The sequence below is a fragment of the Tiliqua scincoides genome, chromosome 2 (genome assembly GCF_035046505.1).
Source record: "Tiliqua scincoides isolate rTilSci1 chromosome 2, rTilSci1.hap2, whole genome shotgun sequence".
NCBI lineage: Eukaryota > Metazoa > Chordata > Lepidosauria > Squamata > Scincidae > Tiliqua > Tiliqua scincoides.
In genome coordinates, this window is record NC_089822.1 from 117,577,342 (window position 1) to 117,808,591 (window position 231,250).

Genomic DNA, 231,250 nt, shown 5'->3' on the forward strand with positions numbered 1-231,250 from the left:
TGCAACTCTGCTGCCTCAATTTGGATTCCTGAGGATTTTTTTAAATGAAAGGACAACTGTTTCTAGCTCTCATGATGAGAAAACCTTAAACCACAGATTCAGAAGCACGCTCAGGTGCTCCTGTACAGTTGGAACGTTGGTCACACACAAAGTTAGTGGTTTTCTACAAGTGATTGAACACCCCACAAATGCACTGGAGGCCCCATACTGTGCATTCCAAGCTCTGTGTACACATGGGAGTTCTGCAAATATACCTAATATTATATATCCCAATATTCACTAAAGAACACTAGTCTACAGACAGCCTCTTTAAGCCAAGGTGAAGTTCCAATAGAGTCATGGCGTATTTGACTCATCCAAGTTCCTGGTCCTCTCTATAGACTCCAGTTGGCCTTCTCTCCTTCTGTGGTTTCATGATGCCCTATTTTGCAATTAGGCAGAATTTCCAACTGAGCCTGCATAGCTCCCATGTCTCAGATAAACTGCAGCTGCAACTTGCTTTACAACCTCAGCTTTGAGTTCTTAGATCAAATCGTCAAGCCACATTTTGATTTTGTGTCACTTGCATAATTTTTCTGCTCAAGATGAACAAGCACATTTTGACCTGCTGGGTTGGGGAAGGTTGGGCTTGCACCTAATTAGAGAGACATCACTCCAAGTTCAGTACAAAAAGAAGAAAGAAAAACTGTGTATGTCAGCCACTCCAAGTGGAACAAAAGAGCACGGTTTGGAATTGCTCTCTCAAGCTCTGCTATAGAGGTGGTTTACTTTGGAAAAAGGATGCTCCAACACAGAGGTGAAATAATGGCCACTGGTGAACTAATGACCACTTTCAGGTGGACCCATGAGCACGCACTGGGATTCTGGCAAAGGTTGCTGGACCAGAGAGCACTTTCATCAGACACTTACGGTATGCTCTTATGCAAGGCAGATTACTTGGGGCCTTGAAACACAGTATGGTTATGCCCTAGCTGTTAAGAGATCATCAGTCAGCATTTCTGCTTTGTAAATTTAATATGTATCAGTGGAACATAGGATTCTAGTGGGGGAAAAAACACAGGGAAGTAATTACACAAGACTGAAGTGAGCCCACTTAAGGCTCTGGGAATGCAATCCTAGGTGTTCGTTGGGCTGGTGCAAATCCCATGCGGCAGCCCATGAGTGTCACAAATGTGCCATAAGGCATGTTTGTGCTTCCTTGTGAGTTGACTGGGCCGGTGCAAGGATGTGTGCCAGATCCTAACCCCTGTCCCTGGCCTGATTGGCCTTACACAGGCTGCTCGGATTTGCACCAGCAATTTCACAGCCGCAAATCTGAGCTACACCCCAGCCTGCACCTAATCTGCGCTGGATACAGCAGAAGCCAGTCAGCCTGCCTGTTCCAGCACAGGTTAGAACTGTTCTGCCCAATAACATGCAATGCAGAAGGTTTGTGATCAGGAGTCCTGTTTCTTCCATTTTTACTTCAAAGCAGGGGTTTTTGTATACTAAATTTCCCCCTCCAATCATCAAATTAACTCACGCATCCTGTCTCCTCCACTGAAATTACTCTCTCACTCCCCCTGCTAACTGAGGAAGACATCCAGGTGTCATTGTATCTCTCATTTTTCCCCTCAGAGTGGTGCTAGTAGCAACTGTGGGCAAACAATTCTGAGCAGAGAGATGGCATGGAGGAAACTTGTTAACCCTCCTTTCCCCAGCACCACTGCTCCAATCCAATTTGCCTTTCTATATGTACCTACTTTTAACTAAAAGACATACAGGAAGATCTGATTGTGGATCTCCAGCATCTTATGCAATTTGGCCCCAAGGTGGACCACTGAAAAAATTCGTGATGATAAAGGTAGAACCTACTCTACTGGGGAAAGGTGCATCATTGCCCATTTTCTAGGAAGGGAGGGAAGGTCCAATCAAGATGTACACAAATTCTAGGCTTAAGTTGGGAGATAAAAAGTCTTCTTTAGCAACCATTTTGCATCACTAAGCACCTGTTGTATTCAAGCACTCGACAGAGTGGCTGAAAAACAATGACGGTTGATTCTTCCCATGTCCTCCCCTCCATCTTTTAAAGTTTAAGCATAGAGTGAAGTGCGGATTTCACATTAGCAACCATAAACTGGATGTTGGGCAGGGGTGATGCATGCACAGTACTTATTCCCACTCTCAGCAGCAATCATAACACCTATCTCTGCAATCAATTTTCATTTACTCCCCTTCTCCCCCCCCCCCCCACTGCACCATCAGTATCAAAAGGGTTTATTCACACAGTAAGATTCTCCACCATGCTAGGACTAGAAAGCCAAAGACACAGAGCTAAGGACTGGTGTTGGACAGAACTCCACTTATACAAAAAAGTACCCTTGCTTTCCTTGGGCAGCTAAGCACCAAACACACACCCTGGCAAGCCACGCCTTCTGGGTAGCATATTTCTGATTGAGTTAGTGTGGTCCCAAGAGTTCAGAGCTGGTTTCAAGGAGAAGAACAGAAACTCAAGTCACTGTTTACCAACAATTTAATGACAACATAATATAGAACTTATACACAAGAGCAGCACCACAAAACATCACAATCGTAGCAGAACCAAGGCCCTGGAAGGAATGGTCCAATGGGCAGCCTTCCTCACTGTCCCTGTCAACAAAAGTTTCCAGTAGTGGAACTTGTTCTCAAAGACACATCCAGCCCTTGGCCACACTGTGTTGCCAGTGGTAAAAAAACACCATCAGGAGGGCATACTTGCAAGAGAGGTTTGCCAAGTTCTCCATTGGAGAAGGTTTCCATGCTTTTCAAACAGCGCTCTCAAAGAAGACTTGGAGCAAGCAGCTTCTTCTCCTGTCCATAGTGCTGCAGTGGAAGGAGTGCTCAATTCTCTCTCCTGCCATTGAATATTTGGTGCCCCTGCTTATCAGCCCAATGAACTGGCTCCCCTGAAGAGTGGCACCCCCAAAAGAGGCTTGCTAACTGAGACAGCACACAGCTGCCAGTGAAAGCAATCTGACTGAGATTCCTCCCTCATATGTCTATTACATAAGGGGCTATGAGCTCCAGGTCCACGACAGACTCTTCCAGCGGCTGCTCCACATGGAAGTCACGCTGGTGCTGGGGCACCTGGCGAGTTTTTTTGCCCCCACGCTGGGGAATGGGCAACTCCGAATGGTGGGCAGGAAGAGGTGGAGTGAAGAAATAGGGGTGCAGCAGTGCCTAGAGAGAAGGGGGGAAAAAGAAGAGTCCTGCTGAATCTGACCAAAGCAGTGCTTGAACTAGGAGGGGGACATTGGGATAGACTTTAATGAAATCCATAAGCTACTTCTGGGCTCCCTCCAGTTGTAACTAATTTGTGTATGGTCTTTCCAGTAGCCTTCTAAAAACAGTTGTTATGGCGTTCTTACAAGAGGGAAGGGGGGAGGATAGCCCCCTGGATCCACCCTGTAATTCAAACACCAGACCAAAGGCTTATCTAGTTTGGCATTCTGTTTCTAACAGTGGCCAGTCAGACAACTAGGAGGACCCATCAGCAGTGGGGGTCCTAGCTTTCTCCTGTTTGTCCTCAGCCGGAACAGAGGAGCCTCTACGCACCGCTCTCTCTCTCACACACACACTCTCACAGGCCCTTATCTGGGGCACAAGGACAAGATTAGCCCCATTAAAAAAAAAAATCAAAATATCTTCTGTAAATTGTGTAACAGTCTGGGATGTTCTCTGGTAGTAGCTTGGAGCAAGATTCACTCTCTTCAACAGCTTTTACTTGATCTGCTGATAGGTGTTCAAAAAGGGCCTGCCTGGTTTATCATCGTTGGGAGCCCTCACTCAGTACGTCTTGGCAGCACATTCTCCAGAGGAAGCAGGATGCTGCTGCTATGAGGAAGTCCTCATTGCCCAGTTTTCCAGTTAAGGGCTTCTTCGGTTTGCACTACTAAAGTATGGAATAGGGAAGTGGAGAGTGCCCCCAAGTGGACATATCTGGATGAACTACACGGCACAGCAACATCATGCCTGTGCAATCCAGGCTCTGACTCAATCATGCTCACAACTACATGTACTGTCAATAAATGGTGCAGCGGACACCAACCAAGCTGAGGATTTTGTCCAAACATACTTTCACTCTGGCCTGCACAATTTGGGATTAACCAAACACAGCCTGCTGGGAACTTCTGGAGGTGGGCTATGTCGGAGTGCCAGATGCAAGGGAGGGCACCAGGATGAGGTCTCTTGTTATCTGGTGTGCTCCCTGGGGCATTTGGTGGGCTGCTGTGAGATACAGGAAGCTGGACTAGATGGGCCGATGGCCTGATCCAGTGGGGCTGTTCTTATGTTCTAACTCCATGAACCCTCCATTTTTCCTACCTGCCTGGGGATGCAAAAACCTGCTTTGACCAGCTACTTGGGATCTTGGAGGGTCAGGATTGTGCTAGTCTTAGCTGTTCCATCAATTACATTAACATTTATTTGCATATGACTGTCAACTATTAAAAGGTGCACTATGCCAAGCTTCCCACAACCCCTCTGAGTGCTGCACCCTGCCTCCTACAGACTAGTGCTGACATCAGCAAGGACAGCCCAAGAGCCTCCACAGTCCACCCTCTGGACTCCACTGCTTTACCTGCGCTGCCTGTACACGCTGCTTGGAAGGATAGACCAGGAACTGTTTCAAAAGCTGCACAGCTTGTGGAGAGGCATCAGGCACTACCTGCTCCAGAGGAATGGGAAGCTTCTCTTTGAAGGAGATTTTGTTGTAATCAGGCAACTCTGTGATCTCCTGTCCCAACAAAGAGACTGGGATGGAAACCCACAAAATAAGAACAACTGCCCTCAGCTTCTTGGCTTTTAAAACCCCCATTCCTCCTCCCAGCACAGGCCAGAACTCTGGGCCCTCAACCCTCTGGAAAATTTAATCACTACTAGACCAACCGGCCAGATCTTCTGGTTGGGTGTCCCCAGCACACGGAGGACACAGCACAGTTGCTCGATGTCATTCTCTCCAGGGAAAAGCGGAGAGTTGTTGAGGAGTTCTGCAAAGATGCAGCCTACAGCCCTGGTCAAAGGAGAAAGGCAAAAAGCATGTATGTGGCAGAACCAGAATCTGAGGATGCGGGCAAAACATCTGAACCTCAAAATCTAGCCAATCCACTCCTCATCTACAGGCCACCTTCCAACACTACTACAATGTATTCAATACCACTAATTCCAACTGGTGTGAAACGTATCTGCTGTCATGCCTTTGCCAAAGATTTAATTCTTGTCTCCATTCACAAAGTTACACTCCTTGGGTTAAGCTGTTTGACAATTAAATTGAAAAGACTTTATACTGATGTAACTACAAGCATGCCCTGCAAACTTCAACTGCCTTTGTTGTCTAGTCTCTCCTACCCCTACAGCGAATGCTGGGAATGGACTTTGAAAACCAAACACGCAGCTCACCAAAGATCCACTCCTTCATCATATTTCCGAGCACCGTAAAGGAGTTCAGGGGCCCGATACCACCTAGGAAAGAAGAGGTGCAAGTCACGCCTTTCAAATGTTTCCAAGCTTATTCATTTCTAGCATCTCTGGGTTCCAGCCACCAGGTGCTCACAACACCTGCTCCAGGACCACTAAACTTTACAGCCATCATTCATCCTCAAGAATGTTGGAATCAGGTGGATTTTTTGGACAAAACAATGATTTCAGTCTCTTTTGCCCAGCTTTCTTTCACTGAATATACATGCTCAGCTCACATCTCCTGCCCACCCTATTTACCTGGTGGCCACTTGGTGGCTATACAGTCTCCCTCCATCGCTGGTGAACACCCTGGCCAAACCAAAGTCGGCAATTTTCAGCAGCCCCATGGAGCTGATCAGCAAATTGGCTGGTTTCAGATCCTGAAAAAGACAGGCAAGAAATCAGATACATCTCCAAGTGTTGAAGAAGAGCCAGTAAAGGAGTGATGCAGTGCTAGCAAATCAGAGAAGGGGAGCTCGGCTCTCAGGGAGAAGAGGAAAAGCAAGCCATCCGAAGAGGCTCCTCACCCGGTGCATGATGGAGTTGGCATGGCAGAAGGCCACTCCTTTGAGCAGCATAAGCATGTAGCCTTTCACTTGGGCCTCAGTGAGAGGCTGTTCAGAGTTGCGGATCACCTCTGACAGGTCGGACAGCATATACTCAAACACCAGCACAAACCCTGTACCATGGGGGAAGACATCCTTCAGTTTCACCACCTGGGGAAGGAGGGAGAGAGAGGTAATAATCTGGCATCCACCTTGTAATTCCTAAAAGTGTAAGAGCTAAGAGATTAAGCTCTAAGCCAAGAAGTATCTTTTTTGAATTTCACCTCAGTTGCGTACATACTAGCTGGCCCAAAGCAAGGGACTCTCAGTATCAGCCTATCTCCAGATCTACCACAGGGGGATAATAATACCTACCTTACAGGGTTGTTGTAAGGATTGCAGCCAGATAATGTATGTGAAGTGTTCTAAACACTAAATAAATGGGGCCAAGTCCCATGAGGAATGGTTAAAAGAACTTGATATGCTTATCCTGGAGCAAAAAAGTCTAAGGGAAGAGAAGATAGCCATCTTCAGATATCTGGAGCCATCTCAGAACCCAATCCTATCTAACTTTCCAGCTCCAGTGCAGCCACAATGTAACCCTGAGATAAGAGAACAAATAAATAATAATATTATTATTAATAATAATAATAATCCCTCTGCAAGAGGGATCTGAAGGCCTTAGGAGTGGACCTCAACAGGTGGGAAGCCCTGGCCTCTGAGCGGCCCGCTTGGAGGCAGGCTGTGCAGCATGGCCTTTCCCAGTTTGAAGAGACACTTGGCCAACAGTCTGAGGCTAAGAGGCAAAGAAGGAAGGCCCATAGCCAGGGAGACAGGCCAGGGACAGACTGCACTTGCTCCCAGTGTGGAAGGGATTGTCACTCCCGAATCGGCCTTTTCAGCCACACTAGACGCTGTTCCAGAACCACCTTTCAGAGCGCGATACCATAGTCTTTCGAGACTGAAGGTTGCCAACACCAATAATAATAATAATAATAATAATAATAATAATAATAATAATAATAATAATAATACATGTATTTATATACCGCCTTTTTTGGTCATCAGATTTCTCCTCAGACTTTATTCAAGGCGGTTTACAAAGGCAGGCTGTTCTAAATCCCCGTAGGGATTTTTACAATTGAAGAAAGGTTCTATCTTTCAAGAACCACAACATTTCAGATGGGTCTTTCTGATCTGGTATCACATTCTGGCCTCCAGTTTCCTCCCACGCAAGCCGACAAGCAGCTCCTTCATCTCTCACATGGAGGGCAGCCAAGATGCTTCTTTGCTCACACCAAAGAGCAGGTGGAATAACTCGGCTCGGCTTGTCAGCTGCTTCAAGGTCTCACCATTCACGGTGCCGTTGGCCTCAAACTGGCAATCTGCGGATGTTATTTTCAGGCAAACGGAGGCTCTACCCTCTAGACCAGACGTCCTGCCCATACCTTGTTCCCATACCTTGAGGAGGCCTCTGTGACTGGATTCCCACCACAGGATGCAGTACATGCCCCACTGGCATGGCAGCACCAGCAGTGAAAAATTAGATATGATTGGGTCCTCACTCTCTATAGCTCCTGAGGGCATGATTAGAACCAATAGGTTGAAATAACAAGAACAGAGACTTAGATAGAATATGAGAAAGAAATACCTAACTGTAAGGGCTGTCCAGCATAGGACCAGTCTGTCTTGTGCAGTTGTGGGCTCAACCTCATTGGAGGTTTTCAAGCAGAGGCTTGATGGCCACATGTCAGGGATGTTGCAGCCTGCCCTGAACAGGGGGTTGGGCTAGACCAGTGTTTCTCAACCAGTGGTACTTATACCACTGGTGGTACTTGAAGTGGTGTTTAGTGGTACTTGTGGGATCCCCAGGCCCCCACCACCTGGCAGCGATGCAACATGACAGACAACAGCAGGAGGCTTGGCTGTCAGGCACTCCAAAAAGCCCTCCTGTTCACCCTGAGCCTCTTACCGGTGTCTGTCTCATTGCGTCTGGCCTCCCAAATCAGAAGTAACTGGCAATGACATCATCCGGTGGTACTTCCAATAGGTGGACCACGCAGAATGGTACAGTGGGGGACAAATGTTAAGAAACACTAAGCTAGATGACTTCCAAGACCCTCTTCAATTCTCACATTCCATGATTCCATTGCATTAAAAAAATGTAAAAAAAAACTGCAAAAAGCACACAGACTAAGGAGAAAAATGCAGAAGTACCCACATTACAGTTTTATTCCAACTGCATAGTGCTAAAGCAGAAACATAAGAGTGATCACTTCAGCTCAACTCCAGCCATCTAATTCCATTTGCTTCCAAAGTTTAAGGACTCCTAAACAGCATCTTTTCCTCCCCTCACTCTAATTCTCTTCAGTTACACACACACTTCAATTGCTACTCACATGTTGATTTTCCTCTATCTCCTGCAGTGCTTTGATCTCCCGCAGCGCTTGATTAGGGATCCCATCCTCCAACTTGCGGAGAGCCACCTTTTTTAGGGCCACTGTCTCACCAGTCTGTAGAGAGAAAGAGCAGACTGAAAACCAAAGCAGGTGCTCTTGTGTCACTTCCTTGCTTTACCAATTCCCTTCCCAGAGCTTGTGAAATGTGCCAGGAGTTTGCATCAGAAAGCCCTGATGGCATGAATCATTCCACTCACCTCTATGTTCTTGGCTTTGAACACGATGCCATGAGCCCCTTCTCCAATGCGGCCCAAGATGCTGTATTGGTCCATGATGTTCCCTGTTTGTGGAAATGGGAAAGAAGGTGATATTGCAGTATCAGTGGAGTCTCTCAGTCAGCACAGCACACAACATTATGGAAGAATAAAATGGAGCAATCAAGCTTATAATCCACATCATGTATGTTGCCCACTTGCAAGGATACGGTTTTCACAGCTATGTCTGCACTACAAATTTAATTCAGATATGTTTAACTGTCATGGCTCCCAACAAAGGAAAAAACTGTAGTTCTATGAAAGAATGCAAACAAACAATTCCTAGATTACTTGCAAAAAGCCATAAAAAGTTAAATCAGTTTTGAGAAAAATGCCCTTTGTGCAAAATACTTGGGGCAAACAGTCAGTCCATGGAATCAGTACCTCAATTCCCTCTTCTGGAACACAATCAGTAGAAGACAGCCTATCCTGACTCAGGCTTGGTCAACATTCCAAGGATACTTAATGAGACACCCAAAATGCACTGTGGAATACAAACCAGAGTTGCCATTGCTACACTATAATGCCCTGCTTCATCTCTCCATCATTGGCTTCAGCAGGATCCCTGCATAACATACTAGGATAGGGAAGGGGGCAGCATCAGTGAGTGCCTACGTTTAACCCATTACTGCCCAGTCCACATTTGGTCCCTGTTGTGTATATGCAAAGTTGGGCAGAAATGGCTTCAAAGGCAAAAGGCTTCAGAGGCACAACAGATAAAAGAAATCAAGACACTAAAACCTCAATTAACCAGAAGCAGAAAAGGAGAAAAAGATAAAAAGGTAGGACCAGAGAAGTACTTCCTGAGGGCAACTGAGGATACATGTAAAACCCATAACCAGAGTAATGGATTGTAGTGAGCAAGGTTTAATTACTCAACAATAAACAAATGCAAATCTCAGAAACTTTTGTTTAAAAATTGATTTATTTCAATAACAAAAAATAAGGGAATGCTTCAAAATGGTCTCTGTGTGTTTTTCCAACTATGTCCTTGGTTTGTGAAGGGATTTTGCCAGTGATGAGGGCCTAATGTGACCCAGGAGACAACTCTGGACAAAAGGGAACACGCAGAAAACTCACCCCACACAACTGAATCATCACAGCTTACCCCAAATGTTCGGGGACAGGACTCTAGGGACCTTGACTGCAAACCCAATTAATACTTTAAAGAAGCTCATCTCTGGTCAACATTTTGATATTTGTACCCACACTGGGATAATCTCATCAGTTGACCCTCCTTCCCTGGCACGTTTTGGAGTGAACCATTCTCGTGATGAAAATAAGAAAGCCAAAAACCCACTGAACTGGGAACAGTGCCTCTGAATATAGAAGTCCCTGGAAAGTATCATGGCTAGCAGCAATTTGATCGTTCTAGCCTCCATGAACTTCTTTGAACACCTTTCAGATGCATTTGCCTGTGACCATCACTATATCTTGATGCAGTGAACTCCATATATTAATCAAATGTTGTGTTAAGACATACCTTCCCCGAAATCTACTGGCAATCAGTTTAATTAAATGAACCCGAGCTCTGGTACTACAAAAGGAGAACAAACGCTCTTTAGCCACTCTCCCTATATTTATTTTACTGTCATTTACAGCACTGGTTCACAACCTTTGGCCCAGGGACCACAGGTGGTTCACAAGACTCTGAGAAGTGGTCTGCAAGGTCTGGGGGGGGGGGGAAATCACCTTTGCTTGCATGGTGAGACACTGGAAGTGATTAATCTTCCGTGGACCACCAAAAAGGGCGAATAATGGATTGCCCACAGCCACAATCATTGAAGTGTCAGCTGTGGCTATAGGCAGGCCATTTTCCATCCTCTCTGATAGTCCATGGGGGAGCACTTGGGAGATGGACCACCAGAGAGGGCAGAGACCAGGCGCTCCACAGCCACAAGTGGTCCATGACAATTCCAATTTTTGCCTCAGTGGTCCACGGGCTACTAAAAGTCAGGAACCACTAATTTACAGTATCATGTTTCCCCATTAGTTTCCTTCCTTCCCCCAAAAAGAAAACAGCTCAGATTGCACAAATCCAGAAACCTTTCTTTATAGGGAAGCTGTTTCAACCCCTTGATCAGTCTGACTGTTCTTGTCTGTACCTTTTCCAGATGCAGAAAGACTCCACCTGTTGAGCTTCTGCCCACCATGCAGCTGTTAAAGAAGCAAAGGCTCTACAAGGGAAGAGGATGGAGGAAAGGTAGGAACTCCCAAGGAACAGTCCTATCTTCTTATCCACAATTTTGGGAACACCAGTCCCACCCTCACCGTACCCACTGGAAATCCTTAAGGATCTACCCCCCTGAATATTGCAACGCTGAGACTACAAGAAGCGCACAGCTTGCATGTCTACTACAACTTCCCCCCCTTTCCCAACATGCACCACTCTCCCAGCCTTCTTCTCCTAGAATCTGGGAGTAAAGGGACTAGAGTCATCATGCTTCTTTAGAAGACTTCAGGTTCTCTATTGCAGGTCATAGAACCTTTCGTGGGGCTTCGGGAGATAGAAATGCATAGACAATCATGTAAAAACTGGAACACAGACATAATAGACATACATGGTCATCAACATAAATACCTCATACAAGTGGAAATTAAAAAGCTGGCAAGGCAATGATAAGAAGCTTCACTTTGGGGTTTTAAAAGAACAGGAGCATAATTTAAGGCCCAATCCTATCCCATTTTCCAGCACTGGTGCAGTTGCAATGCAGCCCCAAGGTAAGGGAACAAACTTCCCCATACCTTGAGGAGGCCTCTGTGACTGCCTGCCTACCACAGGATGCAGTGCATGCTCCATTGGCATGGCTGCACTGGCACTGAAAAATTGGATAGGATTGGGCCTTTACTGGCTCCCTTTTGTCTTGGTGCTTTGAAAGCCAAATTATGACTCTTTTGCCTTTAAAGGCTGAAATCCAATATTTTTATCAGTTCTCTTTTATGAAGACACAGAAGTGGGAAATGCTGCACCTGTTGGACTTCTGCCTGTTGTCCAGCCTTTTAAAGGCGGATGCTTAGATGATGTCTAACTGGCTATCTGTCAGATTGTGGAAGTGGATCTTTCAATCAACTCTCAATGAGCCTTTGCACTTTTCTCCTCTTGGGCTAACTACTCACTGACAAACCACTCTTTCTGGTGGGACAAATCTGGCAATGTGCAGAAAGAGTGAAAGATCACTTCACATTCTGGATGGAGAAGAGGAAGTTGCCGGGCTGGACATGACCTCCTGATACTGGAGGCAGCATCCGAAATGCTACCCCCTTTACTCAATGATGTGCCAGCCTCTGCTGTTTTTACTCATAGTAAAGGGCAGGCAGAGAAGGGTACCCCCACCAATTTGCTGCCTGAGGCAACTGCTTCAATTGGACTTATGAGTGGGTCAGCCCCGGGAAGGGGCATCCAGCTAGGCCAACCCCTACTGGAACCATCAGATTCAGTAGCAATGATAGCACACAAGGCACCATTAGGGGGAAGTTGGAGAGGCACCATGGGGGAGCCAGGGCAAGGTTTTTCCCCAGACCTCTGAGCAACCTGGTGCTGCACTGACTCTGCTTCCCAAACACCAGTTCACAGACATCTGCATGTGCCAAATGATTTTTAAATCATTCTGATCACTGTGATGGGCTCTGTTTTTCTGTGCTACTTCTATAGTTTGATTTTTGCTGGTATTAGGATGTTCCATCCACTCCTTGCATTCTTCTTAAATGTTCCTATGTTGCTGTATATCTAGCTATATATAGTTATAGTTACTTTCTGTTGTTTTATTTTGTACTTTGAGCTGCGGAAAAGCAGGAGACAAACCTTTAAAATAAATGACACCCCAATCTTATTCACACTTTCCTGGGAGTAAACCCAATTGACTCTAATGGGATTTACATCCGAGTAGACATGCCTAGGATTGGGCTTTAAGACTGCAATGCTATCCACACTTACCTGGGAGTAAGCCCCATTGACTAAAATAGGATTTACTTCTGAGTAGATACGGATAGGCTTGAGCCTATGAGGCCTCTCTCTCTCTCTCTCTCTGCCTCCTTCCTGCCCACACGCACAGCTGCTCCTTTTTCTCTCTGGAGCCTCAGCAAAGGAGGCTCCTCCAGAGAGCAAAAGAAGTGACGGGCTGGTAGAAAGCCCGTAGTGATGACCTCGCAGCACAGGAGACCAACCTCTTGCCTGGTTTCGCTTGGAACGCTGGCGTTTGTTTCCCAGGTGGTGCAGCTCTCCGGAGCCCTGCATGTGAAAGACTCGAACGGGAGCCGGCAGTGAGGACTCTTGGAAGTTTTTCTTATTGATGTAACTCTTTGGAACGGGGCAGACCTGCGTTGCTCAGCAACCAAGCTGTGACGCTTCCAGGAGCTCCAGGGAATTCTGTCCGCAGTCAGAGGACAGTGGAAGGGACTGTGATGGGACCCAGGCGATCCATGCAGTGGTCCCAGTCTGCAGTCTTTGCATTCCCTCTGCATAAGACCCCTGTCTGTCTGTCTGTCTGTCTCATTTTTACTCACTCTTTTTTCTTTTCTCTACTTCCAGATGCCATTGTCATGTCCATTGTCCTACCATTGTCCATTGTTATGCCAAGGCATTGACCATGCCCACCCCTGGCATGACCAGCCTAATGTGCCTTTAGAGTTAGGGGGGACTAGTGCATCCATTCCCCTGACAACTGAGGACAACACATCTGACAAAATGGGCTGCAGTTCACAAAAGCTTGTGCTGAAATCCATCTTTAAAGACTCTTGGCTCTCTGGAAGTCCGTTCCCTTTGGAACTGCTGTTAGGGCTGCCACCTTGTTTTTTTAAAAAGATCCTGGCAGGGTTCTCATGTCTTTAACAGCCTGACAGATAGAAGTTTGTCTGGTGAAGCTTTCCTCTCGCTTATATTGTCATGCCAAGAAATGCTTCACCCATTGAATGTCTGCCCTGTCAAAGAGAAAACCTGCCAGAACATAAGAACAGCCCCTCTGGATCAGGCCAAAGGCCCATCTAGTCCAGCTTCCTGTATCTCACAGGGGCCCCATCAAATGCCCCAGGGAGCACACCTGATAACAAGAGACCTGCATCCTGGTGCCCTCCCTTGCATCTGACATAGCCCATTTCTAAAATCAGGAGGTTGCACAGACACATCATGACTTTTAATCCGTAATGGATTTTTCCTCCAGAAATTTGTCCAACAAATGGTGGAAACATTCAATAGATAGCAAGGTAGCAACCAGAAAGTTGGTTTGGGGGGCTATTGTAGGACACTTGTCAAACTCCTTTTCCCTAGAGGTCCATTAAAGTCAGCACCTGAATACCTTCCAGAATACTGTATGACTTTCCTGTTGTGCTGATACTGATGAATATCTTCATTGCCCCAGGTTAAGCAGACATGGAGTGTAAATTTAATTTCTACATAATTTTTGAATTAACTTGTATTAATATTAACACAAAACAAATTTGTATTTAATTTGGACAATGCAGTTCTGTCTTTGAATTGTTGTGACCTGCCCCAAGCCCTCAGGAAAGGATAGGGTAGAAATATAAATATCAAAATAAACCAGGGTGTGGATGTTGGGGGTAGGATTCCTTTGAACCTCCACTCTTTCAAGTAAGAAAAAATAATCTTATTTTTTTTGCAGCAAAGAAATTTTTATTGCATTTATTTGTACATTGCACTCCTATATATCCCACTCGTCAGGATCCACAAGGCAGTTCTCATCAATAAAACAGAATCACCACAACATCACAATAACAATAGCAGCAATAATAGATTTGGTCCCTGGAGAGCTCCCTTCAACTAAGTTATGCTAGAAACATCTGTGTCTACCTCCACACCAGGTAGCGACTTGTTGCCTCCCCCTTGTGATGCCAAGACCTCCTGGTTTTCCTGTTCTTTTGAACGCTTCTCATCCAGCATGTACAGATAGGAAGGCAGCATAATATGGGTTTGATGATACAATCATTAGATGGATCCGCAACTGGTTGGACGACCGTACACAGAGGGTGTTTGTCAATGGCTTCTCATCAACCTGAAGGGCATTTTCAGGTGAGGTACCCCTGGGCTCTGTCTTGGGCCTGGTTCTCTTTAATATCTTTGTCAATGACTTGTATGAGGTGATACAAGTGAGCCTCATCAAATTTGCAGATGACACCAAACTGGAAGGAGTAGCAAACACAATAGAAGCCAGCAGAAGCCTTCAGGAAGACCTAGCCAAAATGGAATACTGGGCTGAAATGAATAAGATGAAGTTCAACAGGGATAGATGCAACGTTCTGCACGTGGGCAAAAACAACCAAAGACGCGGGTCTAAAATGGAAGATACATGGCATGGCAGCACTACATGTGAGCGGGATCTTGGAGTTGCGGTGGATCACAGGATGAACATGAGCCAACAGTGTGATGCGGCTGCAAAGAAGGCGAATGCAATTTTAACCTGCATTAACAAAACTGTAGCTTCCAAGTCACGAGAAGTTGTGGTTCTGCTTTACTCTGCACTGGTTAGACCTCACCTGGAGTATTGTGTCCAGTTCTGGGCACCCCAATTTAAGAAAGATGCAGCCAAACTGGAGCAGGTTCAGAGGAGAGCGACAAGGATGAACGGGGGCTGGAGGACAAGCCCTATGAGGAAAGGTTGAGGGAACTTGGCATGTTCAGCCTGGAGAAGAGAAGGCTGAGAGGGGATATGATGGCTCTCTTCAAATACCTAAAGGGCTGTCATGGAATAATTCTCAGCTGTCTCTGAAAGCAGAACTAGAACCAATGGGTACAAACTGCAAGAGAGGTGATTTCCATTAGGCATCAGGAGAAAATTCCTGACGGTCAGGGCGGTTCGGCAGTGGAACAGATTGCCGAGAGAGGTGGTGGACTCTCCCTCACTGGAGATATTCAAGCAGAGGCTCAACAAGCACCTGTTGGAGATGCTCTAAAAGGGTTTCCTGCCTAATGCAGGGGGTTGGACTAGATGACCTATTAGGACCCTTCCAACTCTATGTTTCTATGACTGGATGCAGCAGGTTATTATCAATATTTCACAAAGGCAAAAAGGGTTGTATGAATCCCAAGAAACCACTGGGAGGATAACGCAGAACATACTTGAAAGTAATTAACATCCACTGGGATCTGGGACAATATTGCCAAGAATATCTTGAAAGAAGTACTGGCTGATTTTTTACACACATGCACAGTAGGTAGGTGTGGTTTCAAAGAGCTCAACAGACGGAACTGCTAGCCAGGGCTCAGTTTGGGGTCAGATTCTCTTACATGAAGTCATAAGAAAACAGCCTGTGCCCTCGAGGCACATATTTCCTGTTTCCGCAATCAGTCCTCATATTTCTGGTGCCAGGAGATGGGAATGTCACATTATGGTGTAGAAGTTCTACCTCCTAATCTTAGATGTGTTAGGACTGACAGTGGTAACTCAGTGAAATGCACTCTGTATATGCTCATAGTAACAACTTCCTTCATTATGATTTCACATGTTTAAAATCAGATTCAGGTGCAAAGATAATCTGGCTCAAATTAAACTCTGACCAACACAACTTGATTTCTCCATGACCTCTTGAAGCCATAACACCTGTCTATTTCTGGCATCCACACCCACAAGAATTTGTGGCTTTCAGCAATCAGTCCCTAATCCTCATGAGACAAGCTTCGCAAGGTCTCATTAAGCAAATGAACTGCCACTGCCTTTTCATCTCTGGCCTGATTAATAAACTGCGTGTTCCACCCCCACTTGCTTTCTGTCACTGTTCTCACTTCAAAATGATAGGTCAGGAGAAGACCTGGATTTGAGCTAAGAGGCCTCTATCATTCCCTCACACCCTAATTTTTAGTTGACGCTAGAGGCTCAGCTGATTATGATTATTTATATAATGCCAACACTAATGTGCAAGCATAGCAAGGATATAAATGTATGATTTACAGCATAGCTCTCTATGTGTGTGTGCGTGTAAGTAAAAAATGGACTGTTTTCTTTTGGAAACACAGGCCAACACACATTTTGCTTCCTTAAACGTTACACCAATTCCTGGGTATATTTGGGGTGCTGATTACAAAAATGGCATCCGTTTTGCCCTATCACGTCTAGTTTTGGAGACACAGCATAGCCTCTTAAGTGAATGGTTCAAGCAGCTTCCTCATGAGGAAGCCTATACCATGGCTTCCTCATGAGGACGCTGCTTGAACCATTCACTAAAGTGGCTATGCCGTGTCTCCAAAACTACGAGATGTGATAGGACAAAACGGATGCCATTTTTGGAACTGGCACCCCAAATTCATATCAAACCACCATAAATTTTGGGAGAAACTTTTCTGACCCTCAATTTTGTAGGCCTGTGAAATCTAACACGTGAGGCAAAGCTTGCCGCTCAGAAATGCACTTGCTGTGTTCCTGTATTTTTTTCCTGGTGTCACCATTGGTTTGCACCACATGGCAGCACTGGCCAGAGTCCTCAGATGGGAGAGTGGAGGAACGTACAGCAGGGATAAACTACCAAAATGTTAATTTTGTATTCAGCTGTACCATAACGGAAATACTATAAACACCCGTTCCCCATCTCTCTCTCTCCCCCCCCCTTTCAGATACCATACTCTTTAACCCAATTTTACCTGGCCCACAGGTGTACACATTTGATCTCTGTTGCATATATGCGCTGGGCAGAAATTAACCAACCAAGAAGGATCTGATATTAAATAATGGATGAGCTTCCAGTCCTCGCTGTTTTAGGAAAACAATTTTATCCTTCAAAATGTGTGCCATCTTGGGACAGTGAAACAGCTGAGCAACAACAGGGGATCAAAAACAGCTGTGGAAAGGGACCGAAAGAAGAAAAAAGGCAGCTGTACAGATTGGTAATGTTCCCAATGCATTTCAAATCCATCATTTTATGAAGAGAAAAATAGCCCTTAACAAAAACTGTTTTGAAAAACTTCCATGCAGCAGCTTACCAAAGCAATGAGTTAGCCATAGGCACAAAGTCATCCTTCTGGCCAGCACAGGGTGCTCTTAGTTTTAAGAACCTTGGCTGTCAGATTAGTGGCGATATGGGAAGCTGTAGTTGCTTCCCTGCAAAATATCATCCTTTAGTAGCTCAAACATTTAGCACTTCATCCCAAAGTGAGAAGCAGCGAAGAAAAGAAAAAAACCTGGTGAAGTTCTATCCCGGGCTCATCGCCCAATGAAAGTGGGACTGGGATGCCAAATCTGTAGGAGGTAATCTTGTGTGGGTGTGTGAGGAGTGCTGTTTGGACAGGGAGTGTAGGAGAAAAGCACAAAAGAGACAGTCTGGATTGTGCAAACACATACATAATAGTCAATCTCAGAAGCTGAAGAATAGGCAGATTCAAAAGCTCGCACAGATACTGAGACATCTGCTGGGCTACAGAAGGAAGGCTGAGAGCCAGGACGTTTGGTTCTATCCCCAGATCTGGAGGGGAGTGCAGTTTAGTAACTAAATTGTAAGGGGGGTCTGATCAGGGCAGATCAAAGCTGCTAAAACAGTTACTTTGGTTCCAGGACTCAGTGCTTCCCTCCCCCACCAGTAAGGGAACAGAGAACAAAGAGGAAGATGCTTCAGGAATCAAGGAATCCATCCATGGCTGGGACAAAGAGGTAATACGACTTCAGCACCAAGGACAGAGGCTCAGGTAAGACTAGATGTGACTTGTCACACATTTTTTAATCTGGGCTATATGAGAAATATGAAGTTTGAGAAATAGTGCAATTGGTAGAAGAAATGGGACCAGGAGACAGCTAAATAAGTTTTGCAAGCCCTTTTTATAGCTGAGGTGTCTTGATAATTTAGAACGGAAAGCAAACATCTCATATGTTTTTTTATGGAGCAAGATAGTCATTTTTAAATAATGCCGTTTGTCAGAATAAAATTCAAATACAATTTTGTTTATGGTAATGTTGTTACAGTCATTCCCATAATCTATACTTCAAGAATCATTTGAAAGTTTGACAACTTCTTCATTTTAAAGAGCTATCAGTTTACCTATGTTGCATTTCACATGTCTTTCACACTTAATTCATTTTTACTTGGGATGTATCCATGTAGTGGAAATCAATGGACAGGATATTGAAATGGGAGAGCCAGGATCAAATTCCTGGTACTTCTCTTGAACAGGAAAAAAGTTTACTGGTTGGCATTAGGAAGTCACAATCTCTCAGCCTAAACCTACTTCATCAAATATTACAATACACCTTGAACTGCCGGAATAAGGAATGAATTACATTATTTTTTATATTGCACAAAATGTGCACACGGTACTATACAGAGCATCAGTAAGAGTGAGGTGGAGAGAAAAAGTCTTGATTTTAAGAGTTTACAATCCAAGTTTTGGTAGGGAAGGGAACAACTGAGCAAGAGAGGGAGATGCAAGAGGCAAAGAGATTAAAATTTTTTCCTCAATGTATCTGAATGTAATTTTACCTCAGTGGGAACAAATTTGATCCTATTTCATCCCCATGCTGTTATTGCACCAGTTTCTTAATTTTGCACTTCATACAGGGAGCAGTTATTCCCTAGACCCCTTACAGAGAGGAACAGAACACAGAGAACACCATGCTGTGTATAAGGATGCAAACGTATGCATCCACTCTTCAGAGTTAGCTCTATTGAATAGTGGGACATTCATGAGCAAACATGCACAAGTTTGCGCTATTATTCCTGTGGTAGGGTGAACTGATATCAGTTCCCCAGGATCTTTTCCCCCAATGGACCTTCAATGGGTTTTTTGTTTAAAAAGTGGAAACTCAAAATTTGTTATGGCATACCTAATTGTGTTAGGCAATCCAAGAGTTCCATTTGTTCTTAAGAATGTAAATGCACTATTACAGCATAGTAAAGTCCAACTAGTTTGGCATTCTTGGCAAGAATCCCAGCAACCAGAGAGACATGGGGCAGCAGAAAGTAGCCAATAGACTTTGACTGCTGGATTATCTTTGGCTCACCTGTCATAACATTAGCAGTCTCTTCTAGCATGAAACTTAATTCATGGTTAATTCATGTTAATTAACACCTGCGATACACAGTCACGACAGTGACAGTGGTTTCACTAATAAATTGTGGCAAAATGCTCGTGAAAATACACCCTGATGTTCTCTGAGCAGAAAACACAGAGGAAGTGTTGTCTAGCTTTAACATGGCTGTGGAAGTAGCTAACAGGTCAAAGCCAAGAAAGTCCGACGATAAACCATCTTGGTAAGATTGGTTAGTATTTGATAGCATTCCAATAGATAAAAGACATGACAAAGGGCCCCACTTTCCAATCTATTGCAAAAGCTTGGGCAGTGATATGGAGAATAACACTTCCCCAGTATCTGGGTTCACCACCACTAAGCACACACACTTGGCATCACACGCTAAGACTGGAGGAAAGGTGGCCCAGCTATCCAAATAGCTGTAGCTTGCTTTTGCTGGAAAAAGTGTCAAGAGTGATGCAATTAGATTCTGATGTGAAAAATTATGAGAGAGCAGAATAAATTCATTCTGCCTCTGACAAAACTCTAGAATGGATTCTGCATTCCACTTTAGGCATGCATAGGGACTATCCATTCAAACTCTGATAGACCTTGCCTTGCCTGTTCTGTGGCTCCAGCATGCTGAGGGACTAGGAACCATCAGCATCCAGTTTGTGCACTGGAGCCTCTAGCTGTGGAAAGTGGCTACAGCACAATCCGAGATGCAGTGCCCAAATAGAATTTATCAGGGCCCAGGAGAACTACTTGTCACCCCTGTCTGCTGTTTTATGTCAGTTTTAAAGAACTGGTGCCATTTAGGTTCTTTTAACTACTATGAATTAGCCTGCAATTGTTTTTCTTTGTTTTAAATAACAGGGGGAAAAGAACATGAAGCCAACAGAAACTTTGTCCCATAACAATTGGCACCCTGATTATGTACTCCCCACACACTATTTTCAATTTAATAAACCTTCTGGAACAGTTTTTTCTATTGAAGACCGGTATCATGTGCAGAGGAGTAACTAACTGGGGTCTGAACAGCTGCAAGAGCAAAGTTCTAAGTTTTCTGGAAACAGTTAAAGCATTTAGAAAAATTTTAAGGAACTACAACACTTCAGAATGCAGGTAGAATAAATTTTATGTGTGAGGGCTCCTCAACATCAAAAACCCCCAGTTCATGGTATGTTAACCTATTAAGGTTAGGTAAGAATTTCTCCCAGTTTCTCCCAGTAACCCTGGTCAGTTTCCCCAGGGTTAAATATAAACAAATGCTACCAGGTGAACTGTTGTTAACAAGGCTTTATCCCCATTTTCTTTTTTTCTCAGAATCACAACGATGTGTCCTTTTGCACCAGTAATCTTCATGGTTTGCATTGCCATTCTGTGTCAAGGCATCAATGCTCAAGAGTTTCCCATACACACTCAACAGTACCATCATGATCAGTATTGGTACCAAACTGCAAAGGATCAGATCCCAGTGATCAGTGAGTTTGCTCTGCTCTGGGGAAGGGGGACACCTGAAAAAGCACGATTAATAAAACACACCAATTCTTGGCCTCACTGGGAAAGTGAGATTTAGGTCTTTAGCCTGCTTTTCCATTCAGGCACATCTGCTAGAAAAGGGAGCCAGCTGGACCAAATGACCTCCATAGATATCAGTGTATGTGTACATACACACACAGCTTCTACATACTTTTTGTACAGCCTAAAAATGTGAGTGAGGCCTCCCTACAGAGGGTCAAACAGTTGCTATGGTAAAGGCAAGCCTTTCCCTGGATCCGAACAGTCCAGGCTATATGTAGGCTGCAATTCCACACAACAGCTGAAAGCACACAAGTGTACTGGGGGGAGATGTCAGGTAGCCAAAATTCAGGGAGATAATCAGCTTGCAATGGAGCTGGGACAAGGAACATTGTTTGTGTAGGCTGTAGAAATAGCTGAGGAGAATGCAGAGTATGGAACTGGCAACTCCCCCTCCCCCATCTTATCTCTGTTTCCTTCCAATCCAAGGTGGAGGCACCTGCAAGGTGATTGCCATCCGCCGCTGCTGTAACCACAACCATATTGAGGAAAGATCCCAGACCATCCAGTGCTCCTGCCTCCCAGGCAAGGTGGCTGGGACAACCCGAGGCAAACCATCTTGTGTTGATAGTAAGTGTGCTCCTTGAACCAAGGCTCCTTTCCCCAGGACCCCAAGAGGGAAGGAAACTCAAAAGGACCATGGGAGATCTCCCTTGGGTTCTTGGGGAGGAGAGAGAATGGAAGTGTGACAACACTGAAAGAATGTACAAGGAATTTTCTTTTAAGGGGAAAGATCAGGATATTGATAGGGATGGTAATGCAAGAGGGTTTGGGAAAGGATAATTTAAGGAACTGATAACCACAATTCCCCTTATGAGAGATGAGGTATATGAGCTTAAGAGAATCGAACTGCCCAGAAGCCCTTATAGGAAAGGTGAAAGGAAATAAGAGATTGCAGGGGTGTAAGCGAAGATCTTAAGACTAACAGCAGTTACTGCATGTTCTTGGTTTAAATTGCATGCTTGTCAGGTTTTTTGTTTTTTAATGACTGCAATCTGCCTTGAGTCTTTCAGATACGTCAAATTTTATTTTAAAAACAGCCTGTTTCAGGCAAAGAAGTGGGGCTCTTCTTATGTGTTTATTCTGTAGTATGATAGGGAAGAAATGCGTACCAGCTCCTGGCTTTCAGTGTCCCCATCCCAAAGGACTTGGGATAGAGTGGAGAGACCAAGTGAAATATGAATTTCTATACTACTGAAACCTAGTGAGTTGCCATAACCATTTGGTGCCCTGTGTGGGTCAGGCAAGAGAATGTTGTGAATACTTGAGGGAACAACAAAGCGTGGGGACAGATGCTTATCTCTACCCTACAGCCTCCATTGTAACAGGGAAGTGGTGGTGTGACATGGAGCCCTGCCTGGCTGAGGAAGAGTGCAAGGCGCTGCCTGACAACTCTGGCTGGATGTGCTTGCTAGGAAATCGTGTCAAAACAACTAAGGTACTAGTCCCTCTCTCTCAAACCATTTCTCCTCCCTCCCAGGGAAGGCAATGCCAACATAGGGCAGATTTTCACACTGACACTACTCCCCCTTTCCAGCTGCCAACTTCACCTTACAGATCCATGAGCTTTCCAGCAAGTTGGTGACCCCAACCTCCATTTGACAGCTTGTTCCATTTTCCCTTTCAGATCCACCCCAGGCATTGAGGCCTGTAACACTGAAGGATTCATCTGCCAAGTGTCAAGAAGAAACTCAAGGACTCTGCAAGAAATGCTAAGGGGAGATGCAACTCCTGACAGCCAGTGGGAAGAAAGAGCCGGTGAAGCATGAAGAAGGAAGCTACTCTGAACAAATGAGTGCAATGAGGAACATCAAGCAACCTGAGAGAACACAGGCTAGCATCAAGCTTGGGCTTGGATGCCATTTCAAGGAGTGTTGCTGATGGGAAATAAGTGAATGGAATCAAAGACCTTTGCAGGGCACAGGCTCAAATCTATTTGACTTCATGAACAGCACTGCAGCAAGCTCAGCTCAAGCTGAGGCCAACTCAGACTCTTTCCACGCTTTCTTGTGCATTGCATGCATCTGTTCCTGTCTTTCCTCCCCCATCCCTAGCATCTTCTGACAGGCATTTAATTAAACTCCCCAGGACAGAAGCTAAACAGCCAGTGTGTATTTACACCCGAAACAGATATACGCACAGTCTTTTTTTAAAAAAGCTCTTTAAATACAAATAACCCAAGTTAGAGATTTATGGTTCAGTGAGGTTGCTGTGTTAGGGGGTCTATTTTTACACAAAGTGAGTCTGCACCCCATTCTAATGGGCATCACAGTAGATGCAATTTTTTTTAAAAGAGGATTTTTTTAGCCTCCATGATAATGAGTCTTTGTATAAGTATGGAGGTGGAAACCTTACTGGGACCACACATTATAATAATACAAAATTGCAACCACAGTTTTATCTTCATAGGCTCAAAAGCCATTTGGGTTCCATGTGAAGGGTCACATCAACCTGGACTACAGCAGAACTCAACATCATTCTTCACCCAAAACTAGAGGTTTGTTTCAGTACAGTAGGAACTGCAGGAAGGCAGGGGATATGTAACCCACCCTACCACCTAACATGCCTTGGTTAGCCGGCTATCCCATTTTCCCATTTCAGGGAGTTTTTTTAGAATATGGAGATTGCTGCTACACTGGCATAGCTTCTACTTGGTACAGTCACACACCCCTCATCTACAAAAGCTGCACAGGTGTCGCTCTCTGGGAAAACAAGGCACAGACTGCTCTGCCTACAGACACTGTCAAGCCAAACAGACACAGAAAACAGCAGTACCACCATAACCTGAGAAACTAGGAAAACAAGACTTCCAAAGTTCTTTGTCATGGTCAACTAACAGTTGCCGCAGACCCAGAACCTAAGCAATGTCAACCTATGAATCTTTGTTATTTACCCTTGGTAGACTCTGGCTCCCTCCGCATATATGGCCCTTCAGAGAGGTAGATATTGCACTGCTCAGATTCCCTAATCCCTCCCTCACAATACCCACCCCCTGAAGAAAACTCTAGGAATCAGAACCCTTGATCTCTTATTTGTGCTGTTTTGATGTGGGTCTTTAGAGGCCCCAGGGAGAAATTTCTGCCCCACCCCTACAAAAATAGAAGGATCCTGGGTTCCATGCTGCTTCATTGATAATGTCCATAGCCTGGGTATCCTGTAGGTGGTGTGCCATCCTTGGGAGGCAGTTGACTGGGATCTTCTCCAAAGGGATTAGCTGAGAAATAAAGAAGAAAGGAAGGTTAGTGACAGGAACCTGATGGGATGCAGTTACTTATGGTGTGGGACAGCTCTTCTTTGGGATGGAAAGAAATGGAGAATGCCAAGATGCATCAGGAGGGGGAAAAACACAGAATTACATTAGGATGACTCATTAACCTATGAGCAAAAATTTTCTAATTGCAAAAAAATTCAAACCAGGTTGAAATTTACACCTGTGAAAGGAGGAGGAAAGTGTCAGACATGGTGGGAAGGAAGTGCAAATTCACAGACCACTAGCAAAATGTCTTTCAATAAGGAGGTGGGCACAAAGGGAGAATGTGTATATTGCAAGATCCCGAGATCCCACATGATGTGTCTGGGTATACTGCAGCACTATCCTGTGGGGTTCCTGTCGATGCAGGCTAGGCCACCCACTGCAAGTCAGATGGGTAGGATTTGTTCACCATAGCAACACTGTTTCTCAGCAGGAGGGAATTCTTTTTTCCCATTCTGAATGAGACAATAGCTGCCATTAAATGACAAGGGAGAGAGTGAAGGAAAGCAGAGATACAAGTGGGGAAGATACAGATACATCCCATTCCTGGCAACACTAGTCCCGAAGGCAAGGATCAGGTCTTGCCTTTTCTTAGGTGAGTCCATCTCATTTGCTTTCTCCCACAAAACTCAGTGGAATACACTGAGAACCCAGCTCGCCCCATCTGCACAGTTCCACCTCTATCCACATGGAACTCAAGGCATGGGTGTTTTTTCTTTTGGTGCTCTGGGTGACTGATGCCAGAACTCAGTGGAACCCTGGTCACTAATTTCTATGAGGACAGAATTCAATAAGGTCAGAACTGAAGACAGAATTGAAAAAGTGAAAACAAATAAGGGTCAACCTCCTACCCTAAAACAGGAGCCTGCCAAGACCCTTACCGATTTTTGTAATAAGTAGGTAAGAGGAATAGACAAGGTACCTGACCAGTAGAGACCCTAAGCTCTGAAGTTACTACTCCAAATGCCCCGTGCTAGGCAAATCTGATGTACTCTCTCCTTCCACTGTAGCAATACATAATTGAAACTTACGGTTTTGGAACTGTTGAGCTGTGTATCTTGTTAGTAAAATCCCGACACCTTCTATCAGGGCAAGCAAGATGCCGCCCATCATAGCTGAGCCTACCATGGCCAAAGGCCCACCTAAAGGAAAAAACAATCAGGTAAGCAGAAGGCCCAAGAACAGAGATACCACATTTACAGGGTCAAGAACCACCACTTACTGCGAGATGCCAAAACAGCCCCAGTGAGTGCCCCACTGGTGATAGAGTTCCAAGGGTCCTCCTTCCCCCGCATCTTCACTAGGCCACAGTCAATGGTGGAAAATAGTCCACCCCACACTGCAAAGCTGCCTGTAAGGCAGAACAAAGAAAGCATTTGGAGTCACCAGCTGGACACAGAGCTATTCACAACTGGCACTGAAAGATTCAAGTTCTGTGCCAAACAAACCCAAATGCTCAACTTTTAAGCATTACATCATGTAACTTTGCTCTATGCAAATTGGCACTTGACTGAGAAGGGGTAGAGTTTGAAATGCATTGGTAAAGAACCAGGGGCTACCAGGTAAAACTATAATATGAAAAGGTGTGAGCACTAGGCAGTTATGGGGAAGGGAATGTGCTGGACCTCCTGAAGAATGGAACAGTCATTACAGTGGACAGCAGCTCTGCACCTTGACTGTGAAAGTTTTCATAGATACTGCCTATAAGTTTTTAAAGCACATTTTCAGAAATAAGGAGAAGAGAAACACTTAAAAGTAAACCTGAATCTCATTCAAGCACCTGTCCTGCACAAGCAGAATCATACAGATTCAACAACTACAATCACAATGATTCACAGATGTACTCATCCGCCTGTGTGTCAAGTTCAAGAAGCAAGGGTGTCCAAAGATGCTGACTGGCACTCCAGTTATAAAGTTCTCCCTCAGGCACAACAAAACCTACTGTCTGGTTTGGCTTTGGAGATTTAGGGCTAAGCCATTAGAAAGCTGAAAAATTTAAATAGAGTTGAATATTTCAAAATTAATTAATTCTGTTTGACTTGGATTTGAGTGGGAAAGTGAATCTCAAAGCTTTGTCTTTCCACTTAATTTCCATCTCCCCTGGCCATTCATATTCCTACCCCCCTCGTTCCACTACTTGTCTGCTTCAGTTGCTGATTTATACTGTCCACTTTGCCCCACGGAACCCTTCCCTCACCTCCAATCTGTGGTGCTCTGACTCTGATAGCATTAATACTGCCTTTGAAACGATGCCGGACACCCTAGGAACAAATGAAAAAATAAAAAAGAAACCAAGTCAGTCAATGGGTGTGTATTCAAGCAGTAATCTTCAATAACTCAAAACTGCTATTAGAGAGAAAAAACTAAACTCCAAAGAATTGTCCTTTTAGGATATGTGAGGCTGCAAAGACAGCAACACAGATGGGAGCTAATCCTGGCCAAAACAAGAGTACAGTAGTAGGAACCCCAACCCCTGTGATACAGCCTTGCAGAGAGCAAAGGAGAATAGAAGAACGTAACCTTCAAGGACTACCTACTATTTTCCAGGTGCGGTTACACTAAGATTTGAAACCCATACCTTGAGCCTTTTCATTCTAGTACAGTTGAAATGGCTAGAGTGGCTCTTCCCAAAGATTTGAGAGCTACCTAGGGATGATGATTTCATTAACAGGCAGTGCTTTCAGTGGTAGAAATCAGATAGCTAAACAAGACCAAGTGGTCAAACCCAACCTTTTGCCTCAGGTTGAAAGAAGCCCAAACATCAGAGCTCCAGAATTTTATCTGCACAAATCAGACTACAGTGTGACACAAACAAAAAGCCTGCAGACCACCTCAAGGCTTGACACACAAAATTTCAGGGCAAAACTAATCCTGAAAACCTAAAGTAGGTAAACCTACTTTACCTAAACCTAAAGTAGGTAAAGACCTAAAGTAGGCCAAAAGGGCAGGCAATGATGTGCTTAACCGGAGATGGCCAATATAACAACTACTACTTAAATGCTAAACACTATTATTTCAAGCACTCAAGCATCACAAATGTGGTCTTAGATACCTTTACAACACCCTTGTAACCTTACAAGGTCAGTATTGTGCCCATATTACAGATGTAAGGAATGAGGGACTGTGGTTTGCCTAAGGCTGACATAATCTCCCATGATTACGGGAGGTTTTTTGTTAGAATCTACCACTGAAGTCAGTCACAAAATTGAGGTCCGTTGCACAGGTCCCATCACTATTAGCTGCTAAACGCTATGAGCCATATGCTGAAACTGATCCAAAAATTCTGACATCAACCCCTGCAAAATGTATTTGGAGAGGTCCACAAAACCTGGTTAAAGGCAACTGATAATTCCATTTTACAACGAGGTTAAGAGATAAGTACAATTGTGCCTTGTCATCCACAGGGGGTTCCATTTCTGGAACCCCCATGGATGCTAAACCCCATGGATATCGTATCTGTGCACTAAACCTTCAAATGCAACCAGAGCTCTGTTGTGGCCATGTCTGTGGCCTCTGGAAGGCTGAAAATCGGCACTACCCGTTTCCAACTGAAAACAGAAGTGTCTTCTGGAGGCCTCAGAAGGCCTCCTGAGGGTCCATATGACCTCCCTGACCCTCAGAACGCTGCATTTGGAGGGTTAAGGGTTGGACAAATCCACAAGTGCGGGACTCGTGATGAGATAAAACCATGGGTCCCAAAACTGTGGGTATGCAGGCATGATTTGTAATTGACCCCAAGGTTTGTCTCTGAATTTTTTTTATTTACTATTTTTAAAAAACGGACTAATAAGGTACTTGTGTATCACACTTGCAGCCCAATACTACATACATAAAATACAGGCCAATACACATCCTGCTGATTTAAGTTAGACCTATTCCTGGGTATATTTGGGGCGCCAATTCAAAAAATAGCATCGGTTTTGCCCTATCATGCCTAGTTTTGGAAATATGGCTTAGCCTCCTTAGTAAATGGTTCAAGCAGCTTCCTCCTGAGGAAACCTACACCATGGAAACCTACACCATGGAAACCTACAAGTTTTACTATTTCTAAATGTACTACACCATGGCTTCCTCAGAAGGAAGCTGCTTGAACCATTCACTAACAAGGTTATGCCATATCTCTGAAACTAAACCTGATAGGGCAAAACTAATGCTATTTTTGGAATCAATAATAAGCCTATTTGGTAAGAGGTGCAGAGATTTGAGTATGGACTTTTCAGCTCACATCTATACTAGCTCTCTTTGGTAACATCCAGTCTGACAGCAGCCAACAATTGTCTTGCCCATTAAAACAGGAAACACTCCTGAGGAATACTTGCACTAGATAAGGTCAGTGAGTATTAGCGCATAGAAGAACCTGGTCAATAACACCATCTTCCATAATATTTCTGGTCACTCTTGACAACCAGCAGCTTTGCATTCAAGATCACCCTCTGACACAAGCAAGTGCACCTAACCACATGAATACAGAACATGCCCAGGATTACTAGCCAACATGGTCTAGGGAAAATATAGTCAAGGCATCATATATGTGCACTACAATCTTTATTATTATTTCTAAATGTACTTTCAAAACAGGGTGTTACTCAATATACCAAATTAAAGATGCCATGGTCCTAAGCTTACAATCTTTAGTCCAAGAGAAGTGAGGGACACAAGAAGGAAACTATTTTGACCCTTTTCTGCTCAGCCCACAGGTGTACACATTTGATCCCTGTTGCGTATATGCAATGTTGGGCAGAAATGGCTTAAGATGGTTCTGCTTACAGGAGCCACTATGAACTACAGCTCCCTCCTTATGGGTTGCAGGAATGGAAAGAAGAAAGGTCAGGACTTACCACTGGGGCATTGCGGAAGCCTTTGACAGCCTGGAAGACACCCCCACCGATCATTCCCATTGTGAAGGCGCCTCCGCAGTCATCCACAATCCGCCAGGGGCTGCCAGATGGAAAGAGAAGTTAGCGCAAGGCAGACTGTTCCCACAGAAGGTTCTGAAAAATGAGCCAAGAACAGGCTCTGCAGGAATACTGAGAGAAAACCCAGAGATGGTTCTATGAGGTCAAAAAGTCTTTATGGTAACAGAAGTAATTTAATCAGAGTTATAATCATGCTTCTCCAATGCTGATTTCTTAAGCATGAGGTCACTTTTCCTGGATAGTCCCATGTAATTTAATTCATAACCTGTGTTTCTGAATAGAAGTTCACCCAAGGCAGCTTACGTTCAAATACAAGGACAATACACAGAATCTGACAGCATAACACACTGTGAGGCAGAGAATTTTCATACTGTATTCGTTGGTGTTTAATGTTTTATGTTTGTTTTTATTGCCACTTTTGGCTAGCTGTTATTGTTTTATCATAATATATTGCTGTTTTTATATTTCTCTGCTACTAGTTTTGATGCTTTTATATATTTTTTTTATTTTTTCTTGCTGCCTCTAGATTTTTACTGTTTTATTGGTGCACTGTTTACATTGATAATTTTGATTTAAGCTGCCTTAGGTGCCCACATTAGTGAGAGAAAGGCAAGTAAAATATATATTGAATAAACACACACACAAAATAACAAAACAAACTCCAACATTAAAGACCAGTTTGAAAGGTCTAAAAAGTTTGCCTAAACAATATAGTCTTCACTGCCCTTCTGCTTATAGCATGGCTTCCAACACAGCCTATCCTAGGCCCAATAAATATTTGCTTACATGTATTGAAGAGTTAGGACCACTCTTGCATATCTCTAATCTGTATTTTTTTTGTATTCTCTAAATGTTCCTTCATAATTTGGTTTCAAAGGGGAGAGGGGAGATTTTACAGTGTTTCTTGTTTTATATTATTCCTTACCTCAAAGAAAAAACGAACAGTTTAAACAATAGCATACCACAACCACCTAGAATATTGTATATAAACAATACTAGCTTAGATCATGGGTTCAAATTCCAAACCAAATCACAGGCTCTTCTTTACAGTCTTTGGCAAGTCCTCCTCATAGCCTTAGTTCCTCCATCTCTCAAATGGGAATGGGGGCAACCAACCATTTCTGTCAGCTTGAGGTTGAGTGAAATCTGTCCTGCACTGTTCTAAAAACAAATATAAGCAGTACTGGTGGCACTAATTCAAGATGGGTGAGCAGGAAAAGGGGAAAGCACAAAAAGTTCTGAAAGTATAAGCTTGGCATTTATGAAAATAAGGGGGGGGGGAGGCAGTCCTTTGCTTGCTGAAGCAGAAGTTGCAATTGCAACCACATCTATCCACCAGACCAGGATTGCTAACACTGTTATGCCAGCAAAGGAACAAATGAATAAGCATCTAATCCATTCTTGCCCAGTTCCAGTAACAAAAAACACACTGAGTACTTAGCTAAACCATGATGAGCAGATGCATTAGACTCTGAAGGCAGGTCCATACTTGACACCATAAATGTGTTTGCACTGACACTGCTCCCCAACATGCATGAACGAATAAGAGTGAACATTAGATGGTTATCTCTTGCGCTAACTGTAGAAAATATTGGCATACCCACAGCAACCAGGATTGCCACTCCAAGTGTGGAACAAGTCATGCTAGCTGAAGGCAGCTAAGAGTGATGACATGAAAAAATTCACCAAGACCATGACAGCACCTAGGGATTGTTATCAATCAGCAAGACGCTGCATGGGAACTTGCATGGACATAGAAAATTGTGAATTCCAACCTAAAGATGCCCATAAATGATAAGTGGATCTTGCACTCAGTAGATTGCCATTGAGACACCAGAGCTCCAGGCTGCAATTCAACTGGTGTACTGGATGGAGTGCGGGACTTGGAACAGAGAATTCTGGGTAAAAATTCCCACCTAGCCAAAAAATTCAGTGGGTGCTCTTTGGCCACTTTGCCACAACCTTGTGAGGTAGGTTAGTCTGAGAGCAAAGATGAAAATGTATAACTGCAGCCACAGTCCCCAAAAGAAGTGTGATGCAAATGTGCAAATATGCGTGCTTACTTAAGACTTTTAAATAGACGCTTGTTACTTGAGGTCAGGATCACCTCTAAGCAACTAGGAAGGAAAGTTTTCCAACTGATCTAAGACACAAACTAACACAAGCACTGTATACATGAACTCTAAAGCTATGGAAGAAAAAACTTGCAGACTAGTCACTTTTGTGGATTTTGTTGCCAGAATTGAGTAAGAACTGATAAACTCAATGCAATTTAAGCAAAGTTCTCAGAAACAGATGAAGTTATAAGCCTGCATCTTCTGTACCACTTCAGATGGATGGAACATTCCGCATACACACAGCAAACTAGTATGGCAGGTAGAAGGATATGTGAGAACATTTCTCTGCAATACCTAGGAAAATACTGCCATTTTCCCCAAGACAAAATATTGCCAGCAGCAATTGGGACACACATTGAGGAAAAAAAAAATCCAAAAGGAACAGTATAACAGTTGATACCCTTGTTCAAGACAACTATAAGGTCATTAAAAGGTCCTTAATTCAGTGGTTCTTACGCATTTAGCACCAGGACCCACTTTTTGGAGTGAAAATCTGTCAGGACCCACCAGAAATGATGTCATGACCAGAACAGACATCAGGTTGCGATCCTCCCCACACTCACCCAGGAGGAAGTCCCATTTACAAATGGAGTTAAAAACATATACAGAACGGCTTGTTAAAAGTACAGGCCTGCCGCATTTCCCCTGATGCAGTCACATACCGTGGTAGCATCAGCTCTAATAGATTAAAATTTAAATGAATGGGGACCCACCTGACACGGGCTCGCGACCCACCTAGTGGGTCCCGACCCACAGTTTGAGAAATACTGCTAATCAGGCTTGATGTTATCACAGGAGAAAAAGGAAAGCGGGGGGGGGGGTCAGTCAGCAGCTGGATGAGCGCTGGCGGAGAGTTCTGGCGGCCTGGAAACCTCGCTCCCTTTCCGCTCGGCCACGGTTCCCCTCGCCATGGCAGGGCGGAAGGGAGCAGCCCCCCAGCGGTGCTTGGGAAAGCTCGAGGGGGAGGGGCTGGGCTGGGAGGAGGAAGACCCCCGTTCACCAGCCTCAGGGGAGAGCCCCGTGCAGGCCGCCCTGGGCTCCTCGGGGACGGCGAGAGGGGAAGGGCCAGAGCGACAACTGACTGAGACGAGTAAAGGGGCCTCGAGCCGGCCTCGCCGAAGCCAAGCGAGCACCCACAGCGGAAGCACCGCTGCCGCCCACCCCTCCCGGTTACCAGGGCTCCCGGGCATATTCCTCCATGGCTCCCAGCTATACTTTGCGGGTCACGTGACAAGGCGGCCGCACTCACCTGGTAAGCGGCTATTGGTCGGGTGAAGTCACGTGAAAGGAGCCAGGCGCTCCGGGATTCGGAGCTTCCGTTTGCTCGCATAGACCGAGAGAGGAAAGAGTGCAGAGATCCTGGGGAAAGGCCTGCCGTTGACTACGACGATTCTCGTAGTCAACCGGAATTGACTCTACCCTTTTACTATCTCTATGGTCCTTCCCAGCCCCGACCCCTTCAGCGGCCAATCAAGAGGAGCTTTGGCACCTGTCGACGCCCCCCTCGTGGCTTCGGAAATGAAAACCGGTGTCTGATTGGCTAAAACGGAGTAAGGCAGACTCCCGCTGGAGAGATCATTCCTGGGATTGGTCTTTTCTTGCCCGCAAATAAACGATCAATGAAGAAAGTGGAGACCAAGGCGTGTCATGTGACCAGAGTTCCGGTCGTAGATCATGTGCTAAGGGTGGAAAGCTATGGTGGCTGTCTAGGACCAAAAAGGCTGCTTTAAGCCTGATGAAGTAAACGTTACCTGGGCTGTTTTGGAGATCAGGTAATCTAAGGCGGTCTTGCTAGTGGGGGGAGGATCCTCCTCTGTAGGACGTGCGGTGAGGGGGGGGGGATTGGCAGGTGAGGCAGGGCCTCCCCGCCGTTGCCCTTCGAAGAGCGCCTCTGCTGCGCTGGGAGGTGTGTTCTGCGCGTGGGTTGCGCGATTTTGCAAGGGCGGTGAGTTGGTGTCATTGGTGCCAATGGACTGCTGTGCAGCCATGGCCTAGAGCCCAGGGATGTTCGGTGGGTGTGGAGGCAAGGGAGGCAGAGCCTCCTTCGACAAGCGCTGCCACCATGTAAGGCGCCCAAGCACCCACCACCCACGCGCAGTGGTGGGTGCTTGGGCGCCTCACACGGTGGCGGCGCTTGTCGATGGACTCCGGTGGGGAGGCTCTGCCTCCCCTGCCTCCCCATCTACCGCACGTCCCTGGTTCCCTCCACACAGAGGATTGGCATGGGTAGGGGGAAGGTTCGGGCTGACTTCTGTCTAGACCAGAGCAGGGATTTCAACCTCTTCCACCTTAGGGTGCTGAAAGGGTCGAGGCACGCCATCAGTCCTTTGACAATGGACAAGGCACCCCGTCCTGCTGGGCTCACATCCCTCAATGGCCCTCTTAATAGGTGATCCTCCCCCAAACTCGGACCGCTCTCCTGCTGACCATTCACAGCAACACACTGGTTGAAAGTCACTGGTCTAGAGAGAATCTATGTGGAGGACCATTCAGTCATGTGCACGCCCATGTGCAAACTCAGGCGACAGCAGTGACAGCAGGCGACAGCAGTAACAAGAGTACAGTGCAATGTGTTGCATTTCCCCATCCCTCTCAGGAGCAAGGAAGGGTTCGTCTCGTCTGCCTGTCTCCGGTTGAGTTGCTCCTGATGCCGCTGCCGGTAGCACTTCAGTCACGCCTGGCCAGGCGAGGCCTGCTAAAGCATGTGGAGCCTGGTGAGTACAGAAATATTCCCAGCTAGCACTGAGGTGCGCTACTGCAAAAAATTGGCAGAGGCAAGCAGTGACCCATCAGTGTCCTTAAAACGTACCCTGTACTGCTGACTCTAGTATGGCGACCAGATAGAGTCAACCCTGATCCGTGGAGGGTCAGGCTCTGTGGTACCCAACGTGGCCTGCCTTTTACCAGGCACTGCTTGCACCATTTTGGGCCTACCCTTTCTCACCTTCCCTCTTCTCTATCAGAGCCCGAGGAGGAAATCATTGCAGAAGATTACGATGATGACCATGTTGATTATGAAGCCACCAGGATTGAGAACCTGCCGCCCAACTGGTACAAAGTAGTTGACCCTATCTGGTAAGCATGCGGAGGGTGGCTGGAGCTTAGTATGTCCTCCTCCCACAAATGATTACATGGCTGGAAGTGTGTCTTTGGTTTCCATCAAAATGCTTCTAATGTCTATTTTGCAGGATTGGTGCAGCAATGTGGAGCTCCAAAAGTAGGAAGGGAGCCTATATAAGAATCTTATTTGTGCTAACTAGGCAAAACGGCACCTTTTAAAATGTTCTCATATCTAGCAGTGGGAGAGCAACTTCAACCCAGCATTCGGTCTTTTCCAGTGGTTGTTGCTGGTGCGTCTTCCTTAGTTTGGGGACAAGGAACCGTTTATTTGTTTAGCTACCTAAACCACTTACTTTTTGTTGAGAAGCAATATGTAAATATTCTGATTGAATGAGTAAACATGAAGGGCATTGCTGGATCAGACCAAAGGCCCACCATCCTTTTTCCCATCCTGTATTCCCACTATGTTTCCCATAGTGGCTAGTCAGATGCTTCTGAGAAGCCTACATGAAGACAAATAGCCCTTTCCCACTACTGCTGTCCAGCAACTGGTGTTCAGGGGCATTCTCCCTCTGAACCTCAAGATGTCAGTAATCTACAGTGGTAGGCCTGTCTCGTTTGTTGAGTCCAAAGATTCAGGGCTGCTCGGAAACTGCTGCATATGTCTAGCTGATTCTGAGTTCAGGAAAACTTCACTAGTTTCTGGGTCTACTCCCCAGAGGAGTGATGTGTTGCATTACAGCTCCAAGCAAGGCATATTGGGTTGTAATGTAATTGGGCTGTTTAGGTACTCCTGCAGTTCCTGTACTTGATTATGTCACATCTGGCTGTGGTTTTGTTTTATTTATCAGATGTGGATCTTGCCTGTCTGTCTTTCAAGATACTCAGGGTAGCCCACAGAGAATTTTCAATTGGATCCTCACAACAACCTTGTGAGGTAGGTTAGGCTGCAAGATTGTAACTGGCCCAAGGTCACCCAGTGAGCTTCATGGCTGGATTTGAACTCTGATCTTCCTAGTGTGTTTTTGCAGCTATACCATTCAAGTGAAGTTCCTGCTAGGTTTCTTGTTCTTTTTTTAAAGTTGTTGATTGAGTAGAGGTTCAAAGTTATGGTTTCAGCTTTTAGGGATGAGAGAGGGCAGGAAAGGGGCGGGTGGGCTGGAGGGGGGCCATGGGGAGGGAGGCAGGTCCGTGGAGCTCCGCTCCACCAGATCCAAGACGTTCATGTGGGGCTCAGCGCCCTAAACAAATGCCTTTACTGCCAATTTTTTGGAACCATTGCAGGGCTGCTTCCCTTACCCAGGAGAAGAGGATGAAAGTTCCCTTCTCCCAAGGTGCTGCCTGTGGTAGCCCGAGGCATGCAGGATCTAGCAGCAGCTGTTCTCGGTGCCGCTGAGGCTGGGCACCCTGGACAGCTCAGGATTTGGCTGCTTGGGGAGTCGGGGCCAGAGGCAACTGAATGGCTGTGTTTTTCTGAGCTCTTGAAAGCTCTTGGGAAAGCATGCTATTTCCTCCCAAAAAACCGTGGGTCTTAGGAGATCCGAGGATCCGTGATCAGGAGAGATTCAATCCTACAGATGGTGTAGGGTTTCGGAGAAGAAGCGTCCAGCCAGGGGCTGTTTTTCTCCAAGGGAACCCAGCCATCAATATCGGTGTTGGTGAGGATTCATCTTGAAACTAAGCTGAAGGCCCCAGGCAGGGAAAGACATTGGAAGAACTAAGTGAGTGTTATTCTGTTGTGTGTGTCTGGCATTGATTGATTGACTGCCTGATTAAGCTTTTGCCCGAGGGAAGAAGAAGGAGGGGCAGATTTTCCCCCTCTGGGAAGAGGAAAGAGGGGGGGAGGCTTTCTCCATTCACTTGTTTGCTTGTGTGAGAAGAAGCTTTGGAGGAGATTTGCTGAGCTTGTTATGGAAATATGAGAGCATAACTCTAACTTTACAAATCTAAAACTCGTTGGATTACAAATTAATCTTTTGGGAATATAAACTCTGCTTTGGAACACTCAGTTTCGTTTTCCTGTGGAGATCTTGGAGTGCCTGTGGAGAGGGCTGGAGATCTGCATTTCTTTGTTTTGCAAAAGTGGTTTGAATTCCTATCACTATCTCCTGGAATGTGGTTGATATAGCAACAAATGTAAACAATAGAATCAAAACAACAGAATAAGAAGAATAGAACATTGGGGACATCTAGTGGATTTAAAAAGACATTGCAAGGACAAGAACAGGATTTGACAAGCGAAGTAAGGAGGACGATACACTGAGGACATCGAGTGGCGTTAAAAATATTGCAAGGCAAAGGTTTATTTGACTTAAAATTTCCTTGTGTTGGTTTTTATGGGTGAACAGTTGATTTCTTGATGATGTGATATGATATATGAGTAACTAATAGTGATATATGTGATAACAGATATTTGAGTTTTACAGGAAAGAAGACGTAAGAAGGAAGAAAAAGGATGACAGGGAAAGGAGCGAAAGTTAGGGGCTCTCTGCCCTGGAGTCAGGCTTGGGAGAACTAACACAAGAGGAACCAAAAGGGAAAGATTGGAAGCAGACAATACAAGACAATATAGAAAAATTAGTGGCGATGGGACAGCAGCACACAAATCAATTTCTGCAGGTTCAAGCTAGTCTGGATGTTTTAACTACACAACTAAATGATTTCAGTGTGCAACTGAAAGCTGTTAAAGGCCAAGCAGATGAGAATACACAAAAGATTAGAAAATTAAAAGAAAAGACAACAAAAGATCAATCTAGAATACTGGAGATAGAACAGAACCAATATGATGGAGAGGCAACTTAATGGAAATTCAGATGGAGAGTGCAGCTCGAGTGGTGAGAATACAAAATGTACCAGAACAGAAAGGGGAAGATACACGACGTCTGATTGGTGATTTAATATCAGTGGATCGACACGCCAACAGAGGAGGTACTCATGGATCTGGATTCAGCAAAAAGAGGGAGCACTTTTTATCTAAGAAAACATGAACTACCAAGAGAAATCCATGTGAAATTCATCAGAACTTTTTACAGAGATAAAATATTGAAGATCTCACAGCAAAAGGAATGGATGGCGGAGGGTAGCAAAGTGAAAATTCTGAGACATGTCCCATGGAGCATGAGAAAGAAGAGAAAAGAATATGAAGAGCTAGCAAAATTCTTAAGAGGAAAGCAAATATGAAGATATGTATTGATTGATTAGATATATTGATAAATGATTGCTTGCACCCTCCAATGGTGTGTTTTTGTATATGTGTTGTGTACTGAGTTTGTGTTTGTTATGTGTTTGTTTATATTTCTTTTTATTTTGGAAAATAAAAAAAATTTAAAAAAAGATTTGGCTATCTGATGGCACAATATAGGATCATATTTTTAAATGCTTCCTTGCATTTCTTATTTTAAATATCCTCAGGTAGAAAACTTGCGTATCAAGGAATGAACTAGGTTTGGAAATTTATCCCTGATAGTTTCTACTTGTAGGATGTTGTGGTTGTCTTACATTAGCCTCAAAAGAGCATCATAAAATGGCAACTCCTGCCTGCAACCTGGTGGTACAATCTGCCTTACTATTTTTGTTTGCTGCATGGACAGCAACCAGCCCTTCATGGATTTCTTTGAGGGAGAAGAAAAGCCTCTGTTGAAGAGCTCCTGTTACCCCAAAGGTTGCTGCAAACAAACTATTTGAATACATGCTTCTTTTTAGTGTGAGGATATGTATTGCTAGTTTGGACATGCTGGCATTACCTATCATCATCAATGAATGAAAACCTCTCTCTGGTCTTCTCTCACAGCGGTCTTCCTTATTACTGGAATGTAGAGACTGATTTGGTTTCGTGGCTGTCACCCAATGATCCCAGCTCTGTGGTGACCAAAGCAGCCAAGAAGCTGAAGAGTAATTCAGGTAAGTCTGCTTGTGTTTGCATTTTGCATGGCACATGCTGAATTGCTGGAGTTGTAGCTGAGCACCTGTATTCTTGGAGAAGTGAACAGGGCTAAACTCTAGGCTTCTGTAAAGGATGTAAGGCTTGGTTCCAGTTGGTCTGGCCTTTGGAAGTTATCGCGCATGACATCTATCTTGCATTTCGGTGTGTCTTATCTACGTTGAGCCATTGGGATCTGGTAGACTGTATTGGAGACAATGGACTAAAATGTATAGCTTCCAGACTGTGTTTGAACTGGAACACCATGAATCTACAGGCTGCTCATCACCAGATGATGAATGCACTTTTTCAGCTTTCATAGACTGAGGTTTGGGGCAGATGTCATGCTGCCCAATTGCTAAGTGATGGCTGGGAGTTCAAATGGGCTCACACATTCCTCCCTTTTTGTTAAGGATGCTTTTACATTCTTTTTATTTTTGAAGTTAGTGTAATATGTACACAGATGTTTTCCCGAACATAGTGCTCTTCTAACAATAGTTGCAAACTAGTTTAATGTTAACCATGGTTAGTATTGCAGGTACTGTTGGCTTGTATCTTATGTGAGGGTTACATTCTGAAGTCAGTGTGAAGCCAATATTGCATATAGTCGAAACTCCCTTAAATCTAACAAATAGAACTGTCTTTAAGAATTAGAAGCCCAGTATGAGAGACATCCAGGAACTGAGGGGACACCAGCTCCGTTCTCTCTCTTCAGGCTTGCTCCAGGGCATAAACAAAGTAAGTTGAATGGCAGGTGGAATCGCCTGCACTATTCAAAGTGTTTTTTCTGTCTTTTATTTTATTTTTTGGGGGGGGGGGACCATGTATGCTTGAATTGATACAGTCAGCCCACATCTTGCACGACTGACTTGCATCTTGCTGTTTTTGCTATCTGTAGGTAGCTCCTATTGTGAAAGGTGAAGGAAAGAAGTATTTGTGCAATGAGAGAGGGAGATTATGAGAGGAGGGAGCCAGTCTGCAGGACTCTTCCAATAGCTTAACCATGGTTCAGCAATGGGTCTTCTCTGTTTCTACACTGACCCATCACAAAATTGTACAATGCTCCCTGAGAATCCATTGGGACTTGTGTTGGCAGTACTTAAATTTAAATATAACTCTACTTCAAAGAAACTACTCTGTTTTGTAGCTTATGGCTTTATGACTTTTGTGTCATTCAAAGCAATCTATCTGCAATAAGTGAAAGAGTTTAGAATAATAGGGGAGAGACTGACAGGTGGCTTTAGGATGGAGGAGAATAGTATGAATATGTTTTTAAAAAATTGTTTTTAATGTTGCAAGCCGCCTTGGTTGCCCTCACTGGGAGAAAAGCAGGATATAAATCCTTTTAAATAAACAAAAGGATTTATTGTCTATATATGGTGACAAGTGGTTGTTTTTTTTTTTAAATTAGCCCCTATTTCTGTGCCTTTATCAGCAGCGTCATCTACAGACATACACAGGTGAAAAATACTTTTCCTTAAGCTGTATAAAGATTCACCTACTGATCTCTGCACATCATTGCAGTTAAATACACAGAAGCAAACTTTAGTGACTTTAGTGGTCAGTTGGCAATCTTATTAATCTCCAGCATCAAAGGGAATTTGGGGGGGGGGTTGAAGCAGTTTCTCTTGAAGTGCTGTAGTGGTGAAGTTAGAAGGCAGGTCTTCTGAGTTCATACATTCTGGAGGAAAGAAGACTGATTCACACTATAATTCTGGTACATAATAAAGATGAGGGCTTCTGAGTAGATTTTGGAATGTTGAACTGTGGTCTTGGGAGAACTTTGACACAGCCTGGTTCAACCCCCTTTAAAAATATTTCCATGATTTGGTAACAATCTGCAAATGCACTGGAGAGTTCTCAAGATCATGGCAGCAAATGCCAGGTGTGACTTCACCCCTATAAGTCTGCTCCAAGTTTCTTGGGCAGAGAACCTTCACATCAACTTTGTGACTCTCCTGCAGATGCTGAAGAAAAAATGGACCGCTCTCAAGAGAAGGTGGAGCGTGATGAAGTTAAGGAACGTCGCCACTTCCGGCGCGAGGAGCTGGCACCCTACCCCAAGAGCAAAAAATGTAAGTATGGTTCCCAGTTTCTTCCGTGCCCTCTTTCCCTTCATAGACTTGCTGTATCTCTGCAGTAGGTGTCTGGATCCCCTTCCTCAGGGACCACGTAGGGGAAAGTTGAGAGACTATGAAGGAGTCCTGCATTCTTTTTTCCTTTTTCTTCTCTGCTTCACAGCAAGCCGGAAGGATGAAGAACTGGATCCTATGGACCCCAGCGCCTACTCTGATGCTCCGCGGTGAGTCTGCTCAGAATGGGAGGGTGGAAAGTACCCTGATATCTTTTCAAGCTGGGTGCCCTAGAAGAAAATGGCTGGAAATTAGACTGGAAATCACAGACAAGCCCTGGCGGACCAATATCTCCCGCTCAGTGTTAGAGCATGTGTTTTGTATGCAGAGGGCAGTGGTTCCCAAACTGTGTGCTTAAAATTGTGCACCAAGGAAAGCCAAATTATGAAACCTCTGTATATGCAACAGATTTGTACAACTTCCCTTATTTTGCATCACAGGCTTTACTGTTCCATATAAGTCTGGCTTTGCTCTTCATTTTTAAGGCAAAAAAAGCCTCATCTACAACCACTTGAAATCTTGTTCAGCCATATCTTGGGCTTCTGAAGTTTTAGCAAGTGTTGCACATCTTTATCACTTAGGGGCTGAAACTGGGTAAAAGAGGTTTTCTTGCTTTTCAAGAAGCTAAGTTCTGCACACAAGATCCAATTCTGTTATCCTGCAGAAGTGCACCATATACACAGACCTGAGTGTTATTTGACTACATTGCTCAGAGCTATGAAAAGTCAACAATGTGCATTCCTCACTCACTCTGGTTCTGATCTTACTTTGAACTTCAGAATTATGAGGGTAGCTGCACTGTTATCTAAGCAACAGAAAGGTGGTAATAACCCTGAGAGGTGCCTAGGCCAAATACTTGTGAAGCCAGAATGGGAGAGAGGCAAGCAAGAGGGTCTAGTGGGGGCTGTATTGTTTCTGACATCCTCTCTTTCTCTCCCTACCTACACTTAAGGGGGACCTGGTCCACGGGGCTACCCAAGCGAAATGAGGCCAAGACGGGTGCTGATACCACAGCAGCTGGCCCCCTCTTCCAGCAGCGTCCTTATCCAAGCCCTGGTGCTGTTTTGCGAGCTAATGCTGAAGCTTCCCGGGCCAAGCAGCAGGACTGAGATACCTCTTCCTCTCCTTCCTCCCCTGAATGTTTGATAATAAATAAAGCTAGAGAAAGTGATGTTCCAGCGGCTTCACTGTCTTATGCAGCAACTGAACCAGTCATGAAGAACATATGTACTGGTACTTGTCTCTGCTGAATGGAGCCTCCAGGGGTCACTGCTGCATTGCAATGAAAGACAGAGGGGACAGCAAAGGCTGCTTCAGTGTTTTATCATCTTACCCCCCCCCCCCAGGCAGTCATGAGGATTCTTAATGGAACAGGTCCCCAATAGTTGCCTCCATTTCCTCTTGCAACTCTTCCCCAATTTTAGACAGGTGGTCATAATTTGTTTTTGGAGCCTAAGTGTTCTCTATTATATTGATAGCGTTCTTCCCAAGCTCCCTCTAATTGAGCAAGTGACATCATAAGGCCCCATAAGAGATTCTGCTAGTTCTTGCTTGAGCTTTCCTCTCCCTTAGCTTTAGCTTGGAACAGCAGGATAAAATTGGAGAATGGAACCCAGCAGTGAAGCATCTAGGAAATTACTGTGCGTGCCTCCCAAAATCCATATCCCTCTTGACCAGACTCAGCCATGAAACAGAAGTTCAGCTGTGGGAGAATGACAACTCTGCACTCAGCCTCTTGGTTAGAAATCTGTATTAGTTTTGCTGTAATAAATAGGAGTGGGAAAAGCAGTAGGGTATTAAAATACTCTGACCCCAAGTGTATCGAACTTGGGACATTTAAGCAATGTCTGTATAATAAAATGAAGGTTGTGCATGATGCTGACGGGACAAACTAGGAGTGAATCACTGGGTTGTAGGGGAGAAGCTGACTTCTTTTTCTGCTGGGGAGAGAAAAAGTAAAGCAATTAAAATGAGGAAGCAGAGGTGTTGGCTCCTGACAACTGCACACCAGCTTCTGCTCTCCTTCCTATCATGGAAAGAGAACCCAAGTCTCTGCTCCCTTTCTCATTCTGGTCAATCAGGCTTTGACTGACTCCAGACAAGCCAGGCATATGCCAGTCTTCCAAATGCTTTCTTAGCTGCAGAAGCCAGGCAAAAGCTGTGTATTGGAACTTCTTTTCCACACAAAAAAAGGGTTATAACTCGCTATAACTAGAGCCATCTGTGCTGTAAAGGAAAATAAACCCATTTGGAATGGATCCTCAAACAAAGCAGCCAGGATCCACTCATTCTTCTGTGTGCACACAAAGTGCTCTGATGAAGCCCCACAGGCAAAGCTGTATCTTCTCCAGTACAAAGTTGTTCAATGGAATGTGTTTAGATACAAAGTGTGCAGTATCCAAACATTATGTGTACCTTCTTTTGATGACTAGCAGCTGAAGTGGCCACTAGATTGTGTTCAAGGTGGCATTCATTCTCTCCCTGATGGACCCATCAATCAAAGTGCAGCCCTGAAGTGTGAGTTGTTTGTGGGAGAGCAAAAGCCTTTGAGGAAAAAAGTCATCTTGAGTTGAAAGCACATGGCTCCATAATGGTCGTAGGATAGGGTAGCATATGCCAAGCTGGGGAAGAGGCACATAGCAGCAAACAGCACTGGGGTGATCCCCATCCCTGTAAACATGAGGCAGTGAACTGTTCTGGCTCCTTTGGCAGGATCCAAAGCTCTCCTCTTCAGCCAGGGGAGGTGCCAGGTTTGAGATGGTGCTTGAGATCTTGTGGCTTGTTTCCTTTGACATGTTAGGAGCCTTTTTCTTTAGCTGCCATCCTGAAAGAGAGCATAAAAGAGAAGTTTTGCTAAGAGAGGCACAAGAGCGATTGTGCTAGGACATACCAGCTGTCTCAAAGCAGGGTAATTGTGCAGCCAGCTACTGAGTTGGCGCAACTATAATAGTTGTGGGGGGAGGTGACACAGCAGGCAAGATATGATAGAAGTCTGCCTGTCATAAGGCCTTCATGCCTTACCCACTGCCAGAAATTAACAGTCATGATCTAGGGGATGCACATCATAAAAAATCATACCTTATGCATTAATCCAGAATCCCTCCCAACCACACTACCCTATCCCCACATAACTTATATGCATTAGAACTTTCACTCTATTGATACACCAGCATGGAGAGAACAGAACAATTCTATCCATGCTGCAGGTCAGTTAGAGTGATAAAAGTGTCTTGCAGGGTCCCTCATCTTTGTTATGTGATCGTATATGTATGGCTAGACAAAAGCAGGGTTATGTGTTAATGTGCAACTGTGGAATTTGACTATGGGTACAAAATACAGCCTTCTCTACAGAAAGAGAAAATGTTTAAAAAAGGCAGCTGTCCTACCTGTAGTGAGAGGTGGTACAAGCAATCATTCTATCACCTTGTTCTGTGTAATGTGAACAGTGCCAAGATTAGCATCTTCTCTTTGTCATCAAAATGCTTTAAGAGCAGCACTTTGCCTTCTGTGGCATTAAATCCCAGCAGCTGGATCAAGATTTGCAAACAGATTTGACCTATTTTGGAATAATCGGAAGGCCCTTGCATTGCCCCGTCCCATCTACCTCTGGAAACCAGTCATATCCCAAGGCACTGAACACTTTCACTTGTCTGTTTAAACAACAGTACACTCCCATACTCTTTCACAGTAAAATACTTCTGTATTGCTTGTCACAGCCCTTTCTTTTAACATGGAAAAATGACAGCCACCCTATATTTCCTTGTATTGAGTGAGTAGGCATGGGAAATGCGACCTTCGAAAAGGACGCTGGGTGCTCTGCTGTTTCTGCCCAGGGGGACAGAGACAGCCACACGCAGCTTCTGAAGGATCTGCATCATTTTTTGCAAACAGCTCCAAGGAAGCATTAGTAGATTACGGCTGGATTTTGTTACAGCAGTAAATTAACACCAAACAAACACTATTCAAATGAGAGACCTCCTGTTGTGGGGAAAACAGGCAGTGAAAACAGTATGGTGCTTTCAGTTCCAAAATAGATAACGGTGGGAATGAAAGTCTTGTTTGAAGTTAACTGATAGCCCTGGAACAAGAACCAGCAGATTCAGCTCTCCCCAAGACCAACCAGCAGCACCTGACTTGGGGCTGATGCAACCCAAAAAGGGGCTGCAAACATAATCCCATTTATTGACATGCTGAAGGATATGTTGGTCCCTGCAACAACCCCAGGCAAGTCAAAGGCGGTCCTCCACCTGCATCATCTTCCCAAGATCTTCCTATACGTTACTCAGCAACAAGGTTTTTTGAAAGGACACTTAATGGGCATTGAGGAAAGGCGTACCAATGCCTTAAACCCTCTTGAAATAACTAAAGAGACCTGTCAATAAACTCTGTTGCTACAAATACAATTTCTGACACCAACTCTGACTGAAACTGTTCTTGGAAGATTTTTTTCCCCAGTGTGATGTAATGTTGGAAATTGCTAGAGGTACAGTTAAAATATCTAAGGACCGCTTTCCGTAATCACCTGGATTCCTGGAGATTCCAGGACAATCCTGGAGAAATTGTCATCTTACTTTCTGGGCCCCTTTTCAGTCCCAAGTTGGCTACTGAAAGCCAGTTTAGGTGCAGGAAGACTCCAGGTGCTAATCCGAGGCCTCTGCAATCCAGACCAGAGATGAACAGGGAGCAAGAAAATGTACAGATCAATTTGGGCATTTTGGAATACTATGTGATGAAAAATAAAGTCAGAGTCTATATTTCTTCTACTTACCTCAATACTTTTGCAATCTGTATCAAATACATAACTAAAATTAAAGTACAGCGTGCAGAAGCATTGGGGAGAGAAGGGGGAAATACAGAATCTGATTGGCCTATTTATTTAATTAGCATATTTATTTTTTACTTCTAAACACTTCAGGCGTTTTTAAAGTGGAGAGATGGTTTAGGAATACTAAAATAAGTCAGTTGATTAGTTTTGCAGCATTATTCACCTTCTGCTACTAGTCATGTGATAGGACAGAAAGGTGTTGTGGGTCCTTAAAGAAGCCCCATCCCCAGATTTTTGGAAATCCTGCTCAGCCCCCCCCCCCCCCCCACTGGTTTTTGACATTTCACAAGGCATTGCCCATAGTCTTCAAAACCTTAGAGGCCTTAAGGTCAAGAACCTTGTTTTAAACTACAACATTCAAATTCTAAGCTTGGAGTTGGCCAGAGTGTTCTCTCCACCAAAAATACCAACATTTTAAAAATCTCATAATCTGTACTCAGATTACCTATTTGATTTTACCTGCACACACAGCAGAAGAGGGAGGATTATGGATATTAATTGGGTGAGAAAAAATCCCTGAGGGGAAAAAAGATAGTGTTATGAGGTATGATGAACTGAAGAACAATTATTGACTGTTCATGTAATTAGATGCTTCACGAGTGATCAATATGTGAAATAGATTATTCTAACACTATCAGTAGAAATAAACAAGATGTACACTTTTATATTTTTCTGTTCTCTCTTTTAGATATAAAAAGCAAAAAATAATTCTGCACTCAGTTGCATCAGTGTGCATTTCTCCCTTTTGCAGAATTAACCCTGGTTCTATGAATCTGGCTTTTAGGCAAGGATAATGATGAAAGGGAATAAGAACGGATAAGATAGGAGATACAGAAGGGCATGGGGGTTGTATCTAGGAAGGCTTGGAGAAATAGGAAGCTGTGCTAAGAAACATCACTAGCAGCCTTCTTTAGGCTACTGGGCCTTCCTCAGATACTGCTCACTCACCCTACTTTTCCAGACTTTCCTTCCCTACAAGGGTTATAAATGTTTTTGTTCGAAATAAGAGATTCTAATTTTTTTCATCTTCCACATGAAAAGTCTGCTTATACAGTTGCACAGCCCTGTTGTCAGGCACAAGAGCATCTGAAGGCCCAGTAATGTGACAACCACACATTTAGGATTAAAGAGGAAGGAAAGGAAAAAGTACAGTACTATATTTCTCTTTATTTTGATTTTCTTTTCTGCCATGGTAGCTAGCAGAGCTCATCCTGAAAGGAGCTAGAACACAAGATATGGGAGTGATTTCAAACTTCTGTAGTAAGGAAAGAAGGGTATCACCCTACAATAACTAGCAGGAACAACTTTTTTTAAACACCCAGACTATATGCTTCCCTTCTCCACCAAGGACTTACTGAGTTCCAGCCTGTATTCTGATCTTGACCTTTCTCAGTAGAGGCAGCTGAACCTACAAGAAAAACTGAGATCTATCCATGAGGCCAAGCCCTGGCCCACACATGCGACAGTAACAGTTTCTGCACTGCACAATTGCAGGTGAAGGATTTCATGATCAAATGTTTTGCAAAAACCCTTCTACATACAAAACTAGCACGCAAGGGAAAAAAGTGCGTGGGCCAGAGCGCTTCTATATAGCCTTTAGGTTCCTGTGCACAGGGGAGTATATTGTGCAGAGAAACAGTTAACCATTTGAACCTCCTCTCAGCTGCACCTCTGAGGTACAGTCAGGGCTGCCAGTTTTCTGGTCTCTGTATGCCATTTGACCTCAGCCACCACTCCTCTGAATAGTGCGGTCTACTGTGATGATCCATTGCTTTGAAACAACCCTTCTGGGCTGGGCTTCCCATTGAAAATCACAGAGGGATACACATTTTGGAACAAGTAGTCCCTTCCCTAATATCAGTGATATTAAGTATCACTGAAGGCTTTTCTCCAGCTGTCTGTCCATCCTGCATTAATTTACCTGCCTATCTTGCATTAGCTTCTGAAACAGGATGCCAGCAAACTGACAGGAAGTTTCTGTCAGAGAATCTGATGCTACTTAAAACAGTTCAACAACATTATTTGGACAGGCAGTTAGACACAGACAGGAAAGGGGAATGGAAGGAAAATAGCATTCTGGCATTATGTGTTCATGTATGTACGTTTACAGCATCTGCTTCCTTCCCTTAGCAATTTAACTTCTAGAGTGTTGGGGGTGGTGGTTCACAGCAGTGGTGTCATTAGGGTTGGTGTCACCCACTGCAGGGCAGTGGGAGGACAGTAATACAGGGTAGGGGTAGGGCAGCAATGGCCAGAAAAGTCTTGGGAGCCCAGGTCTACCACCTGATAGACCTAGCCTCCTAATTGGGGTTGGCTTTTTCATCTGTGGGGGCTCTCAAAATGCTTTCAACCCTTTCAAAATGACAGCCTTAAAAGAGCTCACTTTGTAAAGGATGGTTACAGTTGCAAGCCCTGCCCTGCAATATTTAGCCCTCAGTCTGCCATGTCAGCTCCATTAAAAAAAAAAATTTCTGGTTGATGAAGAGAGTGCCCCCCACTTAATACACAGATGAAAACAAATTCATTATTATTCAAACAAGTATTAAGGGGAGGGGGAAGCCAACACCACCCAGAGTTGATAGGCATAATCTTAGCAAAAGCATTTGCCCCTCCACACCCAGAAGGAAACTGTAAGATGGTGACTGCTGTGATATGAGTCATGTTCCCCGCCCCCCTCTACAAAGTTGTGTTTTATCAAGTTGCTCTATCCAGATTTCTTCAGTGAGCCCTACTTAATCCTAGCCCTAACTGTGGGATCTGGTTGTGGACACTCTGTGCAGCGAAAGAAGCACCTTCCATCCTGCAGACTATCATTCATTTCTTTACTAAGACTCTTGTGTTCCCAGGATAAATCTCTGCACTGAAAAGAGGTTCTGGTCTAAACTCCTGCCTGCTTCGCAGCTGACTCCAAGACCAAATCTCAAATAGGGAAAGCCCCCCACCCCATCCAGTGTTAATAAGGTTAGACATGCAATGAGTAATGCAAAGACCTGCCCTTTTCGAGACTTCCTCAATCATTGAGCAAAAAGGCTAAATAAATACACTCTCTTTATTCATCCGTGGTTTATGTACATTGGCAAATAGTACAAGCTTTTTTTCCCCTTTAAAAAAAAGCAGGAATAATAGAAAATGATCAGCAATCTAAAAATCATATGTACATGTGTTACTGGTTGATTATCTTCCCACCCCAACAAAAACCCACCCCACACACCTAACATCAAAAAACCCCATTCTATAGGGTTAGTGTCCCCACAACATACATCCCCAGTCGGCACAGAATGCATAATGCTTTAGAGAAACATTAGTTAACTCCCATCAACGCTCACACTGGCACTAACAGAGCATGGAAATTGAGGCACGTAGACGGACACTACCCTGAGAGTCCCAATCTGCCTACTCTTCAGTTAGTAATCTTTAGGCTCAGGCCTCCACAATTGGGGACCCATCAATGTAAACCCAGCCCTGCAGCCATTTATGGCAACTCCCATGCAAGTTCACCAATCTCCCTCTGCGACAGCCTGCCTGGGACTGCAAAATCAGGCATCTGGCAGGCCACAAGATTTAGCCACAGAGATGAATGGGCCATACGCTGTGCAGGACTGAAAACATGAATCCTGATTACAATTTAGACCTCATTTCCTCCATACAGCATGAAAGAAACAGAACAGTGCCGGCTTTCAAGCTCCTGCCTTATAGCCATCCCATAAGATGTTGCTCAGTCCTGGGGGAAAGGCATTCAAGTCTTGATTCCCACTTAGCATGAAACAGTTTACAGATTTCCTGCCCCACACAGAGAACTAGTTAACGCTAATGCAAGTCGGTCATCTTCCACACTACCCACACCTGGCAGTTCAGACATTCCTTCCCCCCCTCACATAATTGTTGCTATTTTAAACCAACCATATGCTGCATTAAGCTATTTCTGCCCAACACTGCATATATGCAATAGGGACCAAATGCGTAAACCTGTGGGCCAGGCAAAAATGGGTTAAGCGGGAAAACCTGCATGTAATTCAGTTCCATTCAGTTTTCCTTGCCCACAATAAAATCTCAATAGGCAATTCACACACTCACCCTTCTGTTTGACCAGGGATCTGCCAGTGTATAGACACTAAATACATACCAGGGGCAGAGAAGAATCAAACATGCCTCAACACTAGTTCCTATTCACTATGATCTGCTACCCACCCAGAACTGGAGACAGAACCAGGACAGACCAGCCTCTCTACCCACCAGTCCAAGCCTTCTTACTTCAGAGATATACAGACCCAGATTTTATCATGCAAACCTCCCCACTCAAAATCCTTTTTATTTAATCTTAAACTGCTGCAGATAAATTTAACAAATTCCCAGGGTGCAGCTGTGAGTATATTCCTACCCAACTTTCCCAAAAGTTGTATTAAAAAAAATTGTATGTTCCAAAATGACTGCAAGGGTATTCTTTTACCCTTTTCTGCAACTGAGTAGCTCCATGGTAACAAATGCGCACCCCCTCTTCTGTGGCTATGTTCAGATCCTTCATTCAAAGTGTTGATACAAAAATACACCTCTTTGTAAATGCGCTCCCTGCTGGTCAAACAAGAGGGAGCACTGTGGGTCTCAGAGCAAAGGACCACAATGCAGTATTGCCCCTAGCTGGTGAGGGGGGTGCTCCCAAAAAGGGGAGCTCCCAAATACATAAAATTTTAGAATTAGGGACAAGTTGGAAAATTTGAGTTGGCAGTGAAAGAAGTGTGGGGGAGGGGGAGAGAAATAAAGAGTTACACAAGGACCAGTTAATGAAAAGACAGCAGGCAATGCGGCTAATGAGGGAGCAATTGAAAGAGTCAAGTAAAGGAAGAGCAACATATGCTAGAACACCACCAATATAAGAAACAAGATGTTAGAGGGAAGAGCAGAGATGACCACAGGTTAGGAGAGAATCAGAGGTGACAAAATGGCTGTGCATGAATTGAAGGAATCGGTCTAGTGTTGGAGAAGCTCTATAAGAAATTGGTGCCGGTAAGAAGGGATGTATACAGTTCTCCTCAGTTGACCAGCACTGACTTGGTCAGGAAGCCATCTGTGGTCACAGAAGGAAGTTCCTTGATCGTTGCTTTATGACCTTGTTGCTGTGTGGCTGTCCCTGCTGAGGATCGGCTGGCCAGAGGTCCCTTGGGCAAGCTGTATAGGTAGACGGCCCCTATGACCAGCCCTGCTCCAAGAGCAAAGAGCAAGTTGAGGCGGAAGTCAAAGAGGTAGATGGAAGCCACGGTGGACACCACAATGGAGAAGGAGGTGGCAAAGCCCTTGAGGATGTTGTCAGCATACTTCACGACTACAGCCACCAGGAGGCCACCAAAGGCCTGGTTCAGGATCACTCCCCAAACTAATGGAGTATAGCCAAAGAAGAATCCACGCTGAGCCACAGCCGACCCCTCAGTGGACCACAGCCCCAACAGCCCCAGTAATGTCCCAAAGATGCCCAGCTGGACGTTCCGTAGCCAGACCGAGGCTGCGCTGCCCTTGAGGATTTTTTCAAAATAGACCCCGGCAAAGCCAGACGAGAGGCACGACACCACCACGGCCACAAGCCCCACAGAGTAGCTTTGTTGAGTTCTCTGGTTCCCATGGGTTGAGCTGCTCCCCGCCTGCTGTTGCTCCACCTGGACAATAGCTACACCAGCAAAAAGGAGCACGAGAGACAGCCACTGGAGACGGGACAGGCTCTTGCGGAGCATCAGCACAGAGAAGACAGCTGTGGTGAGGATCTTCAGTTGGTAGGTAACCTGAGAAAGGCAGTTCAGTTTAGTAGACATGCCAACATGTCAGGTGACAGACACACTGCCAGCCAGGGTGGGATATATGGATTATGTTCTATCCCCTGCTTCACTACACAGCTATGGAGGTTCCAGTTCTGCTACCAAAACAGGCGAGTCCTACAGATCCATGGCTGTGTCCTAATTCCCCTTAAGAGTATATCCTGTTCTCTAAGTGTCAGACTAATCTAAGCTCTTAATAACACCCCCTATACACATACCGAGGCTACTCAGGTAAAGAACACTTAGAAGCAGAGTCCCAGAGCTGGTGCCTCACCTGGAAGGTGGCCGCAGGCAGATTGGAGATGGCCACATACTGAAGGTTGTTTTGAAGGGTGTAAATGAGAGAAGGCACTGCTAGTTTGAGTGTGTCCACATACTGCACCGCAATGGAATCATACAGGAAGGAGGCAAACTGCCTCAAGTCCCCTGGAAAAGAAGAGAGACAGCGTGAGAGACACGCACACCAACTACTGCAACTAAATGAAACTGCAACTAATTGATCAGAGGCTGTAGTTATGGCTGTGCCACTAACAGGCTCTCATGATAAGCCAATACAAAGAGTGCTCTTTAATCCTTTCCTCCCTGTGGTGAACAGCAATGGAGGCTTTGGCTGACCCCTGCCCATTCCCATTGGCCTGTGTCGTGGAGAACATGCAGAAATGAGCAGCTAAGGCATGTCTGGAGGGAACTCTGGCAGGACAGTCACTATTGGTCACACTGTCCTTTGCCAGTGGTTTGATTCAGAAAACAGCAGGAGTGGAAAATCCCTTGAGAGTTGAGAGCTACGCTAACAGGCCTCTGGTCACCACTGGTCTATCTGTATCCAACTGTAAGAAGGTGGGACTAGGCTTTAGAAAATAAGAATCTCTATGCCTAGCCAACTGCAGAAATTTCAACTAGTACAAAACACTTTTGCACAGGTTTTAGTGGATGTTGATATTCTTCCATTTTAGGTGCATTGCTGGGCTTCATTCAAGGTGTTGGTTATAACCTCTGAAGTCCTTTACAGCCTGGGATCACAATATTTAAAGGACCACCTGTTCCTGAATGAAACTGCCCATCCACCTTGCTCAAAACAGGGGGCTTTGCTCTGGGTTTCCAAAGTGCAACTGGGAAAAGAAGAATATGTAACAGGCTCTTCCTAATTATGACTCCCAGACTCATTAATTCATTCCCCCATAGACATGTTTGGCCTCTTCACTGGTTTGTATTCATTGACCTGTAAAGACTTTTCTGTTCCAGCAGGCGTTTGTTTGAAATATATACTCCTATGTATATTTTTTGTGATTCCTTGTGTCCTCGGTTGATTTCTCTCCATTTTTTTAGTTGTCAGACTTGAAACTGTTTTTGTGGGTGTTTTTTAAAAAAATTATTGTTGTATCCATTTCTTTTTTTAAACTGATGTGAGCTGCTGGAGGGGCACATCGGAGGCCAAAAGGAGAGTCAGAAATATCTAGGATAAATACAGGGCAAGAACAACGTGTTCTCAAAGAAAGGTCAAAACAGCTAGCAATAAAACAGACTGGAGCCTTTCAGTTCAGTCACTTAACTTCAAAAAAGGAAAGAGTGCAAAAATCCACCCTTTGAGACAGCAGGTGAACTGAATACAATGCACTGGGAGTGAGAACTCCTTGCAAGGTCTCTGTTCTCCCAGGCTCAGTAGGCCCACCTCGTTTCTGAAAGAAGATGAGCAGCAGGCAAGTGGCTCCCTTAAGGACTTCGGCCATGACAACAGCCGTAGTAGCAAAGAATCGGTCCCCAGGCAGTGTGCGCACATAGCGGATGCTGAGGATGAGAGAGGCATTCTGTACCACCAGGACTGCTAGACTGATGTACTTCAGCTGCCGGTTACCTGGGAAAGAAAGAGTGGAAATCAGCTCAGCACCCCAGCCCTCAGAGGAAGCAGCTCTGCAATTCTTCAATTTGGTCAATTGCCAGAACTCAGCCTTAGTCAGTGTTTGGGAAAGAAAGATGGTATATGGGAAGGGCCTCATGCATCAGAAGCCACAAAGGTAGGGATTTTTTATTTATATTGCTGTAATTATTTTTAAGTGTTCACAAAAGTTTGGTGAGCTTTTTGTAGCAAAGTGACTTTAAATATTTAAAATATTTACATAATAATCAGAAACTGGAAGCACTGGTATTAAATATCCCCCCCCCCAGTACTATCAAAACTGTCTCCTCTGATCACCAACTACAAGACTAGAAAGATGTGCAGACATGGTGGCCGTGGCAACAGCTAGCAACTGTTAGCTAGCAACGCACTTTGGGGAATTAGCATAGAAGACTTGGACCACCATTCCCTCTGTAAAATGGCCCTCCATAAAATTAGTTGCCAACAAGGCCAATAAAACGTCACAAAATTGGCCAGTACAGATGAAGTCTGACAACAGGCAGCCGGACTACTGGAACAATGCAAGTCATAGCCCACCTTTATGGTTTAATCTTTTTCTGAATCAGTTGCTACTGGAGGATCACCCAAAGCTTGGCTCCTTGACCCCAAGTGGGAATCACTGATTCACAAAGCTGCTAAATTAATTGGTAAATGAATTACAACTCCACAAGTTTAAGATGAGAATCCAGGCTGACACATTATGAGCAGAGAACAAAACCTGCATGTGAATTCTCCCATCTACTGATCAAAGTCTTAAGAACTCCAGTGATTTGAAACAAATCAAGGTCAGGGGTTCTGACATTCCAACCGGATCTTTCAGAGACCCGGCATCCTGCTTTGCTTGACTCTGCAAATAAATTCTTGTGCCTGGCAAGACAGAGGCACACCTGTGCAGGAAAAAAAAAAAAAGACAGAAATGGCACAGCCAAGTTGCTGAACTACATTCCTCTGTTTCCTGAAAGGAAAAATCCAAGTAATACTATATGCACTGAGGAAATAGTTAGTCAGTGGCTGCACAGGGGTTCCACAATTCAGGGTCAGGTTACAACTTCAGTCTCTGACAGCCTGTCATTCCTCTGTTGAGATTTATTGACTTTTGGCTTGCTGGAACTGTTGTTAATAAGAATAGTCTGCTGGATCACATCAAAGACTGATTTAGACCAGCATTCAGTCTCCCAGAGAGGCCAGTGCTCTTAGAAGGCCTCACAGTAAGATGGCAGTTTTCTTGTTTATCCCAGCATTTGGTAGTCAAAGGTATACTACCTCTGAATATGGAGGTTCCTTGTTTAGCTATTATGACAAGTAAAAATGGCTAGACCAGGGGTTCCCAAACTGGTGGGATGCTGCAACAGAAATGCGCAAGATCCCTCGAGGAGATAGGTAGGGTGTGGTGTCAACAGTGGCCCCTTGCCTATAAGGCTCAGGAAGCATGGGGTTAAACACCAGGGCCTTAGATTGCGGTGCATGTATTGCACAGCTGCAGCCACTTAAAGGCAACAGGAATAAAAGCAGAACCTGGAAAAGGGAGAGTATGTGGGTATAGAAGGAACTTGGAAGAGAGAGGACTGACTGATGAATGAACTAGCTGATGGACTATAGGACCAACTGACAGATGGAAGGGCAAACAGACTACTGAGGATTGCTGGAACAGGGACTGCTGGAGACTGGTGTGTGGCTAGCTTGTCCAAGACCCGCTGAGAACCAAGGTGTTGCTGCAGTGGCTGGAGAAGCTGCTGGAAGGAGAGGGGTGGATGGAGTACCTCTGCAGGTTGAACAGGCGAGCTACCCTAGTGGTGGGGGTCCAGCAGTGCAGAACTAGGGCCACTGTTGGGTAAAGGAGAACTAATTATCTTAGAGTAGGCATAAGTTCTCTATACAAAGCTTGGAAAGGGAATTTGGCAAAACAGTTGCAACCCCCTAGTCAGGGAAGCACTCTTCTCTGGCCCCTTAAGGGGTGGGATGGGGCAATGGTAGTGGCACAATCCCCAGGATCATGCTGCTACTAGAGTCAGAAGGGTTTTCTTTACTTACAGTCATACATGGCAGTGTGGAGAGCCCTGCAGATTGATGGGGAATAGCAACACTGAGTAGTGGTTATTAGTTGAGTATTTGGTTCTTTAAGATTGAAATTTTATGTGGTCCCTTTAATGGTCTTTTTAAAGGGTGTGTCCCCTTGCTGATTCCTCGTGTGTGTGTGTGTGTGTGTGTGTGTGTGTGTGTGTGTGTGTGTGTGTGTGTGTGTGTGTATATATATATATATATATATATATATGGCTTCTTGTTTGCTGATTTTAGTAGAACAGGAGAGTGTATTTTAATCTCTGTTTTAACTATTGTTTTTATCATACTTGCATGCATCCAGGGGCAGCTTTTTAGGGCTCCTGTCTTCTAGTTTTAAGAACCTTGATGTGAGAAATGTTTTTATAACTCTGCATCAGATTGTAAGTAAACTGCCTTTGGTCTTAACTTTTGTTTCTGAGTTTTTGTGCCTTGTTTGCAAGCAGCCTGGGTAGAAGACTTTAAGAGTTTTTGCCTTAACCAATACAGATGTCACCACAGGGCTCCCCAAGCCTCTGAGTAAAAATAACAATTGAAAACCCACTTCCAGCATGGATGCCTGTAAATTTTGAGGGGGAAAAAAACCCTTCCGACCCCAGTGGTGTTTTGATCCTGGGAATTGCATCGCTGCCATTGCCTGACCCTGGCAAACACTTATGTGCTTCCCAACTCTTCTGTAGGAGTTTGGGAACCACTGGAGTGGACCGATCTCTGCTTATGCTAAGTTAGTGTATAGTGTAAGATAGCTAAGTTAGAAGCAGGCAGATAGAACTACAGAGGGAACTCTGATTCAGTGGTGGTCCTTTCTCCCTCACCCTTATTAAATTGGTTTTCTGTTTATGTTATCATTTTAAGTTCATTTGGTCTCATTTATTCCCCTTGGCCACTATTTATTATATAGACCAGGGGTATCCAAAGTTTTTGGCAGGAGGGCCACACTATCTCTCTGACACTGTATTGGGGGCTGGGGGGAAAAAAGAATTAATTTACATTTAAAATTTGAATAAATTTACAGAAATGAATATTAAAGATGAACTTATATGAATGAATGAAGGTCTTGCAATAGCTTAAGGCCTATAAAAGGTCTTGCACAAAGCAAGGCTGGACTTTCCTTTGCTGCCACTACAGAATCACAGATGTGAAACAGCAAGCAGTGGAGGGAGCCCTCATCCCACAGCTCACGAGAGAGGTCAAACAGTTGCCCACACGCTGAGAGCAGTTGCGTCGGGCCAGTGCGGGTTCCAACAAATCTCTGGAGGGCCAGAGGCTCATTGGAAACTGGGGGCTCCCTGAGGGCCACATTGAGAGGCCTTGAGGGCCACATGTGGCGCCAGGGTTTGGGCACCCAGATTTAGACTATGAGCCCCTTGGGGATGAGGCTTTCAATACACGGAAGGAAAAAGGATGCTCTGGACCGCTATGAGCCTGTGTTGCAACTCTAAATAAATCTTGGGACCTCCAGACACGACTTATTCCTTGTAGTGGAGACTGTCTCCCAAACGAGATCAAAATCAACACACACACCCCAAAGATGCCTATGAGTGGATTGACCCCATATTTATTTTAGGGGGGGGGGAGAAGCCTACCACTAGAGAGGCTGGCTTTCCTATAACCATCCATAGGGGCTTCACCTACACTTGGAGGAGCTCAACTAGAGCAGCTCCAGCTCCCTCTGCGGGCACCCAGATCTCCCCTCGTGGCTCACCTGACCCTAAGAAGCCAGTCAGGCTGCAGTGGGCACATGGGCTCCCCATGACTCTCAGAGGTGGGGGGCAGCTCTCTGCGCCCAAGGCCCCCAGCAGAAACGAGTCACGGCCCAGGCAGAGACCCCTCCCCACAGCCCCCAACTTTTCCCTGGCCCACCTTGCAGGGAGCTGGGCGAAGAGGCTGGAGCTACAGGAGCAGAGGCACCCTCGGGGGGGTGGTCGCCTCCCGCTCCCACCAGGGCGCCTGGCATGGCCTGGCCTGGCCTCCCCCGCCCCCTCCGGCTCTCACCTCCCGCAGCCACCGCAGTCCCGCCGTCGCTTCCCGGGCTGCCAGCCGCTGCCATGGTGGCAACTGCTGGGCAACGGAGCTTCCCCGCCGCCGCCGCCGCAGCGACACTTCCGCATCCCAGTCCCCAGCCTGCTTCCGCCTCCGGGAGAGGAGGCGTGGAGGTGGGGCAGGAGGAGGGGGGAGAGCGGAGGGCGGGCAGGGCTTGCTCGGGGCCGGAGTGGGGGCTGCGCGCAGCTCAGGGAGGAAGGGAAGCAGCCCCAGAGGCAGGCGCGGGGGCGGCTTCCACAGCCCCCTTGGCTGCAAGGGGGCAGCCGCTCAGCTGGAGTGTGGGGAGGGGGAGGACAGGCAGGAGAAAATATTTCTTGCCTCAGCGTGTGGTCGGTCTGTGGAACTCCCTGCCACAGGATGCGGTGCTGGCATCTGGCCTGGGTGCCTTTAAAAGGGGACTGGATCAATTTCTGGAGGAAAAGTCCATCGCAGGTGACAAGCCGTGATGAGTATGTGCAGCCTCCTGATTTTAGAACTGCGCTATGTCAGATGCAGGGGAGGGCACCAGGATGCAAGTCTCTTGTTGTCTTGTGTGCTCCATGGAGCATTTGGTGGGCCGCTGTGGCTGCCATCCTAACCACGCTTTCCTGAGAGTAAGCCCCATTGAACAAATTAGGACTTACTTCTGAGTACACCCTAACCCGGTGCTCTGTGAGATACAGGAGTCTGGACTAGATAGGCCTTTGGCCTGATCCAGCAGGGCTGTCCTTATGTTCTTAAGCTGAGGACCTTTTTGTGGAGAACCCCTTTGCTGCTTGGTCTCTTTCCAGATGATTTCACCCTATGGAGACTCCCTGTTAGCAAAATGAGGGCCCAATCCTGTCCAGCTTTCCAGCACCGGCGCAGCTGGAATGCGACAAGCGTTCCCTTGCCTTGAGGAGGCCTCAGTGACTGCCCCTCCACTGCAGGATGCAGTGCATGCCATGTTGGCAGGGCTGCATCAGTGCTGGAATGTTGGATAGGATTGGGCCCTGAGTTTGTCCGTCACAGCTCTGCTGTGGCACACTTGCATGCGTATAGAAAGCCCCAAGTTCAGTCTTTGACAACTCCAGAGAGGGCAAGGAAAAACAAACTGTGGACAGCTGCTACCAGCTGGAGTTGAGAAAAACCAAGCTGATGACTGAACCAGAGTTCTGGTTTGGAGGGTAGATGGCACCGCAGCAAAGCTTCATGGGTGTTTTTGTTAGAATCAGCCAGCACAATGACACTACAGTTGTGAGCAGCAAGCTTTCATGTTCCCCAGAATGCTTGACTGGACTGAGTGGGAGAGTGAAAGAAGCAGAGCTGTGCATGGTGGCAGAAAATCAGAGGTGTGTCTTAGAGGCCTCTGACAGGCCTTCTGAGATGCGGGGAGGCTGCATACAGCCTCCTTGAGCCTTAGAACACTTCCAAATATGACCAGAGGGCACTTCCAGTCTTGTCTAGAGGTCCTGTATGGGCCCACAGATCCTGTTATCTGTGAATTTTGGCATCTGCAGGAGTTCCAGGAATGGAACCCCCACAGATGTTGAGGGCTGACTGTATTCTTAGGGCCAATGGGGGATGAGAGCCCCCAGCCAGCAGTGCTGTTTGTCTTGAAGGCCCTACTGAAGATAATTGGACTTACTTCTGAGTAGACATGCCAAGGATTGGACTGTAAGTCATCTTTGGGTTACTGCATCATAGCATCCAGAGAGAGGTTTCACTTTGGAAGACTGGGAGATGTGTTAGAGAGAGAAACAAAATTTAGTAGATCAGCCAAACAGGCAGAATTCTCACTGTGCACAAGTTAGCCCCCAAGTTCTTTTGCAAGCCTTGGAATGAATCCTTCACTGTGCACACACATACATAGAGAGGACCACAAGCAGAAATAAAACAAGTGGTGCCTTAAAGATTAAAAACACCTCTGGAATGTGTTCATAATTAGCACCAATTACCACTTTTGTTTTCCACTCCAAGTACCTCATGTACATTATCTCCATAATCTTGACTATCGCTCTGTCATGTAGTCAGGCAAGTATTGTCCTCACATGGGAGGAGAGCTGAGACTGAGAGGGGCTAAGAATTGTAGCTTGTATGTTTTTCAGGACAGAGAGCTATTGTTTGCTTCAGTTACTCAAAAGCAGCATATACACTTATGGGTTTGATGGTAATCAAATTGTGATTGTAATTTGATTGTTCAGGTATTTATAATCACCTTCCTTTACCTGGTATTGGAATGACAAAATTGCTTCCTTGGAACCTGGATTTTTTGGCCTGCCCCAAGCCATCTTTTGTCACCTGTTTCCCTGGATCTGGCACTACTAATTTCCTGCAGGATGTTGTTCCTTAAAGGGCAAGGGCAAGGGCCCAAGACACTCACGCAAGTCTAGTCAGGGTGTGGTAGATAAATGTGTGTACTTGGGAGGACAAGTCAGCACCACAGTGACGCTGGCAGCCATTGTGCACGTCATGCCTTGATCCTGCTTGGCATTCTCAGGCTGGCATCCCGGAGGGTGGAGTTTACAGGAACTCGTCCTGTTGATTTCATAAGCCAAGCATCCTCTCTGGTATTGGCATTTTCTATTTCTAGTTCAGGGAGTGGCAGCCAAGTCACAGCAGGTGCATAGGAGTGCCCAGAAGTTTAGATTCAGTTCCTTAGTTTTGAACACATGCAAGGTATCTTTTCAACACTGACTGCATTTGTCATTGGAGAGAGAGGCAGGTGTTTCAATTTCCATTAGTTTGTGTCAGATCTCAATTATATGGATTCTTCCCTTTATAGCCCTAAATGGCTGGGGACCACTTTCTCTTGTATGTTACTTCCTGTCCACCCTAATCAATGTCAGTCCCTCCAGTGACATGCTCTATGCATCCAGTTTCCAAAAGAAGTCTGACAGCAGCATTTTGCACCAGTGGAAGTTTCCAGACACTTCTCTGAAGCAGCCCCCCACATGAAGTGTGTTTGGTCTGGAAATTACTTAAGTACAAATGACTGTAGCCAGGTCACAGGAAAGGGTGCAACTGGTATATCAACCAAAGCTGGTAGAAAGCACCCTTGGGCACTGTTACCATCAGAATATCAAAAGTTAGGCCAAGAAGGACGTCTAAGCTGCAAACTTGGGTCTTATTGGGGTCTGTTTACTCCTCTATCCTTGGATCATCTGAAACACCAACTGCTTCAAACTTACATGGTTAAGTTTCAGTTTGTTACATAAGAACATAAGAAGAGCCCCACTGGAGCTCATAAGAAGAGAGGCCAAAGGCCCATCTAGTCCAGCTTCCTGTATCTCACAGTGGCCAACCAAATGCTTCAGGGAACACACTAGATAACAGACACAACCTGCATCCTGATGCCTTCCCCTGCATCTGGCAATCAGAGGCAGCCTACCTCTACATTGCACATACCTACCATGACTTGTAACCCTGTGATGAACTTTTCCTCCAGAAATTTGTCCAATCCCCTCTTAAAGGCATCTAGACAAGATGCCATCACTACTTCCTGTGGCAAGGAGTTCTACAGACTAACTACACGCTGGGTAAAGAAATAGTTTCTTTTGTCTGCCGTAACTCTCCCAACACTCAACTTTAGTGGATGCCCCCTGGTTCCGGTGTTACATGAGAGGGAAAAGAGCGTCTCTCTATCTGCTCTATCCAGCCCTTGCATAATTTTGTATGTCTCAATCATGTCCCTCCTCAGGCGCCTCTTTTCTAGGCTGAAGAGGCCCAAACACTGTAGCCTTTCCTCATAGGGAAGGTGTCCCAGCCCAGTAATCATTTTGGTTGCTCTCTTCTGCACCTTTTCCATTTCCACTATATCCTTTTTGAGATGTGGCGACCAGAACTGGAGACAATACTCCATTATAATATTAGCCCTCTTATTGTCAATACCTTTTCTAATGATTCCAAGCATAGAATTGGCCTTCTTCACTGCCATCGCACATTGGGTTGACACTTTCATCCGGCCATCCACTAGCACCCCAAGATCTCTCTCCTGTTCTGTCACAGACAGTTCAGAATCCATTAGCCTATATGTAAAGTTTGATTCTTTGCCCAATGTGCATGACTTTACATTTATTTACATTGATATTACATTGATACTTCTTTTAAGGGGATATTACATTGACTTACCCTCATCCAGTACCTCACAGCCTGATGATACTGAAAGGTCAGTACTGTATCCGGGAGCAGGAGCATGAGACAGGTATGCAGCATAGATGCGTTGCAGCATGAAATTCTCCCCATGCTTACCTGTGTGGGGTGCACTGTCCTTGCTCCTCCTATTGGGTTGGTACAGTTGGGATTCCACTTGGGTGTGGGGTTCTCCTGAGGCAGGGTACCTGTAATGGGGACACTGAAGAAACAAACAGTGTTTTAACAAAATATCTTGCCGGACGCATGGTGAGAGGCAAAAAGTTGTTTGCACAAAGTACTCCCTTTGTGTGCCAAGTGCTCTTCACAATAGTTCCCATCACCAAGTAGTTCCCCTTCGTGGGCTCTAAGTGTAGACAACATGAGACTAGAGAGGTGTCACCCCTTGCTGTTTAGCCTATTGTTCTGAGTTCTTGTCTCCCTGGCAAGCATTTTAGTACTTTAGCAGAATCGCTGTGCTGTGATTGGCTGCATAGTGTAGGCTGTATCCTATGCTCCAGTGTAGGAAAGCGGGGTGTGAGGGGGCCAGAAGAGTTGACATTTTCTGGTGGGTGTTTTTCATTCCTTCCCCGTGGTTTCCAATGGATTTTTAAATCCCTATATCAGCTTAGTGTTTGGGGCATGTCAATCATCTGGGGGGTTAGGATATGGCATTTGTAGACTCCTCCTCATCTCACTCACATTTCCACCCTGTTTGGGGGCTTACTGCAGTGGTAGCTGTGCTGACGTAATAGGTATGTTCATGTAGCTTTTCACAGGTGTCAGTAGTGTCCAGGGCAATGCCAGCTCAAGCATGAGATGAGCTGAAGTGGGCTGCATCAGCAGCAGATTGCAAAGGGTCTGCAGGGGTTATGAATTCAGGGTGCGCTTTAGCCCAAATCTGTCACTGCCACCACCTCCCTCCAGGCCACTGCTGCTGGGAGCTGCAGTGGTATGCTTCCTTGCTCACTCGAGTGAGAAGTGGATCATCCCCCCTCCTACCTGCTTCCTCACACAGTTTCCTTAAAACTAAAAATGCCAGACTTCAATTTTATTTACAGGGGCAGCTTGAAGAAAGGAGCTCCTTCATTTGCAGCACCCCTTAAAAGAAAACCAAAAGCCCCACACTTCTGGGTTTGGTGAAACTGTGCAAGAAGCACAATAAGGAGCCCCCCCCCCCCCCCGGGAGGTGTCCACTGTAATGTCACCTTGGGATGGTGCTCTGGTTCAAAATATCCCTGGGACAGGCTGTCATCCTGCCACCATCCTACACTGGTATCTCAGAACAATAGGATTACACCATTCAGAAACCCTTTTTCCTGATTGAGTAAAGCTGGGGATTTTACTGGTGAACCTTTAACCTGCCTTTTATCAACAGCAACAACAAAGTGGTTGACAGTAAAAGAATATACTGTAATATCTATTACAAAACTAATAAAGCATCAGTTAAAGCCATACAGTCATACAAATAAATAAATACAGCAGCACAATTAATCACCTGCAGTGCCAGCAGCTGAAGGGCCAAACCACATGTTATGTTAAGCATCTAATGACAAGTACTTAACTTGTCTTTATTAAATAGGATCCATTGGTGGTTCAGTCTTGATCAGGACTGCAGTGTGGGGCCTTTAACCCTTTACCCACCATGTTTATGATCTGGATCTTCTCTCTCCCCCTACCCCAGTTACTGCCATTTAGTAAAGAAAAAGTTACACATGTCAGCTAAAAGGCTTGGAAAAATACAGTAGTACATGTTTTGAGTGTCTTCTGGATAGGCCAACAGAGTGGATCTGACAATGCTCCTTTAGCGTTTCCACAGGATTTCCACTAAAATGGTTGGATTACTTGTGACACAGCAGTAAACCCAAGTTTATCATCAAATATGTATTTGTATGATCTGTGAGTTTGTAAGTATCTATCATATCTGCACTTTATATTTTATGTCGAGAGAATGCATGTGTATTCCCATAAGCCAGTTACATTACAGTTTTACCTCACTCTAAAAATATGGGGCTTTTCATGATCAGGAGAGATATCCTGATCAACGTATCTGAACTCCTACCAAATTGGGGAGGGACGGGGAAGGCTGCCACTTAGGGACAATTTGATTTGAACCACTAGAGCAGTGGTTCTTACACATTTAGCACTGGGAGCCACTTTTTAGAATAAGAATCTGTCAAGACCCACCAGAAGTGATGTCATGACCAGAAGTGACATCATCAAGCAGGAAAAATTTTTACAATCCTAGGCTGCAATACCCACACTTACCCAGGAGTAAGTCCCATTTACTATCTTTACTTACTAAGAAGAGCCTCGCTGGATCAGGCCAAAGGCCCATCTAGTCCAGCTTCCTGTATCTCACAGTGGCCCACCAAATGCCCCAGGTAGCACACAAGACAACAGGCACAACCTGTGTCCTGGTGCCCTCCCCTGCATCTGGCAATCAGAGGCAGACTGCCTCAAAAACCAAGCGCTTGCACATACCTGCTATGACTTGTAACCCATAATGAACTTTTCCTCCAGAAATTTGTCCAATCCCCTCTTAAAGGCATCTAGGCAAGATGCTATCACTACGTCTTTGTGGCAAAGAGTTCCACAAACTAATTACATGCTGGGTAAAGAAATATTTTCTTCTGTCTGTCCTAACTCTCCCAACACTCAGCTTTTGTGGATGTCCCCTGGTTCTGGTGTTATGTGAAAGGGAAAAGAGTCTCTCTAGCCACTCTGTCCATCACTTGCATGATTTTGTATGTCTCAATCTTGTCCCCCCCTCAGGCACCTCTTTTCTAGACTGAAGAGGCCCAAACACTGTAGCCTTTCCTCATAGGGAAGTTGCACCAGCCTAGTAATCATTTTTGTTGCTCTCTTTTGCACCTGCTCCATCTCCACTATGTCCTTTTTGAGATGTGGTGACCAGAACTGGATGCAAAACTCCATGTGTGGCCTTACCATAGATTTGTACAATGGCATTACAATATTAACTATCTTATTCTCAATGCCTTTCCTAATGATCCCAAGCATGGAATTAGCCTTCTTTACTGCCGTTGTGCATTGGGTCGACACTTCCATCAAGCTGTCCACCACCACCCCAAGATCTCTGTCTTGATCTGTCATAGACAGCTCAGAACCCATTAGCCTACATGTGAAGTTTTGATTTTTTTGCCCCAATGTGCATGACTTTACACTTACATTAAAACGCATCTGCCACTTTGCTGCCCAGTCTCCCAGTTTGGAGAGATCCTTCTGGAGCTCTTCACAATCTCTTCTTGTCTTCACCACTCGGAAAAGTTTGGTGCCATCTGCAAACTTGGCTGCCTTGCTGCTTAGCCCTGCCTCCAGGTCGTTTATGAAGAGGTTGAAAAGCACCAGTCCCAGGACAGATCCTTGTGGCACTCCACTTTCCACCTCTCTCCATTGTGAAAATTGCCCACTGACACCCACTCTCTGCTTTCTGGACCTCAACCATTTCCTAATCCAGGAGAGGACCTGCCCTCTAATTCCCTGACTGTGGAGCTTCCTCAGCAGCCTTTGGTGAGGGACTGTGTCAAACACCTTCTGAAAGTCCAGATATATAAACCTATGTAAGCCTATCATGTAAACCTATCAGATATGTAAACCTATCATACTAACCAGAAACAAATACCTATACTAATTGAGTATACTTAAGAAGCTATCTTGAGTGTTTTCATCTAGAAATATGTAAAAGCTCTGAGAAAATAGTTGTGCAATGATCTTACTCTGTTGCTATAGCTTTACATATGCTGCAAACAGCAGAAGATAGATGAACATAAATGGAACAATTCTACATATTGTTCAATTTTCAGAAATTATGGCGCATTGGGCCCATGCTGTTGCCAGTGCTGGATTTCATAGAATCATAGAGTTGGACAGCACCTACAAGTTCATCTAGTCCAACCCCCTCCTATGGCAGGAAATTCTCCTAGAGCATCTCCAGCAGGTGCCTTTCAAGCCTCTGCTTGAAGATCTCCAGTGAGGGAGAATCCACCACCTTCCTTGGCAATCTGTTCCACTGCTAAAGTGCCCTGACCATCAAGAATTTGTTCCTGATATCCAGCCGGAATCTCCTCTTTTGCAGTTTGCACCCATTGGATCTAGTTCCACTCCATTTAGTGCAGGCGAGAGGTCTCCTTGGGGTAAATCATTGGCACAGAACTAAGTAGTCCCATGTAGGGCTTTCAGGCCCAGGACCTTGGGGCAGTCACTATCTCTCAGTCTCTTCTACCTCACAGGGTTGTTGTTGCAAAGACAAAAGAACTATGTACACCACCCTTGAGCTCCTTGGAGGAAGGGTGGTAAAAAAAAAACCTTGAAAAATGACTCAACTCCTGCTTATGTCTGACCTTAACTTATGATACATATCTCTTTATCACTTGTAGTGAGATTATTGTCTGAAGGCCTTAGGAGTGGACTTCAACAGGTGGGAAACCCTGGCCTCTGAGCGGCCCGCTTGGAGGCAGGCTGTGCAGCATGGCCTTTCCCAGTTTGAAGAGACACTTGGCCAACAGTCTGAGGCAAAGAGGCAAAGAAGGAAGGCCCATAGCCAGGGAGACAGACCAGGGACAGACTGCACTTGCTCCCGGTGTGGAGGGGATTGTCACTCCTGGATTGGCCTTTTCAGCCACACTAGACGCTGTGCCAGAACCACTTTTCAGAGCACAATACCATAGTCTTTCGAGACTGAAGGTTGCCAATACAGTACTAATTGCTGTCTTTCATGACAAGGTCTGTATCTTATGCTAGAGGCAGGCTAACATAATCTGGACAGGGCAGAAGAGGAGATGGTCAGTGGGAGAGCTGATCCTACAATGGGAGTTCAGCCTTCTCTGGCAGGATAACACCCCCTCTGATAGAGCAGGTGCAAAGCTCAGGGAAGGTGCCTGGAGCCAGCTGTGCTCCTAGACAGATAGATGGCAGCCATAACCAGGCTTTGACTGGTGCTCCAGTAGTGGCCCTTCCCTGAGAAAGCAGTTACTTGCTGCACTTCTATACCATCTCTCTATCATGGCAGAGGCACTTGAGCAGGGTGACCACGTTCAATGGAGAACACAGTGCCTATACCTTTAACCAATGTATAGAAGAGGGAATTTGGGCAGGTGCAGCTCAACATGGGAGGGTTTAAAAAGTTGCACCTGCCCAAATTCCCTTTAACAATGGTTCAGAATATAGGCACTGTGTCCTCCATCGTATCTGATTGCCCTGCACTGGGGTAGTTTACAGTATTAAAACAAACATGTTACAGAAGCTTTTAAAAGCAGTGTTTAGCTCAGGTGCTGGTGACAGTGCTCCATGGCTTCTCCTGTCCTTGCAAGGCACAGGGTCTTTCAGTGATCCCTGGGAAAGTCCTTTGAATGCCTTAAAAAAGTACTGGAAGAACTACCTTGCTCCATATGAGTCTACTCAGACCCTAAGGATGGTCATAGGGGAGCCTCTCTTGCAGGTTCCTTTGCTGTCTGAGGTGGCACATGTGAGGATGCAAGAAAGGGTCTTTCCCATGGTGCCTCCCTTCCCTCTCACATGAGGTCTGGCTGATGGGCTTCCTCCCTATTTTTTTTCTTTATTTTTTAAAATTCGACAGGCTTTCTCTGACCACCTTTTATTTGTTATTACTGCTCTGTTTTCTTTCTTTTTACCCATCTCATCACCTGATAGTTTTCAGAACTTTGCGTTTTGACAGTTCATAATTTTGATTGTGAGCTAATTTTGATTTTAAAAGGCAGGGATATAAAATCTCTTAAACAAAATTAAATAGTGTATCTGAGCCTTCTGCATGTTATTCATGCCATGTGACCATTTTTAATACAGAGAATGAAACTTAATATAAATCTAGCCAAAGCAGGTTTGACATTTGTATTGCATATCAGTTTCAGGCCTTGTGTGTAAGTGTCCACAACAGTTCTTCAGTCAGGCAACCTGGATACATTTCCTTCTCAGGCTTAGGGTAATGGGGCTGTTCATAAAAGAAATACTGACTTGACAGGCACAAGTATTTTGCTTCACAAGATAGTCTTTTATTAAATAGATTTCCATACATGTTTTGCAGATGGATGGAGTTTTTGTGCAGAGATACTTCCTTTAAAAAAAAAATAAAGGGAAAGAAGTATACACATTCACATGTAAACCACACATACACACAATAGATTCTGCCTACTGGTTTTGTAGGCCAACCATAATTGGGGAGGCAGAATCACCCCATAGTCCTTTCCCCCCCAGTGGCTGGAAGTATCTTGGCAAACAGCAATACACAAGTATTTACATATTCCGAGATGTCTGGTTGCTGGATAGGCCAGAATTCAAACATCATTAAGGCAGCTGAGCATAGTCGGAGGTGCAGTTGCCTGATTTCCCTCCTGTCCATTCATTTAGTATGTAAGGAACCTGTAGAACCAGGTCAACTCTTTCTCAGCCAGTGACCAAACCTGGCTGTATGAGGTTCAGTTGGTACTAGTAGTGCCAGCCCCACCCCATCTCAGAGGGGGAGGAGGAGGCAAGAAATGAGGATGAAGTCTCTCAGCTGCTGCTGCTGTTACAAGCTAGAAGGTGCCAAAGTCTGCAGTTCTTCAGGCTGAAGAAGAGGGTCAGGCTTTAGCCATGGGTGCAAGAGTACTTGCTCCAGTGTTGGTCGTTCGGAAGGGGTTGGGGACAAGCACCATCGGATGAGATCTTGGCAATCTGGGAAGGAAGAAGATACAAGATGAGAAATAAACAGGGAATTCCAGTTTTGAAACCCATTTTCTCTCCATTATGCCCTTGTATACAATTACGACTGTGTCAGAACAATAGGGATTCAGTGTCAGGCACAGAATCACCTTCTTGAGAAACTCTGCCTTTATAAGTTCCTAGCCCTTAGAGCCTTGGAGATTGTTTAGGCAAGGCAGAGATGTGTGCAATGGCCAATGAGATCACTGACCTCATTGGGGGGGAGGGAGGCACCAAAGAGAGAAAATACCCCAAGAAAGGTTTCTCTTTAAGCTTCCCTAACTATATATTGACTGTAAGAGCTCTGGCTTCAGCTTGTGAATGAGTCTCTGCTTGCCACAGGCTCAGCTACTTAGGTGGTATGGGATGATGAATGGGGAAGGGACACAGAAGGTACTTTTTTTGTTGTTTAACGTCTGAATGATCAAGAGTCTGCATATTAGCAGCCGATCAATTCCAACAGCAGTCAAGAATACAGTCCCTTCTGTGATGTTTCCAAGAAGTCAGAAGCTTCACCAATTTGAATTAGTTGATCTAACTATGGTTCAAGGATTTTGTCTCTCCTAAAATGCTATCTTGCAGATCTCCTATTTTTATTTAGAGAGAGATGAGGAACCAAAGCTGGACCTCCCAGTGGAGGGTAAATTCATACAGTAACCAAGTTGTACATCTGGCCGCTTCTACCTTGTCGCTTCTTATAAAAGTTAATGGAGCAGCATGGAAAGTGTCTGGCACAGCTACTTCTCATGCCAACATGAGCTGATCCGTCAGGGGCAGGCCAAGCTAGAATCTGGTCCAAAGACAACTCTGTCCAGGACTACCCAATGTGAACTAGCTGCCTGTCAGTTCTGGTTGCCCAAGAAGACAAGTAGCAGAGAGACCCAAATGTGGACACTCACCAGCAGAGAGAGGGGTGCGGAACTCCACAGCAGCAGCAATGATCTCCTCATCCCGCTCAAAGGGGATATCGCCACATGCCATGTCATACAGCAGGATTCCCAGTGACCAGACAGCCGCTGGGAGAGCATGGTATTGCTGGAATGCCACCCACTCTGGCGGGCTGTACACTCGTGTACCTGATATAGTGAGAAGAAGCAAGGTGTCAGGTGGTAGTACTTGGCAAAGGTTGGGATATTTCTTTCACACATATATACAAGTTTTGGCAACAGGTTTCATAATTCTAGTGCTACTGCTTTGGCACCTGCAGTATTACCCTCACTGCAGGATCTCTTGAGCAGATCTTTGTAAGTGGAGAAGTTCATACATAAGCCGGTATTTTCCATATGCAAGTCAATCTTTCTAAGGGACATTAGATTCTGCCCAGGTCATTCTGGGTCACAACCAAAACCTTTAAGCCATTTCTGCCCAACATTGCATATAGGCAACAGAGACCAAATGTGTACACCTGTGGGCCAGGCAAAAATGGGTTAAGCTAGCCCAAAAGCATACTGGAAGCTGCAACCACCAAGCCACATGATGACAATACACTGGATGATAACACAGGCCAACACACATTTTGCTTTCTTAAACGTTACACCAATTCCTGGGTATGTTTGGCGTGCCGATTCCAAAAATGGCATCCGTTTTGTCCTATCATGTCTAGTTTTGGAGACACGGCATAGACTCTTTAGTGAATGGTTCAAGCAGCTTCCTCTTGAGGAAGGCTACACCATGGCTACTTCCTCATGAGGAAGCCTACACCATGAGGAAACTGCTTGAACCATTCACTAATGAGGCTATACTATATGTCCAGAACTAATGTGATAGGGCAAAACGGATGCTATTTTTGGAATCAGCATCCCAAATTCATATCAAGTTTGGGAAAAACTTTTCTGACCCTCAATTTTGTAGGCCTGTGTAATTGGATACTGATAATTGGACACTGTGATGCCAGTGAGGTTTCTATCCAAGGTGGGGTGGGGATTTGGACCTGCATTCCCACTTCCAAACCCACCAAACGGACTCGCAGCTGTTCCAACTCAGAGTTTCCTAAGAGTTTCCTACCCCTGAAGTTATTAGCCTCCCATCTCTAGGAAGAACATTCAGATGTGCGATACCTACCATCAAACTCTGTGTAGACAGAATTCCTCAACAAGGCCCCAGAACCAAAGTCAATCAACTTGATGTTGCCCGTGCGCAGGTCCACCAGGATGTTCTCATCCTTGATGTCCCGATGAACCACTCCTTGGGCATGGCAGTGGCACACGGCTTCCACCACTTGACGAAAGAACTGCCGGCAGATCTTCTCAGGCAGGGGTCCCTGCTCAGTCACGTAGTCAAAGAGATCCTGACAGTGCTCAGGCCTCTCCAACACGAGGAAGAAGCCTTCTGGGGCTTCATACCAATCCAAGAGCCGAATCACACCCCTGTGCCCGGCTCCTGAGCACACAAGCTTCATTAGCACCACCTCCAGAGGTGCCACCATCCCATTGGGCTGCAAAGGAGACAGAGAAGAACTGAGCATAAGGCGACGAGAGGAGAGGGCAACCATTCTGTAGGGAGTCTGGAAAGCAAGCTCAGGAGGGAGGGCATAAGGAGCTCATATATTCCCACTTCATTCAAACGGGCCCTTCTAACATCAGAGTGAAAAAGTCTATTCTACAGTCTTAGATTGATTCAGAATGGATATAACTATAGGCTCTATTACCACACTATCCCAAGATTCCTGGGAATTATGGTTTAGCCAGAGTGCCAAGAATTGTGTTATAGCACAAGCCTATCCAATGTTTACTCAGAAGTAAGTCCTACTATGTTCAGCAAGGCTTACTCCTGGGCAAAAATGTACAGGATTACAGGCTTAGTTATCCCTAGCCGCCCCCTCATAGAAATATAGATCCCAGGGGAATTCCCTGGAGAAAGGGAACAGGACAACCAGGATGGTGTAGTGGTTCTGGAGATGGACATCCAATCCCCTTAGCCACAAAGTTTCTTGGGTGACCTTTGGCCAGTCACTATCTCTCACCTACCTCACAGGATTGTTGTAAGGTTAAAAGGAGGGAAAGAGCTATGTATACCACCCTGAGCTCCTTGGAAGGAGGAGGTATAATATGTGAAAAATAACAAAAATAATAATAATTTAAGGCTCTGGTAACGTGCGATGTCACTGTGTTGAGTTTCCCTGCCCCTGTGGGGGCAAGGAAAATGGTCAACTTTGTGATGTTTTGTTTTACTGGACAACAACAGAGAAGAAGATTCATCTAAGCCTAACCCCAAGCCTCTTCCTTTCACTCCCCAACAAATCCCCATGTAGTCCCTGCCCAGAATACTGGGAAAGGTGAAAGAAGCATGCTGCTGGTGTTTACAGGGAATACTCTCTTCATACTCACCAGCTGTTTCCATTCTGCCACCTTGACTCTGGGAACATGTTTGATTGCAACCTGTGGAGAAAGAGATAGGTAAGAGTCCAGATCACACAGCCTACCCAACCTCTTCAACCACATAGGCTGAAGCAGGACTGGAGCCAAGTTTTCTTAGACACTGAAACCATCCAGGGATGTCATCATCTCCTCTTCCCACTCCCTAACAAGGGCACTGTGCATATGCATTTTTAATATGTATCCGCACAAGATCTGATGGGTACTTATTTGGAACAAATGAATTAATGTGACCCACACATAAAGGTAGCCAGGTTGGACTGCTACCTTCACCCACTCCAACTGAACTGCAGCTCTCCTTCACCCACTTCTACTTTGCCTTCCCTCTGACTTTGGTGTCTTCTTTTACCCTCAGTTCCTCTGGATTCTGGGCATTTCCCATTTCAACCCTCCTTTCCGAATTCTGCTCCCTGCCTTTTTCCAGCATTAGAGCAGTTCAGCCAATGGCAATTCAGAAACCCTCTCCCAGCCTCCCATTACATGAGGGCAGTTCAGCCAATCATTGTCAAGATGCTTATCTCCATCTGTAAATGACCTAGGAGCTCTGCACTCATAAGAACATAAGAACAGCCCCGCTGGATCAGGCCATAGGCCCATCTAGTCCAGCTTCCTGTATCTCACAGCGGCCCACCAAATGCCCCAGGGAGCACACCAGATAACAAGAGACCTCATCCTGGTGCTCTCCCCTACATCTGGCATTCTGACTTAACCCATTCCTAAAACTCCTTCGCTTTGTACTTCCCCAGCCTGTGCGTGCAGAAGATGGCAAACTCACACCTGTTAAACACATAACATGCAAAATAGCAACCCACTGAGCGTCTTACCTGCAATCCATCAGCAATCCTGTGACCAGCAAACACGGTGCCAAAGCCACCCTTGCCCAACAAGCTGCCTCGCTTATATAGCGTCTCAAAGGAATCTTTGTCTTTTCCTAAAACAAACAAAATAGGCAACAATGTTACCCTGGCTTCTTGAATTACCCCCCCCCCCCCCAAAGTTCAGTAGGTGATGCTTCTCCCAACAAAAAGAATGAGGAAGACTCTCCTTGGTACATTTTTATGTGCCAAGTTGCTGCTGAAAGCACAAGAGCATCGCCAGTTTAAAGAGAGTGAGTGCAAAATTCTAAAGCCCAATAAACTGTAGAAACAAATGTTTTCCGAGTCACCACTTGGAAGCAATGGACACACACACCAATAATCTTTTGCTACATCATATTATAGATGCATGTACACAAGTGTCTGTCATGCACACCCTCCTTGCTCAGTGGCTTTATATTACATTTCATTTTTATTTATTCTAGTGGCACTGGGGTTAGGAGAGCAGGCAACTGGCAGGTGGTGAGCCAGGGATTCCTAGCTCTCGTGCCTTGAACCCAGGAAGTGCAGATGAATGGCAAAGCCACCCAGTTCCTTGTAGTGACTCACAGAAACAACAGCTGCTCTCCCTGCAGAAACCAGCTTCCCCAGCCTAGCAACTAGTGTAATTAGAACAAAGCCTGGACTTCCTGGTTAAACACCTCTTGGGCTGGCTGTAGTACAAACACCACAGAGGAGGAAGAGGACTCTCCTCTGCTATCTAAAGATCTTTATTGTTGACTTTTTTTATGAATGGAGGTTCTTTGCCTTTAACAGCTGGGTTAACTAGCAGAAATCAACAAGTGGCATTTACTTCCTAAATGTGATTTTGTTTGGGGGGAGCTGCATCTATTAATTTTTGTTTGTGGGGGGGGGGAGTGGCATCTGTTGATTTTTTGCCTGCTACACAACTGTTATAGACCATTTAAAAGGAAAAAAAAAAACTGCCAGAGAGCACACAACTTTCCCCATCTGCCCAGTGCGTGGTTTTTAGATTTACCAAAAGCTGCTACTATGGGCTGCCACTTTTCTTCTCCTGGCAGAGCTACTGTGCATTTAATAGTTGCTGGCAGAAATTCAGTGAGTGAGCTTATAGACGGAGATGCTGCAAGGGGAAGGATTTCACCCCATGACTTTCTGCACATTGTACAGGTGCCACAGGCCCAGGAGCTCTGCTACAGAAAACAAGATGGACAACCCTGGTAGGGAAAAAACAAGGCAGTCACCAGACCTTGGAAAAGGTGAATAAGAGAGTAAAGTTTGAAGGAAGGGTTCCTAGGCGGTGCGAGTCAAAACTGTGGGGAACTGCTTTGTGGAAATGCCTCTGCCTAGTGGTCAATACAGCAGATATTAAAGGTGAGCACTGCTCTCTCATCCACACTGCTGGATGCACTGCTCTCTCATCCACAGATCATGGAGCTCTTGGACAAGTGGGAGTACAGTACTTCGAACTGACTCATTCTGCACGCTCTTCAATAGGGGGCGGCAGAGAGTCACACCCGCCACTCCGCGCTTCCCTGAAGCCCGTTCCAAGCATGTACGTAGTAGTAGACACACCGCCCAGGGCTTAGCAGGGCTTCCCTCGCTGGCGCCTTTCACCAGCTCACTTCTGCACGCATGGAGCTCTCGGATCTCTGTGTGCGAGAGGCAGCTGCGCCCAAGGCGACTGGATTCCACAGAGGACACCGGGCTTACGCCACTGAAACTCCTGGCTTACAAGAGGTTTCGCAACAGGTGCCGCTTGCCCGGCCGCAGTGGAGCAGCAGCAGGGGCGAGGATCACCCTGCAGATCACCTCTTCGGCTCATTTCTAGGCTGCGGAGGAGGAAGAGCCCCACTTTTCTCCCCAGGGCATGCACGTTTAAAAATGCCCCACATATCACAAGCGTCACGATCGAAGCACCGCGAGTCACCTGCGCCCCCCTGCCCCTCGCACTGCAAAGCTGGCGAGCAGATGCCGCGGAAAACAGGGGCTCCTGTTCGGACAGAAGCCAGATTTCCAGCAGAGGCCGCGTTGCCTGCTGCCTCGGAGTGACAGCTAAGTCACTGCCTCGCACAGCTAAGCTGCCTCGCAGCTGTCTAAGTGCCAACAGCTCGTCAAGGCACAGGCGCTAGTTGACCCCCCCCCCGGAACCGGCCAGAACACCCCAGAAGGGAAGATTGGGGGGGGGGGAGAAAGAGGAAAGCAGAGAGCGCGTAAGAGCGGGGGACAGGGCTGTTGTATTACTGCTACATACTGTATTTTAAAGGCTGCAATCTTATGCGCGCTTACCTGGGAGTGAAGTCCCATTGAACACAATGGGACTTGCTTCTAAGTAGGCTTGCATAAGCCAGTGCTGTAGAGGGACGTGCGGTGGGTGGGGAGGCAGGTGAAGGCAGTGCCTCCCCACCGGAGTCCGCGCGAGCGCGTGGGCTGCAGGTGCTTGGGCACCTCCCACGACGGCGGCGCTTTTCGAAGGACTCCGGTGGGGAGGCACTGCCTTCACCTGCCTCCCCACCCACCGCACGTCCCTGATGCTGTCTTGTTGCACCTGGTAGAAGAGGACATTCCTTCCAGCAGATCCTGATGCGGGCACCCCTCTCCCCAACTCCCCTTGGACTCGTGGCACTCTGCCCATGCTTCTGGCACCTCACGCGCGAGCACAGGAGCGGCTCCGACCTCTTCCCCAACTCCACGCAGGAGATCTGCGCGCCCGTCCAGTCCCCGCTCACCTGCCGGGCTCCAAGCCACCTCGGCGCGCTCGGGCACCATCGTCCCCAGAGTGGCCGCTCGACTCCGCGGAGGCGACGAAGCAGGACGGGGGGGCGGGATCGGGCCGCTCACGCCCGGCCGCCCGGAGCTCCCACGCGCGGCATGAGTCCCTCGCCCGGCCCGAGAAGAAGCGCCCCGTTCAGCGCCGCTCGCCGCCTTGCCCGCCCAGCCGGCGGCTCGCTCGGGTCCTGCGAGGTATTTGCATCGCTCCGCCCCCGCCAGCCCCGGGGCGGCCCCCGGCAGGGAGGAGGAAGCGGCGCTCGAGGGAGGTTTTCCCCGAGTGCCTGGAAAGGCGTGTTGCCGGCTCCCGACGTGATGGAAACCAAGCTCATGACGCGCTCCGGGCGGGGCGGCCTCTGGCTCCGAGCCCGACAGCCTGAGCCGCTTTCCGCAGGTTGACCTCGACCACGGCCCCCCCACGGGCAGGGGAACTGACTCCCGAGGAACTGCGCCCAGCCCAGGCAGTGGTCCAACCTTTTTCGTGCCATGACCTCAATCAATCAATGGAGACCTACGACCCATCCCACCCCCCTCCTGGGACCCCACCCATCCACCCCTTGCCGCCACCTGCCCCATTTCCCCCTACCTCTTGTGTCTTGTGGTGCATCCTGTGGTGGAGAGGCAGTCACTGGGGCCTTCTTAAGGTATGGGAACATGTGTTCCCTTACCATGGGGCTGCATTGTGGCCCTCTGTGACTGCACCCCCATCATAGGAAGCAGTGCGTACCCCATTGACACAGCAGCACCATCACCAGAAAATTTGGATAGGATTGGGCCCTCAGTGTGCAATGGACTGCAGCCTTAGGGCCCAATCCTATCCAACTTTTCAGCTCTGGTGTAGCCACAATGCAGTCCAGTGGTAAGAAAACACAGGTTCCCATACCTTGAGAAGGCCCCAGTGACTGCCCCTCCACCACAGAATGCAGTGCACACCCCACTGGTACAACTGCACCAGAGCTGGAAAGTTGGATAGGATTGGGCCCTTACTTGGGAGGAAGCCCTAGGAACATAATATGACTTACTTTGGAGTAACCACACACAGAATCAGGGTGCACTGAACCTGCAACTAACTTGTCAGCAACTAACATTTTCAGTTCTATTCAATGGAATTAAATCACGACTAACTATAGCTGGATTTAGGTCAACAGCGGGGAAACAAAACCATTCTGAGAAACAAAACCATTCTTTCTCTCTCTCTTTTCATTTCCTTTTTTATGCAATGGATGAATCAGGGCCTAGAAACGCAGGCACTCAGCTCTGTAGTGAATTTGTTCCTCTGTCAACTTCAAACCCTGCAGTATTGCATTTGTATGGACATTTACCTGGATACGAATCCTGCTGACATCACTAGAACTGATCTCCAAGTCCTTGTGGGTAGAATGTGGTTGAACGTATTCTGTGCCACACACATCACTTACAAAGAAGGCACAATCCTGCAGAAGGAGGCGCAGGTGTCCATATGCTCAAATTGTCACTGTTTACCAGGCATGGTTCGGTTCTTATCTGATTTGACTTTTGAGATTGGAGGGGATACCTTTTAAACAGTTTGCTACTCTGCATAAATGTCCCCTAGAGTTGGCGCTTGGTTGCCAAACGTAGGCACCTAGAAGTTAAATCTCAGAGCTGGGCCTTGGCTGACTCTGTGTCCATCCATATAAATGTACCGACATGAATACTAACATTCTGTTGACTGCTCTTCATTAGGTTCATTTCGTTATGTATGAGAACATATTACAAGACAATTCTATATATTTATATTTATATAATATAATAGTTTTAGCAATGTGGTGATTGTATATGTAGTCTGTCTGACCTTGTTGTATTGTTTTGGTCTTGTCTTGTTTTACCTTGCGAAAGCACCTAATTTCGTTGTACTTGTGTACACAGGTATAATGACAAATAAATTTTCTATTCTATTCTATATGTATCTTTAATCAAAATAACAAATACCTTCTTTTGAATCATGTGGCAAGTTTCAGGCTGCTGTGAAGGACCAAATGAGATGTGACATTAAACATATGGGGAAGAAGGTATTTTTTTAAAAAAACTTTTAAATAGTAGTTGTGCAAAGGCCTGATTCGGCCTGTGGCAAAGAAGTAAGATGCATTTCATCCCTCCAATCTCCTGGCAAAAATCCACCCTGAAGCTCTTGAGAGCATGCCACTTTCTCTAGTTGCAGTTTTTGGGTCCTATTGTGGACCCCTCAAATTTGAGGGAGATTTTCAGTAGTGTAGATGTAAAGAGTTAAATGATCCCTAGCTCTATGCTATGGTCAGCATCCAGAATGGATCCTCATATGGCTGCAAAAAAAAAAAAAAAAAAAAAAAGTTTATTGCCTCAACTGTTCAATACTGTTTTTAATGTGACATTTCATTTTGCACTTTAAATTGATGCATTCTTGATTGTCTCAAATACAAAATGCCACCCCATACTCCAGGTTGTAAATGTTGCTGCATGTCTTGAACTTCAAGTGTAAGTACAACCATCTCCTCCTTAGATGAAACATTAAGGGCCCAATCCTATCCAATTTTCCAGTGCTGGTGCAGTTGTGCCAGTGGGGTGTGCACTGCATCCTGTGGTGGAGGGGCAGTCACTGGGGCCTTCTCAAGGTATGGGAACCTGTGTTTTCTTACCACTGGACTGCATTGTGGCTACGCCAGAGCCGGAAAGTTGTTTAGGATTGGGCCCTAAGGCTGCAGTCCATTGCACACTGAGGGCCCAATCCTATCCAGTTTTCCGGTGGTGGTGCTGCTGTGCCAATGGGGTATGCACTGCTTCCTGTGATGGTGAAGCAGTCACAGAGGCCTCCTCAAGGTATGGGAAAATTTGTTCCCTTACTTCAGGGCTACATTGCGGCTGTGCCGGCGTTGAAAAATTGGATAGGATTGGGCCCTGACTTGGGAGTAGGCCCCATTGGCTATAATGGGACTTACTTCTGAGTGAACTTGCAGAGGTTTGGGCTATTAGCAAGCAAAAAAACTTCAACAGTTAGAGCCCAACCCTATGCCTATCTGCTCAGAAGTAAGTTCTATTATAGTCAATGGGGCCTACTCCCAGGTAAGTGTGGATAGGATTGCAACCTCAATTTACTACCACACCTTGCTTTAAAAATTCCCCCAGGACCAACTGCTGCAGTATCAATGCATGCAGTGGGTGAGAAGAGCCTTCTGCAATGTGTAGTAGTTGAAGGGAGGGGTAGCTCAGGCAGCAGCAGTCTGTAGTATGAGATGTCCCAATTTTCCACTGTGAAATTCTGGAGGGCATGTTCAGCACAGCTGAAGGACTAGTTGCTACATGAAGGAAATGTTTGGTGGCTTTAGTGAATGAGGCAGTGTCAGGGTGCTCCAATGCATGTGCTCTTCTGAGTAAGACAGGACTGTTCAGAAGGAAATGCTGAGCTGTGCTAAACACGGGAGTTCAAACTTGTCTTTCCCGCTTGTCCGCTTGCCTGTCCCCAGCACGCAGGTGAGTAACTGCATTCCGATGGATCCAGTCAGACTGGCTTTGTGTCAGAATTCAGGACCAACACTGAGCAGCGGGACATTCCTTTCCATGCCCTTTCCTCATGCCTTCCACCTCCACCCAAGGAACGGAGCTTAGGCAGGACACGATTAACCTGTGGGACTTGCTGATGTGGGAACTATTGGACCAGCAAATGTCAGACAGAGGTTGAGACAGCAAGGACAAACAGCTCTTCCTCCTGGTGTTGAAAGAAGCTGAGGCTCCAGCTTCGGTACAGATGACCAGCTTGGATTCCACAGGCTTGATCCAATTTCCTGTTGCCCCAAACCTGAGCTTTTCTGGTTGGCATTTCCCCCATTCCTCCTTACTGTATCCTCCAGTTTAGCCTGCAGGCCAGGCATGTTTGATTTTTTTAAACGATTGGGCCATGATTCCTTTTTTCCTATGGCGGTTAAGCTTCCTAACTTGCTTAGTTATGTGTGCAATTAAAATCCAGATGCTATCATAGAGTTGTCAGCATGAGATAATAACCTGTTTACACAAAGGAGGAATTGGGGTTGCCTATCACCACCATTGGGCATAAACAGTGGTCAATAGGGAATCCAGGATACAGTTACAGTTCTGCATATGAAACTGCTTTCTATATCAGACCAGTGGTCTGTCTTGCTCAGTGCAGTGCAGGGTTTCAGGCAGGGGCCTTTCTCTGCTGTACCTGGAGATACCATGGATTGAACTGCTTATAAATGTCCTCTTCTCCATAAGAACAGCCCCACTGGATCAGGCCATAGGCCCATCTAGTCCAGCTTCCTGTATCTCGTAGCGGCCCACCAAATGCCCCAGGGAGCACACCAGATAACAAGAGACCTCATCCTGGTGCCCTCCCTTGCATCTGGCATTCTGCCATAGCCCATTTCTAAAATCAGGAGGTTGCACATACACATCATGGCTTGTAACCCATAATGGATTTTTCCTCCAGAAACTTGTCCAATCCCCTTTTAAAGGCATCCAATGTGTGCATCCTAACATACTGTAACTCCATCTTGGTTTCTGGCTGGCAATGCTGAGAGCCAAGCAGGGCTTTGCAAGAGGTGAGGTCAGACAGAACTGTTAAGAGAGGTCATGCTAATTAAGGGTTATCAAGAGAAAAGAAGGCTGTGGAGCTGAGGGGCATTTGTAGGTGTCTGTCTCGTCCCCCCGCCCCCCATTTTGCAAATCTGAGTGCTCCATTCTGACAAAAAGACCTGCTGCATAAGAAATTTAAGTTTCAAATTACCCAGTGGCCAGGCAACCCGGGCCATCTTTCCAATTCTGATGCCAAGGAGCCTCTCTCATCAATGACTTGAGCCTGGGTGCAGCACACATCCTGCCATGCCTTTTGTCCCTTAGCAACCTCTCTGATTGGGGTGCAATCAAGCCTTTGTCTGCTCCTGGAAGAATATAATCTCAAAATCAAGTCCAAAAGAAGTTCCAGACCTCATTTGTTCATCCAGGCATGCTTTGTCTCCTTTATGCAAAGTCCTTCAACTGCCCCTGCTCTAGAAGCAAACCATTGTCACTTCTAAGCCCTTTGGGAATGTCCATGCTGCACTTTGAAGCTTCTTTCTCCATAGAAGCCACCTCCATTTTGGGTCATCTCTTTTCCCAGTAGTGGTGCCCACACTGAGACTTTTGTTAATTCTGCCATCTGTCAAAGTGCTCATCCTGCTGTGCATTTTGGTGGTCTCTTCCCCATAGAATCCTCCCTCCCATTTTTCTACTCTGGAACCAGGAATTGTGCAGTTCTGCCTTTGCTGCTTAGACATGACTTCATATTTTTTTTTTAAAAACTGCCCAGCAAACTAGGGTATCCTAGTTTCAGTTCTCTCCCCCCACTTCAGTTCTTTTCCCCCACCCCAAGCCTTTTTTTTTTCCTCCCAGATGAGGCAATGCTATGAGGCAAGCTATGAGTCTCCCATAGCTTGCTGTAGAGTGTCTGTTTACACAACAGAGAGGCTCTTAATGCAAAGAAGAGGCAATGATCCCCAGTAGCCTGTGCTATGCAGCCAGCTAGTGTCTGGCAGGGAGTAGCAGTTTACAAAACAAAGGCAATAGATTGGACTAAATATTCACTTAATGACCTAATTGCATAACAACAGGGATCAGAGAACATATCCCCATCATTAAGTGGCGCACACCTATATTTCTTTAAGTAAACCATTTTTCTTGTTTGCCTATATAGTCTTTATTAAACTATCTTTTTTTGAAAAAGCTCAGTTTTGTGCTTACAGGTAGCCTAATTTTGAGGCACTCTGAGGTTATTTGCACCACTCACCCATGTCAATGATCCCAAAATTATCAGACTTTGCTAAGTTTGACCTCTCACTCTAGAATTCCCTCCATTTGGTCCCTTTTGAGTTATTGTGTGTGTATGACACGTGTAGGAGAACACATGTGCATATGAATGAGCAGTGTTGGCAACAGACTGTGGGTCACCTCCAGGTTTTAGAGGTAGCCTCTCTCTGAATGTCAGATGCAAGACGGTGGCAACAGGATGCAGGTACCTTGTTGTCTTGTGTTCACAGAGGCATCTGGTGAGCCACTGAGAAAGAGGGCCCAATCCTACCCAGCTTTCCAACACTGATGCAGCTGCAATGCATCTTTGAGGTAAGAGAACAAATGTTCTCGTAAGTTGAGGATGCCTCTGTGACTGTCTCCCCACCACAGGATGCAGTGCATGCCCTGTTGGCACAGCTGCACCAGCACTGAAAAATTGGATAGGATTGGGCACACAGGTAGCTGGACTAGATGGGGCCTTAGCCTGATTCAGCAAGGATCTCTTATGTTTTTAAGGACTTCCTACATACAAAGAAGGTGCTTTATGCACAGAACTGTGGCCCAATAACAGGGCTCCTAGAGACTGGACTGAATACAAAATGTCTGCATCGAGGTCATTAGAATTTTGCTGCAGGAAAAGCTGGATTCTGCAATCTTTATAATACTGAGGTGCACCCACAGTCAGTAAATTGTGGGGTGCTATAGGAAAGAGAAGGAAATTAAGTGGTAATCACTTTTTTTAAACCTGTCAGGGGGCAGCTGTTTTGATAAGAAAATGGGCACCAAGGTGCATGTGGGAGCCTGGGCTTTCTTTGGAAATGTACAAGTGTCCTCAGTGAGAAGCCTCATTCATGGCTGTCAGATTTCCTTGTAAGACAAGTGCGGTGGAATTGTATTTCCTTATGTAGACAAGGACCTTCAGCCAAAAGCATCCTTAAGAATTCCTTGTTCATGCCCTGAGCAGGGCTGGGCAGAGAGGAGTAAGATAGAGTTAAATGCCTTTGCCACCATCACAGTATTTGATTTGAAATTGGACTAGCTATTGCTGCTGTGTTTGGGGGTTGGCTAGATCCTGTTCTTTGTGGTGTTTCTAAATACTGTACTGTCTTTTCCCTTCTGCTATTATCTCCTTGTTCTGCACAGATGGTCAGTGTGGCATAGCCAGAGCCCAAATGTGTAAGAGCCCTATTGGCTCAGACCCAAAAGGTATACTTAATCCAGCCTCTTGCTCTCTAGAGACCAAGCAGATACCCCTGGGAATCGCACCCTACAGCACCCCTTCCTTGCTGGTGCTCTGACCCTAGCAACTAGCATTCCATAGCAGATCATCTTCAAGCAGAGTTTCGGTTTAGCTATCATGGCAAAGACCCACTGATGGCCCCCATTTATTTGTCTAATCCCCATTTGAAGTCAGTGCAGCTAGTAGCCATCACCGCTTCTTGAGGTAGCAAAGTGAACCTCATATTCAAGCGTTATAAGGGAGAAAAATTATCCTTCTCCAGGCACAACATAGTTTTATAACCAGCTACCATGTCCTCTTCTGAAGTAAACAGTCACAAATGTTTTAGCCTTTCCTCATAGGGATGTTTCTCTAGCTACCTGATAATTTTGGTTGCCTTTTCAGCTCTAGGACATTCTTTTCAAGATGGAGCAATCAGAACGGTACAAGGTATTCCAAAAATGGCCACACCTAGGATGCTCTGCAGTTGCTTGTGGCCCCATGTAGTCACCTGCACAGTCACTTCCTACAGGGCCAGAAGCAGCCAAGCTGTGAGACTTGGCTATCCCATGCGGGTCAGATTGTTCAATATTACCAGAGCATTGCAAGAAAGGCACAAGGTGCAGGGGCTCTGAATTCATAAAAGAGGCATGTGGGAAGGGACTCTGGGAAAGGCAATGCTGGCAGGGAAGAAGCTATGTTGCAAGTTCTTCCCGTGTAAGTAACCTTGGGCATGAGCAGAATGGCCAAGGATGGCTCTACAGCAGCTCCCTTGCAGCTGCATCATGGCAGGAGTGCAATTGCACCTTATGATATTCTAAGCCAACTGCATGATTATATTTACTAGCCACAAGGCACTATCGAGCATCTGCATCCCACTCTACTAACTCAGGTGCCCATCATGTTCTAATCCAGACCAGGTTGTGGAGAACAGACACAAAGAAGCTTGGCAACTGCAGCATTTGATCCTGGAAACAAGAGGTGTCAACCCTGAACTTTAAAACATGCTGAGCAGACTCTCCCTCAGATGTAGCTCTTACCTGCCTATAAATGTTACTAAAGGCCTTTGCTTCAGCCATTGCCAGGTGGTTATTTATGCTGGAGGAAGCAGACTGGAGTAGTCCAGCAACTGCACACTTACCTACCAATAGCAGAGACCAAGGTGTGAGAGGGAAACATAGCAAGTGGCCAATACACGCTACTTCAGGGTTGGCATATGGGGCAAATATGATAACTGAGACATTTGTTTTAGAAAATTTCCCTGTTTGTGGTCTAGGTAGTGTGAAGTCTCCTAAACTTTTTGGAAAGCTGGATCATGACTTGTAGGGCAGAATCTGTATAGGAGACTTCACACTACCTAGACCACAAACCCTGAGAAATTTCCAAAGGGCCTCATCCTATCCAACTTTCCAGTGCTGATACAGTACACACAAACTGCATCTCTCAGTGGAGGAGAACTTAGAGGCTTCCTCAAGTTAAGGGAATGTTTGTTTCCTTACCTTGGGGCTGCATTGGCAGAGGAAAAGTTGGATAGGATTGGGCCCTCAGTCATTGAAGTGGCCCCATAAGTCAATTACAAATAGTTGTAAGAGCTGAATTGGAATGAAGGTTGCCTGTGTTGATTTCTCCACCCTGCATATACATTATCTAATCTGCCACACAGTTGTACACACACAAATCTAACCCTTGTATTAGAAATAAGGCAATGCTAAGTCTTGACTGAACTCAGACATTCCCATCCTCTTTCTACAACTGGCCACTGTGCAACATGTCTATCAAAATTCTTACTCCTCTCGAGCAGTGTTTCTCAAACTGTGGGTTGAAACCCAATAAGTGGGTCACAAGCCAATTTCAGGTGGGTCCTCATTCATTTCAATATTTTATTTTTAATATATTAGACTTGATGCTACCATTGTACGAGATTGCATTTGGGGAAATGTTATGCATCTGTACTTTTAACAGGCTACCATGTATAGTATATACTTTTAACAATGATAGTAAATGGAACTTACTCCTGGGTATGTGTGGGTAGGATTGCAACCTAGGATTGTTAAGTTTTCTTGCTTGATGTCATCCCTTCCGGTCATGACATCACTTCCGGTGGGTCCTGACAGATTCTCATTCTAAAAAGTGGGTCCTGGTGCTAAATGTGTGAGAACCACTGGGCTAGAGTTTATAGGGTACTCACTATGAAGAAAGTTCGGTAACAGAACTCTGTCACAAGCAGTAGAGATAAAAGTGGCCAACAAGGTTCAGCTAGTGTATATTTGTACAATTTCTCTCTCCTTCTCCCTCACTCTCACACACACACATGCTGAATACATAACTTGAAACCTTATTTACAGAGAAAAGAGGTAGCTGCATGACTGCTATTGGATTCCAATTTTGGAGCTGGCTTCCATCAGACCAGTGGTTCCCAAACTTTTTTGAATGGCAGCTCCCTTGACCTACTGGCCAAAGCTCCCCATTAGCATTACAATCCTCTACACTGGATATGGTGGTAGGTTTTTTTGTGAGGATTCTGCGGTTCCCCTGTGTGGTTTCCACACTCCTCAGGGAGCCATGGCTCACAGTTTGGGAATCACTGCATCAGACTCTTGAGAATCTCAGATTTCTTTTTAAATAAGTTGCCAGTTTTCAGGGCAGCAAAGATCTTGAAAGGTAAAAGGCATGGGGTGAGGCTCCTGGTGGTCAAGGTTACCTCCATCCCCTTCCTCCCTGTGCTTTCTAGATAGGGTCACGTAATAGGCTTTCCTCCTCTTTTTGCAAACCCCATAAAGGATGGCCAAAGGAATGGTTACCACTGATGCAAAGTGTGTGTACAACCTCCATTTAATATATTTCAAATCTATTTGATTCTTTACTAGATCAAACACTGTAATATTTACATGATTTATTCCAATACCAACCTTGCAAAATTTGGCATTCCTGGTGAACGAATGTCGATTTCTGACAGGCAGTAAACCAACATGGGGGGGGGGGTGTCACGGGGCACTTCTAAGGGTGCCCCATCCAGCATTAGATTAAACAGATGCAAACTAGTGGCTCCACTTTCACACTTTTGGGTCACACCAAGGAAGCTGACCAATAGGGACTGATGGTGAAGTGATTACAGGCTGAACAATTACCTCCAGCAATTAGAGGCACAGTCTCCTGGGAGCTAAGCACAGAGATTTATAATTTAGAGAAGCAGGCTTAAATCTTTGTTATCCTCACGGACCAAAAAAGTGCATGTTCAATTGGGTCCCAACTCATGTTTCCCTTCTATACAAAGGAGCTATCATCATCTATCTCATAGATGAAAGATGGGGAGGGGGAGAGAGAGAGAAGTAGTGCAGGAGATCCGCTCTGCCTATTCTTTATTTCAGGCACCAGATATCATTTTGAAACCACTCTTCCATGGATTTTCCTTAATCAGATCTCCTAAAGCAACAGACGACCCCTTCTCACTTTGTAGATGCCTCTTCAGAATTTCAGAAAACATAAGAAGGAACGTCAGCAAAACTCACCCCCTTCATGGATTTTACACCCATGAAAATGGAAGAATAGTTGAGCACACTGGTGCTTTGTGCCTTGATGTGAAAGGGGCAGCCAGAAAAGTTTGTTCAGTTCTTAGCTTAACAATGGTCACAGTAAGTGGATTATAACCACAACAGAAGTGAAAATGAGACCTCACCTGAAGGAGGGAAGGTTGCCAGATCCTTCCCTCCTATAAGTTATTTCCTTCTAAGTCAGCCCACCAACAGTTCAGGACTCAGAAGGACAGCCCCCAAGTGTAAGCTTAGTCCTACCATGGGCTCCAAGTTATACCTCTGCCACTTGAGTAACCCAGCCTCTCTTTCAACCTTCTGTCAAGTCCATTGTGTTACAAACAATATCTTGGCATTAGGCTGCCAGGGTCACCCTTAGGGGAAGTACTGACAATGAACAGCGAGCAGTGTCCCTCTGCTGCTAGGCACAGGGAGAACAGAGGAGGCAGCAGCTGGAGAGACAAAGAAAGGCCAGTAACCATGGCAAGGCTACCAGGGAGACCACAGATCAGGAAAGACATTGTGGGAGTCGTGTACCCTCTGGGTGAGCAGGGGCCACAGGTGAACAAACAGGGAACAACATACTAATGGGAAGGGCAAAGAGTGGCTATTGCATGGAGGAAGACGACACAGCAAGTTAGGTGGTTCTGTCACAGGTAAGAGGCAGAGCTGTTCCTCAGAGATGATGGTGGAGTGATGCCAATGGCTACAGGTTCAGAACCTGGTGCCTGGAGGTCCTTTCCACTAGAAGGACACCTCGAGTAGAGAGAATGAAACAGTAGCACACTGCCAACCCATTTCCCCCATGATGAAATTATTACACCTCAACAGTGAGGGTGGGGAAAGGAAGCAGGCTGTATAGCAGCACTCAGCTTCTGTAGCAGACTTCAAGCTGATCTCCACTCCCCTAGATCCAACATCAGTCCACCTCCCTACATCCCCCCATATCTACTCCCTTCCCGGTAAAATCCCAAAGTGGGGAGGGCTCATTTAGGACCAGATCAATTATTTCTTTTAATAATGAAGGAACGGCTGATGAAGGGGGAAGCCCAGCATGCCCCAGTTTGTGCGTGTTCCAGCTCCTTGCAGAGGAGGTCCTGTCCCTCTCTTGTTCCTCCCCCAACACACGGGGGGTTAGACGGAGAGCCAGCATGGGGAGCACAGGGCAGCGGAAGGAGCGTTGATCAGCAGCAGCAGAGGAGGGGAGGGGTCCCAGGTATTATCATCCTTCCTGCCAAAACATGCACCTAGGGGCTGTCAGGTGAGCACAAAGGCTGCAAACGAGTTATCAACTCTTGTCAGAACCACTGTCTCTGTGCAGGGCGCTCTTCTTCATGCTTTCCAAATATTCCTGTTGTGACACTGCCAGCACCGAAGCCAGGATCTCATCGTCATCCCAGTCGCTCAGGCCTGGTGGAGGGAAAGGTTAAAGTGGTCATGGATGGAGTTGCTAATCCACTTACATTTTCATGCCAGTCAATCTTTTGCCTCCCAACATCCCAGCACCTTTCACATGGCTATTCCCCCACCACAATTCCATGTGCCGCCTGACCCACAGCACAACTATCCTGTGCTCTACATGGAGCTATTAGTACAGCTGCAGCCATACCAATGACTGTCATGCCAATTACAAGACCCACCCACACCCTTGCCAGGGGAGTTGAAATAAGGACTGCATCCAGATGAAGAAGCTCTAGATTTGAAGTTCTCGCCATTCCAGTTTGGATTATGACACCTAACCCAGGAAGGCTGCACACCACTACTCCTGCCTCCTCTCACATCAAACTGAAATACACATTTTGAAACTTGAAGTTTACAGTTGGAACTCAAAATTTGAATTCTGCATAATTTAAGATCCAAGTTTGGAACTCTTTTTCCCACAAGGACCCAGTGACTCCGCCTCCCACCCCACCTCCACATGCTGCAACCAGAGATGGATTAGGCAATGTCTAATCACCTCCATAGGACGTAGGCATATACTCCTATGGGACAGTGAGAGCCCTGCAAATACGAATGGCAGAAGGCATGCCATGTACTAAGAAGCATTCTACCTAGAGTGGAAGGCAGCTGCTTGCACAGTATTTAGACAGTTTTAAAAGCAAGGTTCCAGTTTGCATGACAATGACTAAAAATAGTGCATAGATTACCACAGCCACTGTATAAGTCAATCTCACAGTTAAGTCGAGGGCAGGTTTTGAGCCAAAAATGATGGAATTTTCTATAACCCTCAGAAAAGTCCGGGGACGACAATGACGGTTAAACTTAGGGAGCTGTCTGACTATAATTTTGCCTGATTTGACCCAAGGCCAGATCCTGAAAAAAAAAAACCTAACAGTAATTGTCACCAGTCTAATTTATTAAAAATATAGTAAAAGATCATAAGATACATTTTTATTCATTATTTAAATTCTGGTCTTCACAACCTTTTTGTAAACACTATCAGAGTAACTGCACTGTAAACAACATACCAGTAGAACAATTAATCAAATCCTTCTTTAAAGTGCCTGGTGTATTAAGCCAGAGGCTCGACATATAATATACAACTTATAACACATAACTGGGAGCGTGCAACTCAATACACAGTGGAAAGAGAAGCAACTAGATATGACTGTGAGCAAGTGCAGCTACACAAAAATGCACCCCAATTTACTCAGAAGTAGACCCATTGCTTTCTATGGGTGTTATTCTTCAGTAATAGTGCACTAAATGATAGCCTGGGACGCTATTTCAGATGGAAATGAGGATTACATTCTGCTGTTTTAAAAACCAGACCTCTGCCAAACATTTGCAAAATTGGCAAAATGGTGCAGAAGGGTCAGGTGTGATCCTGCCAAAGAGAATGAGGCTTGCTTGTTTGATTTAAATGGAAGACTTGCTTTTGTCTCAGGAGGACTGAAAAGGTTAACTTTGGCTGCAGTTTTCAGCCTTGTTGCCCTGGAGACAAAGAGTCCTCTAATCATCTCTGCATTGTCCTCTTGCTCTCTATGTGCCTCAACAGGCCTGACCCAAGTGACCTGCAGATAAGGTGAGGAGGTTGATTTATTAGCAGAAATTTCTCATCTTATAGGCAAGTATCTATGATACACTGACAATAGCAAAACTGGAAACAGCATAGATGTATTTTTCCAGTGGTAGTGAGTGAGAAAGTCCTTGTCTCTCCATGTCCAAAGTTCTTGCTCTTCCAGACTCTTTGCTCAAATCATCTTCCTTCCAGTTCTGCATTTTTTCTATTCCTTCAACAAACAGCAATCTTAATTCTGAATATTCCCCAGCCCCCTCTAAAAACAAATTCGACAATTATGCAAACAGAGTGAGGCAATATACTGGTTTAGTTTAGACCGAACACCAGATTAGAGATTCTGTACAGGAAAACGGCCGAAACCCCTGGTTCTAGCATAGGAAGGCCTGAAAGGACAAGTGGGGTCCAGTTTTGACTAGACAGAAGCCGGATGCCTAAAGGCCCAGAAGTCTCCTCATCGCTTGACTGCTTTGTTCAAAGGAGGGCACTTACCAAATGCTGTGGGTGACATCTGTTGCATTATTGCCCTGCACTCCAGGGCTGGATACAAGGACACTAAGGGAGGTGTTGCTCGGCCACCGCCTGCTGAAAGCTGGCTGCTTGTTCCTGGATGGGGTGGGGAGATTCAGAGTGGCAGAGTTAGCTATGCCAAAATAAATTCACCCAAATACATCTCTTTCAGGATTCACTACAGGCAACCACCTGCAAGCTGATACTTTACGTCTTCATAGTTTCCTTCAAAAAAATGCTAGAAATTGAATTTGGTTGTGTGATGAGACTCCAATCTCCTTCAGATACAAACAATTTTCAGGGTTCCCCTCAGCAGAAAGCAAAAGAATTAAACTGAAGGGAGGTTATAGTGCTGACACGATCAAAATATAGATTCTGGAGAAGCTAAGCTTTTTTTTTTTTTAAAGAAAATATCTAGCTATGATGCTCGAGATCTAGCTATGATCTAGAGATCTGCTAGAAAACACACACACAGTGCCTGAAAGTTCTTAAGCTCAGAGGTGGAACTCTTGTGTTTCTTTATTAATATCTATCCTACACACCCGGTAAAGGCTAGATGTATTCTGCCTGCCATGACAGTATGAACCAGGATATTAATTCAGTTCAGTTTAGAATCTTTGCTTGCATGTCATGCAACAAAACGATTCAAAATGTTGCCTGAGGTACAGGAGAAGAGTGACTATTTGCATTGCCCTTGCCTCAAATAACTTTGCGCCATTCTGTCTCCTCGTGACTAGAGAAAGCCCGTTAGCGCCATGCGCGCTAGCGGTCATTGCCCCGCCCTACCTCGTGCAGACAGGCTGAGGGGGCAGGCTCCCATTGACCCACGCCTTTTTGCAGGGAGAGGACTGAGTTCGCGTGGGCAATTCTCACCTGCACAAGCTCAGTCCAGGAGCCACAGTGACCCCACCCACCCTCTCTTGGCACAGTCTGAGACTAGCTGGTCGCTACTGCAGGGCTGGGTAGGAATTTTTTGCTGATGCCTTGATTGGCCATAGGTGTCAGTTTTTTTTGCCTACCCCAGACTGCCGTTTTTGGAGATGTGGTTCCTCGTAGGTTGTCATTCATATGGTCACTTGGCATGATGCGTGCAGGGTGGGGTAGGTAGGGCACCTCAGTGTCCATCCGGGGCAGCAAGGTCAAGGGGGGCAAGCCAGAACCGCCCATATGACACCTAGGCGGCTCGAAGAGGTAGGCTGGCAAACCCCCTTGACTGGTCTCGCTACGCTTGCATGGTTTGCCCAGCGATCCAGCTGGCCAGCTCCCCTGCTCCCTTTGGATGTGGTGTAGACAAGTTGTACCTAGTTGATCGACTGGTGGCAGCCCGAGTCAGTTGGTTCGCCCTTGAGCCCTGGGGGAGGCGGACAGCCAGGTCCATTTCCCCCAATTTAGGCCCCTGCACGCTGGAGGGCTAGCCCCCTGGCCCCATCTTGCCCTGCTGCTGTTCTGTGTGTGCGTTGTTGTTAATAAAAGTGGCCCTAGTTCAACCCAAAAACCTCAGCCTGGCATCTTATTGGGGGGGGGTGTGTGTCAGGGGTAATGGAAGTAACTATGCAAGGATTCATTTCTCTCTGTGATAGAAATTTTAAGGCAGTCTTCATAATTTGGGGGGGGGAAGGGTGTTGCTGAAGACTTTGCTTGCACTGCTCCATATTTATTCCTCAGGGAGCACCTTCTCCCATATGAACCTCATTCTTTGCTCTTTACGATTTTCTGGAGAGGCTCTTCTCCTAGGCCCATGCCCACAGGTGTGTGGATCTGGACCTTTTCTGTGGTGGCACCTCAACAGCAGAACAGCCTTTTCCAGGACGGCCTGCTGACAAATTCACTTTCTAATTTTGGGATCAAATTAAAACTTTCCTATGGCTTTGGGTATCTTAGCACTTTTGTGTGAGCTTGTTTTTAAGCTTTCAACCCGCATATTTGCTTACAGCTTTCAGTCTGCAGTTTACAAGATGGTCTCTTGGCTGAAGAAGGTTTTACCCCGGCTTTAAACGGTTAGGAATGTTGTTTGTTGTTATGTGATTGAAACAAAATTACATAAACACCAAGTAGTTCACGAATTCACTTCTCTTGGGAAACACTCAATCAGAAAGGTAGATAGAATGACCCAAGTGCTACTCACCAGGGGCACACGGCGAGGGGGGTTTGGTAAGTGCTAAAGCCGCGGTGCTCCCGGGGGAAGGTGGTTTGGCAGCATTCAGCTCATTGTGCAGGTCTGGATGCTCTGGGGAAGATGCTGAACTGCGCTGACGAGGAGAACGGCCACTCCATTCTTCTAAACCACTGGCTGCGGCTGCCGTGGCAGAGCTGCAGGTTGCGCTGGCTTTGCGGGGCTGAGAAAAGGAAGTGGGGATACTATTTAGTTGGGCTCCAAAACAACACTCACAACCCTATCATACGTGCATTCACTCAGAAGTCAGTCCTATTAGGTTCAATGGGATCTACTCCCACCAAAGCATGTTTGAGACTGCAGGTTAACTGATTAATTTTAAATCCATTTTTTGAAAAACCTTTTGTCAACCAAAAAGGTGCTGTTCATTAACTGCACAGTAGATTTTTCAAAAAATATACATGTTTAATATATGTTTGAGAGAAAGCAAAGCAGCATTATCTCAAAAGACCTCTTCTCTCACACACACATAGGAAGAAATGCCTCTTCTAAAATGCCTCCTATCACATACGCAGACATCATTATAAAAGAAAAGTGCTTCTTGCGTCTATTACTGTTTTTATCCATATGGAAATATAACAGACTGATTCAATTAACATGAACAAAAAACTGTAAAATGAATTTACTAACTTATTTAACGGGATAATAGCTCTGCTGTTTATAGCCACAGATCTAATTCCTCACTTCCCCTGAGCCAAACCTGCATCAGAGCCACTGAAAGCAAAGGGCCCACTGTGTCACTCCTCAAAGCAGCCCCCAATCCCGACATACAAGGAAATAAGCGGGACCTGTCTGGCCTGCTTTTCTTGGTCACGAAGCCACTGCAAGTAAGACTCCCTGGCAACCTGCTCCTCAATGGCCTCATTGGTTGCCTCCCAGTCGGTTGCTCGCTTCTTATCCTCCAGCATCTGCTGCTCGATCCATGACTCCTCGGAAGTCTTGATTGCATTCTTCATCAAGGACTGCTCTGCATACTACAAAGGGGAGGGGGTTCAGCAAATTCATAGAAATCAAAGCACAGCCTAAGCACTACTGCCAAAGCATTTTCTCAAAGCAAGAGGCAACAAGGCCTATCTATCACAAGAATGACATCAATTGCGATTGAGATGTTGGGGCAGATTGCCTACCTCTTGGCGTTTAAGAACACACACACACATTTGAGTTATTCCTGGTGGAGAGGATGGGACTAAATTGGCACAAACATTGCAACCTACAGCAAATTCTCAGCATGTTTCTTCAGAACAGCTCTGTCATGACAGTGAAGGCCAGTGAACTAACTATGCAATTGAGGTAGTCATCCAGCATTTGGGGGAGATTCTCCCATGTGCTAAAAAAAATGACCAGTCCCACTCTAACCTACTCACTCCACCAAGACAATGATATTTCACAGTCCAGTTTTGTCACCAGGCACACCTTTCCCCACCCCTTCATTAACCTCTCCTTAATTGATGCCCAAATCCTTCATCTGACAGAATGCCCCCTTCTAGTTTGATCCCATAAGAAGCTAGGGTAGGAATAGACATTGGTTGCTGATCCCAGGTTTCGGGTCAAAAAGCCTCCTCCCCCAGAATTTGTCTAGGAAGAACTCAAAGACTCACCCCTGGCTTGAAGGAGGGCAGCCCCAGTCCCACCCCAATGGTAGCTTTGTTGGGGTTCACCACGGAGTTGTAATGTATGTTGCGGTGATAGCTCACCCGGATGGGTTCATCCTCATTCTGATGAATGCCATGAAAAGTGTTGATGGGCTCTGAAAGGAACAGTTGATAGCTGCATGAGAGATAGACATTGCTACGAGAACGACCGTATGTACTTTTTGTTGAACAGAATCGCAATAATGTAAATCCTTCTCCTGTCCCTGCCCAAATACTCTTCACAACCACCTGCCTTGGTAGGGTAAGATGAAAGGCTGAGTGATATCCCCAGCCAAGGGCAGGCATGGTTAGTGGGCAAGAACTGAGATCAGAGCCCCTGCATACCTGTGCCATACTGATAAACCTCCACAGGTCGGTTGTACATCTCTGCCATGGCTTGCATCTCAATATGGTTGCCGTGACAGTTGTTTTTCCGCTTCCGGTTGATATAAGTAGTGAAATCTTCCGTCACATAATTGGAGAAGTAATCAGCATTCTTCATCTGTAATGTGAAAGGGCCTCAAGATCAGGGGGAGGGAGAAAGACTCCTAGCATGGAGCAAGACACAGGGTAGGGAGAGGAAAGAGCTCTTCTAGGAAAGGACTTGCAACATGAACCCATGAGAGAGCTCCACCTCACTCCATAGTGAGGCTGAGGGACCTTGGGAGCTTTGTGTGGACAAAGCTTTTCCATGCACAGTTCCCATATGTTTGAGGTAATGTTTAAATTATCCAGCCAAGTGAGATCATTTTTTGGGTAACATTTAAACAGCACTACCCATGCGACTGGTCAGTATACCAGCTGTACGGGAGCTGCTCATTAATGACTGGATAATATGTTGAAAAGGCCACACAGTGCTAACATGATCCCACAAAGTCAGAGCTGAGCAGACTGCTCTCAAGCTAGTTCACAGGCGGCTCCCTGAAACTGCAGTTTTAAGAGGTTGTTTACTAGCTAGGTTACTCTGAATCCCCCCTCAGTTTTCTTGAACAGAGAATAAGAGAGGGTTGGAGTGAGAAGAGGAAGCCATAGTGGCTGGAGCACACTGCAGGGCTCCAAGCAGGAGGATCGGAGATAGGACAGTTTGTGGGCAGGAATGAGGTGCTTGGTTTTCAGAATGAAATTTCAGAACAGCAGTTGGATGGGGCCCCAGCCCCCAGCCCAGAACCTAATCTGAAAAGTCAGGTTTTTACTGGCTGCTCCCCAGGGTCACGGGGCGTGGAAGACCTGGTCACTGCAGCCCTCTTCACACTCACCAGATAGTCCATACAGTGCTTCCTGACCACTTCGTGCATGTCTTGGTCACCATAGACTTGGTCAGCTGCGAGGAAGAAATGGGAGATCACAGTCAAAGCAATCCAATGACTGTTTGCACCCTGGGGAAAAAAGTAGAGACAGAAGCCCCAACAAAGCCTGCTTTCCACACACAGACTCCCAAGTAAAGTTGCCAATTTGAGACCCACAGGACTTTATGGCTGTCAGACCAGTCCCAGACATATTTTAAAGCTCAGTCCTCAAAAACCACTTGCTTAGAATTCTGTCTCATTTATTTCCCTGAATCTTGAAATTAAGCAAGCTTGGCATTCCTCTTCCATACAAGTTGCACATCAGGTTCTCTTTCCTCGTGGAAGAACAAACCAAATAGCCATAAGTGCTGAAGGTTGTGTGGAGCTTTTGTTTCCAAACCAAAAGACAAGAAATGATGGGATCCTAAGCATCAAATACTAATTTGGAAGGAGGCGCCACCAATCCTATATGTCACTGTGAGGGGCCTGACTGATCACATATTGGGAATCAGGAAGGAAATTCTCCCACAGGACAAACTGGTTAATGACTGGGGCAGGGTTTGTCCTTATAGCCTGTAGCATTAGGTACCTTGTGCTGTTAACATACCTACTCTTGGTCTGCAGTACACACTGGTGTCTGTACTACAAGGGCAAGGAGTCATTTCAACAGAAAAACAATTTCATACTGTTTTCCCTGATGTGCTGGTTTACAGCTAGAAAAATGCTGGGCAGTTTGGAAATTAAATCTTCTCTGCAAATTTCTTCCTACTCTGGTTTTGTATTTGGTGCTGCTTTCTGCAAAACACTCCTCTGTAGTTCACACTCTGGTCAGCTAAAGCTTTAGTTGAGTAATCTAACAATTAAACAAATTAAAGCAGCAGCCCTAGTTTCAATTATTTGTAAGCTTTGCCACAACAAGGCAGCCAACGAAACTGACCCAAGCCAGCTCCGAAACTGACAGATGTGCTGAAAAAGCAAGAGGTAGCTGTTGCTTTTCTCACTGGATTCTTAACACCAACACAAGCCTTTGCAGGCATGCAACTATTTCCAGGGCAAGTGCCTGGTGTCAACTTTGGGAGGATCACAAAACTGCAGAATCCATTGTTGCTGGAAAGATGAAAGGCACATTGGCTGTGGGTTGTCACGACTATCAAGAGTAAGCTACAAAGATGCATCAAAGTTCTGTGACTGATTAAAGTATATGGCTTTGATTTTAAATTACTGCTGTAACTAACCTGGGGAAAAAAGCAAAATTCACTATGAAATATTATATGGGAAAAGACAGCTAAAGGCAGGATAAGCACCTACCACAGTGATTCTCAAGTTTCACCTCATTTCGTCTCTCTAACAGAGATTCAAACTTTAATTCTCAATAGACATAACAAATGGAAACTAGATTGTTGTTTGCTAAGCACAGTCCAAGCTTATCTGGGATTCAGGGGCAATCAGATCAAAAAAGAGAGGGATGGAGACAAATCATGCCAGGGGAATGTTGTCTCATGTATTCCCAGAACTGACACAAGGTTTAGGATACATACAAACACACACCCCCACTCACCCACTAATCAGCCTCCTGTATGGGAAAAGGTCAGAGTGGGATTCAGAAAGAACTGAGAGGAGTCCACCATTCTGTAAGTTATATTCAAGATGGCTCAGCAAGTAGTAAAGTGCCATAAAATACAAAATCAAAGTACAGATTACAAAACATCAGTCAAACTAAAACACACTGGAAAAAGGAGCAGAGCCACAAATGCAACTGTTCAAATATCGTAGCACCAGAGGTAGGCCAGCAGGTAACACCAAAAGCTCATGGAACCAGGGCAGACGTCGCCAGACTTGCCCTGTACCTCCTGGGGCAACCGACAGCAACATGAGCTCACAATCCAAGGTACCATGACATAGTACAGGGAAGAGAAAGGGCTGCTGCCCTGTCCACAACCCTCATCCAGGGGACTGCGCTTTGGGTGGGCATGCTTCTGACAGGCATGCTTCTGACAGTGGTGGCAGGGACCAGTGAACAAGACCCAGGAGCTCTACCACCCCAAAAAGGAAGCCTAGAGGCAGAGGGTAGACAGGAAAGAAACTTGTGCCAGCCACACGGGACTACTAGTTCCAGAGAGCAGGTCTCAGAGAGAGACTACAAAGGCTCAAGAGGAGATATAGAGGCCACAGTGGCCGAAGAGGAGATATGAGGCTGATAGTTTGGATAGACAGGTTTGCAGCTGCAAAGAGGAGTTATGGGAGCTCCTTCAGAGGTCCCAGGTGTCAGAGCTGTCTGGGCACTTGAAGCATTGTGGGGGGGGGGAGGAGTTGCTTCTCCTTGATCTGTGCCTCTTAAGTCTGCCTCTCACTTTTAAGAACTACCGAGGTACTACACACACAAAATCCGACTGCTAAAAGATGAAGCCCGCTGCATTCAGATATTTAGCAATGAAGGATTGTGGCTGGCAGGTTACATTAAGCATCCTCGATATTCTACCAAACAGCTACTACATCAGGGGTTCTTAACCTTTTTACAATTACAGACCCCCTAATGGATTGCACAATGTCCCCATATCCTTTTCATTAAAGTCATCACCAGTCCTATTAGGTGCCAGTATGACTTCAAAAGAGGTCAACAGCTTGATTTGACTTTTCACAGAATGGAGCAGAATGCCTCAATTTATATAGGCAATGGCAACAGTTAATCTAATCTAACAATTCTTTGTTTAAATTGTTCAGAGACCAAGTCCCATACCCCCACCATTTGGTTCCCATACCTGCACAGGGGTGGGATTTGCCAGTGCACTCGCACTGAGTCCCTGCCCATGTGTTCAACTCCATACGAGCCTGAGCGCATGAAGAGAAGGGCCATGACTGGGTAAAAAAATTAGAAGGGCACTAAAAATGGCATATCTGCCTAGGTTTGGGTGTGGGGAAGCAGAAGGAGTGGCACTTGGTTATGAGAAGGAAAGCCTGTGGTCACTGACAGACTGTCTTTCTAAAAAGTAGAATGTAAGTTAATGGAAAATATGGAGGTAGAAGAAGAGGTATTGGTTCTGATACCTCTGCCCTGTCAAGAGTCTTGATCATTGCTCTCTTCCTTTACCCACCAAGTACTGGATCTGAATAGTTCAATATGCCCCATCCCAGGTCAATCCTCTAGGTCCTATTATTGTTCTGTCTCCCTCATCCCTACCAGCAGCAACAAAACAGGCGGGTCTGATTGACACGGATCAACAGCTTTTTGGCGGGCTGTGTGCGCACTGCATCACGGGAGAATAGTGACTCATCTCTAACCCCCATGTAAACAAGGATGTGGTTTCTGATGTGGGGAAGTAGAGCCAGCAGTTCCAGCAAGTCACATGGGCTATGGGCTTTTCTCTGAAACTTGTCCTGCGGTCACCGCTCCAAACCGTGTTTAAGGCAATGATCTGGTTGTATGCATGTGCTGCATACATACACTTGTTTGAAAAAGCATAGCAAGGACATGAAGTGATACCTCAGTCCATAGCCCTTCAACACATGCCTGGGAATACAATCTGAGTACGCTTCCTCTCATTCTATCCATAACTTCTTGTCTCCAACCCAAGCAACTGTTCTTCTTAGGACATAAGTACAAGAAACATGGCACTTCCTTGCAGGCTGTTTTAGCAGAATTCTGAAGAACCCAGCTGGGGAGGGGGGTGTACTATTTCTAGGTCTCTTGGTTGCATCTAAAAAAATACATACCATGTAATGACAAAAATGCTACAGAGCAGAAATATGGAGTTAAAAAGCAGCCAATTCCTTTTGTTTTTCAACTGTCTTGACTTCTAGGAAGACTAAGTAAGGCTGTTCAAGAACTGATGAAAGCGGTTGTGTTTGAGTGCAAGATTTCTGAATATACTGTACAGGTCCAGCCTTGTTATACACGGATTTGACTCAACACGAATGGCCACTACAAATGAGAAGGAATGTGCTAATCCCCGGAGAAGGTTTAAAATCCCCTTTAAAATCGGTTTTAAAAACTGAACAGTCCTTTAACAAAAGCCTCCTTAATGAGAGAGGGGGGGCAGCTGGCTGACAATCCATCAATCCTTCTCTCTCCAGCAGACTCCTCCCTTTCCCCTGAGCACTTGAAAGAAAGGTGATCACTTTGCATTGATGAAGGGAGGGACTGAGTGAAGCACTTGCAGGAAGACTGATTGATGAATTGTCTTCTTAATGACTTATCTTACATCACAAAGGTCAGTAAGCTTGTTTTTAAATCACGGAGCAAAGAAACTTTGTTTTTTAAATTGATTTGCTATAGTGCGTTTTTTTGAGTGCTTGGAACTGAACCCACGGGAATAATGAGGCTCAACCTGTTCTCAGATTAGAAGTGAAATACTTCACCAAATACAGTCGGACATTTGCCATGTCCAAAGGTATGTTAACTGCATACAGCTAGAACATACGAAGTCAGTCACATCCCTTTGACCTTGGATATGCACTACTAGCCATGAGCCTGCCAGTACAACGACCATGAGCGCTCTTGAAGGTTCTGGATTACCTTCTATTATGCATCACACATGTTCAAGAGGTCTCAACTGTTGAAATTCACAGAAGGAGGCAAAGCAAAGCCCTTTGCTACATTAAAGGATCTTTTGTAAGTACTGCTGCAGATCAATTGTTCACATGGAACTTTTCGTCAATGATCCTTGACACTTTATGTTGAACAATGCAATATACCACAGATCTTCTGCAGCACTTTTTAAGCAGCTGGAATTGCAAATGGCCTTCTTCATGCTCCTACCCTTGCTAAAAGCTATAAGCCAATCAATCTCAATTAATTCACTTGGTGCCTGTAATAGGCTCTTGCATGTCACAGCAGACTTTGTTCCTATGCATAGAATCTGCTGCCTGAGATTCTATCTCTCTGGAGCCACTGGGTTGGCTAATGTGATGTCACAGTGATATCATATTGAGCCCGGCAAGTCTAGGGCCACACAGTTACCTGGGCTGGAACAATGGGAAAACTTATGATTCTCTTTTGAGGGTGATGGGTAACTTTGCTTGATTAATCATCAGAAGCTGAGTAAATATTGCCATGGGATTGGGAATGTGGGTTCAAATCATTTGAGTGGTCTCTGAGAATAGCCTACTTCTACCATGAAGTACCACTACAATAATCTAGAATTACGAAAGTAGAAAGATTTCACAGCAGGAGTTGAATGTAAATGACAGGACAAAAGGTAAACTACAATATATTATGAAGAAACTTGATGATCTTTGTATTGTCAAATTTACAATTTTAAGAAGGCAGGATCTCCAAAGATGCCAAAACAAAAAATAATCTTGTAAAACACTGATTAGTGTTCAATAGGGCAGAAACAAGAAGAACTGCACTGGAAAAGCCATGACAACGATAGGAGGAAACCTAATCTTGAACACAAAAAGCCAAATAGAGTATTTCTGGATTCGAACAAGAAACAAAACACTTCATATTCCCCCCCCCACACACACACAATATCAATGTGTTTTCCACACAACCGTCTTCTCTCCAGCATCACCTCCTCTAACACCCCAGCACAAGTTATCTCCAAGGCCCAACATCTTTCAACAGGTTAGCAAATCCTTAGGGGCATGCAACACTGGAGGGTTAAGAGCCCATACACACTTGGGGCAATTCAATCTTGAAAGTGACCAGGGGATGCCTTCTATGGGAACCCTCTCTTTCAAGTCCAGTTCCTTTCTACCATGGACTATGCAGACACTATGCACAAGCTGCAAACACTCTACAGGAACATTCAAACCACTAGTGGAAGAGAATCCACCTGTCCCATCTCTACTAATGACATGTAGCAACATCACAGTGATGTTCTCTTTTTTTGCAATTCTTTTCTGGTTGCGCCCTCTATCCAAGCACAACAACAAGAGGGGTCGGATAATGGGGACAGCAGAGGGCACCAGTAGCCACAGCAGCAGTTACAGGAAAACCTGAAAAAGCTCAAGCCATTTGCACGAAAGAGGTTAGAAACCTTGGTGTTAACCACATCTTGAACCACTTCTTCACATGACTGAATGCTTCAGACATCTCTCTTTTCCCTTACACCTCTGCCCTTTCTCATAACTGGATTTCAAGGTTGCAAATTTTGAGGGGAAAAAAGACATAAGGAGAGCCTTGCTGGATCAGGCCAAAAGCCCATCTAGTTTAGCTTCCTGTAACAAGATCTTAAATCAAAAAGCAGACTAAGCACTGGAAATGCAACAGGTTTCTGCCAATTGCCTAATGCACTGATTGTCAAACTGCAATTCAGGGAACTTTGGTATTTCTTGAAAGCACATCTGGAAGTCCTCAGTAAAGTCCTTTCCTTGGTTGTTTCCTTGTCTCTTTTTGGATTGTGAGCCCTTTCAGGGAACCATCTTCTCCTTCCTTTGCTATGTAAACTGTATTGAGAATTGCTGAACTGGGTACGTAACTATTCCAAATAAATAAAAATTAGTAATGGTAGATGAAATGTCCTGATCTGTTGATCCTCACTTGCAATATGCAGCCATAGGGAACACTGGGCATATTCTAGGCTCACCCACAAGCCATGCAAGGTGATGGCAAGGTCCACCCTAGAATCCTCTGCAACACAGAGGGGAATTCTCAGCTGACAAGGAAAAGGTTTTCTAATGGTAGACAGTTTGAAAGTTGCTGGCCTACTACATTTTTGTCACAGAAGCTTGGGGATTTTTAAGACACGGAATTCTGTGATCAGTGGAACAGAAATGTATTTATAAAACAGCAGAGGAAGAAAAGTGTCCGATAAGAGAGTATGTAGAAAACCCCACATTCTCCAACACTTAAAGGGCTACGGTGAAAAGGGATGGGGGGAATCTTACACTATGATACACAGACCATTTCAAGCCCAATCTCTCAGCAGTCAAGGTTTTCTTGGATGTCACCTACAGTAGCTCTTGTGTCAGGGCCTAAAAAAATACTTTGAGTGGTACCCAAGAGCATGAGTTAGTCAATCTAGTCATTGTTCCATCGTCACTGGCTGCTGGTTCCTTTCAAGCACCATTTATGTTGCTGGTCATTAAAACCTACAAGGGCTTGGGGGCCCAGGTTACCTTAACTGCAATGATATTGGCTCTTATCGTGCTCTTCCCATCCTTTTGAGGTCTGCTGTGAAAACCTAAGTGTCCCACCACTGAGGTGCAGTTGGTGGGAATGAGGAAAAAGGGCCCTCTCTTTGGCAGCGCCCAAACGGATCAAACTGATGACTGCTTTATCGAGAGAGATAAAGAGATAAAGGCATTTTGCCTTCTTCCTTGGGGTCTTTGGTCACCTTTTAAAAACAATTTTCTTCAGGCTACCATTTGAGTTGCTGTCATTCACTCTTCTGAATTACTATAGCTCAGCAGCGGTCTTCGATTAACCAACCCATTTTTGCCTGGCCCACTGGTTTGTATACTTTTGGTTCCTGTTGCATATATGCAACGTTGGGGAGAAGTGGGTGTTGTGTGTGAAAGGGTTAACTGCTAAGGGGAGGGTCCGTAGAACAGCTGAGGAATTAAGAATGATCCAAAGAGTCTAGGACAGGTGGGAATGATTATAGGGAAATTGGGGTGGGGGGGTGGAGTACAGGCATATTTAAGAGAGGCTGTTGCCTATGTATCTTTGCCTTTTTACTGATGCAATAAATGGATTCTATGGACTCCATCTGGTCAGCGTTTATTTGGTATGAACCTGTGATATAAGACTGGCAACAAAGGTGGGATAAATTGCTTTAATCGGTACAAGGCCTTCAGAGTTTCTGGTAATGTAAAGGTATGGAGTTCAAAATAAGGTAAATTTGGGGAAAGGGGAGTTGCCACTGCTTGAGAAACATAAGCCACCCCCCCAATGGAAAATGGGGTAGTTGTGCCACTTCCTTGATCATGGGCATTTGGTTCTCAAGTTCTGGAATTTTGTGCTCAGAATCTCAAACTGGGACAATGCATGTTAGAGTTCTACACGCATGTGCTAATTTGTCTGCAAGGTGTTTGACAAAATATGAAATATGGTGCTCTGTATGCACTGTCAGGGGAAAACAGACCACAGATTGTTGACAATCTTGAAAAATGAACACAAGCCTCTTCAGAGGACCAAGTCTTTCAGTTGTTTTCATGCAATTACATGAAATTGCATTATGTCTGCATTATGTCTGCATTATGAAAGACTGCCACAGCTCCATGATCCTGTTCACTCTGATATCTAGGAAGATGACTTACTTTTTTATGCTTTCCTGTTTTTGACAAAATGCCATCAATACAACAAAAAACCCCAATCATGTTTTCCACTCACTCAGCTCCACCCACCAGTTGTGGTTTCACTGTCATTTCCTGCGCGCACACTTGTGCGTGTGTTCGTTCAACATAGCCATGTTTCTCTTCCTCCTGAGGCTGAAGAGAAATTGCCAGAGAGTAGTAAATGATACTGACTGACAGGGAAACGGACTAGGTCAAGAGGCCCTCCCAGGATCAGCCTTTAATAAGGGAAGACAAGGAACAAAAACTAGCTTGGACCAATGAGCCTTTCCCTTCATTATAGGATGGAGATCTTTGTAATAGTCTTCCTCAGAGGTGAGGGAAAAATTCCACTCTGCAGAGTGCAAAGTCAAGACTGGAAACCTCGTATTAGGAGGACATCCCTATTTTTGAACACTTTGGCAACTTGGCTCTCTCTCTCAGTCCGGTTGTTCTTTAATATGCCATATTTGAAGCAGCATTCCAGGAACAAGTTTAAAAGCAACAAGTGTGCTATGAAGTAGCAAAATATCATTCATGAACTGAAGGGTGGGACACAAGATTCTCTCCTCCCACCTCAGCTTATAAAGAGGGATGGATAGGTTTCATTCAGCCTTTGGTTTTCCTCCAGACATATTTAAAACTGAATTAAAAGCAGCAAAGGAGTCTGAAAGTGCAGGAAGAATGGCCCACGTTTAAAAAAAAAAACAGGAGGGAAAATCTGAGCATGTTTTGATAGAAACCGAAACAATCAGCTACACGTAATTTTTTTAAAAACCCAAGTACAGTGTTTTTGAATATGGAATTCCCAACCCACCACCCCACACCCAAAACGGCATAACAGAGGGCGGGTGAGAGAAAAGTGCAATCCAGGTGGGCAGAAGGCAGCTAAACTCTAGCAGAGACAGGCCCACTGTAGTTTCTGCAGTTAAAACCACCCTCCCCAATGTGGACAGCAGGAAGTCAACAGACAGAATTCCACCCTGCTTACAGTCTGTGCCACTAGAATGTCACAATTTGGCTGAGGAACATATAGGGGGTCTGACTTTTGCTGTAGCTTTCGGCAGGCTGTCTTCTTATCCCTATCCTATTTCCCTACTTAAATAGCAGTACTGTAGACAGTGGGATTTTTATTATTATTTTAATAAGTATTCAGTACTGTATTGTGTCAGTTATAAACTTTCAGAGGTCAGCTTTATAAAAGGCCATTACAAATCAGGAGGCAGGACAACACTGTAAATTAGTGACACCCATTTCCCGTTGCTTCATTCTAGTACTCTTAACTACGTAGTATTGTTTACTGTGCAATTTGCCACACTGCCCAATCCCATGTTCCTTTATGCAGAAATAAGCCCTTGTGAGTTCAGTAGGACCAACCACAAAGCAACGAGAGAACTCAGTTTTAGTTCAGAATATTAAAAACTGAGTGAACCATCGTGTTGCAGGGCAATTGAGTCTTTTAGGGTACATAGGCAGTTCTGCATGTTTGGCATCACTCCTAGACTTTTATTTTTAAAAAGCTTGTGAGAAATATGTAACTATGGATGTCAGCATGATAAACCCCAAAGTGCAAATTTGAGTGAATGATTCCATGGTGACATGGATAAACTCTGCAAACATTAAGAAAAGGCCACATGACATGGTACAAGTCAGGCACACCAGAACATGCACGCATTGTGTGATGGGGAAATGGACAAACAGAGGGCACTGGCTTCACCCACACACAGCAATCATGATGGCAAAATCATGGGGTTAAAATGTAAGTTTTAACTGTTCCCATGCAGTTCAGCATCACAGGCTGCAATCCTAACCACACTTTCCTGAGAGTAAGCCCCATTGAACAAAATAGGAGTTACTTCTGAGTAGACCTGGTTAGGATTGTGCCCACAGCTGGCTGGAAGAAGAGGAAACATCTTATTACAAGCAGTGACATTTTAATTGTGCCAATACAAGTTACTGCAGTGTGCCCAGGACAAAGTGTTCTAAGGGCAGGTTTGGGCACATTAAGCAGCCAGTATGTTCTGCCACTCCAAGACAAGGAAATAAAATTGAGGGAACCAAGTGCTTCTCATTCTTTAAGTTCTAACCACACTATTCCATGTTTGCTAAACAATTCAAAAATAGAACCCAGGAATCCTGGCAAGGTCCTGGCATATGGACATTGCCTGCCAAAATCTTAGAAGCCAGAAAGGTGGCTGACTGTGATTTTCCAATAAGCAAAGCTTCAGACTTCAATGTTCTGAATAGTTCCATGTCTCCCCAGAAGTAGCGAAACAAATTATGCAAAGTACAAAACATTATGCAATTTGTTTATCTTGCATAATGGCTACAAGTTGCAGAACCCAGTTTTTCCTAGAACAGAAACTATTTTAAGCACAGCATAAGGCTTTTTGTAGCTTTATCATCCATCAGCACTATTGTTCAAGACACACTTCCCTTGCCACTGAGCAGACAATGGTTTCATACTATCACCGCTATCATTACCAAGCGTTTCTAAAACACTTTTGCTCAGTACTCAAACATCCTTTATGCTTTACCTTGTTAATCCTTCATCCCTACAACCACGTTGTAAATTAAACCAACTATTATTTCCTGTATTATTAAAAATATTTATATACTGCTTTTCAACAAGAATAGTTCACAAACTGGTTTACAAAGCAAAATAAATCAATTTACAGGATGGGAGTGGTGGTGGGCAAAGCAGTGACTTGCTTCAAGCTCCTTGGTGACGTTGCTCTAATTTGGAAGCAGCTGGTCAGCTTCCTCTTTCTATTTAATCTCTTTCCCAGTGAAAAAGGCAAGAGACGGAGGAGGAGGAGCCAACAGTGGATGAACAGATATGTCCCCAGGAGCTCCTGGGAGACAGTTTATTTTCCCCCAAATACTGCAGGTCTGAAGTTTAAGCTGGAAATTTAAGATAAGTGTTAATATTGTCCCCGGCTCTGATTGACTGATTTGGCCAAAAGCCCTGGATATATTGGAGGCATTAACGAGTGACTTTTTAAGGAGGTTGAAAGTGCTCTTTTTCTCTGTTGTGGAATAAATTGGTGGTGGATTATAATTACAACTATAACTTGGGTGTGAACTAAAATCCAGAATTATTCTTGGACATAATTGGATAGAAATACAATTCTCATTAGATCTGAAAGAGCTTTGTTTTCTCTGCACCAGAGACGGTGAGACTGTTTTCTTGTGTTTTGTTTCTCTCTCCGTTAACCGCACTGGAATGTTATCTGCAAGAGGTATGTAAGGAATGCGAATGACAGAGTAGTAATGACGTGGTGGAAGTAAGGAGAATAATATGTTGTGGACATCTAGTGGACTAGAGAGAAATTGCAAAATGGATTCTGTTCTAGAATGTGGATACAGAAAATCTTGATTAATATGGAGAGATTGCTTGTTATGGAGCGACAACAGCCGAGTTGGTCCTCGCAGATTCAAGCCAGTCTGGAGACTCTTTCCCAACACATAGATATGTGTAAGGAACAATTGGAAGATATGAAGAAACAAGCAGAAGATAAACAAGGGAGTGAAAAAGCGGACAAGGAGAAAAATCAACAGGATGATCAACAGGACAAAGAAGAGGTGCTGATGGAGATCAAGAAAGATAAGATGGACAGAGTAACAAGAGTGCACAAATCACAAAATTTGTTGGAACAAGGAGAAAATATATCCCAGTTAACTGGAAGAATGAACATACCCTATAAAAGAAAGTGTGGATCTATCAGATTCTGTTATAGAGATAAATTATTAAAGATATTACAAGAGAAAAAATGAAAAATAAGAAAGAAAAAGAACCCTGAGGGGTAATCTGAGGGTTAAAGAAAATTGGAGGATTTATTCAGCTAATAACAATGGCCCAATTTATTTGAAGGGAAAAAAAAATACGTATGAAATTGATAAAACATGAATTAAAATGTATTTTAAAAATATAGCTGGAAATGTAAACGTGTAGAAGAATTGCTTTATATGTGGTTATTATGCCAAAGAAAAAAAGTGTAATTAGATTGGAGTTGAAATAGCTGAGGTGATAATTTTGGTAATTAGATTATTTTGTTTTAATATTAATGAGTAATTGAAGTTAGTTTACGCTTGGTAGAATTAATATTTAGAAAATATAGTATAGGGCATTAGGGAAAATTTATTGCATATTATATAAATAAATGGATAAATCAATAAGAGGTAGAAATAGATGAGTAAGTAGAATAGGAGATATAGTATGATTAATTAGTAATGGTATATGGTATTTAGCACTCCTAAATGTATGTTATATGTTTGTATGTTTGTGTGTGTTAATAAAAAAAAAGGCAAGAGACCACAGACTCTGTTGTGGAGCTTCTTCTTAAGGAAGTGTTCCTTTGGACTGGAAAAAGCGCAAGAGCAGAGTGGAAGTGATAGTGCTAGGCACAACTGTCAGTGGAAACAGCAAGCTAATTGAGGACATTTTCTGCCAAGATAATGTGGGGCCAAGGAAATATGACAGAGGAACCCATCCTATTGCTCACCACAGGGACCACAAACAAGAACACCAGCGGTTACCTTGAGCACTGCACCAACTAGGGAGACTGGCCACCCTGAAAGAGCCAAGGAAGCCATATGTAGATGTACTATAACTCTGAACACCAGTTACAGGGGAGCAGTAGAAGTAGTGCTGGCATATACAAGAGGCACTCAATATTTTCTACTTACATTAAACACAGGTTCAGGAATTAAGCCGTGGTGAGCCCTTGGGTCAGGATGACACTGTCTCCAGCTCTGGTGCACAAAGTGCAGGATTTGCCATTTTCTGGCCTTGGATATGCTTCATATTTAAAAAAAGTTTCTCATTCTTATGACTACAGAAAGGAGCTTGAACATATTTGGGAAACTTCTGAAGCCAGACTGGGAAGAGGCAGGGCCCAGGAGCTGAAGAGCCTCACATAGCATCTTACCTCTCCATGGGTCCTCATCCTATGGCCCTGTATCAATTCACTATTTCTTCTTATTCATGTTCCAAGTTTTTTTTAAACTGCTTTGAAAATCTAAATCCTGGAAGCAGAAAGCAAGTACATTCATGCTTATTTAATTCATCTGCATGCACTAAGGTGAATTTCCTTTGCATAGGAGCTTGGATTTTTTTGGCACAGTATCCACACAGCCAGGCTCAGCAACATGATGCCACTGCTGTCCAAATGCTACTCTCAGAAGTAACTAGGCAAATAAGTACATTTGTTTAGATTACACAATGTTTTCCATTGGCATCATTCAAACTTCATGGAGTTCAAGCTATTTTGACACAGAAAGGACAGGTAACAGACAAGAAAGATCGGAAGGTGTGAAAGGTGGCAGAAAGGACAGGATTTCAGGAGTGGCCCTAGTGGCATTTTGCACATTACCCATAAGCAAACCTGCATTGTATGCATTGAACAGAAAGCTGCAGCCAGTCATAGCTTTCTTGTAAGGACGCTGCCAAGATGTGCGATTGCAGAAACAGTGTAACATTCAAGGTTTACAGGTTTGTGTGCAGTCATAAAATGTCTACATTTTATTCTTATATAGCTATCCTGCTTCTTAATCAAAAAAAGGTACATGTCTCAAACACATTATAAATATGAAATGGTCATAGGATGAAGTTCCCCCTTCTGGCACATGAGAGCCATGTAGTAAAGTGGAAGAAACCGAGCTATGAATCAAAAAGTCTCCAGTTCCAACAGACACAAAATCACTTTGTGGCCTTAGGCAAATCATTCTTCCTCAGCTTCATTCCCTATCTACAAGAGAGAGATAATACTGTTCACCGACTCTGGAGACAGGGAACCATTTATTTAGCAATATAAACTGTTTTGTGAACTACTTTTTGTTGGAAAGTAGTATATAATAAATACTCCTGTTTTACATGTAAGGCTAACAATACATGCGAAGCACGCAGAACACACAAAATGCTACACAAGCGCATATTATATACTACGTATTCTTAAAAATACATATCATTGCCTTCTCCAGTGCCTGAAGCAATATCCAAAGCCTTCAGAGCGAACCATCTGCATGCATTAAACATTTCTCTGAACCCCTAAGGGCGAAGCATGCTTCTGAAAACAAAGCCAAGATTCTCAGAAAGGCAACTGCTCCGTCACAGTCCTGATTCCTTGTAGTGTACGTTGCTGATACTTTGAATACCAACAGTTCATAACACATGGGGAGCAAACAGCAGAGACGACAGATAAAGAAAGGGTAGTAGTAGTAAACTAGTTAAGGTACTGACGCATGTCATCTGAAGGGCTTGTCAAAGTCCTAAAACTTCCAGGAACATTTACTTACAGCAAGTCCAAAGCAGAATTCTGTGATGCAGACTGCACTCACAGAAGAATCAGCTAATACCACTAGGCATTCTGATCACACACATTTTAAGAACCGACACCCTTAATTTTTTTCCTAGGAGGAATCATACTCAAACTCATGAGAAGACATCCCAAAAAGTGCTAAAGACTGTCTCCCATACAGACATCTTAGGAAGGAAAGTAGCAGGCCTAGTCCCATAACGTTCATAGGTGTGCAGGGATAAAGGCACTATCCTGCTTTAAAGGAATCTTATACTCTTGCCCCATTCTCATATCCACCGTCTTCTCAAATGAAAAAGCATTAAGGGTGCACCTGAACTCATCAATATAGTTGCTGAACATGAATGGAGAAAATGTATCAAGTTGCACACATCTTGTTTGTCTAATACAAGGGTCTCCAAACTTTTTGGCCAGAGGGCGGGGAAAAAAAATTTAAATATAAAATTAGAGATGGAACTTAGATGAGTGAATAAATGAATGAATGGGCTCATTCACTGAACCTCTCTGGCCCTCAGAACACCCTCCAGACAATCAGAGCACAGTTTTGGTCATGTTCAGTCATGTTCAATTGAGTGGGCCAGAGGCTTTCAGGAGACAAGAGGTTGGCCGTGGGCTGGAAAGAGGCTTGCTGCAGGCTGCATCTGGCCCCCGGGCCGGGGTTTACAGACCCCTGTCCTAATATATGGAATCTCTTGCCACAAGATGGGGTGATGGCCATTATCCTGGATGGCCTCAAGATTAGACAAATTCATGGAGGACAGGTCTATCAATGGCTACTAGTCATGCTGGCTATGCACTACCTCAGTAGGATGCCAGAACATTAGTGCAGGGGAGCAATGATGGAAATGAAATACACCTCTCTTTCCTGCTTGTGGGCTTCCCAAAGGCATCTGGAAGACACAGAGGAATTCAGGATGCTGAACTAGGTGGGAATTTGGCCTGATCCAGCAGAGTTCTTATATTCTTATTACAAAATCCAACTAGATTTCTCAGGCACAAAGCCCAGTCAGAGCAACAAACAAACAACTTCATTGCGATGCCGTAAGAGCGACACCAAGTGCATTTATATTCTGCCTTTTCCCTAAGGAGCTCAGATCAGTGCACATTGTTCTTCCCTATCCTTTATCTTCACAACAATTCTGTGAAGTTGGGCTGAGACACAGTGACTGACCCAAAGTCACCCAAGAGAAGGGCAGGATATAAATGCTTCATGGCTGAATGTAACTGAACCCAGGTCTCCTAGTTTGGGATCTCTAACCACTAAATCATACTGGCTCCCTTTTAGTTACCAAGGAAGCAAGGAGAAATAATAGAGATCAATTGCCTGGTGAGTAGAAGGTAGGACTTATGAAGAAAAGAAGTTCTTACGTTATTAAGTCTTTCCCCTTAACCACCTGAAGCTCATTCTACATTTCTGCTTTACCAGGTCAATGCTTTTAAGAATAGCACTACAACCATGAGAATGAAAACCATACCTTTTTTATAAAGAGAGAAAAAAAGAGACAGAAGGAAGTGGGATGTGTCAGTTTCACAATCAATGCAGCTGAAAGTTGCATTTCTACAACTGAGACTACAAAGCAGAGAATCTGGGCACCGTCCAGCAATTTGCCTAAATGCTTCTGCACTAGGTCAGAGCAGGGAGACACATTCAGGTTACAGTCATTCAAAGTCAAAGTCTTCTACCAAAGATAGCTAGGAGGAGCCTTTCATTCAACTTACTGGCTTACCCCTGGCTAGTTTTTCATTAAAAAAATAATGATTTGGCTACAAATCATTATTTCCATGATTATCCCAATTCTTATCCATGAGAAGATTTTTTTCAGCATCAAGTCACAAGCAATGTATGCAAAAATGTGGTAAGGACGGGTGGGACACCAGCATAAGACATAAAATATCTAATTCACTGAGTGGAGAACAGCAAGAAGCTGCAGGGCTAGAGGGAAGAGAACATAACTGGGCTAGGAAAAGCTGCTGGTCAGCTTGTGGACCATAGAAGGCTGCCATACTGAGCAAGATCACTGATCCATCTAGATCAGTATTATCAACACAGACTGGCAGTGGCCCTCCCCATCCAGACAGGATTTATTCCCTGCCCGACCAGGATATGCTAAGGATTGAACCTGGAACCTTCTGCATGCAAAAGAGGTGCTTTATCACTGCAAGACAGCCCTTTTAGAGCATATAGGAAACTGAAAACTCAAGATGGTGACAGTAAAAGGTTGTAGATCACAGCTGAAATTTAGATGTCGAGGCCACAGGACTGTGACGGAGATGGATGCCTTCCTCTCAAAAAACAATTCAGTTTAAGAAATTTTCAACATGCTCCAACGCCAGCTTGGGGGGGGGGGGAGTCACAGTATATTGTTCAAAAGAGCACTCCCAATATAACATTATCTTCACCTCTTCTCGGAGCGTTCTTTCCAATATAGAGGAGAAAACTATTTTCCTTCTATGATGGGTATTTCCAGAGTCTGTAACGGATGGGGTTCAAGAGAGCTTACACAAAACAGAGAAAACTCGGTAGACTATTCCTAACTAACCTCACTAATGATCTCGCGACTTGGCATGGCAGTGAAAAGAAAGCTCTTCAACCTCTCCAGACTGAGAGCAAAGTCCAAAGTCCAGTTGAAAGTCCAGCGTGACTTCCTCTTTGCCGATGATGCAGCTGTCACCACCCACTCTGCCAAAGATCTCCAGCAGCTCATGAACTGTTTTAGCAAGGCCTGCCAAGATTTTGGACTGATGATCAGCCTGAAGAAAACACAGGTCATGGTTCAGGATGTGGACTCACCTCCCTGCATTACAATCTCTGCACACGAACTGGAGGTTGTCCATGACTTTGTGTACCTTGGCTCAAAGATCTCTTACACTTTCTTTCGATATCGAGCTAAACACATGCATCAGCAAAGCAGCTACCACGTTTTCCAGACTCACAAAGAGTCTGGTCCAAAAAGAAGCTGATGGAACATACCAAGATCCAGGTCTACAGAGCTTGTGTCTTGAGTACATTTCTGTACTGCAGCGAGTCATGGACTCTTCGCACACAACAAGAGAAGAAGCTGGACGCTTTCCACATGCGCTGCCTCTGATGCATCCTCGGTATCACCTGGCAGGACAAAGTTCCAAACACCACAGTCCTGGAACGAGCTGGAATTCCCAGCATGTATACACTGCTGGAACAGAGACGCCTGCATTGGCTTGGTCATGTCGTGAAAATGGGCGATGGTCAGATCCCAAAAGATCTCCTCTATGGAGAACTTGTGCAGGGAAAGCGCCCTACGGGTAGACCACAGCTGCGCTACAAGGATATCTGCAAGAGGGATCTGAAAGCCTTAGGAATGAACCTCAACGGGTGGGAAACCTGGGCCTCTGAGCATTCTGCTTGGAGGCAGGCTGTGCAGCAGTTTGAAGAGACACTTCCCCAATAGACTGAGGCAAAGAAGGAAGGCCCATAGCCAGGGAGACAGACCAGGGACACACTACACTTGCTCCCAGTGTAGAAGGAATTGTCACTCCCAAATCGGCCTTTTCAGTCACACCAGACGCTGTGCCAGAACCACCATTCAGAGCACAATACCATAGTCTTTCAAGACTGAAGGGTTGCCAACACACATAGTCCTGCACATAAATCACGAAGAGACCAGAGGGAGGGTAGGAGGAGGGTGTGTTGTGGGTCAGGGTTGAGAACACAGCCAAAATGAGGGAAACCTGCGCTTTGACAAAAGAACACACCACAAACATAGCGAGGAGATAAAACTTATCTGGTATGGTCAGAAAACACTGTGGGCTCAGAAGCTTCCTAGAATCCTGAACTCTGCTGCCAGCCAAGGATGATCAAATCTCACAGTCACCCGGATGGAATGGAGGACTATGAAAGGTGGTGGTTTTAGAACACCAGTCTTGGACCTGACGAGTTTCTAGAGCAGTGTTTCTCAAACTGTGGGTTGGGACCCACTAGAAGGGTCACAAGCCAATTTCAGGTGGGTCCCCAGTCATTCCAATATTTTATTTTTAATACAATAGACTTGATGCTACCATGGTACGTGACTGCATTTGTGGAAATCTTACAGACCTGTACTTTGAACAAACAACTATGTAAAAACAATGATAGTAAATGTAGACTTACTCCTGGGTAAGTGTGGGTAAGATTACAGCCTAGGATTGTAAAAAAAATTTCCTGCTTGATGATGTCATTTCTGGTCATGACATCACTTCCGGTGAGTCAAGACAGCTTCTCATTCTAAAAAGTGGGTCCCGGCGCTCAATGTGTGAGAACCACTGTTCTGGAGCCTCTACCAGAAACCATATGGGTTTGAGACTCTCTCACAATTTCAGACTCTAGCCCCACCTCCAACTGCGAGTTTCTATGACACAGAAAGAGTGAAGGACAGTAGCTTACTTGGATCACACCTAAAATATAAAGAAACCCACTTTGTCAATGAATGACTGGCATGAATGCCATTCTCTAACGCCCTTTACAAGACTAAAGTAAGCACTGATAAGTTCAACGATTAAAAGCTACAGATGTAGCACAAAGGATTAACCTCCATTTAAGATGCTTGGTCATCTGCAATTTCACACACAAGATTCTGCCTTCAGTGTGGTATCTGTTTCATGGAAGTTAGACCTATCAACAGCTAGCAGCAATGACAGCCAAATCAGACCTCCATTCAGATACTATATACCTCTGAATACTAGTGACTACAGGCAGACAGCTGCAGAGGGCTGCTGCTCTCTTGGCAGCATCTGACCAGTCAAGGTCGGAAATGGGATGCTGAACTTAGATGGACTATTGGAGAATTTTAAAGCCTCTCTTTTTCTGTCAACATTTCCACTCATGCTTTCCTATTCATTCCCCTCAGGAGTGGTTTAACAGTTTAGGAGCCTGTGGTTTTAAAAGTCTTTCCCATGCCCACTGACAAAAACTACATACATTTTAAGATACTATCATATTAACTCAACAAACCGTTATTAGGCATAGAATTATGATAAGTAACAGCTCCATACAAACACCTTACAGGGAACTATCATATTAAATTCTACACAGAAAAGATACTGCTTAATTACACATGAATAGCAGTTGAGGGGGAACTAGCAACTCGCTTCTGAAATGCTAGTGTGTAAAACAGAAGTGAGAGAAACTAGGAAAGACTCATATTTGATAAGGGTTCCCTGCATCCTTTCTCCCTCCCCATATCCATCACCTGCCTCCTACTACGAATGACTCCTTGCCCTACATTCTGACAACCCCCAAGAAGAAACCAGGCTGACTGCAAGCGTATGTAAATTAACCATATCATTCTGTCTTCTGAAAACAGTAAGGCAAAGGCAAACACTTGAATTTAAAGTGTAATATTTTGGACACAAATACCCATAGCTCAGTTCTGACTTTACACAAATTGGATCTTCAGATCAATCAGTGTCCCCAGCAGCAGCTTCCAGATTTAGGCTTCCATCGCTGTTGAACTTGTTTTTTCACTTATACTGGCTACAAATAGTTTTGGGGCTTTCCCTTTCCTGCCACATATAATAGGACTCTGCTGGGGGAATCCCACAGCCCAGTTTGTGAGGCAGTGTGTCAGAGATGGTGGAGCGGTCAATGCACAGGAAATTGCAGGTGAGTGAGAGACCTGTGACCAAAGAAAGGGTGTACGCTCTTTAGATTAGGTCTTCTGCGTTTCTGCAAAATTGAGTCAACATGCCTACATTTGCTTCACCTAATGACAAGAATGCAGGATGCAAACTCAGCAGCATCCCTGAGATGTCACCAGGCACTGTCCACACACTCTTAAGCTCAACTGCACAACTACAAGATCCAAAAACAAACCTCACCACCAATTCTTTTGCTCCTGAATTCCATGTTTGTACAACACAATCACATAATTGTATAACATGCCCTCAGCAGTCTCCATTTTGCCTTGGCAACCCTCCAGTCTTGGAAGACTATGGTATCGCGCTCTGAATGGTGGTTCTGGAACAGCATCTGGTGTGGCTGAAAAGGCCGATTCAGGAGTGACAATCCCTTCCACACTGGGAGCAAGTGTAGTCTGTCCCTGGTCTGTCTCCCTGGTTATGGACCTTCCATCTTTGCCTCCTTGCCTCATTCTGTTGACCACGTGTCTCTTCAGACTGGGAGAGGCCATGCTGCACAGCCTGCCTCCAGGCGGGAAGCTCAGAAGCCAAGGTTTCCCATCTGTTGAGGTCCAGTCCTAAGGCCTTCAGATTCCTCTTGCAGATATCTTGTATCGCAGCTGTGGTCTACCTGTAGGGGGCTTTCCTTGCAAGAGTTCTCCATAGAGGAGATCGAAGCACCACACAGTCACTCCAAGAATGTAGCAACGACAGTTAGCCCCTCACTAAAGGTGGGTTAAAAGGGAACCTCGCTCACTGGAGAGCAGCTGCCTCTGGATTTCCTCCAGGATCATTCTTGGGGCTCATTCTTGTTAGTGACCATGGGAAGGAAGGAAGGAACAAACTGATGAAAGCTGCTGAGGAGAATTACTGCAAAGTCTTAGTGTTGAAGACAAATTCAGAAATTATGTGGACTGAACAAGGGGACTGCAGGCCCCCAAAGATTTAAGACGACCCACTTAACTGGCAAGTTAAACATTTATACTCTGCTTTTCCTTTTCAAGAGGCATTCAAAGCAGCATATAACAAAAGTAAAAAACTAATCAATTGTTTAAAGATAGACTTCTTTTTAAAGTGAAGACCATTTTCATGGAGGAGATATCTGTCAATAACCACAACAACGAAACACAGGAGCAGATTCAGGGCTTGCAGTCTCCCTCATGCCCTGCTTAAGCACTTCTGGTTGGCCACCACTTGCAACAGAAGACTGAACTGTATGGACCTTCGGACTAATCCAACACAGCCATTCTTAAACTCTTATTGAGCCGTTCCTTTGTCTGCCAGGCACTCCAATGAGTTTGTGGGCACACATGGGTGAAACTGTCTTGGAAAGGACATCAGACTTCAAGTTCGTTCTGGCATTGTGTTATTATGCACACTCCAAACTCTGGCACTGCAAAACGTATGCTGGCATCAGCATGGATGAACCCAGTGGTACCTAAGCACTGATGATACAGCAGGTGTAAAAGTGTGTGTTAAATAAATTGAAGCTGCAAATTAAGTCACTCTGTTCTGACTCACATTCAACTTCTTATTATCAATTCGGGTAAGAATTACAGACAGGTATCATATACAGATCTCTCTGCTCTAAGTATAGCTTTGTGGCCTTTTCTCATTACCCCTTCCTCACATGCAATTTTGTAGCAGTTTGGCAGCCTCAAAGGTCCGCTGTCCTAGTCCTACTACTTCTACCAAATGTGTAGCACAAGTGGGACAATTTGCTGAGTCACAGGGCAATTTGCAGAGTCACATTTGTTCCATGAGCCAAGGTCTGCTGAGTCAGAGGAGCAGGGTGCGATAATGCAGGCCCTCTATGTATGAGGAATGAGGCGTCTTATCTTTGGGTGACAGTTGGAAGGTAGCAGGAGGTAAGCAGCAAAATTATAGCCCTCTTGTGGGCACTGCTAAGAATAAGCAGATATTGAGGCAGATAGCAATGGCTAGGATTTTCTACTAGAAAGCAAATATGACAGGAAACTTAGGAGAGAGTCTGCAGCAGAAATAAAACAGCCAGAAGTCTAAAGAAGCAAATATTAAAACGAACACCATACACATAAAGCCAAGGAATACTTTTGGAAAAAAGAGGCCAAAGCCAAGATCTAAAGAACTACTTAGGTTCACATAAATGAGCTGACTGGCTGAGTAAAAAGTACTAGGCTGCACTAGCCAGTGGCTTGACAGTACACAGCAGATTGCTCTGTGAGGGGCTTGTGGACATATGATTCTGCCTCGCAACAGAGATGTGAATTACCATAGATACTCAAGTATAAGTCGATCTCACTGGTAAGGCAAGAGCAGCTTTTGAACCAAAAATGATGGAATTTTCTATGACTGTCAGATAAATTGGGGGGGGGGGGTTTGACGAGAAAATTTTTATGGAACACACTTACAGTATGTGTGAAATTCTTTGAAAACGACTTACCAGGAATTGTTCCGAGGCAGCAGCAAAAAGCCAAAAAGGAAAAGAGCCATTTTACCTTCTTTACCAACCAGGAAGGGAGATGAAGATGCTTAGAATCTGCAGGCTTTGTGAGGAGTATAGTGCTGCATTCCCATAGCAGCAGCCCTTCATACAGACAACAATTCCCATAAGCGCCTTCACTTCTCTTCCTGTTTGGAGAAGAAGCTAAAATGGCTACCGTTTTTTGTTTGCTTTCTATTGTTTCCTCAGAACAATTACTTGTAAGTTAAATTGCTCCTTTACTTCCTTACCTGCCTGCATCCTGCTTCTCAGCCCAGCCCAGTCCCACCTCATCAGGCAGCTGCTCCTAGAAGTCTTTTTTTAAAACACTATGCTGACCCATGTATAAATCAACACATGTTTTCCAGGTCAGTTTTAAGGCATAGTTTTTGATTTTTTTTAACTTATACATGAGTATATATGGAAATGCCTCTTTGGGTGAAGACTAAAGATGCTGCCATTCCAGCAGATGTTCTCTGGCCTCCTTTAAATGAAAGTTTTAGTTCCCTGTACTTTTTGTCATTGCTGTTTTATTGAGACAGTTTTAACTTGTGAGTCACTTTAGGCCCTCTGTTATGGGGAAAGCAGGACAGGAATAATAGATATAAAACAACTTACTGATCCCCTCCCATACCAGTGTTCTAATATAAAATGTGTTTTTATTGTTTGAGGGCTGTGGCTGGCGTGGAATGCAACAGCTCAAAGGTAACAGATATGGAATACTGAGCACCAATTACACCAGTGTGTGAGTCTACACTTTCGAGGCACAACTGAATGGTGCTTAAACAAAAAAAATCCTCCACAATAAATAGGCTGAGACTGAGATATCTTGGATACCACTTTCATACAGAGTAGGAGGGCAGCAAGGAAGAAAGCACCCTTGGTGGCTACTCCACAGGTATGAAATCTCTCCCTACTAAAGTGTGGCAAAACGCCTGCTTACTTTAAAAGCAAAGCTGGTGTGAAGATGTTGGGAAATACCAAGAAAAATATACAATTAATGTAAGTAATGTGTTCTTATGGTATTTTAAAATAAATGACCCATTCTAAGTCCAAACTCATTGGCTACCGTTTTCAACACTCATTTTCAAACACACATTTTCAAAAAACAGAATATGCCCTGAATATACCCCTTCCTCCAATCTCAGCTTCAGCTATAGAAAACCCAGCCCCAATGAGAAGGTCTTAATATACTTCAGAAAGATCCGCAGGCTAGGATCTTGTGATTAGGTACCTAGACCATGTTGATGTAAAAGTCAGGAACAGATGCAGAGAAAACTTCCTTTCTACTAACTCTTATGGAAAAACCCAAAGGAAGCATTCTGGGTCCCTCTGGGGGGCTGCAGTGGGAAAACAAAGCAGCTGGGTTGTTAGGCATGCTGGGCAAATGATATTTACCAACGGGGAGCCAAGAATGACTAATGGTAAGTTTACTGAAATTCACAGCCAAGTTACAATTTGAATTCATTCACTATTCTCAAGGAGTGCCTGTTCCCACACATGCCTCCTTGTTGGCTTAGATCAGGGGTGCCCAAACCCCGGCCCTGGGGCCACTTGCGGCCCTCAAAGACTCCCAAAGCGGCCCTCAGGGAGACCCCAGCCTTCAATGAGTCTGTGGCCGTCCAGAAATTTGCTGGAGCCCGTACTGGCCTGACGCAACTGCTCTCAGCATGAGGGCGACTGTTTGACCTCTCGCTTTAGCTGTGGAATGAGGGCTCCCTCCACTGCTTGCTGTTTCATGTCTGTGATGCAGTAGTGGCAGCAAAGAAAAGGTAAGCCTTGCTTTGTGCAAGGTCTTTTATAGGCCTTGACCTATTGCAAGACCTTCATTCATTCATATAAGTTCCACTTCTAGTATATTAATTTATGTAAACTTATTCAAATTTTAAATGTAAATTAATTCTTTTTTCCCCCAGCCCCCAACACGGTGTCAGAGAGATGATGTGGCCTTCTGGCTGAAAACTTTGGACACCCCTGGCTTAGATCGAATGAAGCCCTGCTTTAGAGTCCACTGCCTTGTGATCAGGATGAGGTCTATGAGGAATGCTTTTTAAAAAAAAAATGCCATTCTGTAAACTGCTATGAGCATGGACAGTGATACAGAACAAAAAGGGGCAAATTTCTCTTTGTAGTGACAAAGATTTGTCATTGGGGTTTGTCTCTGCGGAAGGATCATTATTTTTTAGCCACAGGATGTGGTGACGGCATCTGGCCTGGATGCCTTTAAAAGGGGACTGGACAAGTTTCTGGAGGAAAAATCCATTACGGGTTACAAGCCATGATGTGTATGTGCAACCTCCTGATTTTAGAAATGGGCTATGTCAGAATGCCAGATACAAGGGAGGGCACCAGGATGCAGGTCTCTTGTTATCTGGTGTGCTCCCTGGGGCATTTGGTGGGCCGCTGTGAGATACAGGAAGCTGGACTAGATGGGCCTATGGCCTGATCCAGTGGGGCTGTTCTTATGTGACACACTTCTCCTTGTTAGGCATGGCTCAGCCTCTTCCAGATAAAGACAAGGTTTTACTGAGAAAACTCAGATTGCAAGTAGCAAGTGGTCAGCACCGATGCTGCAGCTTTCTCAGCAGGAAACCTCTTGGGTTACTGTGCTTTCCAGTAAGCTGGGTTGACTGTGGGGAAGGAGATATTACCAGAAAGGAGGCATTCACTCCCTCGCAGGAGAGGCCCCAGCCCAACCCATACAGAGTTATGAATCAATTCTCTGCCTTTGGGCTAAAATCAAATGTAAATCGAAGGGCCATGTGAGGAACAGTTTCAGAACGAACTTACATTTAGGGTGTTTCACATAATCCTTTTGTTGCAAGTAACTCATTAGTTATACAGTATCATCTCCCTTTGATGCGCGTTACAGAGTTAACAAAGTAAGATGACAGATTCCTTTCCTGACAATCTAAGCGTTCAACAGAAGAAGGGGAAGACAGAGGCAAAGGTAATAGGAGAAAATGTGAGTGAAAGCAGTAGCAGGAAAGCTGGGCCAAACTAGATATTACTTTAACAGTGTATGGAGGCCATGCTTGAGATTCCTCACGGTTTTTTCTTTTCAAAAAACAGCAGAAGGGCTGCCTCATATGGACTAGGACCTTGGCATGGGAGTTAACTCTTTTCCTCCCATTTTTCTGCAAAAACTGCCTGCAACTCCTATTTGCAGCAAATAGCAGCTGGGGGGCAGGCAAAAATTTTTTGCAGGAAAAACACAAAGGGGGGAAGTTAAATCCCCCTTCTGAAGTTTTGATACAGACTGAAGGGTCCTGCAGTTGACTTTGTTCAAATTCTCAGCTCAAGATTTTTCAAGTGCCTTTAAAGTAATGTCTAGAGTTAGCTTCTGAAGGGAGTAAGAACTAAAGAATTAAACCAAAGGCTTTATGAAAGAATGTGGATTTGAAAAAGGGATCTGGCAGCCTCAGAGAGACATCTTGGGATGGTGTTTTAGGCATAGAGGGAGGCACAGGAAAATGTTTATAATTATTTACAGGAGCAGGCAGCTTTTAGGAAGAATTAGAGGTGTGAAGGTCAGATTGAGGGCAGAGAAAAACAGAAGACAAGGCCATCTGAAGGTAAGGGAGCATGTGTTTAGTGTTGGAACTAACCAAAATGTCAGCATATGGATTTAAGAAGGGCATCCCAAAACCCTGAGCAATAGGACAGACAAATGATTTCAGCAGCAAAGATCTTGACAGATGTAAGAGAAATAAGGGAAGACTAGAGAGACTTGCAACAATCATTGCAAGTCCACAAACTAGAGAGGAAAAAGTCCAATTTTTGCAATGTTTTAAAAAAGAAAAGTGACTGGTTAACAGACTGAATACGAACAGCAAACAAGAGGAGAGAGTCAAAGATAAAGAGTCAAAGATGGGTTCCCTTCCAGGGGAGAAAAGTGGGACAGAAATACAATACAAGGACTTCCTGCCTGGTCAACAGGGAAAATGAAGATGTCAAAAAAACAACAACAAATAAACAAGAAGATGGCCTGGCAGGAAAAATGGGAAGTTCCACTTGGGCACGGGAGGCCCATCCATAAGACGGGCTGAAGCAACTGCTTTGTGCGGTGATTGGGGGAGCTGGCAAATTGGCAGAGGGTGCCCCACACCCTGCACCTGTCATTTATCTTAACCTGCTGCTTGCCTGGCTGCTCCTCCACCCTCTCTTTGGAAAGCAAGTGAGAGGAGTATGAGGGTGCAGATTACCATTTCCAGCAGCACTGCAGAGGAGCAGAGCATTAGAGGTGAAGGTAGTCACCACTGTCTCCCTTTCCTCCCCTACCGCTTCTTGTAAATCAGTCAAGTAGGGAGGGTCGAGGACAGAGAGGTTCTGCTCCCAGATTTTTTTCCATTCAGTCAGTTTATCAGAAGCTGCAATAGCAGAGGAATGTAGGTAACAATGATGAAATAGCAGAGGACTGCAGGTAACAATGATGAATGACTGCAGGTAACTATGTGCAACTGGGCACCAGACTGACATGGGCTGGGCCTGGTCTTGGACATCCAAGTAGACTCTGGGGCAGTGGTGAAGCTGCATGCCATGTTTTAAATGACAGATGGTTACCCTATCCTTGAACTTGCTTGTCTTTAAAAGTGGTCCTCCAATGAATACTGAACTACAGCTCAAAATAATCTGAATAATTCAGACTATTGTTCCTGTAATAAATCCTGACTTGCATCTTGATCAATCCTACTTTTTGATTTTCATAGATTGGATAACCCTCCCCTGTTATCCTTACCTAAGTGGGGGCCATTTTCTCCGCTTGGCAGTATTCTCTAAGCAGCGTGTGAGCAAGAAGAAGGAAATGACATCTTTAACTCTGTCCAACCACCTGTGGCCACTTCAGATACCCAAGTTCTAAAGGTCTGCAGCTACTATCACAAACCATGACATTCAGATCCCTGTCATTGTATCTGACATGGCCCTTTTGCATTGGCCTCTGTCAACCCACTTACTCACAAATATTCTCATTGTTTTTCCATCCTGATTTTCTGATGTTTTCCAACATAGCTTGATTAAATCCGCTAATTATGAAGCTGCCCCCCTGCCAGGTCTTGGTCTGTTGCTGCAAGTCCACCGCCATCTCAATTTGAGAGTGCCATAAGCCAAGCTGCACTTAAATTGAGCTAAGTAACCAAGGAAGAGAATAAGGGGCAGCAGCAAACAGGTCCCATAAACACCCCTGGGAGGATGAGGACACCTACTTCTTGCCCTCTTCAGCAGCTCAGGTTCTGGTTGCCAGGTCCAATGATCATAAGCCAGTGGTTACTGAGAGCCTGGATGTTTGCATCCTGGCTATAGGCATCCAGCAACAGTAGTCAAATACTACTGTCAAACCTAAAATAATGAAATCTAATGTTGGCTGTAAAGTATTATATCCAATATTCTGCAAATATTTGATGACAACATTTGCAGAGGAGGAGTCTGAAGATAACCGAGGGCCGGCATTTGTTTCAGCTCTAGTGCCGCCTGCTGCCCAATCTCTAAAATGAAGAGCCGTCAGCAGGCAGGACTTACCCACAGCCCGGAACAAGCAGGCCCCGTCTTCCTTCATCTGTTTTATGATGAACCCTTTCTTCTCTCTCAGCGCCTTCTCGAACCTGTGTTCCTGCTGGTGATAGGAGGGGAAGATGTCAGCAAGTTAGACAGCATCCCCATTCCCCAAGCCAGGGAGGGCAATATATCCTACTGTCTCTCAAGTTCCACACATAACAACCCTCAAGTTAGGTACCAGATTGAAAATCCACACTGGAGAAGAAAGGGATTCTACCATGCAGAAAGCGTAGCTCCACTGCCCCCTTGAGGCTGACTGATATTCCAGCCCCTGAGCTTATCACTGGAGATACCCCAAATTAACTCCTGACCGTGACCAACTGTGGCAGTTTTCATGCGGAATGACATTGATAGGAAACAGACACTTGTGACCACAACTCTACAGTCAAGCAAAAAGGCTGCTCTGATTCTGCAACTTTGTACAGAGAGTGCTCAGGCACAGAAACGGAATGTCTGACGAACACATATGGTAAAGCAAGTCTCCAGCCCTCATGATTAGAGATACACATTTGATAAAAATGCTCCCAATCTCCACAAAGAGCAGGATTTTGATGCCATGTTACACACATTCCCTTTTCCTCACCCAGACATCCCTCACACTTCTTCAACCATCTCAGTGCTCTTTGCACAAATACCAAAAGCAATGCCAAATCCTACAACTCTATCAATGAAGGCCAGAAACACGCTTTTTAAAACAAAAACCAAAGCCAAGTTTTTCAGGATTCCAAGTCCTTTGCTATGTACCAGATTCCACATTAAGTTGCTGAAGACTGGCAGCCCTAACTTATCCTGCTTGCCTCTCGTGGTATCAGGTCATATCAGACGGGTGTGTCATCAACAACACAGAGGCGGGTTATTCCTGGATGTTGTGCACTGGAATTCTGCACTGCAATGCCTGAGCCAATAATACTGGAAAGGATTTATTTACTTATTTCAGTGGCACTGTGGACTAATATGACTTAGAAGGCCCATCACAGATTTCCCTCAATAGCCTACTAAACCAGCTTATAGCTTTAACTGACAAACTTTCTGTAAAAATGTCAGTTCCCTCTTTGGCTTAAATAGTTGTGCTGCCATCTTCTGGCAGCAGAGAGAACAGACACGTTCATTGGCTTGCTATGGGTTTCTTTCCATTTCCAAACTTCTCTGCCAATATCAAAATTGCTGCAATCAACTTGTGATAAGATGGACACAGAAAAAGGCTACAACCCGTTCAGGGTGATGTGCTACCTCCCCTATACTAACAGCCTCCATCCAGTGTTCTTGCACATATTCTGTATGGAATGATGTTCTTCTTTAGCCATTAGAATCACTTGGCAACATCCAGAAAGTCAAAGAGCAAGGGGACCAAATTGATAACTGATCCAAATCTCTGTTGCAGAACAGGGCTATCTTCCCATTACTATAATTATAAAACACTATATAAAATAGTGTTTTCCAGATAGGATTTTTACAAGAATTACCAGGATAACACAAGGCATGTCAGTTTCATTACTCCAGTATTACAAATGGGGGACTGAGGCTATGGCTCATCTACTGGCCATGTCCAAAGCTTCTAAACTCCCAAATCTTTTATTACTTGTTACCATTGCACCCCAGGTGCCCCAGCCATGGATCTGATGTGATCCATGTAGATCACAATGTAGATCTGAGTGAACAAATATACTGCTGAAATAAGTAAACAGGTCCAGATTGATTCCTGTACCAGCAATGTGCCTTTGGAGGGGTTTTGCCTGCTTTGGCTCAGTTACTCACTTGCGGAATGGGAGAGAGTCTTAAAGAGCTCTGACAAACTGGTGTGGCGCTTTTCACAACAGCTGCACTGGTCATATGGATAAATTTAGGGGGCAGGGTACTGAAAGATGTATCTCAACAGACTGCACGCTCCGTGAAGTTTATACATGTTTCTACTCTCCTTCCCTGACCCAGCTGAAAAATATCCAATTTACTGACTCAGCAACAGGGACTAAAATGTGCTTTTTAAAGGAAAACTTACAAGAACTATATTTTCTCTTCTCCTACAACTATCAGGGCTAACAACTCTTTTTTTACAATGAACAAAGAATCACATTTTTAAACTATACAGAATTAGAACTTCTTTAGGATTTGAGCCTCAATCAGTTAGCGGGAAGTATACCAGTTATGTATTTCACATTGCGTTAGAACAGCTTAACAAAAAAAGGGCAAATCCTTATCCTATGTGAAATTACAACGTGGCAATTATTTTCTACCAAGAACTGTCATTCTACAAGTTTCCTTACTCTTGCTGGGAAGAACTTAAAACTAACAAACTGTGTTTGTTTTTAAAAATAATGTCAAGAATTTTTTATGCTAGAGAACAAGCCAAATATTTGGACCATGGTGGATAGGAAAAGTTAATCTACGGCAGTGCTTCTCAAAGTGTGCTCCTAGGATCCCTGCAGGCTCCCTGAGATCCCTTCAGGTGCTCCATAAGCACCTCATTAGTGGCCACTATCTGCTCAGTGTTGCACCACTCCATGTATGCGCCAGTGCTCTGAGGCTCCCCAAGACTCTGCACATGTTCCAGAGGAGCTCTGAGACTCTGTTTACAAACTCTCTGTAAAGAGCTCATAGACCAAAGTGTTTGAGAACCACTGATTTACAGCTTACTTTTTTGTTTAAAAATGTAAAAAAATCCAGTTCTTGGGACTCTGTAGCATGAATTACAAACTTATCCATTTCAAGGTGCTGCTGGCATCCATCTATCCCCCCTGCTGAAGTTAGAACAAGACTCAAATGTGCAAAACATTTGAGAGGCAGACAACTGCATCTACACAACTCGATGCTGATCTACAAAATTGCAACAGCAGTCTATTTTCATGGTGACTTAAGATGCTACTAAAATGTAGCTGCACAGTGTGCTGGATGCTGTATGGAGGTACAAGAGTCTTGGCCCAGAGGGTTTCTATGTGAGGAGGACAAGATCGGGACACACTGACCCAAATACTTAGGATGGTTATTGGTTGAAAACTTAGGAGGTCTGGTAACGTAAGGTTGTGCAAGAGACATCAGGAGGCTTTTCAATCTAGTTAGTGTTTTTAGTTCAGAGAGTGCACTATACTAAACATCATAAGAGATGGAGCACCAGAAGCCCTTGATGCAATACTCAGAACATGGACATAGTGGGCATAACAGAAACATGATGGAATGCAGAGAACCAGTGGGACAATCCCAGGCTATAAACTCTATAGGAGGGGCAGAGAAGGGTGTGTTGGTGGTGGGGTAGCCATTTATGTTAAAGAAGTGGTGGAATCCAGCAAAGTAGGGATTGAACGCGGATCCGACTCCACCATAGAATCGCTGTGGGTTAAGTTACCAGGTTAGAGGAGCGATGTAATACCGGGGGCATGCTATCGTCCTCTGGACCAGAAACCAGAAGGGGACCTTGAAATGAGGAAACAGATCAGGGAGGTGTAGAGGAGGGACAGGGCCGAAATCATGGGGGACTTCAACTATCCTCACATTGTCTGGGTCAATTCGTGCTCTGGTCATGAAAGAGAAACCAGTTTTCTTGACATGCTAAATGACTGTGCTTTAGAGCAACTAGTCATGAAGCTCAACAGAGGACAGGCGACTCAGGATTTAATATTGTGTGGCACTCAGGATCTGGTTAGAGAGGTAAATGTTACTGAGCCATTGGGGAACAGTCATCATGCTGCTATTAGTTTCCAAATGCATGTCGGGGGAAGAGTGTCAACCAAATCTAACACAAAAACCCTTGACTTCTGAAGGGCAGACTTCCCTCAGATGAGGAGGCTAGTTAGGAAGAAGTTGAAAAGGAAGGTAAAGAAGGTCCAATCTCTCCAGAGTGTGTGGAAGTTATTTAAAACAACAGTAACAGAAGCCCAGTAGAAGTGTATACCACAAAGGAAGAAGGAGGGTGCCCACATGGCTAACAAGCCAAGTTAGAGAGGCTGTAAAGGGCAAGGAAGCTTCCTTCCATAAATGGAAGTCTTGCCCTAATGAGGAGAATAAAAAGGAACATAAACTGTCGCAAAAGAAATGTAAGAAGGTGATACGGGAGGCCAAGAGAGACTATGAGGAACACATGGCCAGCAACATTAAGGGGAATAATAAAAGCTTCTTCAAATATGTTAGAAGCAGGAAACCTGCCAGAGAAGCAGTTGGCCCTCTGGATGGTGAGGGAAGGAAAGGGGAGATAAAAGGAGACTTGGAGATGGCAGAGAAATTAAATGTGTTCTTTGCTTCTGTCTCTTTGTTCAGAACTTGGGCAGATACCGCTGCCCGAACAGCCCCTCCTAACCAAGGAATTAAGTCAGATAGAGGTTAAAAGAGAAGATGTTTCAGACCTCATGGGCAATTTTCACAATGGAGAGAGGTGGAAAGTGGAGTGCCCCAAGGATCTGTCCTGGGACCTGTAGTTTTCAACCTGTTCATAAATGACCTGGAAGCAGGGCTAAGCAGCGAGGTGGCCAAGTTTGCAGATGACATCAAACTTTTGCAAGTGGTGAAGACCAGAAGAGATTGTGAAAAGCTCCGGAAGGATCTCTCCAAACTGGGAGACTGGGCAGCAAAATGGCAAATGCGTTTCAATGTAAGTAAGTGTAAAGTCATGCACACTGGGGCAAAGAATCAAAACTTGACATATAGGCTAATAGGTTCTGAGCTGTCCAAGACAGAACAGGAAAGAGACCCAAGTCCTTGTGGACAGTTCGATGAAAGTGTCGACCCAATGCGCAGCGGCAGTAAAGAAGGTTAATTCCATGCTTGGGATCATTAGGAAAGGCATTGAGAATAAGACAGCTAATATTGTAATGCTGTTGTACAAATCGATGGTAGGACCACACCTAGAGTATTGTGTCCACTTCTGGTCACCACATCTCAAAAAGGATATAGTGGAGATGGAAAAGGTGCAAAAGAGAGCAACCAAAATGATTACTGGGCTGCGGCACCTTTCCTATGAGGAAAGGCTACAGTGTTTGGGCCTCTTCAGTCTAGAAAAGAGGCGCCTGAGGGGACAAGACTGAGACATACAAAATCATGCAGGGGATGGACAGAGTGGATAGAGAGACACTCTTTTCCCTTTCACATAACACCAGGGGACATCCACAAAAGCTGAGTGTTGGGAGAGTTAGGACAGACAGAAGAAAATATTTCTTTACCCAGCATGTAATTAGTTTGTGGAACTCCTTGCCACAGAATATAGTGATGGCATCTTGCCTGGATGCCTTTAAGAGGGGATTGGACAGATTTCTGGAGCAAAAGTTCATTACGGGTTACAAGTCATAGTAGGTATGTGTAAGCTCCTGGTTTCAGAGGTAGGCTGCCTCTGATCGACAGATGCAGGGGAGGGCACCAGGACGCAGGTTGTGTCTGTTGTCTTGTGTGCTCCCTTGGGCGTTTAAATGTGAGATACAGGAAGCTAGACTAGAGGAGCCTTTAGCCTGATCCAGCAGGGCTCTTCTTATGTTCAGAAGCAGACTAGGTGTCCAAAATGGATGTACAGAGCAGGTAAAGTGTGAGTTGAGTGTGCTGCAACTGCCTCCACCTTTGCTGGGCACAGAAGGGCTATTTTCAGACTTCCTCATTCTGACTCTGACAACAGCATCTGTTCATTAGCATGCAACACATTCCCCATCCCATGTCTCCTTCTTCAGACTGGCTGAGTTGCTCATTTTATAGAATCAGTCACCAGATGCTTCAGTTTCCTGTCAGGTGCAGCTAAGCAGGTACATAACCCTCAGTAAGCCAGCAGACAACACCTCTTCCTTTCTTTTGCAAACCTTCCCTTAACGCCAGTAGTTTCTTCCTTCTACCACCAGTTTACCTTCACCACTCCCAACTTGTAACAGCCACAGTACTACTTTATTTTCTACTGGAACTATACAGCAGGAAGTCTACAAGACTGTAGGCTCCTGGGTTCTTGATTCTTTCTTACTAATGATTCAGTCTAAATAGTCTTGACTGCCTCAAGTTAATTGCTCATTTCCTGTAATTAACAAGAATCTCACACCACTTCAACACACAAACCAAACAGCTGGACAATCCAGTCATGTTCAATGTGATAATCAAGCCACCCAGAGCCTCACACATGTCCAGCAGAGCTCCTTGACATATGTCTACTCTACTGCATTTGTAAGGGTACATGGTTGCCTTTAAAAGACCTCGATTGGTTTCACTTTAAAAGACCTCGATTACTGTAGGGTCAGAATAGAGTCTTGGAGAGAAGATAGTCTTGGGAGAACATCTTGTCAGCCATCCATTTGAGAACCTTATCAGCCTTCCTGATAATTTATTTCCTATTATCTCTACCTTGACCTTTACAAAACCATTTCAAATATCCTGCAAGTTCACATCTCTTCACCCTTTTTTTTTGTCAGCCACACATACTCAACCATAAGTCAATCTCACAGATAAGTTGAGGACAGGTTTCTGAGCCAAAATCATTGAATTTTATATGACCCTTGCATAAGTTGTGTGTGTGTGTGTGTGTCTGTAAAACTTGGGGTGTGTGAAATTCTTTGAAAGCGACTTACCAGTAATTGTTCTGAGGCGGCAGCAAAAATAAAAAAGGAGGCATTTTACCTTCTTTTCCAAGCAGGAAGGGAGATGAAGGTGCTTGTGGGAGTTGTAGGCTTTGTGAGGAGTACAGTGCTGCACTTTCACAGCAGAAACCCTCATATAGACTACAATTCTGATATGCACCTTCACTTCTCTTCCTGTTTGGAGAAGACGCTAAAATGGTTAACTTTTTTTCTTGCTTTCTGTTGCTGCCTCAGAACAACTACAGGTAAAATTACTTCTTTTCCCACGTCCGGCTTCTCAGCTCAGTCCCACCCCTACCTCACCAGGCAGCTGCTCTTAGATGCTTTATTTAAAGTACTGACCACTGTATAAGTCGACCCAGGTTTTCAGGCTTGATTTCAGGCACAAATTTTTGACTTACACATGAGCATATACTGTATATCATGCCAAAATGCATATACCCATGTTGGAAAGCAGCAACTGGCCAATAAAATCCACACATGCACAAACACCATGTACTGAACAGCTATACGCAGTGACTATTTCCTACACAGAAATGCTTTCCATGCAGGAAACAGAGAACATTCCTACAATCTTATCACATGAGTGGATATTGATAGCCAGGATTCACCACACTAGAATTGACTATGGTGCACTGGCCAGCCCTCAAACCAGTCAACTTCTGCACTTTCCCATTTCTCCCACTGCAGCTTTACAGAATTCAAAATGATGTTTACCCAAAACTACATCACCACACTGGTGAAGCGGGGGGGGGGGGGGGGCACTAAGTTTTGCAGGGAGCTTCCCCGCAGCATGCAAGCAGCCCCTCCCCCTCCCCTTGGGAGCCATTCATCTCCGTTTAGCCTAACCACAGCCTGCAAGCGGCTCCTTCCCTCCCCTTTGGAGCCATTTGGGGGGGGGGGAGTTTGACAATGGAGGCAAATGACTCCCAAGAGGAGGGGGAAGGGCTGCTTGCAAGCTGTGGGGAGGCTCCCTGCAAAACTTAGCCCCCTCTAGCTACGCCAGTGCATCACCACTGAGAAGTGGTAGTCTAACCTGCAATGCATTGGCATCACACAAGATTTGCTGGTGAAGAGCTAGAACAGAAAAAATTTTTCCCTACTCTGGGTGCGTACAAGTGAGGGGAAGGGCAAGCTCTCATCTTTTCTGAATCCATTATATTACAGCCTAGTAAAGCTATTATAGAGCTATGACAGTAGAACTATGAACACAATTCAATGCTTCAGTGCAAACCATGTGTTAATTACTTCACAGAAAAAGACCCAATACCTGCTCACAGCTTTTGATGCACTTTGCAATCCCCATCTTCAGCCTGCAATGAATAGTCTTGCCTAGAAACAATCCAAGCAGCTCCCTCAGACACAAGCCTCACATTTTTACAGCGAATCTTGTGCCAATGTGTTAGTTTTAAGTTGCCACAGAAATCTTTGTGGTTTTTGCTACAGGCTGAATAGTTATCATTTCTTTCTGGAACTTCTCAGAGTTGAACTCTTCTTGTGAGGTACCAGGGGCTATGAGTGTGTGTACACCCATCTGTGATGTATTATTTTATAAAGAAGGTTGATGGAAACAGAAGGATCGTGCATGGTCTCTGAAAAATGAGCATTTTTAACAAGGCCATGCTTGGCGACACTAGATTCTACAGCTTGTTCAGAATATAAATGGTTCCACGTTCTGAGAGAGCTGGACCACCAGGCCCTGACTTCAGGATCTGTGTTCTCTTTCTACAGCTTCTGGAGTGCAAGTCAAGGCTACAGAAGACTAAATGCTTTGAATTGATAGGATACCACGGTACACCACTCAAGAAGCAGGAGTATTACCACTCAAACCTCAGAGGGACGTGACACATTTTTATTATTTAAAGAGAGTTGTAGTCCATCCAATTCTCATTAGCAATTAATTCTCACCCTACATGTACAGTAAAACAGCTTGTTGAGCCAGTGCACTTGTACAAGTAGAACTTCAAAAAAACTTCAAGAATCACATGTTGTTCTAAGGAAACTCACTGCACTTTTAGGTGCATGCATCCTGATGGGCACTGAACAGCTAGATGGTTAGGATGTCTCGTTGAGGTGGGAACAAACCCCTCTCTTGTAATCACTAGAAAACCCTTCTCTCTCAAAGAGTCATATGGTCTTAAAGACTGAGCCTAACTAAGGTTTACATAGACTTGTAAACAGTCACTCACTTGATCGTTCCTGGCAACTAAGCATCATCCTAGGCAATCAGGCAGGGAAACCATTAAAGAAGTTGCTTCTGTTCCATACTTCATAAAACACAACATGCAAGTACCTATTGTGACATTGCCTAGTAAAAACTTTTCTGGGTAGTAACAACCAATGACTTATTTGCAAAGACAGTTCTCCACCAAGGGAAAAACTTCAGAGCAAGTCAACATTTCCTGAGCATAATATCACAGACCCAGTACTGCCCAGGGATCTCTTACTCCAGGGGTGCTCAATAGGTGGATCGTGATCTACCGGTAGATCGCAAGGCAAAATGAGTAGATCACGGAGCCCTGCCTCTCCAAACTGTTAATATGTCAGTTTCGTCTAGTGACTAGACAAAACTGACATATTTAGCTAAACTGACACTGCAACTGACACTTTAGCTGCTCTTCAGGCATGCAGCAACAAAACTGACAAAACTGACCAGACTCCAGCAAGGGCTCCATACATTAAAGGGGGTGTCTGTCAGATGCTTCCTTCCCCCCTGGTAGATCTCCGGGCCTTGCTGGGTTTCAAAGTAGCTCTCGAGCCAAAAAAGTGCAAGCACCCCTGTCTTACTCAGTGGTTGATGACCATAAATTCCCAGATCTGGGAAGACACTGAATTTTAGGCTTAAAAAAAACAGGAGCATCATGCTACTGAGTTATGTTATTGGTCTCCTACTTCCCAAAATACATTCCAGGTTCTAAGTATCCTGGGAAGCAACAACGGAAGAGGGTTACTGCTTGTGTGCTTCCCCAGTAGTTGACGTCTGATGGAAACAACATGTTGGACTGGATGGGCCTTTGGTTCCTAAAAGGGGTCTTCTTTCACACACGTGCAGTGGATTATCCATGTCTACCCCTGAAACAGGCAAGGTATAAAGCACCTGGCAGGCTCTACTACGCAACCCAAAGGGCCATGAGTTGTGTACACCTCACTCCACATGCCCCATCACAACTGATGACCAAGGATCACCACATTAGTATCCAAGCACAATCTTAAAACAGGAAGCACACACTAAGGCATTCACAGTGGCTGTCTTGTAAGTAGAAATTCCCATTTCTGGAGGGTTGCTTGAGTCAAAGCATTTCCAGAGACAGCAAGGGTGAACCCCCTCATGGAGACTCACCACTTGATTGCATCAAGTAATGGTTTGCAGTGTGAAACCACTATTATCGATCCCATACCACAACCAGATACAGATGTAGTACTCCAATGTAACCACCAACACAAAGCTTTTTAATGCTCAGCTGTAAAGCTTCAAGTCATATGGAGGCTGAATCCATCCCAAGACTTCCTAGTGTTACCCAAGAGTTAACCATATACAGTTCTATCCCACTCTCCACTGTTCCTGGTTACTGACGACAAGCATAAGGAAACAAGGCAACTAGCACTCCAAATGCCACTGTGGGGACAGCTGGCCCCAGACATTAATTACATTGCTGTACAAGGGCCTTTTTAATTGAATGTGGCTAGAACCTTTGATTTGACTTTTTCATACTATTATAAACAATTTACTTGCCCTAGGGTCATAAGCACTCAAATATTTATTCACTTTCTCCTTCAGAACATAAAATCCTGCAGTTTGCCTAAGCAATTTGCTTTGTTGCCCAATTCTTGCATTTACTAAAGTTTCTCTTCACCCTCCCGCCACTCGCCATTTAGGCCAAATCCACAGTGCTGCAATTTAAAACAGCTGCATTGTCTTTTTCCTCTATAGCAGTGGAAAATGGTTTTTCAATTTCTTTATTGCTACATCTGGCAGAACCATAAGCTAAATTCCAAACCAACAAGAATTCTGTTTCAACCATTCAACATCTGGATTTCACATTGTTTCCAAAAAAGCCCAGAGTGGTGGTGCCAACTATTCCTATTGTGGCTACCAATACTTGCCACGTCCTATCAAACTGACCTGGATCTCTAATGTTTCTAGGTTGGACTGTTAGTGCAAAAGTACATTTGAAAGCCTGAAGGAGTTAACTAAGGGGGCCATCTAGACAATGTCCCAGAATCCCCTGCAACAAAGGTCCTGTGGCAGATACACATGAAGGGATTCCTCAGCAGACAAGTCAAAGTCAAAGACCCTGAAGACTGAAAGTCCGCAAATCACTGCTCTGGTGCCATCACAGCAGTGACTATCTTAAAGCTAGTTCACAAAAATATTTCAGGAGATCCCTTGTGCTTAGCTGCTCCCCAACTCATGGGAAATATTTCCCCCCCACTCTTTGCAAGCTGGAGGTTGTGACCTTGTGGAATATAGCAGGAGCTTAACATCAGGATGGAAGAAGATCCAACTTCCAAACTCATTCCAAAATATGGAGTTTACACTGGATGGAACATGAAGGTTGGCTTCTGCTTATACCAGAAGAATAGGGTGGAGCTACCCAGCAGCACACAACATGAGTACTTTACAGAACAGAATGAACTTAAACCACATATTATAGTGAACCCAACTAGAAAACTGTAGGGTTGATTTGAGGAACCCTTCCACGCACAATTTTAGTCAGGTGTCCTAATCCTGCAATAGGAAGGGCACGTGACTTAATGGCGGAACACCTCTGCTTCACACACAAGGCCCTGATTCAAGTTGCTAATCAGAAGGAACAGTACTAGTATAGATGCACTGATGGTCTGTCAATGTAGGGCAGCTTTATATGTTCACATATGTACTATTCTTACGGGAGTTACTCCTTCCTAGGTTTGCTAAGTTTCTCCAATTCACAAAAGACAGGGCTTTTCCCTGCTATAGTTTCCCCCAAATTGATAAGAACCTAGCTATCATAAACATTTATTTAGAGTTTTCTGCATGTGTGAAATGTTTCACATATTATCATCATGTAATTTTTACAGCAGTAAATAAGAGCTATCTCACCTGGGGGGCTGAAGCAGAGTGGATTGCTTTAATAAGAACTTAGTAAGTTCATAGCAAAGGTGACTCTTAGCCACTACACCACAGCCAGCTCAAAATAGTAAGTAATATAGCATGGAGACCCCACAGAAACCTAGGGGTTCTAATTTTGTGAATGTCTTGTTACCTTTTAAACTTACCCCTATACACATACACCACTCTGTCACCCCTTCCCTACCAAGAGATTCTCTCTACTTTCCTTTCCTTAAGTTTTCCTCCTCACACAAAAGAATTCTTTTTCCTTTCTAAATACAGCACCTACTTTCACTACCAAAGATTAACTCGAGTTGCAGGAAAGAAGAAGCCACTTCCATTTAGGGAGGCCCCAACCTTTCATCCTCAGTCACCAGCATAAACTAAAGGGCTTTTTTCTTCTCTCACTGCAAGATGAAAATACATGGACAAAGGCCCATGAGACACTCCAATACAGAACCACCCTTTCCCTACAATACTCAGGTCTGACATTCATTCCTGCTTTGAGCAGGGGGTTGGACTACATGGCCTTATAAGACCCTTCCACGATTCTACAGGAATCTCCATGTCATCATCAGCTATTATACCTCTTCCTTGAATGGAGGTGTAATTCAGGATAAATTCAATTTGTCTTTCTCTCATCAGAAATGAGGTTCCCATTCTCTCTCTTTCATATTCTACTAGGATTATGTACCACCTTTTCTTTTAAATGAAGGTCAGCAAAGCCTTCCTCCATCACAGGACACAAGACAGAAAAGATCAGCAAATGATCTTTCCCTTCACACCTATTTCTTATATTCCAGTTATCCCATTTCATTGCCCCTTGTTCCCTTAGAGCAATGTTTATCAAACTATGGGTCTGTACCCACTAGGTGGGTTGCGAGCCAATTTCAGGTGGGTCCCCATTCATTTCAATATTTTATTTTTAATACATTAGACTCGATGCTGCCATGGTATGTGACTACATTTGGGGAAACATTACCGATCTGAACTTTTATCAAGCTAATCTTGTTAAATCTTTTAACAATGACAGTCAACGAGACTTACTCCTGGGTAAGTGTGGGTAGGATTGCAGCTAAAAATTTTCCTGCTTGATGATGTCACTTCCGGTCATGACATCACTTCTGGTGGGTCCTGACAGATTCTCAGTCTAAAAAGTGGGTCCTGATGCTAAATGTGTCAGAACCACTGACTTAGAGGCAGTAGATTAAGTTCCTCAGACAATTACCAGAACAGGCCTTCTTTTCAATGAAGATTGCAATGCTTCCTGCAAATGAATTTTCAGACAAGGGGAGCCCATTTATTAAGTGACAAGGCATCTATAGCTCCCCATTAAAAGAGATGACACAGAATTTAGCAAGCTATTTCAACCATGACTCTGCCAACAGTGGACTTGCAAACTATTTCCTTTGACAAGGGATTCAAAGATTAAACGCAACGGAGAAAATGGTCCCATGCAGAAGCCTATCAGGTTCTGTTCTCTCCCTTCTCCAGCAGTGGGTACTGAAGTAACCACTAAATCTTCCTTGTCTCCAAGAATCCCCTCAATCCAACACCAGCGATTCCCCAAGAAACCCTCCAGACATCGCCCCCAACATTCCCACACCTTGGAGAGGAGTAATTTAGGGGGAGTTCACACATGCCATTGTGAAGTGTAGCGTAAAAGTGACGAGCGCGCCTACCACGCAAATAGACTGGGGAGCCACGATGAGCTGCCACCCGTTGGGAAACCCGGGTCTGCCCGTGGATGAAGGGCAGCCCTGGCTTTCGGGTACCGCGCACGGGCTCCCTGCTGTGCTCCACCACCCGGGAATCAGAGACGTCCCCGATCTCCCGACTGGGAGTCGCCCCACCACAGCTTCCACTTCCACCTATTCCCCCGCAAGAGAGACCCCCGCCAGGTACCTGCTCCACGGTGGCCGGGTCCATGCTCTCGATGCGGGCCGCCGCTGTCTCGTACTCGTCCTCGCTGTTGTAGCCGGCGCCAGCCTCATCTTGCTCGGGGCTGTTGCCTCCCCCGCCGCCAGGCCCCGCCGCCCCGCCGAGTCCCAGGCCCCCGCCGGGCCCCCCCTGCCGCCGCCTCTTGCTGTGGCCAGGCCCGGAGCAGCAGCCGCCGCCAACCCCGCCCCGAGCCTCGCCCACCCCGGGGTCCAGCAGGCCGAGGCCGGGCCCGTCGCCGCCAGCTCCGACCCCGGGGTTGGGCGGCGGAGGGGACCCGGCGGGGGGCAGACCCCAGCGGGGCGGCGGGGGAGGGGGCGAGGCCCGGGGACGGGCTCCGCCGCGGCCCGAGTGCGGGTCACCGGGGCCGACTCCTCCTCCGACGCCTCCGCCGGGGCCTCGCGGGTGGGAATCGGCGCCCGAGCAGCCTCGCGGGTCCGAGCCCCCCACGCCGCCAGGGCCTCCTGGGCCCCCCGGGCCTCCCCCTCGAGAGCCGGGCTGGTCCCGGTCTCCGTCCCCCGCTGCCGGGCAGGGCTTCTTCTTCGGCAGAATCGTCATGGTAGCGGCGGGGCGGGGCGGGGAAGGGAGGAGCGGGACGGGGGAGCGCAGGTGGGCGAGTGCCCGGATGGAGAGGCCAAGCGTGACAGTGGCCGAGGGGGACGTGTGGCGGGCCGGAGGGCGAAGGGGCCAGGAGCAGACAGGTGCCCGGATGAAGAGGGCTAAAGGCAGGCGGGTTCCCGGATGAAGAGGGCCAGGGGGACGCGGGCAGGGCAAGGAGCCGCAGGGGAGGCGAACACTCTTTCGGAGGGCAAGGCGGAGACAAGTGCCCGGATGACAGAACCAGTCAGCGCATCGCTTTCCCCCCCGGCGCGGCGGGGAGGCGGAAGAGAGCGACTCAGTCAAGCCGAGGAGGCGCCCCGGAGGGAGGCGGCGGGGCCGGCTGGCCCGAGCCACTCCACCCGTCGCTTCCCTCTCGCTTCCGCGGCGCCGAGGCCTGTCGGGGTCTCCTGACAGCGACGTCCACTCCAGCCCGTCTGCGGGCCCGGCCTAGTGTCAACATCAACACAGCCGGCCTCTGACCCCGGCGAGCTCCGCTTCCGTTTCCACGCCCCTTAGCAACGAGTGAGGCAGTCCCTGGGCGGGCGGTAGCAACCGCGCCGCTCTCGTTGGCTGCGGAGCACGTGACCGCATGCTCTTTGGCTGGGAGGGACGGAAGTCTACTTAGGAGTGCCGACGCCAGTCACGTGGGGCACCACCTCTTCCGCTATTATAAGGCTGGAGGGGGCGGGACCTTTGCCTGTCTTAGAGCGGTCGCTCTCCTTTTGATTGGACGGATAAAGTGGCTGCCTTCTCTCATTCGCCAGCAGAGGCGTCGGGGAGGTACGATTGGCTCAGAGGAGCCGGTGGCTTCTGATTGGCCGCGAGTCACTTCCAGGCACGGGAACTGACGGGTTGGGACAACGAGTTTCAGCCGCCGGCTGGCACCTGGAGTGCGGCCTCTCTGGGCAGCGCCTCTCAGTCGCCTCTATCGTTGGCTTCTCCTCAGTCCTGAGCCTCCGGTCGCAAGCAGTGAGGTGCCTGTGGTGCTCTGCAAAGGCTCAGGGCCCAGTCCCAGTCAGGCCTACTCAGAAGTAAGTCCCATGAGAGTCAATGGGGCTTCCTCCCAGGAAAGTGTGGGCAGGGTTGGAGAGCCAGTCAGTGGGTCTTCCCTCTTGTAACCCAGAGCCCCACTCGAGCCAGGTGCCACATGAGGCCCGTTAACTTTGTGGAGGACACGCCTAGCAACGGGCTCTAGCCAGGACAGCCAGCAAGTAGAGCCTCCAGCGTCAGTGGCAGTATACCTGTTAAGGCAACTTGGTGGCGGGAGGCAGGCTGCTGCGGAGAGCTGTTGCCTTCGTGCCTCGCCTGGGGCTTCTGAGAGGTCTTGCCTTGCAGGAGGGGTCGCTGTTGCTGGAGCGGGTGGACTGTTTTCCCGACCCAGCAAGGCCGTTGTGCTTCACCGCCTCACTGGTGATGCTGACCGGCCGGGAGGCTTTCTGTTAGCGGATGCTTTGCTGTGTGGTCTAGACAGGGATGTGCGGTAGGTGGGGTCCCACCTTGGGGAGGCAGGTGAACTGGCCTCCCGAAGGCCCTTACGGTGCCCAGGTTTCAAAGCCGTACTGGCTCGGCTGCCGGAACTTCAGCATTCTGTTCTGGAACTCCCAGTGCGGGGCTTCTCAAACTAGGGCTTTGTGACGCCCCAGCCAGAGGGCTCTGGCCTCTGCCCCCTTAAGGGGCGGGGGCAGAGGGGAGGCAGTGATGCATTCCCGGGAGCACGTCACTAAGGGGGCTGTAGGGACTGGCATTGACTGACCAGTCCCTGCAGCAGCCTCCCAGGGGTGCAGGGAGCCCCACGCAACCCTCCACAGGGCTCCCCAGCCTTCAAAAAGTGAAAGCAGAGCGATTGCGGTTTTGCGGTTGCTCTGCTTTCGCTTTCTAAGCTTCGGGGAGCCCTGCAGATGGTTGCACAGGGCTCCCCACACCTCTAGGAGGCTGCTGCACGGACTGGTAAGTAAATGCCAGTCCCTGCACCCCACCCTATGTGACGTGATCCTGGCGCTCACGTTGCTGCCTTCCCCCACCCCCCTGCTCCCCTGCAAAGAATTAGGGCCCAATCCTATCCAACTTTCCAGCGCTGGTGTCGCCACAATGCAGCCACATGGAAAAGGAACACATGTTCTCATACCTTGAAAAGGCTCCAATGATTGCCCCTCCACCAGAGGATGCAGTGCCCACCCACTGGCACAACTGCACCAGCACTGGAAAATTAGATAGGATTGGGCCCTTAGTGGCTCTCAAACTCCCCCAGAGAGTTTGTTAACCACTGCCCTAGTGATAAAAAAAAATCAGTGGATAAAAAAATCATGGAAAAATTGATTTAAGGACCCGCTTCCAAGATTTTTGGCCCTCTATTGCTCCTAATGACATGAGGTTATGCCTCGATATCCACAGGAGTTTGATTGTGGGACTCTCTGCTGATACCATAAAATGTGTTAAATAAAAGCAGTTAAAGAAAATTAAAAAGTGTGTCTCTTTACAACTGTGGTTTAAAAAAGCTTTTCTTACTGTTGTAGAGAGGCAGTCAGCAATTAGAAATGCATAGGACCCCCTGCCTGTGCCTGACTCAGCTAAAGAATGAAATGGCCACTTGCATGACTATTTCTCTACAATGTAAGAAAAGCAGTTTTTTAAACTGATTTTAAAGGGATGCATTTTCTCCTCCAGGGATCAGCACATTCCTTCTCATGTGCAGTGGCCATTTCTGTTGAGTCAAATCCATGTATAAAAAATCAGTGTATAACAAGGTTGGAGAGGGACACCTTGGGACAGGTGCGGTGGATCATTATAGCTCTGTGTAGAAGTTTGCCGCAATGTGTTCTATGTCTGCTCTTGCAATTCTTGGCCTTCCAGTGCTGTCCTTCAGGCAGGTGGTAATGAGTCGTTAGTCGGTAAGGTCTCTTCGACAGCGTTTCAGACTACCTAGCTGAGCAGCAGTTGAGAGGAGTTTCTTCTTCCAGTACTCAGCAATGGATTCTTTAACTGCAACATGGCAGGCCTTGTTGATGATGGTCTTCTGCAAGTGTATGGCTGCTGGATCTCGTCTGGTTTCTCCTTGATGCTTCAGAAGTTCCTTGGCTTTCGCATTCAGCTGTCCTTCTAGTTCTAAGTTCTTCATGACTCTGCACAGTGAGTGAGTCCCTTGGCCAGCTCTTTGTAGTCTCTTGTGGGGTCCTTGATCATCTTCCATGGGTAATTGTTGATTGCCAGTTCCAAAACTGTCTCATTGTATTGAGGGTGGCGATTGGAGCTTGACAGATGAGAAGTCACCGCCCATCCTCACCTGTGAAGTCGAGAAAGCCATTCAGTTGCTGAAGAAGGGAACAGCACGGGGACCCAACGGAATCTCTGTGGACCTCCTCAGAACAGGAGGCAAAAGCATCTACAAACTGCTGGCCTTTCACTTTAACTCCTACCTTGAGACTGGGAATAACCCCAACCAATGGAAAAACTCAGATGGTCCTGATCCACAAGAAGAGTGACAAATAAAACATTGGCAACTACCAGCCAATCGCTTTGCTATCAATCCTACAAAGTCTTTACCAAGATCATCCAGAACCAACTGGTGTCAACATTGGACACATACCAGCCAGTGGAACAAGCCGGCTTCCGAAAGGGCTTCTGCTGTGTGGATCATATCCACACCATTACCCAGCTGATTGAGCGATGCCAAGAGTATAAGATGCCGCTTATACCGACGTTCGTGGACTACAAAAAGGCCTTCAACTCAGTAGAAGTCAACACCATCCTCAGCGCTCTCCTGCACGCCGGAGTGGACCCATTGTACATTAACATCCTAGAACAATGCAACACCGGGACATCAACAGCCATCCAATTGTTTGACCGCAAGCTGCGCATCCCCATTGAAAAAGGAGTCCGACAGGGTGACACCATCTCCCCAAAGCTCTTCACCTCAGCCCTTCAGTATGCCATGAGCCAACTTGATTGGGACCATTAGGGTCTGCTGATCAATGGAAAGAAGCTCAAGAAGCTCATATGGTTTGCAGACGACATCATGCTTATCAGCAACAATACAGCGGAGATGAACGAGATGCTGAATGAGCTGAATAAAGTAGGCAAAGCTATTGACTTGGAGATGAATATGAAGAAAACTCAGACGATGACCAACCAGTGGTGCAACAATGGCAATGTGCAACTCTGTGGTGCCACCCTGGATAGTTACAGCTACATCTACTTGGGGCGTGAAGTAAACATGGCAAATGACCTAATGATTGAGAGCGGGAGACGAAGGAAAGCTGCGTGGGCCACCATGGGATCAATCTGAGAAGTCACCAGCCAGATCCAGGATCTGCAGCTGAGAGCCCACCTGTTTAACTCCATAGTACTTCCGGCTTTTTGCTATGCCACAGAAACATGGGCCGATAACAAGACCATAGTTACTGCCATGCGTACTGCCCACCGGGCACTTGAAAGATGCCTCCTCGGGACAAACCACCGAAAGCAATGGCAACATGGTCTCAGAAGTCAAGACCTCTGGCAAGAATCCAAGATCTGTGATCCGCTTGTGTGCATGGCTTCTGCAAAGCACAGATGGGCAGAACATGTCATCCGCCGAACAGACAAACGATGGAGCACCACAATTACGCACTGGATCCTGTACCACGCCAAAAGAATCCCTGGCCGACTGGCTACTCGCTGGTCAGATACCTTTTCCAGGTCATTTAAACAACAGGGACCGCTGCACTGGACAACAGTCGCACTAGACCAAAAATCATGGAGCGAGTGTGAGACACATTGGAAAGATTGCCAATGAGGATGGACCATCAATGTAACAATGTATGTATGTAACAAGGTTGGACCTGTACATATTTTAAACCAGTGGTTTCCAAACTTTATAGCATCCTAAAAAGCTTACCTAAAAAATTGGGTTTAGCTGCTTTTTTCCAGCTGCTCAAGCCTCTGTGGCTATAATGGTGATTGAGCAGCAGTGCTCCCCTCCCCCAGTAGCAGATTGTTTAACCCTTAGGCACATACACAGCCCACCAAAATTTGGGTTGTGACCCACTGGTGGACCACAGGCCTACAAACCAAATACTGGTTTATTATATTGTAAACTTGTAAACTGTAAACCAGATATTGGTTACATTAGCCAATCTAAAAAAAAGATATATGAAATTTCTTTCTTTTTTTGGCTGAACTTTTGACATTCTTTAATCTTAGACTCACTGGAAGCAATCACACCAATTTTAGTTGAATTGGTACTTCCAGGTATCAATGTAATCCTCAGCAAGGATTGCCAATCAGAGTTTATAGTCCAGAATTTATAATCCAGACCATCCTCTGAATTTTATTGAATGGAGCCATCAGGGTTTTATGTTGTGTTTTTTTTAAATTGGTTAGAAAACTATTAATAGAATAATTGTTATAATTACATGCAAGTGCTTTTGAACAAGCATAGAAGCAAGGCCTCAATAATTGTTAATCTACCTCTGAATCCCAAGACAAATCCATGACACAGAAAAAGAACAGGGTACATTACTTTTGTTTGAGCTCTTATCCAGTTTTGTTTATTGGCACAAAACTTCCACCTCCGATTAAGCAGTCCCTCTCTCTATCATCTCTCCCACCCAATCTAACCCAACTCACCCCATCTCTGTGATGATCCCACTCCAATCTCCCAAATTCCCCAAATTCACTTGGCATCCATGGCCTTTCTTTCCCCTTCATACAGACTTTCCTCGCATGTTTGTTTCCTCACCCCAGGTCAGTTGTATTCTCCCCATTTGTACATAGATAGGAACCTGAGTTGAAGTGACTTGACCAAGGTCACACACAGCACATTCAAACATTGCATAAAAGTTGAGAATCATACTTCCAGCCCTTCCACCCTTCTCCATCACTTAGACCACACTTGTCCTAGTGAGGGCCTAGACCAGCCTAGTCAGGGCTGGCTCATCTATGAGGCTGCCTAAGTGCCCAATCCTATCCAACTTTCCAGCACCGGGCAGCCGCAATGCAGCCCTGAGGTAAGGGAACAAATGTTCCCATACCTTGAGGAGGCCTCTGTGACTGCCTCCCCAACACAGGAATCAGTGCATACCCCATTGGCCCAGCAGCACCGGCACTTGAAAATTGGATAGGATTGGTCCCTAAGGAAATTGCCTCAGGCAGCAGATTATACTGAGTGCCCGCCTCTGTCTGCCCACTTGTCTCCACTTTTATTCTTCCTTCTTTTACTCCCTAGTTAGGAAAAGGAAGAGGGGGGCATAGCGGATGGGGAAGTATGGAAATGCACCGTTCTCTCCTCCATACCTCCACTCTGCTCCCCTCTTCCTTTGCTATTCCATGAACAGGGAGGAGCAGGCTGGCACATCACCAGTTAAGGGGGAAGATTTAGCACCCCGTTTCTTGTGTCTGGAGGTCTTGGGCCAATCTTGAGACCAATTTCTACATTCAGCTGAATGAGGTGGCAAAGGTTTTCATATACTATACCACTTCAGGGGGCGGGGAAAGGGGAAGGCTACATAAGGTAGCAACCTCATAAAAAATAACTTCCTAGATGCAGAAAATGGGTATGTCAGAGAGAACGATTCAACCTAGTATTTTCCCTGGCTACTTTTATTTCATTTTTATTTTTATTTATTTGTATTTTTATTCACCGGGGGGGGGATATGCGACTTGCAGCTTGAAGTTGAACAAGTCCAGGCAAAGTTTCACCTTCTGGTGCAGAGTTGTCAGATGTGTGAGAATACATATACAAGAATTAAGGGCCTCTGTATGAAATACAACTCCCTTTATACTCTCATATGCGTCTATAAAATTATTCAGGGTTTTCCAGTGCAGTACAAATTGCATGGCAGCAATTCCTAGTGTAGTCAAAAAGTCTCAGCACACCCATGAGTAGGAGAATGTGCTGGAGTGTTATCGTTTCCCCCCTCCCACCTTATTCCTGTTGTTCTCCCAGTCATGGACACTGGAGAATCCTAGTCAGGCCTACCTCTATCCCTCAGTTAAAGCATCTATAGCAGTAGGCTGGGTGAGAAGACTTTCTTTCTTCTCAAGTGGTTGAAGTGGATTCAAGTAGAGCCTTTTCAGTGGAAAGGTTTGAGATTATTTTTTGCAAGATGATGAGAAGATGTGATTATACTTGGGGCCACTGTTTCTTGAGGAAGGTGCAGAGGACAGGTTAAGTTTGGAGTTTCTCCCCACCTCCCCCATTACACTGATTTTGAACAAAAAGAGAGAATTTTGAAGTTCTGAGATAAGGATTTTAAATGGATAATCTGGTAACATAATTCTGCTAAGACTGGGTCTACGTCACATGAACAAACTGGCACATTGAGAAAGTCAGCTGAGTGGATGAGCACAGAACCAATGATGACATGGTTGTGTGATAGCTTGGTGGTATGTCTAACTTGTTAGCTGAGCATACCGCGAAGCAATTGCCAATTGTGACAGCACTGCCAGTTACTGAAGGACAGTTGAGCGAAGGACTCAATGGGCAGTAAATTAGCTTTTATACAAAGCCAACATACATTTTTACTAACCCACCTATGCTGACCATATATGGCGTAAAAGGAAAAAAGTCCTGAGTCCTGAAAACTTCAACAGATCTGATTCAGACGCTCCACTGGCAAGCTGTTATTTAACCAGCTTGTTGTAAATGGAGGCAGAGTATGAGGGGCATGCAGGCATGGAAGCAAGCTACAGAAACAGTTAATCACACATGGAACTCTCACTGACCCAGCACACATTTTCAACATACCAATTTGGTTGTGTGGATCGTCTTCCACAAATCAGCAAACACATGAATGGTACCTTGCCAAGTGTTACTGAATGGCGACAACTTGGCAATCACAGAGCCAGGGAAAAAGGCAAGGGAGGTGATGGATTTTAAAATTCATAAAGAGGGAAATTCAAGGAACAAACTCCCCCACTGCCCAGTGAAGACCCTAGGGCAGACACAAGACCTGAGGCTTGAGGCCAAAAATCCAAATGACAACTATGGCTACGTACCAATCCCTGTGGGACACAAACTATTAGGAAGTTATCCCACAGTAGACTTGTTGAAATGAACAGGAGCTGCACAAGAACATAAGAAGAGTCCTGCTGGACTAGAGCAGTGGTCCAACCAGTGCCCCGTTTCCAACTGTGGCCAGCCAGATGCCTTTGAGCATGAAAGTTCTTTCAACTAGCTAGCATAGCTCCTGGCTGTCAACAGACTTCTCTTCCATGAATCTGTCTAATCCCCTCTTACAGCCATCTAGGCCAGGGGCCACCAACATATCTTATGCCTGTGGATTCCCTAAATGTGAGTACAGTAGCTGCTGCATGAAAAGGAAAAAGTTCTTTCCTTTGACCTGAACCTACTGCCAGTCAGTTAAATGGGCTGACCAGAAATATATATATTTTGGAAGGAGAGAGAAAATAGCTTCTTCACTTGCTGCATTTCTCATAATGTTTAAACTTCTTATCACGTTTCCTCATTCCTTACAGCCAATCTTGACAAGTTCATTGAAGATCTTTGATTGGATTAGTTATGTGTCTCAAAGGGTAAGGGAGCCACTGGGCCCCCTAATCTGGCTCAGGCCCTGTGGTCTAGAGAGGGAGAGTTACAGCCCAATCCTATCCTACTGCAGTAAATTGGCTGCCGACAATGTGAGGAGCATGTCGCCAGCAGCCATTTTTGAGCCACTGCTGCAAACCAGCAGCAGCACTGAACACCCAGTGCCAGAGCCAGAAACCTGCACTGAAGTAGGTAAGCTGGCATGGGGAGGTGGTGGTTCATGGGACGGGAGGGGGAGTAACAGGGCATGTTGGGGGAGGGAGGGGAGGGATCTGGCAGCAGTTGTGTGCACTGGATCTTATCCCCTCTCCACCCCTTTTCTCTCCTCAATATATGCTACCAAAATGGTTGGTCTGAGGAGACCCATAGATGGAGTGTAGGCTTATGCAGAGGCAAGTAAAAAAGTTTTAAAGTACCGTTAAGTTTTGTTTTTTGTTTTTTGTTTTACTTCTGGTTTTCTTTCAGGTCATACCCTCCCCACTATAGAATATAGAGCAGACCTTTTTTGGCGCAACTGCTTGCTACAGTGTGGTGGGGGATAAGGTTGGGCTGTAAATCTTTCCCCTTTCACAGTACTGAACCCCCGGCCGTGGCTTCTCAGCAGGATAAACATGCAGAAGACAACGTATGAACTGAAGTTCCAATTTCTGCAGCCTTTCTTCATGTTTTATTAATATTTAGAAATAAATAAAATCAAAAGTTCCGGCCTCTTCAGTCTTTCATCATAGGAACTTCCAAAGTTCTACTGTTTTGAGGGAACACACACAAAAATTATTTCCATCCACTTTGTTCACACCATTCATAATTTGTTGTGTACCTCCCCCCACCCCCGGATATTATGCTTTTGTACAGCCCCTCTGCATTTCAGTGGAAATTCTGCAAGAGAAGAATCCACTGGATTTTCCCCTGGAGTCGATTCTGTTTCCTGCTTTGCTGTTCTTAGAGCAGGTGCCGATTTCACATTTTGCAATATTTTGTTTCTCAACCAATAACATGCTATAAACACCATGAACTGATGGACTTAACACAGGAAATGGATGACAAATGTCCATTTTTAGTTAAAAAGAAAGCTGCAGGGAGGTGATCTGACTTGGAACTGCAGTGTTGGGAGGGGGAGGGTTCTGAGCTGTCTGTGACAGATCAGGAGAGAGATCTTGGGGTAGTGGTGGACAGGTCGATGAAAGTGTGGACCCAATGTGCGGCAGCAGTAAAGAAGGCCAATTCTGTGCTTGGGATCATTAGAAAAGGTATTGAGAACAAAACGCCTAATATTATAATGCCGTTGTACAAATCGATGGTAAGGCCACACCTGGAGTATTGTGTCCAGTTCTGGTCGCCGCATCTCAAAAAGGATATAGTGGAAATGGAAAAGGTGCAAAAGATAGTGACTAAAATGATTACTGGGCTGGGGCAGTATGAAGAAAGGCTTTCCTTATGAGGAAAGGCTACAGTGTTTGGGCCTCTTCAGCCTAGAAAAGAGACGCCTGAGGGGGGACATGACTGAGACATACAAAATTATGCACGGGAAGGATAGAGTGGATAGAGAGATGCTCTTTTCCCTATCACGCAACACCAGAACCAGGGGCATCCACTAAAATTGAGTTTTGGGAGAGTTAGGACAAAAGAAAATATTTCTTTACTCAGTGTGTAGTTGGTCTGTGGAACTCCTTGCCACAGGATGTGGTGATGGCTTCTGGCCTAAATGCCTTTAAAAGCGAATGGGCAAATTTCTGGAGGAAAAATCCATTACAGGTTACAAGCCATGACGTGTATGTGCAACCACCTGATTTTGGAAATGAGCTATATCAGAATGCCAGATGCTACGTCAGAATACCAGATGCAGGGGAGGGCACCAGGATGCAGGTCTCTTGTTATCTGGTGTGCTCCCTGGGGCATTTGGTGGGGCTGCTGTAAGATACAGGAAGCTGGACTAGATGGGCCTATAGCCTGATCCAGTGGGGCTGTTCTCATGAGGTTTAAGACTTTTAGCCTGCACTGTTTTTCCATGGAAAATTGATCTTCCAAAGCAGCCATTTGGAAATAACCACTTATTGGGATTTTGGGTAGGAGAACAGTGCAAAGAAAAAATATTGACCCCTTGCACTGCCACCCCAAACTGCAGCTTGTAACTGTTTTTGAAACAGTGTCCCAAAAAGGGACACTTCCTGTTTTAAGCCTGTCAATTCATGATGGACTTAATGTAAGGTGCAGTTTAGCCCTCAGTATGTAAATTGCAATACTTGTGAAGTAAATATCTTGCAAATGTTTTCAGTCCTGGAAGTAGCCACTGTTATTTTCCCACTTCACATATACTGCCAAGGAGAAAAGAGCAGTTGTTTGCAGAGCTTCTCTGGGTGCAGTCAGGCCAGCTGCTCATTGCATGGACGGTGCTGCTCAGAATCCTGAAGTAGCAGGATCATCAACAAGGGCTGTCTCTACCAGTCCCATCTTTTTGTATAATATATGAGGAGGAGCAATTCTGCCCACTCTATCCTATGAAGCATGGAGGCAGGAGGAGGCAGCCAGGCTTTTAACCTAGCCTGATCAGGATGCACAGAAGAATGGGGGTATGGGAGGAAGTTGCATGTTGCCTCCAACAACTGAAGCCTCCCTAAGGAGGCCTAGTTTACACTTTGACAAGCCTGGATCTAGGACACACTAGGTACCAAGCCTAGCATTGCCACTTTTTGTTTTTCTGATAGAAGATCTGGGCTTTGAACAGACAGAATTAGGCCAAAATCCACCAGCTGCCAATTTTCCCAGCACAGAGAAACGGTATTGTAATAATACTTTGTATAGTGCTTTTAAGTGTTCAAGCATTTCATGTGCATTACTGGGATGTAATCCTTACAATGACCCTGAAAGGTACTGCTATCCCCATGTTGCAGCTGGGGCTGAAAGGGACAAGGGAGTTGATGGCAGAGGTGAGATTCAAATTGGGGAATCTCAGTCTCTCAGCCACTAGGCTACAGCACTCTCAAGACAGCAGCAGTGATGGTTCAGAGACTTAGATCTCTGCTTGTTGAATGACATAACTGTTGTTGGGCAAAGAAGTGACAAGCCAGAAAGTCTTGGTTTCCAATGTAGCCTGCTGAGCACTTAAGAGTGTGACAGGGAAGGAAGGTCAGCCCCGTAGAAACCCATGTTTTTGTCTTGGTTAACCCAAATGAAAGAGGGCATTGTTTGCCTATTTCCAACCCTGGAAATATTGCTGTTCTTTTCATGAGACTGGGGGAACTCTCTTGCTAGGCCTTAATGGGCATTCAGGAAGTCAGGCTTTTGGGTGCGGTCTTTTGTGCGATGCTAAGGAGTAGGATTGGGTGGTATTTATGGTCAGAATAGAAATAGTGACAGTTCCATGCTGTCCATATTGAGTCTGAAGTATCCCAGGAAGAGAACTGGTTGATGTTCAAGGAAGATCAGCACACTGCTACTGGTCAGATGTCAACCCTACAGTGTTTAGGGTCACATCCAAGGTTGTTCTAGCAGCAGCCAGATAAACAGCCAGAATGAAGAAATTATGTTTGGAATTGACAGTTCTTTACCAATTTGGGAACTGGAAATACTTAATTGGAAGTTCCACTGTGTTTAGTGAGGCTTGCTCCTAGGTAAACACACAGGCATAGTACCAATTTAGGAGGGAGGATGAGGATATAATGATTTCTCCACTTTTTGCAGTTCAGAAATACACAATGGAATACCCTCTCCAGTTAAAGTAACTTCCCTTTGATGACACTTGTTTCCTTTCTACACCCTGATGCCCTTGCAGCAGCTGTTAAAGGTCCCTCAACAGACCTCCCTAATGACATTCATTTATTGTCCAACAGACTCCATGGTTTTGTTTAAAGTGCATTAGAGTTAACTGATCATCACTAAAGTGAACTGAAGAAATGTGCTGGATATTTCTTTAGCTGTCCAACAAGTGGAGCTATTGCTTTAAAACTGTTTAAGGAAAACTCTGGTTAAAGAGACAGCAACCCTGGTGAGGAAATGATGGAGCAGGTGTGATTAATGTGGGCCCATCCCAGGATACTAACTTTCACAAAAATCCACTAGATCCCACTCCCTTGCCAGAATGTAGGAATGAACCGAGGAATTGGGTACCCGTGTGTCATGCCCTCTGCACTTACCACTGGGCTGCTACTACATTCCCCCAGCAAGGAAATGAGCAACTCTTCCCAAGCCACTGTTTCAACCAGCTAGATCTTTCTTCATTCACTGGTGATTCCCTCCCAGTTGCCCTGTTCCCACTCCCCACTTGGTAGAAAGAATCCAAGACACTTAGCAAGATAGAGGCCTGGCAGAGACAGCACATCAAAACAAAAGGCCACTCTAGAGGAGAGAAGACTATTTCTGGACGCTGCAAGCTAGCCAATTTGATGCATGCTACAGATCTCTTGGCTTACCCGATACCTAGAACGGTATCCATCATCCCACCAAAGTTCTTTTTTTGCTTTCTACCACGTTCAGTTTCTTCTCCGGTTACAATGAAAGGTGTGAGGTTAGTATCAAGAGTCAATCTCTCTCTATATTTATAATAACCTAAAAAATGTTCAGAGGAGGACTGCAGACTGCTCCTTCCCCTGCTCTGCAGGTTTGGTTCAATTCTTCACAGCGTATCTTCAGTCAGGATGGCAGGAACAGGGAGGGGGGCAGCTACGCATGCATGTGATGCTTTGTAGCTGTGGCCTGGGGATCCCACCCTTGGAGGAATAATACACATGCACAGTCTTGATGCTACGCATTGGGGTGCAGGTGTGTGTGGGGGTGATGCATGAAATTCCCATGAGGTGTAGCGTTTTGGTGCAACAGAGTTTTGTTCATTAAAGTGCAGTGTCCTAGAGATAGAACAGGTATTGGGAGGGAGGGAGAGAAAAAGAGAGTGAGGCCTTTTGGCTCCATCCATCCCAGTAATGTCTTAGCTCAGCCACTGGGGGCAGAAGATGGAAGACATTGTTGGAAGCTTCTTTGATTCTGTTTCCTTTTCGCTTTCTGAAGTTCTTAATTCCCGCAGGCAACCTAAACCTTAGGAATAACTTGCAGAGTCCCTTGCTCTAACTGATATTCACTACTCAATTTGTGCTGGTGACACATTCCAAGGATCTTGCCTTCTGCAAATGTAACCTACAGTGTGTGACCCATTACACACACCTTAGCCCAAGATCCTCTCCATTCCATCACTCCTTTTCCCTTCCACAGACATGGGTAAAGCCCAAATGTTCTTGTTTCCCATCCCTGCTGCTCTGATTCCTAACATTCTGTTTTGCTCTCAGAGGGAAAAGGGCAGGGGTCTTCACTTACTGTCCTTCCCCCGACTCTGCCCTTCCCACCCAAGGTAAGATAGGTTTGGTATAGTGAAACAATCTCCAAGATATGCTCCCCCTGACAGGATATGTTCCCTATTACCTTTGAGGTCCACCTACTGGAACCTAGAGTTCCCTGCATCACTCCCCCCTCCCCCGCGATTGCATAGCATCTGGGACCCACCTTCCCTCCCATATGGCTTTGATTGCAGGGGGAGAACTCGGTAGACATCATGGTGCCTTGTGCACTGGCTCCCACAAGCGGTGACCACTGATATCACCTCTATAAAAAGAATGTGCCACTCCCCTATCTTCTCCAGTTTGCAGCGAAAGGGTGGGGTGGGAGGCTCGTGCAAAAGAGCCCATCCCCAACTCATAAGCAGGACCCAGATGGCCAGTAGTGACACTGGGTAGAGAAAGGAGTAAGGATAAGCACCCCCACCCCACCCCAGTCTCCTCTTACAAGGAGGAGATCTTGACAGTCTCGTGGAGTATATAGGGAGTAGAGAGGCTGGAGTTGCGTAGGGGTCCACCAGGGCCTCCAGGTGAGGGCGGCTGGCTCTCGTCTGGTGTGTTGGCAGGAGGGGTGGGAATGCAGATGATGGCTGCTGTGAAGTCTGTGGTGTCACAGTTCAGCTTCAAGTTGTCGTGGGTCTTGGCATTCAGGTTGGAGCGGCTGGAAATGGGGAAGACACAGAAAAATAAGTGAGCTGATAAAAGTCGCCTGGGAGACGAACTCCTTTTTTCACCCCTTTTTCCAAGGCTCAATCCTGGAGCCAAATTTTTCAGAGTGTAGATTCTGCCCTGGAGCACATGGCCTAATACAAAAAAGTGCCTGTGATCATATGTAGAGTTTCTTTCTTATCCCACAATATGACACCCAGCTCTTTGTCATACAGCTGGATTTAAAAAGAGCTTCAATGTCAATGTGCTTTCCAGGCAGGTTTGAAATTTTGTTTTGAAATTACACTTCCCTGTCCCATTGCACTACTGCTGTCTCTGTGGGCACTTTCAGCAGTGTTCACAACCCCTTGGCAATTAGTCAGCGATGCACTACGTGCAGATCTCATGGTGAGTCTTCACCATGTTCCACACACACAGTCCCCAAGCCATGTTGTTTCAGTGCCATTTTCTTTCATTCTCTCCCCCCCCCCCATTATTGTTCTTGTGCTAAGAGAAATGGCACCTTAGAGAACATAGTCTCAAACTGGGATCAGGATTGGGAGGACCTGGGTCAAAGCTTTCTCCCAGTTGACAACAGAGAAGTGAAAATAGTGAAGGAAAAGTAGCACCTGCAGCAAGAAAACATACTGGCAAGCCACTTTTGAGGAGAGGGGTCAAGCTGCTGCTCCCTCACATGTGGCCTGGAGGCTGCCTATTCTGTGCTGCACTCCTTCCAGTGGGGTGCGTGCCCAAATGGACATCTACCTGTTAAGCACAGAGACCTCTTCTGAATGTGACTGGAGGCGGGCTGGGAAAGGTCTCTACCTCTATGCATCCAGGGGTAGGGTAGGAGAAAGAGCATCAAAGAAAGTGGCAACCTAGGCAGGTGGTTTGAGCTCAGGGTGACCAGATGCAATGAAGGACAGAGTGCTTATACCTTTCACCAATGTACAGAAGAGGGAATTTGAGCAGGTGCAAACCCTTCCACGTTGAGCTGTACTTGCCCAAATTCCCTCTTCTATACAATGGTGAAAGGTATAGGTACTCTGTCTTCCATTGTATCTGGTCACCCTGTTTCAGCCTCAACATCTCTTTAGTGAGAAACGAGCTGCCCCTCCCACATCAGGTCTGTCCGGAGACAGCACCTGAGGTTGATTGTCTTTCTCTATGCTGCCAACATACCTTGCCAATATAAATTCCAGATACGGACTGCTGTAGAGAAAGGGTCAGCAGGCCAGATCCATTGATTCTCAAACTATGAAGCAAAGGCACAGTGAGTTGTTACCACTGTATACAAGCAAAGTGCTGGTCGCAGGTTATTAAGCACAGTGCTGCAATTTGGATGCCAGCAGGTGGCAGCAAATTCCATGCTTGTTCAAAGGCACTCTAAGATGTGTAAAAGTCTAGTCGCTGAGTGGGAAGCAACTCAGTTCACAGGTTCCAGACACCTGCAGCCTAACATTTAGCTTCGTATTTCAGCTGATGCCTCACCGCCTCCCTCTGATTCTCGTGCCTCTCCACAAACACTACACAACCACTTCTATCCCTCAGCCTTAAGAGGTTTCCCCCTACTGCCTCTATCCCTTGGCCTCCTATCTCATCTGGCCTTCCACAGACAATGTTCACTTAGAGCCCAATCCTATGCATGTCTACTCAGAAGTAACTCCCATTATAGTAAATGGGGCTTATTCCCACGTAAGTGTGGATAGGATTGTAACCTCAGTCACCCAGTTCCTGGTGGGCATTTCTTATTCTGCTTCTCAGCATGCCTGCCTCTCCAGCACCATTGTCTCTCCCTTCCAAGCAAGTGCACAGAGTTCCTTTTCTCCATGTACACAATGGGAGACTTTTCCCCTCTATCTCTTATTACAGCTGTACGATTTGTCAACATTGCATGACTGACTCTTCCCCATCAGAATGTTTGGTGACATCACAGCAGCTCCGGGGTAGGAAAGACCTGCAATAGCCAGTTTGTATGCAAGTAAATATTTCTACTGATATGGCAAACTCTTCTTTCTGCTGAAGGGTTTTACGTAACTGGTACATACTCATCACAGAACAGTAATGGACTCAAAGGTCACTTAGTCCAAACCGCAAAATTCCTCAGACTTAAAATATCCCTAGCGAATGCTTAGCCTGACTCTCCAGCTTGCTCCATTGCCTAACCATTCTTGCGGCGACACTGAAAAGCAGTCAGTCATTCTCCCTCTTCATGACATCTTTTCCAGATATTTGAAACGGCTTTTGTGGTTTTTCTGCTAATCTTCTTTCTTCTGAGCAAGTCAGGTCTGGTTCCCTCACCCTTTCCCCATACATCATTCATTCAAAGTCCTCTGCCATCCAAGTTCTCCTCTGAATCATTCTCCAAAATGTGTATATGCATTTCAATTGACTGTACAAGAGTCCTCCTTACCCCCAATATCATGACTTTTCTGCTTTTGTCAACACAACCCAGAATAGCATTTGCCGATTTCCCCCTCCGCTGCAACAACATCACACTGCTAACTCAGGTCAAGCATGATTCAGTATATCCAGCCTTGGTCTGTGGTCCTCAAAACAGGAGGTGGGACTCCCCAAGGAGGCATAAGCAGCCCTTTCTCTTTGCGAAAGGCACAGCCAGCTTACCGCTCTGCTCTGTTGCAGGTACAAGCCAGCAAGCAAGGCAAGGCTTCAGTGGACAATAAGCAAAGTGTAGCTCACAGACATCACACGAAGGGTATAATCATTTGCATGCCTGCTTGAGAAAGTCCTGATAAATTCAGTGGGACCTACTTCTGAGTAACCATACACAAGTTTGGATTGCATACCTGAACAGCAAACCGGAATACATCTGAAGGTCTTCTGTTCATGGGAAGAGCCCTGTGTGCCCAAGGGGGCAAAGCAACTTTCATCAGTCTCCCTTTCTACTGCAGAATGTACAGCTACTGCACATGCACAGAATGTACAGCTACTAAGGGTTGGGAGACCCTCAGGAACAGATATTCACAGAGCTGAAGAGGGAAAGGAAGGTCAGTGGACATTACCCTTCCACTCTTGTACAAACAGGGGTTCCTCCATTCATAGAAGAAGACATTAAGATACAACCCTCTAATTAGGGAAAAATTTTTTTTAATGTTTATGGTTTGAACATATTTTGATTCTCTGTCCATAGTGAATGTTCAACTGTTTTTGTTTCTTTTCTGGTGTGGGTTTGTTTTTTGCAAAAGCAGAATTGTGTATCTAAATTAACTCGCAAAAATATGTGATCAAGACAAAAAGAGCTTCTGCAGATGGGGCAAGAACAAGTTTGCTCTCTAAAAGTAGAAACCCTCCTTACTTGGGAGTAGATCCCATCCAACATAGTGGGAGCGGCAGTAAGGAAACATGTATAGGGCTGGGGCGGCATATATCTCTGTGTGAGGCAAACCCCATGCTACCAGGAAAGGCCTAAAACCTCCAAGCTTGCTAAACAACAGTGGGGATAATTTCTCCCGGAACTGTCTAGGTCGGGGTTGGCAACCTGTGGATCTAGAGCCGCATGTGGCTCTTTCAGCTGTCTGCTGCGGCTCCTCCAGGTGAAAGTGGCAAAGAGTGTGACAGGAGGCACCTGTGTTAGGAGGGCGGGCTGCTTCCCTCCACCCCCTGAGCTCACTGCCCTCCTCTCCCTTCACCCCCACCTGCCCCGCATTGGTTTCCCTTTTCAATTTTGCCCGCTCTGCAGGCTTAAGGTCCCTGTTTTTCCCTTCCCCAACTCTCCAGCAGGCTCAGCCAATCAGCATCCAGCAGGCTCCTGGCTTTTTCTGTTGGAATGGCTCAGGGCCCTTCACTGGCTGACCACCAGCCAATCCTGAGCCGCCTTCCTCCTCAGCCATTGCAAGCCCTTGCAGCCAGAAGTTCCCTGAGCAGGTCCCCACTCAGTGCAAGGAGAGGCTTTCCCTCCACAGCAGAGGAGACATCCTGTGTGTCTACTCAGTAGTAAGCCCCATTACAGTGGATGAAGCTTGCTCCCAGGAAAGGGTGCCTGGGATTGCAGCCGTGGAGCCTGCTCTTACGCGTGTCTACTCAGTTGTAAGCCCCATTACAGAGGATGAAGCTTACTCCCAGGAAAGAGCACCTGGGATGGCAGCCTTGAAGCCTGCTCAAGGCCAAGCGAAAGGACGGGTGAGTGGGAGCCCGTGCAGGTCTGTTCCAGAGTAAGCCCTGATGTAGTCCCTGGGCTACTCCCAGGAAGGTGTGGAGGGCTGCAGCCTCAGCCCCCTCCTATGCAGGTCTACTCACAAGTAGTCAGTGAGGCTTACTCCCAGGATAGTGTGGAGAAGGTTGCAGCCTGAGTGAGGGCAGGCAGGCAGAGCAGAAGCTGGCCTGTGGTTCCCTTCTTTCCCCCCCAGGTCTGTTTGACCTTTAAGCCAATGGGGTTTACTCCCAGGATAGTGTGGAGAGGGTTGCAACCTGAGTGAGGGAGGGCAGGCAGGCAGGGCAGAAGCTGGCCTGTGGCTGCCCCCCCTTCTTCTCTTCCCCACCTCTGGAGTCTGTGTCCTTTTTTCCTTCCAGCAGGGTGCCTCTGGAAGGTGCGGGGAGTTCTTTAGTATCCATGTAAGATAAGCAGATGTCATAACCACCATATGTATTGGAATCCTGGAAGATCTGGTGAGGAGCTAGATGTGGTGTTAGCAGTGGCCCCTTTAAGGGTAAGGCCTGGGCATCCAGCAGACTGTGCTGCACAGCTGCAGCCACTTGAAGGCAATAGGGCCCTCAGGGATATAAGGAGCACCTGAGGAAGGGGGTGTGGGTTGTAGAAGGAGTGCAGGTTGGAGGTAGGAGAGGAGAACAGACTGACTGACTTGGCTTATTGACTTTGACTTGGATACTCTGACTGATTTACTTTGGAATCTGGTCTTGGACTATGACTTGGCTTATTGACTTTGGACTCTGCCCTGGATACTCTGACTGACTTTGTGACTAATGGACTGCTGGAGACACTGGAGTTTGGTGTGTGGCTGCTGTGCCCAAGACCTGCTGAGGACCCAGGGTCTGCTGTAGTGGCGGGAGGCTGCTGGCAAGAGAGAGGACCCCTGCAGGTTGAACAGGCGACCTACCCTGGAGGTGGGGTCCAGCAGGACTGCAGGGCAGAACCAGGGTCATTTGTTGGGGGAAAGAAGGGGAGCTAATTTGCTTAAAGTGGGCCTAGTTCTCCAGGCAGAGAATGGCCTTGGAATCAGGCAAAACACCATAGAGGACCAGGCATCTGAAAACACAGGACAAGAATGTATGACAAAACTAACTAAAAGCTACAAGAGGGGGCTACATTATAAAAATGGGACCTATAAGAGCATAAAGGTGAAAAAACCCTTTTAGACGTCAAAAGGGTTTTGTGGCTCCTGAGGTATTTTTTCCTCTGGAAAATGGGTCCAAATGGCTCTTTGAGTGTTTAAGGTTGCGGACCCCTGGTCTAGGTCAAGCTCTGCTTGGCAGCAAAATCCCATAGGCAGAGCAAAGGGGGAGGCCTTTAAGAAAGCTTTTCAGCAGTGGAAGGCCACTATTGCAAGCCTGGAGAGAGACAATGCCCAGATATGAAGTCCACATCCACTAACATTTCACAGATGCAAATAGGGACACACTTATGTAACATCCCTGGTCATGCACCAAGTATTACTACTGGACAGCCCAATCCTTAGCTGCCCTGGAGCAGACAGACCAGCAGGCCTGCCCCACATCCAAGACAGTGTTGGGGGTAAAAGCAGTTCAGCCCAGGGAAGGGGAATTGCTTCCCCTTACCCTGGGTAATGACACAGCAGCCCCAATAGGTCTACTTGGATCTGCGCCACCTAAAGAGGTGGAGCAGATCCAAGCAGCCTGGAGCTGTCCCAGGAATGGGGATTGGATCCCATAAGTGCTGGATCCTAGCCCCACCCCCTCACTCGCTGCTTGCCCATGGGCCTGCCCAGCACCTGCCCTCTCCCACCCCAAAACGCCTCCCTCCCCCCCCCCCCGACCCCTGTGCTGGCTGAGACCAGCCCGTGCAGGCTTACCTGTTGCCCTGGCTAAGTGGGTCCCGTGTCAGCTCCAGAAGCTGGCGCACGTCTCTGCACCGGCCTCCTTGCTCCAAAGTTGGTGCAAATGTGCATTACAGCACTTTTGCTTCGGTGATGGGATTTTGGTGCAAGGGACTTGCGTCGGCCCAGGACAGGTTCAGGATTATGCCCCGAATCTCCCAGCACCTCTGCAGTACACACAACTGAAGGTTCTTCTTTGCCAGCAGCATGGCATATTCACTCACTTGAAAATAGTCTGCCACTATTGCAAACCTGAAAGCGTTGTTAGTAAACTGACCATAAATGTCATCTTCTGAAAAGCCCTTAAGACTGTTTAGTGGACTGTTTAATTGCATAATGGATCTCGCTGCAGTAGCTGCGGCTCAAAGAGATTCAGCAGTGTTTACTATCTGGATAAGCAATTATATTTTTGCAACTGCTGCTGTTGTGATAGGAGCAGGCCCCCCTTCTTTTGTTGCCTGCTTTTTTGTGTTGTACTGCGTTTCATTGTTGTTATTGTTCCCTTGTTATTTTTATTGCTTTTAAGTGCTGTTGCACTCTTAACCGCTTTGATGTGACATTAAAAAAAACAGGACAGAAGATTTTAAGAAAAATAAATCCCATTATGTGAGATGGGAAGCAGTGAACTGGTGTATTATGCCTGTGTCCCTCTATTGACACGCATGTCATCCAGAGCTGAACATGCCTGCAACCCTCCACAGAGAGACCCTGGGAAAGAGACTAAAACCTGAAGAACTTTTGTAGACATGCATGTGCACAAACCACTGTTTTAGAAAGCACCTCAGGCATCTCCTTCAAAGGCAAAATATGGATACAATCAGGCCAGAGCGTTACCAGGGACTGGTATCAGAAAATGGCGTCAGTCCTTGATAAATAACTGGAGTCTGTCTCGCCACTGGGGCTGAGCTGGCCACAGTTGTAGGCACTCAGTCACACACATTTCCCCTCTCTTCCAGGAGAGTTTGGAGCATGTTCCACTATCGTGAGTGCGCGCATGTGTGTGTGTGAGAGAGAGAGAAAGAAACAAAAGTTGTTTCCTCTTCAGAGTCATTCTGGGCTAGTGCTCTCTAGTGGCCCAGAATGGCTCTGAAGAGGAGGGGCTGCTTGCACACTGTGGTGAGATGCTGTGCAAAACTTAGTGTTCTGCACCCCCTCTAGCTATGCTACTGGCACAGTCTTCTTTCACCTCATTTCTTCTGAATCATCTTTACAGCTCATTCCCACTCTTATGAAAGGAACTTCCTTAACCTGACATAGCAGATCTACCCCCCACCACCACGAGTGGGTGATAAGACACAAACAGATCCTTACCTCTGAGGGACAACAACACTCTTCTGACTGTGCAATGTGTCCAGCTCCTGAGCACTGGCGCGGCTCACTGACATGGTGGAGTTGGTGAGGCGGGTGGTGCGGCGTTTGGTGCGACGGGGGCAGCATGAAGTGCTCAGGCCCTTGCCGGTGCCCCCTTGTTGGGAGGAGAGAGAGGTGCTACGGCTGGTGCGGTAGCCCAGGGGCTCAGTCAGGCAGAACTCACTATAGGAGTGTTCATCGGTAAACTCATGGCTCTGCATGAGGGCAAAACATGGCAGAGAGGGAGAGGAGAACATCATTAAGGGATGGGACACATCACTACTTGGGGAAGCTGAAGCAGATAGCTTGCCTGAAGTCACCTAGTAAATTCATGGTAGAAGTGAGATTTGAACAGGAGAAGTTCTGATTCACAGGCTCCATCTCTTAGCCACAACATTACTTTTCATCTATGGCTCACCTTTCTTGTATCATAGAGCTCAATGTTCCCAGACAGTCACCCCTCCAGGTGCTGACCAGAGCCCTGCTTAGCTTCAGCAAGGGGGCTGCATCACGCGACCCCAGATCATTCCCTGGGACAAAGTTACAAGAACCATCACAAGTGCACGTATTCTCCGTGTCTCACCGCTGCACTACCAAAGGCTTGAATCTGGTGCAGAATTCACTGTCCTGAGAAAATCAGCACACATTGTTTTGTTGTTTAATGTTATTTTACCAGCACCTGGTAAAATCTAATAAACCAAAGACAAGCTGGGCTAGACTTCCATTTTTGTGATTTATGCAGACTGAAGAATCCAGCCTTTCATTGGTGCAAATTTCGAGTTACTCTGGAATCAAGTTATTTATTAAGAGCTCCTTTTAAAAAAAAAAATGAAGAGTATACTGAGCTTTGCATTGTGTTGCCCTTTGGCACTTTGGTTTTTCCTACAGACATGCCTTGGTACACATGCTTTGGTACTGCAGTCCTCAGCATGTTTTCAGAAATGTCAAGCTGCAATTCTGGGAATCTACTCTGCAGGAAAAGTGCATAGAATTGCAACCTTTATGGAATTGTTTGCCACTGAAATATAGCTTTGTATTCAAATACATTTCTGTTCAGTACAGTTTTATATTATGTGTCCAGGGAAAAGTTATCGAGGACACTGGACAGAAGAACCATCTTCTACTATTTAGCCAATCTTATGGTGCAATCATATCCAACTTTCCAGCACAAGATGCAGCCACAATGCAGCCCCTATGTAATGGAAAAACATTACCTTCCAGAGACCTCCATGACTGCCTCCCCCCACTGGAAGATGCAATGCACGTCCTGGCATGGCTGCATTCGGGCTGGAAAGTTGGATAGGACTGGGCCCTTAGATGGAAAGCAAATTTCATTGCCTTTCCAAAAACCTCTCCCAGTGACCAGGCCCAATCCAACCCATGTTCGTGTTGCCTGAGCCCTTCCCTTTTATCACCCAGCCCTGTTACTCACAGTGGTTTTCTCCAGGCAGTGCAAGAGGTGATGGTGTTGCTGCTCAAAAGCTGATCGGTTGCGCACAGCCAAGGCATGAGCATCAGGGTCTCTGTCCTGTGGAGGAGAAGTATGCAGATGAACTGAAGTGGACAAATCGCACACGCGTTAGCAGCGACATATAAATGTTTGCGCCCTGGTAATGAATGTCTGTGTGCCGCCATTCAATACATTCAGAACAATCATGTGATACAGTTCGGTTAGCGGCAGCTGCCATGGCCCCACCCCCTAGGAGGGTTCCACAGCTGTCAGTGGCATCACTAGGATTTGCGTCACCCGGTACAGAAGGCCTGTGCGTCACCCCATGAAGTGGGCGGGGCAATGCCCCAGGTGGGCCTGGTGATGTGCCATCGCCCCGCCCCCACCGGTTTTTTGGCTGTACCTTTTGTTATAACACAGATATTTCAATGTGGTTTGTTTCATTGCGTTCTGCAAGAAAGAAATATATATCTATTGATATATCTATATCTATATCTATCTATATATAACATGACGGTCTTATTCCTCCAAATTCTGATTTTAGTGATTTTGAAAACTTGTAGAGTCTCACACACCCGTGTCAACTTACTAACACCTTATTGCAGCAGTTCTCAAACTTTTAGCACTGGCAACTTTTTAGAATGACAGTCTGTCCAGGACTCATTGGAAGTGATGTCATGGCCAGAAGTGACATCATCAAGCAAATTAAAATAAATAATTATAAATAATTAAATTAAAATAAAATAATTAAATAAGGGGGAGCCAGTCCTGTTCCACCAAGTGAATCTACTCTGAAGTAAGTCCTATTGTGGTCAATGGGGCTTACTCTGTAGTCTGTCTGCAATAACAACCCCCCCCCCCCCAAAAGAATCAGTAAGATTTCCAGCCCTCCCAGTGCCCAGTTTAAAGTTTTTTTATTTCAGGCATATCAAAATAAAGACCCTCCTGGCTTTGCAAGTGCAAAATAGAAAACTTTCCCCATACCATTCAAGGCTCTTTTTTGTTCTTTTTGGGAGGGGAGGCTGCCTTCTGGAGCAGCTCCTTCGGATCAGGACCCTTCTGGTGTCCTCACATTCCCCTTTGCCTGGCCTGACCACCAGCCAAGGCATGTCTGCCTACTCATGAGTAAACGCAACTGTGAAGCTGCTTTGCTTTCCATAGGGCTCCATAGACTGGGAGGGAGGCAGCTGGAGGGAGGAACCTCCTTCTCCAGTGTTTTTGGGGGGCTGCATTCATTGGATTGGAACCATTCTGGTGTGTTTGGATTCCTCTCAGCCTGCCCTTTCCGACAGACTGTGGCAAGTACGCCTACTCGTGAGTAAACGCGTGATACAGCTCACTTTCACTTTCCACAGGGCGCCATGCATTTTTTCCTTCCTGTATTTTGGCCATAACTTTTGAACGAAAGGAGCTATTTCAGTTCTGTTTTTTTGCACTGCACTCCGCTGGCCATTCCACATCCAACGGTGTATGGCATGATGCAGTAGCTCCTATCCCCGCGATGTTAGCGCGTCCTTCCCCCAGGGCGCGTCACCCCCCAGCGGATCACCTGGTGCGGCCCGCACCCCCTGCACCCCCCTAGCGATGCCAGTGACAGCTGTTGCTGGAGAAGTAGCCATCTCTGCCTGCCTTCCAGCCCCCTTTTTCCCCAGTGTGCCCCAACAAGTACCATTGTACCCCACTGGTGACCACTATTACTCCCCACAATGCTGTGGAATAACAAAATGTTGGAGACATCGTAGGAGAAAAATGGTGGTCACCAGGTGGTGGCTGCTGAGAGAAGTGCTATGGCTTGTGGCACAGTTACCACAAACCTTAGCAGGCTATCCCAGTACAAGAAGCCGGGGGGGGGGCGCATTTTATTGAGTGTCTCTTTAAATCCAGAGTCAGCCCTATTTGTTAGGATTTTACAACTTCAGACTGTAGGTGAAGTATTCCAAGTCTGAAAGGTTTTCCCATGGTTAAAACAAACAAAAACCCCTGCATATACAACACCAATGTAATCTTGCTGAATGAGGCTTTTAAGTTTATGAAATGGAGGGGAAAAGGAGCACCCTGGAGTTGTTTGTGCTCAGTGCAGGTTTCCTTGTTTTACGGCTTTCTGGTTTTATTTTTTGCACATGTCCTTGGCGAACTGGAGGGAGAGGGGGAGAGAGAGAGGAAAAAAAAGGATATTCGCTTGTAGGAGAATTGTTCCAAACGCTGAACAGCTTGGCTCAGGGTTTTTATACTTTCTTGGCTTTTGCACGCTGGAGCTTTGAGTGAGGCTGCCAAAGACCAATATTCTCCTTAATGGTGACCTGCAGAGGGAACTGATACCAGGAGAAGCAGTGCTGAGGATTTAGGATGGCAAGCATAATTGTTGCCGGTACTGCTGCTTCTCAATGTTGATGGAAGGAGACACTGTAAGCCAGGAGTGTCTGTAATTGTTTCTTGTATGCGTCTAAATGAGGATTGTTGTTAATGCCTCTTAGGGCCCACTTCTATCCAACATTTCAGCACTGATGCAGCTGCAATGCAGCCCCAAGATAAGAGAACACACAGAACAAAGGGTACAAAAAAAAGCACTGGACAGTTGGATAGGATTGAGCCCTAAGTAGCCATGTCTTGGGGCCTAATGATGCCTGGGTCGGGGCGGGACGGTGATGCACAACGTGATACCCCTGCATCATCATGTCGCCCCCATGCCTGGGCATTACACCCCCTCGCGGAAGGGTTCAATTTCGGAGCCAGACAGACCCTTGGGAGGGCAGGTAGGCCCACCTGCAGGCAACTGGCATCCCCCCCCCCAAGGTAGGGAATCGCCTGGAGTGCTGTGGACAGAGGTGCACCACTGCCACTGCCTCTGCTCACCTCCTGGATAAGTCCACGCCTGGCATCCCCCTTCAGCGGTGCCCAGGGCAAATGCCCTGGCTTGCCACACTTTAGATACACCCCTAGCCCTGCTTTGCACTTGGTCTCAGCTTTTATCCTAGAAGTGTATTTTTAAAAGGAGGTTACACTAGCACATCAGCTTTTAGTTCCTTTTGGGTTTCGTGGTTCTATTTTCTTTTAATGTCTTTTGTTGTGCTATTCTTTGTGATGATTTTACAGTTATTACACATTATATTTTGTTCTTAGCTTTGCATTTGACTGCTTTTTGTCAACATTGTACAGTGCCTTGAGCACTCTGTTTATCTGGGGGGGGGGGGGGAAAGGCAGGATATAAATCATGTCAACACAAAAATAAACCAGGGCTAAGTTAGAACATCCTTCACTGAAATGCTACTTTTCTAGGTGCAGGGCATTTTTATCTTACCTGGGAAAACATTCTAACATTCAAGTCTCCATATGCAGCTTGAAGTGGGGGATCTGGATGCTTTGGTAAGTTTAGAATTGGGGGAATGTTCAAACAGTTTGAGGAATACTGGTTTAGAACAGGGGTGTCCAAAGTTTTTGGCAGGAGGGCCACATCATCTCTCAGACACCGTGTCGGGGGCTGAATTAATTTATATTTCAAATTTGAATAAATTTACATAAATGAATATATTAAAGATGAACTTATATGAATGAATGAAGGTCTTGCAATAGCTCAAGGCCTATAAAAGGCCTTGCACAAAACAAGGCTGGCCTTTCCTTTGCTGCTGCTACTGCATCACAGACATGAAACAGCAAGCAGTGGAGGGAGCCCTCATCCCACAGCTCACAAGAGAGGTCAAACAGTTGCCCTCATGCTGAGAGCAGTTGCATTGGGCCAGTGTGGACTCCAACAAATCTCCAGAGGGCCAGAGGCTCATTGGAGACCGGAGGCTCCCTGAGGGCTGCATTGAGAGGCCTCGAGGGCCACAAGTGGCCCCAGGGTCAGGGTTTGGGCACCCCTGGTTTAGAATACTGGTTTAGATATTTGACACAACCAGAGGCTGGGGCTCCTTGCTGCTCTAGATTGTTATGGTGGGGGCTAAGTATGCTTGCTCCAGGAGAGGAGGGAGGGCACAAGAGTGCACAAGGGGGTACAGGGGCTGAGGACACAAGAAGTTGAGGATGCCAAGCTACATTTGAAACAGAGTCCCTACATCAAGGCCTCCATTCTGCTTGTATTGCAGGAAAGCGTTGGTAGTGCCGCTCTTGGCAAGGCGGATCCGGGCCAGGCGAACCTTCTGTAGGGGGAGACAAGGAGAAACAGGTGTAAAATAAGAGACATTTGAGCCCCCTATCCCACCTTTCCTCCCTTCCTCTCCTCAGTCACACGTACCTGCTGGGCTCGCCGCTTATCTGCCCGCTGGTTCTGGTGGTAGATGCGGCTGAAATTGGACACAATGACCGGTACTGGAAGGGCAATGACCAGCACTCCACTCAGAGAGCAGATGGAGCCAAAGATCTTCCCTGCAATGGTACTTGGGACCATGTCACCATAACTGAAAGGGAAATGGTGGTCACTGTCACACTTTGAGGTCTTTCTCTATCTTGTCTCATCTCACAAACATATATACATGCATAGTTGCGCCCCCCCCCGCCCCACTCCACAGCACTGAGAGCTGAATGCCTTTCTAGGACAACATTACAGGGTGGGTTGGGGAGGAATTTTGTCACAGGTCAGATCAAGTAGCTACCTTGATGCCCCAGTGTCCAGGGCAGTGACACTGTAGCGTCACTCCTGGGTTCTTCCACAGGAGGCGCTGGCAGTTGCAGCTTTGCAGTCTGGCTGCCTTCCCCATTCCTTCTTCTATAGAGGCTCCCACTTGAAGGGTACAACCCTTGAAGGGGGACACAACTGAACAGAAGGAACAGAGGGGAGCCAGATTGTGAAGCTGCTGAAACTCAAGGTGGTGGCTTCACGACCTGGCTGCCCCCCCCCCCCACTATTCTTTCTGCTCAGTGGTGCAGCACCCTGCTTCAAGTGGCGCTGAGGACAGATGTCCACACCTGCCATAACATAGAGACACCTCTGCCAAGAGCAGTAGTTTCAAACCTTTAGGAGCCCATGGACCACTGAGGCAAAAACTGGAATTGTCGTGGACCACATGCAACCCCCCAACCAACTAAACACAAAAAATACAATTAAATTTGTAATGATTAGAGAATATTTATTAGATTTATTGTTCATAGAGAAGATTTGTGGGTTGTTGCTTTGGTTGCCAGCTGTTGGCAGTGCGATGTCTGCCATCTCTGGTGATGCATGGGGAAGTGTATCCTGAGTGAGCGCTCCCTCCGTGGTCTACCAGAGAATGCGGAGAACGGACCATCCACAGCCACAGCCGCCACTTCAGGTGGAAGTGAGAGAAGACAATCTCCCCCCCCCGAGATCTTGCGGATCACTTCTCAGGGTCTTGCGGACCACCTGTGGTCCATGGACTACAAGATTGGAACCAGTGGCCTAGGATAATGAAAGGAGGGGCCAGTGTTCAATTGTCTTCATTCCCTGGATATCTGTTGCAGTGGGGAATCTTCTTCTCTTTGTGGATAGAAGGATGTTCTTTTCCCTCTCACGCACAAAAACCAGAACCAGGAAACATCCGCTAAATTTGAGAGGTGGGAGAGTTAGAACAAATACAAAAACATTTCTTTATCCAGTGTGTAATTAATCCGTGGAACTGCTTGCCACAGGATGTGGTGATGGCGTGTGGCCTAGATGCCTTTAAAAGGGGATTGGACAGACTTATGGAGGAAAAGTCCATCACAGGTTACAAGCCATGATGGGTATGCAACCTTCTGATTCCAGAAGTAGGTATCTGGTGGGTACTATGAGATACAGAAAGCTGGAGTAGATGGGCCTTTGGCCTGTCCCAGCGGGGAGGGGGGCGGCTCTTCTTATGTTCCCAAATGCCCTAAGGATTGGACAAGGTGACCTCCAGGTTTCTTTGAAGGTTGACAAATTTTTAATCAGTCACTTTAGCTATGACTTTAACAGAAGCTTGATGTACAGACATTACCAGGGTATAATGTTTATTTCTAAGCTGCAAAAATCTCCAGTTGCAGATTACCACGCATCAAGCTGCTGTTAAAAGTACAAGAGTAGGTCAGGTAATTTTTACCTGGTTAGTTGGCAAACCTAGTTCCAACCAGGCCCATGAATCTAGGAAGATAATATTAGGATCTCCAGCTCTTTTATGCACAAATTATATCCAAGTCACATGCCTGCTTGCATCTGCAGACAGCCTAATTCCATCCCTATGAAAAATTTGGAGAAAATATCAAAATCAGGTTACTGTACTGGGCTTCAAGAATAAAATTCACAAGACCAGTAAGAGAATATCTTAATTAGGACCAATTAGTGTTCACAATGAAGGTTTGGAGTTAAATTTCCTTGAATATCCAGTCCAAAGAAGAGTTTGATGCAAATCAAAAGTTAACATATTATACTGTGAGCACTGCTTAGTCCTTACAAAGGAATTATTGTACTGACCCTGTGAATTTCTTGGGGGGGGGGGGGGAGTCCTCAGGCTGATGTTTGAAAAAAGCAATTTATTTTTATCTGAAGTTTGCTTGATACGTTTCAAAAATAATCTTCGGGGCAAAGGATTTGGAAAAATTACTCTGGTGCACAAGTTAAAATAATTCATTCAGGGCATATATAGTGCTGTCTCTTCCTTTCTCTTGGCTGTGAACGCTCCAAAACGTGGCTATGATGTTCTGCACCTGCAGAGAGCCTTTCCTCACAAAGCCCATTCCTAGGAGTACAACCTCAGCTATGGACAAAGTCATGTACTGACCACATGATACAGCTTCCCAAGATTCCATAGGCATAAGTGTATCCTCACAATGGATGATCTTTCCTGAGACAACCTCCAGGCTCTCATTCTCAGTTGCACAAAACATACACCAAGTAGTTGACTTCTAGGCTGGAATCTACAGCTTCTGTCGGCAAACAGCAGGTTCTGAGAATTATGGCCTTAATAACTCCTTGGTTCTCTTTGACAGACGGGCCCCTGGGAGTTCATTAATGGGAGCAATGCTGGGCAGGGGAGTAGAGGAAGCAGGTAATTGAATATTAAGACACAGCAGGGACTGGAATGAATGAATGAATGAATGAAAGAACAAATGTTGAAAGTCTCATCCCATTCAGTAGCTCCCCCAAGATACAGTGATTCATACGCACACCTTCTGATGGAGAGAGGGGGCAGAAACCCATCACTTATTATAACTAAGGACTCAATCCTATTCAACTTTCCAGCACTGATATAGATGTGCCAATGGGGCGTGTGCGGCATCCTGTTGTGGTGGGGCAGTCACGGAGGCTGCCTCAAGTTAAGGAAACATTTGTTCCCTTACCTCAGGGCTGCATCGTAGCTGCATTGGTGCTAGAAAGTTAGATAGGATTGGGCTCAATGGCTGCAATCCTATACATACTGCCCTTGAAGTATGCCCTATTGAACACAATGGGACTTACTTCTGAGTAGACATGCATAGGATTGTGCTGCAAGGCTGTAACCCTATACACATTTTTCCTGGGAGTAAGACTAATTGAACATATGGAAACTTACTTCTGAGTAAACATGACTAGGATTGCACTGTATATGCAATTTTTTACAAGCTACTGTTTTCAGTAGGGTACAGAACAATCCAAATAGAAAACACACACACACACAACATCAACTATGAAAGGACCTGTGGTAAAAATCCTGCATTCCCCTCCCTCCAGTTTTTTCTTATTTTTTTCTCTACTTTTGGACACTTCCTAAGACATGTCTTAAGTAGACTGGGTGTCTACTTCGCTGTATTTCTCTCAAACGAAGGATTCTGGTCAGTCCTGCAGAGACTGTGACCAGTTGGGTAGCCAAGTCCATCTGATTAGGTGAAGGATTGGGATGGGATGCCAGGTGCTCTGAACACATTCTACTGGATGATCCTATGTGACATCAGCAACACTAGGTTTTTTCAAGGTCAGCTGCTTCTTTTTGTTGCTTCTGGTTTGCCACTGATGTGCCATGTCTGTGCATTAATGAAGGGCTCACTTCATAGGAGTATAAGAACTGGACTTCCCTCCCCTTCTCCTGGACAAATGAATAGCTAAGGATAGGGAAGCATATCCAGCAACATTTTTTCAGGGACTTATTAAATTTTCCAGTTGTCTTTTGAGCTCTGGGTCAACCTCTTTTCCAGTCCTGTTTTATCTTTAATACTAGTCTTTTGATCCTTGCATCTGCTCCCCATTTATTTTAATTTTCCTTTAATTTATCACAGCTTTCAGTAAGCTTTTTTGTTGTCCTTGATGACCTGCCTGGTTCATAGGGAGTCGATTGGCCACACCTCCTCAGATTGCTCAATTCTCGCTATTGTTTGTTGTGGTTTTTGTGTATATGGGAATTTCCTGAATTTTGGGGACCTGTTTTCAGATGGGGGAGGGGGTTCCAGAGTGGCAGCCTTAAGCCTCTTTCTGGCTTTCCAGTCTTAATGGTGGCAGCAAAGACCTACAAGACCCAAATATCCCCAGATGTAGAAGTGGGAGAGATATGGAGAGAACAAGGGATTGAAGGGACTATTGCTAATCACCTGGTGCTGTGCCCATTACGCCCTCTGCCCACAGCTTTTTTCTTCCCCACATGAAGCACATACATGTTTCAAAACTTGCAGGATCAAATCAAAAGCCACCCTTCCAAAAGAAGCCAGTCTCTGTATTCAAAGGTAACTTCCTTCTGAACATGGAGCTTCCATCATGGCTGGCTAGTAGCCATTGCTAGTTCTATTCTTTAGGAACTTGTTTAATCCTTTGGCTTTTTAAAAACAAACTGCTCAAAAGTGGTGGCCCAATCCTTTTCTGGTGCTACTAGTGAATATTTTGAAGGAAAAAGTTGTGTATACAAGTTGAATACAGGAAAAAGTTGAATATACAATGCTGCTTCCTGCTGAATCAAACCACACGTCCATGGTATGCACTGACTGGCACCAGTTCTCCAGGGCTTCCAGCTGCTGTTTATCCCAGCCCTACCTGGAGATGCTGCCAGGGATTGAAGCTGGGACCTCATGCATACACCCAGTTACGGCACCTCCCCATAAGCATGTGTCCTTCATACCTGTCACGATGCTTGCATTTTCTGTATTCTCTATATGAGAATCTTCTCATTTTCTATATGAGAAAATTCACATTTTCTGTATGAGAAACACCCTGATAGGGAAAAGCCAGGCCACAGCAGGTCCACTGAATTTCTGATGAGTTCCTTCTGATACTGCCCAGGAGTATGCATGCACACACCATTTCACAAGGAAACAAGGGCACTGGCATGGTTGGCAACCTTCAGTCTCGAAAGACTGTGGTATAAGCCTACAGCACCCGGTATTCCCAGGCGGTCTCCCATCCAAGTACTAACCAGGCCTGACCCTGCTTAGCTTCTGAGAGCTTCTGAGCTTCTGAGACAAGATCGGGCAGCTACAGGTGATAATATTACCAAGCTGGGAAAGGGCCACACTTTTACTGCATAACACTGCCCCACGACCTCCATTCTTTCTTCATCTTGATGGTGAGGAAAAGGATTCACTCAATACTACTCTCTTCTTTATTCTTTCTTCACATGTTTCAGATTGAGTCCTGAATGACAGATACATTCCTAAAAGGGCCTGGCTTGTATCACAGAATCAAGCCCAGTGGCGTCGCCAAGAGGTGTGGGGGGCGCGGGCCACACCAGGTGACACGCACAGGGGGGTTACACCACTACTGGCCAAAATGTTTAAAATTTTAGCATTTTCTAATAATACCATCATGTTATATATCATTCAATGTGTAATTCCATGCAGAATGAAATGAGACCAAGTTTAAATATCTCTAGTCTATCAAATGTTACAGCCAAAAAACCAGTGGGAGCGGGACAATGGCACATCACCATGCCCGCTGCCTGAAGCATTGCCCCACCCACTGCATGAGAAGAGGTCCCTCATGGGGGTGACACGCTAGCCTCCCTCACTGGGTAACGCAAACCCTAGTGATGCCACTGATCAAGCCCTCCATAGCTTTAATTGTGGCCGCCGATCATAATCTAGCTCAGGGTTTCTCAAACAGTGGGTTGCGACCCACTTGGTGGGTCGCAGAAAGATGCGCACTGCCATCTTGGAAACTGGCAAGTTAGGCCGCTGGAAAGCTGGAACTGCGTTTGCCTAAAGCCCAAAGCTTTCTGTGTATGTGCGGCACCATCTTGGAGGCTGGCAAAGAGGGCAGGCAGCCACTCTTTGAAGTTAGAACTGCCTTTGCCTCAGCTTGCCTGTGTGCACTCAAAGCTCCTCCCAGAAGCACAAGAGCAGCTTGCACAGGAGTGAGTGTGCCTTCAAGGAGTGTTGCTGGATTATCTTGAGGTGGGCTGTAACCTCTCCCTGCAAATAGGGGGCATGCCTTTTGGTTTGTTTTGCTTTCTCTTTCACCGCCTCCTCCCAGCACAAGCTCTACCCTGTGATCCAGCTCCCCCTCTCCCCCCACTCCCATCCAGCCCAGCTCTGCCCTTCCCCCCCCCCGTCCAGGAACATCAACCTCAGCAGATTTCAGCTTTTTCTTGAGTTCTGTGTGTGTGTGTTTAAAAATGAAATAGGTGTCTCCATTTATGAACTTTTTAAAATTACACACCTGAGAAGCCCCCTGATTGTAAAGGTGACTTGAGGAGAATAGGTCAAGCACTGTGGCAGAAGTACTGCTGTGCTACATAACAGTGATTCGGGCTGCAGTCCTATCCGTGTTTTCCTGGGAATAAGCTCCTTTCACTATAATGGGTCTTCTGAGTAGACACACATAGGATTGAGACACACATATCACTGCTGTGGATTTGGCCCTTGCGTTTAAATATGGAATCTTTATAGAAAGCTGATGCAATTGTTTAGAGATGGAGGAAGGGAAGGTACATCTGTTGGTCTTATGCTAGGAATGGTCTCTGAAATGCAAGGTAGCAGTCTATCCCTGTGCTCTCCTTTGCAGCCTATCTGTTTGGCTTTTTAGGGCGCAACCCTAACCAAGTTTCCAGCACTGGCCTAGCCACAATGCAGCCCCAAGGTAAGGTAACAAACATGCTCATACCTTGAGGAGGCCCCCTTGACTGCTTCCCCACTGCAGGATGCCGTGCATGCCTTATTGGAGCAGCTACATCACTACTGGAAAGTTGGTTAGGATTGCACCCTTACTTATTAGTGAAAATACTGGCTGGCGTGAGAGCAAGATAGTTTTCTAAGCCTGATTTGCAAGTGGTGCAGTAGAAAGCCCTTCCTACAGCTTCTGTGGCTCTGATAAGCTGAGATGCTGATATTCTTTCAAGCTGACTTTTGCAGAATATTTGCTCTGGCAATCCTGTAGTCCAGGATATTATTTTGCTTGGGTCAAGGTTGAAATAGGTTTTTTTCTCCTTATACTTTGCTATTGGAAAATGGCTGAGAAATAACCCAATAAAAGCTAATAAAATACCATGAGATACTCTCCCTTTAATACAGTCAACAGGTGGGATGCTTTGTAGTAATGGGGGGGGGTGCGGTGAGAATTGAAATAAGCTTCTGAGCTGGACTATTTTCTCTTGTCATTTGGAGTTTATGAACTACTAGGTGAGAACAGCAATGTCACTTCCTGCTTGATGATGTCACTTCTGGCCATGACATCACTTTCAGGTTGATGACATCACTTCCGGTGGCTCCTGGACAGATAGTCATTCTGCAAAGTGGGTCCAGGTCTAAATGGTGTGAGAACCACTGATCTAGCTACTGCAAGCCCTAGATCCTGTATATCTTTTCAGAGTATTGGAAAACAATTACTGCTTTTTCTCTGCCTTTTTGTCTCCTTGCTATACACTAATTGTTCTTTCATCCTTGTCCTGCGAGTGCTGCTTTCAAAATCCTCTATGATCATTGTGGCTTTCCTCTGCTTTCAAGTTCATTTCCATCTTTCTCTGAATTGTGCTCACGTAACTGTGCGCACGTCAATCCAGCCTGTGCTGAACACACCCAGGGTCAATCCTCCTGTTAGGCAGGTGGGGAGTGCAAGTTCAGTCTGCTGAAGATGCTGTGTAACTGTCAGGTTCTTCTTGCTGTTCCCATTACTACTATAGCACTCCAATCCTCACTCACCATTTTGACAGAGCTAGGGCAGTTTTCAAGATTCTGTGCAGGAAAGGGCTCCTACTCTTACTCCATATGCATGTGGAAGAAAGGGAATTTTCAGTAGCTATTCATTTTGTCTCCTCTGTGGAGCAACAACAACTAGGGCAAATGGCATCTGCTAAAATTCCCCCTTCTGTGCATCTGCAAAAAGTACAGAGACCCTCCCTGACCCTTACTGAACCTGACAACTCCAGGATGGAAGGTAAACAGGTTGTAGTAAGCAAACAACTTCAAATGGTGCGCCCTGGTCACTTTCGATTATAATGACTGTTGTTTATACTGCCACATCAATGTACATATACAGTACTTCACTGAACAAGCAAAACAGACAGGGCCGTGCCCCAAGGAAGGTACAATCTAATGTTTGGCATGAAGGCGGAGAGAAAGAAGATCAGGAGGGGAAGGAGGGGAGTGGCTAAAGAAGCAAGGAACCAATGAAAGCAGATATAGTTACATACATTACGGTTGAATTTCTATACACACATACTGAAAACGTAAGTCCCATTGAACACAGTGGTACCTACTTCAGAGTAAACATGTCTAAGATTGTGCTGTAAGAACTGGCAAAAGTTCCTTTGGTGTGATGCAAGAGCAGCCCTTGCATCCCTGCATCCCGACATATGTCTTTCTTCTTTAATTTATCTCAGAGTAATTTATAAATCACCTTTCTAGTTGGAAGCAGCTCAAGGTGGCTCCCAGAAAATTTTAAAACCATGAACAGATCAAATTAATTTGGAAGAATATAAAACAGCAATAATGAGGCACATAATGTAACATGCAGGCATTCCACCCAGGACAGGGTGACCAGATACAATGGAAGACAGAGTGCCTATACTTTTAACCATTGTTTAGAAGAGAGCATTTTAGCAGGTGCAGCTCAACATGGAAGAATTTAAAAAACTGCACCTGCCAAAATCCCCTCTTCTATACACTGGTAAAAGGTATAGGCACTCTGTCCTCCATTGTATCTGGTCACCCTGACTCAGGAGTCCAGTTCATGTTGGGACCTGATATGTGTGGGGAATGGGTTGAGTGGGAATGAATCAGGTCCATCAGACTTACTTGGACACAAAGTGTCCTCACACATTGCATCACACTTAAGACACGTATTTAGTGGAAGGGAAGGATCCACATCCACATTTATATTTTTTATTTTTCAAATTTCTACACCGCCCTTCCTCCAAGTTGCTCAGGGTGGTTTAAATAGTTCCTCCCTTTCTTCTGTTCTCACGACAACCCTGTGAGGTAGGTGAGGCTGAGAGAGAGAGTGAGTGATTGGCCCAAGGTCACCCAGGAAGCCTACACCATCTCACAGGTTGGCAATCTTCAGTCTCGGAAGACTATGGTATCGCGCTGTGAATGGTCGTTCTGGAACCGTGTCTAGTGTGGCTGAAAAGGCCAATTCGGGAGTGACAATCCCTTCCACACCGGGAGCAAGTGCAGTCTGTCCCTGGTCTGTCTCCCTGGCTATGGGCCTTCCTTCTTTACATGTCCATTCTGCTGCCACAATGAAGATTGTCAGACTTGGGGTTGTATAAACAAAGCCTCAGGCTAGTTAGAGATGAAGAGTAGGAGCATTAGGCATGGGCTGCACAGAAAAGTTGTGTCTTCCTGAGTCCTAAAAAGGGAATCTGAAGGCAGCGAGAGGTAAGTCTGGAAATGGTCAAGAAGCTTGTCCTCAAGATACTATGCAATGGTGATGATATAAGCCCCCTGCCTCCCCTTAAATTAAGGGAATTTACTGGATTATCCTATTAATTCTAATCAGTTCAAACAGGTTATGTCACAAGGTGGGGAATGGAGAGATATACAGGGGCCTGCACATACTCGTGCCCATGCTATTCCCCCTCGCCTTGTCCACCCTTTAAGGTGAGGGAGAATAGCATGGGCACGAGTATGTGCAGGCCCCTGTATATCTCTCCATTCCCCACCTTGTGACATAACCTGTCTGAACTGATTAGAATTAATAGGATAATCCAGTAAATACAGCCCAACAGTATTACAGCCTTTGAGGCAGGAATGGCTACTAGCCAGCAAAAGTCAGTAGCAACTAAATCTTAGTTCTCACAAACAGTAGATGAAATGGTGAACCTAGGTGTGGGCTGTATCACTTCAAACAGCAAATGGGGGGATTCATATGACTGATCACTCCTTCACTTGAAAGTTCTACCAGTTTTCTATAACTGGTATGTTGTGGAGAAGGCTCAGCTAGGACTCTTCTCCCAGACATCTAGTTCTCTGTCCAGAGGGACCTTTTTTTAAGCAGAGGAGCATACAGTGACATGAGCCCTCTTCCACTGAAATTTGAAACAGTATCGTTCAGGCAAAGGTTTATCACCTCACCTGCAGTAGAGCAGAATTAGATCGATGTGCTTTTGAAACCAAGGGAACATCTCCATTATCATTGTTAACCTGAGGCTGCAATCCTATAACCTGAGAATAAGCCTCACTGAACACAGTGGAACTTGAGTGAATATACCTAGGATTGCATTGTAAGTCTCATTACTTTCAATGAACTTAGGTTGCAATTCTATGCTTATGTTCCTGGGAGTAATTTCTACTGAACACAATGGGACTTACTTTTGAGGAGCCATGCATAGCATTGTGCTGTTAGTCATGTATGCTCATGTCCCATTTGAATCCTGTATATTTTTGCCCTCCTTCCCCATGCATCCTACTATGTGGTTCTACTGCCAAACCAGTTGCCCCCATAATCTGACATTTCCTTATTCACAGAGAACCCATGAAGTAACAATAAAGAAAGCTACCTCTGAACATCTGCAGATGTGCCCTCATACTTCTGGAGCCTGGAATTTTGGCTTCTGAGTGGGATTACATTCCCACATATTATTATTTTTTTTAATAAACCACTGTCATTTTTTTTTAAAGTGTAGCTTTCTTTTTCAGCATGTCTGATGACTTCGCTTTCTCACACATAGCAGTTTATATTAATCTTGCCCTGAATTTCAGCTTCTCAATGACAGATGAACTCGTCAATCTACCAAACTCATTCTGGATTCTAATCCTGACCTCCAAAATGTAATGCAGTCGACACCAGCTTTGCATAGGTTGTGCCTTTGATAAGGCACTTCTCTGTTCCTTCATCCGAGCATTTCATGAAAACACTGAAGAGCAGTAGACCCTCCTGGATCCTGGCTGTGCAAGATTCCTCATGTAATCTCTTCCTTGTTTGATAAGATACTAGTACTCATTTCAGACATGTAATTTTTCCTAGCAGAAGTAAGACTGGGTGAGAATGGTTTTCTCTCCTGTATTAGTTTTCTATTTGCAGGGAGTTTTTAAAAAAGTGATGATGTCTACTTGTTGTATGAAACAGTGCAGTCCATTCTACCATCTCAAGGTTCTAGTACCTCATTTCCACGTCAGTCTGCTGTATGCGAAAACCCAGCCTAGACACTCATTGGAGGCAAGGAGGAGTTTGTACTCTCCTAATAACTGTAAAGCTTCCTGAGAAAGCTTGTCTTACCTTGGAGAACTATTGGTTTTGTACATACAGAGTCCTATGGTTGCCAGCACTTATTTCAAAAATATTAGCACCTTGGATGTGTATTGGGAGTCAGGACAGGACATGGAGAAACATGGCGGTTCAAGCATGGAACTACAGCAAAATCTGGTGGGTCACAGACAAAGACTGTGCATCAGGTACCATGGGCTTTCAGGCAAAACGGGGGATCTGTACAGCTAGGAAGGAAACTTAGTGCTAGAGCCAGAGCCCAGGACAGAGTCCAGGGGAGCTGTCCAAGGTAGCTTGGAAATAGAACAAGAAGACAGATGGAAAGTTGCTGCAGCAGCAGTGAAGCATGAGCCAGAGATTCGTATAGCTGGCAACCTAACCTTTCCTGGTACATCAATGCAGACTCTGATCCTGGAAATAGGTCTTGTACTGGTCTTGTCTTCGGGAATAGAGCTTAGTGGCTTTGTGGCTAAGGACACTTTGCCTTCTTGTAGTGGTTTCTATGCTATTCAATGCTATTTTCGTTCCTTGGGTCAATCAGAGGGTGATTTGGGGTGGGTCTGTGGCACAAGGGGAACCCAGGCATGTGGCAAGGGGTCGTATGTATAAATCTATGGATTTAGTGGGTTCAGGAGTCGAGTATTTTTCATACTGGTTGTCCTGGAGTCCCCACCAGAACTCTTCCCAGTCTCAGCATATATGGGGGGGTGGGGTTGGCAGCCCTTTCTGAAAAGATCCCATCAGTCAGATTCTACAAGTGACCAGTGTAGACATTAGCCAAATCTGGAGTTTTCCAGCTTTTCAGATTCCAGTGCCTGTGACTTGACAGAAAACAGTTGAACTGGTCAGCTCATTGTGGTTGATCAGCACCTAACGTAGGCCCCAATCACACATGTATTCTGCAGAGTGGGCCAAATATAGATTGTTGATGACCTCTGCAAGCTGCTAGTCTGGTGGGCCACTTAGTGCTGCCTAGCTGCTGGGAGTCTTACAAAGAATTGCTGGATCAAGGGGATCTTGGCCTGATGATGCCAAACTAATCCACAAACAAGAGGTCATACTCCAGACCTCTTATGCCTTAACTGCTCAGAATTCCTGAGATGGCATTATTGCTTTGAAACTGTACAAGAAATCAATGGACCATGGGGATTCTAGTAAAGAAAAAGAAAAAAAGAAATGAAGTCAGCCTACCCTGGCACAAGCCAGTTGGAAATATAAGCCATTTGCATGCAGCAACTCTTCACACAGTTTTTGACCAGTTTTTCTGGAGGAAAAATCCATTATGGGGTACAAGCCATGATGTGTATGCGCAACCTCCTGATTTTAGGAATGGGTTAAGTCAGAATGCCAGATGTAGGGGAGAGCACCAGGATGAGGTCTCTTGTTATCTGGTGTGCTCCCTGGGGCATTTGGTGGGCCGCTGTGAGATACAGGAAGCTGGACTAGATGGGCCTATGGCCTGATCCAGTGGGGCTGTTCTTATGTTCTTATGTTCTTATGACCATTGTCACCACAATAACACATGTGGCGGTGGAAGCTTCTTCTCTGGCAATCTATGACAAAGGTGGATCCTTGTACTGTACGGTTTCTGCATTTTTACCAGGCCAATCTAACCTTTCTGTGCTTTGCACTGCTATAGTGAAAATTGTCAAAACTGTGTGGAGAGCTATGCAAATGAAAGGACCACCACCCCATACCCTCAATGGCAAAGCTAAAGAGCACATGAGGTACATTACCCTGGATACCACACCTTGAGAGGGGGCCAACCCATACCCCTGATGGCAGATCCCGAGGCAGACAGGCACTCAGAGGCAAGTCTGGTTGGAGTTCTGAAGTGCAGGGAGGCCATGTACCTTGGAACACCTTAGGAGGCCTCCTGGAGGCCCCTGAAAGGCACTTCTGGTTTTTGCCTCCAGGGATGTTCTGGACGCCCCCAGGAAGTATTCTGGGCATCTGGCCTCTGGAAGGGGATGTTAAAATTTTGTGTGCCCCTGGGTGCCAGATGCCTTCTCAGACTTTTTTGAGGCCCCAGAGGTTGCTGCTGCCTGATTTATAAGTGCCAAGGGGTATGGCTATAATGGGGATTGGGCAGCAATGCTCCTCCCAAAGTAGTGGCTTGTTTAACTTTTGATGCACACAGCCTAATCTGCCTTGTCAGTTTTGCGACCCACCAAAATTTGGGTCACAACCCAGAGGTGAGTTTCGAACCACAGTTTGAGAACTACTGGGCTATTTGACAACAAAAGGCAAATGTAATAGTCAGTCCTAAATTGCCTTATCTAGCCATCTTAATTGTTTTGTTGTTCCTGTAAATTCATAAATGAAACCTAGAAAGAATGCAGAATTCAAATTATGCAAGTCATTACAGCTGTAGCAAATGATATTATGGAGCTAATGTGCCTAGTATTTCACAGACACATTATGGATTCATACAATGGCAGTTGTATTTCATGTTCAAAATCCTTCCCCTAATTAAAGCATTTGTATTTCATGTCTCTGAGTTAATCAAGTGTGTCTTTCCCTCAGTAGTATGGGTGAAGCCTTGGAGTAGGCTCTGGATTCTGGTTCTACTTGGTCCCTTCTCAGCTCTCTCCCACCTAATATCCTGCAATGCTCTGCCTAGACACACTGGAGTAAAAGACTGGACAGCACTTTTGCACCTATTCAGCAATCCTCAGGTGACAGCCAGTATGGAAGAGAGAATTCTAGGGCTTTGCCATAGCAATATGAGAGTCATGATATAAAGGACTGCCAGTTACGCACCTGGAGATTCCACAAATCTTTAAATTCTGGCTGATTTAGAAGATGCAGCTTCTGGCAACTATTTTCTGCCTGATCCTCTTGTTCATCATCCACAGCTTGCTGTAGGAGCGGTTATCTAGGTATACCACATGACAGGTAGAGGAACCAAATAAAGGGATGGGAGAAAAATGAGTGGAAGCAACCATAACTGCCTCAGGCAGTGTCAGCCAAGCATTCTGCCACTGTTCTGGCAGTAAAGACAATCTATCTCAGAGGATCACTCTAAACTTCAGGCTGCAGTAAGGAGTAATCCTGGGTGCAGATGCATCAGTCTTTGCAACGAACTACCAATGGATTATTCCCCAGTTTGGAAATGAAAACTGGACCCCTTTTTCAAAGGGCTGTGTGAATTCTGAATCCTCAGTACATCATGCAAGTATGGAATTTGACAGAGAATGCAGTAGCCTGAAAAGTCTCCGTTTTCATTAACCCCAGCGCATTGCCAAGTTTGTAGCCCTCATGGTTGAGGAATAATATTGAAACGTTTCTGATGAAACTTTACAACCTAGAGTGAATGCTCAAAAGGGCTTCCAGTGGACAGGTGTGGGGCTTCAGCATGATGTGTAGTTCCTGGTTACTCCCCATCATGTGCAGAAGCAGATTTGCACTCCAACTTAGTGCATACACACTTGGAAATAAGCCCCCAAAGTATTCAGTGGGGCTTAATTCCATGTGAGTGCACATAGGATTGCAGTCTCAGTTATGCATAATAAGCAAAGATATGAAAATGTGCTTCCTTAGCAAACCAGCATCTACAAAATGTGACTTTATTTGGGTGGCCTTGGCAAAGGATCTGGATTTCTTTTTGAACTATTCATCTTTCTTTTATACACAGACCTGCCTGTAGTTTACCAGGACAGTTTATGGCAGATGGAGGAAGGATGGGCTAGGTGCTCTCTGTCATGCAGACAGTCACGTTTCATGATCACAGCAGTCCCTTGATATCTATTAATTGCAAATGCTCAAAGCCCATTTACAGCCATGAATCAAGCACTATATCAGTTCTGAACTCTGGTGCCAATATCATTTAAAACCAGAAGGGATTAGGCAAGGGAGAATCACAGATTCTCCTTAGCCAAGAATTGTTAGAGGACCTAACTTTATACTCAGGTTATCTCTTTCAGATTACTGGTCAGGGGATGGGAGGACACAAGATGGGTTAGGATGCAGTCCTGGAAATCCATCTATTCATCAGCAGTTCTGGAAATGAGGAAGCCTCACAGTTAGAGTTAGAGTTAGATGACACTCACAATTAATGGAGGAGAAGCAGTCCTTCAAACTAGGCAGACTGGGGCCCACGGGGAGGCATAGCAGACGCTCAGCATGGGGGGGCCTACTCTGGCAAGTTTTTCATATTGATTGATTGTATCTTGACTGCTTTTGATGCTGACTGCCATATTTCTTAGTTTATTACCCTTGTTTTCCTGAGATGCTTTTTGTTTTTGCTGTACTGTATTCTGTTTTATTATCTGTTAGCTCCTTTGCAGATCTAACTGGCCGAAAAATGACATACCATTTTTAAAGTAAACAAACAGACACAGGAACTGGTGGCTAAGAGACTGAGTTATGAATCAAGAACTCCCCAGATCATATATTGACTCAGTGATAAACTTGGGCTACCCACTCCCTCTCATCTTCTGCTCCCCCCATCTTTAACAGGGGAGCTAATATAACTGAGGCTGCAATCCTGTGCAGTGCTTCCAGCTATGCTTTACGGCTGTCACAAACAGTGCTCCAGCAGCACATGAAACAGCGCACTTTTGCAGTGCTGCCAGAGAGGCTACAGGCGCTGCGTGCAGCAGCAGGGACAGGAGCACCCACCAATGAAGTTCAGTTGGCAGGGAGGGTGGAATGGGGGAGAGTGGGAGACATGATGGAGGCAGGAGGGGTTGGCACCCAGTGCAGGAGACTGGTATCTCCTCTAGTGGCAGCTGACACATCCCCTTTGTCTCCTCCTACTAGCGCCAGCTAAACAGCTGGTGGAGATCTGAGGAGACCCACTGGTGACCAGGAGGCTTATGGTGGGGGTAAGGAAAAAATATTTCCCCTTTCCCCTCCCAAGCCTTCCAATCTTCCCCCACCCAACATTCAGCGCAGCCCATTTTGGTGTAGCCACATGCTATGGCGAGGGAAAGGATATGACTAGGCTTTGATTGACCTTTCAGGACTGTCAAGAGGGATGACAATAATAACACATGTGAAGCACTTTGAACACGCAAAGGTGTCGTGCACATGCTAAACACTTGCATTTTATAAGCTTTTTCTATTTCTCTGCCCCACTTACTGGTTCTGCACGCTGAGTGACTATGATTATAAACAATTAAGGTCTCGGTCTAATAAGATTATAAAGGTAAAAATCTCTTTCTTTTGAAGAAGAATAGGGTGACCTGATTTGATAACATTACAGATTATTAGGAGGTATTAAAAACAGCCACGGCAAATATTCTTGAAATCCACAGCATTCTGTGCATGTAGGGAGGGGGCAATTTCATCTTGAGTATATTCAACAAGAATCCTTCAAACCTGGCTGAAATGCTTGCCCTTTCTACTGAAATCTCTCCTCCACTTCCACCTGACACCTGAAAAAGCCTCCTCCTGTACAGAAGGAGACAAGAGAAGATCAGCAGCTGGCCAGTGCAGCAGAAAGTATTACAAACAAGAGACAACAAGGGCTGAAAGCTGGCATGGCCCAGGAAAGTAGTATGAAGCTCTCCAGCCAATCAGAACTCCCCGCATTTTTCTTCCCCATACCTATAGGTAAAATGCTTGTCCGCATGCTACCCACCTTTTCTTTGGACTAGTACAACCACTTGCTCCCTGTGATCTTGCCAAGACTGACCAGATTACACAGCAATATTGTCAGGTGCTGTTCCATGAAACAGTGTCATTACAGAAATGCAAGCCAAGATTCCAAGCACTCCAAGATTCCTAGCACTGCATTCCAGCCCTCTCAGCAACGTTGCAAGAGGTCCTGGGGCACAAGGTATCATACAGTGCAGCTGCTTAGTCTTGGAGTGACAAAATGTTTTAGGGCAGCCTAGATCTCTCGGGCACTGCAGCCAATTAATTTGGCCCTTAGACCTAAGGGCTGTGATGTAGCGCCTAAACACGACGTTGTGTCAGGTTGCCAGATCTAGGCCCCAGAAGAGTGCCTGCACAGCTGCTCAGGTGCAATTCATCTGCATTCAGCTTTTCTTAGCGCAGGATCAGATGCAGACAGGTGGTTAATTAAAATGATCATCTAGTCTACAACCACATGGAGAAGTGCTCCAAAGAGACAGCAGAAATGGAATCTATAGGGGAGCCCTGTTCTGCTTTCCTAGGTGCCATAATGTATTTCTTCTCATGTTACAAAAACAACACAAAACAAAAATGAAAACCTCTGTTTTTTCCAGCTTGAATAGCAAACTAATGTGATCTAAATGGAATGACTATCCTCTCTATCAATTTCTTATAAACTAGAGATATTTTTAAAAATCCTAAGTTGAAAAGAAACTGATTTTTCACAATTTCACCTTGCATGAGATCAGAGGTATCTTTCTCAGCCCATTTCCTATTCCATTTGTTCAGCTGCCCTACATCTGGTATCCCTATTCCCTCAATTCTTTGAATTTCTGGGTCCTCTTCCTTCCTCAGCCTCCCTGCATGCCAGGTATCTCTGCCTCGTTTCACTGTCCTGTCAAGAACACAGTCTTTTTTACCTGTGAATTTTTCCCATCCAGCATAACTCTCATTCCTTTACACCAGAGGTTTTCAGACCAGGGCGTCACGACACCCCAGCCTGTGCGTCCTGGCCTCTTTGCCTTTAAGGGGCGGGGCAGCCAGGAGGCAGGGAGGAGGCAGCGGCGTGATTCTGGGGATTGCGCCACTCAGGGGGCTGCAGGGGCTTGTCTGCACTTACCACAGCCTCCTGCAGCCTCCTGGCTGTGCAGGGAGCCCTGCGTGAGCACCTGCAGGGCTCCCCAGGTGAGGGAAAGTGAAAGTGGAGCGATGGCGCTCCGCTTCTGGTTTTGTGGAAGCAGAATGCATTTGCTCCACTTTCACTTTCCCTGACCTGGGGAGCCCTGCAGGCGCTCGTACAGGGCTCCCCGCATCCCGGGAAGGCTGCTACAGGGACTGGTGGATGCACCCCAGTCCCTGCAGGCCCCCTGAGCGGCACGATCCTGGGGATCGTGTTGCTGCCTTCCCCCCGCCCCCACTGTCTCCCTCCCCTGCCTTGCAAGAACTTACTGTGGGTTTCAAACTCCTGGAGAGTTTGAAAACCACAGCCTTACACAATACTGTCAATATTCTCTCACTGCCATCTTCACCTTGAGAAGAGAGAACGTTTATGAACACTCCATAAAACAACAAAAGACCAGCAAATGGGTGGTGGTGGTGGTGGACAAGTCCAATAACCACTGACAGATGACCCTGAGTCACACGATGAGGCTCCTACTCCTTGATTACTCCTTGTTCCCTCTTTCCCAACTCTTTACTAAGGTTGTGCATGAAAAAATGTTTTGCGTGTACGAATTCCAGCTACCAAGTGTGGGTTCTGCAGAGCCTGGGTAAGTTCCTATTGTGTCAGTTTAGAAGAATCAGGAAATTTCAGATTTGTGCTCCGTTACCCTTTGTCATGAACCACTCAGGGTAGCACATCAAAAAGTTCCCAGTACTAAGATACCCTCCTGGACTGCAGCATAACCCTGCCCATCCAGACACTCCATTGTCTTCCCTGATTTCAAAGGGCTTGAAAGCTTCTAAGTGCAACCTTGGATAATGGTCAGCTTGGCCTTGTTCGACTAGCTACTATACTTGGCTCTTATTCCCCTGCCTGAAGGATTCCCCACAGACGCTAGTCCCAGGGACTTAGTTGCTCGGGAGTTGCCAAGGAGGCCTGCTGAGTACCTAGCCCCTGAGTACCTAGCGTAGCTAAGGATCAGCATGAATTTAAAGGGTGCAGCTCTGGCTTGGAGCCTGGAAATCGGACATCACTGATTTAAATGTGCCATCATCTCCACCAAGAGCGTATGGTGGGACTGAGGGGGCTTTGGGCAGCTGGTGAGGGCCACAGAACTGCAAAGTCTTGAGATGTCAACCCTTCTTCTTCTTCTAGGTGGCTGTGAGCTCTGAGGTCTGCACTTGCTGTGTGTGCATGATCGAGAAGCATAGCAGTGGCCTAAATATCATGGTGCCTGGCTGTGAGATCACTGCTAGGCACTGATTAGCTGGGTGGCATGGATGGGATTAGGAGAGCCAGCAAGGCAACAGCGGCTGGTGAGGGGTGGGGAGGATGGTCTAAAGTTGGCACAAGGAACATGAGGGGGGATAGAAGAAGAGGAGAGCGAGAGCACAAGAAACTGGAGGGAGGGAGAAAAGAACAAGGCAGGGCAAGGATGAGCAGAGAGGCAAGGTGGGTGACGGGGAGAGAACAGGAGCCTGAGAGAGTCTCCCCTTCCCAATCTCCTGCTCCAGCAAGCACCAAAACAGGAAGTTTCTTAGACCTCTCATACTCTGCCACACAGAGTACATTCTCAGTGCAATCCTATACACGTTTAGTTGGAAGTAAGTCTCACTGCCTTCAGTGGGGCATACTCTCAGGTGGGTCTATTGAAACCTCAGCCTGGTAGGCCACACGTTATTACACAGGCCTGTTATGAGGAGGAAGCAATAACCCTGGGCTCTGCACATCCCCGTCCCCATCATCACAATAAACATATCATTCGCTTGCACAATTTTTGAACCATTTTTGAACTTCTCACATTGTCCTCTGAAGCAGGTGCTCTCGGCTGCTCTCAGGTGAAACCAAACACAGCGGGGGCATGTTTTCAAACATGGATTGTAGGCGAGCAGCTTGCAAGTAGGGTGGTGCCTGGAACAAGTTCAAGCTGAGATGTGATGGGGGGGCAAGGGGAAGGGCACATTTGCCCCAGGCCATTAACCTTCTAGCCAGGAACATTTCCAGTCTGAGGGTCTCATTAGAAGAACGGTTGGGGAAGGGTTATGTCGAGGAAGGATTCAGGACCCCCAGCCGCATCTGGGCACGATGTCCCTCCTTTGAATCAACCCCCTGCTCCACTTTATGGCTCTTTGGGGTGACCATACTTGGAGGCACAGGCCTGCAGCCATCTCATCTAGTTCTGCCTGATGAAACAGGACATTAGCCTGCCTGATGATCGATCCAACCCAGACTGGCAGTCCTTCTTGTTCTTTGACAAGCCAGCCCCCCCCCCCTTGGGACAGGGACTGGTGCTGGAGGTTGCAGAAAGCTAAATAGCTTATATAGCAACATCATTAATCTAACTAAAGTGATCTGCTATTATGTAATAAAATATGCTCAAAAAATGACATTACTAATTTAATGGGAGCAGGAATAAATCAAAGGCTCATAAGAGAAGGAGACTGGCAAAGCCATCACACACCAAGGGGAGAACCCTGCAAGAGGCAGCTCAGCTTGGCTGGAAGATATTCCAGGCCACTTGGGAAGCAGCTGCCCCTCTGAAGGAACTCCAGAAGGGCCAAGGGGAAGGGCCTGGCTTGCTTTGGAACCTCAAGGAGGGCTGTCAGCTTTCCTCAGACAATTTTAGCTGATCTCTGTGCAGCCTGCACCTTGTCACCCACAAAATATTGAGAAAAGCACAAGAGCAAGCCAGGACTGCTTTCTTCCGGTTAGTTGGCAAACCAAATTCGGACACCATTCAGTGGAGCAGCTGGAAAACTGCCACTCTGAAATAGATTCATACTCACCAAAAGCAGCACCCATATAGCATTTTAGAGTGCTCAAAGCATTTCACATGCTTAACGTTGTGATCCTTTTAACAACCCTGTCTGGTAGGACAATACTATATTGCAGATGGGGGGGGGCTGAGCTACAACTTACCTAAGGCCATCTGATCTCTTATTATCCTTGTCCATCTTACTTTGCTTTCATTCCCTTTGCTGTGTCCTTCAGTGTTTAAATTTATAATGTTTGTTACAACTGTTTAAATTTATAACCTTGGAACAGGGAATCTTTGGTTGATATGACTCTATAAAGTGCTATATACATCAATTGTACTATCTAAACAAATACAATAACTTGGTTATTTCAGAATTATAAGAACCATAAAGTCCCAAAGGTCACCTAGCACAACACTGACCCTCAGCCCCCGCCCCCATATATCCATTTATAAAAACCAGACCACCAGTTACAGAGAAACAGCACATGGCACAAAGATATTTTCAGGTCAAATATCTCCAGATGACACAAAGGAGTGAGCCAAATCACACATTAAGGGGATAAGGGAGGAAAAATATAGCCCCAGGATCATTAATCAAGTCTCCCTGGGGAAAACCCAAAAATTGCCATCATGAAATGTGAGCAAAATCTAACCAAAATAAGTCAGCCCAAAAGAAAACGAACATGGGCACAACTCGACACTGTTAACAATCTTGTCTGCAGTTGTGCTAGCGCTCATTGCTCCCAATGAAGGACGAACTCCCCTCCTCTCAAAATCATGCCAAGAAAGAAAGAAAAGCACTTTTCCTGAACTAAATGGGTCAGAACTGACCAATCAGACTAGAAATAATCACAAAATACTCTTCATAACTCTGTCCTCCTCTCTCTGGAACCAGTGAGAGGCTCTTTGTTTCCGGAACACTTCCAGACAGACCAATCTCTCTAACAGTGAAAAACCTTCCACTGCTTTCTAAGCTAAATTAGCTAATGCTCAATATGCTGTTAGTGCTTTTGCTTCACTCTCTAATTTGTTTATACAATTAAGAGAGGTTTTTCAACAGCTCAAGTGAGTTGAGAGTGAAGAGTCTCTAGGAAATTAAGGTCCCTGGAATCACTTCGAGTTCAAATCAAGTGTTGAGTGGCCTTGGAAATCATGCGGCCTCAGACGGAGCCCTGTCTTTGGATCCTCACTGTCTTGGCCCCTCATAAGCTGCAATTCTATGCACACTTTCCTGGGAGTAAGCCCTACTGAACACACTGGAACTTACTTCTGAATAGACATGCACTGTTAATCTCAGCAACTCCTCTCCCTACATCATACTCTCCTACGATCATCGGTGCTTCATATTTCATGCCCAGCCCAAGAGTTTTTCTGGAGGAGGGAAATGGTAGGGTGCAAGCATTGGATGACATTGCTGATAACTTACAGTTGATTTTGTGAGTTGTAGGGGAAGGTGACAGCCATCACAAAGCCACTCCTCATGTATTCTACTACAAGGACATGTAAGAGGTAGCAGAATAATTGCCCCTGGATGGCCACAGTGTGTGGGCCAACCAGAAATAATAATTCTCTGACCCAGTATTTTCCACAGAAGTGCAGTTCTGAGCAGATGATAAATGCAAGGGGGCCAAGTGAGTCAGTGACTCTAAGGCTGCAATCCCATACACACTTCCTGGGGGTAACAGCCCAATCCTAATTCCCTACATGGTAATGCAATGGCACCAATGTAGCACCTGCTGTATCCTATGGAGGAGTTTCAGCCTCCACTAAGGGAACCTTTGTTCCCACGCCCTGGGATAAGCCTGAGCTGGGCTGTCAGGTTTACTCAGACCTGCTCCAGCTCTAAAGTTGGAACTGGTCATGGACCTAGGTCAAGGGATTGAGGCCAGGATGGGGGTTAGGATTCAGTAGATGCTGCTGCCACCGCCAAACCTGCCTCCTTCCTGGCCTTAATCTGCTCTCCTCCCTACCCCATCACTGCCCAGTTCTGTCCATCCCTGGTTCATTCCACCACCACCCCCGGCTTCCTTTCCACCCCCCTGCACACACTTACTTTTTCCAGTGGGTGTCCGGAAGCAGCTGGCACATGGAGCCAGTGGCTTGCCACTTGCAGTAACTGCCAGATTTTATGCTCCAGTGTGTCTTATTTTAAGACAGCTAGAAAGCAACGTACACCACCGGAACACTTGTTCCGACAACATATGGTGCCAACAGGATTGGGCCATAAGTCCCATTGAACATAATGGACTGTGCAAATAAGAGTTGTTGATTGATCAACACAAATAATGATTTATGATGAACAAATGATTAGGGGACCATAAATGTGTAAACAGGCTCAGAGCAACCGAATTAACAGACCAGAATGCAGGGCCAATTTCCTGTCTTTGAAGGTATAGGTACAAGGCCAAAAGAAGAAGCCCTATATGTCATAACAGAGAAGACTGACAATCCAAACCTAAGCTGGGTACTGCAAAAGGGATGAGTGCACGCATTGTCGCCAATGTGCTGTAAGGCAGTGCGAAGGACCCCGGCAGCAGCGGAAAGGCCTGCATTGACCTGCTAGTACCAGTTGGAGGCCAGCACCCACCAGAGTAGGTAAGTGCTCTGCAGACCAACAGAGGGAGGGAATGCAAGTGGGAGGGGTGTAATGGGGCAGGGGAGGGCAAGAATGGGGCGGATCAGGCCCTGGAGAGGGGTGGAGACAGCAGCAATGGCTTCCGCCATATACTACCCTCCCCCCATGCCTGATTTCCCAACATGGGGCTGTCTGGATATGTCTCAGTGTTTTTGCTGGTGTGAGCCAGAGTAGCCCCATAGCGGCTGCTGCGGCTTACCCCAGGGGAAGGGAGCAAATGTCCCCTTCCCTCAGACAGACCTCAAGCATCCTATATTCCCACACTGAATGAAGACTACACTGGCACCACTGCATTGCAATACTGGACTTTTATTAAGATTGGGCTGTGAGATATATTTAATATTGGACTTCCCTGGCACTTAAGGTCTTCTGATGCAGCCCTCTTCTTAATTCCATTCTACAAGAAGCTCGTTGACTCTCCACTAGAAGCTGCAAGGCCTTCTTTGTTGTGGAACTCTCTATCAAGAGAGACTCACATAGCCCCCTCCCAGCTGTTTGAAAAACTGGCAGAAACTCTTGCTCCAGTTGACCTTTTTAAATTAAATTGCTTTTTTTTTTCTTGCTCTTAAATGTCTGCGTTGCTATACTCTTTCTTGCTTCTTTTCTTTTATCTTTATCATTGTTCCATTTTGACTGCATGATTGTATGGCTGTTTCACTGCCTAGTTTTAATTTGGGAACTGCTTTTGAAATTTGAAATAAAGGCATGTGCACACTTTTGAGTAAATAACATAAATAATTTAACAAAACACTGCACCTCCGATTCAAAGATAAAAGGATGTGCCATTGTCCTTTGTCAGCAGTAGAAAAAGTATTAATCCCAAAGACACAAGACACTTCTCTCCTACAATGATGAACCTCAATAACTGCGCCCCAGCTAGACTGACCCTACCACATTTAGGCTGCAATCCTATACACACTTACCTGGGAGTGTGATGCCAATAAAGGTTTCTGATCTGATCTTACCTGGGAGTAAGTGCCATTAAACTCAATAAGTCTTACTTCACAGTAGACAAAATTAGGCTTTCACTGCCAGTCAAGTAGCTGGTTCTGTACACCTCCTGAACCACTTGTTTTCAGAAAACCAGGCATACATTTTGCCAAGGCTGTCTGCCACAGACAAGCTATTTTAAGCAATAGGGTATTGCTTAAAAAATAAGGGCTCTGCCAGCACTACAGAATAATGGGAGTCTATTATTTGTGGGGCCCCTTTCAAGGAAGGTTCTTGGGTGCAATGCGCAAGCACTACAATCTGTTTCAGCTAGGGATATCCTTCTCCCTACCTGGAACATGGGATCCTGTTTAATTTTTCTTAACTCGTCCCTCATTCTCTTCTCTCTATCTTTTTCCTGTGTCTTTCTCAAGGCATATCTGCACTGCAGACATACTGGTTTAATAGTTATTCTTTCTCCCTTGGGGGCTGTGGGGATTGTAGTTCTGGGCGGGAAGAAGGAGAGATCGCTCTCTCTACAGAATAATTAGCATTCACACCAAACTACAGTTCCTAGGCAAGGGTGGGTGGGAGACATAGTTAAAACTAATATAAAATCAATATAAATCTGCAGTGTATATAAACATTCTCCTTCTCTTCCAGCCCATCATCTGTCTTCTTTGGGTCTTGTCCTGCTTTTCTGCTCTTTACTTGTAGGTCTTGACCTACTGGCTGAAGACCAGTATTCTAAGATTGGCCCTGCTAGAATGCCTAGGCTTATTTTCCAGTTCTTGGAATCTCACATTTTTATTACTTCAGGCAATACGGCCCACCAACTGCAACAATTCTACACTATGGAATCAGCACTGTCTCCCGAAGGACAGCTCCCACTATGGGATAGTCTTGGTACAGCACCCTTAATCCCAAAGCAGCATCGCTCCCCCACTCCACTAGCAATTCAAATGCTAACATTTTTTAGGAGCATCAATGGAACAGTTTGCAAAACAAGAGGTGAGCCTCCCAGGATCCTTTGCAATGTCTGGGGGGGGGTGCTAGGTGCAAGGAGTCTTGAACTGCACACAGCTCTTTGGCCCTGGGTGTTCAGTAGCGGGGATTTGGGTAGCAAAATGTCTTGGACTATCCTTAACGTGACATTATCAAATAGTGGCCGGCTCCAACTTCCTGGGTGACTGGCTCCCTCTTTGTCGCTGCTGTTCAGTCCTTAGCCTCTGCCCACTCGGTTGGAAAAATCAAAGCAAAGGCAAATTGGCAATTAGAAACTAATTACCTAACTTGGTCTCTTTCGCCTCTGCAGACGTCAAGGAGAAGAGCTTGCAAGGCAGAGGAAATGGGAGTGACAACAGGGCTGTAAAATAAACACCAAGGATCACTCTGCTCCGCATTGGAGAAGGATATATTTTGCTGGCACAGATTATAAATACGGATGGCATGAAATATTCATATAATCCCCAGGTACCAGCTCACAGCATTTCCGCTCCAGTGGAAAGAGGATGCAGTAACCTTGTGTTGCAGACTGACACAGTTTAGGGGGTGAAGAGGAGTGGTGGGTATGGGTGGGGAGCCAGGGCTGGCAGGATCAGTTTGCCTGAACAGGGGTAGAGTATGGGGAGGGGGCTTCAAGGATCTAGCGCACAGATAGCAGGCAAGATAGCTGGTTGGGGCTATTGCTGAGATAGGGAATCAATAGCCCCTGTTGGATTCTTGGTGGCAGCCACTGCTACTGGAAGCTAAGATCTAGGGTGGCGGTGTGTGTGTGTGTGTGTGTGTGTGTGTGTGTGTGTGTGTGTGTGTGTGTGTGTGTGTGTGTGTGTGTGTGTGTAGATGATTTGGTTTGTCAGTGTCTGTGTCCCTAGTGGTGGGTGCACTACTTCAAATGTTCCTGAAAGAGTCAAGCTTCCTGAAGCTTTACTAAAGGAGAAGGATGAGTCAGAAACATATAGGCTGCCTAGGACGCAGTGGCTTTTAAAAAGGCGCTTTCACAGCATACTGTGCTGGCAAGAAGAAAGGGCTGCAAGCCTTAATTAGCTTAACCAACTGAGGCTACAGTCCTATCTGTACTTACCTGGGAGTAAGCCCCATGAACTATAATGGGACTTACTTCTGAGTAGACATGCATAGGATTGGGCTCTAAGGCTGCAATTCTATGCACACTTTTCTGGGAGTAAGACCCATTGAATACAGTGAGACTTACTTCTGAGTAAACATGCATAGTATTGTGCTGCAAGAATTCATTTAATTACCAGAGGCCAATTAATAGGCAAGGTTGTAAGTTAAGGGTATACTTTGAATTTTTAAGCTCTTTTGGTTTTGATATGTGTGTAATTTAGGTAGAGTTGTGTGCATGGGAATATAGGGGAAAGTATGAAAGTGATTGTAGGGCCAAGATTCAGCTTCCTGAGAATCTCAGTTTTGACTCCAGCTATAAAGTAAGTTACTATTGCTTATTACAGCTGCAAATATATGCTTGAAAGCATGATGAAATTTCAGAAATCAGAGGGATGGATGAATAAGATTTTTGGCTGGAGGTGGGGGAAGAAAGTTTGTGCCTTGCAAAGTTCCCTGTCCCAATGACTAGCAAAGTTAGAATCAATTCTCCAAAATGACAGAATTATGCAAATATGCCTGATTTCCATAACTTATATAGGCTGCAGAATCCAGCTTTTCCAGGGGCAGAATTTTGCTAATCTAGATTAAGATTTTTTTTTTTAATTTAACACCTTCACTGATCAGTTAAAAGACAGGTGGTTAATCAATTGTATGTTTTTAATTGGTCCACAGCCCTAGTTATGTGGAGGCTAACCCTACATAGGAAAATGTTGGGAAGAATCTATACCAAATTTCATCTCTTCAGAATGGGGTGGAATGAATTCAGAATCTTGACAGTAGCAGCTGAAGAATTCACTGGTTAGTTCAAACCAGGCATAACTTGCCTTGAAAAACTCCTACTTTGTCACAGGTCTGCTAGCCAACCATGTATCTTGGCTTGGCTGGCATTTCCACTCATTCCACATCCTAAAGCATACAGCCCTTTGAGGCTTCTTCAGAGCTTCTGTCCCATCTTGACTCCTCCTCATCTCCTCTGCCTCATTTCCAAGCTTTCTTCTCTATAACCTGTCCTTCCCAGTTCCATTTTCGCCATCCGTTGTCTATTGTACTCCCTTCCACTATGCATCTTACTCCCTTCCCTCCCCATCTTGAACATTCCATGCCATCACAGGAGCTCAGCCAATCGATTTCAGAGGCTTCACCTCAAGTGCAGGACAATATCAATTGGGTAGAGTCCACAGCCAGTGCTGGATTTGTAACGAGAGAGGTTCCATGCTACCAGGGCTCTCAAGATTGCCTGGAAACATAGGATCCCTGCCCCAAAATCTCATTCCAAGAATGTTACTATCGCAACTAAAGAACTTCAAAGTAATACAGCCTGACTATCCCTGCTCAAGGAAGAAGCATCTATCTACACACCATATTCCTCCTATCATCACAGGTGAAGACACACAGTCCAAGTCAAGGTGTGCCACAAGCAATGAGCAAGTGTCCTACAGAAAAGTCATAAGAGGGTGATAGTTCTGAGCACTGTTACAGATATTACTGAAGACATGACAGAAGATGTTACACTGAAGATGTGCCCGGAAAATGTATTGAACCAAGTAAGTGTTCAGTATCCCAAGGTATTTCAGTCTAAAAAGACCTTATTCAAGGGGAAACGATTGCCAAGTGTAGCTACAATGGCAGGCATTTGCGAGGCATATCCACCTCCTAGCCACCAGCTATGACTCTAGATTTAATTTGGCTCTGCTTGCCTCAGTACATTTCCCACTGCATTAGAGTGCCTACAGATGAAGTTTTTTTTTTAACTGAATCAAGCAAGTGAGCCAAGTTACATGATGAAAGCTAGTGGTGAAAGCTGGCTTTGGAGAATGACAAGAAATCTATGTTGCAGGTTTTGAAGGAGGAGGGGGCCAAGTGCAGGAACCTTTACAGCACTTCTGTTCCCCTGCCATCCATATAACCCAATGATTTTCCCTTGTCCTTCTTTCCTAACTACCTCCATCTATCCACATCATTGGCAATGTTCATTGCAGGACCAGTGTAGAGTCTCCACTCTGCCCAGCAGGAAAGCATTTTGAGCTCAGAGACCAGAGCTCAAAAGGTCTGGATTTTGAGTCCAGAGACCATAGCCAGCATAAAGGAAGACAGAAAATGTGGGAGTTGTTATATCGGCCATAGTACCAGGTGATCCATCTAGTATCACCTTACTTTTCTGGTCAGGAGAGTGGTAGGTTGATGGTCCAGTTGGAACTGCTATAGTTGCCTCCTCTGACCAGGAGCCCTGGTGGTTCAGGGCTCATCCACAGGAGTCCCAGTTCAAGCCCTGCTTTGCCTGCTCTTGGCAAGAACAATTGAAGGGCTAGCCCACTGTATTACCTCAGGATGGCCTAGTACAGGGGTGTCAAACATAAGGCCTGGGGGCCAGATGCAGCCCGCGGAAGCTTTTTATCTGGCCCTCAGCTGCTGAGCAGTGTAGAGGTGTTACTTCTGAAAGGGCAGCCCACTTGAAAATTGGGCTCTCCCAATATTTTGAAATATGATCAAGATTTGTGTGTTTTCTCTTCTGTCATTTGCAGCTAATGGGTTCCTAAGTGAGAAAAAGTGCTTATTTTTTGTTATGACCTGTTTATTGACATCATTTCCTGCCTAATTACTTCTGGCAGGCATCATGAACGTTGTTCGGCCCTCTGTATGGAACGCGTTTGACACCCCTAGCCTAGTAAGTTACAAGGCCTATGTCTTCCATAGACTTCCATTATGTGGCCTCAAGGCAAGACACAGTCTCACACCATTTCCCCATCTGTACAATGCAAGCAATAAGGTCTACTTCATATGGTTGTTTTGAGGTGAATGCAATAAAGACAGCACAGTATTTTTCTTTTTTTTTAAAGTGCACAGGGAGGGGCTTACAAACTACAACAAATTGTGACAGAGAGTAGGGACACTTTAACACTTTGCCTCAGCCCAGTTTGCACCTGCCCCCTATGCTATTTACATTAAGGAAAAAACATTTTCAGTTGAAACCCAACTGAAGCTTTTTCCCCTCATGTAACTATCACATGGAGGGGCACAACCCAGATCAGAACTTCAGCAGGGGTACAGTGTAAAAGCCTCCCTAGGTTCTGCCGTGGTTTTGTTAGCTCTATGGACCTTTTTTTTTTTTTTTTTTACAGATAATACTGTACCATCACATGCATGAAAGTAATGTGTGTTTTGGCTATAAAAAATTGCAAAGTGCTCTTGCACATCTCCCACTCACTTCAGTGGGACTTCCAAAGGCGAGTCCTTCCTTCTTCCGGGGTGACCTCCCTTGCAAGTTTGCAGAGAAGAAAAATGGGGGAGACGGAAAGAACTGTATAGGGTCCCCTCAGCTCCTTGGAGGAAGCACAGGATCAAAATACAACTAATACATAAGTAAATAAACAATGTCAGGATTTTCTGCCACTTGAGGTACCCAAGCTCTTTGGGTCCAGCCCTGAAGATAGTAGCCACAGAATAGAAGGAATACTGTTTAGAAGAGGAATAAACAGGGAAGTATATATTTATTCTTATTTGGAATTCTTCTGTTCCAGGACTCCGCAGACAGTTTTGTTCTGAGGGTCAAGTCCCCTTGAAAGCTCAGTGGTTAACAATGTAATCCTAAGCATGCCTCCTCAGAAGTAAGCCCCACTGAGCCCAAAGGGCTGTACTCCCGGGTAAGTACATATAGGATTGCAGAGCTCTGGGTTCCATCTCAACGTTTTTAGTTGGCAGCAGCATATCCAAGAAAAATTTCTGTCCAAGGAGCCACAGGAGAGCTGAGAATACCAGCTCATAATGAACTATTGGTTTGGCTTGCTGTAAGACATCTACTTATGAGTTCTGCCTTCTTCCTTCACAACCTGGCAGCAGAGGCAACATTCAAAAGATAACAGGGTTAGTGATTCAGCATTACAAATACCATCAGGCTTCAGAAGAGCCAGGGGCCAGGTTAAAAGGAATTAAACTCTTCCTTCCAGGTCCGCCTGCTGCTGCCCTTCGTCTCACTCTCAGACTGCATACCCCACTGATCATTGCTCTGAGATTATTAATTCCCTCATCACGCATACTCATCTAGATCCTGCCTCTGAACAATTAGCTGAGAGCACTCTTATGACCACAATATCTGGCCCTCACTCATCAAGGGCACATATCCTCAGTGGCAGCCCCATAATTACAACATCCTCTCATCGTTTTAATTTCTATCCATAAAAGTGTCAGGGTTTAAATCTGCCCAAAAGTCATGGCTATGTCTATATGCCATGGTTTTGTGGGAGATTAAGAAAGCCAGCAAAGGTGGTACTAGATGCAGAATTCAGCTTTCTGAAAATTCATCATTCGTTACAAAAAGCAAGTTTCTAGTTCTTATTGTATTGGCAACCTTCAGTCTTGAAAGACTATGGTATCGTGCTCTGAAAGGTGGTTCAGAGCGCGATGTCATAGTTTTTCGAGACTGAAGGTTGCCAATACAATATTTTACTTTTACTAGTCAGAGAGAGGTGAAATATATTACAAAATAAATAAATAAATGTAGATGTGAATAATCTTATACAGACTTCAGGTTTTTAAGGCACCAAATTTGAGTTTTCTTGGTACCAAAAATTGATTTTGTGCAATATATACACAGCCCAGCTAACAGTCATACCCGCAGATTTACAAGTTTTCTGCACCAGATATATCACAGTAGACTGTGATAATGGAATACCTAAGAAAATGCACTTTGCTCATCTTAAGAAACACTCTTATCTTTGCTGTTCACGTGCTATTCACATGGAAACAGGCTCTCAGGCTACACCCTAGTAAATCCCATCTCAAACTGAACCTGTGAATTCTGTCTTTACTGAAGAGCCCACAAAATCCAAAACAGAGCATTTTCTAGAATACTGTTAGTATTGAGAAGCAAGCTGGTAACTGATAGAAGAATACAGAAACTTATCTGATGCGATCAGCTCTGGGTTAGGGCAAATGACATTTTAGTTTAGTTCATCCTATACACATTTACCTGGGAGTAAGGCCCATTTAACTCAATAGGATTTACTTGTGAGTAGACATACATAGGATGGGGCTATAAGCCATTGTAAGGCTGCAAACTTACATATAGTTCTTTGAGAGAAAGCCCCAATGAATTTAATGGGGCTGACTTCTGAGAAGACATGCATGTGCTTGTGCTGTAAACATCCAATTGTTTAAGTTTGTCAGATCTACATTCCTTTCAAGACCTGGAAAACCCAGGCTATCAACATGAAGTTGCCAGTTTTTGAATGAAAATTATAGACTTCTTGGCAGAGCCAGGGGATGGAGCCAAGGTAGGCTGAGGCACAGCAGAATGCAGTAATGGAACCATTTGGAGGGGCAGGGCAGGGTTAAACCAGGACCAAACCTGCACGTTGTTAGAGAAGTCTGGCAGAATCTGGAATGTACTGGCTTTCTGAACCCCAATACTGGTAACCTGACAAATTCCAGGTACTGGAGCAGTAGTATCTGGTGGCTCAGCAACTGTTACCCTGCACATGCCCAATCTAGTCTGATCTCAGAAGCTAAGCAGGGTCAGGCCTGGTTAGTACTTGGACGGGAGACCGCCTGGGAATACCAGGTGCTGTAGGCTTATATACCATAGTCTTTCGAGACTGAAGGTTGCCAACCAGTAAGACTGACAATGTTACACCCCCTTCCGACTCCATCCTTGCTACTGTCCCTCCTCAATCCCACTCTCCCCCCCATCCACAGACCTTTCCATTACAAGTGTTTGAGAATTCCGCTTCAGTCTCTCTCCTGGCCCTGCCATAAATAATTCAATTTCTACGGACTCTCCTTGGCTGCCTGGAAATTTATTTATTTCATTCCCCTCCCTTTGGTTACACATTAAGTGACTTAGCCCATAAAGAGAAATTACTCAGCAACAGTAAAAGCCTGAAATTGCTGACCAAGCTGCATCTGGACTGGGGGAAGCCCAGCACTGTGGAATCACCTTTTGGAAAAACCAAAGGGTGGGCTTCACTCGAGGAGATCCTTTGTAGATCCTTTGTGCAGCTACTTTGGGGGCACATGGGGAGCAGCAGTGACTAGCTATGTATTTTGCCAAAGCTCATGCTGATGCAGCCAGCTCTGAGGGAGGAGGCCTGCATAGGAGTCTGTGTCCCCTCCCCACAGAACTGCTTTTAATTTATATTGTCATGCATGAAGGGATTTTGTTGTGGTTGAGAAGGGCTTGGCACTGAGGAGCTGAGCCCAGGAGGCAGCCTGAGGACTAGAAAGCTGAATGGAAACAGGTCCCAGGAGGGATAGAAGTTAAGGGGCAAGGTAGCTGACAGAAAAGGGCACCGCGGGTAGTGGACTGAGAAACAGAAAGAGGGGAAAAGATGGGACTGAGGAAAGTGAATGCCTAAGTAAAAACAAAGCAGGCACTAAAGATAGGAGAGGCTGTATATTGTTGAAAGGGAGGGGGTTGTCAGGAGGGCTGGCAGTGAAGGGAGGCTCTCTGGGATTTAGGGGGACTAAAGGAGTCAAAGTAGGCAGCAGGCTGAAGAAAAGCAGACTTGATATGAGCAGTGACCGAGGCCCGAGACTGAAGGAAGGGAAGGCCCAGCAAAGGTAGGACTAGGACAAAACTTCACATAAGGATAGGAAAGGCTGTGTACTTTCAACATAGGAAAAAAAAAAGGAAAGGCAATGAGCTTTGGAGAATGTAGGTGGGGACAGCCCATCCACAAGGCTAACTGAAGCTAACATCTCCGGCCAGAGGCATCACAAGTGTTTGTGCCACCCAGTGCGAGAACTCATTGAGTCATCCCCATGATGGATCTCCTCCCGTACCAGACCAGACGGAATAAATCACAATATCATACACACAACCTAAACACAGTGACATCACTAGGGTTGGTGCCACCACCAGTCACTTTATTTATCTAAATATAGAACGGTAGAGGTCACCGAACAAATCAATAACCAATTAAAAAAATTAATAACCCAAAAAAGGTGGCCACTATTCTGCAATCATTTGCATGTACCAGAGCTAAAACCAGCGCTCTGCTTCAGTTTTGTGAATCTGAATCAGAGCGCTGGTTTTAGCTCTGAGACATGAAAATGATTGCTGACTAATATTAACACCTCATTGGTTCCCTGCTGTGCATATTAATAACAACATCTCATTGGCTCTTGAAACAATCAGTCTCTTTGGTCAGTTTTGAGTGAAAGAAATCCGCTTTTTGTTACATAAGGCAGTTGGTTGGGTTTTTTTTACTATAACTTTTGCTAAAATACAGATATTTCAACATAGTTTGTTTCATTGCTTTCAGCACAAAATTCCATATCGAATGATATATAAGAAGATGGTATAATTCAAAAATACCAAGATTTCACAATTTTGGCTGGTAGTGGTGTCATCCCCCCCCCCCCGAGTGCCATCACCAGTGTGTTCTGCAGTCCCCCTACCCCCTAGTGATGCCAGTGCCTCAGGCAACAGATTGGTGTGGAGACACCCACCTCTGTTCGCTTACTTGCCTCCACTGCTCCTCATTCTCCTTCCACTCTCTGGATTGGAAAAGGAAGAGAGGAACAGAGAGGAAAGCGAAATGGAAAAGAGGAGACTACTGAGCTAGAACATTGGGGAGTGGAGTAGGGAGTAGAGTAAGGGGTAAGGGAGTAGCACCAGGTAAGGGCATACTGCCTCAGGCATCAGGCAATCTAGGGCCATTCCTGAGTTTGGGCCACACAGGGTTGTTAAACCTAGACTCTGAGAGAAGTCCTTATCTTGAGAGGTACACAGGAAAATTCTGCTACCTGTGACTTTTCTCACAATAGCGGCACTGTGCTGGTAAGCAAGAAGGGGAAAAGGGGCTGAGCTCCATGTATTAATTTGAACTAACTAATTGAACTAACCAGCCCCGTTTTGGGGCTGCAGGCAGCTTTGTGTTATTTATTTTTTAAATGACACCAATCCAGTGAGGAAGAACAGTATTGCTCCCATTTTACAGATGGAGAGCAGAGGCACTGAGACTTACCCAAGGCAGTGATGGCTGTGTTAGGATTGAACTCAGATCCTGTGCCTTCTTAAGTTAACACGCTATTCAGGGGTCTACACGGGTCCTAATGCAAGGCAAACCTACGGTCTGCAGGGTGGGAGAAGTGGTTGTGAAGTGAATCTAGTCACAATCAGTGGCCTGTTGTGAAGCTACGAGGACTGCAAGGCACACATGAGGATCTGGGATGGGGAAACGAGGGTCTGAGACTGCCAGGCTCAGGGAGCTGCAGAGCAACTTTGGTTGTTGTGGTGATGCTGAGTAAATTTTAATATTCTGCTGCTTAAGGGACCAAACTGCTAAAGGACAGTCTGCGTTCACCCAGAATAAAAGGGGAAGAGCTGCATGAGAGCAGTTGGAAAACAGCCAGTGAAAAGATTGCAGTGGGGATCAAAAGAGACTTTATTCTGGATGAAGAGTGATGTGTACAGAATAGGACGCCAGGACACCTGGCTTTCTGGCCCACTTCCATGGGGGAAAGCAGCTAGGAGGACACCTTTATGCCTCTCTGTGTGTAAAGGAGATATCAATGGAGGCAAAAGCCACCGTTCATTTAATGCACTTGTGTATCGCATGGGCAGCTCATCAGTGCTGGGAACTGGGGGGTGGTTTGCCGACAGCGGGTGTCTCCCTGGCTCATGTACAGGCAAGTTATTAAAACTTAATTGAGCGGATGGGAACAAGTCAGCTAATTAAGCTTCCCAATAATGGGAACTGCTGGATTTCAGGAGTGAAGAGCAGAGATGGGGTGGGGGGTGCAATGCACTCCTGGGTCCAGTACCCCAGGGTAGGGTCTGGGAGAGAGTGGGGATTAAGAAGATGGGAATTATGGCTTGGATTTCTTTATGGGGAAATATGGTTCTCAGTAAAGGCCTAGTGAGGACTGGGAGGGGGGGTTAGCCAAGAGTTCTTGCTAGCTCAGCTGCTGACACTGGGGAAATGCTATAGCAACCAGTGGATTCTCATTAAGTTTGGACAGGGCAATGTGTAAAAGAAAGATGATTCTTCTTTCTGTCCTAACTGGCCGCCACCTGTTTTTCTGCCCCACCTGCTTCTTCTGTTATTCCTGATCCACAGCCCCCGTCTTCAGTCCCACACCTGGATTTCTCTCCCTGCCACCCTGATTCCTTTGTATCCTATACCATATCTGGGTTTACACCCCAGCTCTGTGGGCACCACCTTCCCTTCAGTGGCTAAAATCTGCAGATATTACCACTGCAGAGAGATGCTGGCTCAGCAGATGGGGAAAAAAATGTCTCCTACAGTGTCTCCTACCCCATGCAATTTTTTTGCCTTGAAGCCCCATCATGCTGCTGGCTGTCCCACACTGAACCACAGCATCCCCTTTTCGGCATGGAAGATTGGAAGCCACCTCCAGCAGCTTTCTTAGCATCATCATCCATCATGCAAACACCCAACCTCAAGGGGGACCAACTATTCTAGTTGGTGGGATAATAAATAGCACCCGCCCTCCATCTTCCCAGTGATCTGGGAAATTACTCATTCATTCACTCCCTGATCAGAGAGAGGCCAAAGAACACAAAGGTCAGCTAGTACCATAGTCCCAAATCCTGAGCTTGCCCCCCTCCTTTAAGAACTTAATTTGAGTTAGGATCCACCAGAGTCTAGCCCCAGTACCTGCTTGGAAATGCAGGGTTCATCCTTGGCACATGTGAAGTAATACTATAGCGTCTGAGTATGTACAAACTGCCTTTCCCTCACTACTGAGTACAAAAACATCTGAGTACCACACATGTAGGATTTTTGCCAGAGAGATTTGAGCTTCATCTTTCTTCTTCAAAAGTAACCACTCCCCACTCTTTCTTTTGACTGCACTGGAGTCCCTGAATATGCCTGGATTCAGTTCTCTTGACTTCACTTGAAACTTGCCTACAGATCTCAACCAACACTCCCCCCCTCCCAACTGCTCCCTGTATTCCTCCTCCTTTTGAAAATGGGACACAATGGAATATTCAAGGGGTCAGAGATGGAGAGGGGTTACCTAGTCAGCTGTTCTGCTGCTCAAAAACAGAAAAGGATAGGATAAAAGACTTTATAGGGAGACAAGGCGGGGCAAAGGATATGATGCAGTATGGGAAGAGACGGGATGGCAGGCAGCAGGCAATGGATGCCAGTGAAAAGTTAGAGGTAGCAAGGAAGACAATAAGTTTGGAGATCTGTGGGCTAAGGTAGGGTCAGCACCTGGCCAACCGTGAAATCTGCTTGGGGCCCCATCACTCCAGGATCTCCTAACATGGTAGCTCTGCATGAATGGGCTTTTCTGCAAAGGTACAATGCTGGCTACACTGTAGTGTGCACTGAGGATCCCTGCACCATAACGAAGTGGAGCTAGTAATCCTTGAGCCCTTGCTGATAGCTGTATCAGAGAGTAGGCCCTGTGGCCACATATTGGATCAATAATTATGTGGCCCACATATTTCTTGGGCCATGTCTATCTGACAGGAGCTGAGAGGGGACCGCTGACAGGTCCCCTGGCCGGAATGAGAAAAGAGAGTCTGAGTCTGCCTCAGAAAGGAGCATAAGTGAGGAAGAGTTCCAGAATATGTGTGTGTGTGTGTGTGTGTGTGTGTGTGTGTGTGTGTGTGTGTGTGAGAGAGAGAGAGAGAGAGAGAGAGAGAGAGAGAGATTTTGGGCACAATCCTAACTCCTTATGTCAGTACTTTCCAGCACTGACATAGCAGTGCCAATGGGACGTGTGCTGCATCCTGCAGTTTGGTGTCACTCACGGAGGCCTCCTCAGAGTAAGGGAATATTTGTTCCCTTACCTCAGAGCCGTGTTGCCCTTATGTCAGTGCTGGAAAGTACTGACATAAGAGGTTAGGATTGCGTCCTTTTATCAGTGAGGATGTCTGTTAAAGTGCATTTTGATTGTGCCACATTAGAAGGAATGAGGATCGAAACAGTCACATTGGGGTCATCAGAAAATACAGACCAGTTTGACAAGACCTGCCTGCTTTCACCACTCCCTTGAAAAAAGACTGAGAAGTCTTGCTTCTTGAGCCATTCTGGTGTAGTGACAGACAGACTGGGAAGAATCACATTTGAAGCTCCACTCACCATGATGCTCACTGAGTGGTTTGGGGCTAACCACACACTCTAAGCCTAAACAACCTATCTTGCAGAGTTGTTGTGCAGCTATAATGGGGTAAGCCCCATGTGTTCCACCCTATGCTCATTGGAGAAAAGGATGAGAAAGAAAGGAGTAAGTTACACAGCCTCCTATTGCCTTCACACAATTTTAGAATCACTCATGGATGGAAACTGATGGATTTTAAATCTCATCAGCTTTGATTCAACACTGACATTCTGCAGCATCCTGCAAACAACAAAACATCCCCATTCAGCTGGGGAGCCACTTGCAGATCCTGCAAAAAATTAGCACAAATAGTAGACAATTCACTAATATATGGGCTACACGAAAGGCCTTTGTTTAGTAATGGGTAGCACAGCCTCAAGCTTCCTACAGAACCAGCAAAACCAGACTTGTCTGCACACCATAAGACCAAGCCTTCCAGAGCATCTCTCTACTGGGCATTTCCTTCCTTCCTTCCTTCCTTCCCTTTTGTCCCCCTCCATGTGTTGCCCCTCCACTGTCTAAATTTAGACTGAAAATTCTTTGGGACAACAACTTCTCTTTTGGCTTTGATAGTCTGCATAGTGCCATGAACACTGATGGGCATATCCAGATATTATTATAAATAATAATATCTTACTTTAACTTCCTGTGAGAATGCAGCCCAAGGGAGCCCTAAAATAAAGTAGAACTGAACCATTATATAGAAATCCAAGGAGACACCAGATTTTCTACTCTTCTTCTGGTGTTATGGATGATATCCAGCAGAGTCCAGACAAAAAGAGAAAATTGGCACAGGAAAGCCTCAGAGGTCGTCAAAATTCTGAAATGCCACAATTCCCACAACAATGTCTAAGATTCAGATATGCACATACACCAGCACCTAAATCAGTGTTTGATTCCAGTCAAGAAATCCAAATTCAGTTCCAAACTCAGGGTGAATTTTGAACAAGGAATGTCAGTGCTACAGCATAACGCAGTGAATGCTTGCAATCCAAGCATTTCAGAACATCCTGCAAGAGAGGTCTGAGTAGTACGTTGAAAAATTATTCTGAAAGAAGTGGGATCAAATCCCCACCCACAGAAAAAGCCCCCTGATAAAAAACGCTCTATCAATTCCCACCCTTTTCCTAAAATCTAGCTTTCCCCCTCCCCCCGTCCGTATTTTTGTTTGGAACTCCTGCACTTTTGCCACCAACAGACTCCACTCCTCATTCCTTGGTTGCCTCACCACACTGCTCCATGGGAAAGGGCACCCTTTGCAGCACATGCTGTAAGATCATTTTGTGATGTTCTCTGGACCATTCAGATGTGAGGGGACATGTTTTCTCCCCTTCTTGGCAGTGTCACTCTGCTGCATCACCTCAAGGGCATCTGGGGAAAAAGGCAGGCAGGGCCAGTTTGTGGAAGACTTGACATGACACTGGATGCTGCCCAGGGACGAAGATGATATCCCACTCCCAAGCAAGCATGATCTTGCTTTCCCAGCATAGGCACATGTATTGGTCTCAGTGTTCATCCATCTCCTAGCCACTGGGCTGTGATGAAGATCCAGTTGTCTCATTAAACACAATGAGCTAACTTGCCTCTCAGGAAAGGTCCTTAAATCTCATTACTCACTCCTTGAAACCAGTCTGGGTCATGGTGCTTTGGATAGGGGACAAGAAGGATGCCATCGGGTGAAAAAGTGTTTGGGCAAGCATGGGCAATGTGGAGGTCAGGCCTCCTGGGTTCACAAGGAGGGGAATGTGATTGGGACCCCCTGAGTTCTCTGGGAAAGCAGGAGAAGGGAGAGGGATCTAAAGCCAAGCTACCCTAAGGCCATGGGATCATGCCAGGAATGTGTGCCACTCACCCAAGTGTTGTCATGGTGACAATCGTGTACCAGAAGGCAGCAGGGATGCTGGTGAAGTTGGTGGCTTTAGTGCCCTTCTCAGCATAGAACATGACAGTGGCAAAGATAATGATGGCCATGGTGAGAGAGAAGAGGAGGAAGCCCAGTTCTGAGGCACAGCTCTTGAGGGTATAGCCCAGGATCCTCAGGCCTTGTGAGTGGCGTGAGAACTTGAAGATGCGGAAGACCCGGAAAACCCTCAGTGTCACAAAGGCCCCGCTGACATTTTCATTTTCTGGCATCACAAGTCCAATGTAGTAGGGCATGATGGCCACCACATCAATGATGCTCATCACACTCTTCATGAACTTGAATCGACTTGGGGCAGCAAAAAGCCGCATGAGATATTCAAAAGTGAAGATGAGGACACAGGCTGTGTCCATGCAGAAGAAGGCATTTGGGAACCGTTCTCCACAGGGCTGGTTTCTCTTTCTCCCAGGAGGTGGCCGGCATGGGATTGTCTCCACCACATTGGCAATGACCGACACAGCAATGAAGAACCCAGTCACATAATAGAAGACCAAAGCCATGGTACTGGTGTGGGGGTTCTCAAACGCTCTCCAGAGCCGTTGACGAAATGTGCTGTCTGGTGGCAAGGCAGTATCAGTAGCAATCTCAGCTTCTTCATCCTCAGCAAGACGCTCAGCATTCTCCTTCTTGCGGTCACGATATTCCTCCAAGCAGCAGTCACCAATCAGCTCAGGAATGATGCCATAGAAAGACAGCTCTTCGTCAAAGGCCTGAATGCATTCATGGCGAGGATAATGGAGTCTGCCAGTGCGGTAGAAGTTGAGAATGTGACGGAACATCTCTGGGTCACGATCAAAAAAGTACTCCTTGGTGTCTTCATCATAGAAGAATTCCTTCTCGGAACTGCCTAATAGGGTATCTGGGTAGCGGTCCAAGGTATTCTTCCAAGTCTGGAAGCGCTTCCCACTGACATTGACCACCAAGATCTCATCACTACGGCGTTTCTTGTCAGCAGGGGGCTTGGGCATGGGCTTCTTGGCCAGTGGGAGCCAGCCCACAGCTGCTGCCCGGGCAAAAGGAAGCCATGTGGCCACCCCTGCAGCCATAATGTACAGAGTTAGTATAGATAAGAACCTTGACTAAAATGTGTCACCATCCAAACCCAGTGATGCTCCAAGGATTGTCCCAGGAAAAATGTGGAAAAGAGGAGCTGTCCAAATGAAGGATGCTTGAAAGGTACCTGTTGGTTGTTCGTTTGCTCACTTATGAACAAGAGTCAGAAGATGAGAGGGGCCCATGAGAGGCATGACCATCCTGTCTACAGAAGCCTGTGCTTTCTATCTTGGATTTCAAAATCGGAGGATGACCAAATATTATCTCAACAAGGATCTCCTGGTAGGATGTTTTGGCTGGATGTTTTCTGCTCAATAATATCCAAAATCTTTTCAGTGGGTGTTAACAAGCTCCGATGTTCCAAGAGGTCTCCCAACCAAAAGAGCACCCAAGGTGATTTGAGCCAGGGAACGCCGCCGTCAACACTGTTGTAACTTCAGGAGTTGTGGGCAAAGGTCAAAGGAAGGTAATGCTGCTGTGAATGACGCTCTCCATGGTGGCTGTCTGCAATGTGAACAAGAGTGGAAACTCCTCTCTGGAAGCCTGCAACATACCGCTGTACTCCCCTGCCAGGACTCCTCTTCTGTCTTCTTCCTTCTTTGATCCTTTCTTCCAGATGGGGCAGAGAATGGATGGGGAAGGGGGCCTCAGTTGAGATGATCACTTTGATAGGGGCAGGTTACACATTGCTGTGAGAACAGGAAGAGAAAGGGGGCAAAACTATGAGAGAGAGAACAAATAGTGTACAGGGCTGCAATTTTGGGAGCGGCAGTTCTGAAGTTATAAACTAGCCAAGTTCCTAAGCTGAGAACTAGAAATATGGTATGAGAAAGCAAGCCTAGGTTCTATTCCCAGTTCTTATGGGATAACAACTTGGCATCCTGAACCCCTAAAGACAAAGCAGGGTAAAGGGCTCCCTAAAATGGGATCTATGGGAACAGGATTGCTTGGGATCAATGCCTAGGCTTTCGTTCTCCCCCCACCCCCACCCCAAATCTAGGTACCAGTGAGTTGGAGAGTGGGGAGCTGGAGCAAGGACTCTGAGTTTGGTTTTCATTTTGGGTGAGGAGTCCAAAGGCTCATTAAGTAAGATTAGGACAAGGATATAGAATGTTGTGTCAATGCAGGGCAGAGGCTTAGTCAAGGAGTTTGGCAAAGGAGCGTGTCAGAGTGCCCAGTGAGGAGTGTGTAAGGGTGCGTAAGGGTGTGTCAGAGTGCCCAGGGTGTGAGAAGGGTGCTTTCTCCGTGGTTAAGCAGACAGCTCCAGAGGGGGGGAAAGTGTGTGCGCGCGTGTGTGTGTGGGGGGGGACAGTTGTCAGGAAACACTATCAGGGACCAAACAAACTTTCCCATTAACCCCTTGCCTGCTGGATTCTCTCTCTCTGCAGTGGGTAAAATGTACCTCTCATACACAGGCTTAAATACATTGAAATAAAAAAAGGGGGTAAGTCTCCCAGCCCCGAAAACCTGAGAAAACTGTGAAGGGTGGGATGAGGATTAAGCTATGGAAAAGGCCAATTCTGGCACAGGGCAGGAGGGAACTGTGGAGAACAGAGAGATCTGGAGAAGGAAGGGCAGAACTGTGGAGGAAGGGTGGGGCACATCTGGGGATCTGACCCATGGGGATGGAGGCAAAGGCTGCGATCTGAGTAAGGGGAAAGGAGAGGCAAAATCTGTGCGCCCTGGTGGGGCAATGGGGAGGGGGCGATCGCCAGGCTCTTACCCCCGGGGGCTGGATCTGTCCGGGAAGCATCCAGCAGTGGAGGGACCACCAAGCCCAGCGGGAGGCAGAGGGTGTCTGGTTGGGGGGCGCCGGGCTGCCCCCCCCGTACGTGGCCGAGAGGGCTCCCGTTGCCCCCGGTGGCGCCGATCCTCATCGCTCCCCTCGGCTCGCCCGTCTGACTGTGCCACGCTCCCTCCCTCCCTCCCGGCGCCGTGTGTGTGTGTGTGTGTGTGAGAGAGAGAGAGAGAGAGAGAGAACTGCATTCGACAGGGAGGGGGCAGAGCGAGAGGTTGGCAGCAGCCACTGGCTGCATCGCAGGCGGCGGAGGCGCGCACCCCAGGCAAGCACGGGCCGGCCGGGGACCAGCAGGCGAGGGAGAGGAGGGGAGAGTCAGACGCAGGCTGGGTGGGCGGAGAAGGAGAAGGACATGATGAAGAGAATTCAACAGGAGAGGACAGAAAGTGGCTGGCTGGAGGAAAAGGAGGGTGAACAGAGAGACCAGAACAGGCTGGAGAGGAAATGCTTGGATGGGAAGGGGATTGGCAGAAGTCAGCAGGAGCCCAAGGAAAGAGTGGGGGGGGGGGTGCATGGGGCAGGAAGAGAAGGAAAGGGGAGAGAAGAATGGGGCAAGCGAGAATACCTGAACAGGAGGGTCGAGGGGAGGAAGGGACCACTGGCTGGATGGGTGGAATGCTGGAGAAGCGGACGGATCGGTGGATCTCAGAAGAGGTAAACGCAGAGAAAGGGACGGGGGGGGGGATGAGGAAGCCAGGAAGGAAGCCCCCAGGGCCGGCTGGGCAGGAAGCCGAGCTAACTTGGTACGTGGCGGCGGGCAGGATCTGCGGAGCAGCAAGGAGGATGGGGCCCCTGACCCTGCCCTCCCCCTGTGCGCGCCCCTCCCCCTCTTCAAGCCCGCCGCTTGCCAGGCTTCCGAGCAGGGATTTCCCTCGCGCCGCTCGGGCGCCTTGCATCGCGCTCGGCACAGTCATTTGCATTTAGGAGCCTCGGCAGGAATTTCAAATTTGGTGCCACTCAGGATTCGAAAAGGAGGAGGAGGATCCGGGCAGGGAGGGAGGGGGGGGAAATCGTCCGTGTGCAGCGGGCAGGGCGAGCCCCCCTTCCTGAGCGAGGGCGAGCCAGCCAGCCCCCCGTGGCCTGCCTGCCCCCTGCCCGCTCCCCGCGCACCCCCACCCCGCTCTCCGCATCCTCGTGCACCGCCTCTGCTTCGGAGCATCCCGAGCTCATCTGCGGGACAGCGCCCACCCTGGAGGCTTCGGGTACTGCCGCCTGCAGCGCAGCACCCCTCATCGATCCTCCACTGCTTTCTCCGCAGAGCAGCGCCTCCGCCGAGCCCCAAGCACTCTCCACGCTCAGCAGAAGCAAGGCGGGAAGGCTGCAATCCCGACCGCACTTTCCTGAGAGTAAGCCCCATTGAACAAAACAGGACTTACTTCTGAGTAGACCTGGTGGGGATTGTGCCCCCAGACCAGTGATTTCCAACCTTTTTCACCTCGTGGCACACTGGCAAGGCACTAAAATGGTCAAGGCACACCATCAACGTTTTGACAATTGACAAGGCACACCTTGTGCTGTCAGTGGTCCTATTGATAAATAGTGGTTGGCAACCTTCAGTCTCGAAAGACTATGGTATAAGCCTACAGCACCTGGTATTCCCAGGTGGTCTCTCATCCAAGTACTAACCAGGTCTGACCCTGCTTAGCTTATGAAATCAGATGAGATTGGGCACGTGCAAGATAAATGACCCTGTCCCACATTCCTGCACACCTGGGGACCATTCGCAGCACACCAGTGTGCCACGGCACAGTGGTTGAAAATGGCTGCCCTAGACTTTAGAGAGCAGAGTGTTTTAAGGCCCCTCCACCAAAGACACCCTCCCTGCTGATAGAAAACTAGCATGCCAGTGTTGGTTAAATCCTTCTCTCTGACATGCTATTTTTCTATGTGAAGGGGGTTTTCATTTTCGCACTCAAACATACGACCTCTTGCCTGCAGTATGAAGGAAAAGGAAAAAAAATTAAAACAATCTCTTGTCATTCCATGTTACTGAAGATAAAAAACTGACTCTTCCTTCATCCATGATAATAAATAACCTGAATTAATAATAACCAGCAGCAGCATCGGTGGTGCTGTTTTGAACACCTGTTTTATGGCTCTTATGGCTATTTTTATTATTTTCAGTTTGACTATTTTATTGCTTTTATGGTTTTAATTGATGTATGTTGCTTTGAATGCTGCCTGGCAGAAACAGCTACTTACAAATACAGTCAATCACATAAGCACCAGTGATGAAGGTGGTTCCTGGCAGGGGAATGAAACCAAAGAAAAAATATCCCTGATCCAAGGAGCTTACAGTTTGAAAGATTACCTGGTAATTCACAATCACTGTCATGCATTGGAATTCCCACATAAGCTCACAACAATTCACCCTTTTACTGGGACTGCCACCTTTCCTCCCAGCCCTCCCATCATCATCATCATCATCATCGCAACTTTATTTTTACCCTGCCTTTCTCCCCAAAGGGACTCAAGGCGGCTATATTCATAAGTCTGTTGTGACTATGATGGTAGCAAAACAGACACCACATTCAACAGGTAAGACATTCCCCCACTGCAGCATTTCAGTGTTAGGAAAAAGCTATACCCATTGAACTGCTGCCCACCACACAGATCTTAAAAGACATACAGATGCAAGAAGCAAAAACAAGCCAATGGCAACCTGAGTCAAAACTCACATGAAGGGGATGTTACACCCCTTTGCCGGGTTCTCATGCATCCACCAGCCCAATGGTTGACTTGTCTAAAAAGAAACCACTCCCACTTTCTAGGGGCTGTGTTAATAAAATTCCTCCCTTAGCTGAGAAAACCACAGGCTGCCCATGCCAGCAAAGGGATACATCTGTAAGGGCAAAGATAATGGCTTGGTTGGTTTCCTTCAGCAGAAAGCTAAAATGTGTGTTGGCTTCAGCAAGGGGAGGAGGGGATAGATAGTGGGTTGTGCTGGACAGACTGTCTTGCCAGCAGAAATGTATAGAAAAGTATGGCCAACCCTCAAAAGGCAGAAGCTGGGAAACTGGGTTTTCGAAGCAAAGGTTTGGAAGAAGGGGGTTTGGCCACTGAACTTGCCAGGCAGATGGCATGCTTAAAGCTGTGATTCTAGATGTATTTATAGTAAGTTCCACTGAACTCAGTGGGGTTTACTTAGGCTTGCACTGAAAGTGTTCTCAGCTAACCATATATTATTATTATTATTATTATTATTATTATTATTATTATTATTATTATTATTATTATTATTATTATTATTATTAATACTAATACATTCTTACTGCTCTTTACATGTAGCTTCTGCTGAAAGATTGCTTATAAATTCATTAAAATAAGTAAATAAATAAAATCGCAGAATCCTCACTCCAAGCCTATAAGACTGCATTATGAAACCCATGTTGAGGCTGAAAAAATAAATGGTGTCTAAGACAGGGGCGGTCAATGCACAGTACACCACATGCCACTTTTTACATAGAGAATCTTGATTGCGACATTCCACCTTTTAGCTTTCCACCACAATAGCTTAAATGCAGCCTCCAAGTTCGGGGGTGTTATATCTCCAAGTACCAGAAGGTACAGAGAAAAAAATCTGGGTGTGCTGTCTATTTGGGCTTTCCAAAGACACCTGGCTGAGGTGAAAGGAAGTTCCCCTTCAAGTCCCCTGAGGATTTTGCCCCCCCCCGCCTGGTCTTATGAAAAAAACACCCATAGAGACCACGATGAAACCCCCTTCCATGGTACAGTGCAAAGACCTCTATGCTACACAATTTATCTGAATGTGTCGATGGACTCTTTGTGTGCCTTTAAATAGCTGTGTTTCCAGTTGGAAATCAATGTGTACAGCTCCCTAGTATGGAAAACAAAAATCACCTGTTGATTTCTTCTGTTATGCAGTTGTTAAAGGCACAGAAACTCTGACCATAAAAAAGTGGCAACACTAGCTGGCCAGTACTAAAGAGCCCATTATAGAGTTGCCAAGTGACCAGGAAAAATGACCTGCTTTGCTCTTATGCATCTCATAGTCACAATGCAGGCATTAGCAGATGAAGGAGACATTAGGAGGTTATCTCATGACTTCAAGATAAGCATTATCACCAGCTAATGTCTGTGTAGCAAGCTGTGGCACCAGAGCAAGGGCTGGTCAGGAAATTGGCGAACCTATTTCCATATAGCATATAGGATGTTGGGACTGCTCTAAGTCATTTCAGGGACAGGTGGGAGCAGGGAGGTTGCCTGTGGGGACCCAGGGACATCCCCACATACCTGAGGGCATCCTGCAGCTTCTGGGGGGTCCTGGATGCAGCTGCCTCCACGACTTTCCGCGAAGATGCAATGAGCTTTGATCTGCTATCAGAGCTCACTACTGGTTTGCGTGAAGTGAGCTCTGATAGCAGATTGGAACCCACTGCAGTCGTGTGGAGGGTCATGGAGGTGATCGCAAGGTACAAACTGCAAGAGAAGAGATTCTGCTTGGATAGCAGGAAAAAATTCCTGATGGTAAGGGCAGTTTGGCAGTGGAACAGTTTGCCAAGGGAGGTGGTGGATTCTCCCTCACTGGAAATCTTCAAGCAGAAGCTCAGCAAGGACCTGCTGGAGATGCAGTAGGACAGTGGATCTCACACATTTAGCACCAGGACCCACTTTTTAGAATGAGAATCTATTGGGACCCACCAGAAGTGACATCATCAAGCAGGAACATTTTGCACAATCCTAGGTTGCAATCCTACCCACACTGACCCAGGAGTAAGTCCTATTGACTATCGTTGTTAAAAGAATATACATAGTAGCTTGTTAAAAGTACAGGTCTGGAATATTTTCCCAAATGCAGTCACATACCATGGTAGCATCAAGTCTAATATATTAAAAATAAAATATGGAAAGGAATGGGGACCCACCTGAAATTGGCTCACAACCCACAGTTTGAGAAACACTGCTCTAGGAGGATTTCCTGCTACAGGCAGGGGGTTAGACTAGATGACCTTTTATATTCCTTCCAACTCCATCATTCAATGATAATATATAGAAGGCCTTAATGTACAGGACGGTTAAGAATCATTGCACTAGCAAGTTGCAAAATGTCTGCATAAAAAAGCCCTATTTAATTTATTTTGACCAAATAAGAAGTACAGTAAATCTGGACGTTGACATAATTCAAAGTGGACCACACTCAGTAATGGATAGCATGTCACTGAACCCATTTCCAGCTTTCTCCAGAATCCTGTTAGGAGCCAAATTATAAGCCAACCTCAGCCATTTATATGAGGCCTTCATGAACAGTTATGCAATTGTTTAAGGCAGTGTTTCTCAAACTGTGGGTCGGGACCCACTAGGAGGTTCTTGAACCAATTTCAGGTGGGTTCCCATTCATTTAAATATTTTATTTCATATATATTAGACTTGATGCTACCATGGTATGTGACTGCATTTGTGGAAATGTTACACATCTGTATTTTTAACAGGCTACTATGTATGTGCTTTAAACAATGATAGTAAATGGGACTTACTCCTGGGTAAGTGTGGGTAGGATTGTAAAAAAAATTTCCTGCTTGATGATGTCACTTGATGACGTCTTATAAACAAGGAGCCAAAACATGCAGGAAGCAACACATCACAGAAATATTTTCGGCAAACTTGGGAGCACTAAGACAGTTTGCTCTCTCAAGTCATCTGGTTTCTTATTCCTCAAGGAAGCTGTATTATGGATCTTTTTCACTTTTTGAGGTTTTGAGACTCTAAGCACATTACATAATTTTGCCGGGTTCCTGAAAAGCTCCAGGAACTCCTTCCCTGAACTAAGGAAGCACATTGACTATTCCCAGATTTGGAGAGATTTTTAACCCTTATCTCTCCAGCAGGGCCAAGGAGAGGGGGGTAAAGGGGGTAATTTGTACCAGGGCACAGGCTCAGAAATGGGACCTAGAAGCCAAAGGAGGGGACCCAGAAACTTTCTGGGATCTTACTTTTCCAGTCTCACCAATCTCAGACTCACTGCCCACATGGGATGCTGGGGCCATTACCATGGGCACATGGCAGTTACTACAGCCACAAGCCATACACACCAGGCCCAGGAATGCATACATCCCTTAAGCCATTTCTGCCCAACATTGCATATATGCAACCAAATGTGTGCACTTGTGGGCCGTTAACAGTATCACATCTGGGAGGAAACAGACCTGGTACAGGTTTTTGGCTTGTGAATCCGCTTACCATGAAGGAGTGTATAGGAGTTCAGGGACACAGCTGTGAAACTTTAGCTGCTGAAGAAGTCGGTTTTGATGTACACAGGACACTTTCCATTCTAGTGTGAGCCTAAATACAGTGATACTAATCTCCTGCGGTGATTTTCAATATTTGAAAGATTTTAGAGAGATTTAGGAGTGCATTTGGTTTTCCATTTACTGTATCTAACTGCCAGCGCCGGACAGGCAAGTAGACCTGAGCTCTGCATTGGGAAGAGTGGTAAACCTGGGCTCCATAGACTATCCCGGCTGTTGCCACTTTCCCCCTGCTTGTTTTGCCCCCATTCTGCACACCCCCATTTCCACCCTCCAATGTGTTTCATCTCCTCCCTCTTCGGGAAGGGGCCCAAAAGAAATTTTGTGCTCCCTAATAAAATTCCTCTCAGAGACCCTGCTCTCCAGTGGGGAGCATGGGGGTGCCTCTCTTTACTGCTGCAGCATCGAGTCTGAGGAACAGCCAGGAACATGGTTTGACAGCTCAAGCAAAAGCAGCCATATTGTGCTGTGTCTTCTTTGTATGGTGGCACCTTTTTCTGTCAAGTCTTCTCTGCTTTTAGCAGTGCAAAGCCGGCAAAAATTCAGCAGGTGATGCTTTCCCTGGTGATGCTGGAGAAAAACGTCACTTGCTTAATTTCTGCAAAGCTGTTGTTATGGTACAAGAGCTGGTAACAGTTAAACACAACATCCTATCTTCTCCTGCCCCCACAATGGCCACAATGGACACTTGCTGCCCTCCCTCAGACCTGGAAAAATGTAGATCATTTGAATTCTGTCTGCTCAACAAAAGCACCTGTCATTTAAGCAACAGACTAGCTACAAATAACTAGAGTTACAAATAATGTATTTTTGTATATTGGAATAATGTAGCATTTGTACACTAAATCACTGGTAACCTCATCAAATCCCTTAACAACCCTGTTCGCCCCAAATGTGCAAAGCTCGGTTCTCTACCTTTCCTTCCAACCCTGCTCCTGTGCCTTTAGCAGTAACCTGAGACACGGAAACCAATCAGGTGAAACTTTCCTGCCACCGTTTGACCTGCATAATCTTTGCATATCAAGGCGCTGTTAATGGAACAGATGACAACCCTACAAAACAGAGGCACAAGGAATGGCTGAGAAGTTCCCCTGTTTTAAGACCAACAATCGCATGACCCAGTGCAATGCAGGCAAACCACACATGCAAAGGATGTCTCTTTGTGCCAGAAGTTCCTTGCACAACTCTGTATGGTCCTAGATTACATGGAACAATTGAGAAAGCCATGAACAAATGAGAATGGACACTGAAAGTAATGAATGTTGATTTGAGTCTTCAGATTTTCCTACTGGTGGTTGGAAAAACAGGGCTGTAGCAGAATTCTTCCTCCTATCCTACATGTAGCACTGCACAGTCCTTCAGACCAATGGCAGGCTTATGGGAAGTGGCCCAATCAAAGTAACAGCCAGTTGTCCTATGTTAAACCCCCCCCCCAAATTTAGGCTGTTTTCACAATCTCCTCGTTAACACTACCCCGGTATTGTGTGTGTGATAGCTTCTGTATGAGCTATGAATTCCCCAGGAAGCCAGGGCAATGGGCTACAACTACAAAATCATGAGGAGCTCCAGGAGTCCCCTACTTTGGATTTCTCCTTTCCCCACCCATTCTGAATTGGACATTCCAGTGTGAATCAACCTCTGAATCAGCGATGAGGGAACAACCAGCACTTAGCAGCGATCAATACAGGCTGTGGCTAAGAGCTGTTCATTGCATTGGCGAAAAGCCAAGACCTCCCTCCAAATTTCAGGCCTGGCAAAGACCCAAAGGCACATACCCCCTCCCCAAATCAAGCTTTCAGGAGACTTGGCACAACCAGGGAAGGTGGCTTCACTGGGGATAGCAAGGTGCTAATGCAGAACCTGATCTTGGCAGAAATTTAAGGTCAAACTCCATTCAGGGCCACAGATCTAGGAGAAAAGGCCTCTGTGTGTGTGTGTGTGTGTGTGTGTGTGCGTGCGCGCGCGCGCGCGTGCGTGCACGCACTGTGATCTGGAAGGCCAGCCAGATCACAGCTTTCTAACAAGAGAGGTGCTGGATCTGTGCCTTCAACCTGTCCATGTCCAATGTGGGGCTGCATATGCTGCACCAATCAACGTTTGCAATTCACTTCCACAAGATGTGGAGACGACCTGAGTTTTGCCTACACAAGCTGTGGTACAAAAGAGGTAGAGTGAACTTCACCACTTCAGGCTACAGGGGAGAATCTCAGTTTTGAAGATTCCCCTAGATAAAACTCCTGGCATGTAGAAAACCTAGTACATTGGGTCAGGCTGGGTTAGAACCCTGTGATGTTTGTTGTTCTTGTTGTTTCACTTGCCAGAAGTTTTTTGCATAGAGGAACATTTTAAAATGTGGTTTATCCACTGCCAACTGAGGTGGAACAGTCCACTGCATCATTTTGGGATTCTACTTCCTGCAGCTTGTATAGACCAGGCCTTAAATAACTTTAAAAAGGATGAAAGACATACCTGGAGGGCAGGTCTTTTAGGTATGATAGTTAAACAGAAATTCCATGTTCAGAGGCAGTATATCTGCCAAGAGCAGATGCCAAGGAATCAATCATGTCCTGCTTGTGGGCTTCTCAGAATCACTTGGCCAGTGAAATAAACCTTTGCAGTGATCATGCAATCACTCTCAAACCTCTTCCTCCGCTATTGGAACCTGGCATCCTGGTATTTATGTAGGTTTGCCAACTTACTGGGGAAAGCAACCTGGTGTGCTTTCAACAGAAAAAGCCTGACCTGCAGAATACGTGGTCAGTAACACACTTCTTGGTGAGGAGATAAATGTGATCACATGCTAGTGTCTGCAAATGAAGCTTCTGATACAGACACTGTTTACAGAGGCCAGTTGAAATGCTGGCAGTCTTATCAGCAAGTTGAAAGCCACTGTTACAGAGTTTGGTTGAAAAGCTGAAATTCATTTGGCAAACGAGCAGCTCCCATGCCTTTGCCAAACCTTTCAGTGGCCCAAACTAGAGATTTTGTCCCTTGTATTCTTTTTCTCTGTCCCAAGGACCCCCACCTACCCAAAGTAGAGATGAGTCAGAACAAGTGTCCCCAATACATCTCTTATAAAGATGCAGAACCACCACCACCCCTGCTGCCGACACACACAAACACACCTCAGGCCCCCAGTGCCCACGTCAGCTCTCAATTAGCTCTGAATCTGTGACAGCCACAGCTCTTTAATCTGGATCCTTCAAAGGCAGCTCAGTGACAGGTGGGTGACTGTGACCCCGATATGTCAGCGACGGGGAGAGAAGCGCCCCAGAAAAACAACCATCACAATGAGAACACTTATCCCACCACCACCCAGAATGTCCCCTTCTCCCTCGAGAAGGGGATGCGGAAATGCCGACTAGGAGAGGGGCTGTGGTTCAGGGACACATTCCGCAGGCTGGCAGGCTCAGGTCAAATATGTGCTATTTTCCCTTCCAAGAGTCTCTCAGGTAGCAGTCTCCCAATTTTCCACTGGGAGCAACTCTCGTGGAAAATTGCTGCTAGTGAGTCTTGGCTGTTTGCCCTTAGACTCCCCACCAGGGGTGCCAATTCAGACCAGGGAGGGTGGGGAGGTAGGGGGAGATTTCCAACAAGGTTAAAGGACAAGTTACATTGCAAAAAAGTGGTCTGGTCATTACTTGTTTATACTGTACCTCCATTATAAGCATTGTAAGGTACAGACCAAAATCAAATACTCCTTTCTGCAACGAAGGCATTTATGCCTTTAAGATTGCAATCCCTGGGTTAGGCTGGCAGAAGTCACTTGCGCCGACCTGGGGGTGTTGCAAACGTGCTGTCAGGCATGTTTGCATTGACCTAAGAGTTGGGAAGGCCAGTTCAAGGAGTTGCGCTGCCCTTCTGAGCCGGATTCAGGCCTGGCGGGGTAAGTTTGCGTTGGCTGAGCTTGGCCGACACAGGGGTCTGGGGGGGTGGGGAGGAGGCAGGGAGGAGGCGTTCTGGGGTGGGGGGAGGGCAGGCTGCAGGTGTTCCTGGGGGCAGGCGGGAGCGGGAGGGGGGCCAGGATCTGGGAGATCTGCCGGATCCTGACCCCATTCCCAGGCGGTGTAGAGTGGCTTCTGGTCACTCCATTCTGCTCAGATTTGTGCCACTTCCTGAGGTGGCGCATATCCAAGTAGACCCATTGGTGCCAGTGCAGTGGAGCACAACTGGGAGTAAGGGGAAAGTTTTCCCCTTGCCTCGGGTTGTGCCAGTTCTGGCCCCAAACTTGCACTGGACATAGTGCAGGCCTGCCGGCCTGCCTGTTCCAACGCAAGTTAGGATTGGACTGTAACTTGCATAGGTAGGGCAGGGGCCATGTGCAAGATTTGTAGTCAAAGTAACTCAGCGGCCTGGTTCATGCAAAACCATGACTCACTGCCCAATCCTAAGCAACTTTCCAGAGCCAATGCAGCCCCATGGTAAAGGAACAAATATTCCCTTGAGGAGGCCTTCATAACTCCCCACCACAAAATTCAGCGCGCACTTCATTGGCATGGCTGTGTCAGCACTGGAAAGTTGGTTAGGATTGAGCTGTCAATGGGATGATAGCAAGCCTTGCAACTCGTGTACTCGCCTGACTCCTTTGCATGCAAGATATTTTCAGATTGCATTTATGGTTGAGAACAAGCCAGGATTTGCTGTGCCACCCAAATCTAGTAAATTCTGGCTTGTTCCCACCACTGCTTGTGAACTCCCGTTTCATATCCTGGTTTGTTTGCAAACTGTAGTTGCAAACAGGCATTGTGGCAAATCCCAGCTGGTTCAAAATCATGAACAGAAGTAGAAAACTTTCTGCCCTCATTCATGTTGTGGAATGGGGAGCTCCTGAGTCCAAGGTTTGCAATCACCATGCGAATCCAGGATTCTGCATGACATCTGAACAAGGTCAGTGGGTAGAATTGGTTCGGTTGGCCAAGAAACATAAGAGCCCCTGAGGAATAGTAACACTGTCTTTAAAAAAAAAGGGTGAATGCTTCTCTTAAATGGCACCCATGGATCCTGTAGAAATTGCAGAGTTGATAACTTTTCCTGCTTCAGTGCATCAGAACCTATGATCAATCAAACCTCAGTGACACTAATTATTAACTTCCTGAATGAGTGTTCCAGAGCTCAAGCCATTATAGAAACTTCTGCTGCATTCCAAGATTTGCTCGTTGAACGTAAGGAAAATATATTCTGTAAATGCTCAGAGATGCTCCTTTGTTGGTTCAACCTGCCTTGGCCAAGTGCTTGTATCCAAGAAGAGTTATAATGGGGCTGAGCCTCATGGAAGCTAGACTCAGCTAGAAACTCTGGTTGTAGAAAGACCACTCTGAAAATTTAGGGAACACTGGGATTATTTATTTTGCTGTGCACTAAGCTATGGAGAAGGCCAAAAGTTTGCCAGCATTTGTACAGGCCCTTGCTCCTGTGTACTGAACAGCAGCTTGATCTGCCGACATCAGACACTTGCCTCTATGCCATACTTCACCTTCTGATTTCTGCACATTTAAGTTGCTGTGGAAAGCACAGAAGCAGGCCAGACCATTCTTCTTGGTTAATTGACCTCTTCACATTATGGAATCTTGGAGATTTTTTAAAGCATGACAGAGAGCATGTTAAAGAATATATAAAAGAACCATAACAAGAGAGTGAGAATTAGCACCAAATAGATGTTAAAAGCACAAATACTGTACACACCCGGTCTCTTTCTGGTCGACTGGCAACCTAACAAGATATCTAAAGTCATATCCTAAACATATTGCTGCATTCAATAGAAAAGGTATAGGATTTCAGATATAATGCATTTCCCACCCCTGGAAAGCTCTTTGGAATTTGGAACAAATTTGAAACCAATTTATTCCACTTTCCTACTCTTTCTCTCCAAACTCAGATTTAGGGAGGATTTGCAATGGAGTGTGTAAAGGATTATTTTACTTATACAATTCAGCTAGTAGTATCCCTCCCTACAATCCCTGAATATCCGACTACTTGCCATCCCCAGGTTGAACTCTAGCAGGAAATCAAAAGACTGATAGCTCCCTTCTTTCATCACAAATGTAACTGTTAACTAAGTTGACCATCCTTACCTCTGCCATTATCACAATAGTTCGGCAAAGTAGGTTATTACTTTTTTTTATGATTGTTAGCTTCTTGGGGGCAGGATTATTATGAATATGTGAGAGGGGAAAAATATTGTAAGCCACCTTGGGCTCCTTCTGATGGGGGGTTAAGGTGGGATATAAATATTCTTACTACAATCTTAATATTTTACAATTACTCCTTTACCTGCTGCATAAAATCCAGAAATCAACAAGTAAAGCTTTTCCTCAGTATGGTGCTTGTTCATTGCTCTCTGTTGAACACACAGGAACTGTATCTGTAAAAACAGTGGCAACTCATTGTGTGTTTTTAGCTGTCCAAGAAAAATTACCTGGCTTGTGCTTAAGAACATAAGAACATAAGAACAGCCCCACTGGATCAGGCCATAGGCCCATCTAGTCCAGCTTCCTGTATCTCACAGCGGCCCACCAAATGCCCCAGGGAGCACACCAGATAACAACCTTTAGTAGCTTGAACCTTTAGTAGCTGTTTCATCTGCAGAACTCCTCCAGTGAAGTTGTCACAGTGATAATGAAGGGGTTGTTAAAACCACAGTAGTAGAGCCTGCTTGAAAAGTTGGCCACCCTCCCCTGCTGAGCAAGTGTCATGCTTGCTGTCTTCCCAGTGGCCTAGCTAAGGGCTGTGGCACCTGTGACACCTGCTTACCTGTCTTGGACCCCCTCCCAAGAAAAGATAGCCAAACCTGTAGCAACCATCAATACAGTGTAACAGATAAGGGAGAGGGGAAACTTAGGGGAAAGCTTAAAAATTAACTGCTCTGCTAAAATGTGAAGGTAGTCCTATCAGTTGGCAATGTTTCTTGGCAAACTAACAAAGTGTCTAGCTAGACACCTGCAAGAGATGAACTTTAGAGGACAGCACACATCTTAATTAGAAAAGCAAGCATCCTTGAACAAGTCAAAGTGAGACAAGGCTACTCCCCCTTTGAAAGTAAGGAGGGGGCGGGAAGATGAGAGGGACGAAGTGGAAAGGTACCAGGGAAACTTCTGCTTTTGGAGACTCTTTATTTGAATTGCAACTGAAATAGAAAAAGGCACATATAGACAAAAGCTAGGACAAAATAGTCTTTGCCTTTAATTGTAATTCACATATGGGGACATAGTAGTCATTAGAAGTAGTTCTTAAGGAACCAAAAGGTTGCTTGATTTTAGAAAAGTCTTAAGACAAGAAGCTTTAGTTTTGCAGAGAGGCTCCACAGGTGTTCAATGTTGACATTAACACAAGGGAAAGGTATGCAGATAAGATAATGGTACCAGGCAAAAGCACATTGTGTCATCTCTTTTTAAGGAGGTTAGTAAGAAGACCTGTCAAAATAATTCTAATTGGACTGATGGATGTGAATAAGGTTTAACACTGAGTAAATGAAATTATAGCACACTCTACTGGTTTTGAAAACTTTGTAATTCAATATGTTTAAAATGTCTAATTTTACCTTTTATGGAAACCTGTAACCTGAAACACACCTATCAGGTGTCTCTACTGTTATCTATAGCCTATTGGGAGTTTGCCCCATCTATTATGTGAAAATTCAGCCAATGGGAAGTCTAGATTTTAGGACAAAGGACCGGAAATGTATAAAAGTGTCCCAACCCTCTGAAGAGAGCCTTCTGGATTTGAGCTGAGCCTCCCAGAGGCCACAGGCATGCCTTGCTGAAACAATAAATAGCCTTCATAGCCTTCCACCTTTCAGTGTCTTGCTTATTTGGTCTCAGTGGCACTGGACAGACCCACCCCTGTCTACCAACTGGCACTGCCCTTCAGGGCAGGGTACAACACCTGGGGGCACAAAAATTTTCAACCCCCCTTCCATGTTAATATCCCTGGGGGCCAAATGCCCAGATACCCCCTGGGGGTGTCCAGGGGAGTTGTCTGAAGTACAGGGAGACAGTGCACAGCCTCCCTGTGCCTCAGAAGGCCTGCTGGAGGCCTTAGAAAGGCACTTCTGGTTAAGTGCCTTTTTAAGAGCTCTGAAGTCCTTCTAAGGCACTTCAAGACCAGGGGAGGCCGCACATAGCTTCCCCGGGCCTTCCGAGGCCTGCCAGAAGCCCCCACCTGCCTCAGGATCCACAGTTGGGATTTTTCTTCTAATAATAAGAATAATATTCTTCTAATTATTCTTCTAATATTATTCTTCTAATAATAATGCATGGGCATCCAAGGACTGGCTTTCACAGTCTACCTCATTACAATGTGATCATTTTGAAACAAAGCCCAGGTGAAATAAAGCTGTCAGGCCTTTATTATCATTATCATTATTTTCTCTTTTTTTCCCTTTGCTTTTCTGTTCCCTTAGACCAGTGGTTTTCAACCGCTGTGCCATAGGGCCAGAGGAGGCAGGAGGCAGCCCCGAAGGGAGAAGCAGATGCTTTGACTATCACGTGGCAGCAGTGAAAAAGGAACAACTGCAGCTGTGAGCAAGAGGAAGGCTGCAGCCCCATCCTCCTTTACCTGAGAGTAAGCCCTATTGACTATTATGTGGCTTACTTCTGAGTAGACACACCTAGGATTGGGTATCAAGTCCCTTGTCTGCCCTGCCTGCTGATTGGGCAACCAGAAAAGCCTGGAGGAGGTCTGGGTGGAACAAGAAGGAGGAAGCCTAAGAATGGGCTGGCTGAGGGTCCTTCCAAGTCCCTTCTCCTTGCCACAGTTGCCTGCAGCTCCCCAAAGCAACCCTCCCTGCCTTGCCTTTCAGAGGAAGGGTGTTGGGCCACAATCCTATCCACACTTTCCTGGGAGTAAGCCCCTTTGACTATAATGGGCCTTACTTCTGAGTAGACATGCCTAGGATTGGGCTTTTGGTCACACTGTTTTCTGAAATACAGGAGCAGGCAATGGGGGAGGGGGAGAATATGAGACAAGTGATTCTGGACCTTTGGAAGATGCAGACAAGTGAGGGGAGGGACAGTAGGAGAGGTCCTAACTGCAATTATGAGATGGGGAAAGGAAGAGAGAGAAGTGCCAATTGCTGTTTTGCCAAATCCCAATCCACTGGGCCTTGCAAGCCAGTCCAATCAGAGTTGCCAATAAGCCAAGTTCCAGTCCAAAGTCAGGCTCCAGGTAGGTCAGTCCAATCAATCAGGGTATCCAAATCAAAGTTCAAAGCCAAAGCCCAGTCACAATCCAATTCCCAATTCCATAAACCCAGTCAATCAGTCTCCTCTCCTACCTCCAATCTGCACTCCTTCAAAACCCACCAAACCCTTTCTGCCTCAGGTGCTCCCTATATACCTGAGGGATCTCCTTATGCTCTAGTGGCTGCAGCTGTGCAGTACACCTCCAGCTGTGCAGCACACCTCCAGCTACCACCTGGGCTTTAATCCTGCATTTACTCAGAGCAAGGGGCACTGTGGACACCACACCCTATCTCCTCGGTAATATCTTCCGCAATTCCAATACAATTGCCTGCTCATGTATTTGAGAAAAAAAGAGTGCAACCAAAAGCCCAATCCTAGGCATGTCTACTCAGAAGTAAGTCCCACAGGCACATTCCCCCCAATGTCCCCCCCCCCCCAGTCTTTGGCTGCAATCCTAACCACACTTTCCTGAGAGTAAGCCCCATTGAACAAAATAGGACTTACTTCTGAGTAGACCTGGTTAGGATTGTGCCCTTTGTCATGTAATGATTTAATTGTATTCATTATATTAATTAAAAATTAATTGTAATATAGTAATTTAATGTAAGTAAAAAAACTGGGAGTGTGCCTTGACAATTTTAGTGCCTTGACAGTGTGCCGTGAGCTGAAAAAGGTTGAAAATGGCTGCCCTAGACCATGGGTCTCCAAACCCCGGCCCGGGAGCCAGATGTGGCCCATGGCCAGCCTCTTGTCCCCCAAAAGCCTCTGGCCCACTTGACCGAACATGACTGGAACTGTGCTCTGGTTGCATCTGGAGGGTGTTCTAAGGGCCAGAGAGTTTCAATGAATGAGCCCATTCATTCATTTATTCACTCATCTAAGTTCCATCTCTAATTTATTTATATAAATTTTATATTTTAATTTTTTTCCGGCCCTCAACACTGCCAGATATTTGATGCGGCCCTCTGGCCAAAATGTTTGGAGGCCCCTGCCCTAGACTTAGATTTGTTCTTCATACTGTTAATTTCACCTTCAAGCAATGCCACAACATATATAGACTTGATCCAAGGCCATGTGTTCTGGACACACACTAAATCAGAAGAAAGGATGGAACTGACTATTGGGGTCTGGGAATTCTGTGAATTGAAGAGGGGGTGACCTACTGCTGGGGCCTAGTAGTACCGGTCTGAAAGTGTAAGTTTCATTTTCCCCGTTGGAATTGTACTAATACACGTTGGTGCTTTCGGAGAAGACCTGGGCTGTATTTCCACTACAGCAGTGGTTCTCACACATTTAGCACCAGGACCCGCTTTTTAAAATGAGACTCAGTCAGGACCCACCAGAAGTGCTGTCATGACCGGAAGTGATATAATCAAGCAGGAAAATTTATAACAATCCTAGGCTGCAATCCTACCCACACTTTCCCAGGAGTAAGTCTCATTGGCTATCATTGTTAAAAGCATATACAGAGTAGCCTGTTAAAAGTACAGATCTGTAACATTTCCCCAATGCAGCCACATGCCGTGGTAGCATAAAGTCTAATTATATTAAAAATAAAATATTGAAATGAATGGGAACCCACCTGAAATTGGTTCCTGACCCACAGTTTGAGAAACACTGCACTACAATTTGAATCCATTTTCAATGCTCTTCTGTTCCCGTAATGCATTCTAGGGAGACTATGGTTTGCTAAGGAATCTGAGAGCTGTTTGAGCTACCCTTAACAAACGACAGTCTCCAGAATGCATCGGGGTAATAGTTGCGCATTGAAGTTGTAGTGGAAGCAGCCCTGGATAGACTGAGTGATGTACCTATCTTTTGAAAAACATTTGTTTTATACTGTATTGGTTGTTTTGTCGAGTTTTGGGTCCCAGGGATTCCCCCCCCCCCCCGTTCTCCACTCCTCAGGCCTGGTTGGGGTTGCTATTTGTGACCCCCTAGAGGCGTGGTAACCAGGGCAATGTACCCCCCTGTGCCCTTAGCTACACTACTGTGTCCTCCTCCTATGACTGAAAATGGTTCCTCCCACTGTCATTTCTTTTCAAGCAAGCTTTCCTTTCAGTCAAGGGTTATGATGATGACCATTGATTCAGTTCACCTGACCGCTCTGAACATGCAAATCAATGGCAAACTCTCCAGTTATTGACAAAGGGGACAGCAGGGAAGAGGCAAGAAAGAGAGGTGGTGCCTAATTTAAATTACTAGATAGCCCTGCTTTGCGTTAAGACAGCCAAAAACAAACTGCTCTCTTTGCGAAAGTCAAATTTCTTTCAATTTTATCAAGAATTTTTTGACCAAGAAAAATTTCCTTGGACTGAATTTTGAATGCCTAATGATGGCCACAAAGATGCCCCAGTTGTTCTGTTACTGAAACTTTGAAACACAATGGAACGGTGGATGTAACCATGGTTGGGGTCAGGAAGGAATTTTGCACCCAGCCCTGAAAGCAAGGCATGCTAGTTCTTGTGTCTTTGGTTACAAAAATTCTAAGCAGACACAGCTTTCCTCTTCTCTTTATATTTTGTTGCAGCTTAAAATAGGGCAATATTGTTAACATAATTATTAATGATTTTAGTGCTGGACTTTGAATGTTCTCGTCTTGTTTTATGTTGTTCCAGGATGAAATGAACGGCCTTCATTGTATAGGTCTTTTTGCTGAGTCCAATGTGCATGCATCTGAAATGTGTGAGTTTGTTCAGCATTATGTCATTACAGCTTCCTTACCCATCTCTTTATCTCCATGCTAGAAAAAGTGTTGCCTGCTTGATTTCTGCATCAGGAGGCTGTTTAACAGCACAGGAGGAGGACCAGTTAAAAAGAAAAATGCACAATCTGTATCACAATATTTCCACTTAAAAAAAAAGAAAACTGAGGTTGAGGATTATTGACTCACCAAATCAGCCACCTTCTTTCCCCAAAGCTTAATATGGGCCAGGCCTCACCAGGAGTAATGAACTCAGCCCTGCAACCTTCTTACTGTATTTATTTAAAAAATGTATATACTGCCTTTCATATATTTAAAGCAGTGTACAATAAAAAATGAAATACAAAACACAGTAGTAGTCGGCAGCTATGGGATAAATGAAATAATACCAATGAGCTGATCCAGGGATTCCTGGAATGTGACTCAGCCCAGACAAGTGGTGTTTAAATGCAGAACTTCTCAAAAGGTTGCAAGTTCCACCACCTCTCTTTTTAGGAACTAAGCAGCACGCCAATGGAGTTAGCAATGATTTATCAGTTTCTACCCTTCCCTCAAGGAGCTTGGGGCTTGCACCCATGAGCGCAGGATCCAGCCCCCATGATGGTCCTAGGGAGAGAGATCTAGATCTGGTCAGGGCTTGAGGGGAGTGACTTTGTGGGAATACCTGAGATGCTGCCTTGTATTTCATGATGGGTGAAGAGTAGGCTGTATATACATGTATGTATTGAAAGCTCTTCAGCCAGCAAGGCCCTTGAATAACTGACATTCAATCAAACCATGGGCCATCATCACAATAGCAGGGCAGTTCTAGGGCTCCTATAAGTGTGTGTGTGTGGGGGGGGGGGTTCAGTTCCAGCTTAAAAGCACACCAGCACGTGGAGGTGGCTATCTTTGCCTAGCTGGCTTTTCATTCTCCTCCTCTTCCCCTCACAGGGCGGTAATAAATCAATCAACATTCTTATTGCAGGAAGTTTGTTGGCTTGTTTAGCCTGGTGCAGAGAATGAAAGAGAGTCACCCAGTGAGCGTTATGGCTAAGCAGTGATTCCACTCTGGTTTGCATCCAGCATCCCCCACAAGACCATATTGGCAGTTTGGCCTCCGGCAGTCCTCAACCCTCTTTGCTTAGCTAAAGTTCAAGCCTAGGAAGTGCAAAATGTTGGAAAATCCTGGGGTGATTGTTACCTTTTAAAAAGCACCTATCCCTGTGCCTTAACAGAAGCCTGAAACACTGCTTTTTAGAATATCGGTGATCACCTTGAGTTCCAGGCTGTCAGAATGCTGAGCCACACTGACTTCAGCAGGGTTGGCCCAAGACAGTTTGGTGTCTGGCTGAAAATCGAAATAAACACAATATATACAAACACCACAACTAGGCCTGCCAGCTCCTGGATCCTTTGCCTGTGCCTGACGAAGGTCTACAACAGTTGAAAGGTAATTAACATTTATCCCCATTCATGGAAAAGCTTCTGTTGCTATATCCTGCATATTAAGCTGCTGTGAAAGGCAAGAGAGCAGATCAGGTCATTTTTTTCTAGACATTTGGCAGCCCTAAGAATAGCATAGGGCTCATTCCACTGGGAGATTCTCCTGCAGATGCCCTCTCATTGGAGTACTTGTGCCCTTCGCGTTTATTTCAAGAGAGGAGCACATAACCAGCCTGCCTTCCCTTCTTGGCTTGAGTTCTTGAAGATGCTGTAGGATCACAGCTGTAGCTTGTGGTGTGGGATGCAGGAGGTGAGGATTGGAGCTTAAGAGGAAGTGATGACATTAATCCTAATCCTCAAGACAATATGGCTCCAAGCTTGTTATTTATGTTAGGGATGCCTCCTGCTTCCTCCCATTTTTTCACAGCCCCCCCCCCCTTATTTCAAACTGGAACCAACTCAAATGAACACATTATACACACAAGCCAGGGTTTCTTTGGACTGGAAGCCCTGGCTGGTTTTCTCTTTGTAACAGCTGCTTGATCTGCAGATGTGAGCAGTTGATGGGTTTTATGGCATGGAGGAGGTGTTATCACCAGCAGATCAAGAGATTTAAAAGCACAGCAACAGAACTGATTGAAGGGTGGAAAATGCTATCTGGCTGCCATTGTGGTGCAGTGGGTTCAAATCTCAGTTTGGAGGAAGTGACCGTATCCTGTGTCAGTCCACTGATGCACCTACCCTAGCAGTTTCCACTACCTATCAGTGGCCCTTCTGGGTTTCAGATAAGGATTGTGCCCAGTCCTGTCTGGAGATGCCAGGCACCAAAGGTTGGACCTTCTGCGTGCAAAGCAGGAACTCTACCACATCCCCATCCCCACTGGGTGAAGCTTGCTGGATGACCTGGTCTGTCTCACAGGGCTGTCATGAAGACAATAGTTGTCATGAAGACAATGGGTGAACAGTGGGGATGTGGATGTGGTAGAGTTCCTGCTGTGATCTTGCACAGTTCCTGTTCACTTCCACCGAGCATGCCCAGGAGACCTTCTCATTGAACTGAGCTCCATCCACCATATCTGTCTTCAGCACACCCATCCTTAATGGTGCCTGGTATACTATCTGCCACCCAAGGCAGCTGCCTTGCCTTTTCTTTCCCTACTGAAGTGCCAACCCTTCAGCATCTATGTGGATGAAACTTTGGGCCCCACGTGTCTTCTTTGAAGAGCTGGATTCCATTTTTCAAGTTGCTTTCATTCCACCTTTCCTGACAGGTTGATTGACGGTCTGGCACAATCAATACCGAGACAGTCTTTGGGTAAGGAAAGCCGGCGGTTGCGGCTGTTTTGCAGACACACAGTATATGTGGGTGATGGAAAATCACAATGACAGCTCTCCCACAGCCCCCTTCCCCATTCTGATTAAAGCCTTGTTGCTAACTCAGCCCTAGGGTCTCCAGTACCCCTCACAGTCAGAAGTTTCAAGATGGGTTTTTTAGTTTTTTTCAAAGAAAAAAATGGGGACAGATGACACAGCACATCCCTTCTACACACATACATAAACACACAACACACACACAAAACTATTCTTAGTAACAACACACACTTAATCCCAGATATGGTTTAGTGTTGACATCTTTCCCCAGTTTCTGTACCTCTCACAGTTGCATGGAAGGCAGAAATTCAACAGATGCAGCTTTCTTCTTCCTGCACCATTACACTGGGAAGGGCTTTCCTGGTTAAATTTCTGCCTCTTGTACAATGATTGAAGACATAAGAGCCCAGTCTGGAAAAGGTGGAAACTCTATGCATGGCTCTGCATACAGTTTAAGACCCTCTCATCTTTCTCACCGCAACTCATTATCCTTGTTTCCCTGAGTCCTCGGCTGCCTGTGGTGTGACATTCACTGTGCTGTCCCTCTTAGGACTTTTGGAGGCAGCAGCCTGATGTACTGAAATTAAGTAGGTTCCACAACTTAAGTTTAATATCACTTAACAATTAAGCTTGTTCCCAGGGCCAGTGATATGAGGCTTACTAGGCAACTGCCCAGGGTGCAGACCTCAGAGGGGCTCAGTGCTGACCTTTGAGGAGCAGTTTTGTACTTATTCTTGCAATTTAAAATAAATCCATCCGTTTCAAGATTTGTGCTTTTCATTTTTTACAAGACAATTGTTTTTGAAAATTGAAGTTGACAATTTTGGGGGTACGTGCAAAGAGTTAGCCTTGCCTAGGCGCAAAATAGTGTAGCACTGGCCCTGCTTGTTCCATAACTTATCACCGTGCCAGGTAACACTTCACCCATTGCATTTCAACATGCCATTCTGCTGCCAAAAACTCAGGAACCTTGTCAGAAAGAAAGGCATCAAGGTGGCAGTAGGTAGAGTTGCCAGCCCGTTCTTGTGCCTTAGGTGCAGCAGGGGAAGATTTTTAGCAACAGAAGGCTTCACTTGCAGATTTCTGCAGATCAAGTTGCTGCAAAAGGCACCAGTACAAGTTTGGCTGTTTTTTCTGGTCAGCTGGGAACTGTCAGGAACAGGTGGGGGGGGGGGCAATACTGTACTAATTCACCGGACCTCTATGCCCAAACTGACTGGTATGTGAATGTACCATAAATATATCTAGCCTATAGTCTTGAGAAGGTTGGACCAGCCTGATTATATTGTACCTATATTATGATGCATCACACTGTTACCCTGCACATGCTAAGATCTTGTCTGATCTTAGAAGCGAAGCAGGGTCAGGCCTGGTTAGTACTTGGATGGGAGACTGCCTCGGAATACCGGGTGCTGTAGGCTTACACCATAGTCTTTCGAGACTGAAGGTTGCCAACCAACTCGTATATGAAGGATGGAGAGCTTGCATGTGTGATAATTTTCTAATTGCAGTGGGTTTGGCTTGCATGTCTGTGTGTTTACATGAGGGAGCATTTAGCTATCCAGCCTTTCACCTTCAGTCTGAAGTGATATTCAGGTGGGACCTTGATATCTGCAAGGGATCTATTCTCGGACTCCCTGCAAATACCAAAAACCATGGATAAGCAAATTCATTGTTTGGGGCCCCTTAAACCCTCTGAAGGCAATTGGAGCTGTGTTCAGGTCACCTTCGGAGGGTTCAGGTTGGGCCAAGTATGGCTCAACGTGAGTCTAGGGGACCCGCTTTGAGCCAGAACAGGGGATAGGAAATCCATGGATAAGTAGGCTCAACATGTAGTTGAGCTGTTGCATGTGACTATTCTTCTGACCATGTAGATGGGATCTCAGTGGTTGTGAATTACACAGGTCTACAAAAAAAAACAACACTTTTCTTTAGCCGCCAAGGATGTTTGAACAAATTTAGAATATTTTCGAGGTGCTGAATCAAAAAATGGCATTACTTTTGCTGAATTTTCTCTAATTTTGGGGATATGGCATAGCCACCTTAGGGCCCAATCCTATCCAACTTTCCAGCACTAGTGCAGCCGCAGTGCAGCCCCGAGGTAAGGGAACAAATGTTCCCATACCTTGAGGAGGCCTCTGTGACTGCCTTCCCATCACAGGAAGCAGTGTAGACCCCATAGGCACAGCAGCACCAGCACTGGAAAATTGGATAGGATTGGGCCCTTATATGCTGATTCAAGCAGCTTCCTCATGAATAGGTCTATACCCCAGAATAGGCCTAATTTTTATGACAACAAAATATGCATAGGTCTTTGTTATTTATTTTCTACATTTTATACCCCCTCCCTTCCTTCCTCAGGACGGTGGACATAGTTCCATCCATCCTCACAACTCTGTGAGGTAGGTGGGGCTGAGAGAGATGACTGGCTCAAGGTCACCAAGGCAGCTTCATGCTGACAGGGATTTGAACCTGGATCTTCCAGGTCTATATCCATCTCTAACCATCCATCAAAGCTACAGAGCTTTAAATCTTCTGCTGCAGTGGGAGAGAACATAGTTGTTGTTCCTTCTGCTCATTCACTTCCCCTTTTGTTTGCCCCTCTGTTATTGTGGGGCACACCTCTGGTTACCTCCTGTTGTATCACACATACACAGGAGTATGTGTGGCAAGGCATGATCTTGCCTCTGTCTCATTAGCCTTGTTCTCATTTTATAAATTATCAGTGCTCTCCTTCACTCACAGGGCTGTTGGGAGGCTCAAGAATGGTCAGGATTCTAAAAATCAGTTTATGCACTAAAAATGCACTGGTAATTAATATACTTGTATGCACAGGTAATATACTTGTACGCACAAGTATGTACTGGTATTGGTAATACATTTGTATATAAGTACAATAGCACACAGAGACACACTGCTGCCCCCACTACTGTGCCCTTGTCTATGGAGGCCACCCACTGGCAGGTGAGCACATTCCCCCCCCCCCCACTAAAACTTTGCTTAGGTGCTGTACTTGATTCTTCTTCCATAGAAGCAAATGGCAGTCATTCATTTCAAGTGAAGAGGGGATCTACTCAGGGACTCCACTGGGGTGAGGTTAAACCTGCCCGCAAGAAATCCAGGGCCGGGGTGAGGAAGCACACTTTGTCCCCTCTCTATTGCATCCTATAGTGCTGTCCATTTCTTTTGCCCCATATAATTTAATGGGAACCATGGTGGACAGAGCAAGCTCCCACCTGTGTATTTTGCCCTCTTCCTCAGGTTCTTTATTGATGTGATGGAATCTGAGGTTTTGAAGAGTGTCACAGTGAGCAAGAATGTTAGGAAAAGGTGATTATATGTGTATATAGAGATGATAATTATATGCCAAGAGTCTGAATCAGTGTTTTGGGGGCCCGAGCAGGGAGAAAAGTAGACCACCTGGACTGATAGATCCCCTCCGCATCTCCACACGGCTGGCAACAGCCGCTCATTGGAACGTCGCTAAGCCCCTGATGCATGGATAAATATTTCATTGTTATTGTTCCCCCAGATCAAAGACCCAGAGTTTTATTTAGATTCTCGGGGGCGTCTTGAGGCACGGAAGAAGAGTGGGGGGAGGGAAGAATTATAAAAATTCAGGCACTTTGGTTTCATCATCTGAAAGCTAGACTTTGCTAATAAAAAAAAACCTGAAACACAGAGCTGGGTTCTGAGCAGCTGTAGGATGACTGCACAAGAGGGTAATCACTAACCCCACCTTTCAAGTGGGCCAGATCTATCAGGCACCGGCCACAAAACAAGCAGTACTTTAGCCCTCAAAGCTGCAAAGAAGCACTTGGTATTTGGGGAATAATTGACATAAGCCAATCAAGAGCCAAAAGGCAATACTCCATGCAGTCTAGACA

At 45.7% G+C, this 231,250-nt stretch overlaps 8 protein-coding genes and 1 long non-coding RNA gene across 11 annotated transcripts; 3 read left to right on the forward strand and 6 right to left on the reverse strand.

The window, feature by feature from the left end:
• Positions 1–2,497: 2,497 nt before the first annotated feature.
• Positions 2,498–12,976, reverse strand: CDK20 (cyclin dependent kinase 20). Of its 2 annotated transcripts, none has more exons than XM_066615149.1 (9): positions 12,898–12,976; positions 8,677–8,759; positions 8,420–8,533; positions 6,003–6,191; positions 5,734–5,855; positions 5,416–5,478; positions 4,906–5,029; positions 4,598–4,753; positions 2,498–3,198 (listed from the first exon to the last, which is right to left on the reverse strand). In XM_066615149.1, the coding sequence occupies exons 1-9, from the start codon at positions 12,965–12,967 to the stop codon at positions 3,010–3,012; spliced, it is 1,110 nt and encodes a 369-aa protein (XP_066471246.1). In that variant the 5' UTR covers positions 12,968–12,976; the 3' UTR covers positions 2,498–3,009. The 2 variants fall into 2 exon arrangements, with proteins under 2 accessions (XP_066471246.1, XP_066471247.1); XM_066615150.1 differs by lacking the exon at positions 12,898–12,976 and adding an exon at positions 10,839–11,097.
• Positions 12,977–14,675: 1,699 nt separating this feature from the next.
• Positions 14,676–22,899, forward strand: LOC136638675 (chemokine-like protein TAFA-1). The gene is made up of 6 exons (XM_066612709.1): positions 14,676–14,755; positions 18,251–18,355; positions 21,000–21,157; positions 21,684–21,824; positions 22,568–22,692; positions 22,882–22,899. The coding sequence occupies exons 1-6, from the start codon at positions 14,676–14,678 to the stop codon at positions 22,897–22,899; spliced, it is 627 nt and encodes a 208-aa protein (XP_066468806.1).
• On the reverse strand, positions 20,796–32,783 carry TIMM17B (translocase of inner mitochondrial membrane 17B). The gene is made up of 6 exons (XM_066615235.1): positions 32,715–32,783; positions 29,346–29,445; positions 26,705–26,768; positions 25,730–25,858; positions 25,539–25,649; positions 20,796–24,468 (listed from the first exon to the last, which is right to left on the reverse strand). Exons 1-6 carry the CDS (start codon positions 32,738–32,740, stop codon positions 24,380–24,382), a joined length of 519 nt encoding a protein of 172 aa, XP_066471332.1. The 5' UTR covers positions 32,741–32,783; the 3' UTR covers positions 20,796–24,379.
• Positions 32,784–33,206: 423 nt separating this feature from the next.
• Positions 33,207–41,822, forward strand: PQBP1 (polyglutamine binding protein 1). The gene is made up of 8 exons (XM_066613645.1): positions 33,207–33,312; positions 34,137–34,254; positions 34,504–34,615; positions 38,391–38,500; positions 39,168–39,257; positions 40,484–40,594; positions 40,761–40,821; positions 41,604–41,822. Exons 2-8 carry the CDS (start codon positions 34,188–34,190, stop codon positions 41,758–41,760), a joined length of 708 nt encoding a protein of 235 aa, XP_066469742.1. The 5' UTR covers positions 33,207–33,312; positions 34,137–34,187; the 3' UTR covers positions 41,761–41,822.
• A 564-nt stretch (positions 41,823–42,386) lies between these two features.
• SLC35A2 (solute carrier family 35 member A2) lies at positions 42,387–57,331 on the reverse strand. Its single transcript, XM_066613644.1, has 5 exons — positions 57,225–57,331; positions 52,947–53,129; positions 51,552–51,703; positions 50,523–51,244; positions 42,387–43,475 (listed from the first exon to the last, which is right to left on the reverse strand). Exons 1-5 carry the CDS (start codon positions 57,277–57,279, stop codon positions 43,448–43,450), a joined length of 1,140 nt encoding a protein of 379 aa, XP_066469741.1. The 5' UTR covers positions 57,280–57,331; the 3' UTR covers positions 42,387–43,447.
• Positions 57,332–67,368: 10,037 nt separating this feature from the next.
• PIM2 (Pim-2 proto-oncogene, serine/threonine kinase) lies at positions 67,369–75,212 on the reverse strand. Its single transcript, XM_066614483.1, has 6 exons — positions 75,018–75,212; positions 72,277–72,383; positions 71,405–71,455; positions 70,140–70,512; positions 68,978–69,154; positions 67,369–68,051 (listed from the first exon to the last, which is right to left on the reverse strand). The coding sequence occupies exons 1-6, from the start codon at positions 75,055–75,057 to the stop codon at positions 67,906–67,908; spliced, it is 894 nt and encodes a 297-aa protein (XP_066470580.1). The 5' UTR covers positions 75,058–75,212; the 3' UTR covers positions 67,369–67,905.
• An 8,781-nt stretch (positions 75,213–83,993) lies between these two features.
• On the reverse strand, positions 83,994–137,019 carry OTUD5 (OTU deubiquitinase 5). Of its 2 annotated transcripts, none has more exons than XM_066617583.1 (9): positions 135,907–137,019; positions 122,347–122,437; positions 94,171–94,235; positions 93,260–93,416; positions 92,882–93,030; positions 92,072–92,257; positions 91,236–91,446; positions 89,093–89,206; positions 83,994–86,991 (listed from the first exon to the last, which is right to left on the reverse strand). In XM_066617583.1, exons 1-9 carry the CDS (start codon positions 136,495–136,497, stop codon positions 86,870–86,872), a joined length of 1,686 nt encoding a protein of 561 aa, XP_066473680.1. In that variant the 5' UTR covers positions 136,498–137,019; the 3' UTR covers positions 83,994–86,869. The 2 variants fall into 2 exon arrangements, with proteins under 2 accessions (XP_066473680.1, XP_066473679.1); XM_066617582.1 differs by having other exon boundaries at positions 122,347–122,440.
• A 386-nt stretch (positions 137,020–137,405) lies between these two features.
• LOC136641328 (uncharacterized) lies at positions 137,406–145,671 on the forward strand. Its single transcript, XR_010793862.1, has 3 exons — positions 137,406–137,570; positions 139,497–141,333; positions 145,529–145,671. It is a non-coding gene; the product is annotated as an uncharacterized lncRNA (long non-coding RNA).
• Positions 145,672–150,825: 5,154 nt separating this feature from the next.
• On the reverse strand, positions 150,826–204,613 carry KCND1 (potassium voltage-gated channel subfamily D member 1). The gene is made up of 6 exons (XM_066617053.1): positions 203,499–204,613; positions 164,093–164,255; positions 163,914–163,997; positions 159,844–159,939; positions 158,373–158,626; positions 150,826–151,042 (listed from the first exon to the last, which is right to left on the reverse strand). The coding sequence occupies exons 1-6, from the start codon at positions 204,611–204,613 to the stop codon at positions 150,826–150,828; spliced, it is 1,929 nt and encodes a 642-aa protein (XP_066473150.1).
• Positions 204,614–231,250: the final 26,637 nt, after the last annotated feature.

Excerpts from the sequence above, each read along its gene's own strand:
- CDK20 (XM_066615149.1), bottom strand. The coding sequence starts at position 12,967 with ATGCAGGGCTCCGGAGAGCTGCACCACCTGGGAAACAAACGCCAGCGT. Across the intron at positions 6,192-8,419 it reads AGATAGAGGAAAATCAACAT|GTGGTGAAACTGAAGGATGT; the intron begins GTGAGTAGCAAT and ends CTCCTTCCCCAG. Across the intron at positions 4,754-4,905 it reads CCAACCAGAAGATCTGGCCG|GAGATCACAGAGTTGCCTGA; the intron begins GTTGGTCTAGTA and ends TTGTTGGGACAG.
- OTUD5 (XM_066617582.1), bottom strand. The coding sequence starts at position 136,497 with ATGACGATTCTGCCGAAGAAGAAGCCCTGCCCGGCAGCGGGGGACGGA. Across the intron at positions 122,441-135,906 it reads ACCCGGCCACCGTGGAGCAG|CAGGAACACAGGTTCGAGAA; the intron begins GTACCTGGCGGG and ends TCCTATCACCAG. Across the intron at positions 86,992-89,092 it reads GATGTCACCCACAGCATTTG|GCCTGAGCGACTGGGATGAC; the intron begins GTAAGTGCCCTC and ends TCCCTCCACCAG.
- KCND1 (XM_066617053.1), bottom strand. The coding sequence starts at position 204,613 with ATGGCTGCAGGGGTGGCCACATGGCTTCCTTTTGCCCGGGCAGCAGCT. Across the intron at positions 159,940-163,913 it reads AGCAGAATGGAGGCCTTGAT|GACAGAGACCCTGATGCTCA; the intron begins GTAGGGACTCTG and ends TCTCCTCCACAG. Across the intron at positions 158,627-159,843 it reads ACTGCCTGGAGAAAACCACT|AGCCATGAGTTTACCGATGA; the intron begins GTGAGTAACAGG and ends GCCCTCATGCAG.
- PQBP1 (XM_066613645.1), top strand. The coding sequence starts at position 34,188 with ATGCCGCTGCCGGTAGCACTTCAGTCACGCCTGGCCAGGCGAGGCCTG. Across the intron at positions 40,595-40,760 it reads CTACCCCAAGAGCAAAAAAT|CAAGCCGGAAGGATGAAGAA; the intron begins GTAAGTATGGTT and ends TCTGCTTCACAG. Across the intron at positions 40,822-41,603 it reads GCCTACTCTGATGCTCCGCG|GGGGACCTGGTCCACGGGGC; the intron begins GTGAGTCTGCTC and ends CCTACACTTAAG.
- TIMM17B (XM_066615235.1), bottom strand. The coding sequence starts at position 32,740 with ATGGAGGAATATGCCCGGGAGCCCTG. Across the intron at positions 26,769-29,345 it reads GCTTCCGCAATGCCCCAGTG|GGTGTCCGGCATCGTTTCAA; the intron begins GTAAGTCCTGAC and ends ATTTGTTCCTAG. Across the intron at positions 25,650-25,729 it reads GGCTGTTTTGGCATCTCGCA|GTGGGCCTTTGGCCATGGTA; the intron begins GTAAGTGGTGGT and ends TTTTTCCTTTAG.
- LOC136638675 (XM_066612709.1), top strand. The coding sequence starts at position 14,676 with ATGGATCCGCAACTGGTTGGACGACCGTACACAGAGGGTGTTTGTCAA. Across the intron at positions 18,356-20,999 it reads CACCAAGGACAGAGGCTCAG|AATCACAACGATGTGTCCTT; the intron begins GTAAGACTAGAT and ends TTTTTTTCTCAG. Across the intron at positions 21,825-22,567 it reads CAAACCATCTTGTGTTGATA|CCTCCATTGTAACAGGGAAG; the intron begins GTAAGTGTGCTC and ends TCTACCCTACAG.
- SLC35A2 (XM_066613644.1), bottom strand. The coding sequence starts at position 57,279 with ATGGCAGCGGCTGGCAGCCCGGGAAGCGACGGCGGGACTGCGGTGGCT. Across the intron at positions 51,245-51,551 it reads TGCCTGCGGCCACCTTCCAG|GTTACCTACCAACTGAAGAT; the intron begins GTGAGGCACCAG and ends TGCCTTTCTCAG. Across the intron at positions 43,476-50,522 it reads ACAGATGGCTTCCTGACCAA|GATGGCAGCTAAAGAAAAAG; the intron begins GTCAGTGCTGGT and ends GCTCTCTTTCAG.
- PIM2 (XM_066614483.1), bottom strand. The coding sequence starts at position 75,057 with ATGGTGCCCGAGCGCGCCGAGGTGGCTTGGAGCCCGGCAG. Across the intron at positions 71,456-72,276 it reads GGATTGCTGATGGATTGCAG|GTTGCAATCAAACATGTTCC; the intron begins GTAAGACGCTCA and ends CTTTCTCCACAG. Across the intron at positions 68,052-68,977 it reads CCGCACCCCTCTCTCTGCTG|ATTGCCAAGATCTCATCCGA; the intron begins GTGAGTGTCCAC and ends CTTCCTTCCCAG.